Source organism: Scyliorhinus torazame, chromosome 9 (assembly GCF_047496885.1).
Source record: "Scyliorhinus torazame isolate Kashiwa2021f chromosome 9, sScyTor2.1, whole genome shotgun sequence".
NCBI lineage: Eukaryota > Metazoa > Chordata > Chondrichthyes > Carcharhiniformes > Scyliorhinidae > Scyliorhinus > Scyliorhinus torazame.
In genome coordinates, this window is record NC_092715.1 from 82427228 (window position 1) to 82715585 (window position 288358).

General features: G+C 48.2%; 1 protein-coding gene across 3 annotated transcripts; it reads right to left on the reverse strand.

The window, feature by feature from the left end:
* Nucleotides 1–603: 603 nt before the first annotated feature.
* LOC140429354 (hyaluronan and proteoglycan link protein 1-like) lies at nucleotides 604–177372 on the reverse strand. 3 transcript variants are annotated; one of them, XM_072516220.1, is made up of 5 exons: nucleotides 177039–177372; nucleotides 98664–98796; nucleotides 39799–40167; nucleotides 16633–16935; nucleotides 604–2403 (listed from the first exon to the last, which is right to left on the reverse strand). In XM_072516220.1, the coding sequence occupies exons 2-5, from the start codon at nucleotides 98770–98772 to the stop codon at nucleotides 2117–2119; spliced, it is 1068 nt and encodes a 355-aa protein (XP_072372321.1). In that variant the 5' UTR covers nucleotides 98773–98796; nucleotides 177039–177372; the 3' UTR covers nucleotides 604–2116. The 3 variants fall into 3 exon arrangements, with proteins under 3 accessions (XP_072372321.1, XP_072372318.1, XP_072372320.1); XM_072516217.1 differs by having other exon boundaries at nucleotides 176876–177371; XM_072516219.1 differs by lacking the exon at nucleotides 177039–177372 and adding an exon at nucleotides 99353–99465.
* Nucleotides 177373–288358: the final 110986 nt, after the last annotated feature.

Below are 288358 nucleotides of genomic sequence, written 5' to 3' on the forward strand. Positions count from 1 at the left end.
GGTTCCAGGCTCAGTTCCAAGGTGCCCAGGTGCCAGCAGGAGTGCTAGGGTGCCACCTTGCCCTGTCCCCAAACACCAGGGGTCTCTAATGGCCTGGGTGATCCCCCCCAGGTGCTGTTATGCCTGGCCCATGTTTGTGGAAACCAGTGCTAAATGACGCCATGGCGATGTGTCCCAGGTGAGGCCGTTAGTTCCTAGGCCCTGTGAGAATCCGGCCCAGCAAGGGCGCGATCAAAATCGCAACGTCTCGCAAGATCTCATTAAATCCTGTGAGGCATTTTGAGTGTTGCGAATCTCAGGAGAGGTCTTCCGCGTGATTCAGCGGTCTTGTCGTGTCACCAAGTCAGGTGCGCCGAGGCCATTAAATTGCGCCCCGCATCTGCACATTTGCAGGATGTGCTCTCCCTTGTGTCGAGGCACAAATAAACGCAGCCTTCTTAAATACACAGGTGACCTTCAGTTGATTATGATGACATGAAGAGTTTGAAGAAGATGTTGCATTTCTCAGACAATTCATTATTCAGTGCAATAACCACAATTACTTGTTCAGGGAGAGAGAAAACTATTAAGTGTTCAACAAACAGTTGTGTTTAACAACAAAAATTTTGAAATTAAGTGACAATAATTTATTGGAAAAAATTGTATCATAGCCGGAAGGGAATACATGTTGAGCCTGCTTTTACATTATTTTTTTCTTGACACTAAACTGTGATTGTACTATAAACATACTTTTCTTGGCCCTATAAGCAGTAACACATGTTCAGTTTTGCAATTTTAACGCTGAATTTAAGATTTTACTCTAATCTTTTTTTTATTAATGTCACAAGTAGGCTGACAATAACACTGCAATGAAGTTACTGTGAAAATTCCCTAGTCACCGCACGCCGGCGCCTGTTTGGGTACACTGAGGGAGAATTCAGAATGTCCAATTCACCTAACAAGCACGCCTTTCGAGACTTGTGGGAGGAAACCGGAGCACCCGGAGGAAACCCATACAGACACGAGGAGAAACGTGCTGACTCTGCACAGACAGTGACCCAAGCCAGGAATCGAACCCAGGTCCTTGGTGTTGCGAAGCAGCAGTGCTGGCATGTGGGTACAGTGAGGATTGTTATAGTAATGCAGCCATTCTGTGGCCTCAACTTGTTCGAGTTTGTTTTTGGATTTATTTAAAGGACTCAGTAAAATGCTTATATCCTGAATGCTATTTCATAAAGCATTTGTGGGCACTTCAGAAAACATTTCCTTGTTCATCAAATTAACATGTTAGCATAACACAGTACCACTTACTGACTTTAAAATGTTGCTACCAAATATGGTGTAAAGCGACATAGCACCATTGGAGAAAGAGGTCCAATATCAAGTTTTAAATTTTTTTTGGAAACAATAACTGCGATTAAATGTTAGGGATTAAAACTAGCACATTCGTCAAGTATGACTTATCACTAAATCCGGCAAAACCAGAATGGTGCAGGATTTTTCTAAATTGTTCAACATCTAATTGTTTTGCAAAAGCATGCATCATCAATGGCAGCCAAATCAGATATAAAAAGTTGGACAAATTGATAGTATGTTGCAGGAATTTAAAGTTTAGCATTAGGCTTCTCCAAAGCTTTGTCCAACTTTCTTGGGGAGTCAGAAACACACTGGAATTTAGGTAGTTTAAAAGATGAATTTGAATGTTTCTGTATATTTGACAAAAAGATTGAACGATTGCCTGAGAAATGCCCATTTTGTAATTGAATGGCCATACATCTTTTGACAAGGTCTAGTTATGGCATGCTCCACCCATTCCTGAAATTTCTATTAGGTACAGTCAGAGCAATGTTTAGAGTAACTTTTGCTAACTACTACTTTAAAAAGAAGCAAAATGGTGCTAACTCTTGGTATAGCTTCCTATAAAAATTATATTATTTTTAACATTTAATGATTGTACGATACATTACAACAAAGAAAAATGTTTTTGGCTTGTATGAAAATGGCATTGTACAGTAAGTAAAAATAGTTTTATCACAGTTTTGGTAACATGTTTTGAGTTCATATCATTGAAAGTACATCCTTCACATGTGCAGAATTAAAATAACACTTGTCTCCATCTAAGCTTTTATATGAATTATCAGTTGTTTCTGAAGCAGTAGACACCATATAACCGATGTTTCTTATCTGGGAAGCCTGCGAAGCGCACAGCTGCCTCGCTTTCACTACACCGCTTTCGGGGTCTGCTGATTGGATAACGAACACTGCCATCAGCTAGCCAGCCCGCATCACAGCGGTCGTAGCCCAGTAATTTCCAAGCTGCATACATCTGGCCAACTTTAGCAATCCTTGATCCATCTTTAATACAGGCTTGAACAGCCTCGCCATAGGTCAGCTTTCTAAAGTGAATCAGATAGTAGAAACGTCCTAAGAAGAATTCAAAAATGGTAAACTGGTTAGAGGAATGCACAACTTTAAGGGTTAGCTATTGTACAGCTCTCACAAAATGCACATTTTTACCCACTAAAAATAATTCAATTTTATCCAAATATTATAAAACAGCAATTTAGAAAATGTACAGAATAATTATTTTCCATTATTTTTTCACAATGAAATACTCTTGGCTTCTTTTAATATGTTGTTCTTCAGTTGTTACAACATTAAAGATACTACTCCTGATTCTTACAGGATCTATACACAGGAAACATAGCCTGAGAACCCATAGACGTTGATCAACAAAACCATAATTCCAAACAAATAGATCATTCCAGCTGGATTGGATTGTTATAACTTTTCCCATTTCCCTTCACTCTACAATGACTCCTGGTATTGGCAGCTCCTGCTTGCTGTTGGCAGACAGCTGAATCTCCAATCACTCCATGTCATTAAGGACATTTCTTTCTACCAGTATATTAGCTTTCCGCTTGACCTGAAAAGCAAAAGCTGGCGGATTGTGAGCACTTGGGGGTCCCTCATTTAAAAAACTCAGTGCCTGCCCCCCTTGCTCTTGTTACCGACCGCTCCCACCCCTGCCCAGCAACCCCATCTCATGATCTCCCTCCTGCCATCATTCATCTATGCCTGGGTTCATGGTGTACCTCGGACATGGGTGGCTGTAGTACCGGAATAAACCATCACCTCCACAATGGCACTGCTGAGCAATGAAGAGCTTCTTGATTGCGCAGCAGCTCTTGGTGAGCAGAATTCCTCCTCCTGGGGTCTTTGATCCCATGGAAGGGCCACTGCTGATTGGCACTTAATGTGACTGGCCTTTCTGAAAAGTGGTGATGGGGGGCCATCGCCTGTTCTCCAGCTGACGGGACACCCCCGTTGCCTCCATTAAATACTGCCCATTGTTGTCACTCTTTGAACTTGCAAGAATGCCTTGGTGTAATTTCCCAGGTAAAACCCCTAATCTACTAACAGTGTTGCAAGTGTAGACACATGTCAGGGACCTAAGCAAGTTTAGGATGTTCTGTAGGTAATGTTACAAGTCTGCAGTTCTGGTAGACAGCATTGCGTGCTATAAATGCATATATTTTTCGAAATCATCCATTTATGACTGGCCATGGTGACAATACTTTTACACATCTTATGATCCAGTGTGCTAATCATCCTGCCACTCATGAGGAGCTCCTGGTATGTGATGTTGATCTAGCAAGGGCTCAGTTGCCTGTTTTTCAAAGAGCAAAGTGATTATTCTATTAGGAAGTAAGGTAAGCAATAATCATGAGATCAGGATGTTTCAAGATGAAACAATGGAAATTCAAAACCCAGTTGTATCTCTGTGGCGGACTCAGAAATGAAATGCATAAATCAGGCAGGCATGTAGTATTCCAGGCCATGGTTAATAATTGACCAGTCACTCGCATTTCATGGAGCCTCCAGTATTGGACTGGCCAGCAGACCAGGTATTCTTCTCAGGGTCAGGCTCTTCAAAGTCATTGGGCATGGAAATTCTAATGGAAGGCACACAGCACTAGATTGTCCATTTATAGATGAATAAATTCCAATATGATTAATGTACATTCAATGATGAATCGTCCGCAGAGTGCTGCTGCAGAACGGATTGGGGCAGGTCGATTCATTTGCATGGGAACAGGGGACAGATGTGCCACGAAGGGGTGTCAATATTCACCTTTTGAGACACAATTTACTTGTTCCAGAACCAGGGGTTCTGTCCCCCTCTGGAAAAGAACATTGATGCATCTCTACAGTCCCCTTTGCAAAGCAGTTGCACTGACAGGCAATATTTAAAAACTTTAATCGGGTGTGGTTTGCCTGGATCTATGGCCAGAATTCTCCAGGTATCTCCCCCCTCACCCCCCCCCCCCCCCCCACTCTCCCACGGCAACGTATTTTCCTATGGCAGAGGTGGATCGTCATTGGACATTGACGAGATCTTCCAGTCCCACTGAGGTCAATGGCAATTTTCATGGCTCGGCCATCCTGCCGCCTGGGAGCATGTGATAGGGGGGTCAACTTGGGCTTGACCAGAAAATCCTGCCAGTGGGAAGGGCTGGAAAATCTGGCCCAATGAAAACTGCTACTGCGCTGACACCAGGAATGAGGGGAACATCCAGCATTGTGAGGCTCTCCCTCTTTGTCGATCCCTCCTAGGGCTCATTCTTTCTGAGGTGGATGTTCCAATCCTTAAAAGTGCCTCAGAATCCCTGACATATGAAGGTGACACAGTGCAATTGGATCCCTGGCTAATTGTAAAAGTGTGTCAGAAAATCCATCGATTTCAGTTCCACTAATTTTGATCAAATTTTACACCCACCAATTAATGAGACATATTTTCCTCTGTGCAATTTTGAGAAACCCAAGTTCATTAGTGAGAATGGCATAACACCAATCACAACACATCCTATAATTACATCGCTTTCGTACTTATCAGGCAGCTAGCTGGTGATGGAAATGTGATTAATCTAGCCATCTGGATTGCATATTTGAAGCATTTCAAATAGTTGGTTTTGGAGGGTCTAGTATATAACATCGTGGAGACATTGGTTCACACACAAAGCTTAGCTAATCTAATTCAATGTATAAAAATTATCATCCTGCTTTCATATGTAGATCATTCAGCTATATGGAGATGTAATTATTGTTAATTCATGATTATTTTGTGTTTCTTAAGAATACTCATGGAAATGAATGAATATATATCCAGGAATGACCAAAACCACTTGGGCTGGAGTACTTTAAGGGCCTCATCCTACTTAAACCTGCCACTGATTATTTTTGAACAACAATAATTTCCTGATCTTGTTTCCCCTTCTTGTTCCTTCCCTGCCCATGCTTGGTCTTTAGAAAGGGATTTAGGGATAGAAATTGTTTGCATTGTGCACATTTTCGAAGGTTGGAGACATGTTCTTATATTTCCATCCCTAATTGACTACATTTGTTACAGGACAAAATGGGCTACCATCACAAATTATTCTGAGGTGTACATTGATACTCAGGATGTGTTACATCATGGCGTTTGAGGAATTACTGATGGTTACTATTAACTTCTTTGGATCTTGCTAGAAATCGTATTTCATGATGTTCAGAACTACCTAGCTCCTGACATTTGTTTGTAATATTGTATCTAGCTTAATTAGTACTAAGTGTACAAATCTTTTTATCAGGAAGTATAGGTCAGCTTTTGCCCACAATGCAGCTGAATTCCTGGATTCCTATTCCCTTAGATTTGGAAGAAAATAATAATGCATTAATACCATTTATAAAGTACTGCAAACAAGTAATTATAAACAGATGGCTACTTTCAGCCCCATGGTGTTTTATATTAACCATGAAGCATTTTTTCCACATGATTTTTAAAGAGTTAAATTGTGCCTTCCAAAAACATTTTTCATTCTTTTTCAGAATGATACCAGGGATGAGAAATTAGGGAGGGATTTGACAGAGTGAACAGGCAAGTGAGGAGAAATTTCTTTATACAGAAATTTGCATGGGTAGGAGGAATTCCATGCCACAGGAATTGGTTGAGGCAGAGACTCTTTCATCTTTTAAGGGAAGAATGAATAGATCTTTGAAGCAAAGGGCAATGACTATGGGAGAGAAGAGATCATTTTTGGATTGCTCTCACAAAGAGCTGGCACAGGCACAACAGATTAAATAGGCCCCTTTTGTGTTGTACATTTACTGCTTTGTGGTGCAATACATTTCTTCTCGGCTCATGTCTTTCTTTGTCAAAATGCAAAGGTCTTGCAAATCTGTGGGGATCTAATCTTGGCAATAATGACAGATTCATGCCTGCCATAAAACTCTGCTGTTGACCTTGCTCATGTTTACGGGGTCAGGGGAAAGATCCCACAGTTACGTATGGGCTTTTGGATATTGGGATTGATCCACGAGGCCCCCATCGAAGGCTTTGGAACTGCCAGCGGTTATGTAGTTTGACAAGACAGGGGTCCTGTGCTCAACCCCAGAAGAACAATTTACATGTCCCAGCAACTGCCTTAGAACGACTGCTACTTAAATCCCAGCCTAATGGTTCCCACCCCTTTCACATTGGCCCCAGCATAGATTCCAAGGTATCATTTGCTGATACCCCTTTCAGCCATATACACTTCCTAAAAACAAAGTGTACCTGCATCAATAATGTGCTGCGAACTGAATCAGACCTAGGAGAAGCTTAAGAAAACACTGCTCCTGGTTCAGCTCTATCCTCCCTGTCATTGATGGTCTTGTGGGGAACGTGGAATCTTGTCTCTCCTGGCAAAACTCTACCTTAAAGCTGGGACCGAATCCTGCACCCGAATGGATTCATAGCTATCGTACTGACTTTAATGGCCACAGATTTCCAAGGCCAATCAAGTAAAAAATTAAGCTAACAAAACTGATCAGAGTAAAAACAGCAATAATTAAACAGAATTATTCCTGTCTTCAATAGTTAAAGGAGATTACAAGTGCACAATGCACTCATTCTGATTCCTGTTGATTAGGGCAATATAGTGTTCAATCCTCAGTGGTTGCCTAACTTAATCTGTTGCCAAACAAAGCAAATACAAATCCATTGATTTGCTATGCCAAGATCCCAAAGGAAATAACTTTTGCCAAATTTGAATGACTTCCATTACCAGTAGAAAGTTTTCTTTACCAAGTAAAAGCAAAACAAGACATGTTCCACATCGCGATTCATGATTGCTCTGATGCCTTGTATCATATCAATGCTTTCCAGCTTCCTTGCCCTAACTGTCTCCTCTTCACTATGGACACTCGATTCCTTTACACCTCCATTCCCCACCAAAAGGGTCTAAGGATTTTCCGCTTCTTCCTTGAGCAGAGGCTTGAACAATCCCCGTCCACTACCACTCTCCTGCACCAAGCTGAACTTGTTCTGTCACTCAACAATTTCTCCTCTCACTTGTCTCATCTCTGGCAAATAAAAGGTGTGGCTGAGGGTACTTGCATGGGCCTCAGTTTTGCCTTTCTTTTTGGGGAGCATGTGAAACATTCCTTGTTCCAGTCCTACTCACGCCCCCTCCCACAGCTCTTTTTATGTTACATTGATGATTAAGGTGCCCCTTAATGCTCTTGTCTGGACCTGGAAAAACTTCTTGATTTTGTTTTCAGTTTCCACCCCTCTCTCACCTTCACATGGTCTATCGCTGACACATCCCGTCCCTTCTTTGACCTCTCTGTCTCCATTTCCAGCGATAGACTGACCACCAATATTCATTACAGCCCCACGACAGACAGTTATCTCGACTACAGCTCCTCACACCCCGCTTCCTGAAAGGACTCCATCCCATTTTCCCAGTTTCTCTTCCTCTGTCACATCTGTTCCGATGTCGCCACCTTCAAAAGTGATGCTTCTGACATGTCTGCCTTTTTCCTAAAGCGAGGTTTCCCCCTCCTCCCCCCACTCTCTGGTTGACAGGGCATGCAACCAGGCCTGACCCATTTCCCGCACCTCTGCCCCCGCCCCCTCCCCTCCTTCCCAGAACCATGGTCGCCCTTTTCCTCATTTTTCACCTCACAAGCCTCTACTTTCAAAGGATCATCCTCCACCATTTCTGCCAAATCCAGCATGATGCCACCACCAAACACATCTTCCCCTAACCCGAACAGTCAGCATTCCACAGGGAGCATTCACTCTACGACACACTGGTCCACTCCTTCATTACCCCCAAATCATCCCCTTCCCACGGCACCTTCCCATGCAATCGCAGAAGGTGTAACCCTGCCCCTTTACCTCCTCCCTTCTAATAGTTCAAGGCCCAGAACATTCCTTTCAGGGGAAGCAACATTTCACTTGCACTTCCTTCAATTTGGATTATTGTATTCACTGCTCCCAATGTGGTCTCCTGTACATTGAGGAGACTAAACACAAACTGGGTAATACTTTGAGAAATACCTTCACTCAGTTCACAAGCACGCCCCAAACTTCCTATTGCTTGTCTTTTATTTCTCTCATGCCCTTCTGTCTGTCCTTAGCCTGCTGCAATGCTCTAAAGAACCCCAACACAAACCAGAGGAGCAGTACCCGGGGCGGGATTCTCCACTCCCATGCCGAAGTGCCCACGCCGTCGTGAATGCACTCTAGGTTCACGACGGCGTGAAACGGCCCCTACCCCGACCGATTCAGGCCCCGACAATGGGCTAGGATCGGGGCCGCGTCATCTACACGCGCTAGGCCTTGTCGCCGCGTAAAGGCGGTGCCCCATAGATGACGCGGCCGGCGCCGCATAACTGGCGTCACCCACGCATGTGCGGGTTGGCCGGCACCAACCCGCGCATGCGTGGTTGCCGTCCTCTCTGAGTCCGCCACGCAAGAAGCTGGCGGACAGATCTTGTGGGGCCGCGGAAGGAGGTCCTCCTTCAGAGAGGACGGCCCGACGATCGGTGGGCACCATTCGCGGGCCATGCCACATTTGAGGTACCCCCCGGTGCAGGATCCCCCCTTCCCCCCCCCCCCAGCGTTCCCGCGCTGTTTCCGACGGCAGCGACCAGGTGTGGACAGTGCCGGGGCGAACCCGCCATTTTGGCCTGGCCACTCGGCCCATCCGGGCCTGAGAATAGCAGGGGTGCCGGAGAATCGCCATTTTGGGTGTCTCCGGCGATTCTCTGGCCTGCGGAACTCGACGGGGCCGTTCCCGCCGCTTGGGAGAATTGCGGGAGGGCGTCGGACCGGCATTCCGGGAAATTTTGGCGGCCCAGGCGATTCTCCCAACTGGCGCGGGAGTGGAGAATCCTCATCTTCCAATTAGGCACGATATAACCCTCGAGACTCAACATTAAGTTCAACAACTTTAGGCTGAGACCTTTCTCCTCCATCTTGGCTCTTTTTCTTATGCAACATAATCTTTTGTCCCAACACAAACCGCACCCACCCTCCCCTGCTGGGCTTTCTGTCACTTATTCTAACGTGTGGCTTTTGTGAGGATCAATCCTGTTGATCCCATTGTTTCCCCTTCCTTTATTATTGACATTATCATTTTGATCCATGGATGCTTAATGGACATTTACCTTTAAGTCAAGCAGCAGAGAGAATGAGGAATTCAAAATGTTGAAACATAGTATATGGTGCTAGTTTTCGAGCAGCAGGACTCAGACTTTGTGGCACCCGATAGATGGGGTGGGACTTGGTTCAATTGGTTGGCTAGTGACCATTGAATTGGCCAAGAGACAGATTTTCACCCCTCTCTTCCTCTCTGTGTTTGCTTGTCTTGTGTAAGTATGTGTGCAGTGGATAGGGGCAGGTTCACGTGGGGGAATAGGAATTAGATAATAGTTAGCCAGTTGCATTTGCTACATATTCTTGTTATAAATAAAAAAGTAATTGTGGTTAAATTTACAAACCTGGTGACGATAATTATTGGGCAGCCAGGTGACGATAATTATGGGGCAGCCAAGGACCAAAGACATCGGCTATTTTTTGAAGAATTATTGGTTAATTCAATTGGGACTCCATGTCAATTGACCGCGCACTAACTCGGGGGTCATAACACCTTCACTGAACACTGACCTTTGTTCTCCATTTAACACCATCTTACTTCCATCTTACCTTTATGCCATTATCAGCACCTTCCAGTCCTTCACATCACCACCAACACTTCCTTTGCCTCATGCCTTACACATCTTTGTTGCAATCTGTCCTCTCTCCTAGCTACCACCTATCACTAACCTTCTACTTTGCTCCACCCCCTCTTTTATAGTATATAATACATCACGCTTCCCTACGGATTCAAAATGTAATTCTTTTTCTCTAGGTGCTGCCAGACCTGTTGAGTTTATCTCGCATTTTCTGGCTTTACTAAGTAATACAGATGAGGTGCTTCATTTTCAGGCTTCACGGAAAGAACTTAAAATTAGCTGAAACTTACATTGGCACTGGAAGACCCTGTAAAGTCTCATATCTTTAAGTCCTAAAGATGAGGAAAACTGCCTCATAATTTAAATTATGATACCCAGAGTGTGAAAGGAAGGAACAGAGTGTATAAACATTATTTTAAAAAGTAGCAAATCAGGTCAAAGATGGAAAAATGGTAAAAAAGCAAAATTAATGGCTCTTTACTTAAATGCATGTAGTATTTATCACAAAATAAATGAATTCACAGCACAAATTGAAATTAATTGGTATGAGCTTATAGCCAATACAGAGGAGTGGATGCAAGGATATCAAAGCCACAAACTAAATATTCAGAGGTATGAGACTTTCATAATGACAGGAAAGGAAGGAAAGGGTGGTGGGGTAGCTATGTTAGTATGAGATGGAATAAGTATGATTACAAGAAATGATCTTGGATCAGAAGATGTAGAATTCAAATGGGTGGAGGTGAGAAATAACAAGGGGAAGAAGATACTGATGGAAATAGTTGACATGCCCCCTAACAGTAGCTCTATTGTAGGACAGAGAATTAATCAGGAGGTAAAAGAGGCACATAAAAAAGGCAACACATAAACCATGGGTGACTTTAACCTTTATGTGGATTGTGAAAATCAAATTGGAAGAGGCAACCATGTGGAAGAATTCATAGACTGTATTTGGACAGTTTCCAGGAACAATTGTGCAGCATGTCGCAGAATTCCCAGTCTCTGATCTGCTCGCATAGTCTCAGTATTTATATAGCTGGTCCATTTCAATTTCTGATCAATGGTAATCCCCAGAATATTGATAGAGGGGAATCAGCGATGCCAATGCCATGGAATGTCAAGGGGAGATGGTTAGATTCTCTCTTGCTGGATATGGTCATTTTTTGGCACTTGTGTGGTGTGGATTTTGCTTGTCACTTATCAGCTCAATTCTGAATGTTGCACACATCTTGCTGCAGATGGACACTGACTTTATTTATTTGACGAGTCACAAATGGTGCTGAACATTGTGCCATCATCAACGAACATCCTCACTTCTGACCTTATAATGGAGTGAAGTTCATTGATGAAGCAGCTGATGATCCTTGGGCCTAGGACATTACCCTGTGCAACACCTACAGTGATGTCCTAGGACTGAGATCATTGACTTCCAACAACCTCAACTGCCTTCCTTTGTGCCAGGCATGACTCCAACCAACATAGATATTTCCCCCTGATTCCGATTGACTTCAATTTTGCTAGAGCTTCTTGATGCCACACTTGGTCAAATGCTTCCTTGATGTCAGGGGTAGTCAGTCTCCCTTGACCGCTTGAGTTCAGCTCATTTGTCCATGTTTGCACCTATGCTGCAATGAGATCGGTAACTGAATGATACTGGAAGGACACAAGCTGAGCATTGGTGAGCAAGTTATTGGTGAGTAAGAGCTGCTTGATAGCACCGTAGAAGATCCCTGCCAACACTCTGATGGGGCAGCAATTGGCTGGATTGGATTTGTCCTGATTTTTGCACACAGGACATAACTGGGAAATTTTCCACATTTCCATACAGATGCAATGGAACAGCTTGGCTAGGGACATGGCTAGTTCTGGAGCACAAGTTTGCAGTACTACTGCCAGGATGTTGTCAGGATCCAAAGCCTTTTCAGTATCCAATGCCTTGAGCTATTTTGTAATATCACATGGAGTGAAGAGTATTGGCTGAAGACCAGTATGGGATCTCCGGAGGAGCCTGAGATAGAGCGACCATTCAGCACTTCTGGTTGAAGATTATTGTGAATGCTTTAGCCTTGTCTTTTGCACTGATGTGCTGGGCACCCCCAATTGAGGATGGGAATATTTGTGGCGCCTCCTCCTCCAGTTAGTTGTTTAATTGTCCACCACCATTCATGACTGAATGAGGCAGGACTGCAGAGCTTAGATCGAATCTGCTCTTTGGCACGCAAGTGGTCCTGTCTTGTATCTTCATCAAGTTGACACCTCATTTTTAGGTATGGCAGGCGCTGGTCCTGGCATGCTATCTTGCACTGTTCATTATATCCGGGTTCGTCCCTGGGGGATATGCCAGACCATAAGGTTACAGATCATGTTTGAATATAATTCTGTTGCTGTTGATGACCCACAGTGCCTCATTGATGCCCAGTTTTGAGTTGCTGGATCTGATTGAAATTTAGCACGATGGTAGTGGTAGTCTAGTAACATTACCATTATGCTGCTGTTCCTTCAAAGCCAACACAAAAAATGGTTCAGTCGCACAAACACTGTCTGATATGGTCTAGTCGTCTAGGACATAACTGGACTTGCATTAGGTGGCGAGTGAAACAGTCAATGGAAATAAGCTACTTGATCCTCATTAAAAGGTCACCCACAGCAGATGGGCCTTACAATGAGTTATGAGAGATATGAATACACAGGGTTACCAACATGCTAAACATCAAGAGCAACAGGTGCTGTTTGTCTGTGGGTGTTTCCTCCGGGTGCTCTGGTTTCCTCCCACAAGTCCCGAAAGATATGCTGTTAGGTAATTTGGACATTCTGAATTCTCCCTCCGTGTACCCGAACAGGCGCCGGAGTGTGACGACTGGGGGCTTTTCACAGTAACGTCATTGCAGTGTTAATGTAAGCCTACTTGTGACAATGAAGATTATTAATTATTTTTATTTTTAAAAAATTTAAATATAAATTTAGAGTACTCAATTAATTTTTTCCAATTCAGGGCTATTTAGCGTGACCAATCGACCGAACCTCTAACCTACACATATTTGTGTTGTGGGGGTGAAACATATGCAAACACAGGGAGAATGCACAAACTCCACATGGACAGTGACCCTGAACCGGGATCGAACCTGGGACCTTGGCGCCGTGAGGCAGCAGTGCTAACCATTGCACCACCATGCTGCCCCATTATTAATTATTATTAACTAATGTCGATGATTCCACAGTCCTCAGTTCCATTTTAACAACTCTCTGACAGAAGCACCCATGCTAAACTACAACAACACCTGGATAATGTCCAGGGTTGGCCAGACAAGTGACAGGCAATAGTCACACCACATAAGTGCTGCGTAGTGTTTATCACAAGCAAGAGAAAGGCTATCTGCCCATTTAGGGGCAGCACGGTAGCACAAGTGGATAGCACTGTGGCTTCACAGCGCTAGGGTCCCAGGTTCGATTCCCCGCTGGATCGCTGTCTGTGCGGAGTCTGCACGTTCTCCCCGTGTCTGCGTGGGTTTCCTCCGGGTGCTCCGGTTTCCTCCCACAGTCCAAAGACGTGCAGGTTAGGTGGATTGGCCATGCTAAATTGCCCTTAGTAACCAAAAAAAAAGGTTCGGAGGGGTTATTGGGGTAAGGGGATAGGGTGGAAGTGAGCGCTTAAATGGGTCGTGCAGACTCGATCGGCCGAAAGGCCTCCTTCTGCACTGTATGTTCTATGTTCGAATTGTATCGTACCCTCATCACCAACATCTTGAGGATCACCAATGAACAGCATCTGAACTGGACCAACTTTGCCAATTCTGTGGCTGCAAGGGCAGGTCAGCGACTGGTAGTGTAGAAGATTGTAGTTTAGTCGGGCAGTATGGTCGGCGCGGGCTTGGAGGGCCGAAGGGCCTGTTCCTGTGCTGTACATTTCTTTGTTCTTTGTTCTTTGTTCTTTGGTACTTTGCGATGAGTTGTTCACCTCTCCCTTCTCAAAGCTATACTTCCATCTATATTGCTCAAGTCAGGAGAATGAGAAGTTACTGAAGTAATGTGATGGAGAATGCACTATATGATGTTCCTCCAGTATTATAAGCTTATTTAATTTACAGTTACCTGCAGGATAGGAGTACCCACCCAAATCCATCTCGTGGACAGATCAGACAATTGCACAATTGAGACTGGCAGAATGGATCCCCGGCCCATTTTCAGCCCACCTCCATTAAAATAATGTCTGAATATTGGGGTGGTAATCCAGCAAAATCTTGCATAATGGGTGATGCTGTTTCTAAAATTGATCGAAAGACTTGTCCAATCTTTCTTTTTCTTTATTTGTAGTTGATAGTGTGGCAAAAGGCATTGAAGTGTCCGATCAGCCCTGAACGTATTGAATGGGGGAGTAGGCTCGATGGGCTGAATGGCCTATCCCTGTTTCTATGTTCCTATAATGTGACACATTCCTTATTTAAACTGACTCCCTGGGTTTATTTCTTTTTGCAGCTTAGCAATTTGCAGTCAGTTTAAGTCCCCGACGGGAACCATACTGAGGGGAGCTATTTGTAGGTCCCTGACAGCCTGGCAGTGGATTCCCTTGCTCTTATATTAGCATTAAAATCCAAACTAATAATAGGTTTGGGATCTGAATTCGCCCTGAATTTAAGTAATTACTCATCCTTAACCCAAACGATTTTCGTTCATCTCACTGTGTTATTTTCTGCTGCAGTAAAAGCAAGTTTAGGACAAAGATTTGAGGGAATTACAAGGTGGCAATTCAATTGAGTGTTTTTGATGATATTACAAGTTCAGAGAAGGGGACATCAGCTTATATCACAGCTGCAATTGCTGCCTTCAACTTACAACCAGTTATTTGCTGTTCTTTACATAAAACTGCTTTCAAAAAAACAGATGAATCTATTCAGGTTCAATTTTTGTTGCATTTTACATGATGTGTACAGAATATAGTAGGATGCAGGTGAAAGAATAATTAAGTAATGTTCGTATGCCAACACATGATTGGTGCTATAGGAAGTCCAATCAATTTGGCATCTAATTATGCTGAATATGCATAACAACAAGTGAAAAGGAGAAGAAACGTCTGGCTCTGTTGCATTCAGGATGGAATTCGCCAGACGTTGGGATTCTCATTTCCCACTGGCAGAGCACCCCTGCCGGGAAACACACGGCTGAGGGACTGGGGAATCCAGTCCCAGATGTAATGCAACCTCCATGCGTCATCCAGTCCTTTCACATGGTGGAGTGAAAATTGAGGCCCTGGGAACAGACCGGAAGTACAAGGGCTACCAGAATGATACTAAATCCCAGTTATGCAATTTCCTGAAGAGATAAATAAACAGAGGAAACAAGCTGTGAGGGCAAAATTACAAATAAAATGTCTTGATGATTTCTGCACAGATCTGTGAAAACAATTATTAAGTAGCCTTTTGTGCGGCACCTTATTGAATGCTTTTAGGATATCAAAGTATATTATATCTACTGGTTCCCCTTTTTCTATCCTGCTTGATACCACATCAAAGAATTATAATAAATTTGCCATGCATGATTCCCCCTCATGCCATGTTGACTCTGCTTGTTAAATTATGTATTTCTAAATGCTCTGCTTTTAGATCCTTTATAATGAACTCTACCATTTTCCCAATGACAGATGTCAAGCTATCTGGTCTATAGTTACCTGCTATTTGTTTCCCTTCCTTTCTGAATGAGGGTGTTACATTTGCAGTTTTCCAACTCTCTGGAACTTTTCCAGAACTTAATGATTTTTGGAAGATTACAAGTGCAGCCACTATCTCTGTAGCTACTTCCTTTAATATCCAAGGATGCAACCTATCAGGGCCAGGGGACTTATCAGCCTTTAGTCCCTTTAGTTTCCCTAGTTCTTTTTCCTCCAGTTATAATCATTGTATTTATTTCTTCACCTGCTTCTGCCCCAGGGCAGAAGGTGAAATTAGTATTTGGTCAAAATAAATCTGGAATTAAAAGTCTAATGATGATATGAAACCACTGTTGATTGTTGTAAAAATCCATCTGGTTCGCTAATGCCCTTGAAGGAAGGGAAACTTTCATCCTTTCCTGGTAATAAGGTGGTCGGTTCTTAATTGTTTTCTGAAATGGCCTAGCAAGCCACTCCGGGGTGAGCAATAAATGCTGGCCTATCCAACAACACCCACATCCCAAGAATTAATAGGAAAAAAAGGAGACCTTGCAGTGATGTCGTCATGCATCCCCACTGGGAGAGTTGGGTATTGCTGATAATGTGAAGGCACCTCAAGATGGAGACACCCTCTGAATAGCTTTGAAATTATAAAATAATAAATGTGGCCACATGCCAGTTCATCAATGCAGGATGGCCTACAGGCAAAGTTGTAAACCTCTGATACATGCAGCTCTGGGAAGGGAGAGGCAACCTCCAGGCAAAGAAAACAATCTTTTCTCAGTCCAATACCATTGCTACACCAGAAGGAGTAGAAGACTTACCCTTTCAGTGGGGAATTACAGTGAACCTGTTCAGTACTTCCATCTGATCGATTGACTAAGACTGAACCTTTATACTGATCCATGTTTGTTAGCATATCAAAATTTGACATAATTAGGACAGAGCAGAACGTTTGAATTTCATACCTTTGTGGTTCGATGTAAAGCAGAACACATCATATTTGTCCTTCACATGATCCCTGTAACCATAACTTCTGATACCAGGAACTGTATTTCTTCCTCCACATGGCTCCCTGGGTTTGGTGATAGGATACTGCACAGACCCATCACTCAGCCAGCCTGCATTACACCAGTCCATTCCTGCTCGCCATGCATCATAAAGCTGCTCAAATGAAGCAACAATTGCATCCTGATCTTCACAAGCCTTCTGAGCCTCAATAAAATTCATGTAGTAGCGACCTAGTCGTGGAAAGTATGGGAACACAACACCTGGAATCAAATGAGGAACACAAGAAAAGAGAAGTGAATATGTCTCTTTTGTTATGAATTACTATTTTACATTACACATTCATTTATAATGTCATAAGCTGGGCATGAAGTACTATTTGAAAATAACCCTTTTGCTAAGGCCGACATCAGCTACGATGTTGAATTTGCGAACAACACAAGCTGTTTTGTGGAGAGACATGGTGCAATTGAATGGCCTCACCCCACCCGACTTGGTGATGCAGCAAGGCAGTTAAATCTTGTGAGAGGCCTCCCACGAGATTTACGATGCTCGGAACGCCTCGCGAGATCTAAAGAGACCTTGCAAAACGTGATGATGTGGAACTCGCCCTCGCTGGGCAGAGTTCAGCATGGGGCAACCAAGTGAGCTCCTGCTGACAGGACAGGGATGACCCATCACAGGCAGCTATGTACCAGGGTCACCTGGACATGCAGTGGCGTTCCAGAGCTTGGCCCAGTCACACCCAGCCTCGGTGCTCTTTCAAAAGGGTGTGAGGGATGGGCTGGGCTGGCTGCGGAGGGGGTAAGGGAGGACATGGGAGATGGTGGAGGTGGGCACAGGCCGGTCCCCTCGGTAGGACACCGTACATCGCCCCAGTACCCTGCCCTACCTCTCAACCGGACCCGCAACACCACCCCCGCCCCGCACCCCGTCCCCATCTCCACCACCCAAAGGTTTCGGTGGGACTGTGTGATGGAATGGCCAGCTCACATGCAGGGATCACCCAGGTGGATGTTGGAAAGTGCTACCGTGGGCACAAGTCAGATGTTGTCAAACGATGCAGAGCAACAGAACTCATCGCCGAGTGAGTCGTCATCCTCCTCCGTCCCATGGACCAGGCCTGCTGATATTTGCAACCCAGGGCCTGCACCCCGTAGTAAAACCCCCCGGAGAGGTTTGCAGGAGTGAGGGTGGGGGTTTTGGCCGGGCGGGGGGGGGGGGGGGGGGAGGGGGGGGGGGGCTATGGGGGTATGTGCTGGTGGGGTGGGTGGAGTGAGGTGGGATGGGACGCTTGTGCCGAGGGCCAGGTCCCCTAGTCAGTGAATTAGCGCATCCTGTATGGTGTCTTCCTGTGCCTGCCCAGGCCCCATGCCCTGTCCATCCTGGCCATCTTCCGCATCCTCCTCATCGGACAAGGACTGCCATTCATCGCCCTCCTCAAGCACATCGCCCCTCTGCTGTGCAATGTTTTGGAGGACGCAGTAGGCCACCATGATGTGGGAGACTCTCCCAGTGTTGTACTGAAGGACCCCTCCACAGTGGTCCAGACACCTGAACCACATCTTCTGGATGCCAATGCACCACTTGATCACGCCCCTTGTCGCGGCATGGGCATCGTTATAGCGAGTCTCCAGTCATCAGCCTGGAGCCTCCGGATAGGCGTCATTAACCATAACCGTAGTGGATAACCCTGTCGCCGAAGAGCTGACCCCTCAGCTGGTGGTGCGCTTCGAAGGTGAAAGGAACTGTTCAGTGTGCCACGGTGAAGGTGTCATGCACACTGCCCGGGTATCGGTTGCAGACGTGCATGATGGACAGCTCATGGTCACACACCAGCTGCACATTCATCGGGTGGAACCCCTTTCGGTTTGTGACGACTGGCGCATCATGCGCTGGTGCTCATAGAGGGACATTTAAAGTACTGGTGGACAAGGATAAGAGTGGTCCGAGGATGAATGTGCTAAATTGGGGGAAGGCTAATTATAACAATATTAGGCGGGAACACGTTTGCTAGTGTCACACGGGAGGGTTTAAACTAGTATGGCAGGGGGGTGGGCACGGGAGCAATAGGTCAGAAGGTGAGAGCATTGAGGGAGAACTAGGGAATAGGGACAGTGTGGCTCTGAGGCAGCGCAGACGGGGAGAAGTTGCTGAACACAGCGGGTCTGGTGGCCTGAAGTGCATATGTTTTAATGCAAGGAGCATTACGGGTAAGGCAGATGAACTTAGAGCTTGGATTACTACTTGGAACTATGATGTTGTTGCCATTACAGAGACCTGGTTGAGGGAAGGGCAGGATTGGCAGCTAAACGTTCCAGGATTTAGATGTTTCAGGCGGGATAGAGGGGGATGTAAAAGGGGAGGCGGAGTTGCGCTACTTGTTCAGGAGAGTATCACAGCTATACAGCGAGAGGACACCTCAGAGGGCAGTGAGGCTATATGGGTAGAGATCAGGAATAAGAAGGGTGCAGTCACAATGTTGGGGGTATACTACAGGCCTCCCAACAGCCAGCGGGAGATAGAGGAGCAGATAGGTAGACAGATTTTGGAAAAGAGTAAAAACAACAGGGTTGTGGTGATGGGAGACTTCAACTTCCCCAATATTGACTGGGACTCACTTAGTGCCAGGGGCTTAGACGGGGCAGAGTTTGTAAGGAGCATCCAGGAGGGCTTCTTAAAACAATATGTAAACAGTCCAACTAGGGAAGGGGCGGTACTGGACCTGGTATTGGGGAATGAGCCCGGCCAGGTGGTAGATGTTTCAGTAGGGGAGCATTTCGGTAACAGTGACCACAATTCAGTAAGTTTTAAAGTACTGGTGGACAAGGATAAGAGTGGTCCGAGGATGAATGTGCTAAATTGGGGGAAGGCTAATTATAACAATATTAGGCGGGAACTGAAGAACATAGATTGGGGGCGGATGTTTGAGGGCAAATCAACATCTGACATGTGGGAGGCTTTCAAGTGTCAGTTGAAAGGAATACAGGACAGGCATGTTCCTGTGAGGAAGAAAGATAAATACGGCAATTTTCGGGAACCTTGGATGACGAGTGATATTGTAGGCCTCGTCAAAAAGAAAAAGGAGGCATTTGTCAGGGCTAAAAGGCTGGGAACAGACGAAGCCTGTGTGGCATATAAGGAAAGTAGGAAGGAACTTAAGCAAGGAGTCAGGAGGGCTAGAAGGGGTCATGAAAAGGCATTGGCAAATAGGGTTAAGGAAAATCCCAAGGCTTTTTACACTTACATAAAAAGTAAGAGGGTAGCCAGGGAAAGGGTTGGCCCACTGAAGGATAGGCAAGGGAATCTATGTGTGGAGCCAGAGGAAATGGGCGAGGTACTAAATGAATACTTTGCATCAGTATTCACCAAAGAGAAGGAATTGGTAGATGTTGAGTCTGGAGAAGGGGGTGTAGATAGCCTGGGTCACATTGTGATCCAAAAAGACGAGGTGTTGGGTGTCTTAAAAAATATTAAGGTAGATAAGTCCCCAGGGCCGGATGGGATCTATCCCAGAATACTGAAGGAGGCTGGAGAGGAAATTGCTGAGGCCTTGACAGAAATCTTTGGATCCTCGCTGTCTTCAGGGGATGTCCCGGAGGACTGGAGAATAGCCAATGTTGTTCCTCTGTTTAAGAAGGGTGGCAGGGATAATCCCGGGAACTACAGGCCGGTGAGCCTTACTTCAGTGGTAGGGAAATTACTGGAGAGAATTCTTCGAGACAGGATCTACTCCCATTTGGAAGCAAATGGACGTATTAGTGAGAGGCAGCACGGTTTTGTGAAGGGGAGGTCGTGTCTCACTAACTTGATAGAGTTTTTCGAGGAGGTCACTAAGATGATTGATGCAGGTAGGGCAGTAGATGTTGTCTATATGGACTTCAGTAAGGCCTTTGACAAGGTCCCTCATGGTAGACTAGTACAAAAGGTGAAGTCACACGGGATCAGGGGTGAACTGGCAAGGTGGATACAGAACTGGCTAGGCCATAGAAGGCAGAGGGTAGCAATGGAGGGATGCTTTTCTAATTGGAGGGCTGTGACCAGTGGTGTTCCACAGGGATCAGTGCTGGGACCTTTGCTCTTTGTAGTATATATAAATGATTTGGAGGAAAATGTAACTGGTCTGATTAGTAAGTTTGCAGACGACACAAAGGTTGGTGGAATTGCGGATAGCGATGAGGACTGTCTGAGGATACAGCAGGATTTAGATTGTCTGGAGACTTGGGCGGAGAGATGGCAGATGGAGTTTAACCTGGACAAATGTGAGGTAATGCATTTTGGAAGGGCTAATGCAGGTAGGGAATATACAGTGAATGGTAGAACCCTCAAGAGTATTGAAAGTCAAAGAGATCTAGGAGTACAGGTCCACAGATCACTGAAAGGGGCTACACAGGTGGAGAAGGTAGTCAAGAAGGCATACGGCATGCTTGCCTTCATTGGCCGGGGCATTGAGTATAAGAATTGGCAAGTCATGTTGCAGCTGTATAGAACCTTAGTTAGGCCACACTTGGAGTATAGTGTTCAATTCTGGTCGCCACACTACCAGAAGGATGTGGAGGCTTTAGAGAGGGTGCAGAAGAGATTTACCAGAATGTTGCCTGGTATGGAGGGCATAAGCTATGAGGAGCGATTGAATAAACTCGGTTTGTTCTCACTGGAACGAAGGAGGTTGAGGGGCGACCTGATAGAGGTATACAAAATTATGAGGGGCATAGACAGAGTGGATAGTCAGAGGCTTTTCCCCAGGGTAGAGGGGTCAATTACTAGGGGGCATAGGTTTAAGGTGAGAGGGGCAAAGTTTAGAGTAGATGTACGAGGCAAGTTTTTTACGCAGAGGGTAGTGGGTGCCTGGAACTCACTACCGGAGGAGGTAGTGGAGGCAGGGACGATAGGGACATTTAAGGGGCATCTTGACAAATATATGAATAGGATGGGAATAGAAGGATACGGACCCAGGAAGTGTAGAAGATTGTAGTTTAGTCGGGCAGTATGGTCGGCACGGGCTTGGAGGGCCGAAGGGCCTGTTCCTGTGCTGTACATTTCTTTGTTCTTTGTTGTTTGACATTCATCCTGTCAACCACCCCCTGGACCTGTGGCATTCCAGTGATGGCGGCGAACCCCACTGCTCGGGCACCCTGGTGGGCCCGGTTCACATAGTTGATATATTGTGCCGAGTCGCCATATAGGGCCTCCGTGACATCGCTGATGCACCTCTGCACCAATATCTGTGAGATCCATTCGGCGCCTGGAAGGGCCCCATGGCGTAAAAGTTCAGCGCGACCTTCACCTTGACGGCCACCGGGAGGGGGTGTCCTCCCCCATACCCCCGCGACTCAGGAGCGGAACAAACAGAGAAGGGAGTTCACCCCTCTAAACGTGGTTCGAACAATATGAAGAATTTATCAGTCATATGTAGATGATTAGTGCAAGCAGCGCAAACGTAAGGAGACACAGGCTGTCAGACATATGTATAATTAGATACTTCCATTCAAATATGTGCTCATTTAACATTCTTCACGATGACTTCTTCGGACCTGGGGGCGTTGTGATACTGTGAAATTTCGATTATTCATTAATAACATCTGCAGACTGGAGTTGATGTTTTTTCTACAGCTTTTCTCTATATTGCTATCATCCGACTGCCGTCCTCACACACTTTGCACATTTCTCCTGAAAACTCACGTGTATAGACCTTAATTTTCAGAACAGATTGTCAAAACACTGTTGCAAAATTTATGAAGAACCAATGAGAGGACGACATGTGCCTTTGTTCACTGGACTCATTATTATAAATTTATTCATGCATACATATGCATGCCTGCAACCTTTCCGCATAAATCAAGTCAAATCGAATGAAATAATATAAAATCTGCCAGCTTTCAAGGCGGAAAGCAAATTCAAATTATTTATAATTGACCGACTTGTGTGATTCTCTGCGCAACCTTTTTGCGTGTTGTTTTCTGCTCCCCTACCCCTCTCCCCATCTCATGAACTTCTCAGAAGCAATCAACGTCCTGGTTTCAAATTTCAATAATAGCTGTTTCCAGGTCGATACAATTCTTGAACGAGCTTCCAGTGGGTTGTTTAATCTTTTGGATTTTGTTTCGATCTGTGCCTGACCATTCTGGGTCAATGAGTCTGCACACATTTAAGCTATGCCATCAAATTAATTTCATTCATCAATATCGATGAAATCTGAAATTTATCTAATTAAAAAAATAAAACAGGTTAGAAATACTCAACCGGGCTGGCAGCATCCGGGGAACGAAACAGAGTTCATGTTGCAGGGTGAGATGAGCTTTCATCCAAAGAGAAATGTCTTTTACCAGATTTACTAGCCTTTTTCAAAATTGTATGAGAGAAATATAGGACAGCGCCCAAATATGTAGGACAAGTTCTGGCTCAATTTTAATTTAAAAGTAACTCTCAGTCAATTATGGTGCATGTCACAATTCCCCGCTCACACGAATCTGCGGCAGTCACATTGGGTGCGATCTAGCCAAAATAAAACAGATTCCATTTTGGGCAGGATTAGAGGGGTCATTCTCAGCGCTTGTAACAACGGGAATTACCCCATCATCTAACGGCAATCTGTTGGGGTTTTGGGCCCCGGTAGGGAACAACACCCCCCTACCACCCCCCCGCCCCCCCCTCGAGACCGCACTTAGCGTTATTTCCTGCAATGAGGAGTACTGCGAGCGGCACTCCTCAGTGCAGAATGAGAATGCGACCACCCGTCGGGACACCTGGACCTTCCCAATGCCCCAACTTAACAGTTGGGGGTCATCGAGCCCCCCCGCCCCGCATCCCACCTCATGCGGGAAGGGCACCCCCGGATCCGATGCCCAGCATGGGAAAAATGGCAGCTTGGCACTGCCAACCTGGCACCCTGGCAGCACCCCTGTCATCTGGGTAGTGCCACCAGGACACGCTGGCAGGGCCAGGGTGGCACCCAGACACCAGGGTGCAAATGTGGCACTTCCAGGGTGCCAGGCTGGCAGCGCCATGGTGCCCAAGTGGCATCATCAGTGCCAGGGTGTTACCTTCCCAGATACCTGCCACCCAGGGGCCTCCATTAATCTGGGAGACCCTCCCAGGTTTCGTTCCACCAGCTCCCTGTTTGTGGGAACCAGTGCTAAATGGCGGCCGGCTGGGGTCTCCTTGGCAAGGCCAGTTGATCCCGGTAGCCAGGGTCATTCTGGGCAGGATCCAGATCGCGACGTGTCACGAGATCGCGTTAGAATCGCAAAGACGTTGGGGATTCCAGAAAAGACCCCTGGCGGGATCTACCAGCCGCGTCCTGCCCCAATTCCGGCATGACGCGGCCGGTAAATCACACTCATTGTCAGCAATATGCCTGTGGTAAAATTCTCCATTTTGTTGAATGGTTGCGTATAAGACATTCAATATCGATTTAAAATCTAGCAGAGGGATATAAAGGCCAGCTTAAAGGTTCCCGATTCCCTCAAGTTCTCTTCGTCTTCTCTTACCCTGGATACCTGATGTTAATCTGCACCTCTCCTCAAGGTTTATGGGTGTCATAATATGGGTTCTTTATGCTGTGATGGCGGTGGCTCATTGGCGAGACATTGTATGGTGTTGCTCCCACCATGCAGGCTAGTTGCGAACAGGGTCTTTTCTAGACTGTTCTCTGATCATGTGACAACGTACTTCACATTTTTGGCCGTGGTACTTTCCAGCCGCACGTTAATCCTTGCTCTTCTGAGCATCTTTATATTATAATGCATGCAGGCACGTATCATCACAATGGGGAGCTGGCAGGGAAGTGGAGTTTGAGGTAGAAAATCTGCAGTAATATTACTTAATGGTGGAGCAGGCTCAGGGGGTCAAATTGTCTATTCTTAGTCCTATTTCTTATTTTCCTGCTCTTATTCCTTGATCTTCTACTGCCCCTGCTCTGTTGCCCCAATTCCCTGATGTTATTTCCCACCTTTCCTGGATTCCTGACCTTGCACTTCTACTTTTCCTGGCCCAGATTCCCCGACGTAGTATTATTTCTCTGCGGTTGAGTTATTTAGTGTGCTACCACAGCTCTCCTGTCATGGATTCCAGTGCTCTGTTCGGCTTCTCCAAGCTGATGCCCCGATAATGTGTGTTCCCTTTCTCCTGAAGGATGAATATTATACCGAAACTGCTACACTTCACAGAAAGCATGATGCAAGCAAATGTTTTCTATTTAGGTAAAACCTATGAAATCTCAAATCAGTTGCCCTTTTCCCTTCTGAAATTTCATTAAAGAATTGTGAAGTATCGACAGAAATATTGAAAATAAATGAATCTGGTTAATATATTTTCAGGTGTAATTATGCATTCATTCTTTGAAGGGCAGGATCTTTAATTAGACGTTGATTGAAATCCTGTCTATTAATTGTGCCAAATCCTGTGCCAATGAATATCAATCAGAACTGCAGTGAAAAACATAATTTATACAAAATGTGGGGCATGGTCTAAATCACTACTTTTCACTATATGGGTCAGGCTGCAGTGCTCTGCGGCACCTATTTACAGATGCTGTCCCACCACTGACTGGGGTGGGAATTTGGCCTACTACCTCATTGATCCATCCCACTTAATCCAGCATAGCAAATTTATAACATCCCGGAGCTGCCGGGCGGAATTCTCCACTCCCACGCCGAAGTGGCCGCGCCGTCGTGAACGCCGTCGAGGTTCACGACGGCGCGGAACGGCCCCGGTCCCGACCGATTCAGGCCCTGACAATGGGCCAGGATCGGGGCCGCGTCATCTACACGCGCCAGGCCTTGTCGCCCGCGTAAAAGCGGCGCCGCATAGATGACGCGGCCAGCGCCGCATAACGGGCGTCATCCGCGCATGCGCGGGTTGGCCGACGTCAACCCGCGCATGCGTGGTTGTCGTCCTCTCTAAATCCGCCCCGCAAGAAGATGGGGGACGGATCTTGCGGGGCCGCGGAAGGAAGGAGGTCCTCCTTCAGAGAGGGTGGCCCGCGATCGGTGCAGGTGAAGCCCGGTGCAGGATCCCCCCTTGCCCACCCACAGGCCGCCCCCCCAGCGTTCACGCACCGCCCACGACTGCAGCGACCAGGTGTGGACGGCGCCGGGGGGAACCCGCCGTTTTGGCCTGGCCGCTCGGCCCATCCGGGCCTCAGAATAGCGGGGGTGCCGGAGAATCGCCATTTTGGGTGTCTCCGGCGATTCTCCGGCCTGCGGCCCACGAAACTCGACGGGGCCGTTCCTGCCGCTTGGGAGAATCACGGGAGGGCGTCGGACCGGCGTCCCTGGAAATATTGGCGGCCCAGGCGATTCTCCCAACCGGCGTGGGAGTGGAGAATCGCGCCCGCCACCTTTGGGGAAAGGTCAAGAGTAAAATTCATTACCAAAAGAAGTGTGATAACTTAAAAGCTCATTTCAACACATGGAGGAACTGTGTTGATTTTTAGAATGAGGCGCATCAAAATAGGCCACGATTTGACTATGTTTCTGTTATGTTCTATTACATAGAAAATTTTACAGAATTTACAGTGCAAAAGGAGGCCATTCAGCCCATCAAGTCTGCACCGGCTCTTGGAAGGAGCACCCTACCCAAGGTCAACACCTCCACCCTATCCCCATAACCCAGTAACCCCACCCAACACTAAGGGCAATTTTGGACACTAAGGGCAATTTATCATGGCCAATCCACCTAACCTGCACATCTTTGGCCTGTGGGAGGAAACCGGAGCACCCGGAGGAAACCCACGCACACACGGGGAGGATGTGCAGACTCCGCACAGACAGTGACCCAAGCCGGAATCGAACCTGGGACCCTGGAGCTGTGAAGCAATTGTGCTATCCACAATGCTACCGTGCTGCCCCAATGATTGAGTCGACGTACCAAAGAACATCTAGTTCTAAACGAGTCGAATTTATTATTGTCTAAAAAATTGTGTGTTGGAAATTAATACTCACAAACTGGAACTATCACAAACAGAACTAACCACGACAAATTCTCTTACAGACTTCCCCTCGGTTGTAGTGTCACATGGTATAATTTGCCTGCCACCTAGTGGTCAGAGGTCAAACATATTTACATGTACTATTGCTTATGCATATCACTACATCCCCTTTTCCTGCGATTTTGAACAAAACATATATACATCATTTTAATGAATATTATATATGAAATGCATAGCACAGTAATTTATATTATATTTTCCAATTACAGATTTAATCTTTCAGGTTTCTTCCTATGCTTTGTTGATCTTCTTAACTTCGGTAAATCTGATGAATCCTTTTGACGGTCTTGCATTTCTGTAGGTGCAACTGGTATGAGCACATCACTGCTCGGAACTTCAGACTGTACAATGATATTTGATTCGTCCTCTGTTTGTGTTGGTTTAGAAGAATGTAAGTTTTCATAGATATCGTCCGCTTGCAGTTGAGCAACAGGTTGTTTAAATTTTAGGAGTGCTTGCCTATGTGGCCTTAGTACCTGTCCTTGCTCCATGATCGGACCTATTTTCTGTAATACTGTTGCACATTTTGACCAGCCATCGGAATCCTCCACTCTCACTACATCATTCGGTTTCAAAGGTTTCAGAGCCCTGGTTGACTTGTCATAGTACCTCTTCTGCTTCTCCTTATGCAATTGCAACTGATCCCTTGTCTTGTCATTTACTTGATGTTTGGTATGGCATGGCAGAATTGTTCTAGCTTTTAACTCATCAACAATTCTGATGGCGACAAACCACAACTTGAAGGAGATGCTCGATAGCTGAGCAATGCTAGATATAGATCATCTTGACTGTCCATCGCCTTTTTCAATAGTTGTTTGACTATTTGCACATCTTTTTCTGCTTTGCCATTGGATTGAGGATACAGTGGACTTGATGTTACATGTTTGAAGTCATAATACTGTGCAAAAGCCTTCCATTCTTTACAGTTGAAACACTGTTCATTATAACTCATAGCGACCTGAGGATTGTCATGCCGTGCAAATATAGCTTTCATGTGCTTAATAACACAATTGGCTGACGAGCTTGACAACTGTGCTACGTCTGGATAGTTTGAATAGTAGTCACCTATTAGCAAATATTCTTCATCTTCAAGGGAGAATAAGTCTATCCCAACCTTTTTCCAAGAAACTGACACAATTTTGCCCATTTCCATCGGTTCCTTTGCTTGTCGATATTGATATAGTTGACAAGTGCTACACTTTTCAACCATTGTCTATATATTTATTTATTCCTGGCCAAAATACAGTATCTTGCGCTCTTCTCTTGCATTCCTCGAGTCCAAGATTACCCTCATAAATCTTTTGTGGTATTTCTTTGCGCAGAGACTGTGGAATAACGATTATCTCCTGCCTTATTAACAAACCATTAGTTACACTTAGCTCTGATCGTATGTGATGATACTTGGAACATGAACCTTTTGGCCATCCATTGTTGAGATTGTGTATCACCATTTGCAATACTTCATCTTTCTCTGTTTCTGCAACACTTAGTTTTGATTTTGCATCAGACACTGGTAGCGTTTCTGTGATCATATCCACATGAATTTGCACATCCTCTCCCATGGAATTGTCATCTAGTGCTGCCGTAGCTCTGGACAGTGCATCTGCTACTACAATATACTTGCCCGGTGTATAGATCAATTAAAAGTCATACCTCTCAAGTTTCATCTCACATGTTCAATGCGAGGTGACATCTCACTAAGATTCTTCTTTACTATGGCCACCAACGGCCTGTGATCTGTCTCAACAACAAAAGTAGGTTGACCGTACACATAACTGTGGAATTTTACTGAGCCATTCACTAACCCTAGACATTTTTTTTCCTATTTGAGCATAATGACTTTCAGACTGTCATCGATCTGGAAGCATATGCTACTGGTTTCCAATCATGACTATTTCCCTGTTGCAGCAAAACTGCACTTAGACCATCCTTTGTTGCATCTGTTGAAATCTTGGTATATTTTGTTGGATCGGAAAACGTTAGAACTGGAATTGTTGTTCGAGTTATTTTTAATGTGATCCACTCTTTTTCATGTTTGTCTGCCCAAGTGAAGTTATTCACCTTTTTCAAGACTTCTCTAAGACATGTTGTCTTCACTGAGAGGTTTGGAATAAATTTACCAATGAAATTGATCAGGCTGAGTACTCTTAGTACTCCCTCTTTGTCTGTTGGTTGAGGCATATTCATAATGGCTTGTATCTTCATGTCATCAGACTTTATTCCTTGAGCAGACAACCTGTCTCCTAGGAACATTGTTTTCTTTGCACCAAGCTGACATTTGGCCTTGTTGAGAAGTAGCCCATTTTTCTTAACATTCCGTAATACTCTTATCAGCCTTTCATTGTGTTTCTCTTGGGCGGAACCCCGAATGATGATGTCATCGACATACATTTTAACACCTTGAATGCCTTCAACTTTGTGTTCCATCGCTCTGTGGAAAATTTCTGACGCTGAGATTATGCCAAAGGGCATACGAAGAACTCCAAACGGTGTTTTGAACATACAATACTTGGTACTCTCTGCATCTAACTTGAGCTGCCAGAACCTTTGCAAAGCATCAAGTTTTCTGAAATATGTTGCACCAGACATCTCACTTGTGATCTCCTCTTGCTTAGGTATCGGATAGTGTTTCCTTTTAATATTTGCATTTAAGTCTTTAAGATTCATGCATATCCTAAGATCATTACTCCGTTTTTCTACACACACCATCGAATTGACCCAATCTGTCGGCTCTTCGATCTTTGTGATAATGCTAAGATGTGTCATTATGTCTAATTCAGCTTTTAGATGGTCATGTAATGGTGCTGGAACTCTTCTCAGAGCATGTATCACAGGTTGAGCATAATTTTTAAGTTAAATCTTGTAGGTGAAAGGCAAAACACCAAAAGGCTGGAAAATTTCCGGAACAGCCTGTACAATAGACTCCAATGATCCACTGTGTGTGCTCAGTGCAGAGTCAATGCTATCCACTCTTTTATCAAGTTTCTGTGCTTCACCTGCTTCAATACCCGGCAGCGACTGACAATCTTTAGCTACTATGGAGAATTTGACTTTGTGAGCTTTATCTTTTACTTGGACATCAAGTTCACACATCCCCAATGTGTCAATTTTCTGACCATTATAGTCCATCAAGAAGACCGGCTTGTTTCATATTCTCGGTTTTATTTTCATAGCTTCAATAACACTGAAGCTTATGAGGCTTGCTCTTGCTCCTGTGTCTAATTTAACATTGATGAGTGATTTATTTATTAACAAAGGAACTGTCCAGTTACCTTTTGTTACTGTTGAAATATCATTTTTCTAACTTTTTGTTTCTGTAGGTGGCATTTTACCCTGTTTGGCTTTGTCTTCATTCGAAACTACATCGATGAAAAATGCGCCTTCTAAGTTAATATCATCAATAGTATTGACGGACTTTCCTAGATTAACTTTCCTGTTTGTAAAACATTGTTTGGAAAAATGATTTTTACCTTTGCAATTTTTTCCATATGCTGGACATTGCCTCGGTAGGTGCCTTTTCCACATCTTTTACATGTAATGGCTGCTTCTGGCAAGCGTTTAAAATGGCCACTGCTGCTGAGACCATGTTTTATTTTCAAGTGCGTCACAACATCAATGGCGTCGGCATCGCTCCCAATTTTTGCACCAAAGCTCCGTGCAATCAATGTGTTTATATGCTGCTCAGCTAGCTCACTCGCATGGAAAATCTTAATCGCATTTGCTAACTGAAACTCATTCTCCCATAAGAGCCATTCACGCATCTTATTATTATTAATTCCGAAGAAAATCTGATCTTGAATCATCGAGCATTTTAACGTTGCAAAGTCACAAGTTTGTGCTTTCAACTTGAGGCCGGTAAGAAAGCGATCAAAGGACTCGTCCGTCTTCTGCGTGTGCATTCTAAATATGTACTGCTCAAAGGTTTTGTTCTTTTTCGGAATACAATGCTCATCAAACTTATTAATGATGGCATCGAAGCTTTTACCATCTTCCTCCCGTTCAAAAATCAAATGTGGTGTAAATCTATATCGCCTGGGAGCCTGCTACAGTTATCAATAACGCTAGTTTTTGAACATCAGGTTGCGCTTGTAATCCTAAGGCTTCCACATACAGTGTGAACTGTTGCTTAACTGCAAGCCAATTGCCACTGACATTACCAGTTACTTGAAGATACTGAGGCATATTCAAACTTTCCAACTTCTTCTTTTACTGGTTCAGCATTTTCAGAGATTAATTTCAATGTTCCCTGATTGTTTTGTTTTAGCGCCGTTTCCAAATTTGAAGACTATGGGCTGGATTCTCTGATTTTGTGGTCATGTGCCGATGCTAGCGTGGGAACTGTGGCGTTTTATGATGCCAAAATCGTCGCCGAACCCTCACCGATCCTGGGTCCGCCCCGGCTCCCTGGCCAAAATCGGTCAGAGAATGGCTGGGTCCATGGCTACGGATGCGCATGTCAACCGTGCGGTCGGGAACTTGGCCTATTGGGGGCGGAGCATCAGGGGAAGCCTTCCAATGATGCGCGAACGGCGTTCCAATGGCGTGCGACGCGATGATGCCATTTCGGAGGGAGCAGAGAATAAAAAATCGGCGTCAAACCGGCGCTGCCCCCAATTTGGGCTTCGGAAGGGATTCTCCGCCTCATCGCCGATTACAATATTGGCGTTGGGCAACGGAGAATCCCTGTGTCTTTCAAACGTTCACACTTCAGGGACGTCATTCTCCGACCCCCCCGCCGGGTCGGAGAATCGCCGGGGGCTGCCGTGAATCTCGCCCCCGCCGGTTGCCGAAGTCTCCGGTACCGGATATTCAGCAGGGGCGGGAATCGGGCCGCGCCGGTTGGCGGGCCCCCCCGCTCGATTCTCCGGCCTGGTTGGGCCGAAGTCCCTACGATAAATTGCCTGTCCGGCCGGCGTGGATTAAACCACCTTTTGAATGGCAGGACAAGGTGGCGTGGGCGGGCTCCGGGGTCCTGGGGGGGGGGGCGTGGGGCGATCTGGCCCCGGGGGGTGCCCCCACGGTGGCCTGGTCCGCGATCGGGGCCCACCGATCCGCGGGCGGGCCTGTGCCGTGGGGGCACTCTTTCCCTTCCGCCTCCGCCACGGTCTCCACCATGGCGGAGGCGGAAGAGACTCCCTCCACTGCGCATGCGTGGGAAACTGTCAGCGGCCGCTGACGCTCCTTTTTATACGGTTTGAGTATGATATTCGACAAATCATTGGAGCCTTACAAAAACATTGAGACAACACGGTAGTTGTGCCGCCCGGGGATGTCATTTCCGCGCCATCTGGCGGGGCAACAAAGGCTGTTTCCGCCAGCTGGCGGGGTGGAAATTCCTCCGCCGTCGGCCTAGCCCCTCAATGTTGGGGCTCGGCCCCCAAAGATGCGGAGCATTCCGCACCTTTGGGGCGGTGCGATGCCCGTCTGATTGGCGCCGGTTTGGGCGCCAGTCGGCGGACATCGCGCCGTTTCGGGAGAATTTCGGCCCAGATCTGCAGTTTTTGATCAGCATGGTACCATGTTATGTTCTAGTACATAGATAATGATTGAGTCGGCATACCAAAGAACATCTCGTTCTGGACTAGTCAAAATTATTTTTGTCCAACAAACTGTAAGTTGGAAACTAATACTAATAAACTGGAACAATCACAAACACAACTAACCACGACAAATTCACCTACAGACTCCCCCTAGGTTACAGTGTCACAAGGTATAACTTGCCTACCACTTAGTGGTCGGAGGTCAAACATATTTACATGTACAATTGCTTATGCATATCACTACAGTTTCTGTGCGAATGGTTGAGACTTGCGAGGCAAGGAATTACCACACTGCTGCTGCAGAGAGTTTGCAAATTACTGTTAAGCCAGATTTACACTTTATCAAACCTATCCGTGCCTTTCCTGGCAATTAAGTATGGCCAAGGGTAGAAAAATAGACAAAAGAATAGACTACAATTTGTTTAAATATCATTTCTACTAAATACCTATGAAATTTGCCTCAGACATACACAATTATGGTATTGTACTAATCTTTCTTCTGCAAATTCTATTTCTGTCTTCAATGTTAAAAGTGGAAAATTACTGCTCCATCAGAGTCTTCTCTTTTGAGTGTCACCACTATCCCTTATAAAGCTAGTAATGCTGCCTTAGTTTATAATCTGCTCAATTATCTTATATGAAATAGATCCCTTGAACATAGATACCTATGAATTTAAGCAAGCACCCATCTAGTCATCCCTTCTGTAATCAGAAGGTAGAATCTATTTTGTACTTTGTTGTTCTCAGATTTTCCACTGGTTTGTATACTTTAAAGCACACATTAATTAACATGCCGTCAGAAAACTGATGGAAGGTCATAATCTGCTATCTTAAGGAAGGTGGCTCTATATAATGTAACTGAGTTCCTCTCCTTAGTGAAAATTAAATCTCAGTGAAAATTATGCCAAATGTCAGTGGTACGTTTTTCTAAAGTTGGCATATTCCTCAGGAATGAAGGCCTCCTTATAATACAGGACACCAAGGAATAATTTCTAGACTCTCCAGCAAAGTCCAGAATTTTAAGTATCGCATGGTGCCTTCACAAAAAGAAACCTCATGAAGTAAGAGAGAAAAATACACCAAAAGGTCCAAATAAACATATATTCAGATACACTAGATAATTACCAAAATATTTGCGATATTTGAAGGAGGGGAAGACAAACATAAGAGAAAAGTAAAATAGGCAGATTAGAGGGATCAAAGACATAATTAAAGAGCCTGCTCGGCAATGTTTAGTTTGGGTTGCACTGGAGCCAACTCGGCTCCGAACCTTGTTATAGCCTTGTATGGACTGTTATGGGCCAGGGTTCAGAGAACACCAAAGTGTATCATGGAGTTCACCTGACCCACAACTTTTACTAGCTTGTGCTATGGGGAGCACACGGCCCACTCTACAGGTGTGGTAGAGCAGAAATGGGAAAGTAATTTTTAAAGCAAAACAATGTTTATTCTATGAAGTCAAGTTCACCTTTTTAAAGCATACAGTGAACATCTTAGCAACCATTAATTCAAATACAACCACCAAAGAATACAACATTAAGTAATCCTTTCAGCTTTCCTTTTAACATCCATAAGACTTAAAACACCTTTTCCCGGAAGCACATCAGGTTAAAGTCACTATTGTTATTAGTTTTGAATCACCAGGATTAATTTACAGTCTTTAGATTACAGAGAGAGACTCTAATACACCTTCTGGCTGTTGTCATGATATTCAAACACACACATCATGATGGACACACCAACAGGCAAATCAGAGCACACAACACCACAACCAATCACACACAAGAACACCAACCACATAAAAAGCACGAGCACGACACCTGGTGGTCAGTAGGTCTGGGGACAAAGACACGGAGAAGAGCTGTTACAAAATCACAAACAGGGAATCCCCACGTGCAGAGTGTCAAGACAAAACTGTACATAGTAAGTTTAAATAAAATAGCGTTGTACCATATACAACCGTGTTGGCTCATCTGTGTGTCAGAACACCCAACACCACATGGTACAGGAGTGGATCGATACCTGCCAACTAACCTGCCATTCTGGACATGGACCGCACCGACAAACCGCAGCCGTTGCAAGTCGCGGGGAACCTAGGTACCAATTGGAAGCTCTTCAGGCAGCGATTTGACCTGTACATCCGAGCCACCGAAAAACAGAGTGCCTCGGATGAAACGAAGATTGCAATGCTCCTCTTCTACGCAGGTCAGCACGCCCTCGACGTCTTCAACTCACTGGTGTTCGAAGAAGGCGAAAACCAATCCAAATATGACACGGTCATCCTCAAACTGGACCAGCACTTTAAAGTTGAAGTAAATGAAAGTTTTGAAAGATACCTCTTTCAGCAACGCCTGCAAGGTAAGGAGGAGCTTTTTCAACCCTTTTTGACGCACCTCCGGATTCTAGCGCAGTCCTGCGGTTACGGCACCATCACAGAGTCCATGATCAGGGACCAGATTGTTTTTGGCCTTGCCTCTAGTGGCCTACGCCAGCAGCTTCTTAAAATAAAAAGCCTCACCTTAGCATCTGCTGTGGAAGCCTGTGTCCTCCACGAAAATGCTACCTGCCGTTTTGCCCGATTTCAGGCGTCCGAGTTGGCACGGAGGGGGTCCCCAGCCGTCGAATCGGCAAGCCAGGCCGCCCACGACGTCGAACGCATCCAGGCCGTCGATTACTTCCCGACCCACGGCCCGGACGACAGCGGCCGCTTCCCGCGCTTTTCGCGGTCTCCCGCGCTGGTGCGCGCCAAAAATAATGGCCACATCGAGGGATGCACTGCGCAGGCGCGCCCACCGCAAGATCGCACTGCGCATGCGCAGTGGCGCAACGAACGCCGTGACGTCATGACGTGCGGCAATTGTGGAGCTCTACATTTAAAAGGGCAATGTCCTGCAAAAAACCGACAGTGCCTCAGATGTGGCAAGATGGGCCACTACGCTGCCCACTGTCGTTCGGCTCAACCCATGGATCCGGCACATCCCCGACAATCTCGCAGACAAGTCAGGACCGTCCAGCCCACGCATCAAGACTTCCAGTTAAGTGATGCAGATGACCAGGATGCCTTCCGCGTTTCCGTCATCGATGTCAACAAGGTCAATGCCATCAATCCAGCCGATGAGTGGTGTGCCACCCTGACGGTCAACCGATCGCGCGTCACCTTCCGTCTGGACACCGGCGCATCCGCCAACCTGATTGCATATTCTGCAGTCCAGGCCATGAAGGTCAAACCACCCATCACGCCATCCCGGCTCAAGATGGTTGACTATAACGGGAACGTCATCCCGTCCATAGGATCTTGCCAGCTACAGGTAACTCACAAGATGCACATGGCCACACTCCCCTTCGAAGTTGTCGGCTCATCAAAAGACTCGTTACTGGGCGCACAGGCGTGTAAGGTCCTTCACCTGGTACAGCGCATTATGTCTCTCTCTCCAGATGAGATATCCGACTTCCCGGATGCTGAGTTCCACGCAAATCTCCATTCCCTCCTTGCTCACAACCAGGAGGTTTTTGAAGGCATGGGGACATTGCCATACACGTACAAGATTCGACTCAAACCGGACGCCATCCCTGTCGTTCACGCACCTCGCAGGGTTCCTGCGCCACTCAAAGACCGCCTCAAGTTACAACTGCAGGATCTTCAGGACCAAGGGGTCCTATCCAGGGTCACGGAGCCCACGCCATGGGTCAGCTCCATGGTCTGTGTAAAGAAGCCCTCTGGCGAGCTCCGCATATGTATAGATCCTAAAGATCTGAATAACAACATCATGCGGGAACACTATCCCATCCCGAAACGAGAGGACCTCACCAGCGAGATGGCGCAAGCCAAAATATTCACCAAATTGGATGCGTCCAAAGGATTTTGGCAGATCCAATTGGACCCGGCCAGCCGAAGACTATGCAAATTCAACACCCCTTTTGGCAGATTCTGCTACAACCGGATGCCATTCGGCATCATTTCAGCATCTGAAGTTTTCCACCGCATTATGGAGCAGATGATGGAAGGCATCGAAGGGGTACGTGTATATGTGGACGATATCATCATTTGGTCCACCACTCCGCAGGAACACATTCATCGTCTACGACGTGTCTTCACCCGCATACGACAAAATGGCCTGCGTCTCAACCGTGCGAAGTGTGCCTTCGGCCAGACGGAGCTGAAATTCCTCGGGGACCACATCTCACGGTCAGGGGTCCGTCCCGATGCAGACAAAGTTAGCGCCATCACAGCCATGCCACGGCCGGCTGACAAGAAGGCTGTCCTAAGATTCCTGGGCATGGTCAACTTCCTTGGGAAGTTCATTCCCAACCTGGCTTCTCATACAACGAATATGCGCCATCTCGTAAAAAAATCGACAGAATTCAACTGGCACCAATCGCATCAGCGGGAATGGGAGGAGCTCAAGCACAAACTGGTCACGGCACCAGTGCTGGCGTTCTTTGACACGACTCGCCCTACAAAGATCTCAACAGACGCCAGCCAATCTGGTATTGGAGCGGTACTCCTGCAAAAAGACAGCACGTCGTCATGGGCCCCGGTTGCATATGCTTCACGAGCCATGACCCCTACCGAACAGCGCTACGCGCAAATAGAAAAAGAATGCCTGGGCTTGTTAACTGGACTGGACAAGTTCCACGACTATGTGTATGGCCTGCCACGATTTACGGTTGAAACTGACCACCGCCCCCTGGTCAACATCATTAACAAAGACCTGAACGACATGACCCCTCGCCTCCAGCGCATCTTACTTAAACTCAGGAGGTATGATTTCGAACTGATCTACACTCCGGGGAAGGATCTCATCGTGGCGGACACTCTCTCCCGAGCAGTGAGCACACCACCAGATGCGGAGGGGTTCGTGCGTCAAATTGAGGCACACGTAACTCTGACAGCAGCAAATCTGCCAGCTGATGATCCTAGTCTGGCCCACATACGCGCAGAGACGGCGACTGACCCCCTTCTGCAGCGAGTGATGCGCCACATGACGGAAGGGTGGCTCAAAGGGCAGTGCCCCCAGTTTTATAATGTGCGAGATGACCTTACCAACATAGACGGGGTCCTTTTGAAATTAGACAGGATCGTTATTCCGCACAGCATGCGCCAGATGATTCTTCATCAACTACACGAAGGCCACTTGGGCGTCGAAAAATGCAGACGAAGGGCCCGAGAGGCGGTATATTGGCCGGGTATTAATGAAGACATAGCCAACATGGTGCTCAACTGCACAACCTGTCAGAGGTTTCAGCCGGCGCATCCTCCGGAGACGCTTCTACCACACGAGATGGTGACGTCCCCCTGGGCGAAGGTGGGTGTTGACCTATTTCACGCGCTCGGCAGAGATACATCGTTATTATAGACTACTTCTCAAACTACCCGGAAGTCATGCCTCTCCATGATCTGACGTCGTCCGCAGTCATTGGGGCCTGCAAGGAAACATTTGCTCGCCATGGCATTCCAAGGACTGTCATGTCAGACAATGGACCCTGTTTCGCCAGCCGTGAATGGTCGTCCTTTGCCGCAGCATATGGTTTCACTCATGTGACATCCAGCTCTCTACATCCACAATCGAACGGGAAGGCTGAAAGGGGTGTCCACATCGCCAAGCGGCTCCTGTGCAAGGCGGCTGCTGCCGGATCGGACTTTAACCTCGCCTTGCTGGCCTATCGATCGGCCCCGCTATCCACGGGTCTCTCGCCAGCGCAGCTACTAATGGGTCGCTCCCTCAGGACGACGGTACCTTCCATCCTGGCACCAACAACAGACCATGAGACGGTTCTTCGGAACATGCAAATGCAGCGTGATCGCCAGAAAAGTCGGTACGACACACGAGCGACGGACCTGCCCCCCCTGTCCTCCGGAGACAAAGTACGCGTCCATCAACCGTATGGTGGCTGGTCAGCATCGGCCAAAGTCCTCCGACAAGTGGCTCCCCGCTCGTTCCTGGTTCGCATGCCGGATGGTTCAGTGCGTCGCCGCAATCGGCGCGCCCTTCGCCGACTTCCACGCTCACAGCCACACAGTACGCACACGCCAGATCCTCAACAGGCTTCCGAGGATGACTTTGTGGAGCTGCCGCACATCACGCCCTTTCCATCGCCACCCATGGCCATGCCTGCACAGCAGCCGGTGGTTCTTGATCCACCCTTGAGGCGGTCAACCCGAACTCGTCACAAGCCCATTAGACTGGACTTATAATACCGTTCATATGTCTAACAAGTTCCACAATTTTACATGATAACCTGTTGTTGTTTATCGTTCCAGATGTCGTCTGACTGGACAACTGTTCAAGTTTTTTTTTTTCTCTCGTTCGCATTCATGTTATGTTATGGTACAACTTGGTTCATGTGACGCACCCGACATCGCCCCATGTAAATAGTTCCGTCATATGCACATGCTGTACACGACACACACACACTCTTAGATGCACTCACGACACGATCATATTTATTACCACGTAGGCACATATCTTTGTAAAAAGGGGGGATGTCATGATATTCAAACACACACATCATGATGGACACACCAACAGGCAAATCAGAGCACACAACACCACAACCAATCACACACAAGAACACCAACCACATAAAAAGCACGAGCACGATACCTGGTGGTCAGTAGGTCTGGGGACAAAGACACGGAGAAGAGCTGTTACAAAATCACAAACAGGGAATCCCCACGTGCAGAGTGTCAAGACAAAACTGTACGTAGTAAGTTTAAATAAAATAGCGTTGTACCATATACAACCGTGTTGGCTCATCTGTGTGTCAGAACACCCAACACCACAGCTGTGACTGCAGCTATCCAGCTCTGAAAACGAAACTAAAACACACCCTGCAGCAAATAGCCTAAAATGAAAGTAAAAAGCTGACAGACAGCCCAGCTCCACCCTCTCTCTGACATCCCTGCAGTAATAAACACCCATTTTTTAAAGGCACTCTCACTACAGGTACTTATATACACACCCATTTATAAACACCAATTTCTTAAAGGTACTCTCACATGACAGGACAAAAGAGTTGAATCCCAGAGGTGAGGTGAGATTGGCTGCCCTTGATATCAAGGCAGCATCTGACTGAGTGTGGCAACAAGCAGCCTTACTAAAATTAAAATCAGTGGGAACTGGGGAGGGGGTAGGAAGGAGAACCTCTGAGGTCTGGATTCAAATCAGTCCAATTGATTCAACATTGCTTGCCTGCTATGTGAAATGTGTTTGGTCGGTCTTCGATTGAAATGCTTGTAGTAGTCTGAGGTGAGTTCTACCGTCTTTATGGTATTTTTGGGACCAAAGAATGAAACTGGCAGCTATTGACCAGTCTAACGTGGAAAATGGCAAGTTCACACTGATACATTCAGGGAGGTGATGCTGAGTTGGAGAAGGACATGTTAACAGGATAGTGTAAATGTAGCTTTCATGTCTCTGCCCGGGGAATATTAGTTGATGATATTCGGTGTCACGGTCTTTTGAAATGATGCCATTCACCTCAATGAACACAAGACTGAGAAATACTGTACAAGAAATAAACACCACCATGATATTTAGTGATTATTAAACAAATGTGTTTTTTTGCAAATAAAAAGAATCACATATTTGTACCTTGCAGATCGAGCAGCACAGTCCCGGTGACGTCGTCTAGTCCCTCAATTACTTCACATTTGTAGTTACCGTAGTCCTCCAGTGTTAAATCTGTTATTGTTATGGAGGCATCATTCTCATTTTCTCGAAAAACTCTTCCCTGGTAGTTTCCAAAGCTTTTCCAGTTGTTTCCCAATGAAACAAATACATCAATTTGCTTGAGATAATCCGAGGTGAGTTTGGTCCACTTGATCCTGACCTTAAGAGGGGTTTGAACTGCATGCACAGGCACAGGCTTATAATAGAACTTACAGGGCAGAGTGGCATTGCTACCTCGGTATGAGACAACTTTAGGCTGGTCTATCTTTATACCCAGTCGAGATTCTTTATCTACAAAAAGAAGAATAACGGATAGTGTTAGCAAAGATCTCGTTGCACCATTTTATGTAATCCTTATACTGCAAGGAACAGTTTAACTCCAGATTTGCTATTGAAATAAACCAATATTGATAATGTGATATATGGAATTTGAAATGGTATAAATATCCAAAGTTTGCCTTAAGTGTTCAGGTAGCACATTACCAAAAATGTGACCAATAAATGTTTAAACCAATTTATTAAAGTGGAAAGACCTTCTTAATTTAATTATTCCTCTTTGCTTTAATATTATTTCTGAAGAATATTAAGAATGCCTCATAGGAGACTTCCGGTGGTGACCATGGAGCAGTAGGTCGCACATTCGATAGCTCTCACCTGAAACAGACTTTCAGACCTTTTTCCCCGACTTTTCTCGGACTTTAGGGGATAGATGGGTGCAGTGGACGATATTAAGAAGGATTCCCCCTCCGATGTACAGCTAATTGGACTAGAAGTGGCTGTATGAATGACTCAGCCGGGATAGAGTGAAGCAGTCGGAGCTGGGACCGCGGCGCAGCATGGCAGAGGGTCAGGACCAGGGAGCGGTGGCTCAGTGGTCAAAGGAGCAGCAGATGTAGTTCTTTAAGGACTGTTTTGCTGAGCTGAAAAAGGAAACGTTGAACCCGATCAAGGCTGCGATCGATCAAGTGGTATTGAATCAGGCGGCCCAAGGGAAAGCGATACAAGAAATTGAGCTGAGGTTGTCTAGCTAGGACTATCTAACCGTGCTGGAGCATAAGGTGGAGGTATTGGATGAGCGCCACAAGAGAATGCAGGAGAGATTGGAGGACCTGGAGAACAGGTCCAGGAGGCAGAACTTTAGGATCGTTGGTCTCCCTGAAGGAATTGAGGGGTCAAATGCAGGAACATATGTGGTGAGCATGCTGGAGACGCTGATGGGGCCCAGGGCATTTTCTCGGCCCCTGGAAGTGGACGGAGCGCATCAAGCCCTCGCAAGGAAGAATAAGGCGAATGACCCGCCGAGGGCCATGGTGGTGCATTTCCACTGTTTTTCGGACAAAGAACCCGTCTTGCGGTGGGCCAAGGAGGAGCGGAGAAGCAGATGGGAGAACAGCGAGATGCGCATCTACCAGGACCTGGGAGCAGAGCTGGCCAAGAGACGTGCTGAGTTTTACCGGGTGAAGGCGATCCTCTTCAAGAAGGGGGTGAAATTCGGGATGCTGTATCCAGGTTGTGGGTTACGCGCGAAGACCGGTACTTTTACTTTGAGGCACCGGACAATGTATGGTCTTTTATCAAAGAAAAGAAGTTGGAAGCATCTTAAAGGACACTTAAGTCTTGGAGAAGTTATGTGGCGGCAGTTTGTTATTTTTGTAATTCTTATATTGGGTCAAATAAGACTGTATGTGGTTCTGGGTTAAGTATGGGGCTGGGTGGTGGTTTGAGGGTGCTTTGTTTTTGCAGAGATTGGATGCGGAGGGGGGGAGGGGAGCCCCGAAGTTGGTGCTATTCTGTGGGAGGGTGGGTTTGGTTCCAAGCGATTGTTTTCTGCATTGGTTTATGTCAATATCTTTTACTTGAGGTTGTTTACTTACTGGGGACTGCGATGTTGTTGAATGGTTCACGCATGTCAGGAGAGGGGTTCGAACAATAGGGAGCCAGACTGTTTGGCACCAGGGGAGGGGGCTGTCGGGGTCAGCATGCGTCAGCTGACTCTCGGAAGCGAGGTGGGGGGTGAACATGTGCTAAGATAGTGCTTGACCTGGGGGATTAGGTTTCGGGTGCTGTTGTGTGTGGGGGGGGGTGGGGGGAGAGGGGGGGAGGGGAGGCTGCTTTGCTGACAGGGGAGGAACTATTACCGGGGAACAAAAGGGAGGTCGGGGGCGGTTGCTGCTTGTGGGGAGCTCGGGGAAGCGGGGGACACGGGCTCTGGGCTGGCCAAAAAATGGTTATGGCTAGTCGGCAGGTGGGCGGGAGGGGTGGGGGGTGGGGGTGGGGGGGGGGGGGGGCGGGGGTGGTAACCCCCTGTCCAGGCTGGTTCCGTGGAATGTGAGGGGTTTGAATGGGCCAGTCAAAAGGGTTCGCGTTTTCACGCATTTAAAGGGGCTGAAGGCAATCATAGCAATGCTTCAGGAGACACATCTAAAGATTATTGATCAGACAAGATTGAGAAAGGGGTGGGTTGGTCAGGTGTTCCACTCTGGGCTGGACTCAAAGACCAGGGGGGTAGCAATATTGATCAGCAAGTGGGTGGCATTTGAGGCTGGAAGAATTGTGGCAGATAAGGGGGGTAGATATTACGGTGAGTGGGAAGCTGGAGGGTGTACAGGTGGTGCTTGTAAACGTATACACTCCGAACTAGGACGATGTGGGATTTATGAGACGGGTGTTAAGCAAGATACCGGACCTAGAGTCTCATGGCTTGATCATGGGAGGAGACTTCAACATGGTCATTGATCCCGATTTGGACCGGTCAAAATCCAGGACTGGAAGGAGGCCTGCCGCGGTGAAGGAGTTGAGGGGTTTTATGGAGCTGATGGGGGGAGTTGACCCATGGAGATTTGAATGGCAGAGGGCGAAGGAGTTTTCGTTTTTTTCTCATTTCCATAAAGTTTACTCCTGCAATGATTTTTTTGTTCTAAGCAGGGCGCTAATTCCGAAGGTGGCGGGGACGGAATATTCGGCGATAGCAGTCTCTGATCATGCCACGCATTGGGTGGATTTGTGGTTAAGTGAGGAGAGAGGGCAGCGCCCGCTGTGGAGGCTGGATGTGGGGTTGTTAGTGGACGAAGCGGTCTGCGGGCGGGTGAATAAGTCCATTCAGAATTACCTGGATACAAACGACACGGGTGAGTTATCAGCAGCGGTGGTTTGGGAGGCTCTGAAAGCAGTTGTAAGAGGGGAACTAATTTTGATTCGGTCCCATAGAGAAAAGGTGGAACGAGCAGAGAGGGAGAGGTTAGTGGAGGAGATACTTCGAGTGGATAGGAGATATGCGGAGGCCCTGGACGCGGGGCTCCTGAGGGAGCATCGGAAATTACACGCAGAGTTTGAGTTGTTGACCACGGGGAGGGCGGTGGAGCAGTTGAGGAGGGCAAGGGGGGCGGTCTACGAATATGGGGAAAAGGCGAGCAAGATGTTGGCGCACCAGCTTAGGAAGAGAGAAACGGTCAGGGAGATTGGGGGAGTAAGGAATAGGGAGGGCAACATGATCTTGGACCCAGGGGGGTTGAACGACGTTTTTAAAGAATTTTATAGCAAATTATATGAGTCGTAACCCCCACCTGGTGTAGAAGGGACAAGGCAGTTCCTTGATCAGTTGAGGTTTCCCAGGGTGGAAGAAGGCCTTGTTGAGGAGCTGGGGGCCCTGATTGAAGCAGAGAAAATTGTTAAAGGACTGGAGGGCATGCAGACGGGCAAGGCTCCAGGGCCGGACGATTGCCCGGTAGAATTCTATAAGAAGTTCTCAGAGATGTTGTGCCCACTGCTGATGAGGACCCTTAATGAGGATAAAGAGAGGGGAATCCTCCCCACAACGATGTCGCAGGCCTCGATTTCACTGATCCTTAAATGAGAAAAGGACCCGGAGCAGTGTGGGTCATATAGGCCGATCTCGCTTTTGAACGTAGATGCCAAGCTGCTGGCTAAGATTTTGGCCACTAGGAGAGAAGACTGTGTCCCGGGGTGATAGGGGAGGACCAAACCGGATTTGTTAAGGGTAGACAGCTCAATGCTAGCGATTGGAGGCTTTTGAATGTAATTATGATGCCCTCAGAAGGAGAGGAGGCGGAGGTGGTGGTTGCGATGCACGCGGAGAAGGCTTTTGATCGGGTGGAGTGGGAGTATCTTTGGGAGACGCTGGGAATATTTGGGTTTGGTGAGGGCTTCATCGACTGGGTGCGATTGCTCTACCAGGCGCCGGTAGCGAGTGTGTGCATGAACTGGCTGAGGTCGGGGTACTTTAAGCTACACTGAGGGACGAGGCAGGGGTGCACCCTCTCCCCGTTGCTGTTCACTCTGGCTATAGAGCCATAGACCATGGTGCTGAGAGCATCAAGGAAGTGGCAGGGGCTGGTTTGGGGAGGGGGGGGGGGGGGCGTGGAGCACTGGGTTTCGCTGACCTTGGGGGAATTTGGCAGGTTCTCGGGGTGCAAATTGAACATGGGAAAAAGTGAATTGTTCGTGATCCAGGCAAGGGGGCAGGAGAGGAGACGGAAAGAGCTGCCACTCAGGATGGTAGAGAGGAACGTTCGCTACCTGGGAATACAGGTGGCTCGGAAATGGGAGGCATTACACAGGCTCAACCTAACCCGGCTGGTGGAGCAAATGGAGGGGGACTTTAAAAGATGGGATATGCTCCCGTTATCATTGGCGGGGAGGGTACAGATTGTGAAATTGATGGTCCTCCCCAGATTTTTGTTTGTCTTCCAGTGCCTCCCCATCTTCATCCCTAAGGCCTTTTTCAAGCAGGTAAACAAGATTATTTTGGGCCTTGTATGGGCGAATAAAAATAATGGGTGAAGAAAATGTTGTTGGAGCGCAGTCAGGGGGAGGGTGGGTTGGCGCTGCCGAACTTTTGAAACTACTACTGGGCGGCGAATATAGCGATGATTAAGAAGTGGATAATGGGGGAGGGGTCGGCATGGGGGTGGATGGAGGCGGCGTCATGCAAAGGCACTAGTTTGGGAGCACTGGTAACGGCACCTCTGCCATTCTCGCCGACCCGGTACTCCACTAGTGGTTGTGGCGGCACTGAGGATCTGGGGGCAATGGAGGAGGTATAAGAAGGTGGAGGGTGCGTCGGTCTGGACGCCGATTTGCAACAACCACAGGTTCGCGCTGGACAGGATAGATGGCGGGTTCCGAAGTTGGCAGAGAGCAGGAATTCAACGGATAAGAACATAAGAACATAAGAACTAGGAACAGGAGTAGGCCACCTGGCCCCTCGAGCCTGCTCCGCCATTTAATGAGATCATGGCTGATCTTTGTGGACTCAGCTCCACTCTCTGGCCCGTACACCATATCCCCGAATCCCTTTATTCTTTAGAAAGGTATCTATCTTTTTCTTAAAAACGTTGAAAGAAGGAGCTTCAACTGCTTCACTGGGCAAGGAATTCCAGAGATTCACAACCCTTTGGGTGAAGAAGTTCCTCCTACACTCCGTCTTAAATCTACTTCCCCTTATTTTGAGGCTATGCCCCCTAGTTCTGCTTTCCCCGACCAGTGGAAACAACCTGCCCGCATCTATCCTATCTATTCCCTTCAATTTTATATGTTTCAATAAGATCCCCCCACATCCATCTAAACTCCAATGAGTACAGTCCCAGTCTACTCAACCTCTCGTCATAATCTAATCCCCTCAACTCTGGGATCAACCTAGTGAATCTCCTCTGCACTCCCTCCAGTGCCAATATGTCCTTTCTCAGGTAAGGAGACCAAAACTGAACACAATACTCCAGATGCGGCCTCACCAACACCCTATACAATTGCAGCATAACCTCCCTAGTCTTGAACTCCATCCCTCTAGCAATGAAAGACAAAACTCGATTAGCCTTCTTAATCACCTGTTGCACCTGCACACCAACTTTTTGTGACTCGTGCACCAGCACACCCAGGTCCCCCTGCACAGCAGCATGTTTTAACATCTTACCGTTTAAATAATAATCCATTCTGTTGTTATTCCTCCCAAAATGGATAGCCTCACACTTGGCAACATTGAATTCCATCTGCCAGACCCTAGCCCATTCACCTAACCTATCCAAATCCTTCTGCAGATTTCCGGTATACTCTGCACTTTTTGCTTTACCACTCATCTTAGTGTCGTCTGCAAACTTTGACACGTTGCACTTGGTCCCCAACTCCAAATCGTCTATGTAAATTGTGAACAACTGCGGGCCCAACACTGATCCTTGAGGGACCCCACTAGTTACAGGTTGCCAACCAGAGAAACACACATTTATCCCCACTCTCTGCTTTCTGTTAGTTAACCAATCCTCTACCCATGCTACCACTTTACCCTCAATGCCATGCATCTGCAGCAACCTTTTGTGTGGCACCTTGTCAAAAGCTTTCTGGAAATCCAGATATACCACATCCATTGGCTCCCCGTTATCTACTGCACTGGTAACGTCCTCAAAGAATTCTACCAAATTAGTCAGACAGGTCCTACCCTTTGTGAACCCATGCTGCGTCTGCCCAATGGGACAATTTCCCTCCAGGTGCCCCGCTATTTCCTCCTTAATGATAGATTCCAGCATTTTCCCTACAACCAAAGTTAAGCTTACCGGCCTATAATTACCCGCTTTCTGCCGACCTCCTTTTTTAAACAGTGGTGTCACGTTTGCTACTTTCCACTCCTCTGGGACCACCCCAGAGTCTAGTGAATTTTGATAAATTATCACTAGTGCGTTTACAATTTCCCTCGCCATCTCTTTTAACACTCTGGGATGCATCCCATCAGGGCCAGGAGACTTGTCTACCTTTAGCCCCATTAGCTTGCCCAATACTGCCTCCTTAGTGATTACAATCATCTCAAGGTCCTCACCTATCATATCTTTATTTCCATCAGTCACTGGCATGTTATTTGTGTCCTCCACTGTGAAGACTGACCGAAAACACCTGTTCAGCTACTCAGCCATTTCCCCGTCTCCTATTATTAAATCTCCCTTCTCATCTTCCAAAGGACCAATATTTACCTTAGCCACTCTTTTTTGTCTTATATATTTGTAGAAGCTTTTACTATCTGCTTTTATGTTCTGAGCCAGTTTACTTTCATAGTCTACCTTATTCTTCTTTATAGCTTTTTTAGTAGCTTTCTGTTGTCCCCTAAAGACTTCCCAGTCCTCTAGTCTCCCACAAATCTTTGCCACTTTGTATGTTTTTTCCTTCAATTTGATACTCTCCCTCACCTCCTTAGATATCCACGGTCGATTTTTCCCCTTTCTACCGTCTTTCTTTTTTGTTGGTATGAACCTTTTCTGAACACTGTGAAAGATCGCTCGCTAGGTTCTCCACTGTTCCTCAACTGCTTCACCATGAAGTATTTGCTCCCAGTCTACCTTAGCTAGTTCTTCTCTCATCCCATTGTAATCGCCTTTGTTTAAGCACAAAACACTAGTGTTTGATTTTACCTTGTCATCCTCCAACTATATTTTAAATTCCACCATATTGTGGTCACTCCTTCCAAGAGGATCCCGAACTATGAGATCATTAATCAATCTTGCCTCATTACACAGGACCAGATCTAGGACCGCTTGTTCCCTTGTAGGTTCCATTACATACTGTTCCAGGAAATTATCCAGGGCACATTCTATAAACTCCTCCTCAAGGCTGCCTTTACCAACCTGGTTAAACCAATCAATATGCAGATTAAAATCTCCCATGATAACCGCTGTACCATTTCTACATGCATCCGTTATTTCTTTGCTTATTGCCTGCCCTACCATCCTGTTACTATTTGGTGGCCTATAGACTACTCCTATCAGTGACCTTTTCGCCTTACTATTCCTGATTTCCACCCAAATTGGTTCAACATTGTTCTCCATAGCACCACTATCATCCCTTACTATTGCCCGGATGCCATCCTTAAACAACAAAGCTACACCACTGCCCTGACCGTCCATTCTATCCTTTCGTATAGTCTGATACCCTTGGATATTTAACTCCCAGTCGTGACCATCTTTTAACCATGTTTCAGTAATGGCCACTAAATCATAGTCATTCACGATGATTTGCGCCATCAACTCATTTACCTTATTTCGTATACTACGAGCATTCAGGTAAAGTACACTTATGCTGTTTTTTATGTCTTTGTTATGAATCCTAACACCTTGATCAGTAACTTTTCGCAAATTACTTTTCCTCTTGCCCTTTCTCCTAATTTTCCTTGTCTTTGAACCCATATCTCTACATAATAACCTGTCGCGTAACCTGCTGCCTTGATCTCCATTAACCATTATACTGTCCATAGCTTTACACTTCCCTTCCCCCCAACTTGCTAGTTTAAAGTCCTTGTGACCAACCTATTTATCCTATTCGCTAGAACACTGGTCCCAGAATGGTTCAGGTGAAGACCGTCCCAACGGTACAGGTCCCTCCTGCCCCCGTACTGATGCCAATGCCCCATGAAATGGAATCCCTCTTTCCCGCACCACTCCTTTAGCCACGTGTTAACTTCCCTAATTTTCTCAACCCTATGCCAATTGGCACGTAGCTCGGGTAGTAATCCAGAGATTATATCCCTGGAGGATCTGTTCTTTAATTTAGTCCCTAGTGTTTGATAATCCCCAAACAGGTCCTCTTTCCTAGTCTTATCTATGTTGTTAGTCCCAACGTGGACCACAACAACTGGATCCCCCCCTCCCTCTCCAAAATCCTTTCAAGCCGATCAGAGATGTCCTTCACCCTGGCACCGGGCAGGCAACATACCATACGGGACTCTCGATCTGGCTTACAAAGGATGCCATCAATCCCCCTAATTATAGAATCCCCTACAACTACCACTTGTCTTTTTGCTCCCCCCTCTTGAATGGCTTCCTGTACCACGGTGCAGTGGTCAGTCAACGCATCCTCCCTACAGCCCTCTTCCTCATCCACACAGGGAGCAAGTACCTCATACCTGTTGGACAAGGTCAAGGGCTGAGGCTCCTCAACTCCTAAACTCAGGATCCCCCTACCTGCCTCCCTTGCAGTCACACCACTCTGTCCCTGACCACTGTCCGATGGGATGGGATGGGAGATCTATTCATAGACGGGAGTTTTCCCAGTCTGAAGACGCTGGAGGACAAGTTCAAGCTGCTGCTGGGAAACGGTTTCAGATATTTACAAGTCCGGGACTTTCTGAGGAAACAGCTGTTGGCTTTCCCGCTGATGCCGCCACGGGGGATACAGGACAGAGTAGTGTCTGGTACCTGGGTGGGGGAGGGGAAAGTGTCGGATATCTGTTAGGAATTGTTGGAGGTGGAGGAAACCCCCGTGGAGGAACTGAAGGACAAGTGGGAGGAGTTAGGTGGGGAGTTAGAGGCGGGTCTGTGGGTGGACGCCCTAAGCAGGGTTAATTCCTCCTCATCATGTGCCAGGCTCAGTCTAATACAGTTTAAGGTGCTACACCGGGCACACATGATGGCGGCGAGGATGAGCAAGTTTCTCGGGGTAGAAGATAGATGTGCCATGTGTGGGGGGAGCCCAGCAAACCATGTCCACATTTTTTGGGCATGCCCGAAGCTTGGAGGATTTTGGCAGGGGTTTGTCAAGGCAATGTCCAAGGTCCTAGGTACGCGGGTGGTACTGTGTCCAGAGATAGCGATCTTTGGAGTGTCAGAAGACCCGGGAGTTCAGGGAGTGAACGAGGCTGACGTTTTGGCCTTTGCCTCCCTGGTAGCCTGGAGACGGCTCCTTTTAATGTGGAGGGACTCGAAACCCCCGAGTGTGGAAACTTGGGTCAGTGACATGGCTGGGTTTCTCAAGCTGGAGAAAATAAAGTTTGCCTTAATGGGGTCAATGCTGGGGTTCTCTCGGAGGTGGCAGCCGTTCGTCGACTTTCTCGGGAAAAATAAAAATGTCGGCAGAAGCAGCATTCTGGAGGGGGAGGGGGGGTGGGGGGGGGTGCGGGTAGGTGTAATATGGTTAAGGGATGAACAGGAGGGATTGGGTGTGAAATGTCTAGTTTACCATGTTGATGTTTATGTTATTATTGTTTTGTTTGTTACTGTTATAAACATTTTGCAAATACTTCAATAAAAATATTTTTTTTTTAAAGAGTGCATCATAGAATTTTAAGACTTTTTTAGCAAATGAATGTAAGTGCTACCTGCAATTCTTTAATTGGGAGAATAAAGAATGTCATAAATTACACAATGGGCAGGATTCTCCCCCAATTGGCAGGGCGGCCCGACGCTGGCACCAAGAGCAGCGCGAACCACTCTGGTGTCGGGTCACCCGGAAGTTGCGAAATCCTCCCTCGGCTGGCGCCGGAGGGGTTGGTGCCACGCCAACTGGTGCCAAAGGGCCACTGTGAGCCGGCGCGAGTTGGCGCATGCGCAGAACCGCCGGCGTGTTTCCTGCGCATGCGCAGGGGGTTTCTTCTCCGCGCCGGCTATCGCGGAGCCTTACAGAGGCCGGCACAGAGGGAAAGAGTGCCCCCATGGCACAGGCCCGCCTGAAGATCAGTGGGCCCTGATCGCGGGCCAGGCCACCGTGGGGACCCCCCCCCCCGGCCGGATCCCCCCCCCCCGAGGACTCCGCTAGCCGCCCTGCAAGCCAGGTCCCGCCTGGATGGACCGTGTCCATTTCACGCCGGCGGGACTGGCCAGGAACGCACGGCCTCTCGGCCCATCCGGGGCCCGGAGAATTGCCGTGCGGGCCGCTGCCAATGGCCCCCGACCGGCACGCGTGATCCCCGCCCCCGCCCGAAGACCGGCGCCGGAGAATTTGGCAACCGCCGTTGGTGCGGCGGGGCGGGACTCACGCTGCCCACCAGCGATTTTCCGACCTGGCGGGGAGTCGGAGAATCCCGTCCAACAGCTTTCAAAAACGAATATTTGAGAAATTTATGAAAATCAAATTAAAGGATTGCCAAACTGTAGTTCAATACCTTACAAAAGTGAATGACAACAACCAACATTGGTTCATAAGCTCCCAAATAAACCATTTCTTGCATGAATAAATAAGCTAATTGAGGGTATACAGTAGACCTCTCGTGGATGATGAAGATGATTAACTATCCAAGTTAAATACTATAATCTAGGAGGGCTCTGCTCCTTGCTTATTGCTCAATATTCGAGATCCGTTGGCTATTCTGCTGTGGATTCTCAGATTCTATAAACTGTTTATGATTATAAGTCAAGAGTCATTGAACTATCAGTAAGTATTCTAACCTCTTAATTATTTATCAGCTAACAAATATGCTGTATCAATCTCTATCTCATGAGTCTTTGGTGATGAACAGCTCACATCCTATTTCAATAATGGTTCTAGAACATATTCTGTAGAACACTCACATAAAATTAAAATCAATCATTAAGTGAATTAATTGACTGAGGGTTATTAGCAATTAACTATCTACCTGATGGAAATTGCTGTGATTTGATTGGGAGGGTATTATCATACATTGAGAAACCATTCTTGGAACAAAATGGTCAATTTTAGTGACATCAGAAGGCAACCGGAAAAAAAAACTGGAGAGAACCAGAGTTAACCAAACGTGATTGGATCTAGATGAGGTAATATAAAGAAAATGGTTATTTTTTTCAGCGACTGTATGACTATTAACCCACAGGACAATTAGATGAATGAAAATGGTCAAGAAGAGATGTACTGGATTAGAAAAAGACTACTGCAGTCCATCTAGCCAGCCCCAAGATTCCAGTAAAAGGATTAAGTAAGACCTTATTGGCATAATATAGGAACTATTTGCAAACAGAGATGAATGGACATCCTGCAATGATTAAAACTTAACAACCCAGTCTGGTGAATTCATAAGATGCCATCACCCATGGTAGCAAATAACCCTGAGAAAAGATAATAGTATTGAAATGATTCCAGAGTATCGACGATATCTTCTATGGTTTTTGGTGCTAATACCAACAGATAGTATGGAGAATGTTTGCTCAATGTATGATGATGCCCAATCAAAAAGATTACAGCAGGTTTTCATCATATATATCAGGAATTGCAAATAATCCTCAATAATAATCTTTATTAGTGTCACAAGTAGGCTTACATTAACACTACAATAAAGTTACTTTGAAAATCCCCTAGTTGCCACTCTCCAGCGCCTTAGGGAGAATTCAGAATGTCCAATTCACCTAACAAGCATGTCTTTCGGGACTTGTGGGAGGAAACCGGAATGCTCGGAGGAAACCCACGCACACACGGGGAGAAAGTGCAGACTTGCACAGACAGTGACCCAAGTCAGGAATCGAACCTAGGACCCTGACGCTGTGAAACAACAGTGTTAACCACTGTGTTACCATGCAGCCCTAAATCAAGTCATGTACTGTATGTGTATTTATTTGCATTTAGATGTCCTTCAGAATACATTCTTGAACCACTTTTGAAAGAGGATCATTTGCTGAGACCTGTTGCGATGAGATTACTCACCAGCTAGCAAATATTCAGGCACGAATGAAGCACATGTTATGAAAACATTGGCGTGGTACATATTACAATGCTAAACATCAGTAAAACAACAGACAGCATTCAAATGAATATTTCACCAATTAGTTCGAGTGAGACACAAGTAAATGGGGATCAGTGGAGAATTCTGCAATGAAGGGTATGGTTGGTGGAGGCCAATCAACCACAGGACATTGTTGCAGGAATTTCTCAGGACATCTCCCTACTCTAACTATCTTCAACAATGGTCTTCCTTCCATCATAAGGTCAGAAATAGGGCGGTTCACATTGCATAGCATTCAGCTCCATTTGCACTTTCTCAGACAATGAAGAGTTTTGTCCTTGTATACAGCAGAATCTGGACAACATCCATGCTTGGGCTTGTACTGAGAGGTAACATACGTATCATATTAGTGTCACAAAATGACCATCTCCAATAAGAAAGAGCCCAACCACTTCTCTTCACATCCAATGGCGTTTCCATCACAGCGTTTCCTACCATCAATATACTGGGGGCTTGCCTTGGCCATAAATTCACCTGGATTAACAACTTAAATTCTGTGGCTACTACAGATGAGAGGCTAGGTATTAGCTGGTTTAGCAGGGGCTGGTTTAGCATAGGGGGCTAAACAGCTGGCTTGTAATGCAGAACAAGGCAGCATGGGTTCAATTCCCATACCGGCCTCCCCGAACAGGCGCCGGAATGTGGCGACTAGGGGCTTTTCACAGTGACTTCATTGAAGCCTACTTGTGACAATAAGCGATTATTATATTTTACAGCCAATGGTTCCTTTCCTGTCTCCCAAAGCCTCTCCAACACCTATAATTCACAGGGAATATGATGAAATAATTTCGACTGGCCTGAATAGGTGCAGGTGTGACAACATTGATGAACTTTAACACCATCTAGGACAAAGCAGCCCACTTGATCGGCACCTTAATTCTAGTTTAAATGTCCATCACACCATATCCCATATACCATGACTGCAGTGTGTACTATTTACAGCATTACCCGCAGAAACTTACCAAGGCTTTTCCCAGAAATACTTCCTAAACCCACAATTTGCACTGCTTCTAAGGGTAAGGTAGCATTTTGAGAGTATCACTTTGAAGCTTCCCTCTAAGCCATACATCTGAGTTGGAGATGTGGCATTCTTCCTTCATTTTTCCTGGGTTACAATCTTTCAACTCCCTAGCTATCAGCATTGAGGGCATCCCTTCACCACATGGGCTGTGGTGGTTCCAGGCCGCTTTCTCAGACACAACTAGAGATGAGAAAAAATGCTCAGAGTACCTCCCAAGAATGAATAGCAAAAGAACTCCCAGGCTTCAAAATGATCCATTTTCTATTTCTAATCGAGTACAGTCGCTCTCGGTCTGGACGTTTTTGAGGATTTCTGTCACTGTGCTGCAGTAACATTTTTGAAGTATGGTGGAAACCCTGGTTATGTCGCATTGAAGAAGTTGAAAGAATTTCATAGCTATGATCTTAAATAATACCATCTGTTTGGCAACATTTAATGGCAAGAAACAAACATGAGGACACAATGAGTCTTTTAATCCAATTTTTACAAAAATGAGAGCTACTTATTTATATCTGGATTTTAGTTGGTTTGATTAATTATCTCTATTGAGTTAGGCTTGAATAGACACAAAGCAAATGGTTGTTTTTGACAAAACTAAATTGCATTTAAATTTGCTAACTTAAAAATCTGCTCCAAGCAATTACAATAGGAGTTAATGAATTGAATTCTCAAGGTTACTGGTAACATCTCCAGTTATTTAGGTCACACCATAAGTATAGCGAATGTGGCCTGTATAACAGGGACATTTGTGACAATACCTATGTATGCTTTCTATTTCATTGAAAATACATTTTTATTTCACGCTTGATGAATTTAAACAGGAATAGGGGCGGGATTCTTCGACCCCCCGTCGGGTCGGAGAATCGCCGGGGGCTGCTGTTAATCCCGCCCCGCCGGTTGCCGAATTCTCCGGCACCGGATATTCGGCGGGGGTGGGAATCGCGTCCCGCCAGTTGGCAGGCCCCCCCCCCAGCGATTCTCCGGCCCGTGATGGGCCGAGGTCCCGCTGCTGGAATGCCTGTCCCGCTGGTGAGAATCAAACCACCTCTCTTACCAGTGGGACAAGGCGGCGCGGGCGGGCTCCGGGGTCCTGGGGGGGGTCAATCTGGCCCCGGGGGGTGCCCCCACGGTGGCCTGGCCCGCGATCGGGGCCCACCGATCCGCGGGCGGGCCTGTGCCGTGGGGGCACTCTTTTCCTTCCGCCTTCACCATGGTCTCCACTATGGCGGAGGCGGAAGAGACCCCCTCCACTGCTCATGCGCGGGGATGCCGTGAGCGGCCGCTGACGCTCCCGCGCATGTGCCGCACGGCAAAGTCATTGCCGCACCAGCTGGCGGGGCACCAAAGGCCTTTCCTGCCAGCTGGCGGGGCGGAAATCAGTCCGGCGCGGGCCTAGCCCCTCAAGGTGAGGGCTCGGCCTCTCAAGATGCGGAGAATTCCGCACCTTTGGGGCGGCGCGATGCCGGACTGATTCGCGCCGTTTTTGGCGCCGGTCGGCGGACATCGCGCCGATTGCGGAGAATCCCGCCCATGGTATTGAATTACTAATTTGGGAATTTGCAACATGCTATATTTTGGCTAGAATAATGTTTCAGTATAAAATTTATTTTTGTGTTTATCTTCACATGTGGCACGATCCAGTGACTCCGTTGCAACCAGCACAGATCGGATGCAATGGGTGAATCATGTGTGAGATTCAAATCGGTTCTGTACCAGGCGCCGAGCCGATCGTGAGTCATCCGACTCACTGCGCCCAGCGAGAGCTGGATCTTGCCCTAGCTGGGCAGTCTTCCAAAATGGTGCCCCAGTGGAAATCCCTCTAAGTGAGGCCTCAGTGGGGAGAAATTCCCCGAGGCCAAAATAAAATGACAAGGTACCGTTGGTTGGCGGGATGTTTCTCGGTGTTGAAGCCGCTGAGAAAAACCCACTTAATTGCGCCGTTCAGCAGACATTAACTTGAGTCTGCTGACTCATGCCCAAGGTCGTTTTGTTTCAATTAATTTAAATCGTCTTAGATATACTTATTTATAATTAGGTAACATTTATTTCTTTCAGAATGTGAAACGAGTTCGGTTTTGGGGGCACTCGGAAAAGTGGAGTCTAGACCACAACCAGATTAGTCAATTTCTTATTCAGGTCAAAGATACTGAGTGGCCAACTCCTGCTCTTAAGTCTTATTTTCCCATGCAAGGAACGACCCCACTATCAAACGGACACTGTAGTTTTTTCTGGCCTTGGTTGGGAACACCCTGCCAAGACCGCATTTATCTCACTTCCTGTACTGATGAGCTCAGGGTGGCACTGCCAGTGTGCGCAGGTGGCAGTGCTAATGTGCTAAGCTGGCAGTGCCAAGGTACCCAAGTGCCAGCCGGAGTGTCAGGGTACCATCCTGCCCAGAGTCCGATAGCCCAGGGCCCTCCGATGGCCTAGGAGACCCCCTCCCCCAAGGTGCCGTGACACCTGGTCCACATTTGTGTGAACCAGTGATAAACTGCGCCATGGTGAGGTCTCCCAAGTGCGGGTGTTAGTTCCCAGGCCTCGGGAGAATCAGGCGCAGACATATTTAAATAAGCCTAATGGCTCACTTAAATATGTTAGTCTTGATTTTGCCCAGGGAGAGCAAGATCCAGATCACAGCATCTGGTGAGATCTCATTCGACATTGCAAAGCATTCTGAGCAAAATGGCCTCATCGCGTCACCGAGTCAGGCACGACTAAGCCATTTGACCACGCCCTCTTTCCTCCTTACTGGAATGTATCTTTGCTGAGTGTTAGAACAAAGAACAACAAAGAACCAAGAAAAGTACAGCACAGGAACAGGCCCTTCGGCCCTCCAAGCCCATGCCGGCCATGCCGCCCGACTAAACTATAATCTTCTACACTTCCTGGGTCCGTATTCCTCTATTCCCATCCTATTCATGTATTTGTCAAGATGCCCCTTAACTGTCACTATCGTCCCTGTTTCCACCACCTCCTCTGGTAGCGAGTTCCAGGCACCTACTACCCTCTGTGTAAAGAAATTTCTTAAACATCGTCCACTGCATCTATGTTGATCTGCCCCTTAACCCAGTTTCCCAGTTCACTTGAGCCAACTCTGCCTTTATACCCTTATAATTGCCTTGTTCCGAGTTTAAAATTACTGAAAATTATACTCAATCATGATCACTTCAATGAGGCCACTAATTAATCCTGGCTCATACGTAACCAGTTCTAGAACATCCTGTTATCAGGTTGACACGAGAACTTGCTGTACTAATAAACTGGTCTGAAAACACTCTGTGCACTCATCTTCCAAGCTTCCTTTGCCAATCTGATTCTTTCAATCTCTATGTAGATGAAAATCACTCATGATTATAGCTGTATTTACTCATAAGCCCCATTATTTCTTCCTGCATATTCCATCCTACAGGGTAGTTATTGTTTGGGAACCTACAAACTATTCCCACAAATGACTTTTCATTTTGCTATTTCTTACCTCTACCCAAACTGAATCTATATCTTGATCCTTCGAAACGAGGTCATCTTTCACTATTGCACTAATGTCATCCTTAATTAACAGCGCTGCCCCACCACGTTGTCTTGTCCTTCCAGAATTTCAAGTATCCTTGAATGTTCAGGTCTCAGTCTTGGTCACCTTGCAGCCACGTCTCTGTAATGGCTGTCATGTCACTCATATTTATTTCTCTTTCACCTACGTTCTATGGAGTTTGGAAGAATGAGAGGTGACCTTATTGAAATCTATGAATTCTGAAAGGGATGATAGGGTGGATACCGCAAGATTATTTCCATTGGTTGGGGAGTCTAAAGTATGGGAGTACAGTCTCAGGATAATGGGCCGATCATTTAGGACTGAGGTGAGGAGAAATTACTTCACTCAAAGGGTTGCAAATCTGTGGAATTCTCCAACCGAGAGGGTTGTGGATGCTCCATCGCTGAATATAGTTTCAGATTAAGATAGACCAATTTTTAATATCTCTTTGAATTAAAAGGCATGGGGAGTGGCAGGAAAATTGATCAGATTGAATGGCAGAGCAGGCTTAATGGGCAGTGTCTATTCTTGCTCCTATTTCTTGTGTTTCTTTCTTGCGTTCTAATTGAGTGACAATTCATCCATTTTGTTATGAATGAAATGAGCATTCAGATAAAGAGCCTTTAATAAAAGCAAAATACTGTGAATGTTGGAGATCCTAAATAAAACACAACATGCTGGAAAACATAGCAGGTCTGACAGCATCTGTAGAGAAAGGGTGAACATTTTGCGCCCAATATGATTCTTCGATGGAACTAAAGTTCTTCAGAATCATTGGGCGAAATTCTCCTACCCGCCCCACCACATTTCTGCCCCGACCGGCCGGCGGGAGTCTCCGTAACACCGGCCGGTCAATGGGGTTTCCCATTGTGGAGCAGCCCCACGCCGTCGGGAAACCCCCGGGCGCCGGCAAAACAGAGGCTCACGCCGGCGGAGAATGACGCCCCATATATCTGAGGGTGAATAATATAGACCGGCACAGTATGCTGGCTGGAAGTGGCCAACATTCACATTTCTGAGCCAACCCCCCAAAGATGCTGAATAAAGGGGCGCACGGTGGCACAGTGGTTAACACTGCTGCCTCACAGTGCCAGGGACTCAAGTTCAATTCTGGCCTTGGGTGACTGTGCGGAGTCTGCACATTCTCCCCGTGTCTGTGTGGATTTCCTCCGGGTGCTCTGGTTTCCTCCCACAGTCCAAAGATGTACAGGTAAGGTAAGTTGGCCATGCTAAATTGCCTCTTAGTGCCCAAAGTAGGCGGGGTTAGGGGGATAGAGCGGGGGAGTTGGCCTAGATAGGGTGCTCTTTCAAAGTGTCGGTGCAGACTCGATGAGGCGAATGGCCTACTTCTACCCCATAGGGATTCTGTAGGAATCTAAAGTGTCAGTTGGGCCAATTAAGAGTGCTGGGAGGGTTCTGGATTCAAAATCAGAGGGATACCTGGCTTGGACTCATCAGCCATGACTGGATTGAGGTCATGGCCTGTAATGTAAAGGGTCACTCTGGCCTTTAAAAAAAAAAAATTTAGAGTACCCAATTCATTTTTCCAATTAAGGGGCAATTTAGCATGGCCAATCCACCTACACTGCACATCTTTGGGTTGTGGGGGCGAAACCCAAACCTGGGAGTTAAATATCCAAGGGTATCAAACTATTCGGAAGGACAGAGTGGATGGTAAGGGAGGTGGTGTTGCTCTGTTATTTAAGGATGACATCCGGGCAATAGTAAGGGATGACATCGGTGCTATGGAGGATAAGGTTGAATCCATTTGGGTGGAAATAAGGAATAGTAAGGCGAAAAAGTCACTGATAGGAGTAGTCTATAGGCCACCAAATAGTAACATTATTGGGGGACAGGCAATAAACAAAGAAATAACTGATGCATGTAGAAATGGTACAGCAGTTATCATGGGGGATTTTGGTTTAACCAGGTCGGTCAAGGCAGCCTTGAGGAGGAGTTTATAGAATGTATCCGCGATAGTTTCCTAGAACAGTATATAATGGAACCTACGAGGGAACAAGCGGTCCTAGATCTGGTCCTGTGTAATGAGACAGGATTGATTAATGATCTCATAGTTAGGGATCCTCTCGGAAGGAGCGATCACAATATGGTGGAATTTAAAATACAGGTGGAGGGTGAGAAGGTAAAATCAAGCACTAGTGTTTTGTGCTTAAACAAAGGAGATTACAATGGGATGAGAGAAGAGCTAGCTAAGGTAGACTGGGAGCAAAGACTTTATGGTGAAACAGTTGAGGAACAGTGGAGAACCTTCCAAGCAATTTTTCACAGTGCTCAGCAAAAGTTTACACCAACAAAAAGGAAGGATGGTAGAAAGAGGGAAAATCGACCATGGATATCTAAGGAAATAAGGGAGAGTATCAAATTGAGGGAAAACGCATACAAAGGGGCAAAGATTAGTGGGAAACTAGAGAACTGGGAAATATTTATGGGCCAACAGACAGCTACTAAAAAAGCTATAAAGAGTAAGATAGATTATGAGAGTAAACTTGCTCAGAATATAAAAGCAGACAGTAAAAGTTTCTACAAATATATAAAACAAAAAAGAGTGGCTAAGGTAAATATTGGTCCTTTAGAGGATGAGAAGGGAGATTTAACAATGGGAGATGAGGAACTGGCTGAGGAACTGAACAAGTTTTTTGGGTCGGTCTTCACAGTGGAAGACACAAATAACATGCTAGTGACTGATAGAAATGAGGCTATTACAGGTGAGGACCTTGAGATGATTGTTATCACTAAGGAGGTAGTGATGGGCAAGCTAATGGGGCTAAAAGTAGACAAGTCTCCTGGCCCTGATGGAATGCATCCCAGAGTGCTAAAAGAGATGGCTAGGGAAATTGCAAATGCACTAGTGATAATTTACCAAAATTCGCTAGGCTCTGGCATGGTCCCGGCAGATTGGAAATTAGCAAACATGACACCACTGTTTAAAAAAGGAGGTAGGCAGAAAGCGGGTAATTATAGGCCAGTGAGCTTAACTTCGGTAGTAGGGAAGATGCTGGAATCTATCATCAAGGAAGAAATAGCGAGGCATCTGGATGGAAATTGTCCCATTGGGCAGACGCAGCATGGGTTCATAAAGGGCAGGCCGTGCCTAACTAATTTAGTGGAATTTTTTGAGGACATTACCAGAGCGATAGATAACGGGGAACCAAAGGATGTGGTATATCTGGATTTCCAGAAAGCCTTTGACAAGGTGCCACACAAAAGGTTGCTGCATAAGATAAAGATGCATGGCATTAAGGGTAAAGTAGTAGCATGGATAGAGGAATGGTTAATTAATAGAAAGCAAAGAGTGGGGATTAATGGGCGTTTCTCTTGTTGGCAATCAGTAGCTAGTGTGTCCCTCAGGGATCAGTGTTGGGCCCACAATTGTTCACAATTTACATAGATGATTTGGAGTTGGGGACCAAGGGCAATGTGTCCAAGTTTGCAGACGACACTAAGATGAGTGGTAATGCAAAACGTGCAGAGGATACCGGAGGTCTGCAGAGGGATTTGGATAGGTTAAGTGAATGGGCTAGGGTCTGGCAGATGGAATACAATGTTGACAAATGTGAGGTTATCCATTTTGGTAGGAATAACAGCAAAAGGGATTATTATTTGAATGATAAAATATTAAAACATGCTGCCGTGCAGAGAGACCTGGGTGTGCTGGTGCATGAGTCGCAAAAGGTTGGTTTACAGGTGCAACAGGTGATTAAGAAGGCAAATGGAATTTTGTCCTTCATTGCTAGAGGGATGGAGTTTAAGACTGGGGAGGTTATGCTGCAATTGTATAAGGTGTTAGTGAGGCGACACCTGGAGTATTGTGTTCAGATTTGGTCTCCTTACCCGAGAAAGGACGTAATGGCGCTGGAGGGTATGCAGAGGAGATTCACTAGGTTAATTCCAGAGCTGAAGGGGTTGGATTACGAGGAGAGGTTATGAAATTATGAAAGGAATAGATAGGATAGATGTGGGCAGGTTGTTTTCACTGGCGGGTGAAAGCAGAACTAGGGGGCATAGCCTCAAAATAAGGGGAAATAGATTTAGGACTGAGTTTAGGAGGAACTTCTTCACACAAGGATTATGAATCTATGGAATTCCTTGCCCAGTGAAGCAGTTGAGGTTCCTTCATTAAATGTTTTTAAGATAAAGATAGATAGTTTTTTGAAGAATAAAGGGATTAAGGGTTATGGTGTTCAGGCCGGAAAGTGGAGCTGAGTCCACAAATGATCAGCCATGATCTCATTGAATGGCGGAGCAGGCTCGAGGGGCCAGATAGCCTACTCCTGCTCCTAGTTCTTATGTTCTTATGTTCTAAAAGTGCATCTTCACAAGTTGCTGGAGAATTAGTTTCATGAAAAGGTATCTCAACCTGGAAGCACCACTAGAACTGGGGTAAGTGGTCAACTCCATGCAGCCAGGGAAGGCGCCGGGGACGACGGATTCCCAGCGGACTTCTGCAAAACATTTGCGCCATGGTCCCGCACCTGCGGGAGATTTTCATTGACTTGCTATCAAGGGAAATTCTGCCACCAACGCTGGCTCAGATATCACTGATCCCTAAAAAGGACAAAGACCTGATGGAGTATGGGTCATACAGACCCATCTCACTCCTAATCGTTCTATGTTCTATCATAGTGTAGGTTAGATGACTTTTGTTTCGGTGCAACATCGTGGGCCGAAGGGCCTGTACTGCGCTGTATCGTACTATGTTCTATGTTCTAAACACTGATGTCAAAATCCTGGCGAAGGCCTTGGGGAGGCAGCTGGAGAGTTGCATGCCAGTGGTAGTCGCGAAAGATCAGACGGTCTTTTTGAAGGGCAGACAACTAACAGCGAACATCAGGCATCTGCTGAACATGAGCATGACCCCACCCAGGGAGAGGACACCAGAAGTGATCATCTCCCTGGATGCAGAGAAGGCCTTCGACAGTGTCGAATGGAAGCACCTTAAGTACCCCTTAGTGTCCAAAATGTTAGTTGGGGTTACCGGGTTATAGGGATAGGGTGGAGGTGTGAGCTTAAGTAGGGTACTCTTTCTGAAGGCCGGTGCAGACTCAATGGTCTGAATCACCTCCTTCTGCACTGTAAATTCTATGATTCTACCTCATAGCGGTGCAGGAACAGTTTGGGTTTGGGCCGGGATCCCCTCATACTGTACAACCTCCCATGACGAGCATACAGACAAACAGCAATAGCTTTGGATACTTCTAGCTGCACAGAAGCATGAGGCAAGGATGCCCTTTATCCCCACTACTGTTTCTCCTGTCAATTGAGCCACTGCCGATCACTCTTAGAGTAGCAAAGGGGTGTAGAGGCTTTAAAAGGGGAGACAGAGAGCATAGAGTCACACTCTATGTGGATGACCTGCTCCTCTGTGTATCGAACCACATGGCCAGCATGGGAGGAATAATAGAATTCTGAAGGGAATTCGGAGCCTTCTCAGGTTACAAACTTAAGAGCAAATCTTCCCTGTGAACCAGCATAGGTGGGGGGAGGGGGATGGAGGGGGGTGGGGGGTGGGGTGGGGGAGGGGGGTAGGAGCCAAGCTAGGGAGGTTCCTGTTCAAACTGGCCCACACCAACTTCTGATACCTCGGTATCCAAATAACCCACAACTGGACATGGATCCACAGATGGAAACTGAGGTTCTGGTGGAAGAGGCAAAAAGGGATCGGCAGAGGTGGGACTCTCTCCCGCTCTCGCTGGTGGAGAGCGTGCAGGTGGGTAAGATGAATGTACTGCCCAGGTTCCATTTCCTGTTCAAATCCCTCCCCATTTCCACCCCATTAGGGGATTAGGAAGAAGATTCTATTGCGAAGGAGGAACATGGGAGGTCTGGCCATCCCGAACCACCAATTCTACTGCTCGGCAGCTACCACAGAAAGGGTACAGGGATGGGTCAAGGAACCGGGAGCAGAATGGAGGAGAAGTCCTGCACGGAGACATCCTTCTGAGCACTGGCCATGGCTGCACTCCCATCCCTCCCAGCCAGACACTCAAAAAGCCCAGTGGTAGTAGCTATGCCTAGAATGTGGAACCAAATGCGAAATCACTTTGGTCTCACCGGGATGTCCATTATGGCCTGCATCTGCAAAAACCACAAGTTCACCCCTTCGACAATGGATGCCTCTTTCAAAAGGTGAAGGGACGCTGACTGTGGGAAACATGTACGTAGAAGATGGAACTCACGGACAAGCTCCAGCTCTCGAAAGGGAATGAGCTAAGATACAATCAAATCAAGAACTTCCTCTGCAAGGAGACAATGACATTCCCCCAGATACCAGGATACTCACTATTGGGTGGATTGCTGACTGCGGGCAAACTAGGAGGTGGGAACTGTGCGGACATGTATGGATGACTACTAGATGACTACTGGAGGATGTACACTCACCCTTGGATGAGACAAGAGATAAATGGGAGGAAGGGCTAGGCAGAACGATAGGGGAAGGACTCTGGATCAAAGCACTGCACAGGACAAACTTCACCTCCACTATGCAGGGCTCAGCCTAACACAGTCAAAGGTGGTGCACAGGGTGCACCTAACCAGAACAAGAACGACTGGGTTCTTCCAAGGTTGTGCGGAGCCTTGCCCTTTAGTTACGGTCTTCGTTGTATCAGAACAGCCAGAGCTCTTCATGGGGAGAGGGGGGCTCCCCAAGGGGCGCCTTGCCTTTGCCTCCCTGGTTGCTCGCCGGGGACTCCTGCTCAGGTGGCGTTTGGCAGCACCACCCAAAGTGCAAACTGGCTGTCTGCCCTTCCATAATTTCTCAAACTAGGGGAAATAAAATACGGCATTAGAGGACGGGAGGAAGCTCCCACAGCATGTTGAAGCAATTCACCAACATGTTCCAAGACTTGTTTGTAACCAGCAACCATTAAGTGGGGGGTGGGGGGGGGGGGGGGCACCAGAACAGACCACAGATGAAGAGAGGAATGGGAGGGGGTGTACGGGGTGTAGGAAGGGGGGAGGTGGGGTGTGGAAGGCAGGACGGGGGAAAGAGTTGGTGGGGAGGAGGACAGGAAGTGGGAGGAGGGGGAAAGACACCAAGGGAAACGCAGGGCAAGTAGAGGGAACGGACCAAAAGGGATAACGGGCAATAAGCGAAAGCAACCACAGTGGCAAGCACACCCAGCGTACATTCCTTAAGATAGTTATGCACACGGAAGCTTGGCAACTTCAGGCAGCATCAGAGGGAGGGGAGCAACTGAGGCCCGAAATGGCATTTCAAAGTATCAGTTCAAAAGGGTCAGGAGACTCAAGGGGAAAGAGATGACACCTACAAATCAAGTGAAGAAAGAGAACTCAAACGTACAGATGGAGTTATTGATGGGTGAAATTAGGCTGAATTAGGAATCGATTTATGGTAATAGTGTGTTGTGAAAACAGATATGTTTTAGAATATAGCTTTTTGTTATAGGAATTATAAAGTTTTAGCTGTAGATAAATTGGGACATCAAAGACTGGTAACCATTACTCCGGTGCAAATGCAACTCCCGGCTGGTATTGTTTCGCTTAACAGGCAGCCTGTGTTTATTCAACAAGGCCATGGTTGATAGTGAAATATCTTGAACAATGAACAATGAATGATCCCTCTCTAAGTTCGAGAGTCAGAGAGTCGGAAGAAAGGATTGCAACTTGTGGAATTTAAATAAAAATTCAATAAAAGTTCTGGAATTGACATCTAAGGCAGGATTTTCTGTGACCCACGTGGCTGTTTCACAGAGGCGGGGCCAGTGGCGAGGTCTTCTGGACCTGCCTCTATCAATGGGGTTTCCCGTTGTTTGCACCCCCTACTGACGGGGAACCCACAGCGGGGGTTCGCCATCGGCGAGACTGAAAGATCCCGCCAGCGGAACCAGCTGGAAAATTTCAGTCCTAGCCCTACAGTGACCATGAAAATCCAACTGATTTACTCATGTCCTTTAGGGGAAGAATCTGCTGCCCTTACCCCTGGGTTGGCTTACATACAACTCCAGACCCATAGTAATGTGTTTAACTATTCACTGTCCTCTGAAATAGCCGAACAAATCATTCAGTTCAAAGACAATTAGGAGTGGGCAACAAATACTGGCCCAGCCAGCGGCACCCACATCCCATGACTTATTTTTTAAAAATCCATTAGCAATATGATTTATTCATATGGGTTGGAGAATCAAGGAATTGCACAGAAGGTAAAATGATTTGTTTATGTTTCTGTTTGAGGGCATTCAGAAGAATGCCATCTTGTCACAGAGACAGGACGTGGGGATAGAAGGTTCTTTTGTTTAATTTATCTCTGTGTGTTTGCTGACAGAAGCAAGAAGTATAGTTTGGGAATACATTAAGGCAGTTGCATATTTGATCTTGTGTAGCTTGCAGCTCACTAAGTTGGAAAACCAAAATAAATTATGTTAGTCAGGCCTGCATTTAAGCGGAGAAAATACTAACTTCATCTTTCACCTCAAGGAGTGCAAGTGGGCTCTATCTCAGCTTAGATTATGTAAGGGCAAAATAGCTGGAAGATTTGCTCTAGCTTACAGCTAGTGGAAGAAATCTATAGTGGGCTTCACAGAGCCTTGTGGCAATCAGCAGAGTTAACTTGGAAGCTTCTGGGGCAGTAGTTGGATATCTGCTAGAAACTGGACAAGTTGCTGAGGCATACACAGACGTGAAACTTGAACGATCTCTAAACCAAAAATGAATTGAAGGATCGCCAGATATCTTGTACCAGGAAAGCTGGAATACTGAGGAGAATTAAAATAAATTCCAGAGGACTGTGGCATATCTTTGGGCTGGTCTGAACGAACATTCAAATTTTGTAAGATAAGGGAATTCTTGGGAGGATGTAAAAGTAGAACTGAGTTTATAGTATGCGTCTTATAAGCTCTAGTGTTAAATTAGTGGTTTTGCTTTCTTTATTTTGTCATTGTATACAATAGTTTGTTTTTGTTTAAAAATGTGGTTGTCGTTCAATTGCTCGATATTCAGATTTCTTCCATAAAGTTAACGGTCCCTCACCGGATCATAACAATATCCAATGCAGCTGTGAATGTGTTTTGGAAGGAAATGATAATGGACAATTGCTTCACAGCTCCAGGGTCCCAGGTTTGATTCCGGCTTGGGTCACTGCCTGTGCGGAGTCTGCACATCCTCCCCGTGTGTGCATGGGTTTCCCCCGGGTGCTCCGGTTTCCTCCCACAGTCCAAAGATCTGCAGGTTAGGTGGATTGGCCAAGATAAATTGCCCCTTGTGTCCAAAATTGCCCTTAGTGTTGGGTGGGTTTACTGGGTTATGGGGAGAGGGTGGAGGTGTTGACCTTGGGTAGGGTGCTCTTTCCAAGAGCTGGTGCAGACTCGATGGGCCGAATGGCCTCCTTCTGCACTGTAAATTCTGTGATAATCTGTGAAACATCTTCAAAACCATATGGGATTTCCTACAACAATAATAATAATCTTCATTGTCACAAGTAGGCTCACATTAACACCCGCAATGAAGTTACTGTGAAAAGCCCCTAGTCGCCACATTCCGGCACCTGTTCGGGTACACAGAGGGAGAATTCAGAATGTCCAAATCACCTAACAGCTTTCGGGACTTGTGGGAGGAAACCGGGGCACCCGGATGAAACCCATGCAGACATGGGGAGAACATGCAGACTCCGCTCAGACAGTGACTCAAGACGGGAATCAAAACTGGGACTCTGCTGCTGTGAAACAACAGTGCTAACCACTGTGCTACCGTGCCGCCCAATTGAGAGAGAAATGCAACCATGAAGGTGAGTGACCCATAAACAGGAAGTGCCGTGACTGGTGAGCTTTCAGAGAGGATGCCATCATTGTCTGTCTTCAGTGTTTAGTCACTGTACTACATGGTACTCCACTCCCCATAATCAAACTTCCTCACAGTTCCTTCCTCTTCAGACCACAGTTTTAGTATTAACTGATCAATTATGATTACATTGACTAAGTGACACCTTTAATCATTTTGCTGATGAGAGTAGACTGATAGGGTGGTAACTGGCTGGATTGGATTTGTCCTGCGCTTTGTGGGCAGAATATAGGTTGGCAATTCCCACATTTTCAGATGAATGCCAATGTTTTAACTGTACAGGAACTGCTTGGTGAAAGGTATGGCTAGTTCTAGAGCATAGGTTTCCAGTATGGCAGCGGGACTTTGCCAGGCCCATTCCTTGCCATTTCTTGCCATTACATGGAGTTAATCAAATTAGCTGGTGACTGGCATGACACGGATACTTCCCTGATTCCTTCACTGGTGAATGAAGCAGAGCCGATCAGGGTGTGGATGAACTGGGTCGGTACGGTGCCACAGTGGTTAATACTGCTGCCTCACAGTGCCAGGGACCTGGGTTGAATTCTGTGTGGAGTTTGCACTTTCTCCCCTTGTCTGCATGTGTTTCCTCTGGATGCTCCTATTTCCTCCCACAGTCCAATGATGAGCAGGTTAGGTTTATTTGCCATGATAAAATTGCCCCTAGGTGTCCAGGGATGTACAGGTTAGGTGAGGTTATGGGGATAGGGTGCGGAATGGGCCTCGATAGGTTGCTCTTTTAGAGGGTTGGTGCAGATTTGATGGGTCGAATGACCTCCTTCTGCACTGCAGGGATTCTATGATTCTATGAACTGAGAGCAAATAATAAGTTTGTCACAAGCTTACTTTAGGACTTAGAGGTACTGAGTGAAGTGCAACCTCCATCTCAACAGGATCATTGTCATTTTGAGCAGCTATTAACATCTCAGAACTCTTACTATTCAGAGGCACTTCGGAAGACTGTTAGAATAAACCTTCGGAAAAGCCACCAGGGAATTGTGCTGAAAATTCATTGTGAATTTTATAAATGATTTTTCATGAATTTCCGGAAAGATTTACCGTGCAATTTTATGAAGACATTCAGCAAGGATCTGTTACTTTGCACTTCAGTGATCATTTGACTTGCATTTTCAGTCAATGCAGCATTGAAGGAGGAATGGAAGGGTTTAACATGAGGGCAATTTAGACAAAAATAAAGATAATGTATGAATAAAAGTGTGCTTTGACAATCAATGATTTATGCTTCAGGGAAGGTGGCCTGATTATTCTTCAATCATAGTCTTCTTACTACTGGAGTTGGTGCTTCAACTGCTTTTAAAAAAAATTATTTCACGGATGTGACCTTCTGTAGCAAATTCAGCATTTATTGCCCATCCCTAATTGTCCTTGAGAAGTTGGTGGTGTGTCACCTTCTTGAACCACTGCAGTCCATCTTCCATAGTTAGACCCATGGTGATATCAGGAAGGGAGTTCTAGGTGATAATGAAGGAACAGAGATAAAGCTCTAAGCCAGGATTGTATGTGGATTGGAGGGAACTTAGAGGTGGTAATGTCCCCATATGCTTTCTGTCCTGTTAGAAGGTGCAGTCTAAGGAGCTTTGGTGAATCACAGCAGTATATCTTCCATGTGGCACCAATGTTGCCACTGTGCATCACTGCTGGAGGGAGTGAATGTTTAAGGTGGTAAATAGGGTACCAATCAAGTTGGTTGCTTTGTCCAGGATGGTTTGAAATCTCTTGAGTGTTGTTTAACTTCATTCGTCCAGTCAAGTGGACATCATTAAAATGCATTCCTGACATGTGCCTTGTAGATTGTGGACAGGCTTTCAAGAGTCAGGAGATGAATTACTCACCACAGAATTCCCATCCTCTGATTTGTTCTTGTAGCCACAGTATTTATATGGCTGGCCCAGTTTAGTTTCTAGTCAATGGTAATCCCGGAATTATTGATGCTAGGGCATTCAGCAACGGTAATGCCATTGAATACTAAGAGGATCTGGCTAGATTCTCTCTTGTTGGAGATGGTCATTGCTTGGCAATTATGTGGCATGAATGTTACATACCACTTACCAGCACCAGCCTGAAAGTAGTCCAGGTCTTCAGGCAAATGTACATGGGCTGCTTCAGTACCCAGGGAGTTGGCAATGGTAATGAACATCGTGCAATTCTCAATGAACATTCTCACTTCTGAATGTGGGAAGGTCATTGATGAAGCAGATGAAGGCGTTTGGGCCCAGGACACTGCCCCAGATGCCACTTGCAGCAATATCCTGGGGCTCAGATAATTGGCCTGCAAGACCTCAACCATCTTTCTTTGTGCTAGGTACGACACAAATCTGTGAAAAGTTTGCCCCCCGATTTCCATTGATTTCAATGCTGCTTGGACTACTTGATGCCACGCATGGTCTAATGCCGCCTTGAGGTCAAGGGCAGTCACTCTCACCTCACCTCTGGAGTTCAACTCCTTTGTCCATGGAATGAAGTCGGGAGCTGTGTGGCCCTGCCAGAACACAAACTGAACATAGATGAGCAGATTGCTGCTGTGTAAGTGCCACTTGATAGCACTGTTGCCAACACTTTCCATCACTTTACTGTTGATTGAGAGTAGACTGATGGAGCAGTAATTGGCTGGTTTGGATTTGTACTGTTTTTGTTATGGCCAATTATCCACATTGCCGGGTAGATGTCGGCACTGCAGCTGTACTAGAACAGATGGGCTAAAGGCATCACTAGTTCTGGAGCACATGGTTTCAGTACCAGAGCAGGGATGTTATATACTGGAAGTTCTGAGAAACACAAGTTTTAGTGAGGATCTGAAGGAAATTCATGTTAGTAGAGAAATGGTTTGAGGGAAATTAATGGGATTGAAGGCAGGTAAATCTCCAGGGCCTGATAATCTTCATCCCAGAATACGAAAGGAAGTAGCCCTAGAAATAGTAGATCTATTGGCAGTCATTTTCCAAAATTCTTTGGACACTGGAATGGTTCCGACAGATTGTAGGGTAGCTAATATAACCCTACTATTGAAAAAGGGAGGTAGAGAGAAAACAGGGAATTATAAACGACTGAACATAATGTTGGTAGTTGGGAGGTTGCTGGAGTCCACTATCAAGAATTTCACAGCACAGCTTTTGGAAAGCAGTGGTATAATCAGACAAAGTCAGCATGGATTTACAAAAGAGAAATCATGCTTGACAAATCTACTGGAATTCTTTGAAGATATAACTAGTCGAGTTGACCAGGGAGGACCAGTGGATGTGGTTTATTTAGACTTTCAGAAGGCTTTCGATAAGGTCTCACATAGCAGATTACTATGTAAAGTTAAAACGCATGGGATTGCAGGTAGCGTCTTGAAATGGATAGAAATACATCGGAGCAGGGAGAGGCGGAGATAGTGGCAGCTAGGACGCGGAAAAAGCCTTTGACCGAGTAGAGTGGGAGTACCTCTGGGAGGTATTGCGCAGGTTTGGGTTCGGGGGAGGGTTTATTAGATGGGTTAAGCTCCTTTACAGCACCCCGGTGGCGAGTGCAGTGACGAACCGGCGGAGGTCGGAGTACTTTCGGCTGTACCGAGGGACGAGGCAGGGGTGCCCCCTGTTGTTTGCATTGGCGATTGAACCCTTGGCCATATCACTTAGGGAATCTAAGAAATGGAGGGGGATAGTCCGCGGGGGAGAGGAGCATCGGGTATCGCTATATGCGGGTGACCTGCTGCTATACGTGGCGGACCCAATGGAGGGGATGGTGGAGGTCATGCAGACTCTGAAGGAGTTTGGAGAGTTCTCGGGCTACAAGCTTAATGTAGAGAAGAGTGAGCTTTTTGTATTACAGGCAGGGGACCAAGAAAGAGGGATAGGGGACCTACCGCTGAGGAGGGCGGAGAGGAGTTTTCGGTATCTGGGGATCCAGATAGCCAGAAGTTGGGGGGCCCTACATAAACTGAATTTGACGAGGGTGGTGGAGCAAATGGAGGAGGATTTTAAGAGATGGGACATGCTCCCGCTCTCGTTGGCGTGTAGGGTGCAGTCGGGCAAAATGGTGGTCCTTCCGAGGTTTTTGCTTGTGTTTCAGTGCCTCCCCATCGGATCACCAAGGGCTTTTTCAATAGAGTAGGTAGGAGTATTATGGGGTATGTGTGGGCAAATAAGACCCCGAGAGTTAGGAGAGGGTTCTTGGAACGCAACAGGGACCGAGGAGGGTTGGCTTTGCCAAACCTAGGGAGTTACTTCTGGGCAGCAAACATGGCGATGATCCGCAAGTGGGTCATGGAGGGAGAGGGGGCGGCATGGAAGAGGATGGAGATGGCGTCCTGTAAAGGAACAAGCCTGGGGGCGTTGGTAACGGCACCGCTGCCGCTCTCGCCGACAAAATACACCACAAGCCCGGTGGTGGCGGCAACACTAAGGATCTGGGGCCAGTGGAGAAGGCACAGGGGTGCAATGGGAGCATCGGTGTGCTCCCCGATCAGGGGTAACCACCGGTTTGTCCCGGGGAAGATGGACGGGGGGTTCCAAGGCTGGCATCGGGCGGGGATAAGAAGAATGGGGGACCTGTTCATTGACGGGACATTTGCGAGCCTAGGGGCACTGGAGGAGAAATTTGAGTTACCCCGGCAAATGCATTTAGATATATGGAGGTGAGGGCTTTTGTGAGGCGACAGGTGAGGGAATTTCCGTTGCTCCCGGCACAAGAAGTTCAAGATAGGGTGATCTCGGGGGTATGGGTCGGGGAGGGCAAGGTGTCGGAAATATACCAAGAGATGAAAGAAGAGGGGGAAGCGCTAGTGGAAGAATTGAAAGGTAAATAGGAGGAGGAGCTGGGGGAGGAGATTGAGGAAGGGCTATGGGCTGATGCCCTGGGTAGGGTTAATACCTCCTCCTCGTGTGCCAGGCTCAGTCTGATACAATTTAAGGTGGTTCACAGAGCGCATTTGACGAGGGCGAGGCTGAGTAGGTTCTTTGGGGTAGAGAATAGATGTGAAAGATGTTCAGGGAGCCCGGCGAACCATGTCCATATGTTTTGGTCATGCCCGGCATTGGAGGGGTTCTGGAGAGGTGTGGCGGGAGTAATATCCCAGGTGGTGAAAGTCCGGGTCATGCCAAGCTGGGGACTAGCAATATTTGTAGTAGTGGATGAGCCGGGTGTGCAGGAGGCGAAAGAGGCCGGAATTCTGGCCTTTGCGTCCCTAGTAGCCCGGCGAAGGGTCTTGCTATTGTGGAAGGAGGCGAAGCCCCCTAGCCTGGAGGCCTGGATTAACGACATGGCGGGGTTCATAAAATTGGAGAGAATTAAGTTTGCTTTGAGAGGGTCTGCACAGGGGTTTTACAGGCGGTGGCAACCGTTCCTAGAATATCTCGCGTAGCGTTAGAAGAAGGTCGGTCAGCAGCAGCAGCAACCCTGGGGGGGGGGAGGGGGGGAGGGGGGAACGAGAGATTGTTTGAGGGGATGGACGAGCGGGAGATGGCATGGAGGGTGGGGGATAACGGTACGTGCGGCCAAGAGCCAGTGTATAAAGCTATGTAAATATACCATCTTGCCATGTATATATCTTGCTCAGGGAGATTTTGCGTTATTTTGTTAAGTGAGGGGGGGGGGGCGGTGGTTACTGTTTGTAAGGGGAAAAAATTGTGTTGTTAAAAAACCTTAATAAAAAATATTAAAAAAAAAAAAGAAATGGATAGAAATTTGGTCAGTGGACAGAAAGCAAAACGTTTGAATAAATGGGTCTTTTCCCGATTGACAGGCAGTGACTCGTGGGCTACCGCAGGGGTGTGTTGGGACCCCAACTGTTCACATTATATATTAATGATTTGGATGAGGGAACTAAATGTATTATCTCCAGATTTGCAGATGATAGGAAGTTGGGTGGGAGGGTGAACTGTGAGGAGGATGCAGAGATGCTTCAGTGGGATTTGGACAGGCTGAATGAGTAGGCATATGGATGGCAGATACAGTACAATGTGAATAAATGTGAGGTTATCTGCTTTGCTAGCAAAAATAGGATGGCAGATTATTATTTGAATGGGTGTAAATTGAGAGAGGTGGATACTCAGCGAGACCTTGGTGTCCTCGGGCGTCAGTCCCTGAAAGTAAGCGCACAGGTACGCCAGGCAGTAACGAAGGCAAATGGTTTGTTAACCTTCATAGTGAGAGGATATGAGTCGGAATTGGGAAACACGATTGGGCGGATAATCGTTTCCGACAGCGAATTGCGGCGGGCGTCCATTTCACGTCAAATCCCAATTCCCCGTTGCCTTGATAGTGGCGTTAATGCATTCCAGACAGCACAGAAAATGCCGTTGGCAAATCATTAGCAGGCCTGACCCGGTATTCTCTGGGGCCTCCGTGATTCTCTGTCTCCAATGGGCCACGTTACCGACAGTGCGGTTCACTTGTGCTTTTAAAAATCTTGAACCCGGCATCATGGCTGATGAGGGAGAGCGAGGAGGTAGGGCACAGAGAGGCGCTGCCGGTCCTGACACTGGCTGGGCTGGCTGGGGTGGGGATGCGCTTTGTCAGGGTTGGGGGGTGCGGTGGTGGTGAAGGGGGGAAGGGCCTTGGGGCCAGGGTGACACCACATGGGACTGGGGCAGTGTCCAGTAACCGACCGTCATTGCCCTGTCCTGCAAGGCAACCATTTGCTGCACACCCCACTGACCACCCACCTTGGCCTTGGTTCTGCAGAGTGACACCGGCCGTATGGGTGCTGCCATCCTGCACCCCCACCCTCCGCCATACTCCCCCTCCAGGTCGCCACCCACCGGCGGCGCAACAGGCGGCCCACCCAAGGACAATGTCCATTGCAGCCCCTATGCGGGCGCCAGGTGGGGGCCGCTGAGCATATCACTGGCAAGGGTAGCGACAGTCGACGGTTATCCTGGCAGCAGGCACGGGCTTCCATGGTGGGAGCAGAGAGGAGGGATGCAGGGGACATGCTGAGGCAGGGTCCACAGTGGCAGCCGGGACCACCATGTAGCCCAATGGACCTGGTTGGTCATGGGCCTATGAACCATGCTAACATGTCCACCTTTCAACCCCTGCAGACAATGGATATTGGAATTCAACCAGTAATGGTGGCCTTCCTGCTCGTCGCCGCAGCCTTGGGTGATGCCCTGCGGCTGGACGAGCTGGAGCTCCTGGAGGAGGAGAAAGCTGCAGCAGCGGAGTGTGCAGCAGCAGGACAGCACAATAGGAGGCAGCCTCTCAGGATGGGGAACCGGCCATCCAACAGGCCGAGGAGGTGCAAAGGAGGCGCCGCATGAAGCCTTGTATATACCGGCAGCGCCTGTCGTTTGAGGACCTGCTGGACTGGGCATGCCGGCAAAGATGATGGCTGAGCAGGGAGACATTGCGACATATTTGCAAGGTCATAGTGCACCTGGCACCTCAGGCGAACGGGGGAGGACATCCGCTCCCAGTGGCCATCAAGGTGATGATCGCCCTGAACATTTACACCACAGCTTCTTCCAGGCACCGTGTGGGGACCTGTCCGGAATCTCACAGAGCTTGGTGCACAGGTGCATATGTGCCATCAAGGATGACCAAGATGTCCAGTCGGCACAATACATCCACTTCAGCGTTGTCTGAGCCCACCAGGAAGCCCGGGCAGCAGGATTCGCTGCCTTTGCCGAGATGCCCTGGGTCCTGGAGGTGATCGATGGGATGCATTTTCCCCTACGAGCACTGGAAGATGACAGGCCGTTCTACACAAACTGAAAGGGGTTCCTCTCGATGAATGTGCAGCTGATATGTGACTATCAGCTTTGCATTATGCACATCTGTGCCCAATACCCGGGCAGTGTGCATGACGCCTTCATCCTGGCATACTCGATGATTCCTGGCCTCTTTGAGATGTCCCGACCCCGGCTGGGAGGTTGGCTCCTGGGCGGCAGGAGATATCCGCTGCTCTCGCGACTGTTGACGCCTATCCGTCCACAGACGAACGCCGAGACCCACTACAACGATGCCCGTGATTGAGCGGTGCTTCGGCCTCCTAAAGATACAATTCAGATGTCTGGACCGCTCTGGAGGGGCCCCCCAGTATGACGCTGAGAGGGTCACCTACATCATGGCGGCCTGCTGTGTCCTCCACAACATCAAGCAGCAAAGGGGCAATGTGCTAGAGGAGGAGGTTGAACGCCAGACCGTGTCCAAAGAGGAGGATGCGAGGGAGGGCGAGGGTGTTCAGGCCAAGGGGCCCAGGCAGGCACGGGAGGCCACATAACGTATCATGTGAGGAGAGACTAAATTGGTTAGGATTGTATTCAGAGGAGTTTAGAAGAGTACGAGGGGATTTCATGGAAATTTATGAAATTCTAACAGGATTAGACAGGGTAGAGTCAGAAACAATGGGCGGATTCTCCAATAATGGGGCTATGTCCCCATGCCGGCGCATAAAGCGGCCAACCACTCTGGTGTCAATGGTCCCCGATAATGGGGAATGCTCCCCTTCCTCGGAGACTAGATCAGCGGCGGAATGGGCCCCACAGCTCCAGTAGGCGCTGAACAGCCGGCGCGAGTTTGTGCATGTGCGGAACGGCCGGCGTGATTCCGCACATGGGTGGGTGTTCGTTCTCCGCGCCGCCCCCCGAGCAATATGGCGGAGCCCTACAGGGGCCTGGCGCGGTGGAACATAGGCCCCCACGGAACCAGCCCGCCCGCCGATCGCGGGCCAGGCCACGTGGGGGCCGCCCCCCGGGGTCGGAATACCCCGCCCCCCCCCCTCCAGGATGGCCCCCACAGACACACCTTCCAGGTCCCGTCATGTGGGACCTGAATAACCCACGCCGGCGGGACTCGGCCGAACTCAGTGGCCACTCGGCGCATCGGGGCCCAGAGAATTGCCGGGGGCGGGGAGGGGGGCGCTTTCAATGGCCCCCAACTGGCGCAGCGGGAATCCCACGGATGCCCGAGAATCGACGTGGGAGAATCGGGAAGCCGGCGTGAGGGCGCAATTCTCGTGTGTCCCCCCGGGGATTCTCCGACCCGACGTGGGGTCGCAGAATCCCGGCCAATGTTTACGATTGTGGAGGAATCCAGAAATAGGGGGTCATAGTTTGAGGATAATGGGTAAACCTTTCAGCATTGAGGTGAGGGGAAATTTCTTCACTCAGAGAGTGGTGAATCTGTGGAATTCACTACTGCAAAAAGTATTTGAGGCGAAAACATTGTGTACTTTCAAGAAGGAATTAGATATAGATCTTGGGGCGAAATGGATCATGGGATATAGGGGAAAGCCGAGATCAGGATTAAACTTGATGATTAGCCATGATCATAATGAATGGCAGAGCAGACTCGAAGGTCCTAATGGCCTCCACTGCTTCTATTGTTTAGGTATGTTTTTATGTATGTTATGAAGGTCCAACTGTCTTTGTTTTTTCTAGCGCTTGTAGCTGTTTCACGTGGAGTGAACCAAATTGGTAGAAGACTGAAATCTGTGTTGCTGAGAACCTCGGTATGAGGCCAAGGTGGATCATCCACTCAGCCTTCCTTGCTGAAGATGGTTGTAAATGATTCAGCCTTGTATTTTGCACTGATGTGCTGGGAACCTGGTCATTGAGAATGGAGATATTTGTGGAGTCTCCTCCTCTGGTTAGTTGCTCATGACTGGATGTGGCAAGATTGCAAAGCTTTGATTTGATCTGTTGGTTGTGGAGTGGTTTAGCTCTGCCTATCCCATGCTGCTCCCACTGTTTGGCATGCATATAGTCCGATAGTACATCTTCAGTACGTTGACACCTCATGCTCCTGGCATGCTCTCCTACACCTCTCATTGATCTTGGGTTTATTCCCCAGCTTGATGGTAATGGTAGAGTGAGGGACATGCCAGGCTTTGAGGTTACAGCTTGTGGTTGAAAATTCTGCTGCTACTGATGGCGCACAGCGCCTCACAGATACCCAGTTTGAAGTCCTGGCAAAGACATCTTCTTTACATAAGAACTTATTAATTCAGGGCAAGAATGGAGGAATTGACATAATTAAAAGGAAAAAAAATTGTTCAAGGTAGATATAGAGGGATGATTTCCTCTGAAGCAAGGAGTCAAAATTTTAAAATTACCACTAGGCCAATTAATCGTGAAAGAAAGTGAATTGTTTTCACACAAAAGGTGATTGAGATCTGGATAAATAGTTGAGGTACCAATCAGCCACAATCTGACTGAATGTCAGAACAGACCTGAATGGTCTACTCCTGGTCCTCTGTTCCTGTGAACTGGACCCAATGCTTTGCAGGGGTTCACCAAGCTCCTGCTGCAACCCTGATGTTTGGGTTTTGGTCACATGGGTGGTGACCACTGGAGTGGTGTCAGTGCCTGTCAGTCACATGGTAACTAAATAACAATCCCAGTGACCTTAAAATTCCCAGCAGGATCAGTGGGAAGGGTACCTGCAAGCATTATCCTGGTGCAATTGTGAGGATTGAGGAATTTCAACCCGACAGTTTTAGATTATTAATATGTTGCAAAAACAATGAGAAATGATTGAGAGGGACTACTAAATGTGATTTATTTCAAGATGATGTTAGTTACCATAAAACTATGGATGTCATCTAAAGTCAAGATTAAATCCCAACCGAATGTTCAAACTATACAATTTACTTTTATTTGACATGCGACGCTAAGATCCTTTTTTGTGGCTATCTGGTTCCATTTCAAATTGCTCTATCTACACCATGGTCAACAGTCCAATCATTCACTGCTTTCATGAACTTACAGGATTCTCAAAACACACTTTGCCCTTGCATTCAGCAGCTCTCCTATATCAATGATCTCCACCTATCATCCATTCTGACTGTTGATTCCAATCTACATTTATCAATTTCCTGCAAGTCACAGGGGGCCAGATTTTGCTGTTTCCGGGAAAAGGAATGGAACCTGCTATTAGTTAGATCTCTCAACTCAAAACATTTTTGCCCACAATTCTGCTGAAAGTGCGCAGTGGTGCAGTGAGGGAAACTGGGTATCTGGGACTGGAGTGAGTGGAGCAACCAATGCTTTTCCAATGAGATTTAAGGATTGGGAGTAATTGGAGTTAGGGCTGACGGAGAGGGTGAATTAAAGGGGGTGAATTCAATCTCAAATCAGATACAGAAAGAAAAATGGAGGGCAAAAAAGACGTAGTTGAGAGAGAGAGAAAAATGAGGCAGAAAGGGAAAGTAAGAAAAAACTACAAAAATGTTATATTTGCCATTTTGAAAATTTCCGAATGTACAGCCAGTGGTTGCTTGGCAGTCATTAACTCTCATCACATGGTCAAAATGATACTAACTCTTGTAATTACTTGTCCTAAATATTTGCAGCAGGTTTAGTATCTGCGTCACGATTACAATCACTTTGTGTGATTAATGCTTGTGAATTGTGAAGCAGACAGTGAATGAGGTTTTTGCAAAGCCCACAGTGCATTGGAGCAAAAACGATAATGATTACCAATTTTATAGAATCACAGAATAATTAAAGCACAGAAGGAGAGCATTTGGCATTTTGTGTCTTTGTTCGCTCTCTATAAGAGCAACTCAGCTAAAGCCACTCCCCTGCCCTTTCCCCACACACGTGTAATTTTTCTCTCTTCATACACCACACAGGTCAGGCAGTGGGTTCCAGATCATAAACAACCTCTTTCCTCATGTTGGCTCTTTCGCCAACCACATTAAAATAGTGTCCTCTGGGTACCGGTAGGTCCTGATATTTCCGCCGGCTTTGGGACACATTTGGCACCTGCTGTGAAGTTGCCGCCAAAGTCACTGTCAGGTGGGATCTCAACACTGATTCTAGCTTCTTGAGCATCGTTATTTCCAATTGCTCCATCAATGGTTGTCTTCTTTTCAGCTGCCTGGCCTTGAAGCTGTGGAGATCCCTCCTGAAATCTCTCCATCACTCTACTTTCCTTTTCTCCTTTAAGACGCACCTGAAAACCTACCTCTTTGACCATTTGGTCATCTGCTCTAATACCTCCTGATCATAGAATCATAGAATTTACAGTGCAGAAGGAGGCCATTTAGCCCATCGGGTCTGCACCGGCCCTTGGAAAAAGCACCTTACCCAAGCCCACACTTCCACCCTATCCCCGAAACCCAGCAACCCCACTTAAGGTTTTGGACACTAAGCAATTTAGCATGGCCAATCCACCTAACCCGCACATCTTTGGACTGTGGGTGGAAACCGGAGCACCCGGAGGAAACCCACGCACACACGGGGAGGACGTGCAGACTCACAGACAGTGACCCAAGCTGGGAATCAAACCTGGGACCCAGAGCTGTGAAGCAACTGTGCTAACCATTATGCTACCATGCTGCCCTTGTGTTTGTGTTATACTTTGTTTTCATAGAATCCATGGAATCCCTACAGAAAGAGGCCATCGAGCTCTTTTGACTCATCGAGTCGGCACCAACCCTCTAAAAGAGCACTCTACGAGGCCCACTCCCATGTCCTATCCATGTGATCCTGCACATTGATCAAGGCCAATCCACCTCATCTGCACACCTTTGGACTATGAGGGAAAATGGAGCAAACAGAAAAACCGACACAGACACAGGGAGGATGCACAAATTCCACACAGTCACCCAAGGCTGGAATTAAATCCGGGTCCCTGGTGCTGTGAGGCAGCAGTGCTAACCACTGGGCCACCATGCCACGTGAACGTTTTATAATGTTCTTGTGAAGCAAATTGAGATTTCTTTTAATGTTAAAGATGCTATGTAAATACATGTTGTTGAAGAGCCAGGATGCAATCTTGGATTGGGCTGCATTCATTGATCTCTTGGTGATTAGTGCAGTTGGAGCCAGTAATCCTGACATAGATGGAGAAATAAATCTGCGTTCCTGCTCTCAGTTGCTCCAATGACCTCCAATGAATATCTGTAAAGGTGGCATCAGGCGAAGACAGAATTTACTTAACTGCGATGCTTCACAGGATATCACAATCTGGGACAAAGGATTGGCTGACTATTACCCGTCTTTTGAAATGCATGTCATTTTGATTCAATGGGCAAAATTTAAACAAATGTAAACATAATTGTAGGCCAGGACCATTCCACATCCTGACCCTGCACTTGTTGGCAGGGCGCCAGTTACCATGATGGGTGTATTCCTGAGGCTGCTGGCTCAATCAGAGGGCCCACATTCTTAGAAGGGTGGCAGCCTCCAGTAGGCGTGAACACTATCTTTGTCAGAGGGGGTCTGCAAGAATGCCTCTATCTTGAGATGCCTTCTGAAGGGGTCTCAATTTTGTTAACTCAAATTGTGGGTACATATACCAGGCTGTCATGGTGGAAGGGAAACCTTTGGACTATGAGGGAAAATGGAGCAAACAGAAAAACTGACACAGACACAGGGAGGATGCACAAATTCCACACAGTCACCCAGGATGACCTATGGACACAGCTATTTCCCACTGCCCTCTGCACCTCTAATGGATGGTGAAGGAGAATCCCTAGCCACCCACTGGCTAGTTTTCACCGGATACCTGTATGGGGTCCCGCTGTTGCCGGGATGATACCAATGGCATTTCAAATATGCCCACAAGGGTACACATATGCAAATTAGTTACCTGCTGGTGCCAAGAGGTAGCCCATGCCACTTCCAATTGGCTCAAGCAGGGTTGGTTTTACCCACCAACTCACTGCCCTCCCTCCTACCATCCTCTCAGTCTGCCATCGGAGCCACCTTGGTAGAAGCAGTTTAGAAACCACCTGATGACTCCGGAAGAAGAGAAAACGAAGGAAAATATATAAATAGCATGTTAACAATGATTCTGTTCAACCTTGCCAATGTTAGGTTGATGGAGTAGGAGAAACCACAAGGAAATCCACCCTCCCCTTAAGAAGCTGAATTTGATTTTGTCAGGATTGACATAATGGAGTCAAGGAGGTGAGAGCCGTATCCATTAATCACTGTGAAAGAAAACTATTCAGGCTGTTGTGTATTTTGTATAATGTTATGTGTATGTATTGAAGGAGGTAACAATACCTCAACATTTAGTTATGAGTAGAATAATATAATAAAGCATCACTGTAAATGTCTAAACTACTATGGTTACAGAACATGAGCAACATTAAATTGTACAGTGCAAATGTGTGGCCATTTAAAATATGCTGCATGTTGACATTACGTATTTTAGAGTTCCTGTAAGGTCAAGGACATTCTGTTCCATTTCCAACATAATTTAGTCTCAGGCAATGTTCGTTAATAGAAGACGAGTGTCACAACTCAGAAGGAAATACAGTCACTGAATAGGAGGAGAATCTCATGAGAAGATAGAAAATGAGGATGTAGAAAATGGGTGTCTTTTCCTTGATGTGTATTTGTTCCATTTTTTATCTATTCGTACATGGATGTGGGCATTGTGGTTAGGCCAGCATTTATTGTCCATTCCTAATGTCATAACATATAGGTGCTGAAATTCCACAGTGGTTCTATTGGCCTCCCATTGTACCCCTCATTTTCAGACTTTTTTTGCTGTTTGTCTGAGAAATTTGCTGGAATTATGAGAGGAAACCAACAGAATTTCAAGGAATAAATACCCTTGCAAAGCTGAATTGAAGCATTGTTACAGAACGTTATGCCTTTATTGTACATAGCTATTATTGAATTGCTGCAGGCAAAATGCTTCATAATGCAGTCACGCCCTGACTTTGTTCATTTTCAGCTTCCTATTTCTATTTTGTGTCAGAGTTGGGTGGATGTCAGATCACTGAGTAATTACAGACCAACCAGTGGAGAACCATCTGGAGAATATCGATCATTCTGATCAGTATCAATCCAGGAAAGTTCTGCAGCAGAACGTCCAGTCTCCAACACATTTTCCTCTCCCAGCATAATGTAACCACTCAGGAACAGAACATGAGGTAGCCCATGCAGCATTAGCACATGGGGAATAACAGGGCAACAGAGTGAGGCACCATGACAAATACTTTGCATGTGTCCTGTGAATTACACAAATAAAATAGGATGCCCATCAATGAACTGTTACTTTGTCTCTTCTTTTGTGTGCATTCAAACACAAGTCTCCATATTGTGTAGCTCCATATGTGCCAGCATGGACATACCAGGTGCACAGTAAACCGCACATTCACAGGGTAGCACGGTGGCGGAGTGGTTAGCACTGCTGCCTCACAGCGCCGAGGTCTCAGGTTGGATGCCAGCTCTGGGTCACTGTCTGTATGGAGTTTGCACATTCTCCCCGTGTTTGCATGGGTTTTGCCCCCACAACCCAAAGATGTGCAGGGTAGGTGGATTGACCACGCTAAATTGCCCCTTAATTGGAAAAAATGAATTGGGTACTCTAAATTTATTTTTAATAACTGACCCATTATTTGGGTGCTAACTAGACATGAAGGAAGGGAAACAGATATGCTTTGAGTTAGGAATGGAAAGTGCAGCTTTTAAGAAGAATGATTGAGGAGACTGAATATCATTTTATTACCCTCTTGTATGAAAGCTATATTTCTGAGTGCATTGCATGAAATCCTAGAATTCCTACAGTGCAGAAGGAGGGCTTTCGGCCCATCGAGTTTGCATCCTCCAAAAGAGCACCAGGTCCACTCCCCTGCCCATAACCTAACCTGCATATCTCTGGACACTCAGGGGCAATTTATATTGGCCAATCCACCTAACCTGCACATCTTTGGACTGTGGGAGGAAACCGGCGCACCCGGAGGAAACACATGCAGGCACGGGGAGAAAGTGCAAACTCCACACAGTCACCGAAGGCTGGAATCGAACCGAGTCCCTGGCATTGTGAGGCAATTGGGCTAACCACTGGGCCATCGTGCCGGAATGTTTACTCTCAATTGAATTTCAAATCCAGCTTGTAAGCAGCGATATTTTAGGATGTCTGACAACTCTTTAATGGGGAAGGAATGTTATGGTGACTGAAAACGTCAAATTCCATTTTAATAGATGTAGTTTTAAGATTTTTACCAGTATTTTGAGGATCATGTTCCAGAACTTTGTCAATTTTGTTGGAAGAAGTGCAAACCAATAACCTTACGTATCGCATTTTACTTTTAAATTGTTGCTTTTTAATTATGTTGTACCGTGCAGGGAATGTAATTCAATGAGCAAACAAAAAAAAAATCGATGAATTAAGGCCCGTATCAGATCATCACTTTTAAGCTCCTACTTTTACTTATCGTCATTATCCTCTTCATCTGTATCCCAGCTGGTGTCGCAGTGGAATAGCCCCCTTTTCTCGCTTTTCTGTAATGTTGTGTAACTTGAGCAAATTTTTGATGTGTCTTGAGGCATATTTTGAAGTATATGAAGACTTGTCCTGGCAGCAAAAGTGTTACCTTTGGACCGCAATAATTTACCTGACAATTTTCACATCGATGTGTTCCTAATTATACCTAACTCTGGCTCATTCCATGGGTCACTTCAGTGGGGAAGTGAGCCACATATGGAGGAACATGGGAACATGGAACAGCTGGAGGCCATTCAGCCCTTTGAGCTTTCTCTGCCAGTCATGGGTGATCTGATTGTGGTCTCCACTCCACTTTTCCGTCTGCCCTATTTCCCTTGACCCTTTTCTAACAAAAATCTAACTTTGCATTGAATGAATTCAATGACCCAGCCTCCACTGCTCTCTGGGGAAGAGAACGCTGTAAAAAAATTCTTCTCACCTGAATCATAAAAGGGAGACCTCTTATTCTTGAACTGTTCCCCCTGGTTCTTGTTTCCCCTCACAAGTGGAAACATCCTCCCAGTATCCACCTTGTCAAGATCCCTCAGGGTCTTATATGTTTCAACACGATCACCTCTCATTCTCCAAATGGAGTGTAAATCTTGTCCCACCAGAAACTACAATTCCACTTTTACAGAGCAATAAGATCACTAAGTGAAAATGTGAGCTGGCAGTGAATTGTGCAGTAACATATCTGATTTGTACTGCTGGCTGCAACCCACCTAGTTGTTGAGAAGGTCTTATCCTACTGGTTGGGCAAGATCTTGGACTGCAGATAGGGACTTTCATCGGTATGCAAGTACAATTAGTATCTCATTGTTGAGAAGCCAAACAGACAGTAAAAGCTGCTTTTTCTTTGTTGTTTGTCCGAAGGGAACTTGGTCTATTTGATCTGGAATAGGTATCAGTAACTTCCTTTGAATGCCCCGCTGCACAACAAACGATCAAATGTTACAGATATCACCTATGCGTCATGATATCTACATCAACATATCATGGTGCAATCACACACACTGATGGACAGGCAGTTGGACCAACCAGCACACACATAACATCGCAGCCAATCACCAGTGAGAGCACACGCACGATAAAACAGGGAACACCACAGTTCCCGCTCATTCTACCAGGAGATAGCTCAGAGCACAGAGCTCACAGAGCGCCACTCAGACATAGACCATGTGCTGAGTGCCTCACTAAGATAGTGATAGGGCTGGGTCCACAGGTTAGCTGGTGAAGCACGTACCCAAGCCAGTAGTTAGTTGTTACAGTTGTTTAGACAATAAAACAGAGTTGTACCATCTACAGCCGTGTTGGATCATTTGTGCATCGGAACACCCAACACAACATGGTATCAGTAGTGGAAGTTAACCAGCGACTGTGAGACCTACCTGCACCCTTTCAGAAATCCGCCAGCCTGCTCCATGGAAAACATCAGCCCGCCGCAGCCGCTCCGAATCACTGGTAATCTCGGCGTAAACTGGAAGCTGTTTAAACAGTGCTTCCAGCTCTTCCTCACAGCCACAGACAGGGAGAATGCATCGGGCACCAGGAAGATCGCCCTCCTCCTCTCCACGGCGGGGCAACACACCATCCACATCTATAACTCCCTAGCATTCGCGGAAGGCGAGGACAAAACAAAATATAAGACGGTGCTTCTGAAGTTCGAGGAACACTTCAGCGTGGAAGTCAATGAGAACTTCGAGAGGTACCTCTTCCAGCAGCGCCTGCAGGGTAAGGATGAGCCTTTCCAATCTTACTTGACACACCTCCGTATCCTCGCGCAGTCCGGCGGCTATGAGGCCACCTCCGACTCCGTGATACGGGATCAGATAGTTTTTGGGGTCATCTCGGACACCCTACGCCAGAAGCTCCTTAAAATAAAGCGCCTCACCCTAGCGACTGCCATCGAGACCAGCGTCCTCCATGAGAACGCGACCAGCCGGTACTCCCAAATCCAGGCAGCTGAAACGGCACGGCACGGCACGGGTCCTACAAGGCAGAGCAGGTCCAGTCGATCGAATTCCTCCCAGCCCGCGGCCCAGATGAGGGCGGCCATTTCGCGTGCTTTTCGAGGCCTCCCGCGCTTGTACGCGCCAAAAGAGGGGACGTTGACGCAGAGGGACGTGATGCGCAGGCGCGCTCTACACAGGACCGCACCGCGCATGCGCGGTGGCGCGACAAACGCAATGAACGCCATGACGTCACGACGTGCGGCAACTGTGGCTCCGCCCACTTAAAGCGGCAATGTCCGGGCAAAGCGCGACAATGCCTCCGCTGTGGCAGGATGGGCCACTATGCTGCCTGCTGTCGAGCAGCTCAACCTGCCAACTCCCAACAATTCCGCCAGCCTCGCAGGGACGTGCGGACGATTCAGCCCCCCCTACACTGAGTCATATCCAGATAGTATGCAGACCAGCGATACCGAAGACAGGGAGCCCTTCCGCGTTGCGGTAATCCACAAGAACCGGATGTCCGCAAGTCGTAACCAGAAGCCACTGCCAGTGCACAACATTGATCCGGGCGATGAGTGGTGTGCCACCCTAACGGTCAACCCGAATTCGTCGCCCACCTGAGAGACTTGACTTGTGAGCCTGTTAGCACATTGGACTCACTGAATTGTTTTACAGTACTGTTAATGAGTTTCTTTTCTTGTTGTTTATTGTTCCAGAAGTTTTCTCTCGTCGTTTGTTGATTGCATTTGTTCTGTTATTGGTACAACGTCGTTGTTCTGTTGCACCTGACACCTTCCTCTGAAAATAGTTTAGCCTCATGTACATGTTGTAAATATTGCATACACATACTCAGATGCACACAGTACACATTTCTATTTATTTGCATGTAGGCACATATCCTTTGTGAAAGGGGGGGATGTCATGATATCCACATCAGCATATCATGGTGCAATCACACACACTGATGGACAGGCAGTTGGACCAACCAGCACACACATAACATCGCAGCCAATCACCAGTGAGAGCACACGCACTATAAAACAGGGAACACCACAGTTCCCGCTCATTCTACCAGGAGATAGCTCAGAGCACAGAACTCACAGCGCGCCACTCAGACATAGACCATGTGCTGAGTGCCTCACTAAGATGGTGATAGGGCTGGGATCACAGGTTAGCTGGTGAAGCACGAACCTCAGCCAGCAGTTAGTTGTTACAGTTGTTCAGACAATAAAACAGAGTTGTACCATCTACAGCCGTGTTGGATCATTTGTGCATCAGAACACTCAACACGACACTATGGAGTACTTAAACTGCCAATAGCAGAAAAGGGAAGGGCAATGATGATGTCAGTTGTTAGTGGTGGTGCCAGTTAGATGCTGGAATATGGCTGCAGGACTCCTTGCAGCAGATGGCTGTGTTTCACTGGTAAGCTGCAGGTTCTGGGAACTGTAGCATATAGAGGATACCTTATTATTAACATACTGCTGGACCAGTTGATGATTTTTGACAGAGTACTTTTACTACAAAAGTAAAATATTGCAGATGCTGGAAATCTGAAATAAAAACAAAGCATGTTGGAAATACCCAACAGGTCAGGAAGCATCTGTGGAGAGAAAAACAGAGTTAATCTTTCAGTTTTGGGTCACAGACAAGAAATTTTGGGAGGAAATGACTGCCTCCCCATGGTGGTGGGGGTCATTTAATCAGGCAGTTGGATAACAGGTGAGGGCCCCGCCACCTTAATTAAATCCGTGGCAGGAAGGCCCAAGGAAAGTCTTCTCTCCCCTTCACCAATTGAGGTCTTTACGTGGCCAGTTAATTCCCTCGTCCCGCTGCCACTGGTATTAATGCAGCAGCAAGTTGGGGGCTTTACATGCAAGGAGCACAGAAGCAAATGTGTTTGGGGTTGCTTGTGGATTGGGGGTGTGAGGGAGGGTGAGTTCTCTCATTCAAAGGCACTTAGTGCCTGATCGAGTGACCTGGGGAATGGGAATACTGAGGGCCACACTCAGTCTTTGCTGCTGACCCTTCTCTCCCCTCCACTATCATCCTCAGTTCTTAACTACTCTCCAACCATTGTTCATCTGTGCTTGGGCTCCAACCTCAAAGCTAGGCCTTGGGTGGGGACCTCCCCAGTGAAGCTGCCATTCGGAACTTCCGGTTGCGGCTATGCTGAGCTAAGTCGCACGTTCGGCAGCTCCCGCCAGACACAGACTTTTGGGCTCTTTTTAGGGGCCCCAGTGGCATTTGTTCAACGGTCCCCAGTGTGGGGTAGGTGACAGTACAATTTCCCCGGCACTGTATAGATTGGACCAGGAGTGGAGCGGTGAAAAAAGTAATTTTGGTGCAGCGAAAAGTGCGAGGAAGGAAAACCAAGATGGCGGTGGGTGGAGACCAGGCAGCGTGGGCGCAAGTGGTCGCAAGAGCAGCAGGAGTTTCTCAAGCATTGCTTCACGGAATTGAAAGCAGAGCTGCTGGAGCCGATGAAGGCTTTGATCGACAAGCTGGTCGAGACCCAGAAGGCCCAAGGGGCGGCGATCCGGAAGGTGTGGCAGAAGGCCTCGGAGAATGAGGATGGGATATTGGGCCTGGCGGTGAAGGTAGAGGCGCACGAGGTGCTGCATAAGAAATGGCAGGAGAAGTTCGAGGACATGGAGAATCGGTCGATGAGGAAGAACCTGGGGATTCTGGGTCTCCCGGAGGGAGTGGAGGGGTCGGATGCTGGAGCATACGTGGCCACGATGCTGAACACGTTGATGGGAGCTGGTGCCTTCCCGAGGCCCCTGGAGCTGGATGGGGCCCACCGAGTCCTGGCGAGGAAGCCCAAGTCTAATTAGCCGCAGCAGGCGGTATTGGTGTGGTTCCACCGCTTGGTGGACGTGGAGTGTGTCCTAAGATGGGCAAAAAAGGAGCAAAGCAGCAGGTGGGAGAATGCAGAGGTCCGTATATACCAGGACTGGAGCGCGGAGGTGACCAAGAAGAGGGCCGGGTACAATCGGGCGAAGGCGGTTCTGCATCGGACGGGGGTGAAATTTGGGATGCTGCAGCCGGCGCGACTGTGGGTCACGTTTAAGGACCGGCACCATTACTTTGAGATGCCGGAGGAGGCGTGGACCTTTATTCAGGCCGAAAAGTTGGACACAGACTGAGGGTCGGTTGTGAGGGGATGTCGCGGGGGGGGCTACTGTGGTTACTGTGTTTTGGGGGATGTTCTGTTCTGTTCTGTACTGTTTCCTTGGGTGCTGGGTGGGGTAGGGTGAAATGGTTCGAAGTGGGGGTTTTGTGGGCGTGTAGGCATCGGTGGTTGGAAAGACGGGGCCCCATTGGGGGGAGGGGAGATGGGAGGCCCCAGGTGGGGGAGCTGGGATTAGGCCACAAAAGGGAGCTGCGCCAGAGAGGGCGGGGCCAGTTTGATGGAAAGCGCGTGCTTTTTCCTGCGCTAGGGAAGGAAGGGGGCGGGGCTGGGTGGAAGGGCGGTGTTGGAGAGGAGCGCCCGCTGATGGGCAGGGGGGGAGAGACTACCACACTGGGGGGTCGATGGAGCGGCGGGAGTGGCCGGGGTCAGCAGGAGTCAGCTGACGTCCGGGAGTGCTATGGGGGGAGCAACGCAGCTAGGGGGGGACCTAGCTGGGGGAGGGCGGGGGGGGGGGGGGGGTGGGGGGGTAGGGGGGAGTGGGGGAGGGGGGAACTGGTTTGCTGCTGCATTGGCCAAAGGGGAGCTGGAGCTCGGAGAGCGAGTCGGGGCGGGGGTCTGCCGCTGGGGGGAATGGAGAGTGCGGGAGGCGCGGGCATGTGGCTGGCTTAGAAAAGGGGATGGCCTAACCGGCGGGGGGGGGGGGGGGGGGGGGGGGGGGCGGGGGGGGGGGGGGGGGGTGCGGGAAGCCCTCTGATCCGGCTGATAACTTGGAATGTGGCCGGTCAAGAGGGCCCGTGTTCGCGCACCTGAAGGGACTGAAGGCAGATGTGGTTAAGCTCCAGGAGAGACATTTGAGGGTGGCAGATCAGGTTAAGCTGAGAAATGGGTGGGTAGGGCAGGTTTTTACACTCGGGGTTGGACGCAAAGAATCGAGGGGTGGCGATTTTGGTGGGGAAGCGGGTGTCATTTGAGGCGCTGAACATCGTGGCAGTCAATGAAGGTAGGTATGTGATGGTGAGTGATAAGCTGCAGGGGGTGCGGGTGGTATTGGTGAATGTATATGCCCCGAATTGGGACGATGCCGGATTTATTCGGCGTATGTTGGGCCGGATTCCAGACCTGGAGGCAGGGAGCTTGATAATGGGGGGGGGACTTTAACACGGTACTGGATCCAGCATTGGACCGCTCCAGGTCCAGGACGGGTAAGAGGCCGGCGGCGGCCAAGGTGCTGAGGGGGTTTATGGACCAGATGGGAGGAGTGGACCCATGGAGGTTTGTCAGGCCAGGGGCCAGGAAATTTTCTTTTTTTCCCACGTCCATAAAACCTACTCCCGGATAGACTTCTTCACTATGAACAGGGCACTAATCCCGAGGCTGGAGGACACGGAGTATTCAGCCATAGCCATCTCAGACCATGCCCCGCATTGGGTGGAGCTGGAGCTAGGGGAGGAGAGGGACCAGCGCCCGCTGTGCCACCTGGATGTGGGCTTGCTGGAGGAAGAGGATGTGAGCGGGCGGATCTGGGGGTGCATTGAAAGCTATCTAGAGGCTAACGATAATGGGGAGGTGCAGGTGGGGGTGATCTGGGAGGTTATTAGGGGAGAGCTAATCCCCACTAGGGCCCACAAGGAGAGGAAGGAGAGGAGAGAGAGGGAGAGATTGGTGGGGGAGATTTTAAGGGTGGATAGGAGGTATGCAGAGGTCCCCGAGGAGGGCCTACTCAAGGGGCGATGAAGCCTCCAGGCCTAGTTCGACCTGTTGACCACCAAGAAGGCAGAGGTGCAGTGGAGGAAAGCGCAAGGGGTGGTGTATGAGTACGGGGAGAAGGCTAGCCAGATGTTGGCACACCAGCTTCGGAAGCGGGTGGCAGCGAAGGAGATTGGGGGAGTTAGGGGGGAACACGGTGCAGAGTGCGGTGGGAATAAATGGGGTATTTAGAGACTTTTATGAGGGGCTGTATAGGTCTGAGCCCCCGACGGAGGAGGGGGGATGCATCGATTTTTGGATCGGCTAAGGTTCCCGAGTGTGGAGGAGGAGCAGGTGGCTGGGCTTGGGGCACCAGTAGGGCTGGAGGAGCTGACTAAGGGGATGGGGAGTATGCAGGCGGGGAAGGCACCGGGGCTAGATGGGTTCCCGGTGGAATTTTACCGGAAGTACATGGACCTGCTGGGCCCTCTACTAGTGAGGGCTTTCAATGAGGCGAGGGAGGGGGGGACCTTGCCCCCGACAATGTCCAGGGCGCTGATCTCGCTGATCTTGAAGCGGGCCAAGGACCCGTTACAGTGTGGGTCGTATAGGCCAATCTCGCTCCTCAACGTGGACGCGAAGCTATTAGCGAAGGTGTTGGCTACCAGAATTGAGGACTGTGTCCCGGGGGTGATTCACGAGGACCAGACAGGTTTTGTGAAGGGAAGGCAGCTGAATACCAATGTGCGGAGGCTCCTTAGCGTAATCATGGTGCCTGCAGTGGAGGGGGAAGCGGAGATAGTGGCGGCGATGGACGCGGAGAAGGCCTTCGATACGGTGGAGTGGGGGTACCTGTGGGAAGTGTTGAGGAGGTTTGGGTTCGGGGAGGGGTTCATTAGTTGGGTTAGGCTACTTTACGAAGTCCTGGTGGCGAGTGTGGCCACGAATCTGCGGAGGACGGAAAACTTTCGGCTGTACCGGGGGACGAGGCAGGGGTGCCCCCTATCCCCCTTGCTATTTGCATTGGCAATTGAGCCTTTGGCTATGGCTTTAAGGGAGTCCAGGAACTGGAGGGGGCTGGTCGGGGGGGGGGGGGGGGGGGGCGGGGAACACCGGGTATCGTTGTATGCCAATGACCTGTTACTGTACGCGGTGGACCCAGTGGGGGGGATGCCGGAGGTGATGCGGATCCTCAGGGAGTTTGGGGATTTTTCCGGGTATAAGCTCAACGTGGGGAAGAATAAGCTCTTCATGGTACACCCAGGGGACCAGGGAAGGGGGATAGACGAGCTTCCATTGAAGAGGGCGGAAAGGAGTTTTTGGTACCTGGGGATCCAAGTGGCCAGGAGCTGGGGGGCCCTACACAAGCTCAACTTGACACGACTGGTGGAGCAGGTGGAGGAGGAGTTTAAAAGGTGGGATATGCTGCCACTCTCCCTGGCAGATAGGGTGCAGTCGGTGAAAGTGACGGTGCTCCCGAGGTTCCTTTTTGTATTCCAGTGCCTCCCCATCCTGATCCCTAAGGCCTTTTTTAAGCAGGTCAGCAGGAGCATCATGGGATTCGTGTGGGCGAAAAAGACCCCGAGGGTGAGAAGGGTGTTTCTGGAACGGAGTAGGGACAGAGGAGGGTTAGCGTTGCCTAATCTGTGTGGGTACTACTGGGCTGCCAATGGGGCGATGATACGCAAATGGGTAATGGAGGGGGCGGCGTGGAAGAGGCTGGAGATGGCGTCCTGTGTGGGCATGAGTTTGAGAGCGCTGGTGACAGCACCGCTGCCACTCCCGCCGACTAGGTACATCACGTGTCCGGTGGTGGCGGCAACTTTGAAAATTTGGGGGCAGTGGAGATGCCACAGGGGTGAGGTAGAGGCTTTGGTTTAGTCCCCGATCCAAGAGAACCATCGGTTCATCCCGGGAAGAATGGATGGAGGGTTCCTGAGCTGGCACAGGGCAGGAATTAGAAGGATGGGGGACCTGTTTTTAGATGGGACGTTTGCGAGCCTTGGGGTGTTGGAGGAAAAATTTGGGCTTTCCCCCGGAAATGCCTTCAGGTACATGCAGGTAAGGGCGTTTGTAAGACGGCAGGTGAGGGAGTTCCCGCTGCTTCCAGCACGTAGGATCCAGGATAGGGTGCTCTCGGGGTTGTGGGTTGGAGAAGGCAAGGTCTTGGTGATCTACCAGGAGATGCAGGAGGAGGAGGAAACCTCGGTGGGGGAGGTAAAGAGTAAATGGGAGGAGGAGCTTGGGGAGGAGATAGATGAGGGTCTGTGGGTTGATGCCCTGGGTAGGGTTCATTCTTCCTCCTCTTGCGCCAAGCTTAGCCTGATACAATTTAAGGTTCTTCACAGAGCACATATGACAGGGGCGATGCTGAGCAGGTTCTTTGGGGTGGAAGACAGGTGTGTGAGGTGCTCGGGGAGCCCAGCAAATCACGCCCATATGTTCTGGGCGTGCCCAGCGCTGGATGGGTTCTGGAGGGACGTTGTGAGGACGGTGTCTAAGTCGGTGAACACCCGGGTTAAGCCAAGCTGGGGGTTAGCACTATTTGGTATCGGACGAGCCGGGAGTGCAGGAGGCGAAAGAGGCCAGTATTCTAGCCTTTGCGTCCCTGGTAGCCCGGCGGAGGATTTTGCTACAGTGGAAAGATGCGAGGCCACCAAGCGTGGAAGCCTGGATCAGCGACATAGCAGGATTCATTAAATTGGAGAGGGTAAAATTTGCCTTGAGAGGGTCTGTGCAAAGGTTCTTCAGGCAGTGGCAACCGTTCCTCGACTTTATAGCGGAGCGTTAGGAAGTGGACAGTAGCAGCAACCCGGGAGGGGAGGGGGTTGGGGGGGGGGGAGGGGGGGTGTACTTTGTGTTTACTACTGTGTTTATGTAGTTGTAAGATGTTTATTGATGGGTTCTTTGTTTTTCTTTTTTCTGTCGGGGGGGGGGGGGGGGTTTGTTGAAAATATGAAAACATTTGAATAAAAATATTTTTTTTAAAAGAAGAAGCTGCCATTCAATAGAGCTGCCAGCTTTGATTGGTCAGCAGCTCTTGCTAAGCATGGCTTCTGCCCCTGGGGCCTTTGATCCTAGGGAGGTGCCACTGCTGTCCAGTCGAAAAGTGGCACAGTAGCACAGTGGTTAGCACTGTTGCTTCACAGCACCAGGGACCCGGGATCAATTCCCTGCTTGTGTCACTGTCAGTGCGGATTCTGCACGTTCTCCCTGTGTCTGTGCCGGTTTCCTCCCACAAGATCTGAAGTACATGCTTGTTAGGTGAATTGGACATCCTGAATTCTCCCTCAGTGTGCCTGAACAGGCACTGTAGTTTGGCTACTAGGGCTTTTTTCACAGTAATTTCATTGCAGTGTTAATGTAAGCCTACTTGTGACACTAATAAAGATTATTATTAAGTGCATGAGTGGTCATCCATCAGCAAGTGAGACCCTCATTACCTCCATTAAATCCGACCCATTAGCTCTGCTTTGCTGCTCCTTGGAACAGGACCTTCCAAACACACGGTCACTACCACCTAGTACGACAAGGGTATCAGATGTAGGGGAACAACACCATTTGGAAGTTCCCCTCTCAGCCACTCACCATCCATATTTTTCGCCATTCGCTCACTGTTGCTCGGTAAAATCCTGGAACTCCCTCCCTAACAGCACTGTGGACTGCATCGGTTCAAGAAGGCAGCTCACCACCACCTTCTCAGCGGCAATTAGCAATGGGCAACAAATGCTGGCCCAACCAGGGACGTTCACAACCCTTGAATGAATTTTAAAAAGATGCTGCCTGACCTTCTGATTAGTTTCAGCCTTTTGCAGCTCCCTATAAATGCTGGATCCAAGCCTTGTGACATTTCAACCAAAAAAATGGAATATTGTACAGCGTACAGAAATGAAAATCAATCGTGGCAAAAGGAAATAGAATGGCTATTGGTAATATTGCCAAAATTGTCAAAACAAAATAGAGAGCAAAAAGCAACAGAAATTCAGTGCTGGCTATTCACCGGACAGGAATGACTCTCAGCAACAAACAAAATATGACCTTTGTCTTGTAAAGCCATTAGTTGATTGTGAACACCACTTTTCCGAAAACTATTAGGAACGTTTCTTGCAAGGTTTCTGTGATCATTAACCAATGATTTTCAACATAATGTTTGCAGATCCTTATGAACAAGCAATTCACAAATCTTGGCTGCAAGTTCTGAGATTTGGGGCAGGATTTTCCACTTGGGAGAGTTGACACCGGGTCTGAATTGTGTGTGATTCGCGTTTCCATTGAGGGCACTATTCGGTAAATGAGTCAGGATATGCAATTGCGGCAATACTCTGCCGGCACAAATTCCCGGCCCAGCGGGCATTCTAACTGCTGGGGCAGGAGTTAGCGCTATAGAACCTGGCAGCTGGAACTGTTTTTAAGTACTCCACTTACCACACACTCACTGCTGCCACAAAGGTGGCTCACAGAAGACCTACCCCCTGGGGCCGGGAGTATGAGGTCAACCCACAGCTCCATGCCAGTGAGGAGCAGAGTGACAGCCTCTTCCCCAGTATAGGCTACAGAATCAAACCTGCCCTCGAGAACACCACCTGGGAGGTGTTAGCAGGGGCAGTTAGCACTGCCAACCTCACCAGGAGGAGACAGCTCATGATCCAGAGGGGTGAGGGTGACTGGTCATGTCTCTGCCCTGAGAGGAGCAGAGAACCAGGGAGTTCTCCGAAGGCCATGGTGCAGATGTTGTTGGTTGGGGTGTGCTCTGCTGATCCCCTGCTCTACTGAGGAATGCCAATATGTGGATGGGCCCCCAATTGAGCTTGGCTATGCCCATCCCCCTGATAATACAGCTGGGATATGAGGGTGTCCAGAGGCCTTCTGAGTATTCATAGGACACAGGCAGCACTCACCAGTGTGAGCAGCTAGGAGACTGTAAGTAGCACCAAAGAGGTGCATTTAGAAGACAGACTGCAGCAATAGCAGTCTGAGCCAGGCCACTGCGACTCCGAGAAGGGCACCCCAGTCCACAGACTTGGCACAGATTCTCTCCCCGCTACTGCCCCAGGCTCGGGAAACCAACCCCTAGCAAGCCCAACAGTTTTCAAGACTTTTTCAGTGTTTTCTTAGCCGCCTGCTACCCCTCTGCAGCCATGGCACCCAGGCCCTGATTATCAATACTTGCACTATTTCATGTCCACAAGGCATCAGCCTAAGAGGGTTGGAGCATCGTGGAACGATAGAGCATACTGTGCCCAAGCCGTTAATGATATTGAAATCCATGCAAATGATGGTTTCATATGATTCCGCCGGCACGGGGCACAAACTTTTATATTGCCGCCAGCGAGGGACTGGAGCATGGCATCAGAATTGTTGATTTTTCAATTTCATGCAATTCTCCACCCGATCGCGATTCGCGCTTCTGGCGTTGCGAAGCGGATAATTCAGCCCTTAAACTTTAATACATGCGATTTGTCTTATTATTTGGTTGAGTAATTTAGATAAAGGTGAATTTCAAAACCAGCAGTCAAATCCTGACCACATCATTGAAGTTGAGAATCTAAGAAAATGCTGGTATTGATGCGTGACCTGGCATGTCACCTTTGTAGGGCCAATAGATAGCTTTTCTATTCTACTGGTTCAGGAATAGGCTAAAGATCACGGAAAGAATTGGCATTAAGGGGGATCTTTTATTTTTAGTTCTGCTAGATCACGGAAAGAATTGGGCATTTAAAATTTGTAAAGCATAAAAATAAAAAAAATAAAAATAATATCCTGAGGGGACTTGACAGGGTGGATGCTGAAAGGATGTTTCCCCTTGTGGGAGAGACTAGAACTAGAGGAACACAATTTAAAAATAAGGGGCGCGATTCTCCGACCCCCCACCGGGTTGGAGAATCGCCAGGGGCTGGCGTGAATCCTGCCCCCGCCTTGTCCCGAATTCTCCCCACCAGAGATTCGGCGGAGGCGGGAATCGCGCCGCGCCGGTCGGCGGGCCAACCCCCGGCGATTCTCCGGCCCGTGATGGACCGAAGTCCCGCCGCTGTCAACCCTCTCCTGCCGGAGTGGATTGAACCACCTTTTGAACGGCAGGACAAGGCGGCGCGGGCAGGCTCTGGGGTCCTGGGGGGGGCGCGGGGCGATCTGGCCCCGGGGGTGCCCCCACGGTGGCCTGGCCCGCGATCGGGGCCCACCGATCTGCCGGCGGGCCTGTGCCGTGCGGGCACTCTTTTTCTTCCGCCTTCGCCATGGTCTTCACTATGGCGGTGGCGGACGAGACCTCCTCCCCTGCGCATGCGCGGGGATGACGTTAGCAGCCGCTGACGCTCCCGCGCATGCGTCGCCCGGCGAAGACCTTTCGCCGCCAGCTGGCGTGGTGCCAAAGGCCTTTCCCGCCAGCCGGCGGAGCGGAAACCACTCCGGCGCGTGCCTAGCCCATCAAGGTGAGGGCTTGGCCCTTAAAGGTGCGGACGGGGCGGCCTGACGCCGGAGTGGTTCCCGCCACTCCATTACGCCGGAAACCCCCCGCCCCGCCGGGTAGAGGAGAATCCCGCCCAAGGAGTCTCCCATTTAAGACAGAAATGAGAAAAAATGTATTCCCTCAGGGGGTTGTGAATCTTTGGAACACTCTTCCCTGAGAACAGTGGAGGCAGGGTCACTGAATATTTTTAAGGCAGAGGTAGATAGATTCTTGACTAACAAGGAAGTTAAAGGTGATCCAGGGTAGGAGGAATGTGGAGCTGAGGTCACAATCATATCAGCCATGATGTTATGGAATAGTGGAGCAAGCGTGAAGGGCAGAATGACCTTCCCCTGCTCCTAATTCATATGTTCATATGTTAGGTCCTATGGGTTATCCTATGTAATTCACCAACATTCATTTCTCACCTAATAGCATTGGAAACCTGGCTAGTCCGCCATTCATCACATTTTTCATGTTCGGACTTGTGCAAAGTAGTTGCCATGTTTGTCTATTTGACAGCATATTATTTCAAAATATTTCATTCTATGCAAAACATTTTAGAGTGCATCTGGGAGATGTGATCAAATAGAATGATTCCTACAGGTAGGAGGGGAGCCAATATAACCCCACTATTCAAAAAGAGAGGTAGAAAAAAAAACAGGGACCTATAGTCCAGTGACCCTGATGTCAATAGTAGGGAAGTTGCTGGAGTCCATTATCAAGGATTTCATAGCACAGGATTTGGAAAGCAGTGGTATAATCAAAGTCAGCATGGACTGATGAAAGGGAAATCATGCTTGACAAATCTACCATAATTCTCTGAAGATGTAACTAGTAGATTTGACTAGGGAGAACCAGTGGATGTAGTTTATTTAGACTTTCAGAAGGCTTTTGACAAGGTCTCACATAGCAGATTACTATGTAAAGCTAACATTGGTAGTGTCTTGAGATGAATAGAAAGCTGGTTTGCAGACAGGAAGCGCAAAGTTGGAATAAATGGGTCTGATCCAATTGGCAGGCAGTGACTAGTGAGGTGCCGCAGGGATCTGCGCTAGGTCTCAACTGTTCACATTATATATTACTGCTTTGGATGAGGGAACTAAATGTATTATCTCCAGATTTGCAGAGGATGCAAAGTTGTGTGGGAGGGTGAGCTGTGTGGAGAATGCAGAGATGCTTCAGCGGGATTTGGACAGGCTGAATGAGTGGACACATGCATGGCAAATGCAGTATAATGTGGATAAATGTGAGGTTATCCACTTTGGTAGCAAAAATAGGAAGGCAGATTATTATTTGAATGGCTGTAAATTGGGAGAGGTGGATATTCAAAAGGACGTTGGTGTCCTCTTGCATCAGTGGTTGAAAGTAAGCGCGCAGATACAAGAAGGCAAATGGAAAGTTAGCCTTCATAGCAAGAGGATTTGAGTATAGGAATAGGAATGTTTTACTGCAATTGTGTAAGCTGTTGGTGAAGCCACATCTAGAGTATTTTGTGCAGTTTTGGTGCCCTTATCTGAGAAAGGATGTTCTTGCTATGGCAGGAGTGCAGCGAAGGTTTACCAGGCTGATTCCTGGGATGGCGGGGCTGTCATATGAAGAGAGACTAAATCGGTTCGGATTTTTTCACTGAGGTTTAGAAAAGTGAGAGGGGATCTCATAGAAACATACAAAATTCTAACAGGGTTAGACAGGGTAGATTCAGAAAAATTGTTCCCGATGGTGGGGGAGTCCAGAACTAGGGGTCATAGTTTGAGGATAAGGGGTAAACCTTTTAGGACTGAGGTGAGGAGAAATTGCTTCACCCAGAGTGGTGAATCTGTGGAATACACTACCACAGAATAACTGAGGCCAAATCATTGAGTGATTTCAAGAAGGAGTTAGATATAGCTTTTGGGGATAAAGGAATCAAGCGATATGGGGGGAATGGCGGAATCAGGATATTGAGTTTAATGATCAGCCATGATCACAATCAATGGCGGAGCAGGCTCAAAGGATCGAATGGCCTCCTCCTGCTTCTATTTTCTTTTTATGTTTCTTTGTAAATTACTATGTTTTTTACAGGAGGAGTTGATATAACCTCAGATTTTGGGAAACCTGCACATCCTTTGACTCTATGAAGTGCATAATTTCAAGGCCATGGTTTCCAGTGCTTATGAGACAGTCACAGAAGGAACAGCTGGTAAGAGAGATCAGCAACTGCCAGAAACTGAGAGACTGCTGTGGGGAAGGGAGGTGCTATATTAATTTGACAGAATATGCCAGTGAAGAATGAGGTGCAAGGGCTGTGCTGTTACCTGCTGGTTGTTACATGAAATGGATAAAAATGGAATGAAGGGTAATAATCAACTGTTTAAACAACTTACACACAATTGTATTTAATATACATTTTAGTGCAGATTAAGTGACAACATATAGTGAATAAATTAATGTATTTTCTATGTCTAATCTTTTAAACAGGATGTGTTAATTCACCTGGAATTATACATGATTTCAACAATACTCGAAGTGGACTAACCTAATAGACACTATAATTAAGAAAGATAGAAATACATTGCAGAGATCATCTTACCTGCAATATAGACTGTCCTGAAGTATTTTGGATCTGTGGAGTTCTGGCCAAAATCAGAATCAGCCCAGCAGCCGGACACCAGAACAAGTAACAGCAGAGGAGTCATCATTGTGGCTGCAGAAAATTCACTTCACTGTGGGAGTAACAAAAGGAATTTGGGTAAGTGAATAAATGAGCAGAGATTTCAGCAGCTGCAAACTGTCTTGAACACACTGCAGTCAAATACACAGAGTGATAATTATGCTAATCCTCAGTGGAATTTAAAGAAGATACAAATATTAATATTAGAATGTGTACTCTTATTACATTAAAATCCACTTCTTGTAACACAAGCAATTTTGTAGCAACATTGACCCGTACATTACTGAGGACAAATCAAGTACAGCCTTAAAATCAGTTTTTACATTATTTTAAACATTCAGGCCGTGGAGAGAAGTAAACACTGCCCTGTTTCTAACATTAGTTTGGGATAGTCATACAATATTTGCAATTTAATTTTGTTCATAATGTTTCAATTCTGGTAGAAAACAACTAGAGTTTCAAGAATGAATACGATAAATAAAGTACCAGATTACAACTCAACACTGCATTCAGGCATGTGCTCAGAACTGCAGGAAACACTTTGCAGTATTTTAGTTTTATCCTTCAAATAGAACTGGAACATGAACATCGAGGACAGATCAACTCACCGTCTCAAACATAGGCATCACTTGAAGTAGCAATATAGAAGAGAAGGTAGAAACTAGGTTAGAGTGGACAGTGCTATCACTGCAGTCGCACAGATTGATTTTTCATTCATTTCTAACGTAGAATGCTGACGCACAAACTCAGTGTGCCAGGTAGTGTGTCCGCAGTCAGCCGAGCTGCATGCAGCAGAATGGCACAACCAGGCTGAGAACAGTCAGAAGAGTCAAAATCTAACTGCCATAAGGAATAGATAATGACACAGAAAAATAGATTCTGCATGCTGCATTGCAACTAATTAGACTGCATAAAGCAGGGCACACTATATACGCATGCACATTTATACCTGTTCTTAAACATCAGTTATGTGTTATTTTTTCGTCACTGTTATTTTGCACCAAGCAAAAATTGTATGATAACTTGCAAACGTCCCAATATGTGTTGTAGTCCATATGGAGAGTGAAATTCCCCATCAAATGCATCACTGAAACCAATTATCCTTTCCTGCATTCACATTCACGGGTACCGTAGCATAGTGGATTAGTCATCCAGATGCCTGGATAAATGCTTCAAAACAATGGTTCACATCCCAACATCTGGGGCCATTTAAATTCTTTTAAAGAATAAATCAGAAATAAAATGCGACTTTCATTAATAATGATCATGATCCCATGGAATTGTTGTAAAAATCCATCTGTTCCACTTAATGCTCTCAGTGGATGGAAATCGGCCATCCTTACTCATGTGACTTCAAATCCATAGCAATGTGGCTGTATCTTAACTGCCCACCGGAATGGCCGAGCAAGCCACTCATTTGGATCAAACTGCCATTTAGAAAAACACCAGTGGTGTTGGCTGACTGCCATCTTCCCAAGGGAAAGGATGGGGAGTAAATGCTGGCTTTGCCAGTGAACAAAGAACAAGAACAAAGAAATGTACAGCACAGGAACAGGCCCTTCGGCCCTCAAAGCCCGTGCCAACCATGCTGCCCGACTAAACTACAATCTTCTACACTTCCTGGGTCCGTATCCCTCTATTCCCATCCTATTCATGTATTTGTCAAGATGCCCCTTAAATGTCACTATCGTCCCTGCTTCCACCACCTCCTCCGGTAGCGAGTTCCAGGCACCCACTACCCTCTGCGTAATAAACTTGCCTCGTACATCTACTCTAAACCTTGCCCCTCTCACCTTAAACCTATGCCCCCTAGTAATTGACCCCTCTACCCCGGGGAAAAGCCTCTGACTATCCACTCTGTCTATGCCCCTCATAATTTTGTAGACCTCTATCAGGTCGCCCCTCAACCTCCTTCGTTCCAGTGAGAACAAACCGAGTTTATTCAACCGCTCCTCATAGCTAATGCCCTCCATACCAGGCAACATTCTGGTAAATCTCTTCTGCACCCTCTCTAAAGCCTCCACATCCTTCTGGTAGTGTGGCGACCAGAATTGAACACTATACTCCAAGTGTGGCCTAACTAAGGTTCTATACAGCTGCAACATGACATGCCAATTCTTATACTCAATGCCCCGGCCAAGGAAGGCAAGCATGCCGTATGCCTTCTTGACTACCTTCTCCACCTGTGTTGCCCCTTTCAGTGGCCTGTGGACCTGTACTCCTAGATCTCTTTGACTTTCAATACTCTTGAGGGTTCTACCATTCACTGTATATTCCCTACCTGCATTAGACCTTCCAAAATGCATTACCTCACATTTGTCCGGATTAAACTCCATCTGCCATCTCTCCGCCCAAGTCTCCAAACAATCTAAATCCTGCTGTATCCTCTGACAGTCCTCATCGCTATCCGCAATTCCACCAACCTTTGTGTCGTCTGCAAACTTACTAATCAGACCAGTTACATTTTCCTCCAAATCATTTATATATACTACAAACAGCAAAGGTCCCAGCACTGATCCCTGTGGAACACCACTGGTCACAGCCCTCCAATTAGAAAAGCATCCTTCCATTGCTACTCTCTGCCTTCTGTGACCTAGCCAGTTCTGTATCCACCTTGCCAGCTCACCCCTGATCCCGTGTGACTTCACCTTTTGTACTAGTCTACCATGAGGGACCTTGTCAAAGGCCTTACTGAAGTCCATATAGACAACATCCACTGCCCTACCTGCATCAATCATCTTAGTGACCTCCTTGAAAAACTCTATCAAGTTAGTGAGACACGACCTCCCCTTCACAAAACCATGCTGCCTCTCACTAATACGTCCATTTGCTTCCAAATGGGAGTCGATCCTGTCTCGAAGAATTCTCTCCAGTAATTTCCCTACCACTGAAGTAAGGCTCACCGGCCTGTAGTTCACTGGATTATCCTTGCTACCCTTCTTAAACTGAGGAACAACATTGGCTATTCTCCAGTCCTCCCGGACATCACCTGAAGACAGTGAGGATCCAAAGATTTCTGTCAAGGCCTCAGCAATTTCCTCTCCAGCCTCCTTCAGTATTCTGGGGTAGATCCCATCAGGCCCTGGGGACTTATCTACCTTAATATTTTTTAAGACACCCAACACCTCGTCTTTTTGGATCTCAATGTGACCCTGGCTATCTACACACCCTTCTCCAGACTCAACATCTACCAATTTCTTCTCTTTGGTGAATACTGATGCAAAGTATTCCTTTAGTACCTCGCCCATTTCCTCTGGCTCCACACATAGATTCCCTTGCCTATGCTTCAGTGGGCCAACCCTTTCCCTGGCTACCCTCTTGCTTTTTATGTACGTGTAAAAAGCCTTGGGATTTTCCTTAACCCTATTTGCCAATGACTTTTCGTGACTCCTTCTAGCCCTCCTGACTCCTTGCTTAAGTTCCTTCCTACTTTCCTTATATTCCACACAGGCTTCGTCTGTTCCCAGCCTTTTAGCCCTGACAAATGCCTCCTTTTTCTTTTTGACGAGGCCTACAGTATCTCTCATTATCCAAGGTTCCCGAAAATTGCCGTATTTATCCTTCTTCCTCACAGGAACATGCCGGTCCTGAATTCCTTTCAACTGTCATTTGAAAGCCTCCCACATGTCAGATGTTGATTTGCCCTCAAACATCCGCCCCCCAATCTATGTTCTTCAGTTCCCGCCTAATATTGTTATAATTAGCCTTCCCCCAATTTAGCACATTCATCCTAGGACCACTCTTATCCTTGTCCACCAGCACTTTAAAACTTACTGAATTGTGGTCACTGTTCCTGAAATGCTCTCCTACTGAAACATCTACCACCTGGCCGGGCTCATTCCCCAATACCAGGCCCAGTACCGCCCCTTCCCTAGTTGGACTGTCTACATATTGTTTTAAGAAGCCCTCCTGGATGCTCCTTACAAGCTCCGCCCCGTCTAAGCCCCTGGCACTAAGTGAGTCCCAGTCAATACTGGGGAAGTTGAAGTCTCCGATCACCACAACCATGTTGTTTTTACTCTTTTCCAAAATCTGTCTACCTATCTGCTCCTCTATCTCCCGCTGGCTGTTGGGAGGCCTGTAGTAAACCCCCAACATTGTGACTGCACCCTTCTTATTCCTGCTCTCTACCCATATAGCCTCACTGACCTCTGATGTGTCCTCCCGCAGTACAGCTGTGATATTCTCCCTAACCAGTAGCGCAACTCCGCCACCCCTTTTACATCCCCCTCTATCCCGCCTGAAACATCTAAATCCTGGAACGTTTAGCTGCCAATCCTGCCCTTCCCTCAACCAGGTCTCTGTAATGGCAACAACATCATAGTTCCAAGTACCAATCCAAGCTCTAAGTTCATCTGCCTTACCTGTAATACTTCTTGCATTAAAACATATGCACTTCAGGCCACCAGACCCGCTGTGTTCAGCAACTTCTCCCTGTCTGCTCTGCCTCAGAGCCCCACTGTCCCTATTCCCTAGTTCTCCCTCAATGCTCTCACCTTCTGACCTATTGCTCCCGTGTCCACCCCCCTGCCATACTAGTTTAAACCCTCCCGTGTGACACTAGCAAACCTCGCGGCCAGGATAGTTATGCCTCTCCAGTTTAGATGCAACCCGTCCTTCTTATATAGGTCACACCTGCCCCGGAAGAGCTCCCAGTGGTCCAGATAACGGAAACCCTCCCTCCTACACCAGCTGTTTAGCCACGTGTTTAGCTGCTAAATCTTCCTATTTCTAGCCTCACTGGCACGTGGCACAGGGAGTAATCCCGAGATTACAACCCTAGAGGTCCTGTCTTTTAACTTTCTGCCTAGCTCCCTGAACTCCTGCTGCAGGACCTCATGCCCCTTCCTGCCTATGTCGTTAGTACCAATATGTACAACGACCTCTGCCTGTTTGCCCTCCCCCTTCAGGATGCCCTCTACCCGTTCGGAGACATCCTGGACCCTGGCACCAGGGAGGCAACATACCATCCTGGAGTCTCTTTCACGTCCACAGAAGCGCCTATCTGTGCCCCTGACTATAGAGTCCCCTATTACTATTGCTCTTCTGCGCTTTGATCCTCCCTTCTGAACATCAGAGCCAGTCGTGGTGCCACTGCTCTGGCAGCTTCTGTTTTCCCCTGATAGGCTATCCCCCCCGACAGTATCCAAAGGGCTATACCTGTTTGAGAGGGGGACAACCACACGGGATTCCTGCACTGACTGCCTGTCCTTTCTGGTGGTCACCCATTTCTCTGCCTGCACCTTGGGTGTGACCACATTTATATAACTGCGATCTATGACGCTTTCCGCCACCTGCATGCTCCTAAGTGCATCCAATTGCTGCTCCAACCGAACCATGCGGTCTGTGAGGAGCTCCAGTTGGGTGCACTTTCTGCAGATGAAACCATCTGGGACGCTGGAAGCCTCCCGGACCTGCCACATCTCACAGTCAGAGCACTGCACCCCTCTAACTGACATTGTGTCAATTAATTAAAATTAAAAGTTTAAAAAAATGTTTTAAATATTTTTTTTTTTTAATTTTCAAGTTACTGTTAACTATCTGTTTCCTAACACTAGATTTCTAATATAAATGCGAAAGCTAAATATAGTGCTCTCTGATCTCTGGCTTAGATACCCCTCTAAATTATAATTAAGTAATTATGTTTAATTAGTTACCAATGCTTAATTTTTTTAATTTAGTGTAGATTCCCAACCAGCCACTCAGGTCACAGCTTTTCGGTGATGTCACTTCAGTTTCCCCCCGACACACACAATTTGAAAAAGGTATAAAAGTAAAAATGAGTAAAAATCACTGACTTACCTTCTTACCTTCTGAGTGTCTTAGATGTTCTCAGGTTCTCTCCCTGACAGAGACTGCTCCTCCTCCTCCTCCGAACGTGAGTGGTGCTCACGTCCCAAGACAATTTTTAAGAATCATAAAGACAAAGTGCACTAGTAAGAGATTCCCCCCTTGTCATAAAGGTAGTTTGTATTATTGCGCACAGGAAATCAGACAAATAATAGTGTCTCCCTGAATTTTACGAATACGTTTTGGCTTTCTTTCATAGAAATATAGAGGGTGAATATCTTGACATCGTGCTGCCGATGAACTGGCGAGATATTTACACCAATGTCAATCTGCGGCCTGCTTCAGCCTGGGAGGAAAGGGGAGATCTGCTTAACCACTCGGCCCAATGTCAACATGGAGGTCCACGCCTGCTGACACTATCAGGATCCAATCAGAATATTTAAAGGACCTTGACAACTTTGGCCTGGATATTTGCCGAGTTTGGTGTACTCAGGAACCCTATAAAAATGGTGGATGGGTTTCAGCTCCAGGATTCCCAAAACCATTCCTGGGCTTTTGGAAAATAGGAGCAAGCGTACGCCATTTCACCCAGCGAGTCTATTCAATAAGATGGTGGCTGATTTTGATGTGGCCTCAGCTCCACTCTCCTGTCTGCCCTCCATACTATTTGACTCTCTCTCCTAACAAAGATCCAACGAGCTCTGCCTTAAATAAATTCAAAGACCCAGCCTCCACTACTTTCTGGGGAAGAGAATTCCACGCACAATGACCCTTTGGGAGAAAAAGTTTCTTCTCATCTTTGTATTAAAAGGGAGACATCTTATTTTAAACTGTGTGCCCTAGTTTTAGTCTCCCCATAAGGGGCAATATCTTCCAGGTATCCACCCTATCAAGTCTCTTAAGGATTTTATCTGTGTCAATAAGATCACCTCTAATTCTTCTAAACATGGAGGAGTCCAACCGGGTGCAGAAACAGGAGGTGGTGCCAGCCATGCATGCCACTCAGGCCAACATTACAAGGGTGGCGTCTGCGGTGGAGGCATTGAGGGCGACAGTTTTGGCAATGGATCAGAATGTCCAAGGGCTGGGGCATTCTGTGCAGGCACTGGCCGAGGCCCAGTGCAGGGTTGCCGTCACACAGGCAACCATGTGCCAGAGCCACCTCGGCATCACCGCGGTGTTCCTGCGCGTGGTCCAGTCACAGCAGGCCATGGCTGGGAACGTCAACAGCATTGCCCAAGCATTAGTCGACATGGCGCAGACTCAGAGGGAAGGGGCCCACTCCCAGAGGGAGATGGCACAGTCACACAATCCCAGAAGATGGTGGCACAGTTGCAGCATGATGTGACGTAGTCCCAGATGGAGATGGTCCACTCTCTGGGCTCTATGGCCGTGAGCTTGCAGATTCTGGTCGAGACCAGAGCGGGCCTCCGGGACTGGCAGCACCAGGTGGCGGGGGAGCTTCAGGGGATAGCTCGGCTTGCACCCCTATCCCATGGAGTAGCCTGGGGGCCATCGGGCACCTCGAGGGAGCAGGAGGTGATGGGGCCGATGCCATTGATTACCGCAGGGGAGATGCCAGAACACTGCAGCACCTCGGACTCCCCCCTTCCAGTCCCTGGTGCATCTGGTGGGCAGCAGGCAGAACGGGGTGGCACCACGCCACCCAGGATACCCGAGCAGCAGCTGGGCCCATCTGGGTCTGGTCAGCCCATAAGAGACCCGCCATTGGGGACCCAGGTCAGAGGGCAGGAATCACTGCAGGCCGCCTCCACTTCTGCTGTACAATCTGGGGAACCACCTTGATGCAGCGTTGGGGCCCGTAAAGCCAGAAATTTAGACCCAGTAAAGTTGGCACTGATGCAGGGCACAGTTTACTCATAAGGGATAGGGGCTAGGGCACAAATCTGTAGATATTTGGCTGGCGCGCTTGCAGGGATCACCTAAGTGTAGGGTGGAAAGTGCTACCGTGTGCAGGAGTCAGACATTGGCATAAAATGCGGAGTCCCAGAGCTCATCGCAGAGCGGGTTGTCATTGTTATCCATGCCATGAACCAGACCAGTGTTACTGCCAACCCAGGGCCCCCACCCCGTAGTGCGGCAGGTATGTATCACGGAGGGAGTTGCAGGCGGGGGTCGCCAGGGGGAATTGAGGGTGTGTGGGGTTAGGGTGCAGTGTCCGTGCCTCTGGCCAGTACCCCCCCCCCCCTCACCTCACCCAGTCAGTGAACCTTGAGGTGATCAGAGCGTCCTGTGCACATTTGCCCTGGCAATAACGTTGTGCAGCCTCCCGTGCAAACAAGGCCTAGTGTTCATCCTCCCCCTCCAGCATGTCACCCCTAAGCTGCGCGATGGTGCGGAGGATGCAGCAGGCTGCCACGATGCGGACGACCCACACAGCGTTATACTGCAGAGCACCTCCAGAGCGGTCCAGGCACCTGAACCGCTTGTTTAGGATGTCAAAGCACCACTCGATCATGCTCCTGGTTGCTGTATTGGCATTGTTGTAGTGGCTCTCTGCGGCGTTCTGTGGCCTCTGGATCGGCGTCATCAGCTACGACCGCAATGGATAACCCCTGGTCAGGACCCAACCCCCCCAGCCGGGGGACGTGTCTTGAACATGTCAGGAATCATCAAGTGTGCCAGGATAAGGTCGTCGTGTACACTGCCTGGGTATCGGGCACAGAGATGAACGATGCATAGCTGATGGTCACATATCAGCTGCACGTTCATCGAGTGGAACCCCTTTCGGTTGGTGTACTGCGGCCTGTCATCAGCTGGTGCCCGTAGGGGGACATGCATACCGTCGATCACCCCCTGGACCCGGGGGATCCCATCGATGATGGTGAACCCCACTGCCCATGCAGCCTGGTGGGCTCCGACCAGGTTGAAATGGATGTATTCAGCACCTGGGCATATAATGCCTCTGTGATGGCGCGGATGCACCTGTGTTGCAAGGTCTGTGAAGTACCGGACAGGTCCCCACTCAGCGCCTGGAAGGACCCCCGTCGCGTAGATGTTGAAGGCGACCATCACCTTGATGGCCACAGGGACCCTCCAGCTTGGAAGAAACTACAACCTGCTGTTAATAATAATAATAAGAATAATAATTTTACTGTCACAAGTAGGCTTACGTTAACACTGCAATGAAGTTACTGTGAAAAGCCCCTAGTCGCCACATTCCGGCACTTGTTCAGATACACAGAGGGAAAATGCACAATTCTCAGCTGGTACGGGAATTGAACCTGCACTGCTGGCCTTGTTCTGCATTGCAAACCAGCCGCGCTGCCAGGGGCCTAGAGAGCGAGAGTATAAGTGCTGGGGTACGTAAACAGATTATTCTGCATTACAAACCAGCTGTCTAGCCCACTGAGCTAAACCAGCCCTAAGTGAGAGAGAGAGTACCCCAATCTTCAGGTGCACTCTCAGTAACTTCTCAAACCTGTGAGTTAAAAAATAGTCACAGCTGCCAGATTACCATTTTGAGGGAGAAATTCCTCCAGAGGGTTCCTGGTGGCTGCTGCTGCATCCAGTTAGGCGAGGCGAGCCTCAAAGAATGCCTGAAGCGCAGACCTTCTGCTATGTCATCAGGCAACCACCTCCAGACAACTGTCTTGCTTCCAACATTGCAGGAGGTCTGCAGGTCAATATGAGAATTCCACTTGAGCTCTGCGAAGTGGCATTTAACTACCTCAGCTGGCTACCCACTGCATCTCTGGGCTTATGGGCGGGATTCTCCCAATGGGATTCTAAGTGCCGACGCCGGAGTAAAAACTGGAGTGTAAAAGACGCGGCCGACAGAGAGGCCGGTTGCTCCGATTCTGCGGCCCGGCGCGGGGCTCGGAGAATCACCCCCAATGGCTTGGGAATGGCATAGTGTCTGGAAACTGGCATGGCAGCCGACATGTGAAATATACGCTGGCCCGCCACGAGTCCTAGGACCCGGGCAATGGGCACATGATTACCGAGGCCTGGAGAGTGCCGTTGCCCAGAGCACAGGAACACAAGTGCCAAGATGCAGGAAGTGGGAAGACGATGACTGGGGCCTGGGGAGCAGGAACACAAATTTGGTGGTCCTGACATGTGGGAGCGTGAATGCCCAGCGAGCGGGAACATGAGAGCCTCAGAGAGTGGGAAGCTCAGTGCCGGGGCCGTGAGAGCAAGGGTATGAGAGCTGGGGTACGGGAGCAGGATAACGACTACCAACGCTTGGGAAGAGGGAACATGAATGTCCGGGAAGCGGGAATGTGAGTGCCTGGGGAGAGGGAATGTGTGTGCCCATGGGTGGGAATGTGAGTGCCCGGGGAGCGGGAATGTGTGTGCCCATGGGTGGGAATGTGAGTGCCCGGGGAGTGGGAATATGAGTGCCCGGGGATCGGACATGTGAGTGCCCGGGGAGCGGGAATGTGAGTGCCTGGGGAGTGGGAATGTGTGTGCCCATGGGTGGTAATGTGAGTGCCCGGGGAGTGGGAATGTGTGTGCCCATGGGTGGGAATGTGAGTGCCCAGGGAGTGGGAATGTGAGTGCCCGGGGATGGGGAATGTGAGTGCCCGGGGAGAGGGAACGTGAGTACCCGGGAAGTGGGAATGAGAGTGCACATAGATGGGAATGTGAGTGCCCGGGGAGTGGGAATGTGAGTGCCCGGAGAGTGGGAATGTGAGTGCCGGGCGAGTGGAAACGTGAGTGCCCGGGGAGTGGGAATGTGAGTGCCCCTGGATGGGAATGTGAGTGCCCAGGAGAGGGAATGTGAGTGCCCGGGGAGTGGGAATGTGAGTGCCCAGAGAGAGGGAATGTGAGCACCCGAGGAGTGGGAATGTGGGCGCCCGGGGACTAGGAATGTGAGTGCCGGGTAGTGGGAATGTGAACGTCCAGGGAGTGGGAATGTGAGTGTCCACGGAGTGGGAATGTGAATGCCCAGGGAGAGGGAATGTGAGTGCCCGGGGACTGGGAATGTGAGTGCCCGAAGAGTGGGAATGTGAGTGCTCGGGGAGTGGGAATGTGAGCGCCCGGGGAGTGGGAATGTGAGCGCCCGGGGAGTGGGAATGTGAGTGCCCGGGGACTGGGAATGTGAGTGCCCGGGGACTGGGAATGTGAGTGCCCGAAGAGTGGGAATGTGTGTGCCTGGGGAGTGCGAATGGGAGCGCCCGGGGAGTGGGAATGTGAGTGCCCAGAGAGAGGGAATGTGAGTGCCCCTGGATGGGAATGTGAGTGCCCAGGAGAGGGAATGTGAGTGCCCGGGGAGTGGGAATGTGAGTGCCCAGAGAGAGGGAATGTGAGCACCCGAGGAGTGGGAATGTGAGCGCCCGGGGACTAGGAATGTGAGTGCCGGGTAGTGGGAATGTGAACGTCCAGGGAGTGGGAATGTGAGTGTCCAGGGAGTGGGATTGTGAGTGCCCAGGGAGCGGGAACGTGAGTGCCCGGGGACTGGGAATGTGAGTGACCGAAGAGTGGGAATATGAGTGCCTGGAGAGTGGGAATGGGAGCGCCCGGGGAGTGGGAATGTGAGTGCCCGGAGAGAGGGAATGTGAGTGCCCAGAGAGAGGGAATGTAAGTGCCCGGGAAGTGGGAATGTGAGTGCCCAGGGAGTGGGAATGTGAGTGCCCGGGGAGAGGGAATGTGAGTGCCCGGGGAGTGGGAATGTGAGTGCCCAGAGAGAGGGATTGTGAGTCCTCGGGGAGAGTGAATGTGAGTGCTCGGGGAGTGGGAATGAGAGTGCTCGGGGAGTGGGAATGTGAGTGCCCGAAGAGAGGGAATGTGAGTGCCCGGGGAGTGGGAATGTGAGTGCCCGGGGAGTGGGAATGTGAGTACCTGGGAGAGGGATTGTGAGTGTCTGGGGAGTGGGAAAGTGAGTGTCTGGAGAGTGGGAATGTGAGTGCCCGGGGAGAGGGAATGTGAGTGTCTGGGGAGTGGGAATGTGAGTGTCCAGGGAGAGGGAATGTGAGTGCTCGGGGAGTGGGCATGTGAATGTCCAGAGAGTGGGAATGTGGGTGACAGGGGAGTGGGAATGTGATTGCACGGGGAGTGGGACTGTGAGTGCCGGGGGAGTGGGAATGTGAGTGCCCGGGGAGTGGGAATGTGAGTTCCTGGGGAGTGGGAATGTGAGTGCCCGGAAAGTGGGAATGTGAGTGCCCGGGGACTGGGAATGTGAGTGCCCAGGGAGTGGGAATGTGAGTGCCCGGGGAGTGGGAATGTGAGTGCCCGGGGAGTGGGAATGTGAGTGTCCGGAGAGTGGGAATGTGAGTGCCCAGGGAGTGGGAATGTGAGTGCCCGGGGAGTGGGAATGTGAGTGCCCATGGAGTAGGAATGTGAGTGTCCGGGGAGCGGGAATGTGAGTGCTTGGAGAGCGGGAACGTGAGTGCCGGGGAAGTGGGATTGTGAGTGCCTGGGGAGCGGGAATGTGAGTGCCTGGGGAGAGGGAATGTGAGTGTCCAGGGAGCGGGACTGTGAGTACCTGGGAGAGGGATTGTGAGTGTCTGGGGAGTGGGAATGTGAGTACCCGGGGTGTGGGAACGTGAGCTCCCGTGGAGTGGGAAAGTGAGTGTCCGGAGAGTGGGAATGTGAGTGCCCGGGAGAGGGAATGTGAGTGCTCGGGGAGTGGTAAATGTGAGTGCCCGGGGAGTGGGAATGTGAGTGCCCGGGGAGCGGGAATGTGAGTGCCCAGGGAATGGGAATGTGAGTGCCCGGGGAGTGGGAATGTGAGTGCCCGGGGAGTGGGAATGTGAGTGCCCGGGGAGTGGGAATGTGAGTACCGTTGAGTGGGAATTTGAGTACCGTGGGACGGTGAATGTGAGTGCCCTGAGAGTGGGAATGTGAGTGCCCGGGGAGTGGGAACCCCGGGGAGTGGGAATGTGAGTGTCCAGAGATTGAGAATGTGAGTGCCCGGGGAGAGGGAATGTGAGTGTCCGGGGAGTGGGAATGTGAGTGTCCGGAGATTGGGAATGTGAGTGTCAGGAGATTGGGAATGTGAGTGTCCGGGGAGTGGGAATGTGAGTGTCCGGAGAGTGGGAATGTGAGTGTCCGGAGAGTGGGAATGTGAGTGCCCGGGGAGTGGAAATGTGAGTGCCCGGGGAGTGGGAATGCGAGTGCTTGGAGAGCGGGAATATGAGTGCCGGGGGAGTGGGAATGTGAGTTCCCGGGGAGTGGGAATGTGAGTGCCCGGAGAGTGGGAATGTGATTGCCCGGGGAGTGGAAATGTGAGTGCCCGGGGAGTGGGAATGCGAGTGCTTGGAGAGCGGGAATGTGAGTGCCGGGGGAGTGGGAATGTGAATGTCCAGAGAGCTGGAATGTGAGTGCCCGGGGAGTGGGAATGTGAGTGTCCGGGGAGTGGGAATGTGAGTGCCGGGGGTGTGGAATTGTGAGTGCCGGGGGGGTGGGAATGTGAGTGCCTGGGGAGAAGTAATGTTGTGGAGTGGGAACCCCGTGGAGTGGGAATGTGAGTGTCAGGAGATTGGGAATGTGAGTGCCCAGGGAGTGGGAATGTGAGTGCCCGTGGAGTGGGAATGCGAGTGCTTGGAGAGCGGGAACATGAGTGCCGGGGGAGTGGGATTGTGAGTGCCTAGGGAGTGGGATTGTGAGTGCTGAGGGGGTGGGAATGTGAGTGCCTGGGGAGAGGGAATGTGATTGCCGGGGGAGAGGGAATATGAGTGTCCAGGGAGCGGGGATGTGATTACCGAGGAGTGGGAACGTGGGCTCCTAGGGAGTGGGAATGCGAGTTTCCAGAGAGTGGGAATGTCCATGCCCGGGGAGTGGGAACCCTGGGGAGTGGGGAATGTGAGTGTTCGGGGAGTGGGAACGTGAGTGCCCGTGGAGTGGGAATGTGAGTGTCTGGGGAGTGGGAATGTGAGTGCCCGTGAGTGGGACTGTGAGTGTCTGGGGAGTGGGAATGTGAGTGCCCGTGAGTGGGAATGTGAGTGTCTGGGGAGTGGGAATGTGAGTGCCCGTGAGTGGGAATGTGAGTGCCGGGGGAGTGGGATTGTAAGTGCCTCGCGAGTGGGATTGTGAGTGCCTAGGCAGTGGGAATGTGAGTGCCTGGGGAGCGGGAATGTGAGTGCCTGAGGAGAGGGAATGTGAGTGTCCAGGGAGCGGGAATGTGAGTACCTGGGAGAGGGATTGTGAGTGTCTGGGGAGTGGGAATGTGAGTACCCGGGGTGTGGGAACGTGAGCTCCCGTGGAGTGGGAAAGTGAGTGTCCAGAGAGTGGGAATGTGAGTGCCCGGGGAGTGGGAACCCCGGGGAGTGGGAATGGGAGTGTCCGGAGATTGGGAATGTGAGTGCCCGGGGAGAGGGAATGTGAGTGCTCGGGGAATGGGAATGTGAATGTCCAGAGAGTGGGAATGTGAGTGCCCGGGGAGTGGGAATGCGAGTGCTTGGAGAGCGGGAATGTGAGTGCCCGGGGAGCGGGAATGTGAGTGCCCGGGGAGTGGGAATGTGTGTGCCCATGGGTGGTAATGTGAGTGCCGGGGGAGTGGGATTGTGAGTGCCGAGGGGGTTGGAATGTGAGTGCCTGGGGAGAGGGAATGTTGTGGAGTGGGAACCCCGGGGAGTGGGAATGTGAGTGCCCGGGGAGTGGGAATGTGAGTGCCCGGGGAGTGGGAATGTGAGTGCCCAGGGATGGGGAATGTGAGTGTCCGGGGAGAGGGAACGTGAGTACCCGGCAAGTGGGAATGAGAGCGCACATAGATGGGAATGTGAGTGCCCGGGGAGTGGGAATGTGAGTGCCCGGAGAGTGGGAATGTGAGTGCCGGGCGAGTGGAAATGTGAGTGCCCGGGGAGTGGGAATGTGAGTGCCCCTGGATGGGAATGTGAGTGCCCAGGAGAGGGAATGTGAGTGCCCGGGGAGTGGGAATGTGAGTGCCCAGAGAGAGGGAATGTGAGCACCCGAGGAGTGGGAATGTGAGCGCCCAGGGACAAGGAATGTGAGTGCCGGGTAGTGGGAATGTGAAAGTCCAGGGAGTGGGAATGTGAGTGTCCGGGGAGTGGGAATGTGAGTGCCCAGGGAGAGGGAACGTGTGTGCCCGGGGACTGGGAATGTGAGTGCCCGGGGAGTGGGAATGTGAGTGCCTGGAGAGTGGGAATGGGAGCGCCTGGGGAGTGGGAATGTGAGTGCCCAGAGAGAGGGAATGTAAGTGCCCGGGAAGTGGGAATGTGAGTGCCCAGGGAGTGGGAATGAGAGTGTCTGGAGAGTGGGGATGTGAGTGCTTGGGGAGTGGGAAAGTGAGTGCCCGGGGAGTGGGAATGTGAGTGCCCGGAAAGTGGGAATGTGAGTGCCCTTGGAGTGGGAAAGTGAGTGCCCGGAGAGAGGGATTGTGAGTCCTCGGGGAGAGGGAATGTGAGTGCTCGGGGAGTGGAAATGGGAGTGCTCGGGGAGTGGGAATGTGAGTGTCTGGGGAGTGGGAATGTGAGTGCCCGGGTTGTGGGAATGTGAGTGCCCTTGGAGTGGGAAAGTGAGTGCCCAGAGAGAGGGATTGTGAGTCCTCGGGGAGAGGGAATGAGAGTGCCCGGGGAGTGGGAACCCCGGGGAGTGGGAATGGGAGTGTCCGGAGATTGGGAATGTGAGTGCCCGGGGAGAGGGAATGTGAGTGCTCGGGGAGTAGGAATGTGAATGTCCAGAGAGTGGGAATGTGGGTGCCAGGGGAGTGGGAATGTGAGTGCCCGGGGAGTGGGAATGTGAGGTCCGGGGGAGTGGGAATGTGAGTGCCCGGGGAGTGGGAATGTGAATGTCCAGAGAGTGGGAATGTGGGTGCCAGGGGAGTGGGAATGTGAGTGCCCGGAAAGTGGGAAAGTGAGTGCCCGGGGAGTGGAAATGTGAGTACCGTTGAGTGGGAATTTGAGTACCGTGGGAGGGAGAATGTGAGTGCCCTGGGAGTGGGAATGTGAGTGCCCGGGGAGTGGGAACCCCGGGGAGTGGGAATGTGAGTGTCCGGAGATTGAGAATGTGAGTGCTCGGGGAGTGAGAATGTGAGTGTCCGGAGAGTGGGAATGTGAGTGCCCGTGGAGTGGGAATGTGAGAGCCCGTGGAGTGGGAATGTGAGTGCCCGGGGAGTGGGAATGCGAGTGCTTGGAGAGCGGGAATGTGAGTGCCGGGGGAGTGGTAATGTGAGTGCCTGGGGAGAGGGAGTGTTGTGGAGTGGGAACCCAGGGGAGTGGGAATGTGAGTGCCCGGGGAGTGGGAATGTGAGTGTCCGGGGAGTGGGAATGTGAGTGCCCGGACAGTGGGAATGTGAGTGCCCGGAAAGTGGGAATGTGAGTGCCCGGGGAGTGGGAACCCCGGGGAGTGGGAATGGGAGTGTCCGGAGATTGGGAATGTGAGTGCCCGGGGAGAGGGAATGTGAGTGCTCGGGGAGTAGGAATGTGAATGTCCAGAGAGTGGGAATGTGGGTGCCAGGGGAGTGGGAATGTGAGTGCCCGGGGAGTGGGAATGTGAGGTCCGGGGGAGTGGGAATGTGAGTGCCCGGGGAGTGGGAATGTGAATGTCCAGAGAGTGGGAATGTGGGTGCCAGGGGAGTGGGAATGTGAGTGCCCGGAAAGTGGGAAAGTGAGTGCCCGGGGAGTGGAAATGTGAGTACCGTTGAGTGGGAATTTGAGTACCGTGGGAGGGAGAATGTGAGTGCCCTGGGAGTGGGAATGTGAGTGCCCGGGGAGTGGGAACCCCGGGGAGTGGGAATGTGAGTGTCTGGAGATTGAGAATGTGAGTGCTCGGGGAGTGAGAATGTGAGTGTCCGGAGAGTGGGAATGTGAGTGCCCGTGGAGTGGGAATGTGAGTGCCCGTGGAGTGGGAATGTGAGTGCCCGGGGAGTGGGAATGCGAGTGCTTGGAGAGCGGGAATGTGAGTGCCGGGGGTGTGGGAATGTGAGTGCCTGGGGAGAGGGAGTGTTGTGGAGTGGGAACCCAGGGGAGTGGGAATGTGAGTGCCCGGGGAGTGGGAATGTGAGTGCCCGGGGATTGGGAATGTGAGTGCCCGGAAAGTGGGAATGTGAGTGCCCTTGGAGTGGGAAAGTGAGTGCCCGGAGAGAGGGATTGTGAGTCCTCGGGGAGAGGGAATGTGAGTGCTCGGGGAGTGGAAATGGGAGTGCTCGGGGAGTGGGAATGTGAGTGTCTGGGGAGTGGGAATGTGAGTGCCCGGGTTGTGGGAATGTGAGTGCCCTTGGAGTGGGAAAGTGAGTGCCCAGAGAGAGGGATTGTGAGTCCTCGGGGAGAGGGAATGAGAGTGCCCGGGGAGTGGGAACCCCGGGGAGTGGGAATGGGAGTGTCCGGAGATTGGGAATGTGAGTGCCCGGGGAGAGGGAATGTGAGTGCTCGGGGAGTAGGAATGTGAATGTCCAGAGAGTGGGAATGTGGGTGCCAGGGGAGTGGGAATGTGAGTGCCCGGGGAGTGGGAATGTGAGGTCCGGGGGAGTGGGAATGTGAGTGCCCGGGGAGTGGGAATGTGAATGTCCAGAGAGTGGGAATGTGGGTGCCAGGGGAGTGGGAATGTGAGTGCCCGGAAAGTGGGAAAGTGAGTGCCCGGGGAGTGGAAATGTGAGTACCGTTGAGTGGGAATTTGAGTACCGTGGGAGGGAGAATGTGAGTGCCCTGGGAGTGGGAATGTGAGTGCCCGGGGAGTGGGAACCCCGGGGAGTGGGAATGTGAGTGTCCGGAGATTGAGAATGTGAGTGCTCGGGGAGTGAGAATGTGAGTGTCCGGAGAGTGGGAATGTGAGTGCCCGTGGAGTGGGAATGTGAGTGCCCGTGGAGTGGGAATGTGAGTGCCCGGGGAGTGGGAATGCGAGTGCTTGGAGAGCGGGAATGTGAGTGCCGGGGGAGTGGGAATGTGAGTGCCTGGGGAGAGGGAGTGTTGTGGAGTGGGAACCCAGGGGAGTGGGAATGTGAGTGCCCGGGGAGTGGGAATGTGAGTGTCCGGGGAGTGGGAATGTGAGTGCCCGGACAGTGGGAATGTGAGTGCCCGGAAAGTGGGAATGTGAGTGCCCGGGGAGTGGGAACCCCGGGGAGTGGGAATGGGAGTGTCCGGAGATTGGGAATGTGAGTGCCCGGGGAGAGGGAATGTGAGTGCTCGGGGAGTAGGAATGTGAATGTCCAGAGAGTGGGAATGTGGGTGCCAGGGGAGTGGGAATGTGAGTGCCCGGGGAGTGGGAATGTGAGGTCCGGGGGAGTGGGAATGTGAGTGCCCGGGGAGTGGGAATGTGAATGTCCAGAGAGTGGGAATGTGGGTGCCAGGGGAGTGGGAATGTGAGTGCCCGGAAAGTGGGAAAGTGAGTGCCCGGGGAGTGGAAATGTGAGTACCGTTGAGTGGGAATTTGAGTACCGTGGGAGGGAGAATGTGAGTGCCCTGGGAGTGGGAATGTGAGTGCCCGGGGAGTGGGAACCCCGGGGAGTGGGAATGTGAGTGTCCGGAGATTGAGAATGTGAGTGCTCGGGGAGTGAGAATGTGAGTGTCCGGAGAGTGGGAATGTGAGTGCCCGTGGAGTGGGAATGTGAGTGCCCGTGGAGTGGGAATGTGAGTGCCCGGGGAGTGGGAATGCGAGTGCTTGGAGAGCGGGAATGTGAGTGCCGGGGGAGTGGGAATGTGAGTGCCTGGGGAGAGGGAGTGTTGTGGAGTGGGAACCCAGGGGAGTGGGAATGTGAGTGCCCGGGGAGTGGGAATGTGAGTGTCCGGGGAGTGGGAATGTGAGTGCCCGGACAGTTGGAATGTGAGTGCCCGGAAAGTGGGAATGTGAGTGCCCGGGGAGTGGGAACACCGGGGAGTGGGAATGTGAGTGCCCAGGGAGTGGGAATGTGAGTGCCCGGAAAGTGGGAATGTGAATGTCCGGTGAGTGGGAATGTGAGTGCCCGGAAAGTGGGAATGTGAGTGCCCGGTGAGTGGAAATGTGAGTGCCCGGGGAGTGGGAATGCGAGTGCTTGGAGTGCGGGAATGTGAGTGCCGGGGGAGTGGGATTTTGAGTATCGAGGGGGTTGGAATGTGAGTGCCTGGGCAGAGGGAATGTTGTGGAGTGGGAACCCCGGGGAGTGGGACTGTGAGTGTCAGGAGATTGTGAATGTGAGTGCCCGGGGAGTGGGAATGTGAGTGTCCGGGGAGTGGGGATGTGGGTGTCCGGAGAGTGGGAATGTGATTGCCCGGAGAGTGGGAATGTGAGTGCCTAGGGAGTGGGATTGTGAGTGCCTGGGGAGAGGGAATGTGAGTGCCTGGGGGGAGGGATTGTGAGTGTCTGGGGAGTGGGAATGTGAGTACCCGGGGAGTGGGAACGTGAGCTCCCGTGGAGTGGGAAAGTGAGTGTCCGGAGAGTGGGAATGTGAGTGCCCGGGGAGTGGGAACCCCGGGGAGTGGGAATGGGAGTGTCCGGAGATTGGGAATGTGAGTGCCCGGGGAGAGGGAATATGAGTGCTCGGGGAGTGGGAATGTGAATGACCAGAGAGTGGGAATGTGGGTGCCAGGGGAGTGGGAATGTGAGTGTCCGGGCAGTGGGAATGTGAGGTCCGGGGGAGTGGGATTGTGAGTGCCGAGGGGGTGGGAATGTGAGTGCCTGGGGCGAAGGAATGTTGTGGAGTGGGAAACCCGGGGAGTGGGAATGTGAGTGTCAGGAGATTGGGAATTGGAGTGCCCAGGGAGTGGGAATGTGAGTGCCCGGGGAGTGGGAATGTGAGTGCTCAGGGAGTGTGAATGCGAGTGCTTGGAGAGCGGGAACGTGAGTGCCGGGGGAGAGGGAATGTTGTGGAGTGGGAACCCCGGGGAGTGGGAATGTGAGTGTCAGGAGATTGGGAATTTGAGTGCCCGGGGAGTGGGAATGTGAGTGTCCGGGGAGTGGGAATGTGAGTGTCTGGAGAGTGGGAATGTGAGTGCCCGGAAAGTGGGTATGTGAGTGCCCGGGTAGTGGGAATGTAAGTGCCCGGGGAGTGGGAATGTGAGTGCCCGGGGAGTGGGAATGTGAGTGCCCGGGGAGTGGGAATGTGAGTGCCCGGGGAGTGGGAATGTGAGTGTCCGGGGAATGGGAATGTGAGTGCCCGGGGAGTGGGAATGCGAGTGCTTGGAGAGCGGGAACGTGAGTGCCGGGAGAGAGGGAATGTTGTGGAGTGGGAACCCCGGGGAGTGGGAATGTGAGTGTCAGGAGATTGGGAATGTGAGTGCCCGGGGAGTGGGAATGTGAGTGTCCGGGGAGTGGGAATGTGAGTGTCTGGAGAGTGGGAATGTGAGTGCCCGGGGAGTGGGAATGTGAGTGCCCGGGGAGTGGGAATGTGAGTGCCCGGGGAGTGGGAATGTGAGTGTCCGGGGAGTGGGAATGTGAGTGCCCGGGGAGTGGGAATGTGAGTGCCCGGGGAGTGGGAATGTGAGTGTCTGGGGAGTGGGAATGTGGGTGTCTGGAGAGTGGGAATGTGAGTGCCCGGAGAGTGGGAATGTGAGTGCCTAGGGAGTGGGATTGTGAGTGCCTGGGGAGAGGGAATGTGAGTGCCTGGTGGGAGGGAATGTGAGTGCCAGGGTGCGGGATTGTGAGTGCCTAGGGAGTGGGTTTGTGAGTGCCTGGGGAGTGGGAACGTGAGTGCCTGGGGAGAGGGAATGTGAGTGTCCAGGGAGCGGGAATGTGAGTACCTGGGAGAGGGATTGTGAGTGTCTGGGGAGTGGGAATGTGAGTGTCCAGGGAGTGGGAATGTGAGTACCTGGGAGAGGGATTGTGAGTGTCTGGGGAGTGGGAATGTGAGTACACGGGGAGTGGGAACGTGACCTCTCGGAGAGTGGGAATGTGAGTGTCCGGAGAGTGGGAATGTGAGTGCCCGGGGAGTGGGAATGTGAGTGCCGGGGAGTGGGAATGTGAGTTCTGGGGGGTGGGAATATGAGTGCGAACACGAGTGACTGCCTTGGCCCGGGGAGTGGGAACACGAGTGACTGCCTTGGCGAGGGGAGTGGGAACACGAGTGACTGCCTTGGCCCGGGGAGTGGGAACACGAGTGACTGCCTTGGACCGGGGAATGGGAACACGAGAAACTGCCTTGGCCCGGGGAGTAGGAACACGAGTGACTGCCTTGGACCGGGGAGTGGGAACACGAGTGACTGCCTTGGCCCGGGGACTGGGAACACGAGTGACTGCCTTAGCCCGGGGAGGGGGAACACGAGTGACTGCCTTGGCCCGGGGAGTGGGAACACGAGTGACTGCCTTGGCCCAGGGAGTGGGAACACGAGTGACTGCCTTAGCCCGGGGAATGGGAACACGAGTGACTGCCTTGGCCCAGGGAGTGGGAACACGAGTGACTGCCTTGGCCCGGGGTGTGGGAACACGAGTGACTGCCTTGGACCGGGGATTGGGAACACGAGTGACTGCCTTAGCCCGGGGAATGGGAACACGAGTGACTGCCTTGGACCGGGGAATGGGAACACGAGTGACGGCCTTGGCAGGGGAGTGGGAACACGAGAAACTGCCTTAGCCCGGGGAGGGGGAACACGAGTGACTGCCTTGGCCCGGGGAGTGGGAACACGAGTGACTGCCTTGGCCCAGGGAGTGGGAACACGAGTGACTGCTTTGGACCGGGGAGTGGGAACACGAGTGACGGCCTTGGCAGGGGAGTGGGAACACGAGAAACTGCCTTAGCCCGGGGAGGGGGAACACGAGTGACTGCCTTGGCCCGGGGAGTGGGAACACGAGTGACTGCCTTGGCCCAGGGAGTGGGAACACGAGTGACTGCCTTGGCCCGGGGAGTGGGAACACGAGTGACTGCCTTGGCCCTGGGAGTGGGAACACGAGTGACTGCCTTGGCCCGGGGAATGGGAACTCGAGTGACTGCCTTGGCCCGGGGAGTGGGAACACGAGTGACTGCCTTAGCCCGGGGAGTGGGAACACGAGAAACTGCCTTGGCCCGGGGAGTAGGAACACGAGTGACTGCCTTGGACCGGGGAGTAGGAACACGAGTGACTGCCTTGGCCCGGGGAGTGGGAACACGAGTGACTGCCTTGGACCGGGGAATGGGAACACGAGTGACTGCCTTGGACCGGGGAATGGGAACACGAGTGACTGCCTTGGCCCGGGGAGTGGGAACACGAGTGACTGCTTTGGCCCGGGGAGTGGGAACATGAGTGACTGCCTTGGCGAGGGGAGTGGGAACACGAGTGACTGCCTTGGCGAGGGGAGTGGGAACACGAGTGACTGCCTTGGCCCGGGGAGTGGGAACTCGAGTGACTGCCTTGGCAGGGGAGTGGGAACACGAGTGACTGCCTTGGCCCAGGGAGTGGGAACACGAGTGACTGCCTTGGCCCGGGGAGTGGGAACACGAGTGACTGCTTTGGCCCGGGGAGTGGGAACATGAGTGACTGCCTTGGCGAGGGGAGTGGGAACACGAGTGACTGCCTTGGCGAGGGGAGTGGGAACACGAGTGACTGCCTTGGCCCGGGGAGTGGGAACTCGAGTGACTGCCTTGGACCGGGGAATGGGAACACGAGAAACTGCCTTGGCCCAGGGAGTGGGAACACGAGTGACTGCCTTGGACCGGGGAGTGGGAACACGAGTGAATGCCTTGGCCCGGGGAGTGGGAACACGAGTGACTGCCTTGGCCCGGGGAGTGGGAACTCGAGTGACTGCCTTGGCAGGGGAGTGGGAACACGAGTGACTGCCTTGGACCGGGGAATGGGAACACGAGAAACTGCCTTGGCCCGGGGAGTAGGAACACGAGTGACTGCCTTGGCCCGGGGAATGGGAACACGAGTGACTGCCTTGGCCCGGGGAGTGGGAACACGAGTGACGGCCTTGGCCCGGGGAGTGGGAACACGAGTGACTGCCTTGGCCCGGGGAGTGGGAACACGAGTGACGGCCTTGGCCCGGGGAGTGGGAACACGATTGACTGCCTTGGACCGGGGAGTGGGAACACGAGTGACTGCCTTGGCCCGGGGAGTGGGAACACGAGTGACGGCCTTGGCCCGGGGAGTGGGAACACGAGTGACTACCTTAGCCCGGGGAATGGGAACACGAGTGACTGCCTTGGCCCAGGGAGTGGGAACACGAGTGACTGCCTTAGCCCGGGGAATGGGAACACGAGTGACTGCCTTAGCCCGGGGAATGGGAACACGAGTGACAGCCTTGGACCGGGGAATGGGAACACGAGTGACTGCTTTGGCCCGGGGAGTGGGAACACGAGTGACTGCCTTGGCCCGGGGAGTGGGAACACGAGTGACTGCCTTAGCCCGGGGAGTGGGAACACGAGTGACTGCCTTGGCAGGGGAGTGGGAACACGAGTGACTGCCTTGGCCCGGGGAGTGGGAACACGAGTGACTGCCTTGGCCCGGGGAGTGGGAACACGAGTGACTGCCTTGGCACTGGGAGTGAGAACATGAGTGACGGCCATGGCAGGGGAGTGGGAACACGAGTGACGGCCTTGGCCCGGGGAGTGGGAACACGAGTGACGGCCTTGGCAGGGGAGTGGGAACACGAGTGACTGCCTTGGCCCGGGGAGTGGGAACACGAGTGACTGCCTTGGCCCAGGGTGTGGGAACACGAGTGACTGCCTTGGCAGGGGAGTGGGAACACGAGTGACTGCCTTAGCCCGGGGAGGGGGAAAACGAGTGACTGCCTTGGCCCTGTGAGTCTGAACACGAGTGACTGCCTTGGCCCGGGCAGTGGGAACACGAGTGACGGCCTTGGCAGGGGAGTGGGAACACGAGTGACTGCCTTGGCCCGGGGAGTGGGAACACGAGTGACTGCCTTGGCCCGGGCAGTGGGAACACGAGTGACTGCCTTGGCCCGGGGAGTGGGAACACGAGTGACTGCCTTGGCCCGGGGAGTGGGAACACGAGTGACTGCCTTGGCCCGGGGTGTGGGAACACGAGTGACTGCCTTGGCCCGGGGAGTGGGAACACGAGTGACTGTTTTGGCTTGGGGAGTGGGTACACGAGTGACTGCCTTGGACCGGGGAATGGGAACACGAGTGACTGCCTTGGCCCGGGGAGTGGGTACACGAGTGACTGCCTTGGACCGGGGAGTGGGAACACGAGTGACTGCCTTGGACCGGAGAATGGGTACACGAGTGACTGCCTTGGCCCGGGGAGTGGGAACACGAGTGACTGCCTTGGACCGGGGAGTGGGAACATGAGTGACGGCCTTGGCCGGGGAGTGGGAACACGAGTGACTGCCTTGGCCCAGGGAGTGGGAACACGAGTGACTGCCTTGGCCCGGGGAGTGGGAACACGAGTGACTGCCTTGGACCGGAGAATGGGTACACGAGTGACTGCCTTGGCCCGGGGAGTGGGAACACGAGTGACTGCCTTGGACCGGGGAGTGGGAACATGAGTGACGGCCTTGGCCGGGGAGTGGGAACACGAGTGACTGCCTTGGCCCAGGGAGTGGGAACACGATTGACTGCCTTGGCCCGGGGAGTGGGAACACGAGTGAATGCCTTGGCCTGGGGAGTGGGAACACGAGTGACTGCCTTGGACCGGGGAGTGGGAACATGAGTGACGGCCTTGGCAGGGGAGTGGGAACACGAGTGACTGCCTTAGCCCGGGGAGTGGGAACACGAGTGACTGCCTTGGCCCGGGGTGTGGGAACACGAGTGACTGCCTTGGCCCGGGGAGTGGGAACATGAGTGACGGCCTTGGCAGGGGAGTGGGAACACGAGTGACTGCCTTGGCCCGGGGTGTGGGAACACGAGTGACTGCCTTGGCACGGGGAGGGGGAACACGAGTGACTGCCTTGGCCCGGGGAGTGGGAACACGAGTGACTGCCTTGGACCGGAGAATGGGAACACGAGTGACTGCCTTGGCCCGGTGAGTGGGAACACGAGTGACTGCCTTGGCACAGGGAGTGGGAACATGAGTGACGGCCTTGGCACGGGGAGTGGGAACACGAGTGACTGCCTTGGACTGGGGAGTGGGAACATGAGTGACGGCCTTGGCACGGGGAGGGGGAACACGAGTGACTGCCTTGGCCCGGGGAATGGGAACACGAGTGACTGCCTTGGCCCGGGGTGTGGGAACACGAGTGACTGCCTTGGCATGGGGAGGGGGAACACGAGTGACTGCCTTGGCCCGGGGAGTGGGAACACGAGTGACTGCCTTGGCCCGGTGAGTGGGAACACGAGTGACTGCCTTGGCACAGGGAGTGGGAACATGAGTGACGGCCTTGGCACGGGGAGTGGGAACACGAGTGACTGCCTTGGCCCGGGGAGTGGGAACACGAGTGACGGCCTTGGCAGGGGAATGGGAACACAAGTGACTGCCTTGGCCTGCGGAGTGGGAACACGAGTTACTGCCTTGGCCCGGGGAGTGGGAACACGATTGACTGCCTTGGCCCAGGGAGTGGGAACACGAGTGACGGCCTTGGACCGGGGAGTGGGAACACGAGTGACTGCCTTGGCCCAGGGAGTGGGAACACGAGTGACTGCCTTGGCCCGGGGAGTGGGAACACGAGTGACGGCCTTGGCAGGGGAGTGGGAACACGAGTGACTGCCTTAGCCCGGGGAGTGGGAACACGAGTGACTGCCTTGGCCCAGGGAGTGGGAACACGAGTGACGGCCTTGGCAGGGGAGTGGGAACACGAGTGACTGCCTTGGCCCAGGGAGTGGGAACACGATTGACTGCCTTGGCCCGGGGAATGGGAACACGAGTGACTGCCTTGGCCCGGGGAGTGGGAACACGAGTGACAGCAGCAAGAACTAAGAGTGCTGGGGTCCCATGGCATGGGACACGATGGCGAGGACCAAGTGACCTGGGGCCTGGCTGCTGGGATCACGAGTGCCAGGGCAACGCGGCTTGGAATAGAAGTGTTGAGACCCAGTGACTTGGAAAACAAGTACCAGAGCTCTGGGGAGAGCGGCTGGCTGCAAGGTCCAGGATTGAGGAGGCGGGTGGGTAAGAGGCTGAGTAATGTGTGTGCGGGATTGAGTGAGTTTGTGTGGAAGTGTGAGTTTAATAATTTATCGCTGTGGCATTGCTTTATTTTTGCTCAGTATTTGTTTCATTTCGGAATGCATTCTGAAATTCAGTTTGTGCCAAAACTGAGCTCATGATCGGCTCTTTGAGTGAGAAAAAATTGAAATGTGCCCCCCCCCCAGCCCCCCACAAGTGAAAAGGATGGACAAGTCTGTTCTAGCAGGATGCAGCTGTTTGCCACCACCTGTTGTGATAACCTGAGCCTTTGGGAAAACTGTTCCTTGGATGCATCAAAGAAACTCAACCTCAGCCTGAACACCCCATGTCGCAGGTATGTCTCCTCCGAGCTACACCCCTGTGCTGCTCATTTCTCTGCTGCCCAGCTACAAGTATTGCCGTTGGCAGTGTTCCTGACCATATTACTCCTTGTCCAAGGTTCAAGCTAAAATAACCAAGGCACCATCTGTCCTGAAGTAATTCAGCAAATCTCCAACGTGTGGAAAATAAATCCTCAACAACACTTTCTCCCATGTAGATAAGAAAAAAATCTGAGTACTGATTATTTGTTGCAATATTTCCATGAGGTTGATTGAGCCCCCTCAATGCTGCTGTGTTCTTGCACACCTTTCAGTAATTAGCCTTAAACCCATGGATCCAATGTTAAAGTCAAAACTGTGTAGTTAGCTGAAGTTAGTCGGCATCCTCCCTCTCTCAAGCGTAATTGTGGAAGTTTGGAGAGATGAAGCTGGCTTCCTGATGGCCTGTCATTTTCTCTGGAATGAAGCCGCCAGCTATTCCCAACTCCATGTGCTTCTCCAATAAGGAATTCCTTCCTTATTGTCCCGACTAACCAGTTCATATCCAAAACTGTGCCAGGCTGAAGGCATCGTGCACGCTGCCTGGGTATCGGGTACAGGCGTGCATGATACGCATGTCATGATCACATATAAGCTGCACGTTCATCGCGTGGAACCCCTTTTGGTTTGTGTAGAGTAGCCTATCATGTGCAGGTGCTCATAGGGTGAAATGTATTCCGTCGATCACCCCCTGGACCCGGGGTATCTCGGCAATGGCGGCGAACCCTGCTGCCTGGGCATCCTGTTGGCTCTGCCACATTGAAATGGATCTATCGATCCACCTGGGCAAATAGGGCCTCTGTGACTGCGCGGATACACCTGTCTACTGAAGTCTGTGCAATCCCAGACAGGACTCCGTGGCCGTAGAGGTTCAGGGCGACCATCACCTTGACGGCCACCGGGAGCAGGTGTCCTCCCTCATACCCCCCCCCCACCCCCCCAGTGCCAGGTGCGCCATGATTTGGCAGATATGTTGCACTGTCTCTCTGCTCAGCTGAAGTCTTCGACGGCATGTCCGGTCCGGCAGGCCCTCAATGACATTTGCTGCCGGTACACATGAGGCCTCATGCGATGCCTCCTTGGCACCTCCTCCACCTTGGCCTGTTGGGCGGCTGTCTCCTGCCCCTCTGCGGCACACTCCGCTGCTGTATGCTCTGCAGCTGCAGCTTCCTCCTCCTCTTCCTCGAGTAGTGCCAGCTCGTACATCCGAAGGGCATCCCCCCCGGGCTGTGGCGACTAGCAGGAAGTCCACCATTGCTGGCTGAATTCCAATATCCATTGTCTGCAGGGGCTGGAAGGCCAACATGTTAGCATGGTGCGTACCCTCGTGCCCAACCAGGCCCACCAGGCTACATGGTGCCCCGGTTAGCACTGCGGACTCTGCCCATGGATGTCCCTCCTCCCAATCCCTGGCCCCGTCGCGGCCTTGCAGCATAGGAGCCTCGAACCCTGGTGCCATCTCTGATACCAGTGGTACCATCTGCTGACACTGCCCTTGCCAGAGGTACGCTCCATGGCGCCACCCTCCACTGGCAGCCGGGATGGGGTGGGTGTGGCGGAGGATAGGGTGTGAGGGGGGGAATCATATGGCCGGAGTCACTCTGCAGAACCAGGGGCCAAGGTGGGTGGTCAGTTGGGTGCATAGCAAGATGGTGGTCCGTGCCTGGACACCGCCCCAGTTCCTTGGGGTCGAAAATGTCTTTCTTGTGGAAACCGACAAATGCGTTAGCAGGAGTTGGCTTCTGAGGGGTTCCCAGGGCAGCACCATCTATTTGGGCATTTTCCACGCCCCTCGCCGGCAATGTAACAAGGTTCACCCCACAAAGGCCAGAAGCTAATGTAGTACAATTAAATAGATTAAAAGATAACTAGCCTGCCTACCAGATGAGTCCCACCTCACTGAATATTCATACCTCACCGACACAACGTCACGTCGGCCAGATCAACAACGGTTTTATAAAGGTGTGAATCAATCGAGGGATCCCCCCAGAGGTGCAAAGATAAATGTAGCCCCCAGGGGGAGATGGACATGCCCAGGCTGTGCCCTGGCACTGTCCCCCGGCACAGATCATAGAATTTACAGTGCAGAAGAAGGCAATTCAGCCCATCGAGTCTGCACTGGCCCTTGGAAAGATCACCCTACTTAAGCCCATGCCTCCACCCTATCCCCGTAACCCAATAACACCACCTAACCAGATTGGCACCATCAACCTGTGCCAGAGGGCAGTGCCAGGGCATACCTTCTGGGGAGCCCCGATGCTTATGTTGTGGTGGTGAGGGGTGGTTAACCCCATTACATATGCTGTGTTAGTGGACGGGGAGCCAGCAATGCTTTTGAAAGGGGTCCTCCCTGACCATGGGGTGGTGGTGGAGGGGGCTCACACCACCAGACTGACATCGAAAACCATGGACACTGATTTTTTTTTTCAGGGTGCCAGAAAATCTGGTCTAAAACTGGAGAGCTACACCCTGGTTTTCAGTCAGAGCCCGACACGGAAGAAATGTGGGAGCATTCTGTCATAGGTTTCTGTGTTGTATTAGCAACTTTGATTCTCTACCTCTGAATTTACACTCAGGTTGTCATCCTCTTGCCACGCTTGCTTAATGCCTCCCCGCCAGGAATACCAAACTTTCCTGTGAAGGTTTTGTCCTAGCCCTGTTGAGGTGCCACCCATGTGTCTTATACAGCTCCCATCTCCCAGGAACTTGCTTCAAAAATCTAAAGCCCCCTCCCCCCGCCTCCTGTATCGTCTCTCCAGCCACATATCAATCTGCTCCATCCTGTACTCATTGGCATCTAGGGGAGGCGGTAGCGGTGGTACAGTGGCATTGTCTTTGGACTGGTAATCCAGAGACCAGGGGTAATTCTCTGGGATCCCAGGTTGAAATCCTTCATGGCAGATGGTAAAATTTGAATTCACTAAAAATCTGGAATTAAAAGCTTAATGATCACCATCAAACCTTTGCCGATTGTCATAAAAACCCATCTGGTTCACCTGTGTCCTTCAGGGAAGGATATCTGCCGTCCTTACCCGGTCCGGCCTACATGTGACTCCAGATCCACACGGTAATGCGGTTGACTCTCAACTTCCCCCATTGAAATGTCCCAGCAAGCCACTCAGTTCAGGGGCAAATTAGGGATGGACAACAAATACTGGCCAGCCAGCGGCACCCACATCCCAAGAATGAATTTTAATCAAAATGTGGCGGCTCCAGAAGTCATCTGGAGGTAACTTCATTTGAGATTCTGTTTGGTAATTTCTTTCCTATCTCCCTAAAATATGCCTGCACGGACTCTTTGCCTTTTCTACCTATATCCTTGAAACTTCTATGGTCCAAGGTCACTGGCAGTTCACCCCTCTCCCTCAGAATGTTCTGCAGCAACTCAGTCATGCCCTTGACCCTGGCATGAGAAGGGCAACATATCATCCTGGACTCACGGATGTGGCCATGGAAATACCTGTCTGTTCCCCTCACAATCACTTCTGCTTTTCTGACTTTCCTCCTCTCCCACACCTGCAGCTGAGCCACCCTTGCTGCCGTGGATTTGACTCTGGCTGGATTTGCCTGAGGAGCCATTGCTCTCACCAATATATTGCATTGAATACCAGTTAGAGAATGAGATGTACTCAGGGGGACGTCTGTACATCCTGCCTGGTTCTCCTTGTCTGCTTGGGAGATTTCCATTCCCTCTGTGCATTCTTATCCTGAAGGTTGATCACATGCAGAAATGTGCATTGACATGGCTATCAGCTTTACGAATGCACTACATTGATGCCAGCTGCTGCTCAAGATTCAAAAGCATGGGTTTCAGCTCCTGCAGCTGATTACATGCCCTGCACATGTGGCTGTCTACAACACAAGGAGCATCCTGGAGTTCCCGCGGAGTACAGAAGGTGTTTTTTGGAGTCCAATTTTTGGAGACTAGCTAAATTATCAGAAATAAATTTAAGACTTACCCTGATCCAGATAAAAAAGAACTCACCAGCTACTCCCCAGACAGCTCCTACCCTTCTGTTGATGTAGTTATTTTATTTACCTCTCTTCTCCACCACTGGGCTCTCTGTTCTATTCAGAGCGATGCTCAGAATTCATTCTGTTTACCCCACCTTTTGTGCCAGATTTATTTGAAGATAAAAGGGGATTTGGTAGGATGGATTTTGGGAGACAAGACATTACTTGTGAACCACTCTCTTCGGGCATGGCTAAATAATAATATAATAATAATCGCTTATTGTCACAAGTAGGCTTCAATGAAGTTACAGTGAGAAGCCGCTAGTCACCACATTCCGGCGCCTGTTCAGGGAGGCCGGTACAGGAATTGAACCCGCGCTGCTGGCCTTGTTTCGCATTACAAGCCAGCTGTTTGGCCCACTGTGCTAAACCAGGCACCTCTGCAGCAGCCACAGACTGAAGGAGAACACAGATACAATTTCCATTCTGTTACTATTGATAAACTGTTGGCATCCAAGGGCATTACTTAAGATGCCTTAATAAATCAAGAGCCCATTACAGTACATAGCCCAAGGTGTTCAGAACCTTTTGGTGAGGAGGGGGCTCATTTAAATGCCTGTTGCTCCTGGTACTCAATCAGTGGTGGGCTTGGGACTTGCCATGTGGGAAGGCTGACTAGGAAACCCTTTTGGATTTGCTTGCAGTTTAGTGGAGGTGGATCCTCCCATTTAAAAGCATTCATTACCGAGCGACCCAGCATCAGGAAGGGAGTTTCTAAGGGCCACACTACTGGCTTTCATGTAACACCCCTCCCCCTCTCTCACCAACAATCACCTCTCCACGATCCCCTTTCTTCAAAGATCTAACGATGCACCCAGGTAAAAGTCCAAGTGTATTACCGGCAGTAGCCATCGCTTCTGGTGGCGCTGCTGGTAATGGAGAACAGTCAGCCTCACTCAAGGGTGAGGTTTCTGCCCCACTGGGGGAAGTACAGTAATTAAACGTCTCCTGTGGAACCAGGTTTCCGGGAAGCAGTGTTTGCACTGCAAATTCGGTACTCAATTCCCCCAGAGGTCTGGTCAGTGTAGGTGCCTCCAGTTTCGGTAGCCATTATCAGGAACTTTTTATTGTAAAGGATTTAAAGATTTCTACTAACATTTGGGATTATATTGTGCAATTCAATTTGCTTTTTTCTGTAAGAAAGAAACAAAACTCCAGTCTTCTGAATTACATACAAAAATAATTTGTTATAATGGGATGTGAACTTCTCATGGTTCAAGTTATAGCTCTAGCCAATGCTTTGTTAGTTGTATCACATGGGAATAAAAAAACTGATTACATAAAAATATAATTTTTGCATTGAGTTAATTAAACATTTTTAAAGGGGAAGTGAACTGTGAAGGTGGGGAATTTATTTCCTAGAAATATCTGGAGGCCCCTGGGTCAAGACCTTTTGAGTATTGCTGAGAAAAGAGACAAACTGTCCAAGATTTTCAGTTTACACTCATCAGGATAGATGGAAGTATGCCAATCTTGCAACTGTCATTATGAGTGCATTATAAAATGTTTCTCTCTTTATTCAGCAAATCTCAAGTTCTCATTGAAAATTTTGCTATTTGATTCTTATTATGGACATTTTCTCGCATTTTGAATTGTACTGTGACTGAATATTTTCTGTAATAGCTTTATACATTTGTCACAATGATGGATCAAAGCCCCAAATTACGTGCAGACATTTTGAACTTTTAAATAAGACATGGATTTTAAAAATAGACATGCAAGTCAAAGATGACTGAGAATGTAAATTCAGTTGTGACCAAACGTAGACTGGGTGACCGCATTGCTGAGCATCTTCGGTCTGTGCGCATTCAGGACCCTGACCTTCCCGATGCTTGCCATTTTAACAAAAGACCCTGCTCCCATACCCACATGTCTGTCCTTGGCCTGCTGCAATATTCCAGTGAAGCTCATCGTAAACTGGATGAACAACATCTCATCTTCCGGTTAGGCACGCTACAGCCTTCCGGTCTCAACATCGAATTCAACAACTACAGATGATCAACTTTACCCCACCTCGACACATTTGTTTTCATCCCATTTCATTTTGACTGTCTTTTACCATTACTTGCTTTCTTAATATATATTTAACCCCCCTGAACTGTCATCACCTGTGGAAATGATGGAAGCTGATTATAATCTCAGCAGGAATCACATCCTACAAGGGATGTCCCAGACATGTTTTGTGGATTCTCCCCTCCCTGGAATACACAGGGGACTGGGATAAAAAAGCCAGCTGCTTGGTGTGTCAGAGTGTGTGACACAGAAACAAGGTAAGACAGCAGCGTCACCCCTGTTGCTCTGGCAGGTAAACAAAACTCTCATCCTCTCACTGATTGCTGGAAGCAGGTCATAAGGAAAGCCATAATTGAAAAGGAAGCGGGATAACTTTGGGCAGTGTTTTGTTATGTTTCCTTTGTAACATAAGCGGCTTCCTTGTGTTGCATTTGTCAAGGAAGGTCGAGACGTGTAAATAACTTCAACTCATTTATTTACACTATGTACACTTTTATAACTTGAGTTCGACACTACTGCTAATCCTATTGTAGCTACCTAAACTGACTAACCAGCTGCTGTCTTCCACGTGGTGGGTGTAATCTTGAATCAACCCTGTGCCTCTCCTCACTGACTGTCTCCACTGGCCAAGAGGGCTGATCATGTGTGTGGTGTCCTTTATGTATGGGTTGGTGTAATGCCCCCCTGTGGTCATGTCACCACCTTGTGTATCGTGAATGTCCATTGATCGCCTCCCATCTAACTTATCTATTGGTTGAGTGTGTGTGTGATGTTTCTGGTGCTCCCTCTAGTGTCTGTCTAGCTTACATGTATTTACAGTGATGCACATCACCACAGGTGGCATGGTAGCATAGTGGTTAGCATAGTTGCTTCACAACTCCAGGGTCCCAAGTTCGATTCCCGGCTTAGATCATTGTCTGTGCGGTGTCTCTACATTTTCCCCGTGTGTGTGTGGGGGTTTTCTCCGGGTGCTCCGGTTTCCTCCCACAGTCCAAAGATGTGCAGATTAGGTAGATTGACCATGCTAAATTGCCCTTAGGGTCCAAAAAGTTTAGGCGGGGTTCCTGGGTGACAGGGATGGGGTGGAGGTGTGGGCTTTAGTAGGGTGCTCTTTCCAAGGGCCTGTGAAGACTCAATGGGCCGAATGGCCTTCTTCTGCACTGTAAGTTCTATGATTCTACGAACTCCTCTCAACTAAACTGCAGAATCCTTGAATCTTGAAACCAACTGTTCAACTGCTGAAGTCAGCACAACTGGAATCACAAATCGAAAATGCCGACAACATCTCACCATTATCTCCTCACGGACAAGTCAAAAACTGATTTGTTTTGTTTCACCATTTGAGTATTTTTGACTCACTTCTCATTTCTAATCTGTGTGTATGCATGTTGCATTTTATTTTTTATCTTCTGTTATAGTAGCTAATAGACTCACTCTTCCCTTGGCTCAAGAAAACCTGGTTAAATTGGTTCCTTTTAAAACATAAATACACTTGGACTGGGCAATGGAAAGGACCTTTTTTAAAATTCATTTTGTTGCGACCAACCAAGGGGTTGAGTAAAGGGAGGGAGCCAGTTCATTCTTTCTCACCAGGGCGTAATAATTTGGGGGTATTCCATCCAGAATTTAATGAACTAAGACTGGTGCCAAGATAGTTCCCATAGAGGGTCGAAGGGTAACAAATTGGGTGACCTTGCCCAGGGACTGGTCGTAACAATATGATGACTAATATTTACCAAACAGTTAACAAAACTTTCCTGCTGTATTTCATCCTTGATTATAAACTGTCTCTCTTCTCAAGGGAAATTGTCACAATATGGGTAATTGGTGGAAACAGTCATTAGTGCCATTCAGAACATAGAACATTGAACATACAGTGCAGAAGGAGACCTTTTGGACCATCGAGTCTGTACTGACCCACTTAAGCCCTCACTTCCACACTATCCCCATTCCCCAATAACCCCTCCTAACCTTTTTAGACACCAAGGACAATTTAGCACGGCCAATCCACCTAACCTGCATGTCTTTGGACTGCAGGAGGAAACCGGACCTCCCGGGGGAAACCCACGCAGACACGTGGAGAACGTGCAGACTCCGCACAGACAGTGACCCAGCAAGGAATCGAACCTGGGACCCTGGCGCTGTGAAACCACAGTGCTAGCCACGTGTGCTACCGTGCTGCCCACCGAACATCTACCTCACAATATTTTAGAAGGTTTTAGAAACCTGCAATTTCTGGATCAATTATATAAATACATTTAATTTGTTTTATAACTAATTAACTTTTCAAATCTTTTGAAGAGAACATTAATTCACATCTCAAAAAATGTAAAGGTAAATATCCTTGCAATACAGATGTCACAAAGCACAAATTTCACCAAGGCAAGTTACCCAGAATTACGTCAAGGATTTCTACTTCTTGGAATCTCTTTCAATTCTGCAGATTTTTTAATCAATTTGTTGAACATATCAATACCTATATTGACAGAGAGTGACAAAGCTTTCCATACTTCAGGTCATCCTATCAGATAGTAAATAAAAGTTCATCAATCAGCTGGCAGACTTAGAGGTATTTCCTATACCAAATATCTTTTCAGATTTCTGCCTGGATCCAGATTAAATTGTAAGCTTCTGCTTTTATTTCTTCCATTCTGAGGGAAAGATGTGCGGGTTAGGTGGATTGTCTGTGCTAAATTGCCCCTTAATGTCCAAATATGTGCACGCTAGGTGGGGTTAGGGCAGGGGAGTGGGCCTAGGTGAGGTGCTCTTTCTGCGCTATTGGGACTCTAGGTTCAGTAGTTATAAAAAGAGAGTCAAATTAAGGTTTTTTTCCGAAGGAAATTATTTACAAGGAACAATCCCAGTCCCAGTCGGGCCTACTTTGCAGCACAGCTCCTACCTGAACCGGCTTTTATGGTTATGAATTAACAAGCTGTGGTGATATGCATCACTGTAAAGACACAAGGGGTCAATGTAAATACATGTAGACTAGCTAGACACTAGAGGGAGCACCAGAGACATGACACACAGACACTCAACCAATAGAACAGTTAGATAGGACACGACCAATGGGCATTCACGATACACACAGAGGTGACACGACCACAGGAGGGCATTACACCAACACATATATAAAGGACACAACACACATGATCTTCCTCTTTCCAGTGGAGACAGTCAGTGAGTACAGACACAGGGTTGATTCAATATTACACCCACCACGTGGATTGTAGCAGACTTGTTAGTCAGTCTGAGTAGCTATAGAAGGATTAACAGTAGTGGTGAACCCGAGTAGGAGAAGTGTCAATAGTTTAATAAACTATAACTTTCAACTGACGTTGAAGTTATCTCCACGTCTGAACCTCCCTTTGTCAAGTGCACCACAAGGAAGCCGCCTATGCTATGCCTAGAGCATAACAAGACACAAGCCTGCTGTTGGGCCTCCGCCACTCAATGGGGGAGCTTCTACTCCACGAGGCTCGTAGGGAGATTAATAGGATCATCCCCATGGGTCTCGTGGGGGTTATAACACTATAGAAAATATAAATGTTGCCACAGTCCCGGAGGTCCGTAGGCTGTTCTTTCCTTTGAGAGCTGACTGGTGGTGTCTTCATCACTGAGCTCCTGCATCTTGGCATCAAAGGCCCATAGTCCTCGGGCAGCTTTCCTTGCTGGCTCCCGTGTAAGACGATGTGGCGCACCTTCGCCAATACTGAGTCCTTTTGTGTCTGGTCACGTATCTGAGTGGCGGTAACCAGCAAAGTGTCCACAAAGGTAAGTGGAAAGGAGAACAAATCAAAATAACTTCATCGGTTCTCGGTGGGAATGGGGGGCATGTTGACAGCAGGATCCTGCTCAGCACATCCACATTCGCAATTTGTGTGCTTGCCGATGCTAGAAGGCACACCTGTATGCTGCTAGCAACAAGGCCCATTGCTGTATTTGGGTGGACGCTACTGATGGGATCGCCTTGTCCTCTCTAAAAAGCCCTAGCAAAGGCCTGTGGGCCATTGCAATGGTGAGTCAATACCCAAACATGTACTGATGAAACTTCTTCACAGTGAATACAACTGTAGCGCACAAAGACTCACGAGAGACGAATAGAGATGAAGTCGATGAGGCTTTATTAAGCGTGACTTGTTCCCCGCAGTTCAGCAACAGACTGGCCTGCGGGGGAGAACTCCTGGTTCTTATACTCCGCCTGCTAGAGGTCAACAGCCAACAGGACCCGGGATCTGTCAGCCAATGACATCACGGCTTCACAGTCCCACATGACCCCTAATGCATACTACCACATTCACCCCTTGTTAAAAATGAACCCGGCGGGGTGGTGCTTCGCATGGTGGTAGGGGTTTACAAGGCTGGTCCTGGGAGGAGAAACTTTTGTCTGTCATCACAGCATGTACAGTGTTTTTTTTTGTTTTGAACTATTTACAGTATTCGTAAGAGGGAAAAAAAAGTGAAAAGAAATTCTCGTTAAAGTCCACAACATTCTGGTGTTACACCGATGCCACAAGTCGGTCAGGCGGTCTGGTCGTCCTTGTCGATCGCCTCAGCCCCGGTGGTGGTGGTGCTTGTTCCAGTGTTGTCGTCTCCGAGAGCTTTACGGTTTCTGCTTCAGCTTCACTTCTGGTCGGACCTGGGAGGAGGACCGATCCTCCCGGGAAGGGGGCGGTCGCGGGGTGCGCCGGTAGCAGGGAGGGGGTGATAGGTGTCGGGGGGGTGTGCGTGTTGCCGGCGGGCGCCAGATCTCGCAGGGAGACCGTGTCCTGTCGGCCGTCGGGGTATTCCACGTAGGCGTACTGCGGGTTCGCGTGGAGGAGGTGAACCCTCTCGACCAACGGGTCCGACTTGTGCGCCCGCACATGTTTCCGGAGCAAGATGGGTCCTGGGGCCGCCAGCCAGGTCGGCAGCGACGTTCCAGAGGAGGACTTCCTGGGGAAGACAAGGTGGCGCTCATGAGGTGTTTAGTTAGTAGTGGTACACAGTAGCGACCGGATGGAGTGGAGGGCGTCCGGGAGGACCTCCTGCCACCGTGAAACTGGGAGATCCCTGGACCGTAGGGCCAGTAGGACGGTCTTCCAGACCGTGCCGTTCTCCCTCTCTACTTGCCCGTTCCCCCGGGGGTTGCAGCTGGTCATCCTTGCTGAGCAGGAACTGGCGCAGCTCGTCACTCATGAAGGAGGACCCCCTGTCGCTATGGACGTATGCGGGGCAACCGAACAGTGTGAATATGGTGTTAAGGGCTTTAATGACTGTGGCCGCTGTCATGTCAGTGCAGGGGATGGCGAAGGGGAAACGGGAGTACTCGTCCACCACGTTCAGGAAGTATGTGTTGCGGTCGATGGAGGGGAGGGGCCCTTTGAAATCCAGACTGAGGCGTTCAAAGGGACGGGAGGCCTTGATCAGGTGCGCACTATCCAGCCTGAAAAAATGCGGTTTGCACTCTGCGCAGATGTGGCAGTTCCTTGTGACTGTACGGACCTCCTCCACGGAGTAGGGGAGGTTGCGGGACTTTATAAAATGGTAGAACCGAGTGACCCCCGGGTGGCAGAGGTCCTCGTGGAGGGTTTGGAGACGGTTAATTTGTGCGTTGGCACATGTGCCACGGGATAGGGCATCGGACGGCTCGTTCAGCTTTCCGGTACGGTACAAGATCTCATAGTTGAAGGTGGAGAGCTCGATCCTCCACCTAAAGATCTTGTCATTTTTAATTTTGCCCCGCTGTGCATTATCGAACATGAAAGCTACCGACCGTTGGTCCGTGAGGAGAGTGAATCTCCTGCAGGCCAGGTAATGCCTCCAATGTCGCACAGCTTCCACTATGGCTTGGGCTTCCTTTTCCACTGAGGAGTGGCGGATTTCTGAAGCGTGGAGGGTTCGGGAGAAAAAGGCCACGGGTCTGCCCGCTTGGTTAAGGGTGGCCGCTAGAGCTACATCGGAGGCGTCGCTCTCGACCTGGAAGGGGAGGGACTCGTCGATGGCGCGCCTTTGCGATATCCGCTTTGATGCGGCTGAAGGCCTGGCAAGCCTCTGTCGACAGTGGGAAGGTCGTGGTCTGTATTAGGGGGCGGGCCTTGTCTGCGTACTGGGGGACCCACTGGGCGTAATATGAAAAGAACCCCAGGCAGCGTTTTAGGGCTTTTGAGCAGTGAGGGAGGGGAAATTCCATGAGGGGGCGCATACGTTCGGGGTCGGGGCCTATTATCCCATTGCGCACGACATATCCCAAGATGGCTAGCCGGTTTGTGCTAAAAACGCACTTGTCCTCGTTGTATGTGAGGTTCAAGGCTTTCGCGGTCTGGAGGAATTTTTGGAGGTTGGCGTCGTGGTCCTGCTGATCGTGGCCGCAGATGGTTACGTTGTCGAGATACGGGAACGAGGCCTGCAACCCGTGTTGATCAACCATTCGGTCCATCTCTCGTTGGAAGACCGAGACCCCGTTTGTGACGCCAAATGGGACCCTTAGGAAGTGGTATAATCGCCCGTCTGCCTCGAAGGCTGTGTAATTGTGGTCACTTGGGCGGATGGGGAGCTGATGGTAGGCGGACTTGAGGTCCACGGTGGAGAAGACCTTATATTGGGCAATCCGATTGACCATGTCGGATATGCGGGGGAGAGGGTACGCATCTAGCTGTGTGTACCTGTTGATGGTCTGGCTATAGTCTATGACCATCCTTTGCTTCTCCCCTGTCTTTACTACTACCACCTGTGCTCTCCAGGGACTATTGCTGGCCTGGATTATGCCTTCCTTCAGCAGCCGCTGGACTTCGGACCGAATGAATATTCGGTCCTGGGCGCTGTACCGTCTGCTCTTAGTGGCGACGGGTTTGCAATCCGGGGTGAGGTTTGCAAACAAGGATGGGGGCTCAACCTTGAGGGTTGCGAGGCCGCAGATAGTGAGTGGGGGTATTGGGCCGCCGAATTGGAAGGTTAGGCTCTGCAGATTGCACTGGAAGTCTAATCCCAGTAATGTGGGCGCGCAGAGTTGGGGAAGGACGTAGAGCCTGTAGTTTTTAAACTCCCTCCCTTGCACCGTTAGGGTCACTATGCAGAAGCCTTTGATCTGTACGGAGTGGGATCCTGCAGCTAGGGAAATCTTTTGCGCACTGGGACGGATGGTCAAAAAACAGCGTCTTACCGTGTCGGGGTGGATGAAGCTTTCTGTGCTCCTGGAGTCGACCAGGCATGGTGTCTCGTGCCCGTTGATCAGCACCATTGTTGTCGTCGTCTGGAGCATCCGGGGCCGTGCTTGGTCCAGCGTCATTGAGGCCAGACGTGGTCGTAGTGCTTCAGCGTCTTCCTCGAACCCCGTGGAGCCGTCGATGCTGGGGTCCATTGTTGCCGTCCAAGATGGCGGCGGGGGTGAACAAAATGGCCGCCCCCATGCATCGCACATGGCTGGGGGGTCACAAGATGGCGGCGGGGGTGGACAAGATGGCCACCCCCATGCGTCGCACAGGTCTGGGGGGTCCCAAGATGGCGGCGCCCCTCCTCCCCTCGTGGTGGCCGGGACCCAAAATGGCGGCGCCTGCGGGTCGCACATGGGGCGCTGGGGGGGGTTGGGGAGCGTTAGAAACTCGCAGGACTCCTTGTTCTCCGGGGACAGCGGTGGCCGGGACCCAAAATGGTTGCGCCTGCGGGTCGTACATGGGACGCTTGGAGCGTTAGAAAAGCGCAGGACTCCATGTTCTCCGGGGACAGCGGCGACCTCCCGGGACCGGCACACAGCCGCGAAATGGCCCTTTTTCCCGCAGCTCTTGCAAATCGCTGCGCGGGCCGGGCAGCGCTGCCGGGGGTGTTTCGCCTGGCCGCAGAAATAGCAGCGGGCTCCCCCGGGACGACTTGGTGTCTGAACTGCGCAAGCCTGTGCGGTGGGGGGGGGGGGGTGGGGTTTGTCGCGACGGGGGTCCACGGAGCCCAAGGGGCTGCCGCGTGGTCGGGGCCGTACGCGCGGGCGTTTCGCGCGGCCACATCTAGTGAGGCTGCAAGGGCCCGTGCCTCTGAGAGTCCTAGCGACTCTTTTTCTAAAAGTCTTTGGCGGATTTGGGGGGAGTTCATACCAGCCACAAACGCATCGCGAATTAACATGTCCGTGTGTTCAATCGCGTTTACCGGCGGGCAGCTGCAGGCCCGTCCCAAAATTAGCAGCGCGGCGTAGAATTCGTCTAGCGATTCTCCGGGACTTTGCCGTCTCGTTGCGAGTTGGTAGCGTGCGTAGATCTAGTTCACTGGGCGAACATAGATGCTTTTTAGTGCTGCGAACGCCGTCTGGAAATCCTCTGCGTCTTCTATGAGAGGGAAAATTTCCGGGCTTACCCTCGAGTGCAGGACCTGTAGTTTCTGGTCTTCTGTGACCCGGCCGGGGGCCGTTCGGAGGTATGCTTCGAAACAAGTCTGCCAGTGTTTAAAAACTGCTGCTGAGTTCACTGCGTGGGGGCTGATCCTCAAGCATTCCGGGATGATCCTGAGCTCCATAGTCCTTTAAGCACGCTTAATAAATTGTAGCGCACAAAGACTCACGAGAGACGAATAGAGATGAAGTCGATGAGGCTTTATTAAGCGTGACTTGTTCCCCGCAGTTCAGGAACAGACTGGCCTGCGGGGGAGAACTCCTGGTTCTTATACTCCGCCTTCAGGGCGGAGCTAGAGGTCAACAGCCAACCAGGACCTGGGATCTGTCAGCCAATGACATCACGGCTTCACAGTCCCACATGACCCCTAATGCATACTACCACAACAACGACCAACCCTTCTTTTACGATGTGGGCGTAATTGTTCTCCACAGCAGCCAAAGCACTTGATGTGAATACTATGGGCCTTTCTTTTCCATCAGCCATGTGGTGAGACAATACAACTCCAATGCCGTAAGGCGAGGCATTGCACGTTACCAAAATGGGCTTGGAGGGATCATAATGTGTCAATAATCCTGCCAACATTAGCTGCTGCTTCACCTGGTGAAAGTTTCCTCCTCAGGCACTCTCCATGTACATTTTTGATGCTTCTTCAGCAATGCATATGGTAGGGTGAAGATGGCCACTAGGCCAGTAATAAATTTCCAAATGTAGTTTAAGAGACCTAAAAACAACCGTAACTCTTGCATTTTCTGGAGTGGGGGTTTGCCTTATTGCCCGCACCGTCTCCTCAACTGGTTGTCATCGTCCCGATCCACAAGATAACCCAAGTATGTAACTACCTAGGCGTTGAAAACGCACTTCCCCCTTCTGCGGCGGGCGCCCATCTTGGAAAACTGGTGGAGTACTTCCTCCAGGTTGCTCAGATGCTGCCTTTCCGTGGCTCTGGTGAGTAGGATACTGGTCAAGTAGACCGCCACACGCTGCAGCCCTCTTCATAATGCGCTAAAATATTGCGCAAGCCGATGCCACTCGAAACGACAGCCTCGTGTATTCATAGAGGCCCCTGTGGGTATTAATAATTACGTAATGCCTGAAATTGGCGTTCAGTTCCAGCTGGAGGTAGGCGTGGCTCATGTCAAGCTTGGAAAAGGAAAAGGAATAACTTTCCATGTAGGTCTCGATGTCATTAGGTACCTGTCCAGATGGGAGGCTTGTTTACGGTCAACTTATCTCTGTATGGGTGTACAGTTTTGTCAGGTTTTAGTACCGAGATTACCAATGCTGTCCAATCAGCAAAACCTACCGGCCGGGTGATACCGAGGCCTTCCAGTTGACTGATTTTGTCCTCGCTAGCAGGGCATAAGAAACTGGGCGGGTCCAGAAGTACTTTGGCTGGGCCTCAGGGTCCACACATCTTGGCTGCGGCCCCTTTAATTTTGCCCTGGCCCTCCTGGAAGACTTCTAGGTACTTCCCCATTAAAGACCTCCGGTGCCCATCCAGAAGACCTGTTGCCAGTCCAGCTGGAAGCAATGTAGCCAATCACGGCCCAGCAGACTCGGTCCGGGGCCTTGCACTATTATTAATGGCAGCCTAATGAGTTGCTGCCCATAAACAACCGGACTCATCGCCGTGCCTGCTCAGTCTAAGGGTTTCCCTGTAAAGATCGGTAGTCTTGCCTCAGTGTCCTGCAACCCCAACTGTTGAACTCCAGCCCTGATTTTCTCGAAGGTCTGCCTCCCTATTGCAAAAGCTCTTGCCCTCGTGCCCAACTCCATTTCTAACGGATGGCCGTTCACCTGGACAGATGGGCCAACTCATGGAATGGCAATGCAATGCAATTTTATACACTTCTCATCAACAAGTTGTTCTAAGTGGAGGGTCCAATCTCTGGGCTGGCGTCTCCCTCAGGTAGGACGGCGAGTTTGCTGGCAGCCCCACTCGTTCCGGAGTCACAGCAAGAATGAATTAACCAATAATTCTTATCAAAATACCCGAACACTTTGGCCCTTGGCTGCCCAATAATTACAGTCCCCGGTTTGTAAATGTAAACACAATCACTGTTTATTTATAACAAGAGCTGTAATGAAATTCGCAGATACAGTTGGCTAACGATTAACTAATACTTAAATCCCACTTTAACTTGCCCCCTCCCTCTAGACACAAATATAAGACAGACAAACAATGGGGGTGGAAAGGGGTAAAAAATATTAAATGAAAGAAAAGAAAGAGTCTTTGTTTCAGATGATGATTCTTTCTTCATAGTAAGCTTGCAGATTAATGTATTTGGTTTGCATCCTGTTATGGTCTTTCCTGTGGTTTAGAGATCCAGTACTCACAACTTTCCTGGAGAGGAAGGGGCCGGGATTCTACGAGCACATGCCGGGTCGGAGAATCGGAGGGGGCGCGCGAGATTCCCGCCACGCCTCGCCGACGATGGGCCGCCGATTCTCCGGTGACCGGAGAATCAGCGCCAATTGCGCCCATGCAATCGCCATGACACCGGTCAGGGGCTGTTGAAAGCGGCCCCTGCGGCGATTCTCCACGCTTGACGGGCCGAGTGCCCACTGAGTCCCGCCGGCGTCGTTTACATATGGTCCCACCCGGCGGGACCTTGGCTTTCTGGCTGCGGGGGCTGTCCTGGTGGGGGGAGGATCCGACTCCGGGGGGGGGGGGGGGGGGGCGGCCTCCACAGTGGCCAGGCCCGCGATCGGGGGCTACCGATCGGCGCGCGCGTTCATTCCGCGGGGGCCTATGTTCCTCTGTGCCAGGCCCCTGTCGGGCTCCGCCATGTTGCACGGGGGCTGGTGCGAGTCTGTGTATGCGTGCCACGGTCGTCTCCGCTCTTTTGGGTGGCCTCCCTTTGTCCTGACTCCAAACTGAGTCTTTGCAAAACCCTAGCTTGTTAAAATATATTCTTAAAGCAATAAACCACTGCTTCTCTTGCAAATCAGTTCTGATGTCTAACTGGCTAGTGTGTAGGAGGCCTTGTGGCACAGTGGCAGTGCCCCTACCACTGGACCAGAAGCTTCGGACTCAAGTCCAACACCACGGCTTGATGGCCACGGAAGGACTGTTCAACGTGGTTCAACGAGCTGATGATCAGCTTGGAAATCCTTCCACCAATTCCCCTACTATTCCCCAAAGGGTGAAAAAACTGGCGTGATTTTACAAAAATGAAACTGTGTCCTGGGTTGGGCGCGTTTAGCCGGGTAATTCCCGGCGTTGGCAGCACCAAGAATGATCCCGCTCGCCAGTGCAGGAAAAGATCTCTAGAACCCCACTACAGCGTCTGGACCCCCCCCCCCCCCCAATGGACCAATTATGGGGTCCTCAAGCCCCTCACCTCATAAGGGCAGGACACCCCTGTGCCCAATCGCCAGCACAGGCAAGATGACCCCTGGGCACCCTAGCAGTGCAAGGATGGCACCCAGGTGGCCTGGCATGGTGCCAGGCTTGCAGTGACACAGTGCCCATGTGGCATAAAGGGTGCCAGTGTACTACCCTGCCCAGAGCCCATTTCCAGAAAGTAGGACTGAAGGTAATGGTAAGGCAAAGAAAGGAAAGCAGATGGAAAGTGCACTTAAGAAGAATGGAGTGTGCAAAAGAATTGGAAGAACTTGCAGAGATGGGATGAATGTGCAGGATTTAACGCTAACAGATAGGAAGCCAGCGATGGGCAGGAGGAGGTCAGCAATGATGGACAAATGAGATCTATGGTAGATACAGCATGAGCTGCAGACTTTTGGATAGTTTATATTTATGTGTGAAGAAAAGAGGGTGATTTGAAGGAAGAAGGGCTGGTGCTTGAGGAATAGGCACCCACTGATTAAGGCAGCTAACATAGGGACTAGGAAAGGTAGTTTAACAAAGACGATCTGAGTGGGAAAAGTGATGAGTCTCATATATATGATATTATTTAGCGGGTGGCAATAGAGACGGGAGAAATTAAAAGAAGCTGGGTGTGCAGGATTGGAGTGGGCAGGAATCAGAGAACACAACAACTGCAATTTCCAACTGAACTTATTTTCTTCAAAACAAATATCTGCAATAAACCTCTTCCCTGACAGTTTTTGTCATTGGTTGGCCAATAGAGAATTCCATCCAGTTCTCTTCACCCAATACACTCTCTCTCCCACTTATTCGTTATGGGAAGATGCCCGATTGCCAATCCTTACCATTGCAATAAATGTGATTGTTAATTTATTTTTTATCCTCATAAAAATGAGGGAATATAAGACTTGCCCATTTTACTATGGGGAACAAATATATTCCATTTTGGTAGCTAGGGGCAGCATCAAGTACTCCCAGGTTAGATACAAAATTGATCAGTAGAAGAATGCAATTCTCTCCACCTCAGCTATGGCAATGACATTCTGAAGGTGCTATCCAATTAGTCCTATTCATTCCTCTTTTCCCATATATTTTCAACTTTTTCCCATTTCCAAATATTCATCCATTTCTCTTTGAAAAGGCATTATACATTCCGTTTACTCTATTGCTGAAGGGAAATCTACAATCTTCTGCATAAAAATTCTCCGAACATTTTCCTTTGTTCTTTTAATTATATTAAATTTATGCCTGCTGGCTACCATTTGACTAAACAACAGAATTAGTTACTTCCTTCCTCACCTTTGAAATCTCATCAAAGCTGATCTGCTCCACAATCTAACCACAAATTATGGTAATGAGTGAAGGAAAATGTAGGCAGTGAGGCCTCCTGTTATCTGAATATGGTGGTTCAGTGCTAATGTCTCTGGACTGGTCATCCAGAGGTTACCATGGAATTGGGGGCCTAGATCAAGTGATATTGAAATCCATGGTCAGGGTTAACACCTGATCATAAAAGGAGTTAGTGGTCTCTACAGGGATCATAAAACTATGTGCGTGGAAACATTTAAAACTTAGTGCTTTTGTTATTTTAATTTGAACACGAATAGTCCAATACGATTCTAAACTGTCCATTCATTTTTTTCTCTTCTGAGCCTGAGTATGTTTGCCCAGGTCACAGAATCTAACAGTCTATTAGGATTCATCTTATACCCAGTATACCATAAGACCTTAACTGGCTTCTCTGTTTCTACTTGTGTGAAGGACTATCATAGATTTCATTTGCTGCCTACTTCACCCATGGCTTTTAATCAATTACACTGATGGAATATGGGTGGAGTGCTATCCCAAAATGTCAGATGAAAAAAAATTAACAACTTGAATTCACCCATTTGCTGTTCATTTACAGGATACATCAATTACATACTTTAAGCCTTCAAACATTCTCAACCAACCTCAGTCATTGGGTTTGAATATGATGCCACTCAAAAATGGCGTTCTCGATCCTTGTCAACTCCTTCTCTGAAGTGTTTGAGAAAATGGAACTTTCACTAAACACTTGGAAAAGTAAGGTCATCTTCCAACCAGTTCCAACAACCCAACACACCCCCACCATCGATTCAGATCAATTGCAAGATCCTGGAATAAAATGGGCAATTTTCCGTATCTTAGTAAACCGTCTCGATGAAGGAGACAGAGATGGCAAAATTCATCATTGTCTCCAAAGTACCAGCACATCCTTTGGCCAACTGAGGAAAAGAGAATCTGAGTACTCAGACCTGAGGCTAAGCTCATGGTTTACCAGGCAGCAGTGATCCCCTTGCTCTTGTATGCATTGGTGACGTGGACAACCTTCAGCAGGCACCTCAAAATACTGGAGAGGTATCATCAGTGGTGCCTTCACAAGATCCCCCAAGCTGCTGGCAAGAAAGGCAATCCAACAGCAGCAGTCTGTCGCAAGTCAATCTGCCCAGCGTTGAGGCATTAATCACCCAAAACCTGCTCCACTACATAGGCTATGCCACTCATATGCCTGACACCAAAATCCTGAAGGAACCATTCTACTCAGGACTCAGTCACAGCAGGAGACTCCTAGAGAAACAGCCGAAATGCTTTAGGGAAGTATTTAAAGCATCGCTTATGAGATCAAATATCTCTGCCAACTCAAGGGCTGAATTCTCTGGTCCCCAGCCACGGGTTTCTCGGTGGCGCGCCATTCAATGGCAGCAGGATTGTCAATGGGATTTATTTCCCGGTGGCATGGGTGCATTGCTGGCGGGAACAGAGAATTCCGGCCTCGATATCCTGAAAGGTCACAGCAACACTCTTAAAGGTAGGCAAAAGCAGCATCCACGTACTTCGAAGTAGTTAATGAACTGAAGTTCGCCATCTGCACACCATTTATATACAACCGGGAAACAGACCATTCTAATTATCAGCTGATGGGGCACTTAATTTGGAATGGGAACGTAATTCCAGCCTTTTAATAGCATTCATGAGATACAGATGTGGGTCCCGAAATTGATCAGCGGGGAAACACTACCCACCTTTAACCCACCACCAAAGTCGGGAGAACAAAATTCCAATCTAATTTCCCGCCAGTGAAAAACTGACTTTTACCATTGTGCCAAAGTTAGTGCCCTCACCCTTTACGATTCCTACCACTGGACTAAACTGGCATCATAACCTCAGGCAATGCAGCAGTAAAAAAATCAAGTTGAAAGTCATTATCAGATGTGTTGAACAGATCAGCATCATACAAGTTGCAGTTAGCATCCACTTAATAGCTGTCATCATATGCACAGTGACATCGAGATTTGTCTCCTTCTGACTGAATATTCCTCGTGGCATCCTAAATATGCAGTATTTCTGCCAATCACTGTAATTTGTGGATTCAGTGCTGTATTGGCAATCTAGCGGACTGTCTCCTCCAGAGTCAGGCTTTGCATATTGCCTGCAGCAGTGAATATGTGTACTCTGTTCATCTAACAATTCCACTTCAATCACAGCACAGCGTTTGTCAGTTTGTTCACCACTATACCCATTGGCTGTAACTTGCTGAAATTCTTCTGAGAATCTTTTGTAGATCATTCTTTTATGGCGCTCTTTTGTCAGAGATAGTATTCATTTGATCACAGTAAAATTATTTTGTCAGACTGAGATGTAAAAAACTCGCCATGTCCTAATCTTATTCAGCACTAAGGTTCTATCCATTTATCCATCCCTGAGGATACACTCTACACGTGTGCATTAAAACGCACCATGACTTTTCATGGTATTTAGTACGGATGCAAACAGATTTGACATATTTTGTGCAAATTGCATATTTGTACCACGCATTCAACATTGCTTTTGATCAGTGTTTCAGTGTGGAACTATTCAAAATTACATTGCTTTAATATGAGTCACTGAAACGGCACACATTTCTCTTTGAGGTCAATTTAATATTACTCAGTCATGACTAATAGACAACTCGTTACAGCTCAGCAATATTTCCACAGACCTTAGATGACTTTTCTTTTGGGCAAAGGCGATAAGCTGCATTTTAGTCTCCCAAGGCTGAGTAAACCCGCATTGGGAACATGAAACAAGATGGGCGGGGCTGCAATTTCATACTTACCCTCTGATTCTTGCTCCCAACATTTTCCCTGGGTCGGGCAATGTTGCGGGTCTCATTGACATTGGGTTCACTGTTTGAATGCCTGCTCCAAATTCATTTACACCCCCCATTCCGGTTGCTACTTTCAGGGATGTCGGTGGATTCCTGAAGACTGCATGAACTACATCAATTAATGAGTCTTGGAGAATGCCTGCTGGGTCAGGAAAGTTTGAAACCTCTTGCCAACTTCAATTGTCATAATTAGATGTTGGTTGAACAGTTAAATGTGGTATTAATGTAGTGACTGATCATAAAGTTCTGTCCTTAAAAGGTAGGAGACCATTAAGTTGACCAGCATTTGCCTCGGCGTGGCAGGGGGATTTGCAGTTCTTAACACTCGAGAAATTAAAGTTTGAGTTGAGGGGGAGGATGGAAGGGTTTTACAACTCATGGGCTTTGTTCATCATGCAATTGGATGACATTGAACATTCGGGGGGGGGGGTGGGGGGGGGTTGGAATGTATAAGTTATTGATGATTCTTTTTCACTGGTGTTTTATATTCAAAATTTTGGGGGCTGTTTGAGGGTGGGTGGGATGACGGGATTGCTGGCTGGGGGATTGCCATTGTATTTGTTGTTATTGTTGATTATCTATTGTAAATGTTGATGAAAATGCGAAAAAGGAGGAGAATAAAAATACTTAAAAAGAAAAAGTTGATCAGCACTGTGAAAGCTTTCAGATGCATCACAGTACATTTTTCAATGGATAAAGTTCCATTCATTTAAAGTCCTGACAGCTACTCTGGAAGTACTCTTCCAGCATGCACTACGTACAGAACCAATGACCCAGATAATAATACTGGCAAGTCTTTGAAATTCCCACAAAGTAATAAAAAGCAAACAACCAGCCATTCAAAATTTCCTGTGAGAAAAATGTTGCCTCTTGCAATCTCATGAAACTGTCAATCAAGCATAGCCAGTGAAAGTCCTATTGATAAAAAAACTTTAATCCAGTTAACATCTAACCTTAACCAAATAAACAAACAGACATTGAAACACAACTTAAAGAAAGATAAATGTATTGGAAACTCCCAAAACTGTCAATCAAACAAAGCTAGAAGACCCCTTCAAACTATGTAAACAACCCCCTACAGGGTCGTAGTCATGTGTTTGAAGCTTGATTTTCATAATGAGGCTATTTGGCAAAACAAGTGGGTGGGAGTTGGTGAGACGGGCAGGGGATTTGAGGGTTAAGAGGGCAAAGAAACATGTGGAGAAGTAGGTCAATGTCCCAGCAAACAGAGGCAGGCCTTCCAACCTGCTGACCTTACAATCTGCCAACCTACATTGCAACCTCAGGACTGTCTTGGAAGATGGTGACCCACCATTCCACATCCAACTCCCAGAGACCAACATTTTATGGAAGTGTGCTGCCTTTTAGGAATCAGGCACATGACATTGGGAAATGGCCCAAATTGCAGTTCCCAAACCGAAAACAAACATCCAGTACAATTAAAGTAAATTTACTGATCCGGTTGTGCCAATGGGAGCTCTGCTCAAAGAGTATCGTAGAATTGTCACTATTGTGCTGTAGCCCTGCCTCTGGTGTGTATACCTCGACAGCATAATTTAATTCCCGGAATTTAAGTTTGAGAAGTTGGTCTCATAACTTTAACTCTGACATTAACTTATTTGTGCCACCATTCATTCTATCAATCTGTTCTCTAAGTTTGAGAATACACATTGAGACTTTTTTTTGTGGAATGCTCTCCAGTATTTTTGGAACCTTTCAAAGGCATATGTTAATTTTATTCAGCTCAAACTCACTAAGTGGCTCCATTTCTAAATATATCAGTGTGCTCAACTATCTTAACCTTCTCTGCTGCAGCATAGTTTTTGTAGGGAAACATACCTGAATATATTATATTATCCATTCTAAAGTCAAAGTTGTGTGTGTGGGAGGGGGCTATTCGGGTTTACTAAATTTGGATTTATATTTTCCTTACTGGGAGTGATGTACATCAGTGTTTTACAATTAAAGAATAATAGGAATTGATTTGTCACATGCTGCAGTGTGCCTCTGGCTAATTAACCATCCCATAACAATGTGTTTTTTTTTCACTAGCAGTGTAAAAGATTTATGGAACTTTTCAACCCAGCCTGAAATGACAGAATTGTAAAAATTGATGCAAATTTACATGGAAGAAAGCCAATATCAAAATTAGGGTCAAGAGTATGTTTCTAGAATGGTTTTAATATCAAATCAAATGGATGGAATACTTGCAAAAGATTTTTTCATGTTGAGGTGTGATAGATATGCTATATAATAATAATCTTTATTGTTAGAAGTAGGTTTACGCTAACACTGAAATGAAGTTCCTGTGAAAAGCCCCTAGTCGCCACATTCCGGCACCTGTTCAGGTACACAGAGGGAGAATTCAGAATGTCCAAACTACTTAACAGCATGTCTTTCGGGAAGAAACCGGAGCACCCGCAGGAAACCCACGTAGACACAGGGAGAACGTGCAGACTCCAAACAGACAGTGACCCAAGCGGGAATCGAACCTGGGACCCTGGAGCTGTGAAGCAACAGTACGACCCACTGTGCTATCGTGCCGCCCTTCATTTATCTGTAAACATGAGCTTATCTGAATCTCCACTGTCTGTACCCTAAATTGCACCAAGTCTTGTTTACCCAGTCCCACTGTAACCTGTATTGTCTCCCAGTTGAACAAAACATTGATTTTAAAATGTCTTGTTGTTTTTAAATCCCTCCGCAGGCTTACACCTCCCGTCTTTGTAGCCTCCTACAACTTTCAAAGATAAGTGTGCTCTTCCACTTCTAGCCGAATACCTGATTTTAATTGCTCCACCTTTGGGACAGCCATCAGCTTTCTCGGTCCTAAACTCTAGAATTTTCTCCTTAAATCTCCATGTCTCTATCCTTTTTTTCTCCTTTCAGACACTCCTGACAACCTGTCTCTTTGAAGGGAGATTTTTGGCCATTGACCTAAAATCTCAGTGCTGAATTTTGTTTGCCATCCCTGTGAAGTGTTTTTGGATATTTTACTGCATTGATTCAAATTCTTGTTGTTGGAGAAGAAGTTGCAAGCTAATAGTAAAGCATTTTGCATGTAAATATTCCCTATTCTTCATCCTTGCTTATTTTTATTACAATGTCATCTTGTCCTGACTATTCATTACTCAGCTAAATTGATGGATTGATGGGTGAACAGAATGAAAACATACAAATCATAGATGTACCAAAGACTATTGAGCAAATTAAGCGAAATCATTCCACAGGCCTCATAAAGGCCGGGATTCTCCGAGCCCGCGCCGGCTCGGAGAATCGGAATTGACGGCGAGACGGCCCGCGACGCCGGCATACGATTCTCCGGCAACCGGCGGAATCCCCCGCGGCGATTCTCCACGGTCGACCAGCCGAGTTCTCGCCGGTGTGGTTCTAACATGGTTCCACCCGGCGGGAGCTCGGACCCGCGGCCGCTGTGGTCGTCCTGGTAGAGGGACGGGCGGGATCAGACTCTGGGTGGGGGGCCTGCACGACGGCCACCGCTCGGCAGGCGTGCGTGATCCGGGAGTGAGGCCTACCTTCTACTATGCCGGCCCGCTGTGCGCGGGCCCATTTTGCGGGGGCCTGGCGCAGAAGTGGCCACTGCGCGCATACTCAGCCCCACTGCCGGCCGCCACGCGCATGCGCAGACCCGCGGCCAGCAGTGCAGGGCCGCGTATCGGTGCCGGCATTGCGTGCAGCACTCCGGCACCATGCAGGCCCCCTGTGGGCCATAAAATCGCTGGGCCAGGAGGCCCGTTGTTGCCGGCATGAAAAACGCCGGTGTTTAAGTTGGCGTCAACACTTAGCCGCGATTTTAGAGAATCCCGGCCAAAATCTACTCCATCATTTACGTTTGTACGTTCTCCCCGTGTCTGCGTGGGTTTCCTCCGGGTGCTCCGGTTTCCTCCCACAGTCCAAAATGTGCAGGTTAGATGGATTGGCCATGATAAATTGCCCCTTAGTGTCCAGGGATGTGCAGTTTAGGCTATGGGATTACGGGAATAGGGCAGGGTGGATGGGAGAGTGGACATGGGTAGAGTACTCTTTCTAAGGGTCGGCGCATACTCGATGGGCCGACTGCCCTCCTTCTGCGCTGTAAGGATTTTAAGTATTCTACTCTGCCCAGTTTATTTATTCTCCTAATAAAAATTTTTCATAGACATTGAATTTAATGTGCAGAAGGAGGCCATTTGGCCCATCGAGTCTGTACCGGCCCTTGGAAAGAGCACCCTACTTAAGCTCATACCTTCACCCTATCCCCGTAACCCAGTAACCCCACCTAATCTTTTTGAACACTAAGGGCAATTTAGCATGGTCAATCCACCTAACCTGCACATCTTTGGACTTATGGGAGGAAACTGGAGCACCCATAGGAAACCCACCCAGGCACAGGGAGAACATGCAGACTCCGCACAGACAGTGACCCAAGCCGGGAATCGAACCTGGGACCCTGGAGCTGTGAAGCAACAGTGCTAACCACTGTGCTATCATGCCGCCCTGTCCCAAAGGTAACCAAGTAAAACTCCCAGAATATTTATCTAATCTCATGCTCTGCATTATTAACCTTCTATGCAAATACCCTCTATGTTACGTTCTATGCAATTTTATTTCTTCCCAACACCTCAAAAGCAACTGTGTTCCACACAACATTGAATTATCTCTAATTTCTGTTTTATTGATCCTTATAATCTTCACTGTTACTATTCTGATATTCTTCATCAGGTTATGTTAAGGTACTGACCCATGTCAATAAGAGGCGAGCTTGAAACTGACTGAGACTTTCTCTGTCGCAAGATTTATCATTGTAATACAGAGAAGTGCAGGATTAAAGCACATGGTATTACCAGAAACCAAAGAGAAAATGCTGGAAAATCTCAGCAGATCTGGCAGCATCTGTCGGGAGAGAAAAGAGCTAACGTTTCGCGTCCAGATGATCCTTTGTCAAAGCTTCATTACCAGTATTATCAGAAGCTTTACATAGTTTTCCTGTTAGTATGGGAGTCATATTTCTTGCATCACTGATTAGAATGCTTTACTGAGGGTTCACTGTAGCTGATTAATGAGGGAATGTAAAGGCTACAATATTGCTCTGCATTATTTAATCTAGCAGCTGCTAAAGTTTGTCTTGTCATGACCAGCTTTTACCCAGTTAATTTTAACACAAAATAATTTAATTTCAGCATCTATTGTGTTAAGATCAGGTCATATGCCCATAACATGTAATAGAAAGATGGAGATTTTAGTTTCAAAAAGCACTTATGGAATGTGGACAATTTACCTTGACAAAATGGACTCCATGGGCCAGGTAACTTATTTTGTTGTTTCTGTACAGACTTAAGGTCATACATATCTGGGCATATTTCTGGAAACTTACTTAAAATGTAAATGACCTTCCGAGGAGTTGATGACTGCTCCTTTCAATTTCCATTGAAGAGATTTAAAGTAATAATGAATGTTTCACTTGCTGACCACATAAAGATGGGATTGCAAATAAAGACAGTACATTGGTGGAATGTTGATGGACTAAAATTCCGCCATTGTGTAACAGACTCCTTAACCATTCACCATTTGTGTGGACAATAGAAACAAGAAACTTGGATCACATGGCAGAAAATGGATGGAGAATGCAAATATATAATTTATTCTAAGAATAGTCCAATAAAGTCATTCTGGGATTTAAAGACCAGAGGGAAGCCATCTTGCCCGTCACAAGAGCAGGAACTGCCTGGAAAATCTACCAAAGGCAGATAATTGGGGCTGATTTGTTCTACCTGCAAGATAAAATTTTCGCATTACTGAGGCTCATTACAGATGGTGGAATTTGAATTCAATTAAAGAAAATCTGGAATTAAAAGTCTAATGATGACCATGAAACCAATCTAGTCCTTTAGGGAAGGAAATTTGTCATCCTTACCTGGTCTGGCCTACATGTGACTCCAGACCCACAGCAATGTGGTTGACTCTTAAATGCCCTCAGGGATGGACAACAAATGCTGGCCTCACCTCCCATGAACGAATAAAAATAAATTAATACCATTGTGAGTTATCAGAGACCTCTATTTTTCATTCAGTGGACTGAAAGATAATTTCCAGGCTTACAATGCTTCTGACAAGCTTCTTAGAGAAGACTGTAATATTGACTCTTGGGACATGAGGAAATTGAAGTGCAAACTCCTTCTTTAGAACTCATCATTATGTGTGTGTGTGCCTGTGTTTGGCTGGAGTGACTGTTTATTGTGATTACATTTCAGGTATTGTGAAAATAAATGTTCATCCTTCCTTTTTTTTCAAAATAATTTTTATTAAAGTTTTCACAAAATATCAACAACAAAGTGTAAAAGGAACCCAATAAAACAAAACCCAGTGCCTCCCTGCCCCCTATACATAAATAATAAATTAAGCCACCGAAATACATAGCAAACATAGCAAATGCATACACCCCTTCAGATCCCCCAGTATAGACAAACAAAAATAAAATAGAACCCCCCCCCCCCCCCCAGGTTGCTGCTGCTGACCATTGTCTAACGTTCTGCCAGGAAGTCTAAGAGCGGTTGCCACCGCCTGAAAAACCCTTGCACTGATCCCCTTAAGGCAAATTTCACCCTCTCCAATTTAATAAACCCCGCCATATCGTTGATCCAGGATTCCACGCTTGGGGGCCTCGCATCCTTCCACTGAAGAAGAATCCTTCGCCGGGCTACCAGGGACGCAAAGGCCAGAATACCGGCCTCTTTCGCCTCCTGTACTCCCGGCTCCTCTGCAACCCCAAATATTGCGAGCCCCCAGCCCGGTTTGACCCTGGATCCTACCACCCTCGACACCGTCCTCGCTACACCCTTCCAAAATTCCTCCAGCGCTGGGCATGCCCAGAACATATGGGTGTGATTTGCTGGGCTCCCTGACTCCCTAACAAGCCAAGGTAAATTGTCCACATTCCATAAGTGCTTTTTGAAACTAAAATCTCCATCTTTCTATTACATGTTATGGGCATATGACTTGATCTTAATACAATAGATGCTGGGCTCCCCAACACGCCTGTCCGCACCCCCAAAAAAACGGCTCATCCTTGTCCTGGTCATGTGTGTCCTGTGCAGCACCTTAAACTGTATGAGGCTGAGCCTTGCGCACGAAGAGGAAGAGTACACCCTCCCTAGGGCATCTGCCCACGTCCCCTCCCCCAACTCCTCCTCCCACTTACCTTTCAGCTACTCCACCGAGGCCTCCTGCTCCTCCTGCATCACCTGGTATGTTGCCGAGATCTTTCCCTCTCCAACCCACCCCCCCGAGAGCACCCTGTCCTGTACCGTACGTGGCGGCAGCAGCGGGAATTCCACCACTTGCTGCCTGGCAAACGCGCTTACCTGTAGATACATAAAGGTGTTTCCTGGGGGGAGCCCGTACTTCTCCTCCAGCTCACCCAGGTTTGCGAACTTCCCATCCACAAACAGGTCCCCCAATCTTCTTATCCCTGCCCTGTGCCACCCTGAAAACTCTCCATCTATTCTCCCTGGGACAAACCGGTGGTTCCCCCGTATCGGGGTCTACACCGAGACCCCACTTCCCCCCTGTGTCGCCTTCATTGCCCCCAAATTTTGAGGGTAGCCGCTACCACCGGGCTCGTGGTATATCTCATTGGAGAGAGCGGCAGCGGCGCCGTTGCCAGCGCCTCCAGACTCGTATCCTCACAAGACGCCGTCTCCAGCCTCTTCCATGCCGCCCCCTCCCCCTCCATCAGACACTTGCACACCATCGCCGCATTGGCGGCCCAGTAGTACCCGCAGAGGTTGGGCAGTGCAGCCCCCCCGTATCCCTACTCCGCTCCAGGAACACCCTTCTCACCATCGGAGACCCTCGCGCCCACACAAACCCCGTTATGCTCCTGTTGACCTGCCTAAAGAAGGCCTTCGGGATAAGAATGGGGAGGCACTGGAACAGGAACAAAAACCTTGGGAGCATCGTCATCTTGACTGACTGCACCCTCCCTGTCAGGGACAGCGGCAACGCGTCCCACCTCTTAAACTCCTCCTCCATTTGCTCCACCAGCCTCGTGAAATTAAGTCTATGCAGAGCCCCCCCAGCTCCTGGCCACGTGGACCCCCAAATACCTGAAGCTCCTCTCCGCCCTTTTTAGTGGGAGCTCACCAATCCCCCTCTCCTGGTCCCCTGGGTGAACCACGAACAACTCGCTCTTCCCCATGTTGAGCTTGTACCCGAGAAATCCCCGAACTCCCTGAGGATCCTCATTACCTCTGGCATTCCCCCCACCGGGTCCGCCACATATAGCAGCAAGTCGTCCGCATAGAGCAACATCCTATGCTCCTCCCCACCCCGCACCAGCCCCCTCCAGTTCCTCGACTCCCTCAGTGCCATAGCCAAGGGTTCAATTGCCAGTGCGAAGAGCAGGGGGGGACAAGGGACACCCCTGCCTCATCCCTCGATGCAACCGAAAATATTCAGACCTCCTCTTGTTCGTGGCCACACTCGCCATTGGGACCTCGTACAACGGCCTAACCCACCTGACGAACCCCTCCCCAAACCCCTTCAGCACCTCCCACAAGTACCCCCACTCTACCCTATCGAAGGCCTTCTCAGCGTCCATCGCCGCCGCTGTCTCCGCCTCCCCATCCCTCGTCGGCATCAGAAGAACGTTCAGGAGCCTCCGCACATTCGCGTTTAACTGCCTCCCCTTCACGAACCCCGTCTGGTCATCTTGGATGCCCTGCGGCACCCAATCCTCAATTCTCGTGGCTAAGACCTTTGCCAGCACCTTGGCACCTACATTTAACAACAAAATCGGCATGTAAGACCCACACTGCAGGGGATCCTTGTCCCGCTTCAGAATCAAGGAGATCAGTGCCCGGGACATCATAGAACATAGAACATTACAGCGTAGTACAGGCCCTTCCGCCCTCGATGTTGCACCGACCTGTGAAACCACTCTAAAGCCCATCTACACTATTCCCTTATCGTCCATATGTCTATCCAATGACCATTTAAATGCCCTTAGTGTTGGCGAGTCCACTACTGTTGCAGGCAGGGCATTCCACGCCCTTATTACTCTCTGAGTAAAGAACCTACCTCTGGACATCTGTCCTATATCTATCTCCCCTCAATTTGAAGCTATGTCCCCTTGTGCTAGACATCACCATCCAAGGAAAAAGGCTCTCACTGTCCACCCTATCTAATCCTCTAATCATCTTGTATGCCTCAATTAAGTCCCCTCTTAACCTTCTCTCTAATGAAAACAGCCTCAAGTTCCTCAGCCTTCCCTCCTAAGATCTTCCCTCCATACCAGGCAACATTCTAGTAAATCTCCTCTGCACCCTTTCCAATGCTTCCACATCCTGTTAGGAATAAAAGAATGACTAGGGTAAGAGTAGGGCCAGTCAAGGACAGTAGCGGGAAGTTGTGTGTGGAGTCCGAGGAGATAGGAGAGGTGCTAAATGAATATATTTTGTCAGTATTCACACAGGAAAAAGACAATGTTGTCGAGGAGAATACTGAGGTACAGGCTACTAGACTAGAGGGCTTGAGGTTCATAAGGAGGAGGTGTTAGCAATTCTGGAAAGTGTGGAAATAGATAGGTCCCCTGGGCCGGATGGGTTTTATCCTAGGATTCTCTGGGAAGCTAGGGAGGAGATTGCAGAGCCTTTGGCTTTGATCTTTAAGTCAGCTTTGTCTACAGGAATAGTGCCAGAAGCCTGGAGGATAGCAAATGTTGCCCCCTTGTTCAAGAAGGGAAGTAGAGACAACCCCGGTAACTATAGATCAGTGAGCCTTACTTCTGTTGTGGACAAAATCTTGGAAAGGTTTATAAGAGATAGGATGTATAATCATCTGGAAAGGAATAATTTGATTAGAGATAGTCAACACGGTTTTGTGAAGGATAGGTCGTGCCTCACAAACCTTATTCAGTTATTTGAGAAGGTGACCAAACAGGTGGATGAGGGTAAAGCAGTTGATGTGGTGAATATGGATTTCAGTAAAGCATTTGATATGGTTCCCCACGGTAAGCTACTGCAGAAAATACGGAGGCATGAGATTCAGGGTGATTTAGCAGTTTGGATCAGAAATTGGCTAGCTGGAAGAAGACAAAGGGTGGTGGTTGGTGGGAAATGTTCAGACTGGAGTCCAGTTACTAGTGGTGTACCACAAGGATCTGTTTTGGGGCCACTGCTGTTTGTCATTTTTATAAATGACCTGGAGGAGGGCGTAGAAGGATGGGTGAGTAAATTTGCAGATGACACTAAAGTCGGTGGAGTTGTGGACAGTGCGGAAGGATGTTACAAGTTACAGAGGGACATAGATAAGCTGCAGCGCTGGGCTGAGAGGTGGCAAATGGAGTTTAATGCAGAAAAGTGTGAGGTGATTTATTTTGGAAGGAATAACAGGAAGACAGAGTACTGGGCTGATGGTAAGATTCTTGGCAGTGTGGATGAGTAGAGAGATCTCGGTGTCCATGTACATAGATCCCTGAAAGTTGCCACCCAGGTTGAGAGGGTTGTTAAGAAGGCGTGTGGTGTGTTAGGTTTTATTGGTAGAGGGATTGAGTTTCGGAGCCATGAGGTCATGTTGCAGCTGTACAAAACTCTGGTGCGGCCGCATTTGGAGTATTGCGTGCAATTCTGGTCGCCGCATTATAGGAAGGATGTGGAAGCATTGGAAAAGGTGCAGAGGAGATTTACCAGAATGTTGCCTGGTATGGAGGGACTTGAGGCTGTTTTCGTTAGAGAGAAGAAGGTTAAGAGGTGACTTAATTGAGGCATACAAGATGATCAGAGGATTGGATAGGGTGGACAGTGAGAGCCTTTTTCCTCGGATGGTGATGTCTAGCACGAGGGAACATAGCTTTAAATTGAGGGGAGATAGATATAGGACAGATGTCAGAGGGAGGTTCTTTACTCAGAGAGTAGTAAGGGTGTGGAATGCCCTGCCTGCAATAGTAGTGGACTCGCCAACACTAAGGGCATTTGATTGGTCATTGGATAGACATATGGATGATAAGGGAATAGTGTAGATGGGCTTTAGAGTGGTTTCACAGGTCGGCGCAACATCGAGGGCCGAAGGGCCTGTACTGCGCAGTAATGTTCTATGTTCTCTGTTCTATAATGCGGCGAGCAGAATTGCACGGAATACTCCAAATGCGGCCGCAACAGAGTTTTGTACAGCTGCTGCATGACCTCATGGCTCCGAAACTCAATCCCTCTACCAATAAAAGCTAACACATCATACGCCTTGTGAACAACCCTCTCAATATGGGTGGCAACTTTCAGGGATCTATGTACATGGACACTGAGATCTCTCTGCTCATCCACACTACCAAGAATCTTACCATCAGCCCAGTACTCTGTCTTCCTGTTATTCCTTCCAAAATAAATCACCTCACACTTTTCAATGTTGCCACCTAACGCTTATCAATAGAAGCCTTCATCGATTCCAGCATGTCCGCTTTGAGCTCCCTGAAGCAGCGCTGGATAACCTGCTGCTGCTCCTGCGCCCACTGCATCCACGCTGCCTGGTCCCCACCCGCCACCATCTTGCTCTTCTTCCCTCGCACTTTCTTTGGCTTCACCACCACTTTTTTAGTCGCTCCGCTCCTGGTCCAAGCCATACATTGTCGGGAGAATGTTGCAGTCTTCTTCCCACACCGGGAAATGTCGTAAAAGTGCTGTTGGGGGCCCTGAAAAGAGCCCAAAAGTCTGTTTCAAGCGGGAGCTGCCGAACGTGCGGCTTAGCTCCGCAGAGCCGCAACCGGAAGTCCTTCATCCTTTCTTTTGATTTAAACTTACAAGAAAGCCTTTTTTGTGTCTGCTCTTAAAAGTTACAGTACTCAAAAGGTTAAACCACTCCTCAAAAATACATCTTGTTGCAATCAACCGAGAGGTGGGAAATAGGGGGAAATTACTGCACAACTCACCCCTGTCCATAATGATATTTGCTGATTTATAGATGGGCTATAGGTTGGTTCTCATAAACATTACATTGATTAGAAGAACAGAAGAAAAATGATCGGTGTTAAAGAGTGATGAAAACCTGCATTGTCTTTACTGGGTTTAACCAGAATTAATTATCTTTCTGCTTTCCCATCACAGAACTAAGCTTCTTTGTGGTGTTCATGTGGCAACACTACTGATTCATGAAAGATTGCGGAATTGGGTGATTATACATACAACTGCAGATACCATGGTAAATGAACATGGTAAAGGAAGTTAGTTATTCAATCCGTAAGCACCAATAAAGCAAATTGTTTCCTGGATCATGTGGAGATTCTTGTATTGTTTGTTCTCCCCGAGTCTGCGTGGGTTTCCTCCGGGTGCTCCGGTTTCCCTCCACAAGTCCCGAAAGATGTGCTTGTTAGGTGAATTGGACATTTGGAATTCTCCCTCAGTGTACCCGGACAGGCGCCGGAGTGTGGCGACTAGGGGATTTTCACAGTAACTTCATTGCAGCGTTAATGCAAGCCTACTTGTGGCTGCAATGCGTGTGTAGAGAGTGGAGCGCTTAAAAGCAGCTCCAGCTTGTCAGGCACTTAAAGCACTAATTCCGGCCCAGTGTTTACATCGCCCGCTGGACTGCGAATTGCTTCCAATTCATGTTGGCAGAGTCTTGTATCTTGGAACGAAAAGCATCACAGCAGAAACGTGAATCGCTCGCTGTTCAGTTCCGGCAGGAACACTTACGGTGGGATTCTCCATCCTGAAATTAAGTGTTGATGCCAGGGCAAGATTCGCGGACTTCCATGACAACAAAACTGGTGCTGCACCTTGCCTGATTCAATGATCATTGAGGGGTTAGCATCGGTGCCAAGTGGAACACGATCGATTCCAATGAAAAATGGTGCGGGATTTGCCAGATTCGTGATTGACACTCAGGAGGCTGACAAGCTGCAGCCGCATATATGCACTGCAATCCTCACACACACCATCCTTTCCAAAAAGATGGCACCGGTTGTGCTGGAGCACGCCCGTCCCGTTGATGGGTCGTCTGATTCAGTGTCTGAGGAATCAGGAATGGCATTGAACCATTTATAATCATCAGTGAACTACCCCACTTCTGATCTTATGTTGGAGTAAAGGTCATTGATGGAGTCGCTGAAGATGGTTGCACCCTGAGGAACACTAGTGGGGGGTTTTGCTCCTGATTTTGCGAGGGGTCTTTGATGCTTCACTTGATCAAATTCTGCCTTGATGTCAAAGGCAGTCATTCTCACATCACCTTTGGAATTCAGTTATTATTTTCCATATTTGGGACAAGGCTATAACTAGAGTTTAAAAAAAAATTTAGAGTACCAAATTCATTTTTTTCCAATTAAGGGGCAATTTAGCGTGACCAATCCACCTAGCTTGCACATTTTTGGGTTATGGGGGCCAAACCCACGCAAACATGGGGAGAAACTGCAAACTCCACATGGACAGTGACCCAGAACCGGGATCGAACCTGGGACCTCGGCGCCGTGAGGCCACAGTGCTAACCCACTGTGCCACCGTACTGCCCTCGGCTACAACTAGAGTTGAGTGGCCCTGGCAGAACCAAAATTGAGCATTGATAAAGAGGTTGTTGCCAAGTAAGTATCCCTATAAGCGTCACCTAGATCATCTTTGTGTCTGGCAGTCTTCCACTCCGGGGGTTCCTCGGGGGAACTCTACCCCTGTCCGGCCCACAGCTTGGACGGATCCTCAGAGGAACTCCACCCCGGTCCTAATGATTACTCCCATTCTGCATATCCGACTACCGACTACATCGTTTTCTTCTCGGATACCGAAATTCCTAATGTCTGGTTGTCTGATTCTGCTATGGAGACACAAACCTCTGGAGTTTCCGAATCAGAGATCATTATTTGACCACATTTGGAGGGTTCTCTGCCCAGGCGGTCCAGCCACAAGAGTAGTTCTCCAGCTCGTTATACTGCGACTGATCCGGTCCCGCTACCAGGAAACGGTGTACCGAGGCCAAAGCATCTGTGCCACCCGCCGAGCTGAGCTGGTTTCTTCTGTTCCTTCCTTATCGTCAGTCTTTTTAACTTCTTCATCCTCTGCTCCTCGTCTTCAATGTCCTCATCGTTCCCTATTGAGATCTTCAGATTTTTGGGGGGAAGGGTGTAATAACCTGCACAGAACACCCGGGGCTGGCTTGATTGCTTTTAGCCGTGTAGCTCGAGGAGTATAAGCTGCCCCACTAACTATGGGGCTTATACCATATTGTATATGAGGTCAGCCAGATAGAAACCGACCGACAGAGAGAGAGGACCCGGTGAGGTTCAACCGGGCCTCCTTGTAAATAGTACGTATCATAAATAACATCATCTTTGTGTTACTTGTCTGACTCCCTTTTTCATTATTAATCAATCTTCAGCCAATTCATTTCAGTCCACGTGATGTCAAGAAACAGCTGAAGGCACTCTATACTACAAACGCTATGGGACCTGACAATATTCTGGCAATAGTCCTGAAGGTTTGTGCTTCAGAACGTGCTGTGCCCCTAGCCAAGCTGTTCCAGTACAGCTACAATGCTGGCATTTATCTGGCAAAGTGGAAAGTTGCCCAGGTGTGACCTGTACATAAGAAACAGGACAAATCCAACCCGACCAATTACTGGACCATCAGTCTACCTTCAATCATCAATGAAGTGATGGAAGGGGTTACCAAATCGCTATCAAGCAGGACTTGCTCAGCAATAACCTGCCCACTGACGCTCAGTTTGGTTTCCACCAAGGTCACTCAGCTCCTGATCTTATTACAGCCTTGGTTCAAACATGGAGAAAAGAGGTGAGGTGATAGTAATTTGCATTATTTCACCTACGGGATGTGGGAGTCACTGGTTAGGCCAGCATTTATTGCATATCCCTAGTTGCCCTTCAGAAGGTGGTTGTGAGTTGCCTTCTTGAACCGCTGAAATCCTTGAGTTCCAGGATGTTGCCCCAGTGACAGTGAAGGAATGGCGATATATTCCCAAGCCTGGGTTGTTAGTGACTTGGTGGAGAACCTCCAGGTGGTAGCGTTCCCAGGTATCTGCTGCTCTTGTCCTTCTAAATGGTAGCGGTTGTGGGTTTGGAAGGTGCTGTCTAAGGAACCTTGGTGAGTTACTGCAGTGCATCTTGTAGATGGTACACACGGCTGCCACTGTTCGTTGGTGGTGGAGAGTTTGAATGTTTCTGGCAGAGGGAAGAATCAAGCGGGCTGCTTTGTCATGGATAGTGTTGAGCGTCTTAAGTGTTGTTGGAGCAGCACTCATCCGGGCAAGTGGATAGTATTCCATTACACTCCTGACTTGATGTGGAGATGCCGGCGTTGGACTGTGCTGGGCACAGTAATAAGTCTTACAACACCAGGTTAAAGTCCGACAGGTTTTTTTGAAATCACTAGCTTTCGAAAGCTAGTAATTCCAAACAAACCTGTTGGACTTTAACCTGGTGTTGTAAGACTTATTACTGTGCCCACTCCTGACTTGTGCCTTGTAGATGGTGGACAGGCTTTGGAGGGTCGGGAGGTGAGTTACTCGCCGTAGGATTCCTAGCCTTTGACCTGCCCTGGTAGCCACAGTATTAATGTGTAATAGTAACCCCCAGAATGTTGATTGTGGGGGATTCAGCGAAGGTAATGCCAATGAATGTCAAGCGGCGGTGGTTAAATCCTCTATTGTAGGAGATGGTCATTGCCTGACACTTACATGGCGCGAATGTAATTTACCACTTGTCAACCCAAGCCTGGATATTGTCCAGGTCTTGCTGCATTTGGACATGGAATGCTTCATTATCTGACGAGTAGAGAATGATGCTGAGAATATTGCAGTCATCTGCAAACATCCCCACTTCTGACCTTATGGTGGAGGGAGGTGGTGGCATAGTGCTATTGTCACTGGACTAGTAATCCAGAGACCCAGGATAATGATCTGGGGACCCGCGTTCGAATCCCAACACAGCAGGTGGTGGAATTTAAACTCAATAAAATATCTGGAAATAAAAGTCTAATAGTGACCTTGAAACCATTGTTGATTGTCATAAAAACCCATCTGGTTCACTAATGTCCTATTGGAAAAGAAATCTGCCATCCTTACCTGGTCAGGCCTACATGTGATTCCAGGTTCACAGCAATGTGACCGACTCTTAAATGCCCGCTGAAATGGCCTAGCAAGCAACTCAGTTGTATTCAACTGCTACGAAAACACAAAAAAAGAATGAAACTGGACGGGTCACCCAGCACTGACCCAGGCACCGGAAACGACAACTGCAAACCCAGTCCTGCCAACCCTGCAAAGTCGTCCTTACTAACATCTGGGGGCTTGTGCCAAAGTTGGGAGAGCTGTCTCACAGACTAGTTAAGCCACAGCCTAACATAGTCATACTCAGAAAATCATACCTTACAGACAATGTCCCAGACACCATTATCACCATTCCTGGGTATGCCCCTTCTCACTGGCAGGACAGACCCAGCAGAGATGGAGGCACAGTGATATACAGTCAGGAGGGAGGTGCCCTGTGAGTCCTTAATATCGACTCTGGCCATGAAGTCTCATAGCTTCAGGTTAAACATGGGCAACAAAATCTCCCGCTGGTTACCATGTGCTGGCCACCATCAGCTGATGAATCAGCATTCCTCCATGTTGAACACCACTTGGAGGAAGCACTGAAGGTGGCAAGGGTGCAGAATATGCGTCTGTGTAGGGGACTTCCATATCCATCATCAAGAGTGGCTCGATAGTACCACCACAGACCGAGCTGGCTGGGTTCTGAAGGACATTGCTGCTAGACTGGGACTGCAGCAGGTCGTGAGGGAACCAATAAGAGGGAAAAACATACTTGACCTCATACTCACCAATCTGCCTGCTGCAGATACATCTGTCCATGACATTATTGGTAGGAGTGACCACCGTATAGCCCTTGTGGAGACAAAGACATGTCTTCACACTGAGGATAATCTCCATTGTGTTGTGTGGCATTACTCCTGTGTTAAATGGGACAGACTTCAAACAGACCTAGCAACTCAAGATTGGGCATCCATGAGGCACTGTGGGCCATCAGCAGCAGTCGAATTGTGTTCAACCACAATCTGTAACCTCATGGCCCAGCATAATCCCCATTCTACCATTACCACCAAGTCAGGAGATCAACTCAGGAGAGCATGCCAGGAGCAACATCAGGCATACCGAAAAATGAGGTGTCAACCTGGCAAAGCTGCAATACAGACTACTTGCGTACCAAACAGCATAAGCAGCAAGTAATAGACAGAGCTAAGTGATTCCACAACTAATGCATCATATCTGAGCTCTGTAGTCCTGCCACATCCAGTTGTGAATGGTGGTGGACAATTAAACAAGTCACTGCAGGAGGAGGCTCCATAAAATTCCCCATTCTCAATAAGGGACGAGCCCAGCACATATGTACAAAAGACAATCTTCAGCCAGGAGTGGCGAGTGGATGATCCATCCCGGTCTCCTCCGGAGGTCCCTAGCATCACAGATGTCAAACTTCAGCCACTACGATTCACTCCACGTGATATCAAGAAATGGCTGAAGGCACTGGATACTGCAAAGACTATGGGTCCTGATAATATTCTGGCAATAGTACTGAAAACCTGTGCTCCAGAACTTGCCGCACTCCTAGCCAAGCTGTTCCAGTACAGCTACAACACTGGCATCTACCCGGCAATGTGGAAAATTGGCCAGGAGTGTCCTGTACACAAGAAAGAAGACAAATCCAACCCAGCCAATTACTGCCCTATCAGTCTACTCTCCATCCTCAGCAAAATGATGGAAGGTGACATCAATAAGGGCAGCACGGTAGCATTGTGGATAGCACAATTGCTTCACAGCTCCAGGGTCCCAGGTTTGATTCCGGCTTGGGTCACTGTCTGTGCGGAGTCTGCACATGCTCCCCGTGTGTGCGTGGGTTTCCGCCGGGTGCTCAGGTTTCCTCCCACAGTCCAAAGATGTGCAGGTTAGGTGGATTGGCCATGATAAATTGCCCTTAGTGTCCAAAATTGCCCTTAGTGTTGGGTGGGGTTATTGGGTTATGGGGATAGGGTGGAGGTGTTGACCTTGGGTAGGGTGCTCTTTCCAAGAGCTGGTGCAGACTCGATGAGCCGAATGACCTCCTTCTGTACTGTAAATTCTATGATAATCTATGATAATCTATGATAGTGCTATCAAGTAGATTTGTCAAGCATGAATTACCTTTCATAAATCCATGTTGACTCTGTCCAATCCTGCCACTGTTTTCCAAAGGCTCTGCTATAAAATCTTTGGTAATGGAATTTTTCCCCACTACCGGCGTCAGGCTTAATGGTCTATAATTCACTGTTTTTTCCTTAACTCCCTTTATAAATAAGGGTTACATTAGTTATCTTCCAATCTGTAGGAACTGTTCCAGAGTCGATAGAATGTTGGAAGATGACCACCGATGCATTCACTATATCTTGATCCACTTCCTTAATTACTCTGGGATGTAGATAATCAGGACCTGGGGATTTATTGGCCTTCAATTCCATCAATTTCTCCAACACATTTCTTTACTAATACTGATTTCATTCAGTTCCTCCCTCTCACTAAACCTTGTGTTCCCCAACATTTCTGGAATATTATTTGTGTCCTCTTTATTGAAGACAGAACCAAAGTATGTATTCAGTTGGTCACCCATATCTATCTCCCCCCTTATGAATTCCCCTGTTTCTGACTGTAAGGAACCTACATTTGTCTTCACCAATCTTTTTCTCTTCACATATCTATAGATACATTTACAGTCAGTTTTTATGTTCCCCACAAGCTTACTCTCGTACTGTTTTCCCTTCTTAATCAATCCCATGGTCCTCCTTTGCTGAATTCTATACTGCTCCCGGTTCTCAATGAGTTTTTCCTGGCCAATTTGTTTGCCTCTTCCTTGGATCTAATACTATCTATAATTTCCCTTGTAAGCCATGGTTTGGCCACCTTTCCCATTTTATTGTTGTGTCAGACAAGAATAAACAATTGCTGCAGTTCATCCATGCAGTCTTTGAATGTTTGACATTGCCTATCCATTGTCATCCCTTTAAGTAACGGTTCCCAATTCATCATATCCAACTTGTGCCTCATACCATCACAGAGTCCCGACAGTGCAGAAGGAGGCCATTCGGCCAGCGAGTCTGCACCGACCCTTTCAATGAGCACTCTGCTATTATCCACTCACCCAACCACCTCTCCCTACCCCCCTGACCCCATAATCTAACCTGCACATCGCTGGACACTAAGCAGCAATTTAACATGGCCAATCCACCTAACCTGTACATCTTTGGACTGTGGAAGGAAACTGGAGTACCTGGAGGAAATCCATGCAGACTAAACCCAAACAGATGTGCAGGGTAATTCAATTGGCCATGTAAAATTGTCACTAACTTGGAAAAAAAGAATTGGGTGCTCTAAATTTATAAAAATATTAAAAATTTAAAAAGGAAGGCTTTGAGGGTCAACTGGACAGAGTGTACTAATGCTTTTCTGGTGCCAATGTCCGACAGATTTTATTCTCATTCTTCTTCTTTTTGTGGATGTTTTAATATAACTAATTAAACCAATTCAGAGGGCAGTTAAGAGTCAGCCATGGTTTGGAATATTATTCTAACAGCAGGCTAGACTAGTGGAAGCATTATATCAAATAACTCATCTGCTGATTAGATTTCAGGCAACTCTCAAACGATAGGACTTTAGTTACAATCAAGCCACACAAACCAGAAAGTCCTTGACTTGTGCTAATTAACCAGAACTCAGACAAAATGACATTAGGGATGGCACAATTTGTCTCTGTGCCCTTGGAACAGAAGGTTAAAGCATAGACAACATTTGGAAAAGGGAATAAATCAGCAATATTCCTTCATGTTAATCAGTAACCATTGCTGGAGTGCACAGGTAGCAACCTGGTGATGGGTCCAGCTGTGATGCTTCCAACAACTGGAAGCATTTGCCAACATTCTCAAACATGAGGGTCCACCATGAAGAATGATATACAGGTCAGGGCAATGTAAGTTATTTTGTTGCCTGTACAATGATGCCTCAATGATGGCCAGCACAGTAACACAGTGGTTAGCACAGTTGCTTCGCAGCTCCAGGGTCCCAGGTTCAATTCCCGGCTTGGGTCACTGTCTATGCGGAGTCTGCACGTTCTCCCCGTGTCTGCGTGGGTTTCCTCCATGTGCTCCGCTTTCCTCCCACAGCCCAAAGATGTGCAGGTTGGGTGGATTGGCCATGATAAATTCCCCTTTGCGTCCAAAAAGGTGGGGTGATGGGGAGAGGGTGAAGGTGTGGGCTTAAGTGGGGTGCTCTTTCCAAGGACCAGTGCAGACTCGATGGGCCAAATGGCCTCCTTCTGTACTGTAAATTCTATGATTCTAAAAGCAGCTTCCAGATGATAAAAAGGAAATAGGTGTTAATAGCAGAAAGAGAATCTCTACTTGCAGACTGCATGAATCCTAACTCTATCTTTTTGGCAACTGTCTTTGATTGCTTTGCAGAAAGATTTAACAAAGTAATATACACACCACATAAGTGGCAGGCAATGACAATCTCCAACAAGAAAGAATGCAACTACCTTCCCTTGACATTCAACAGGATTGCCATTACTGAGTTCTCCACTGTCACCATCCTGGGACTCACCATTGACTGGGAAAATTAACTGCATGAGCCATAGCAATAGTGTGGCTACAAGAGACTTGGAATTCTACAAGTACTTCATCTCCTGACTCTCCAACCCTGCCCGTTACCTTCAAGGCACAATTCAGGAGTGTGTTGAATGCTCTCCAATGCAAGTTATCCTGACTTGGCTCACCAGCACCTTCTCAAAGGCAATTAGTGATGAAAAATAAGTGCTGGCCTGGCTAATCATGCCCACATCCCATGAAAGAATGATTTAAAACAAAACTTGCCTGGATGAGTGCAGCTCCAAAAACACTCAAGAAGCTCGGTACTATCCAGGACAAAGCAGCCCACTTGATTGGCACCCCATCCACCACCATAAACATTCATTGCCTCCATCACTGGCGCACAGTGGCATCAGTGTGCACCATCTACAAAGCACAGTGCAGCAATTTTGCAAGGCTCCTGCAACAGCACATTTCAAAACCCGCAACCACTTTCACCTAGTAAAACAAGGCTAACAGGAGCATAGGACCACCACTCGGGGGGGCAGTGGCATAGTGGTGTAGCCATCTGGGATGGCCACTTCCAACTAGGTACAGAGAAACTCGCAAAGCCTGGCGGGTAAAATGGACAAGCCAAGACTCAGGCAGGCTCAGAGCCTGAAATGCATTTTCATAAGCAAGAAATCCAGACTGTATCGAAACTCCGTCCAATTAGCATTTTAATGGGGCCGATTAGATTTGATGGCCCACCTTCACCAAAACAAAGGACTGGTACTCAAGCAACCGGGACAGTCCCAGACATTTTGGCGCCACTCCCTGTTCATGGAAAATGCAAACAACGGGGTCAGTGACTGCTTGGGACACGCCCAGCCATCCAGATCCTCGCCCACTTATTGGTTAAGGAATCGAAGTGATCAGGGATCACCCAATTAGTAAGGCCCAAATCGAAGGACCGCCCAAAACCCCCCGAGTATAAGAAGAAGTGTTCGCCATATGTTCGCTCTCTCTTGGCTTTGGTACCCCGGTCACGGCCATCGCCAATTGCAGCAACACCAGAAGCGAGTCCAAGTTCAACGCCCGCTACCAGACGGATGAGCCCAGCTGAGCAGCAGTTACTCCTTCGAACACGAGAGATCCAGAATTGAACAGCGGCCTCTGTTTTCTGACCAAAGCCGGGTGCCCGAAGTTAAGTACAGGTTGTCTTAGTCGATAAGGTGTAGTTAACTAGTAGTGTTTATGTTGCATGACTAATTGTGTGTAAATAAAGTACCCTTGACCTTGAACTAACTAACTGGTGTTTGGCTCTTTGATCGATAGCCGGTTGAAACTTGTGTTGGTATCATTCGATACCTGCCGACTCTAAGCATTCGGACATAGATAACATAGAAAGAAGGGCAAATTCACTGATTGCCATAATTGGAACAGAGCCACAGAAAAGACAAAGTAGAAAAGAAAGGCAACAGTGGTTTAGTGCTGGACTAATAGCTCAGAGTCACACTCAGGGGATCTGGTTTCGAATCCTGCCATGGCAGATGGTGAAATTTGAATTCAGGAAAAGAAAATTGGAAACCGTTGTTGATTGTCGTAAAAACCCATCTGGTTCACTCACGTCCTTCAGGGGAGGAAATCTGTTGTCCTTACCTGGCCTGGCCTACATGTGACTCCACAGCTGTGGTTGACTCCTAAATACCCTCTTAAATACCCTCAGGGATGGGTAATAAATGCTGGCCCAGCCAGCGACGCCCACATCCCATAACAATTTTTTTTTAAACCTGTAAGTCCCCCTCCAAACTACACACCAAATTGACTTGGAAATATATCATAATTTCTTCACTGTCAAGGTGTCAATTCCTGGAACTCCCTCTCTCACAGGCTCTGTGCACACCACATGTACTGCAGTGGTTCAAGAAGTCGCACAGCACCACCTTCTCAAGGGTAATTAGGGAGTGCCAATAAATGCTGATCATATGAAACCCACCCATATATCATGAACAATTTTTTTAAAAAGTATTTGTTTTTTTTGCAAAAGGACAAGTCTTTGTACTGGCTCAATGGATCTTCTGGCTGGTGTCCTGATTCATGCCACTTGATGGCAGCATCAACACCATATAAACATCTGCAACTCTTCAGAAATTTTCACTGCCTGAGGGTTTCTGAATGTTCCTTTCACGAGGCACTCAATAAGACAAATCCCAGCCATTGCAGAATGAAGCATTTACATGTACACATCGAGCATTTTGCCAAAATTGGAGTTACAGCCATCAACCTATTATCACAATCACACAATTTAACATCATGTTTCAAGGTTTTTTTTTGATTTGGATGCTATAGGAATTACATCATGCAAGTGGTTGAGCCATTTAACTATTTATAATCCAGAGCCCTCTTTGCGTTTGATAGGGTAATTATTAAGGAATGAATGGCAAAATCTCAAACTTTGATGATTTAGCCTAGTGTTTATATCACTATCCAAATGAATTTCCAATTAGGACATAATCAGAGATAATGCTCGGTTAAATAATTAAAACAATATTCAACTCCAAGTAATGAAGTCTGTCTGGAAATAATTGATAACTTTGGGACACCAGGTTTTTCAATGAATCATGCAAGCTGTGTTCTACTCTAATTAATGACTGTGATTGTGTTTTTAGATCACTACTTGACAACGCCATTAATAATTCAAATGGTCAGACAGAACATGTAGATAAATAGTGAAGACTATTACACAATAATACACATATATTTAATGTGCTGCCAGGGTTGGTGTGATTGAGCGAATAAAAGGTTGGACGATATTAAACGGTTAGCTCTGCTTTTTAAACAAATCTAAAGATGTAAAACAAGATATGACCTCACCATCTTGAAGTATTGTAAAAATCCTGCAGTAAAGATAGATTAGGTTTAAAATCTTTATTGGCATGTGGTAGATTAGCATTTGCATCTGTAGTAGCTAAATGTCAGAAAGAAAAACTGTTTCATGTTGATGTTGCACTTTAGGTGTGAACTCAAATACTGGTGATGTGTAAGCTATTTCTTAAAACTATTATGAGATAAACAAGAAGTCCAACCTGAAATTGATTGTTCTATCAGTTTTGAAACATATTTTTCAATGTTTCGAGTTGTGGATCTAATACCAAACAGTACAATACATTGGAATAGAATTATAGGATGGTGAGAGCACAAGGGAGGCTGTTCAGCCCACTCTGGCTGTGCTTGTCCTCTGCAGGAGCAATTCACCTTATGAAATGAAAAATGAAATGAAAATCGCTTATTGTCACAAGTCGGCTTCAAATGAAGTTTCTGTGAAAAGCCCCTAGTAGCCACAGTCCGGTGCCTGTTCGGGGACGCTGGTATGGGAATTGAACCGCGCTGCTGGCCTGCCTTGGTCTGCTTTAAAAGCCAGCTATTTAGCCCTGTGCTAAACCAGCCCCAAATGCATCAATAAGCACGGGTCAGTGCAGAAGGAGCTGACAATGAGATAAGAAGGAAAGCCTTCTTATAACATGAAAATATTGCTGCCTGAAAATTAAATTGCTGTATTAGTATAATGGAGAATACAACTACCTTCCCTTGACATTTAACAGGATTGTCATTGCTGAGTTCTCCACTATCCTGGGGCTCGTCATTGACTGGAAACTTAACTGGACTAGCCATATCAATACTATGGTTACAAGGCCAAGTCAGAGGCTTGGAATTCTGCAGCAATTAATTCATCTCTCGACTCTCTAACCCTGCCCATTATTTATCCACAAGGCACAAGCCAAAAACAGGAAGTATTCTGCTATCCTTCTGATTTTAATGCCACGTTGTTGAAATATAATTATAAATTCATAAGATATAGGAGCAGAATTAGGCCATTCGGCCCATCGAGTCTGCTCCGCCATCCTATCATGGCTGATATGTTCTTCATCTGCTACCTACAATGCTACAGACCAAGAGCTGGACTGCAAAGTCAGCCAGAGCATCTCCTTCCTAGAACACATGACCTAAGAGCAGGAGTAGGCAATTGAGCCTCCCGAGCCTAAACACTCTCAATGTGATCATGGTTGATCCCATACTGGCCTCAACTCCACTGTCCTGCCCGTTCTCCATAACCCTTTAACTAATTACCAATTGAAAATCTGTCTAACTCCTCCTTAAATTTACTCACTGTCCCAACATCCACTGCACTCTGGGACAGCGAATTCCACAGATTCACAGCCCTTTGGGAGAGGTAGTTTTTCCTCAAATCCGTTTTAAATTTGCTACCTCTTATTCTAAGATTCTGACCTCTCATTTTAGAATGCCCCACAAGAGGAAGCAGCAGCTCCACGTCTACTTTATCCATACCTTTAAGCACCTTGTATACCTCAATTAGATCTCCCCTCATTCTTCTAAACTCGAGAGAACATCGGCCTAAACTGTTCAATCTCTCCTCATATGATATACCCCTCATTTCTGGAATCGATCTAATGAACCTCCTCTGAACTGCTTCCAATGCCATTACATCTTTCCTCAAATAAGTGGACCAAAACTGTGCCCAATACTCCATGTGCAGTCTTACCAAAGTCTTGTATAGTTGCAACAACACTTCCTTACCTTTATACTCAATTCCTTTTGCTATAACTGCCAACATACCATTTGCTTTCCTTATTATCTGCTGCACCTGCATGCTTGTTTTCTGTGACTCATGCACAAGGACACCCAGATCCCTCTGCAACGGAGCACCCCGAAGCCTCTCCCCTTTTAGATAATAAGTTGCCTTTCCATTTTTTCGACCAAAATGCATGACCCCACAACTTATCCACGTTAAACTCCATCTGCCACATTTTGGCCCACTCTCCTAACCTATCTATATCCATTTGTAAAGTTCTTATTTCCTCATTGCAACTTACTGTCCCACCTATTTTTGCGACATCTGTGAATTTGGCTATAGAACCTTCTATCCCTGTATCCAAGTTGCTAATATAGATTATAAATAGCTGGAGCCCAAGGACCAAACCATGTGGCACCCCACTAGTTACATCTTGCCATCCAGAAAAGACCCATTTATCCTGATTCTCCATCTCCTGTCTGTCAGCTAGTCTTCTATCCAAGCTAATAAATTACCCCTCATCCCATGTGATCTCAAGTTAATAAATTACCCCTAATCTCATGTGATCTAATACTCAAAAATGTTTACTTTTAACGCAATGGTTAGTTTTAGAATGAGAATTTTTCCAAAAATAATCCTGGATATATTTAAAAGTGGTAGCTTGGTGCAGTTTGATTAACACAGCTGAAAATGGGTTCATCACAAAAAATAAACAGGTTTGAGGACTTTACCAGTGCGGTAGACAATGGGGAGCCAATGAATGTGGTACATCTGGATTTCCAGAAAGCTTTTGACAAGGTGCTACACAAAAGGTTGCTGCATAAAATAAAGATGCATGGCATTAAGGGTAACGTAGGAGCATGGATAGATGATTGGTTAATTAATAGAAAGCAAAGAGTGGGGATTAATGGGTGTTTGTTTGGTTGGCAATCAGTAGCTAATGATGCCCCTCAGGGATCAGTGTTGGGCCCACAATTGTTCACAATTTACATAGATGATTTGGAGTTGGGGACCAAGTGCAATGTGTCCAAGTTTGCAGACGACATTAAGATGAGTGGTAAAGCAAGAAGTGCAGAGGACACTGGAATTCTGCAGAGGGATTTGGATAGTTTAAGTGAATGGGCGAGGGTAGGGTTTGGCAGATGGAATACCATGTTGACAAATATGAGGTTATCAATTTTGGTAGGAATAACAGCAAAATGGATTATTATTTAAATGATAAAATATTAAGACATGCTGCTGTGCAGAGGGACCTGGGTGTCCTAGTGAATGAGTCGCAAAAAGTTGGTTTACAGGTGCAACAGGTGATTAAGAAGGCGAATGGAGTTTTGTCCTTCATTGCTAGAGGGATGGCGTTTAAGACTAGGAAGGTTATGCTGCAACTGCATAAGCTGTTAGTGAGGCCATACCTGGAGTATTGTGCTCAGTTTTGGTCTCCTTACGTGAGAAAGGACGCACTGGCACTGGAGGGTGTGCAGAGGGGATTCACTAGGTTAATCCCAGAGTTGAGGGGGTTGGATTATGAGGAGAGGTTGAGTAGACTGGACTGTACTTGTTGGAATTTAGAAGGATGTGGGGGGATCTTGTAGAAACATATAAAATTATGAATGGAATAGATAGGATAGATGTGGGGAGGTTGTTTCCACTGGCAGGTGAAAGCAGAACTAGGGGGCATAGCGTCAAAATAAGGGAAAGTAGATATAAGACTGAATTTAGGAGGAACTTCTTCACCCAAAGAGTTGTGAATCTATGGAATTCCCTGCCCAGTGAAGCAGTTGAGGCTCCTTCATTAAATGTTTTCAAGATAAAGATAGATAGTTTTTTCAAGAATAAAGGAATAAAGAGTTATGGTGTTTGGGCGGGAAAGTAGAGCTGAGTCCACAAAAGATCAGCCATGATCTCATTGAATGGTGGACAGGCTTGAAGGGTCAGATGGCCTACTCCTGCTCCTAGTTCTTATGTTTAATTCCAGTATCTAGTTCAACAACTTTGAGAGCCAATTTTAAATAATTGGAATGACTTCAAAAATTCTGCATAAGCCATTGCTGTAGCTGACAGTGGTCAGTTTCTTGATAATTTAAAAATAAACAAAATATTTAAAAGGTGCTTAGTGGTGCTCCAGAGCCTTAGAAAGACAATAATTTTTAGAGCCTTGTCGATAGCCTGCAAATGGGGCAATTAGTGGTAACTCTGTGAAATTAATTAAATCTGGTAGTGAGGCCTTGTTTTGTGCCTGTGATTGACACTGAATGTAATTTGTGCTTGAAATTTCATAGGGCGGGATTCTTCGGGCCCCCAGCCACGTGTTTCTTGGCAGCGCGCCGTTTGCTGGTGACTGGATTCTCTTTTCCCGTCACTTATCAATGGGATTTCCCATTGAAACTACCCCACACCGCCAGGAAACCTGTGGGCGGGGGTGCACTGCCTGCGGGAAAAGTGAATCACAATGGCCAAAGAATTCCGGCCATGATCTTTTTGTGCCAGTTTAGTTGGTTTCTGACAGATTGTACTGAAGTGCAGCCTAACTGATACTCCGGGCCCAAGTATGGTAGCCATACACAAATTAACATCATTCTTAGGTGGTAAATTTACTCTACGTTATTTGATGCTGATTTATGGTGTTCTGTTCAGACAGTGGTTAGTGCTCTGTGCTGTGGTCACAGTCACCTTGGTTTGAATCCAAGTCATGGCATAGAATGTTTTAACTTTCAAAAGGGAATTGGATGTGTACATGAAAAGGAAAAGAAATACAATGCAAGTCTGTAGGGAAAAAGCAAGAGAGTGGGACTAATTGATTAGCTCGTTCAAAGAGTTGGCACTGGCATGATGGGTTGAATAGACTCCTTCTGTTCTGTAAGAATTTATGACTCCATCTGAGAGTATGTTACCTTCACACTATGTCCCGGCTGGAAGCAGAGAGCAAGGCATCAGTCAACACTTTGCAGAGCCACTTTTAAGGACATTTACCAGAGCCAATGAACAGATTGTCCAGACACTGGAATACAGCTGAATCACATTAAAGACTTGAGTTTGGCAAAGAGCCTCTGTATATTCATGTTCCAGCTATTTTGTTTAAATTACAAATATTCTATTATTTAAAAATATGTTCCTTGAGAGGTTGTGTGTGCCAAAGGTGACTGCACGTGTTGGCATGATATTATCCAATATGAGAGCACATGTTATGCTTGGATCCACGTTTCACACTCAAGTCTGGATCAGTGATTCTGGACAATACTGGGGATGATTGGACACACTCAAAATATGGGTTCTGAATGTCCGAATATTTACTGCAGTCAACTGCCTGGAGCAAAATACCGGCCCGTGACACCTTCGGTGGCTGGCAATTCCGGGAGACTCCGCGTTGCGTTTGTCTATAGATATATTGGAATCACTTTTTTGAAAGAGCGACAATGCTAGATCAAACCAACCCCCGACACGTTTCTAATTCGAGGCTGCATCGAAATACGACGGTGTGACAACACATGGAGCAGCTTTTGGGAGGAGGAAAAACATTCTCAAATGATGATCAGCCGGTTTTACAAACATTGCTTCAATGACCAGGAGATGGCGCAGAGTTACCATGGAAAGGATTATCACACCACACATTCATACACGCACACACAAAACCTCCCATTCATCCTAACAAAGGAGAACATTATTAATTTACTGGATTCCCTCAGACTTTATGCACAATAATTTGCTTAGTTCTGTCACATCAGAAACGTTAACTCTGTTCCCTCTCTCCGCAGATGCTGCCAGACCTGCCCCGTCTGTCCAGCATCCGCAGTATTTTGCTTTAATTTGTTTAGTGGTTACTCTTAAAATTGTACATTGCAAATAACTTCACCAAATGAGCAGTTGGTCATTTCAGGTTTGGAAGGATACCGAATGAGAGGAGGTGGACCGGCTGAAATAGCCTTCCTTCAAACACAGATGGTGTTGGCGGCTTGCTTTAAGATGCTTATGTCTTCAAGGCTTTTTACTGTGTGGTCAGGAGAGGATCGAGAGTCGCTGATGTACTAGATCGAGCAATTGTTATAACCATAGGAAAGGGCGTTTAAACGTTTTGATTGAATAGATAAGTGAGATCTGGAGGGGAAAAAAATCAGTTTTAGCCCCAGTGGAACAACTCCAAACTCGCAGAGAGAGCTGTTCTTGGCTCTCAATCTGAAGTGAAAGATGAAAATACTTCAGCAGTCTCATAGCCCATCACATCTGTACAACACCAGCGCACTTGCACCTAGTATCCTTCCTTCTTGCCGGGAATGCGGATTATTAAACAATCAATCCTAGATTATAGAATTTAGAGTGCAGAAGGAGGCTATTCGGCCCATCGAGTCTACATGGGCTCTCGGAAAGGGCACCCTCCTTAAGCCCACATCTCCACCCTTTCCCTGTAACCCCACCTAACCTAAGGGCAATTTAGCATAGCCAGTCCACCTAACCTGCACATCTTTGGACTGCGGGAGGAAACCTACGCAGACACGGGCGAATGTGCAGACTCTGTTCAGCACGTCAGTCAAAAAAGTTGGCTAATTTCGAAAAAAAAACACAAACATGAGAGAGGGCTGCTTTAAGGCGAGGAATTCAATAAAGAAATGCACATGGCGCAAACATTCTGCTGTTGCAGCCAATCACACCATTAACGCTGATAGCCCAGAATTTGCTCCGCCGGTTTCCAATGTTAATCTGAAATTGGCGTGAACAGCAGAGACACAAACACCATGGGCTGAGCATCAATTTCGAATCACTTTATAACCCGAGACGGGACGGGGCCAGGAGTGGGCTTCTTTGCAGGAGACGAGCCACTCCTGCACAAAACAAAACACTTTATTTAAAAGTCTCCATTCGCTTTCCTGAATTATTATCTAAAGAGAAAGGGGGAGAGAGTTGTGGGGTTCGCTCAGTCACCTGGATCAGCCGCAAGTTTGGCATTTCAGTATCCCAGTGCCGGGCTGTCAAGCGCCGGGCAGTGTGCCCTCTCCCCCACCCTGGCACTATCCTCAACAGAATATCAACCCTGTTTACACCTTCAGACCTCTTCTGTTGCAAACCAATTCACGCTACACTTTTTAACACATTGATCACACTTACGTGACGGCTATCGCGGAGTTTCAATCCTGTCAAAAGTTTCTAAAAGAACACTTGTGTTTTTTTTTCCCGCGAGGCAGCTAAACTTTCTGAGTCGCTTCGTCCTTGTTTGGGTGTGTGTCTCCGCTTCCCAACTGAGTGGAGGTGCAGACTGGGACGAGCTCACCTTGCTGGCCTCTGTGTCACTGCTGACTGTCCGTTTGTTGCTCTGGCTGGTGGCGATTTGGGTTCATTTAGGAGGAAGACACTTTTCCCACCAGGAGGAAATAGCCACGACGTCATAAAATAGTTACGCCTGTCAGACCCAGAAATAATCAAGAAACTAACGGGATAAAGTTTCAAAGTGCCAAAAACCATTGGCGGGAAAGGTGGTGCGATGTTTGGTTTTAATGCAACTCTTGTCTCCACCGAACGAAAAGCAAGTGAAAACACATTGCTTTGGGAGGGGAAGTAATGGGTAAGCTCCAGCAAGAGATAGCCAGAGACAGGCACGCTATAACGAACACTGGGGTATTTTATGAGTTCAAACGTGGTTTCTTCAGTGACTCCCCCCGCCCTGCTTATTCTGAATTAGTTCCACACTTTGACAACGGGCGGGGTTGTGTGTCTGCGATGATTAACTTAGGATAGATACCCTGTCACAGTGTGTGGGCTGTCAGGTATTTTTTTTACATTATTTACCTAGGGATGTAACTGGGCTGCTATGTTTAACAGCATGACCGTTTAATGCAATGTTCCTACCAAAAAAACCTTGTACGACATACATACGTTAACAGTCAGGGCTAATAATAAGTGAGGTTGAAAGTTCTGTCAGTCTGCCCAGTCAGAGGAATTCACTTCATATTTCAGCACAGTGCGCCCTTTGAGAGCAGACTGCCACTTCTCTGACAAACACACTTTTCATTCAATTTTCACTTCAGGCTTGCGATATTGAGAAACATATTAAATAGACATTCGTGCCGCAACTTCTCCCTCTCACACCACTTTGATTTCAAGAAAATAAACTGAAAAGTTGCTGTTCCCTCGGGTTACACCCTTTAGAAATAAAATGTGAAGATTTCCGCGGAACTGTTTTGACTGTGCGGCCAAATCCTGGGCTGGCGATGGCTGGTTAATCGTTGGCTCAGTGTTGACGGATTATTTCGGCGTTGGCGACAAGTGGCGCTGTTGTCCCCAAGCTGACAACCTTTCGTCCAAAGCAGCAAGCTGACACGTTTTGTGTGAGGCCGCTCCCAGAAAGGTCCGAGGTGTTGTTGACTTTTACGTTTGATGATCCAATCTACCCCCCAGCTCATCATTCAGTTAAATAATCCGGAGGGCTGTGAAGGACAGACGGTTACTTTGCTTGATTAAAAAAAAAGTAAACTTAAAGTACCCAATTCATTTTTTTTCCAATTAAGGGACAATTTAGCATGAAGATATGGTTAATTCACCTAACTTGTACATCTTTCTGGGTTGGGGGTGTGAGACCCACGCAGACACGGGGAGAATGTGCAAACTCCACACGGCCTGGGGCCAGAATCGAACCTGGGTCCTCGGCGCCATGAGGCAGCAGTGCTAACCACTACACCACCGTGCCGCCCTCCTGAGCTCATTCTAACCTGGTCAGAGGTTGCACAAGACTGAATATGTGCAATTAATTGTTGAGTTTTCTTTCTTCAATTTTTGCAATGTTTTGGCTTTTTGTGTTTGGGAATGCAGGCTGACTCAATATTACCACCCCCTCTCTCCCATTGAAAGCTGTTGCAATTCATTTTCTTTTGAAGGGGAAGCTATATATATGTATATATATTTTTTAGCTCTTTTCAAAATGTAATTTACCCTGAAGTCACTAATTCAATGAAGAGGCTTTAAAAAAAATCTTTAATGTCACAAGTAGGCTTACATTATCACTGCAATGAAGTTACTGTGAAAAGCCCCTAGTCACCACATTCCAGCGCCTGTTCAGGTACATGCAGGGAGAATCCACAACAGCACGTCTTTCGGGACTTGTGGGAGGAAACCGGTGCACCCGTGGAAACTGAAGCAGACACAGGGAGAACTTGCAGGCACTGCACAGACAGTGACTCAAGCCAGGAATTGAACCTGGGACCCTGGCGCTGTGAAGCAACAGTGCTACCCACTGTGCTACCGTGCTGCCTGAGCAAGCACTCCAGAGTTTTATCTCCTGCTTGCCTCTGGCAAGAAGACTGTAAGTCAAGTGAGGGAGGTCCTACCCAGCCAGAACATGTCAAAACCTTGGTCTGGCTGAACCCCCTTTCCAGCAACAGAGATGGGGAATTTGAGATAGGAGAGGTTTGAATATAGAATCCATATAATCTCTACAGTGCAGAAGAGGCCATTCAGCCCATTGATGCTGCACCAACCCTCCAAAAGATTACCCTACCTAGGCCCACTCTCCTGCCCTATCCCTGTAATCCCATAACCCCACCTAGCCTGCACATCTTTGGACACTGAGGGGCAATTCAGGGGCATCTGTCATGCCCTCTCATAGTGTCAAACATTAATGCACTAAGGAGTGACCCTATTAACCTGGTCTTGTCATTGCCATAGTATTTTTGTGGGGCAGGTCAGGGTGATATAACTAATATTCCTATTTCTACCCAAGAGGGCGGAGGAAGCTTAATTATTGAATGTGTTCAAGATGGAAGTCAATTGATTTCTGGAGACTAATGACATCAAGAGATATGGAGATGGCATGGGAAAGTGGCGTTAAGGTAGGTGATCAGTTATGATCAGAGCAGGCTCGATGGGCTGAATGACCTAGCCCTATTCCTAGATCTGGACTTCAGTGTGCTCCAAGTCCCTGTCAACTCAGTCCAATCAAATTATATAATTTATAATTGCATGCAATTCTTCTATGTGAACATTTAAATACAATGATGTGGAGATGCCGGCGTTGGACTGGGGTGAGCACAGTACGAAGTCTTACAACACCAGGTTAAAGTCCAACAGGTTTGTTTCGATGTCACTAGCTTTCGGAGCGCTGCTCCTTCCTCAGGTGAATGAAGAGGTCTGTTCCAGAAACACACATATAGACAAATTCAAAGATGCCAAACAATGCTTGGAATGCGAGCATTAGCAGGTGATTAAATCTTTACAGATCCAGAGATGGGGTAACCCCAGGTTAAAGAGGTGTGAATTGTACCAAGCCAGGACAGTTGGTAAGATTTCGCAGGCCAGATGGTGGGGGATGAATGTAATGCGACATGAATCCCAGGTCCCGGTTGAGGCCGCACTCATGTGTGCGGAACTTGGCTATAAGTTTCTGCTCGGCGATTCTGCGTTGTCGCGGGTCCTGAAGGCCGCCTTGGAGAACGCTTACCCGGAGATCAGAGGCTGAATGCCCTTGACTGCTGAAGTGTTCCCCGACTGGAAGGGAACATTCCTGCCTGGTGATTGTTGCGCGATGTCCGTTCATTCGTTGTCGCAGCGTCTGCATGGTCTCGCCAATGTACCACGCTTCGGGACATCCTTTCCTGCAGCGTATGAGGTAGACAACGTTGGCCGAGTCGCACGAGTATGTACCGCGTACCTGGTGGGTGGTGTTCTCACGTGTAATAGTGGTATCCATGTCGATGATCTGGCACGTCTTGCAGGGATTGCCATGACAGGGTTGTGTGGTGTCGTGGTCACTGTTCTGAAGACTGGGTAGTTTGCTGCAAACAATGGTTCGTTTGAGGTTGCGCGGTTGTTTGAAGGCAAGTAGTGGGGGTGTGGGGATGACCTTGGCAAGATGTTCATCGTCATCAATGACGTGTTGAAGGCTGTGAAGAAGATGACGTAGTTTCTCCGCTCCGGGGAAGTACTGGACGACGAAGGGTATTCTGTCGGTTGTGTCCCATGTTTGTCTTCTGAGGAGGTCGGTCCGGTTTTTCGCTGTGGCGCGTTGGAACTGTCGATCGATGAGTCGAGTGCCATATCCCGTTTGTACGAGGGCATCTTTCAACGTCTGTAGATGTCTGTTACGCTCCTCCTCGTCTGAGCAGATCCTGTGTATACGGAGCGCTTGTCCATAGGGGATACGCTGCAGGAAAGGATGTCCCGAAGCGTGGTACATTGGCGAGACCATGCAGACGCTGCGACAACGAATGAACGGACATCGCGCAACAATCACCAGGCAGGAATGTTCCCTTCCAGTCGGGGAACACTTCAGCAGTCAAGGGCATTCAGCCTCTGATCTCCGGGTAAGCGTTCTCCAAGGCGGCCTTCAGGACCCGCGACAACGCAGAATCGCCGAGCAGAAACTTATAGCCAAGTTCCGCACACATGAGTGCGGCCTCAACCGGGACCTGGGATTCATGTCGCATTACATTCATCCCCCACCATCTGGCCTGCGAAATCCTACCAACTGTCCTGGCTTGGTACAATTCACACCTCTTTAACCTGGGGTTACCCCATCTCTGGATCTGTAAAGATTTAATCACCTGCTAATGCTCGCATTCCAAGCATTGTTTGGCATCTTTGAATTTGTCTATATATGTGTTTCTGGAACAGACCTCTTCATTCACCTGAGGAAGGAGCAGCGCTCCGAAAGTTAGTGACATCGAAACAAACCTGTTGGACTTTAACCTGGTGTTGTAAGATTTAAATACAAGGTTGTTCATCGGAAAACATGTTTAACTGTATTGGCTTGCTTTGAGCCTCTAGGGTTATGGTGATGTTTTATAATATAAATGGAATATCATTTTCATTATATAAGTACAAGATTCTACACGTGCTGTGTAATTTATCAAACACTGGGATTGAAATTACGATTCGTAATTCCTGTGATGTTCAACTAATTAACCCTCATACAGTTAACAAAATTCATGTTACATTTCAGGCTGCTTTCTGTACCCAAGAGTTCCAGTTTGTTTCAGCTGCTGACTTTCATTTATTCTACATTGCACGGGTGTGGAGTGAGGCTCTAAATAGAGTCAACTCTACCTCCTCGTGCACCAGGCTCAGCCTGATTCAATTCAAGGTGGTGCATATGGCACGTTTGACTAGGGCGACGAATGAGTGTGTTTTTCTCGGATGTAGAGGATAGGTGCAAGCGGTGCTCCAGGGGCCCGGCGCATCTTACGCACATGTTCTGGTCCTGCACTAAGCTTGTGAGCTTCTGGATCTCCTCCTTCAGCACTGAGAATTCTTGGGGTTGATTTGGAACCATGCTCTTTGGTGGCTATTTCTGGGATCTCTGATTAACTAAAGTTGCAGACCGGGCGAAGGCGGATGTTCTTCCCTTCGCTTCCTTAATACCTGAAGGTAAGTTCTGTTTAGTTGGAAGTCTTCAGACCCTCCCAGTGCCGCAGGCATAGTTAAGTGACCTGACTGAGTTTTTGTGCTTTGAAAAAAATCAAGTATGTAATGAGAAGGTCGGCTGAAAGGTTCTATCTGAGGTGGCAGCCGCTTATTTCCTATTTTAGGGAGTTGGTCACAGTCAGATGCTGGGTGGGGTGGGGGTGGGGAGATGTATAGGGGATTGGTTGTTGTTTCTTTGGGGTTTGTGAGGGGGGAGGTGGATGGGTTGATATATTAACTTTTGTACTTATATGAATGTAAAGATGTTATATTAAAAAATGTGTCAATAAAAATGTCTATGAAAGAAAACCTACCTGGCACAAAGGGTTTCTTTCCTTCAGTGGAAAAACTGGAGAACAGCAGTACAATTGGGAGAGGATTCACATGTTGTTCCTGTGTTGTTAGCACTTAAAGGAGAGATCTACAAAATGTGTCACCACAGGAAATTTCAACAATCAGGCTTTGCAGAAAAAAAACAATGGCATTTTTGTCCAAAAATAACACTGCGTTAAATTGCCTCGTCTAAAATAAAATTCTTCTTGTCAAATTATTACACGTAATAAAAGTGCTTCATGAAATGTACAATATGTTGCTAATGCTTCTCATCTGTGTACAAAGCACACAGAATGATAGATTGGCTGGAGTGTGTTTCTTGCCAGGCTTAGATCACGTCATAAAACATGGGATCCGACTTCATCTGACCCCCAAAGAGTTTTACTTCCTTGAAGGAAACATTAAGGCTAGCGGAAGTAATCTCTGCACAAATAACCCCTCAGCTTTATCTGTGAAATAAGTAAGAATGCGTCATTATCTCCTATCTACTTGGAATGACTCCAACCTAAAATATATATGCCATTTTCAATTTCTATGCACTTTCTAAATTAATAAAGATTATTGGAACGGCTATAAAATAAACAGATTTGACTGATATCAATTGGACAGTGCTTCAGAACACTATGCACGTGTTACCCATAGCAATTGCAGTTGACAATAGGAAGAGGAATACTTGGCACAGGAAATCTTTCTCCTTTAAAATATGCTTTAAACTCTATTTTGTTGGGGGTGAGTGTCATGGTGGATGACAAACTACCATAATCAAATGACGTGGTTTAAATCTAATTTGAAGTCAAATAAGCCTATGGGGAAGAGTGGAAAAAAATGGATTTAATAGCACTGGTATGGAGCTAACAGTATTACGGATTTAGTGGGTTAAAACGATTTAGTCTATACTTGATGCATACGTGCTTTCCTTGTGGTAAGTCCGATAATAACAAGGCTTCAAATGATTAAGAGCTGAATTTCAGCCAATAGCAACATATTTCCACCAAATCAAGTGATTCCAGAAATATTTAAATCACATCAATGAAATTTACCTTGAATTTTCTATGACGTGACAAGTCATAGGCATGGCCTAAATGATCTAATTATGAATGTTGCTGATCAGACAAAAATAAATAGGGATATTGATGTTTCTAAACATCACAGAATAAATAAATTATGCATTCTGCAATAAAAATGATTATAAATGAAATAAGGAAAACTAGAAAACAAATAAGTTAATCCTTTAATATTATATGAAATATATAACATGAATATAAATGAATGTGAATTTATTAATATGAATTTCAGTCATAAAAATCTTATGAATTTAAATTTCTTCTGCTGCATACCAATGTCTCTAGAACATGGTGCCCCTTTTGCTAAAATGATGCAGTCCAGAATGCATAAATTTATAGAATCTTGTGCAATAATACAATAATAATGTCATTTATAAATACTGCATATATCTCCAAAATTCCCTGTAGTGGTGTGGAACAGCATTTTAAAAAATATAATCCAATATTCAAATGGAAATTCCTCACTAAGTCTGAGGCTGATGCAAATGCTATTCTGGATGGTTTTGAAGTACAACCTCCAGGAACCAGTATAAAAGAGATAACATTCTGTCTTTGCCATTGAATTATAGGTTCTCAGTTAGAATACTAATAACTTTAGGAAATCATTATTGTTGGACATGAGTATTACTCAAACTGCTGTTAATTAAAGGACTTTCATTTATGCAAAGCCTTTCATGATCTCTGGACTTCCTAAAGGACTTTACCGACAGTGGAATACTTTTTGAACTGAATCACCCCTGGAATGTAAGGCAATATGACGACCATGACCAAATCTGTTTTGATGATGTTGGTTAAGGAGAACAAAAATGGCCAGAACACTGGCAGGGGAAGAACTCCCAGCTCCTCTTCAAATAGTGCCATAGAAACATTTATGTCAGTGGGCAGGGGAGATGAGGCCTTAGGTTTAATGTTGCATCATTTACACTTTAGAAGTGCTGTATTCCCTTATTGGTACACTGAAATGCCAGCATGGATTATGTGCTTAGGTCTCTTGAATTCTCAATTTACTAATAGATGAGAGTGCTACCAATGACCCAAGGCTCACAAACAAAAATTCTGAACAATGATTAACCTTGAAATTGTTGACAATTTTATGTGTATGCATTTATTTTGAAGCACTGTCCTTTTTTAAAACATGTTTTTATTGAGTTTTTGGTATGCAAAACAGATATAAATATGAACAAATATTAGATGAAAATGAGAAAAAGAAAAAAGAGAGAAAGTGAAAAATAAAAAGTAAAATTGAAGCTATTTACACTTAGATCGGCTTCGACTATTTACATACATACATCGCAGTTTCCTTTATTTTCCTCCTGACAGTATTTGCAGTGGCAGTTGTGGTCCCCTGCGTTTCGTTCCCACCGGTTTTCTCCTTGTTTTATTTCTTCCCCCTTTGGCTCAGGGTTTTGCACATACCCCCCTCCCCTTGTGTCTCATGTTTCTCTTGTTGGGCTTGGTTGAGTTCCATGTTTCCCTGCCCCCCTTCCCTCCCTTTTCCCATCCTCTCCACCCTCCGCCTATCTTTTGGCTAACCCCTCCTGTTCTTTGGCTTTCTAGTTGTTGGCTACAAACAGGTCTCAGAACAACCAAGTGAATGGCTCCCACATTGTGTGGAAGTCTTCCTCCGACCCTCGGATGTCAAATTAAATTTTCTCAATTTGGAGAAATTCCGACAGGTCGGATAGCCAGTCTGCAGCTTTGGGTGATGCTGCTGACTGCCAGCTGAGCAGGATTCTTTGGTGGGCGATAAGGGAGACAAAGGCAAGGGCGTCCGCCCTCCTTCCCATGAAGAGATCTGGCTGTTTTGATACCCCGAACACTGCCAGTCTCGGGCATGGCTCCAACCTTTTCCCCACCACCTTGTACATTGCCTCGAAGAATGCTGTCCAGAACCCAGCAAGTCTGGGGCAAGATCGGAACACGTGGGCGTGGTTGGCTGGGCTGCCTTGGCACCGTTCACATCTATCCTCCAGCTCCGGGAAGAACCCACTCATTCGGGTACTGGTTAAGTGGGCTCAAGTACCACTTTTAACTGCATTAGGCTCAGTCTTGCACTTCTGGAGGTGGAGTTTACCCTGTGCAGTGGTTAGCTCCAGGGTCCCCTGAAAGGAGGGTCCTGAGATGAACCCCCTTAAAACTAGATAGCCGGATAACACTAGAATAGCTCTACATAAGTTAGTTTAATGAGGATTGAAATTAAGCATAGAAAGTATACCCAGTAATCATTTTTAACCATTAAACATGTATTCTTAGAACATATCAATAACAAGTATTTAAACTCTTGCTAATAATTGTGTCCTAATGTATGATGGGATTTAAGCTAGCTAACCTGACCTCATTCCTAAGACAGACATGATCAGAAAGACCATGTTACTGGCAGGAACCAACTGAGATAAGAGAAATGGGAGTGAGGAGAGCAAGAGATAGCGGTTGCAAGGGTCTTGAAAAACAACAGATGGCCAGGGAACAGGATGGGGCTAAATCATGAGCTGATCACGCAGTCACCATGCTGCCTATAGTAAAATTCATTGGTCAAGGTACAATCGACAGTTACAAGGACTGGATTGAGTCTGTTTGGGTGGTCTATTGATTTTTGAAAATTGTATAACTGTTGAACCTGGAGCAATGTAAAGCAGAGTGGTTTTGGCATTTATCCAAATCACTCTCCCTTGTATGTTGACCAAGATTGGAAATTAAAGCTGTCTTAAACAGAGTTGCTGTCTCCGCGGGTCTTTGTGTTTAACTGAGTCACAACTAAGAGGGAGGATTCCCACGTAAAAGCCAGCTCAATACTCAGTCCCTGAAAATGCTCCATAGTTCCCACCCTATTTGAAACCCCAAGTCCTCATCCCACTTTTCCCTCATCTCGTCCAGTTGTGTGTTGGCCCCCCTTAGCAGTCGCCCGTATATGTCACCACAGTTCCCTTTCCCTAAGATGTCCGCGTCCAACAGGTCCTCTAGCAGTGATTGTTGTGGTGGTCGCAGGTACATCCTTGTTTCCCTTCGCAGGAAGCTTTTGATGTATAGGTATCGGAGTTTGTCAGTTTGTTGGGAGTTGTTAGTCTGTTGTTGGTGTAAAAGTCCCTAACTGTCAGTGTCCCCCTGTCCTGTCTCCACCTTTTAAAGGTGGCATCCATTGTCACCGGCATGAACCTATGTTTATTGCAGATGGGGGCTTAGTCGGACATTTCGGTTAACCCAAAATGGTGTGGTAGTTGGTTTCAGGACCAGAGTGTTGCTACCACCACTGGGCTCATTGAATATTTATTAGATGGGGATGGGAATGCCGCCGTGTCTAGGGCCCGGAGGGAAAAACACTGTCCTTTAACGCAGAGTTGGAAAAAGCTCACTGTAATAATATTAATAGATCACTTCTTCAACAAACGGTAACAGCAACACAAAGAATTGATTATGCCAGCTGCACGCCAGTTTAAACTGCCACAGCTCCAGCAAAATACTTATCTAAATTTGACATTTAATTCATCAGTCAAAAGTGGATCTTAAATCTTGAGTGTATAACACGGCAATGTTATGCTTTGTGCAAGGAAATGTGATTGAAGCCCTTTGTTGTGGTAATAAAAGGGGATTATGCAAAAATTGTTCCTGTCATAGCTTACTTCGATGTTGTGAAATTTTGAACCTGAATTCTGTAACTCGGTGACAATGTTTATGATTCCTGTTTTAGCAAATGATACAGAATGATTACATTTTGCAGTTTAGGAGGCCATTTAGCTATTTTGTTCAGGTTGGCTATATGAAGGAGCTGCCAATTAAACCCACACCCTTGTTTACTCCCCCTACTCCTGCAATGTCTTCCTTTCATATACCTAATTCCCTTTTAAAAATTACAAATGAGTGTACTTCCACCATCTGTGCTGGTAATGCATTCAAGATTACAACGACTCCCTGAGTAAAGAAAAACCTATTTTTTTCTCCCTTGCTTTTTTTTTGGTGAACTTGTGTCCTTTAAATATAGTCATCCATTGTCCTTACCTCAGTTGGCTAATGTGTCGACAGACCCCAAAAGGTGGATTAACTGCCCCCTGTAATGATCTAGCAAACTATTCACTTTTATCAAAACCGTTTCTACAAGCCATAATAATAATAAAACTGTGTGGATCATCGGGTATTGATCTCGATACTGAAAGCAGAACCCAGTGAATCCTGCAAAGTCCTCCTCGCTAACATTAACCTGATGATGTACTTTACCTGATGAAGGAGGAGCGCTCCGAAAGCTTGTGATTTCAAATAAGCCTGCTGGTTTTTAACCTGGTGTTGTGAGACCTCTTACTGTGCGCAACCCAGTCCAATGCCGTCATCTCCACATCCTTACTAACACGGGAGAGCTGTCCCTCAGACTAATCAGTCGCAGCATGATACAGTCGTACTCAGGGAATCATACCTTTCAGCCAATGTTTAAGATTCCTGCATCGCCATTCCTAGTTATATGCTGAACCTTCGGCATAGTGGTATACAGTTGGGAGCGAGTGGCATGGGAGCCCTCAGCATTGACTCCAGACCCCATGACATCTGGAAAATCACAGATAAGGAAGCCTCCTGCTGATTATCACCCACTGTCCTCCCTCAGCTGATGAATCAGCACTCCTCCATATTGAACGCCATTTGGACGGTTAATGGAAGCAAGGGGCACAGTAGCATAGTGGTCAGCACAGTTGCATCACAGCTCCAGGGTCCCAGGTTTGATTTACGGCTGGGTCACTGTCTCAGCAGAGTCTGCACGTTCACCCCGTGTCTGCGTGGGTTTCCTCCGGGTGCTCCGGTTTCCTCCCACAGTCCAAAGATGTGCGGGTTAGGTGGATTGGCCATGTTAATTTGTCCTTAGTGTCCATAAAATGTTAAGTGGAGGTTATTGGGTTATGGGGATAGGGTAGATACGTGGGCTTCAGTAGGGTGCTCTTTGTAAGGGCTGGTGCACACTCGATGGGCCGAATGGCCTCCTTCTGCACTGTACGTTCTACGATTCTATGAAGGACATAACACGTACTTTGACTGGGGACTTAATGTCTATCACCAAGATTGGCTAAGTAGCACCACTACTGACCGAGCTGGCTGAGTCATGAAAGTCATATCTGGCATTCTGAGACCTTATCTTCACCAATTCACTTGTCTTGAATGCACCTGTCCATGAAGATATTGATAGGGGTAGCTATCTCACAGTGGAGATAAAGTCACATTTTCCAATGAGGAGTCCCTCCATTGTGTTGTGTGGCACTACAATTTTGCTGATTGTGGTAGCTTCAAAACAAATCAAAGAACATAAAACCATGTTCCAGGAGGAACTGTGAGCCATCAGCAGCAGAACTCTTTTCAACCACAACCTGTAACCTTGTGGTCTAGTATTTTCAACAAGCCATTACCATCAGGGCCAGGGCATCACTTTTGGTTGACTGAGGAGTGTTGAGGCATTTACCAGAAGCAGCATCAGGTGTACCTGGAAATGAGATACCAACTTGGTGAAGTTATAACATAGGAATATAGGCATACTAAACAATAGAAGCAGCATGTCATAGAAAGAGCTAAAAAGTCTCACTGATCATGGATTATATCCAAGGTCTGCAATCCCGCCATATTGAATCTTTAAATGGTGGTAGACATTTACACAACTAAAAGGTGAAAGAGCATCCAGTCTTCAGCCAATTCAGTTCTCTGCACCTGAAGAAATAACTGATTGCACTGGATACAGCCATGGTTGTGAACCCTGAAAAAATCCCAGCTATTGCGCTGCAGACTTGTGTTCTGGAACTAATTGAACTCGCTAGCCAAGCTGTTTCAGTACACCTTCAATACTGGCATCCATGTTGACAAAGTGGGCAATTACCCAAGTAAGCTCGCTCCATAAAAAGCAGGGCCAATCCAATCTGACAAAATAATGCTCCATCAGCCTACTCTCAGTCATTTGCAAACTGGTGGAAGGGGCTATCGCCAGTGTTATCAAGTGACTTTTTCTCACCAATATCCTATCCACTGGTACTTAGTTTTGGTTCCATCAGACTCACTCAAAGCCAGACTCATTAAAACTTTGGTTCCAATGTGAATAAAACAGCTCATATCCAGAGGTGAAGTGAGGGTGACTTGCCTGACGTCAAGGTTGCATTTGGTCCAATATGGCACAAAGGATACTGAGTAAGATTAAAGTCAATTTGAGTAAAAGAGTAGTCTCTATGCTGCCTAAGTTTTACCTAGCACAATGGAAAATGGATGTTGGAGGCAGTGTCCTCGGCCTAATCGACTTCAGCTACTTCACAAATGACTTCTCCTCACAAGGCCAGAAGTGGAAATGTTTGCTGATGACTACATTATTCCATTTGAAACTCCTCAGAGAATTAAGAACTCCATTGAACAAAAATCACTGCAGAAAATTACCAAAGCTCCTTCAACATCACCTTCCAAACCTGCGGCCTCTACGGCCTAGAAGTACAAAAGCAGCAGGCACATGAGAATACCACCACTGACACCACTTATACCACCAAGCCACTCACCATTCTGACTTGGAACAATATTGCCAATCCTTCACTGTTGCTGGGTCAAAATCCTGGAACTGCCTCAGTAACAGCATAACGGGTGTTCCTACAGCACATGGACTGGAGTGCTTCAAGAAGGTGGCTCACCACCACCTTCGAAAGGAATTAAGGAGGGCAATAATTATGGCTTTACCAGCAAATGCCCATATCCCGTGAATGAAGAAATAAAAAGAAAACCCGAACCCTGTGTCCTCTGGTGACTGACCTTTCAAACTGTGGAACAGATTCTCCCCATCAACTCCATCAAAACCCCTCACGGCATTGAATGTGATTTTCCATTTAATATGGAAATATACACTGCACATGCTGTGTCACTGCAAACCTTTAGATTTCTTTGCTGCGATACAAAATATGCAACACAACCAAGCCAAACCACCCTCAGCTCGGTTTGCCCACTGGACATGAAGTCATGATTTGAACTTTACACTTGTGGTAGTGAAACCATCACCAATGAAAAATGAACTTTTTATTTTGCAATCTTAAATATTTAAAAAGTTCTTGGATGGTCTGCTTGGATTTTAACAGACCAAAGAGATGACAAAGCAGCCAGCTCTTCACCGTGATTAAACATTTGACTCATACTCAAGCTGTGGTGCGGGGAACCTGTCACATGTATTTAAGTGTGCATGCAAAGTATACTGCCGTTCCACAGTTCAGGAGTGTTGTGTGGTTGGCAGTGCTCCTGGCTCACACTGCTTCATAGGAGGTACCAATGTCAAACCAGTATCTGGTGCAGATGGTTCATTACATTAGAATCTTATGGTCTTTGTACATTTTCTAAGACTTTCGGGTTCAGTGACTTCATGTGCAATAGGAAAAGTTGCAGCACATCCTGATATACATCTACATTTTGCATATCACCTCCTGTAAAATGCATCCAATGACTGAATGGAATTTCTAAAGCTGCTGCAACTGTTAACAAACATAAAATGTTTTTGTGTTAATTTTTAAATCCAACTGGAGGGTAGCTATCTAATTACAAGGGGGCACAAGTTCAAGGTGAAGCGGGAAAGGTTCAGTGGAGATGTGCAGGGCATGTTTTTTACACAGAGGGTGGTGGTGGCCTGGAATGCACTGCCAAGGTCAGGCTTACTGATCTATAATTCCCTAATTTTTCTCCATATCTCCCTTTATAAATAATGGAGTTACAGAAGATCAGGGGAATAGATAGAGTAGACAGTCAGAGACCTTTTTCCCCGGGTGGAACAAACTATTACAAGGGGACATAAATTTAAGGTGAATGGTAGAAGATATAGGGGGGATGTCAGAGGTAGGTTCTTTACTCAGAGAGTAGCGGGGGCATGGAATGCACTATCTGTGGAAGTAGTTGAGTCAGAAACATTAGGGACCTTCAAGCGGCTATTGGATAGGTATATGGATTATGGTAGAATGATGGGGTGTAGATTAATTTGTTCTTAATCTAGGACAAAAGTTCGGCAGAACATCATGGGCCGAAGGGCCTGTTCTGTGCTGTATTTTTCTATGTTCTATGTTTTATAAGTGAAGTGGTTGAGGCAGATACATTAGCGACCTTTAAGATTTATTTGGATCGGCAAATAAACAGATGGGGTATAGAAGGATACAGGCGGTTGGTCTAGATAGGACACGTGATCGGCGCAGGCTTGGAGGGCCAAAGGGTTTGTTCCTGTGCTTTATTGTTCTTTGTTCTTTGTTCTTCTATCTATCTAGCTATCTATCTATCTGTCTATCTATCTATCTATTTATCTATTTATCTATCTATCCATCTATCTGAAAATTGAAGCTTTGAGCTTATTACCCAGCATGCAAATTAGCTTGGGCTTGTCGAAGCCTAATGTCATTCCTGAGACTCCAGAGGTGGGGAATATCTATTGGGAGTATGTCCTTAAAAGGGATCACCTATGGATACTCAGAAAATACAGGAAAACACTGATGACATTGGATATTTCTGCTGGTCCCACAAAAATCTTCCTCCTGTAGCATTATCCATTAAAGAACTGGGGCGTCATTCTCCGACCCCCCGCCGGGTCGGAGAATCGCCGGGGGCTGCCGTGAATCTCGCCCCCGCCGAAGTCTCCGGTACTGGAGATTGGGCGGGGGCGGGAATCGCGCCGCGCCGGTTGGAGGTCCCCCCCCGCTCGATTCTCCGGCCCGGATGGGCTGAAGTCCCGCCGATAAATTGCCTGTCCCGCCGGCGTAAATTAAAGCACCTATTTACCGGCGGGACAAGGCGGCGCGGGCGGGCACCGGGGTCCTGGGGGGGGGCGCGGGGCGATCTGACCCCGGGGGGTGCCCCCACGGTGGCCTGGCCCGCGATCGGGGTCCACCATGGCGGAGGCGGAAGAGACTCCCTCCACTGCGCATGCGCGGGAAACTGTCAGCGGCCGCTGACGCTCCCGCGCATGCGCCGCCCAGGGATGTCATTTCCGCGCCAGCAGGCGGGGCAACAAAGGTCGTTTCCGCCAGCTGGCGGGGCGGAAATTCCTCCAGCGTCGGCCTAGCCCCTCAATGTTGGGGCTCGGCCCCCAAAGATGAGGAGCATTCCGCACCTTTGGGGCGGCGCGATGCCCGTCTGATTGGCGCCGTTTTGGGCGCCAGTCGGCTGACATCGCGCCGTTTCGGGAGAATTTTGCCCCTGATTACAGTGTTAGGAGGTGCATTTACAAAATAAAGCACCAAATGGGGCCAAATGGGTTGAACTCAGAAATAGAAAAAAGCGTCAGCCACACTGCTAGGAGTATTGCTCTAGACCCTCAAATAGTGGAAAGGAGTTAGAAGGGCAAACATGTAGGCAGATTTCTGAGAGCAAAAACAATAGAGTCGTAATCAATGGGGGTTTCAACTATTCTCGTGTCAATTGGGATATGTATTGTGTGACGGGCACAGAAGGCACAAAATTCTTGAACTGCAGTCAAGAGAACTTTGTAGTCAGCAGGTAGCAAACCCAATCAGAGGGGGCACAATTCTAGATTTAGTGTTCGGAAATGAAAGTGGGCTTTGACAAAGGGTCATCTGGACTCGAAACATTAGCTCTTTTCTCTCCTTACAGATACTGCCAGACCTGCTGAGATTTTCCAGCATGTTCTCTTTTATAATAATAATAATAATCACTTATTGTCACAAGTAGGCTTGAATGAAGTTACTGTGAAAAGTCCCTAGTCACCACATTCCGGCGCCTGTTCGGGGAAGCCAGTACGGGAATTGAACCCACGCTGCTGGCCTGGTTCTGCATTACAAGCCAGCTGTTTAGCCCACTGTGCTAAATCAGCCCCTTTTGGTTTCAGATTCCAGCATCTGCAATAATTTGCTTTTAAACTGGGCAAGTGGTTGGAGTAGCAGTGGCAAACTATTTTGGCAATAGTAACCATAATCTAGTGAGATTTAGCATAATTGTGGAGAAGGACAAAGATAGAACAAATTCTAAATTGACAAATTTTACAAAGCTGAAGTTCTTTGTTCTTTGTTCTTTGTTCTTTGAGCTGGTGAGAGTGGACTGGATGCAGCTATCAGAAGGAAAAACTGTGTCAAAGCAGTGGGAAGTATTCAAAGGTGAAATTCTATTGGCACAATGTGGATGTGTCCCCACAAAGAAAAAGAGAACTGTAGAGGCTCCTGGTTATCCGGAAATATACAGACCAAGATAAAGCAGAAAAATAAATCTTATGACAGTCACAAAAGACACTGTCAAAAGCCAGAGAAACTTACTTGTAAACCTCCTCTGCAACCTCTCCAGAACAATTATGACTTTCCTGCACTGTGACTAGAACTGTACACAGAATTCTAGCCAGGGCCTAACCAGCGCTTGATACAGTTGCATCATTACATTCTTGCTTTTGTGTTCAATACCTCACCATTAAGGGAAAGCATTCCCTTTGCTTTCTTGACCGCCTTGTTCACCTGTCTTGTCACCTTCAGAGACCTGTGGACATGCATTTCAAGGCCTCTTGCTTCAATCCTTTTCAAACTAAATTTCTAGACCTAGAATACCTGACGTTAAAATGCCGCCCGTCCTACCTTTCGCGGGAGTTCAGCTTCGTTATCCTGATGGCAGTTTACATCCCACCCCATGCGAACAGAAAAATCGCACTGGACGAAATATTCACCACCACAAATAGCCTTGAAACGAAACATCCCGAGGCCTTGTTCATTGTAGCTGGGGACTTCAATCAGGCCAAGCTCAAGAGCATACTTCCATGTTACCACCAACACACCACCTGTTCCACCAGAGGCCCAAACATCCTGGAACACTGCTACACAAATATCAAATATGCCTACCGCTCTATCGCCCGCCCACACTTTGGCAAACCTGACCACAAGGTTGTGCTCCTGCTCCCGGCTTACAAGCAAAAACTGAAGCGGGAGAATCCGTCAAAGAAAGTCGTGCATTGTTGGTCTGAGGAATCGGATGATCTCCTACGGGACTGCTTAGAGTCAGTGGACTGGTCAGTATTTAAAAGCTCTGCGACCAGCCTGAACGAGTATGCCACTACAGTAATTGACTTCATTAGTAAGTGTGTAGAAGACTGTGTGCCAAAGAAGCAAATCCGCGTGTTTCCCAACCGGAAACCCTGGATGAACAGGGATACCCACTGCTTGCTGAAATCTAGGTCTGAGGCGTTCAAGTCAGGCGACCCTGACCTCTACAAGAAAGCCAGATATGATCTAAAGAAATCCATCAAAGATGCAAAAAGACAGTCCCGGATCAAGCTCGATCCCAGGCTAGCCACATAGATCCCCGCCGTCTATAGCAAGGTCTGCAAGACACAACGGGCTCCAAGATGAAGGAATGTAAAATCGTCAGCTCCAACACACCGCTCCCTGATGAGCTCAATGCATTCTATGCCCGCTTTGAGCAAGAGGTCAGCGTGAGCAAGCCCTCCACCCCAGAAGCCGCGGATGAACTTGTATCTGAGATCACCACTGCAGACATCAGAGCAGCCTTCTCAAAGGTCAACCCACGGAAAGCCACTGGCCCGGATGGGGTGCCCGGACGAGCACTCAGGTCTTGCGCGGTTCAGCTGGCGGGGGTATTCGCAGACATCTTCAACCTCTCGTTACAACAATCTGAGGTCCCTTTCTGCTTCAAGAAGGCAAGCATCATCCCTGTACCAAACAAAAATCAAGCAGCGTGCCTTAATGACTATCGTCCAGGGGCTCTGACATCCATCTTCATGAAGTGCTTCAAAAGGTTAGTCATGGCACAAATCAACTCCAGCCTCCCAGATTGCCTTGATCCACTACAGTTCGCCTACCACTGCAACATGTCCACAGCAGATGCCATCTCCATGGCCCTGCACTCTACCCTGGAACACCTAGATAACAAAGACACCTCTGTCAGACTCCTATTTATCAACTACGGCTCAGCCTTCAACACCATTATTCCTGCAAAACTCATCTCCAAACTCCGGGGCCTTGGCCTCGGCTTCTCCCTATGTGACTGATCCTGAACTTTCTAACCCACGGACCACAATCAGTAAAGATAGGCAACAACACCTCCTCTACGATCATCCTCAGCACCGGTGCCCCACAAGGCTGTGTCCTCAGCCTCCCTACTACACTCCATATACACCTATGACTGTGTGGCCAAATTTCCCTACAACTCAATTTTCAAATTTGCTGATGATGCCACCGTAGTATAGAATAGAATAGAATAGAACATTACAGCGCAGTACAGGCCCTTCGACCCTCGATGTTGTGCCGACCTGTGAAACCACTAAAGCCCATCTACACTATTCCATTATCATCCATATGTTTATCCAATGACCATTTAAACACCCTTAATGTTGGCGAGTCCACTACTGTTGCAGTCAGGGCATTCCACGCCCCTACTACTCTCTGATAAAGGACCTACCTCTGACATCTGTCCTATATCTATCTCCCCTCAATTTAAAGCTAAGTCCCATCGTGCTGGCCATCACCATCCGAGGAAAAAGGCTCTCACTGTCCACCCTATCTAATCCTCTGATCATCTTGTATGCCTCAATTAAGTCACCTCTTAACCTTCTTCTCTCCAACGAAAACAGCCTCAAGTCCCTCAGCCTTTCCTCATAAGATTTTCCCTCCATACCAGGCAACATCCTGGTAAATCTCCTCTGCACCCTTTCCAATGCTTCCACATCCTTCCTATAATGCGGCGACCACAACTGCACGCAATACTCCAAATGCGGCCGCACCAGAGTTTTGTACAGCTGCAACATGACCTTATGGCTCGAAACTCAATCCCTCTACCAATAAAAGCTAACACACCGTGCACCTTCTTAACAACCCTATTAACCTGGGTGGCATTTTTCAGGGATCTATGTACATGGACACCGAGATCTCTCTGCTCATCCACACTACCAAAAATCTTACCATTAGCCCTCTGTATTCCTGTTACTCCTTCCAAAATGAATCATCTCACACTTTTCTGCATTAAACTCCATTTGCCACCTCTCAGCCCGGCGCTGCAGCTTATCTATGTCCCTCTGTAACTTATAACATCCTTCCGCACTGTCCACAACTCCACCAACTTTAGTGTCATCCGCAAATTTACTCACCCATCCTTCTACGCCCTCCTCCAGGCCATTTATAAAAATAACAAACAGCTGTGGTCCCAAAACAGATCCTTGTGGTACACCACTAGTAACTGAACTCCAGGCTGAACATTTCCCATCAATCACCATCCTCTGTCTTCTTGCAGCTAGCCAATTTCTGATCCAAACCGCTAAATCACCCTCAATCCCACGCATCCATACTTTCTGCAATAGCCTACCTTATCAAACGCTTTACTGAAATCCATATACACAACATCAACTGCTTTACCCTTGTCCACCCGTTTGGTCACCTTCTCAAAGAACTCAATGACGTTTGTGAGGCACGACCTACCCTTCACAAAACCATATTGACTATCTCTAATCAAATTATTCCTTTCTAGATGATTATAAATCCTATCTCTTATAATCCTTTCCAAGATTGTTCCCACAACAGAAGTAAGGCTCACTGGTCTATAGTTACCGGGGTTGTCTCTACTCCCCTTCTTGAACAAGGGGACAACATTTGCTATCCTCCAGTCTTCTGGCACTATTCCTGTAGACAAAGATGACATAAAGATCAAAGTCAAAGGTTCTGCAATCTCCTCCCTAGCTTCCCAGAGAATCCTAGGATAAATCCCATCTGGCCCAGGGGACTTAACTATTTTCACACTTTCCAGAATTGCTAACACCTCCTCCTTATGAACCTCAATCCCGTCTAGTCTAGTAGCCTGTATCTCAGTATTCACCTCGACAACATTGTCTTTTTCCTGTGTGAACACTGACGATAAATATTCATTTAGTGCCTCTCCTATATCCTCGGGCTCCACGCACAACATCCCACTACTGTCCTTGACTGGCCTTACTCTTACCCTAGTCATTCTTTTATTCCTGACATATCTATAGAAAGCTTTAGGGTTTTCCTTGATCCTACCTGCCAATGACTTCTCATGCCCCCTCCTGGCTCTGCTTAGCTCTCTCTTTAGGTCCTTCCTGGCTAACTTGTAACTCTCAAGCGCCCTAACTGAACCTTCACGTCTCATCTTTACATAAGCCTCCTTCTTCCTCTTGACAAGTGATTCAACTACTTTAGTAAACCATGGTTCCCTCGCTCGACCACTTCCTCCCTGCCTGACAGGTACATACGTAGTGGGTCGGATTTCAAACAATGACGAGACAGTACAGGAATGACATAGAGAATCTGGTGAACTGGTGCGACGACAATAATCTCTCCCTCAATGTCAACAAAACGAAGGAGATTGTCATCAACTTCAGGAAGCGTAGTGGAGAACATGCCCCTGTCTACATTAATGGGAACGAAGTAGAAAGGGTCGAGAGCTTCAAGTTTTTAGGTGTACATATCACTAACAGCCTGTCCTGTGTAGCCACCTGAGTTGGCCACTTCCCGACTTAAAATGGAGAACCGCAAAGGCTGAAGGAAAATTCAGCCAACACAGGCAAAGACTAGCAAATACAGAAATCATGTGTATTAAAAACTGTAAGGAACCAGACAGCACTGAAACCAGCAGCCACCTGCATAGTAATGCAGCAGCCATCTGCCATCTACATATTAATGAGTGATCCCCGGGAACAATTGAAACATTTTAAGGTAAACAAAGCCAAGCCAGACTCCTCGGCGCCAGCATGAGCCAACACAAAAGAGGTTAATGGACACTTAAAGACCGCCCAACGATCAGGGAACCGCTCCAGTATTGGAGAAATCGAACCAAGCGATTGGAACGAAGCCCAATCACTTGAAACCAGGTACGGGGTCTGCCCCAAAAGGCGGGAAGCCCCTGGGGACTATAAAGCAAAGCCCCCAAGTTCAAATCATCCTTCTTGACAGGGTCACTCAGCAACCCCTGAGAGTGAACTGTCCCGCGGCCTCCAAGCAAGTAAGTCTCAAATCAACGCTCGCTATGAGATAGGCGCTCCTAGCTACCAGTCCATACCAGCTTTTGAATCCTGTAGACTCAGGACCTGAACGAAAGGTCATTTGTTCCCCTGACCTGGTGGGCCAGTCCAAAGCCAGGTGTAGGCCTGTTAGTTATAGAGATAGTTTATTAAGTAGAATTTATGCATGAGTAGCGATTGACTGTGTACACTAAATGTGTTTTGATTTGAATCTTACTAATTGGTGTGTTGAGTTATTGATCATTACTTGAACTTGAACCTCGTGGCGGTATCACAAAGATACCTGGCGACTCTAGAGCAAAGGTTATAAAACAGAGCCAATTTAACCAACCAAAAGTTAGCAACACCTGGTCCCCCCATGCCGACACGATAGTTAAGAAAGCCCACCAATGACTACTTTCTCAGAAGACAGGAAATATGGCATTTCAGCTACAACCCTCACCAACGTCTACATTTGCACCATAGAAAGCATTCTTTCTGGTTGTATCACAGCTTGGTATGGATCCTGCTCTGCCCAAGACCGCAGGAAACTACAAAAGGTTATGAATGTAGCCCAGTCCATCACGCAAACCAGCGTCCCATCCATTGACTCTGTCTATAATTCCCGCTGCCTCAGAAAGGCAGCCAGCATAATTAAGGACCCCACGGACCCCTGACATACTCCCTTCCACCTTCTTCCATCAGGAAAAAGATACCAAAGTTTGAGGACACGTACCAACCGACTCACAAACAGCTTCTTCCCTGTTGCCACCAGACTTTTGAAAGGACCTACCTCGTATTAAGTTGATCTTTTCTCTACACCTTGCTATAACTGTAACATTATATTCTGCAGTCTCTCCTTCCTTCCCTATGTACGGTATGCATTGTTTGTACAGCATGCAAGAAACAATACTTTTCACTGTATACTAACACATGTGACAATAATAAATCAAATCAAATCAAATTAAAATTTAAGGTGTTTTTCTTATCCATTTATGGGATGGTAGCATCACTGGCTAGGCCGGCATTTGTTGCCCATCACTAGTTGCCCTGCAGAAAGTGGTGATGAGCTACCTTCTTGAACCATCGCAGTCCATGTGGTTTAGATATACCCACAGCATGTGGGTATTCCAGGAGGGAATTCCAGGATTTTGAACAGCGACAGTGAAAGAATGATAATATCTTTCAAAGTTAGGATGGTGAGTGACTTGGAAGGAAACCTCCAGGTAATGATGCTCCCAGATATCCACTGCACTTGTCCTTCTAGATAGTAGTGGTTGTGGGTTTGGTCGGTACTACCGAAGGAGCCTTAGGTAGTTCCTTCAGTGCATCTTGTAGATGTTACACATGGCTGCCACTATTCGTTGGTGATGGAGGGATTGAATGTTTATGGAATGGAAGGGGAGCAATGAAGTGGGCTGCTTTGTCCTGGGTCGTTTCAAGCTCCTTGAGTGTTGTTGGAGCTGCATTCACCCAGGCAAGTGGAGAGTGTTCCATTCCACTCCTGACCTCGGCCTTGTAGATGGTGAATAGGCTTTGGGGATTCAGGAGGTGAGTTACTACAGGAGGCCTAGCCTTTGACCTGCCCTAGTAGCCGTAGCATTTGTATGGCTAGTTCTGTTTCTGGTCAATGATAACCCCAGAATGTTGACAGCTGGGTATTCATTGATGGTGAATGTCAAGGGGTGTGGTCGATTTAGGATTCCTTGATCCGAAGGGCTAATCTTACGAGTCCACTTCTGATTAAGCCACCAGAGGAAGGAAAACTATCTTCCTGCAAGACACAGAATCAACTCTCACTGGGGCAGATTACTGACTGCGAGGTCGACCGCATCAGGGCCATGTTTGTCAGGACCAGGAGTGGTCTCACCCACGCGATTCCTGGCCCAGACGGCCAGAGAATCATGCGGGCCCAGAGAATATGGTGCCTGACCAATTAAGTGGGTGCAAATGGGCCTCTTTGCATCCTCCCACTGGTGCAGCACGCAAACCCCGATCCCAACTCCCCTACCGGTGGTACGAAGTGGAAACATTTACCCGCAGACTTTTCTTGCCCCAAATTTGTAATTATATATTTTGTATCTTAAGGACAACTGTTTTCAAACCATTACATTGAGGTTAAAAGCATTTTTCAAAAAGGTAATATGGACAGAAGACATGAGTTATTTTGAACCTTGTCGGACTGTTAGCTCTAAAGCTGGCTACAAAGAGTTATTAAAATACAAAGGTTTCCTCCAGTGATGTCCATAATGCTCTGAAAAGGTGTGAAAACCCATTGGCTTCTGAGAGAACAGGGCACAGGAGGGACTTTGAATGTCTACAGTCTAATTAACCTCTTTGCCTGGTGAAACAATGACTCCTTGAAAATTAACATAGCAACCATTTTTGTGAAATTTGAACTGTATAAAGGAGGCTGTAAGAAGCCATCCTGAGTGGCTGTGGAAGAGACAATAGCAGCTCACAGCTCTCACCTGGAACTGCCAGGAACACTTAGGGCAACTTCAACAATCAATGCAGGTGTGTTCTCTCTGCCTTTGGGAGTCAAACGAGAAGGTGTTTAGAAGTCAATTATTTTTCTGCTGAAAGAGTCTAGGCGATTTTCAAGTGTCATAACTGCAGAACAAGTGAGGAACAAGGGGCGAGATTCTCCAATTCTGGGGCTAAGTATTGAATCCTGCCCCTTGCAGTAAACGACAGAGCATTTTACGCCTTGCCGTAAACGACGGATCATTTTACGATGGCGTCATCTGGCCCCCAGGAGCAGTGGTCCTGTGCCACACAGGGGGCCAGCACGGCACTGGAGCGCTTCACGCAGCTCCAGCTACCGATATGGGCGCCAGCATGGCTGGCGCGAGTTTGCACATGCACGTCACGGCCGGAGACAGTTTGTGCATGCGCACCACGGCCGGCACGAGTTTGCGCATGCGCGTGCATTCCCTTCTCTGCGACAGCCCCCGGGCAACATGGCGGAGCCCTACAGGGGCCCGGCGCGGAGGAACATAGGGCCCCCCCCCCCCCCGCGATAAGCCCACCCGCCGATCGATAGGCTCGATCGTGGGCCTGGCCACCATGGAGGCCCCCCCAGAGTTGGATCGCCCTCCCTCACACCAGGACGGCTCACGCAGCATGAACGCTGAGGTCCCGTCGGGTAGGACCACACGCGAACAACACCGGCGGGACTCGGCCGAACTCAGCAGGCACTTGACCCGTCGAGCGCGGAGAATCGCCGGAGAATTGCCGGACCGGTGTCGGACCCAGCGCGGGGTCGGAGAATCCCACCCAAGAAATATTCTCTCACTCTCAGAACTTGCTGGACCTGCTGAGCCCTTCTGAAAATGGAACACTCTAACCAGTTGACTGCTAAACCGAACCTCAGGTTTCAACCCCTTTACTTCGAAAAGAAGGAACGCAAAGCAAGGAGCTGGAATGATATCGCACAGGGACTGATTTGAAATATCACCATTAAGTATCATTTCATCTTTACCTGCTTTTAATCTTTCTATTTGTATTTTAGTCAATAACTTTATGACTTTTAACTTCAGTAACTTTCAGCGGTAATTTTGTAATCAATTAACCTTTATCTTGTTGAAGGCTAAAGCTTGTCTGCTGGGATATTTTCGAATTGAACCATGCATAAATTAAAAATGGGGCTCCATACACGCATGCACACATACACACACAAGCCTGAATTCTTAGCTTGTGGATCATTTAAAAGAAATGCCTTTTTCATGGTTATGATAAAATCCAATTAGCACCTTGGACTTCCTATTGTGCTTTCCCTAACACTTTTCATATTATGAAGCCAATCACAGCTACCTTCTCTGGTCTCTATGTTCAATGTGTTTCCTTGTGTGACTGGCTTTTTAGCTCCTCAAAAGCTATTTCTAATACCAATGATGTTAGGTTACTGCTGTGCAGGGTAAATGTGTTCATTCTCCCGCAAGTCCTCCAGCCGATGGCGCCGATCCATCCCGGGCGGCACCCTCTCTAGTCTCCCATGAGACCACCTTGGAGGAGAGCTCCGAGGTTGCCGCCATACTAGCCACATCACAGCTGTCGTCCCCACCCTCCACCAGTGCAGATACACGCACCTCGGTGGGACATGTTAGTGGTCAGCTTTCTGGGGCACAATCTGGTGAGCACCACACAGCTGCTGATGTACACCAGGTGGAGGCAGGAACCCCCAGGTGAGACAGCAGTCGGAGGTCATCAGATGGATTCCAGCCTGACGCTGAGCCTGTGGAAGAGGTTTACCCAGAGCTGATGGAGATGTTAGGTAGCGGCCGGGACATACAGAGGGAGATGTCAGCGTCACTCCAGAAGATCCATAACTATTTGGAGGAGTCCCAGGGGCTACGGGCGCAGGAGATGTTGCCGGCAATACATGGCACTGAGGCTAGGGTGGTGACTGCAGTGGAGAGCCTGGTGCACGATGTCGGCACCATGAGTGAAGGTGGCTAAGGCGTCATGCAGTTGGTGACGGCATGGGCATGGCCAAAGTGCTGCGGAGCTTCTCCCAGATGCAGGTGGGCATTGCTGAGGCGCTACAGATCATGGCCCAATCACTGAGGAGCATTGCTGAGGACCTCAACATGATGGTGCAGAAATGGGGAGCCGCCAGGGCTTGTAGAGCCAGATATGATGCAGAGGCAGCCGAGGCTCGAACCAGCTGCCGCTCCGTCCCAAGGTGATCCCCAGGGCCCTATGGGTACCAAGCGGGAGAAGGGGCACCGGGTGTCAAACCGGACTGATCCATGGAGTGGCGACGGTGGCCACCAGCTCCCCCGAGTTCCACCCCTCTGATGAGGCCACGTCTCACAGCCAGCAAATGGACAGGGTGGCACAGCTGGGCATGTGTTGCTGACAAGTGAGCCGGGGTCCTCCTGCCTCAGAGCCGCCAAAGCACACCCACCTGGGGCATCGAAAGCCACGGGACGAGGTAAGCAACTGGCTGTCCCCACCTCAGTTGTGCATCCTGGGGGCACACCCAGACGTAATGGTAAAGCTAGAAGGGTCAGGCACGTTGAATATCACTGAAGGCACTGGGGGACAGGGGAGATGGAGGTAGTGGGGGGATAGGTACAGGGTGAGGGGTGTGGGGGTGGGGAGGGGACAGCACCATTGGGAGGGTGGGGAATTGTCAAACACAATAAACACTTTTGTGCACAACTAGTGTGATGCCTCTGTCACCTTTTTCCGCATTGCGGGCTGACCTCCGAAAACTTGGCCCATGTCTCCAGGCATTTCCCCCTCCCTGTAGCACTGACCCACCCTCCGGCTGTGGGCATGTGCCTGGAGCTGTGACCCATCCCCTGGGTGTTTGGATGTTGATTTCTGTGTGTGTGATGTTGCGCACTGCAATGTTCATTCACAGTGTCAAGCTGTGATTGGGATGCTAAACAATGACTCCCACATGCTGCCTGGCCCGTCCACCCATGGGGATCCGCTTGAGTTGTGTGAAGTGCTCAATTAATCGGGATTGCCAATTCCATCTTAGCGATAGCCTTCAACCTTATAGCCATAGGCCTTGGCAGTCAGTGGGGGTTATGGGTGGACGGTGAGGCAGACAGGCAGGGACAAGGGTTACTCCAGCAATGGGTACACACGATCCTGGGGTTGGCCTGATAGTGCCACGCGCAGTTGCCCCCTGGTGGCCCCTCACCGCGCTCCCACCCTCCCATGGCGGCTCTTCCCTGCAGAGGATCCCCCACCACCAACCGAGGGTCCCCACCCCCCACCGAACACTGGGGTGGCACGTCGAGCGCCTCCGGGGTCTTTGCCTGTGAGCAAAGGTAGCTACTCATCTCCTCGGCTCCCTGCAGCAGCCCATCCGGCAGGTTCACGTTTTTCAAAAGGAATACCAATCGGCTCCAGTGTGACCACTTGCCGAGGAGGCTCTCGTTAATTGTATGGAAATGCGGCAAGATCCCGATTTTGCCGATGGGAGCGGGCTGGTTGCATCGTAAACTGTTTGGCACCTGCCACGGTTCTCGTTTTTTGCCACTCCTGCTATTGACCGGCCTTGTTTCGCTTGAGCGAGAGCGTACCAAGGCCGGAGAATCGCGCCCTTAAATTCTTTTCCAGCTGGCAAAGACAATGAAATGTATATTTCAATATTGTGCAATAGAAATGAAAAGGAAATTTGATCTCTAAAGATCTCGGATCCTGATTTAAAGAAACAATCCAGAGAATATTGGAACTGTCTGACAAGAAAGTCATACAAAAGCCTGAAAATAAAGAAAGGGATATTTCTAATAAGGGAATCCAAGCAAATACAGCAATAAAGCAAAATAAAACCCCTTCACAAAGAATTTCCAATTGGTAATATTACATTTTTAATAAGACTGTCACTGCAAAAAGGGTCCATATCAAGTCCAATGCAAATACAATACTAGAGTTGGTCAAATAGAAAGTCTCTGGAAGTGCTTTCTTTATTAACTAGGATATATCTTAGGAGTGCTACACAGACTATTCACTCGAACTAATAACATTGTTCAATCTGTTGGTGACACCAAGCTATGTCATCAGAAAAACAATGCAAGGGAGATGGGCAGCATCCAAAATAACCTGCTTAAATTAAACAAGTGAGCTGAGAAACAGCAAAAGCATTCAGTGCGGATATAAAAGTAAGCGCGCCTTGTTACAAGAAATATACAAATCAGGTGATTCTTACGAAAGGTGGAAAAGCAACATAAAAATTGGAAATGCTGGAAAAGCTCAGAGGATCTGGCAGCATCTGTGGAGAAACAAAACACAGCCAACATTTCAAGTTCAGGGGCGAAATTCTCCCGAAACGGCGTGATGTCCGCCGACTGGCGCCCAAAACGGCGCCAATCAGACAGGCATCGCGCCGCCCCAAAGGTGCGGAATGCTCCGCATCTTTGGGGGCCGAGTCCCAACATTGAGGGGCTAGGCCGACGCCGGAGGAATTTCCGCCCCGCCAGCTGGCGGAAACGGCCTTTGTTGCCCCGCCAGCTGGCGCGGAAATGACATGTCGGGGCAGCGCATGCGCGGGAGCGTCAGCGGCCGCTGAAAGTTTCCCGCGCATGCGCAGTGGAGGGAGTCTCTTCCGCCTCCGCCATGGTGGAGACCGTGGCGGAGGCGGAAGGGAAAGAGTGCCCCCACGGCACAGGCCCGCCCGCGGATCGGTGGGCCCCGATCGCGGGCCAGGCCACAGTGGGGGCACCCCCCGGGGTCAGATCGCCCCGTGCCCCCCCCCCCCCCCCAGGACCCCGGAGCCCGCCCACGCCGCCTTGTCCCGCCGGTAAATAGGTGCTTTAATTTACGCCGGCGGGACAGGCAATTTATCGGCGGGACTTCGAGAATCGAGCGGAGTGGCCTGCCAACCGGCGCGGCGCGATTCCCGCCCCCGCCGAATCTCCGGTGCCGGAGACTTCGGCAACCGGCGGGGGCGGGATTCACGGCAGCCCCCGGCGATTCTGCGACCCGGCGGGGGGTCGGAGAATGACGCCCCAGAGTTCAGAGCTGACAGCTCTGTAGAAGGGTCATATGTTGGGATAAATTTTCCTGTTCTACCGTTGCGGGAATTGTCACAGGCGGGATGGAATATCTGACGGACCATTTATTATTAATTGAGTTTGGGTAGGAATTTCCAGTCTTGGGGTGTGCGCGACTGGAAAATTCCCTCTGTTAACTCTGTGTTCCTTTCCACAGATGCTGTTAGACTTGCTGAATTTTTCCAGAACTTTCTTTTTCTATTTCAGATTTCCAGCATTCGCAGTGCTTTGCTTTATTAATGTAAAAATTGGGTCTGATTATTGATCATTTCATACAGTTGTTCAGTGAATGCAGAGATGTTGTTAGCCAGGCTAATTATGGAACTTCCGGTGGCAACATGTAAGGGAAAAGTCACACACGATTTGGCTCCCGCCAGAGAACTTTATTAAAGTCCTTTTCATCCGATCTTTGGAGGAAATTTTGGCAAAAGTGTGTTTTTATTAATAGGTTAAGTGTCCCCATCAAGAGGAAGCCCAGTAGATACCAGCTCAGGCAGCAGAAAAAGAAAGAATGAGCGTTGAATTTGGAATCTTCAAGAGTCTTGACTGGAACGAAAATGATGGAGGCTGCTCCACTAACTGTTGAGATCTTAATAGTGGAGCTACAGAAATTACATCGGGAGGTCTCAGCGTACCATGAAAAAGTATTTGAGGTGGCAATGTCCTCGATTCGAGCGGTTTCTGCTAAAATGGACGAGATGGCGAAGGTGCAGGGTGTGGAGTTGAAATAGGTGGGGGTCGCTCTGACTAGGCAGTGTGATCAGATGACAGCCCTGGAAGGGGAAATAGTACAGGTGACGGCCAATAATAAAATATTAGGTGCAAAGGTGGACGACTTGGAAAATTGGTCTCGTAGTCAGAACTTGAGGGTGGTTGGGTTACCGATCGGTCTAGAGGGCCCGATCTTGACAAAATTAATTTCACAATTGTTTTGGAAGATGGTGGTGGAGGGGGAAATGGTGACTACTCCTGAGCTGGATCGTGCTTACAGGTTGGCGAGACAGAAACCGCGTGCAATCATCGTGCGCTTCCACAGCTTTCTGGACAAAGAAAGAGATTTACGGTGGGCAAAAGATCATCGTGATTATAGACGGTAGGGCCATGTGGTGAGAATTTATCAAGATGTTGGGGCAGAACTAGTCAGGAAATGTGCTGCATTTAATAAGGCCAAGACTGCGGTGCATTGCAGTAAGGTCCGGTTGGTGTGGTTTACCCTACATGCCTCTGTGTGACTTACAAAATTAGAGACTATTACTTTGAGACTCCAGAGGAGACTGAAGCGTTTCTGGAGAGACACGGACTGGGGTTGAGATAAATGTTTTCTTTTTGGTATTGTTTGGGTTATTGCCATAACCAGCACGGGACAGGACATACGGTGTGGGGATGATTGTTTTCCCTATGTTCCTCAAGGAGGTTCCCCCTCTAGGGTGGGGTAGCTTACCTGTAATTTAATAAAAGGTCAGCCAGTGTGAACTGACCGACAGAGAGAGAGAGAATACCTGGTGAGGCTTAACTGGGGCTCATGTCGTTTAAATAAATGTCTTTTACTTTTACTCGCTGTGGACTCCCTGTGTCTTACTAAAGTGATGTTTGTATGGAGGTGGATGGGTGAATTCTGGTAGTTGATGGGGTGTTTATTGGGTGGTTGTGGAGTTTTTTATTATTGGGGAATTTTGTAGGTTATAGGTTGGAGGGATGGGTAAGGATTGTTGTTCATGTTTTCTTCTGTGATTTTTAAGTAAGAGGAAAGAGGTTTTGTTTTCATGTTGGGTGGGGTTTGGTGGGGGGGGGGGGTGGGTGGAGGGAAGGGGATTTTTGGCTGCCTGGTCAATTCTGGCTAGGCTGGTTGTGGGTGATTTTGGTGGGGGTGGGTTAGCTTTCTGTTGGTGGCTGAGTACTGTTCTTTGTTCGGTCATGCTGGGGGATTTGGTGGCCATCTTACGGAGCCTGATGTTGGCTCTCCTTGCGAGGTTGCTGGAATGTCACATAGGGTGGGAAAGGCCGACCCTGGTACGGGAGTGGGTAGACAACCCCCCCCCCCCATCCGCCTGGTTACATGGAACTTGAGGGGGCTGAGCAGACTGGTAAAGAGATTTAGAGTGTTTGCACACCTCAGGAGTTTAAGGGCTGATGTGGTGCTGTTGTAGGAGACCCATTTTCAGTGGCTAAGATTTTAATGGATAAGAATGGGAGATATATTAAGTTGAGCGGGTTGAGTGCAGGTGCCCCGGGGGTGCTGGTCAATATATACGCCCAAACTGGGATTAACAGCTTTCTTCAAAGTCATTGATTCCCGATTTGGACTCGCACCAACTAATCTTGGGAGGGTACTTTAATAGTGTATTGCATGCTTGATTGGATATTCGAGGCCTAAGGCTATGAAGCCTTCGGGGTTGGCAAAGGTACTTTTAGCCTTCATAGAGCAGATGAGGGGAGCAGATCCGTGGGGACTATGACACCTGGATGAGAAGGATTTTTCTTTCTCTTTCCAGGTACATCAAGTATATTCTAGGATCGATTTCTTTTGGTAGGTTTGTCCCTACTGCCAGGAGTGGTGGGGGAGGGGTATTCCGTGATAGTGATCTCTGATCATTCTCCGCATTTTGTAGATTTGGTGGGAGGGTTGGACCCTGCCCAGCGCCCCTCGTGGATGTTGGAAATGGCACTGTTGGCAGATAAGATATTCTGTAAGAGGGTTCTTCCACCATTGAGGAGTATCTGGGGTTTAACAGAAGTGAGGAGATTTTACTTTCCATCTTTGCATCAGTATTCACGAAAGAAAGGGACTTTGCGGAAGATGATTCTTGAGTAGGGTATGTGGACAGTCTGGATCATGTTAACATCGAAAAGGAGGAGGTATTGGGTCTTTTAAAATATTTTAAGGCAGATAGGTCTCCTGGGCCAGATGGGATTTACCCAGAATACTGAGGGAAGCAAGGGAGGAAATTGCTGGGGCCTTGACTGACATCTTTGTATCCTCATTGGCTACAGGTGAGATCTCAGAGGGCTGGAGAATAGCTAATGTGGTACCACTGTTTAAGAAAGGTAGCAGGGATAATCCTGGAAACTATAGGCCGCTGAGCCTCACATCGGTAATAGGTAAATTATTGGAGAGAATTCTCAGGGACAGGGGGCGTCATTCTCCGACCCCCCGCCGGGTCGGAGAATGGCCGTCGTGAATCCCGCCCCCGCCCCCGCCGAAGTCTCCGCTCCCGGAGATTGGGCGAGGGCGGGAATCGGGCTGCGCCGGTTGGCGGGACCCCCCGCTGGATTCTCCGGCCCGGATGGGCCGATGTCCCGCCCAGAAATTGCCTGTCCCGCCGGCGTAAATCAAAGCTGGTATTTACCGGCGGGACCAGGCGGCGTGGGCAGGCTCCGGGGTCCTGGGGGGGGCCGCGGGGCGATCTGACCCCGAGGGGTGCCCCCACGGTGGCCTGGCCCGCGATCGGGGCCCACCGATCCGTGGGCGGGCCCGTGCCGTGGGGGCACTCTTTCCCTTCCGCCTCCGCCACGGCCTCCACCATGGCGGAGGCGGAAGAGACCCTCCCCACTGCGCATGCGCGGGAAACTGACAGTGGCCGCTGACGCTCCCGCGCATGCGCTGGGAAACTGACAGCAGCCGCTGACGCTCCCGCGCATGCGACGCATTTCCGCGACAGCTGGCGGGGCAACAAACGCCATTTCCGCCAGCTGGCGGGGCGGAAATCCCTCCGGCATCGGCCTAGCCCCTCAATGTTGGGGCTAGGCCGCCAAAGATGCGGAGCATTCCGCACCTTTGGGGCGGCGCGATGCCCGTCTGATTGTCGCTGTCTTTGGCGCCAGTCGGCGGACATCGCGCCGTTGGGGGAGAATTTCGCCCAGGATTTATACCCATTTGGAAACAAATGGACTCATTAGCAATAGATAGCATGGTTTTGTGAAGGGGAGGTCATGCCTCACTAACTTGATCGAGTTTAATGAGGAGGTAAGAAAGATAATTGGTGAGGGGAGGGTGGTGGATGTTGTTTACATGGACTTCAGTAAAGCCTTTGACAAGGTGCTTCATGGCAGACTGGTGCAAAAGGTGAAGTCACACGGGATCAGAGGTGAGGTGGTAAGATGGATGCAGAACTGACTTGGTCACAGAGGGCAAAGGGTAGCAGTAGAAGGATGTTTTTCTGAATGGAAGGTTGTGACTAGTGGTGTTCCACAGGGATCTGTGCTTGGGCCTCTGTTGTTTGTGGTGTACATAAACGATTTGGAGGAAAATGTAGCTGATTTGATTATAAGTTCGCGGACGACACCAAGATTGGTGGAGTGGCTGATAGTTTTGAGGATTGTCAGAAGATACAGCAGGACATAGAGAGCTTAGAGAATTGGGCAGAGAAATGGCAAATGGAGTTTAATCCGGACATATGTGAGATAATGCATTTTGGTAAATCTAACATAGAGGGGAAATATACCGTAAATAGTAAAACTCTTAGGAATATAGAAAGTCAGAGAGATCTGGGCCATCAGGTCCACAAATCTTTGAAGGTGGCAACACGAGTGGACATGGTAGTCAAGAGTGCTTGCCTTCATTGGATGGGGCATTGAGTATAAAAACTGGCAAGTCATGCAACAGTTGTATTGAACCTTGGTAAGGCAGCACTTGGAATATTGTGCGCAATTCTGGTCGACACACTACCAGAAGGATGTGGAGGCTTTGGGGAGAGTGCAGAGGAGGTTTACCAGGATGTTGCCTGGTCTGGAGAGTGTTAGCTATGTGGAGAGGCTGAATAGAGTCATTAGAAAGATGGAGGTTGACGGGTGACCTAATAGAGGTCTACAAGATTATGAGGGGCATGGATAGAGTGGATGGGCAGGCACTCTTTCCCAGGGTGAGGGTCAGTCACCAGCGGGGCATAGGTTTAAGGTCCGTGGGGCAAAGTTTAGACAAGGTGTGCAAGGCAGGTTTTTTATGCAGAGAGTGGTGAGTGCCTGGAACGCATTGCCAGGGGAGGTTGTGGAAGCAGAATCATTAACGGCATTGAAAAGGCATCTTGACAAACACATGGATAGGGTGGGTATAGAGGGATACGGCACAAGGAAGTGCTGAGGGTTTTGGTAAAGGTTGGTATTATGACCGGTACATGCTTGGTGTGCCGAAGGGCCTGTTCCTGTGCTGAGTTGTTCTTTGTTCTTTGTTATGGGAGGCTTTGAAGACTGTTATTAGAGGAGATAATATTTCTTACAAGGTAGGCGGTGCCATAATGGTATTGCTGCTGGACTAATAATCCAGAGGCCCAGGACAATCATCAAAACCCACCATGGCAGGTGATGGAATTTAAACTCAATAAAGTATCTGGAATTAAAAGTCTAATAATGACCATGAAACCATTTTGATTGTCTTAAAAACCCATCTAGTTCACTAATGCCCTTTAAGGAAGGAAATCTGCATCTTTACCTGGTCTGGCCTACGCATGACTCCAGACCTACAGCAGTGTGGTTGATTCTTAACAACCCCTCAAGGGCAATTAGGGATGGGCAATAAATGCTGGTACAGCCTGCAACCCCCACGTCCCATGAACAAATAAAAATAAATAAATAGATAATCAGGAGAAGAATGAAAGAGTAGAGAGGCAGAGGTTGGTGGATGCCATCCTCGAGGTGGATCGCCAGTACTCGGTTAATCAGACACCGGAACTACTGGCAAGTAGAAAGAAATTCCAGTTGGAGTTTGGGTTGCTTTCGATGGACAGGGCTGTGCCCCCCCATTCAAGGGGGGCTTTTTATGAGCATTGGGGGAAGACCAGTCGCCTGTTATCACACCAGCTGAGGCAACAGGCGGCTTCTCGGGAAATAGTGCAGGTAAGGACTTGGATGGTAAGTTGGTTTCCTCCTCAGCCAAGATTAATGAGGATTTTGAGATTTTTTATCGTTATAAGTCTATAACCTTCATACGTTGGAGCCCCCTCGCTTGACGGGTTGTCAATCTTGGAGCTCTTGGATGGTTTGTCTATTCCGATGGTGGAGCAGGAGAGAAGGGAGGAGCTGGAGTCCCTGCTGACATTAGAGAGGGTGATGAAATGCACGGGTCTAATGCAGTCGGGTAAGGCACCGGGACCGGACAGATTCCCGCTCGAATTTTATAAGACGTTTGCAGGACAGTCGGCCCCGTTGCTGTTCGAAATGTTTCAGGATTCGATGTCTTGGGGATGGTGTTCCATGCCTGTCCACCCGGACCTCACAGTCAATCTTCTGGCCACTCCCCGCTATTCCCTCCAGCCCTGGCAGAAGTCCCCTGACCAGCGGCTCAACTGTCAGCAAACAATGGTGATGTTGGACACTTTCTTTACCCCCTCTCTCTCACTCAGCAGCCCTGATCAAAAGCACAAGTGAAATGCGCTACCGTAAATCTCGGGCCATCAGAAGCGGAGCAGCGCATTGACGCCGCAGTCGAGGTGACGGGAATTGCGATTTGGCATTAAATCGGCACCTGCTGCTATTTTAGCATTGGAACCAATTCTCCGCCCAATCGCCTTTCGTGATTTCGATGACAGCCAACAGAGAATCCCGCCCAACATGTTTTGGTATTATCAGGTACGCGCCTTTGTATGCAAGGACATTTTTTCATTCCCCTTGTTGCCTCCACATTTGTTGATGAATACGGTTCTTTTGGTGGTGGATGTAGGGGAAGGGAAGATGTCAAATATTTATAGTCGGCTCGTGTTGATGGAGCAGGTTCCACTGGAGGAGGTTAAGAGGAAGTGGGAGGGGGAGCTGGGCCAGGTGTCTGAGGAGGGGGTGTTGAGTAAGGCTCTACATAGAATCAACTCCAGGGGCTGGTTTAGCACAGTGGGCTAAGACAGCAGGCTTGTAATGCAGAACAGGATCAGCAGTGTGGGTTCAATTCCCATTCCAGCCTCTGTGAACAGGTGCTGGAATGTGGCGACTAGGGGCTTTTCACAGTAACTTCATTGAAGCCTACTTGTGATATGATTATATTATTATTAAACTCCTTGTGCACAAGGCTCAGCCTGATTCAGTTTAAAGTGGTTCATAGTGTAAATTTGATCAGGGCATGGATGAGTGGGTTCTTCTCGGAAGTAGATGATAGGCGCGAGCGGTATTCCCGGGGTCCCGCGCATCATATGCACATATTCTCGTCTTGTTCTAAGCTTATGAGCTTTTGGGTCTCCTTCTTCAGCACCAGGCGAGGATGGTGTTGTGGAGGGTTGCTTTTTCTCGGTCTGGTTTTGGATGGTGGGGGTGGTGAGGGCGTAAACATTTTGTAATTGTTGTTTAAATATGGTAGCGATGCCGTTATATTTGAAAAACCTTTCTGAATAAAAATATTTTTTCAGAAGACAAGGCTAATTGTATGCTAGGATACATCTCGAGGGCATTTAATTACATACTGAGAGATGTCTTTTTAAGGCTCTCTAACTCATTGATGAGGCTTCCTCTGCAAATGGCTCTTTTACCTTCAACAGGACATTGATATATTACACTCCGAAAAGAGCAGCAAGGATATCAGAATTCAAAATGCTAAATTATGAGGAGAAACTGACCTTTGGTTTGATCTCAACAGAGAAAAGAAGATTGAGAATTAAATACAATTAGGAGCTCTAAAATGCTGAAAAACACAAATAATATGGATGTTTGACATAAACTGTGATTACAGAACTAGAACAGGCAAATTCAAAATTCACAAACCCAAATTTTTCCCCCGTCTCAGATAAAGATCAGGGATTTGTTGTATGAAAGATTGCAGGTGTGAATCCAAGTCCGACCACCGTGTGGCACAAAACACCAATCCACTATTACCAAGCTCGCCAAAACAAATAGTCAATGGATATAGATGGGAGGCACAGGCTTCTTCGATGTGCAAAGGGAAGGTCTGAAGACTGAACAATGAGCAGATTTTACATTTGATAAAATCTTTGTGTAGAGTCAAATGGCACATCTAATATTAGTTGCATACTCTTTGCAACCTTGGCTCTCTGTAAGCTTGGTGTAGTTGGCAGCATTTTTGCTTCTGGTTGGAATATTGTGGGTAGCAAGTTGGAGCTCTTAATCAGACTTGAAATTTCTATGTGGTGGTATTGATGGAAAATCTCAGAAACTGGACATCTCTTGTTTGAAGGGTAGCATCCAGAAGGGCCAATTTTTCAATGACACGCTCACAGAATGGACATTCACAATTAAATTAACATGCTAATTAATTTCCTAATTCATACTCCTGAGACAGGAGAGGTTCCACAGTCAATTCGATAATTAGTCCCTTACATTCCACCTTGATTAGTGGGCAGGCCAATAGGATCTTGCACTGATGTTTCAACTGTAGTATGGCAGTTATGACAATGCAACAGCCCCTCAGTGCTACATAGCTGTATTTTAGATAAAAACCTCTAAACACAGATCCTGTTTTGGTTGATCAGGTTGACATTAATGTAGACAGTACCCTGGCTAGTATTCCTCTCTTAACCAACACGACCAAAGTCACAATTCGGCCCAATCCTTAATTGCAAGATAATGGTGATGTAAAATAGCTCATGTGCCTCCCCATGTTATTGCTATTGCAGCTCAAAATAAAATGTGTTACACTCAAAGGTCTTTAGTGACAAGATGCTGCATAAATTATTGGATTATTCTCTGCCTCAGGGCTCTGAAAATACTGAAGTTTCTCATAACTACACAGGAACAGTTAAGATTTATTTACTGTGGGGACAATAGGATTTATCGTTGCTTGGTTTGGGTTTAGAAAGGGTTACATTTGCAAGTTTATACTGTCACGAAGATTTATCCATTTTTGCATTTCAACAGCACTGCAAAAATTCCTAGTGTACAGCATATAAAAGAAAGCATAATAGGGTAACAAATAACCCTTTGCAACTTCACCACGGTTCCAGGTTTATCAATCTTGATTCTCTTGTGTTACTCTTTTGAAAACTGGACTTGTTTTTGGTTTTCAACAAAAGAAAGTCCTTACATTTATTGGATGATTAAAATCTCACGCAGAGATTCAAACGGAACAGTTTTTTAAAAAAAAAATGTCTTAAGGAAGGATGTATCAGTGATGGAGTAGAAAATGTGAACAATGGGCCTGTAATGCTGCTGCAAGTAAAACATCTGCACTCCAGATCATGGAGCACTGAAGCCTGCTGTGTGCCCAATGCACAGTGTGGCTCATTATGTGCTCTGCAGGTGCCTCCATTGCTTCACATGTTGGTGATAATTATGACTTTGTGCGATGGTGTAAAATGGAAGATAATGAGTCAGCAGCCCATTTTACATCTCTCTTAATTTATATTTCCATTGGCTTTGTTTGAAATAAGAACTGGAAGATATAAAAATGGTTGCCAGCGTGCCACCACATGCCACACATTTTCACTATTGCATAAAGTCAAAATTATCTGCCTGTTATGTGCTGGGTAAATTAAACATCATTGCAAGGGAGGATCCTGCCATCATGTTGCGTCTTTGCTCTTATAAGTAGCCTGTTATCTTTGGACTTACTGCCAGTACCTGTTGTGTACTGTTTCCAGCAAAATTATTTCATTTCTGTTCAACAATCTTGTTGGCTTGTTTGGCTGTTTCCACTGATGCTGTCAGCTTGTTAAAACTGCATTCCATCTGCTAGTCCTGCTGATCCTCAGGGATATTTCATTTGGTGCTGCAAATATCTATTCCTCTGGGCATCTCTTTACATTTGCAGATTGAGGAGGAGGAGGATTAGAAAAGGCATGCCAGACAGGTGCATATACACCTTAGGCAATCAATTAGAATCTGCTCTTATGCCGCCACCTTTGTTCACAAATGGTCAAAATAACTGCAGACTATGGCCTTTTAGGATTCACGAGGCCACGGAGATTCGTACCGTCCCATATTGCAGTAGGGCCAGGAAGAAGGAATTCAGGCAGGTCATCTTCTTGCTGTCATTTACATGTAAAGGGGTGGTCAGGGTATTCTGTCCAACCTCCCTTCGAGCCAGGGGGTGGAATCTCTCTGGCAGCATTGGAAGGAGGCAAGTAAGTAGTCATTGTCCTCTCCACCTCTCTGTCATTTACACCATAGGATTTTAGGTAATGCAGAGAGGAATCTGCCATCCATGGTATTGAAGAAGGGCATGGTGCTGGAATAACTGATGGGTTTCGGTTGCTTTATTCATTCTGTGAGGTCATTTGATTTGACAGGTGAATTGGATCTACTGACATACAAATCCATTGTTATTGGAGTCAGTGATTATGGTAGTATGTCTTCGGGGTCATGTGGGACTGTGAAGCCGTGATGCTATTGGCTGACAGGTCCCGGGTCCTGGTTGACTGTTGACTCCTGGCTCCACCCTGAAGGCGGAGTATAAGAACCCGAGCTTCTCCCCGCCGCTCCATTCTGTTGCTGAACTGCTGGGGACAAGTCTCGCTTAATAAAGCCTCATCGACTTTATCTCTACTCGTCTCTCTCGTAAGTCATTGTGCGCTACAATTTATTAAGCGAGCTTAAAGGACTATGGAGCTCCGGATCGCCCCGGAATGCCTGCGGATCAGCCCCCATGCAGCGAACTCGGCAGCAGTTTTTAAACACTGGCAAGCTTGTTTTGAAGGCTACCTCCGAACGGCCCCCGGCCGGATCACAGAAGACCAGAAAATGCAGGTCCTGCATTTGAGGGTAAGCCCGGAAATTTACCCTCTCATAGAAGACGCAGAGGATTTCCCGACGGCGCTCGCAGCACTGAAGAGCATCTACGTTCACCCCGTGAACCAGGTCTACGCACGCTACCAACTCGCAATGAGACAGCAAAGTCCCGGAGAATCATTAGAGGAATTCTACGCCGCGCTGCTAATTTTGGGACGGGGCTGCAGCTGCCCGCCGGTGAACGCGATTGAACACACGGACATGCTAATTCGCGATGCGTTTGTGGGTATGAACTCTCCCCAAATCCGCCAAAGACTTTTAGAAAGAGAGTCGCTAGGACTCTCAGAGGCACGGGCCATCGCAGCTTCCCTAGATGTGGCCTCGCAAAACGCCCGCGCCTACGGCCCAGACTGCGCGGCAGCCCCTTGGGCTCCGTGGACCCCCGTCGTGACAAACCACCCTCCCTCACAGGCTTGCGCGGTTAAAGCGCCAGATCATCCCGGGGGGGCCCGCTGCTATTTCTGCGGGCAAGCGAAACACCCCCGACAGCGCTGCCCGGCCCGCGCAGCTATTTGCAAAAGCTGCGGCAAGAAGGACCATTACGCGGCTGTGTGCCGGTCCCGGGGGGTCGCCGCAATCCCCGGAGAAGAACGAGCCCAGCGCATCCCAAACCCTCCCCAACCCCACCAGCGCCCCATGTGCGACCCGCGGGCGCCACCATTTTGGGTCCCGGGCACCACGAGGAGAGGATGGGCGCCGCCATCTTGTGACTCCCCAGCCACGTGCGATTCATGGGGGTGGCCATTTTGTCCACCCCCGACCACGTGCGATCCATGGGGGCGGCCATTTTGTCCACCCCCGGCCGCGTGCGATTCATGGACGCCGCCATCTTGGATGACAACTAAGGACCCCAGCATCAATGGCTCCACGGGGTCCGAAGAAGACGCCGAGACACTACGACCACGACTGGCTTCGTTGACGCTGGATCAATCATGGCCCCGGACGCTCCAGACGACGACAACAACGGTGCTGATCAACGGACACGAGACATCATGCATGATCGACTCCGAGAGCACCGAAAGTTTCATTCACCCCGACACGGTAAGACGCTGTTTTCTGACCATCCATCCAAGTACGCATAAGATTTCCCTAGCTGCAGGATCCCACTCTGTAGAGATCAAAGGGTTCTGCATCGCGAACCTAACGGTGCAAGGGAGGGAGTTTAAAAACTACAGGCTCTACGTCCTTCCCCAACTCTGCGTGCCCACATTACTGGGATTAGATTTCCAGTGTAACCTGCAGAGCCTAACATTTCAATTCGGCGGCCCAATACCCCCACTCACTATCTGCAGCCTCGCAACTCTCAAGGTTGAACCGCCGTCCTTGTTTGCAAACCTCACCCCGGATTGCAAACCCGTCGCCACTAGGAGCAGACGGTACAGCGCCCAGGACCGGATATTTATTCGGTCTGAAGTCCAGCGGTTGCTGAAGGAAGGCATAATCCAGGCCAGCAATAGTCCCTGGAGAGCCCAGGTGGTAGTAGTAAAGACCGGGGAAAAGCAAAGGATGGCCATAGACTATAGCCAGACCATCAACAGGTACACACAGCTAGATGTGTGCCCTCTCCCCCGCATATCCGACGTGGTAAATCGGATTGCCCAGTATAAGGTTTTCTCCACCGTGGACCTCAAGTCCGCCTACCACCAGCTCCCCATCCGCCCAGGTGACCGCAAGTACACAGCCTTCGAGGCAGACGGGCATCTATACCACTTCCTAAGGTTCCCATTTGGTGTCACGAACGGGGTCTCGGTCTTCCAACGAGAGATGGACCGAATGGTGGACCAGCACGGGTTGCAGGCCACGTTCCCGTATCTCGACAACGTAACCATCTGCGGCCACGATCAGCAGGACCACGACGCCAACCTCCAAAAATTCCTCCAGACCGCTAACGCCCTGAACCTCACATACAACGAGGAAAAGTGCGTTTTTAGCACAAACCGTTGGCCATCCTGGGATACGTAGTGCGCAATGGGATAATAGGCCCCGACCCCGAACGCATGCGCCCCCTCATGAAATTTCCCCTCACCCACTGCTCCAAAGCCCTGAAACGTTGCCTGGGGTTCTTTTCAGATTACGCCCAGTGGGTCCCCCAGTATGCAGACAAGGCCCGCCCGCTAATACAGACCACTACCTTCCCTCTGTCGACAGAGGCTCGCCAGGCCTTCAGCCGCATCAAAGCGGATATCGCAAAGGCCACGATGTGCGCCATCGACGAGTCCCTCCCCTTCCAGGTCGAGAGCGACGCCTCCGACGTAGCTCTGGCGGCCACCCTTAACCAAGCGGGCAGACCCGTGGCCATTTCCTCCCGAACCCTCCACGCCTCAGAAATCCGCCACACCTCAGTGGAAAAGGAAGCCCAAGCCATAGTGGAAGCTGTGCGACATTGGAGGCATTACCTGGCCGGCAGGAGATTCACTCTCCTCACCGACCAACGGTCGGTAGCCTTCATGTTCGATAATGCACAGCGGGGCAAAATTAAAAATGACAAGATCTTAAGGTGGAGGATCGAGCTCTCCACCTTCAACTACGAGATCTTGCACCGTCCCGGAAAGCTGAACGAGCCGTCCGATGCCCTATCCCGCGGCACATGTGCCAACGCACAAATAGACCGTCTCCAAGCCCTCCACGAGGACCTCTGCCACCCGGGGGTCACTCGGTTCTACCACTTTATAAAGTCCCGCAACCTCCCCTACTCTGTGGAGGAGGTCCGTACAGTCACCAGGAACTGCCACATCTGCGCGGAGTGCAAACCGCACTTTTCCAGGCCGGATAGAGCGCACCTGATCAAGGCTTCCCGCCCCTTTGAACGCCTCAGTCTGGATTTCAAAGGGCCCCTCCCCTCCACCGACCGCAACACATACTTCCTGAACGTGGTGGACGAGTCCTCCCGTTTCCCTTTCGCCATCCCCTGCCCCGACATGACAGCGGCCACAGTCATTAAAGCCCTTGGCACCATATTCACACTATTCGGTTGCCCCGCATATATCCATAGCGACAGGGGGTCCTCCTTCATGAGTGACGAGCTGCACCAGTTCCTGCTGAGCAAGGGCATAGCCTCGAGCAGGACGACCAGCTACAACCCCCGGGGGAACGGGCAAGTAGAGAGGGAGAACGGCACGGTCTGGAAGACCGTCCTACTGGCCCTACGTTCCAGGGATCTCCCAGTTTCCCGGTGGCAGGAGGTCCTCCCAGACGCTCTCCACTCCATCCGGTCGCTGCTGTGTACCACCACTAACCAAACGCCTGATGAGCGCCTCCTTGTCTTCCCCAGGAAGTCCTCCTCTGGAACGTCGCTGCCGACCTGGCTGGCGGCCCCAGGACCCATCTTGCTCCGGAAACATGTGCGGGCGCACAAGTCGGACCCGTTGGTCGAGAGGGTTCACCTCCTCCACGCGAACCCGCAGTACGCCTACGTGGCGTACCCCGACGGCCGACAGGACACGGTCTCCCTGCGAGACCTGGCGCCCGCCGGCAACACACACACCCCCGACACTGATCATCCCCTCCCTGCCACCGGCGCACCCCGCGACCGCCCCCTTCCCGGGAGGATCGGTCCTCCTCCCGTGTCCGCCCAGGAGTGAAACAGGAACAAACACTGAAACGCTCCCGGAGACGACAACGCCGGAACAAGCACCTGCACCACCACCGGGGCTGAGGCAATCGACGAGGAAGACCAGACCGCCCGCTCGACTCGTGGCATCGACGTGACACACCAAGAATGTTGTTGGACTGTAACAACAATTTTTTCTCTTACTAATATTGTAAATAGTTTCACAAACCTTGTACATAGCCCAGTGTAGGGCTAAAACTGTAATGACATGCCCGAAATTTTCCTCCCAGGACCAGCCTTGTAAGCCCCTACCACCATGCGAACCACCACCCCGCCGGGTTCATTTTTTAACAAGGGGTGAATGTGGTAGTATGTATTAGGTGTCATGTGGGACTGTGAAGCCGTGATGCTATTGGCTGACAGATCCCGGGTCCTGGTTGGCTGTTGACTCCTGGCTCCCCCCTGAAGGCGGAGTATAAGAACCCGAGCTTCTCCCCGCCGCTCCATTCTGTTGCTGAACTGCTGAGGACAAGTCTTGCTTAATAAAGCCTCATCGACTTCATCTCTACTCGTCTCTCTCGTAAGTCATTGTGCGCTACAGTGATATCAGCTGAACTGAATCACCACCAGACATAAAGGACTGGATTTAACAGATCACGGTGGGGGTCATGGCAACAGAAGCACATGGTGTGTCCTTTCCTGTTCAGCTCCGTGTTCTTGTTGCAATTTAGCAGACAACCGATGGGACAGCAAGCAAATTGGTGGCCTCGGGCAAAACATCCTGCAGTGGTGGGGTCAGGCAGTGAACAAGAAGCAGGTTCCAGCGCTAGCTTTAAAAGGTCAGTCGTCAGTGCTGCTGGCACACTGATATCTGCTGTCCATCAGCTCTGAGGAAAGAAAACATTGCTGGGAAATGTGAGGGGGAACCTGAAGATCTTGACCGGAGCACCAGGCGTTGGTCTGGTAACTCCTGTGGCAGCTGCCATCACTGTTACCAAACACTGTCCAAGCCCGGATAAGAAAGATAAAACTGATCCTCTAGGTCAAACCCTCACCCGCCACCAGATCGACTGACACAATCCCATAGTATCAGCTGTCAGGAGTAATGGATGGACTGAAATTCTGGCAGCCCCATAGTTTGAAGTTGACTCTCTGCATATTCTCCATTGAGCTGTGACTGAACTGAGGTGGCTCAGCCTTAAAGAGGCATCAAGACCTCTCTACCAGATGGAGCAAGCATGGATGGAGGTGGCAGAGGAGAACGTTAGGCATGGGGTTGTCTGAAGCGCCTGGCGGCGGTGCTACAAGAGGCTGAACAACCTTTTCCATTCTACAAGCATGTGACAAACCTAACTCTCGATGTGGGCACACACCTTCAGGGGTGTATGTGCTGGAACTTAGTGCCATGGAAATGGACGAATGAGCGGCACGGGGCCAGAATACACACTCAAAGATAGAGTAAATCAGGAGAAACCTTCCATTGGTAGAAATATTGAGAACCAGAAGGCAATGATTTAAAGTAATTGGCAAAAGAGACAATGGCGACAGTGGGAAAAGCTTTTTTACACTTTGGGTGGTTAGGATCTGGAATGCACTGCCTGAGAATATGTTGGAAGCAGGTTCAATTCAGGCATTCAAGAGGGAATTGGTTTATTATCTTTGTGGGAGATGATGGGGGTGTGGCTCAAAGTGAATTGCCCCTTCATCGAGCCAGCATAGACATGACAGACTAAATGGTCTTCTTTGCGTTGTAACCATCCTATATTTCTTAAGAGTCTCAGCTCCCTGCCTGGCATTGGGGGATTGGTGATGCTAATTTTCTCCTTGGTTCAATTGCTCTGTTTTATTACCTTTGCTCTCGAGTCGCCAGGTATCTTTATGATACCGCCACGAGGTTCAAGTCCGAGTAATGATCAATAACCCAATACATCGATTAGTAAGATTTAAATCAAAGCACATTTATTATACACAGTAATCGCTCCTCATGCACAAATTCTAAGTCTAAGCTACTTCTACAACTAACAGGCCTATACTTAACTTCGGACTGGCCCACCAGGTCAGGGGAACAAATGGCCTTTCGTTCGGGTTCTGAGTCTATGGGATTCGAAGTTGGTACGGATTGGTAGCCAGGAGCACCTGTCTCGTAGCGAGCTTTGAATTAAGACTTACATCAGTCGACGATCCTGCACCGGTCACGGTCAATGTTGGTTCGTGTTGCTGGGTGACCCGGGCAGGAAGAAGAGAGAGCGATTTGAACTTGGGGCTCAACTCTTATAGTCCCCAGGGGCTTCCCGCCTTTCGGGGCAGACCCTGTACCTGGTCCCAAGTGATTGGACTTTGTCCCAATCGCTTGGTTCGATTTTCTCCAATACTGGAGCGGTTCCCTGATCGATGGGCGGTCTTGAGGTGCTCGTTCACCTCCTTTGTGTTGGCTCCTGCTGGCGATAAGGAGTCTGGCTTTGCTTTGTGTGTCCAAAATGTTACTTATTGTTCCCGGGGATTGCTCATCAGTATGCAGATGGCTGCTACTTTGTTATGCTGTTGGCCGCTGGCATCGATGTTGTCTGGCCTTTGCAGAGGTAAATACACAGCAAACCTGCAGCTGCTGGTTTCTGTGTATGTTGGCTGACTTTCCCATCAGCCTTTGCCGTTCGCCATTTTAAATCGGGAGTTGGCCAATTTAGGTGGCTACACACCCTCCTTGTGATCCTAACACGAAGCGTGAAGGATCACATAACTACGTTGCTTTCCATTCCCTGACCTGGGGAGCACTTCTTTCATGGCCTCTCCACTGACATAACTATGCAAAAAAATTTTTGCTGGCAATTCTAAGGGGCGCTATGTCAAACAGGGACATGCATTACAAAACAATAAAATGGGAACCTCTAACTATTTTTAATACACTACACTCACTTGAACATTTCATTACTCTAACTTCCTCAACCATACAAACAAAATCATAGCAGTTTATACACATTTTTCCTGGCTTGGCAGTCAAGCATTGGATCGTACAATTGCTCATGAACAGTTTCTTTACATTTCTCTATTTACAATAAAACCACAAATGAATGCTCTTTATTATAGATCGCGGGGGTCGGGGGTCTGGCCGTATCCAAAAATAGGGGATCTGGTCCTATATACCGGGGTTCGAGCGCGGTAGGCTCTCCTTCTCCATTTTCTTAGACTCATAGTCTGCACGATGCAGCACAGTATCGCCAATACCAGTAAGGTTTCTATTACATATGACAGAGAGTACCAGGTTATAAACCTGGCACACCAAGATGGTGTGGTGTCGCTGGTGACTGGGCTCTGGGTACTGTGGGGAAGTGAAACATTAACGGCTGGGGGGCTTGAGGTCATGGGGTTCGCGTTCACTCGCAACCAAATGTCCATTATTATGATGATGACTCATGTGAAGGGAGTCCTCATGGTTCTTCTCTTTTCTTTTCTTCGCTTCTCCGGTCCCGGAGCATCTGGAGTTCTGTGGAAACAAGCATAATGTCTGTAACTATCTTGGTTTAACATCTCGTACGATAGTCTGTCTGACACTTAGTGCCGATTACTCCCTTTATAATTGGTCACTACAAGTGACTCCCTCATTTTCTTTCCAAAAACCGAATTTTAGGACAAGACACACTTCCAAATAATGAACCAGTGTGAGCCGTCTCGCAGACTGCGCAATTTACAATCTAAATGTTTCAGGATGTAAATAGCATGTGGTTGGCAACCTAAGTGTTACCTGAAACAACATTTCTGAACTAAAATTTCCAAAATGCGGTGCGTATGGGCCGCGACGGGTAAGAGTTGGATGGAGACCCCAAGTAGGACGGCTACCAATGCCGTGTCTCCCCTACCCGAGAGTAGCTGACCAGAGGGGGGTTCCCAGGCAGGGCGGGTCCCAAGCCGTTTCTCCACTGCCTGAGCAACTGACAAGACGGGCAAGATATGTAGTCATCGTGGTGGGGCTGCCGTAGTGGTTCTTTCCTTCGAACCAGAAGGGCAGTTACGAATGGGCGTGTGGTATCTGTCTACAGACTAGTTCCACTGAACTGGCGTCTGGGACCTTAACAAGTCTCTGCAGGCAAACTAGTTCCGCTGAACTAGCGTCTGGCCAATAGTAAGTCTCTGTGGGCAAGTCCTCAGAGGTTTCAGCCGAAAAGGCGTGGGGCCGTGAATTTTTTTTTTGATCTGACAAACAACATTTAACAAACTTACAAACAACATAAACCATGCTGCAGGTTCCATCAGAAAGGACACCACTTCTCCCAAGCGGTTCCTTTAAAACATCATCTGGACACCTCAGTTATCAGTTGTGAACAGGGTCGCAAAGGGGTTCTCGTTCTGGGAGTCAGACTCAAGGTCGTCATCTTCTCCCGGGTGCCAAACTCTTGAATGTATTAAGGTTGATAGGGCTGCATGGTGTGATTTGGGGTCGCTCTCGTCGTTGCGGACGAGTCGGAACGAGTTATCTCGGTGCCAATAGTTGGTGTCTAGTTGTGTGGGGACGGAATCGGGGTCGTCAGTGTAGTTCGGTGGTCGGTGGTGGGGTTTGTTTAGGAAAGTGATCATGAAGGGATCACTCGGATCGTAATCGGAATCACTGGGTGTGGGTCCTGTTGCATGGGGATGGTAGGGAGGCGTGCTGTGGCTGTCGTCCGAGTCACAGTCGCTGTCTCTGCTGCTGCAGCCAGTGGGCGTTCCGGGGTGGAGTGTATATTTAGGGGGTGGAGCTGAGGTCGAATCCGTGGCTGGGCTGGACGTGTTGGGGGATGGTAGGGTTACATTGGCGATGGGCGGGGTGTGGTGTGCTGCGTCGAGCATGACGTGGTTTGCGTGATTCGACTGTGTTCCACATGCCTTCAGCTGGTTGATATGGAACCACGCAGTCTTACCGTTGGGATACTTTATTTTATATATGGAAGGGCTTACTTTGTCTGCAATGGAGTACGGACCGAGTATTTTGGTGACAGAAATGTGCTGGGGTTATATACGGAGAGCATGACTTGCTGTCCTATACTGTACTCAGTCGCATGCACTGTCTTGTCGAAACAAGCCTTGCTCTGTTTCTTCCTTGTGCCCAATTTTACTGCGGCTGCTAGCTGAGCCGTTTTAACATTTTCAACTAATTGCTCTACTGCTTTCTCGTGTGTGAGGGCCGTCACCTCGGGGTTGGTCAAGTCTAAACCTAACAAAAATTCTGTGCCTTTCATGGGGCGTCCGGTCATGAGAGTGTGTGGGATGTTACCTGTGGAAGTTGAAATTGTGTTACGCAAAAACATCAGCGCGAAAGGGAGGACTGAGTCCCAAGTGGTGTTGTTTTACTGGACCATTTATCTGAGGGTGGATTTTAGGGTCCGATTCATGCGCTCCACGATACCACTCGACTGTGGGTGGTATGCTATGTGGAATTTTTGGGTGATGCCAAATATCATGAGGACGTTCTGCATGACACGTCCCGTAAAATGGGAACCTTGGTCTGATTCAATGCTGTGGGGGAGTCCCCATCTTGTAAAGATGTGGTGGGTCAAAATCTTGGCTGTGGTTTTTGCAGTGTTTGTACGGGCTGGGAATGCTTCCACCCATTTCGTAAATGTGTCAATCACCACGAGTACATATTTATAGCCATTCCTGCAAGGGGGCAATAGTCCTATAAAATCGATCTGAAGGTTAGTTCAGGGGCCATTAACGGGTCGGGTGTGGCTGAGTTGTGTCTTTTTGGCATATCTGTCCGGATTATTCTGGGCACAAATAAGACAATTCTCGATGTAGTGATTTACATCATCCTTTAAATTTGGCTGTAGTGGGATCAATTCCCTGATGTCCATGACCGTCATGGAACAAACAAATCAGTTGATTCCTGTCCTGTTCAGGAACCACAAAAGGGTATCTTTTTTTTTTTAATAATATTTTATTGAAAATTTTTGGTCAACCAACACAGTACATTGTGCATCCTTTACACAACATTATAACAATACAGATAATAATGACCTTTTTTATTTAAACAAGAACAAAAGAAAACAACAACAAATAAATAAATATTAAATAACAAAAATAAAAACTAGCCCTAATTGGCAACTGCAAAAGGGTATCTTTTAACACCACACCGTCATGTGTGGTCAGTGCATTTTTGAACCTCACATAGGGTGCTGGATATTTTCCTTTTACAATCTCCCTGAGATTGCTGTCCTGCTTCTGGGCCTCCACTAGATCCTCGATCCTAGTCTGTGAGACCTGAACTGCATTCACTGGTGCGCTTTCGGGGGGTGTCCAAAAATATCCGTGTCTGGAACCTGCATTAGCCAGTGCGTCGGCTTTTACATTTCCGGGGGGGGGGGGAACGATGGTGACTACGAACCTTGACTATCCCAAAAGTCCTGTTCTGGGCTCTCTCTAAAATGTGACGGAGCAATGGGGCTGAGGGGAGGGGTTTCCCATCTGCGGAGACAAATCCTTTTGCTTTCCACAGGGGCAGGAATTCCGTAAGGCTGTTGCAGACATAGAGGCTGTCCGGGTATATGTCTGCTGGGCTGGGGAAGGAATCTGGGTGTTCCACTATATACACGACGTCCGCGAGCTCTACTGCCTGCGCGCCTAAGTGGCCTGGAGGTTTTAACGATATTTCCTCAAGGGCGCGTCCCTGCGCATCCTCGACATAGATACCGCAACCTGTTATGCGCTTCCCATCCAATACTGTGGAAGATCCATCCACATATATCCTTATGGGCTCACACGTGTCTGTGTGCTGGGGGCTCTGGGTTGAACTACTTATCTTTCTGGGGGGTGTTTTAGCAATAAAGGGACCTGTGTCGTGGTGTGGAGAGATAATTTCACATTCATGGGGGGTTCCGGGCTACTGTAAGTTGTCGGCTAAAAAGGTGTGCATCTTTGTCCGTTTCACAGTGATGTCCCGTCCCTGCAAGAGAAGGGTCCATCGAGCTGCTCTAATCTGGCTTACTGTACCGTCCTTGAGTCGTCCGTCCAGTAAAAGTTGGATGGGGGTGTGTTCGGTGAGAATTGTGATGGGGTTCAGTCCGGTAATATACGAAAAATACTGGACTGCCCAGAATACTGCGAGCAGGTGCCTCTCACAGGCTGAAAATCCCTGCTCCACAGCATCTAGAATTCTGGAGGCGTAAGCTACGGGCCTTAACTGGTCGTGCCGTTCCTGGAGGAGCATGGCCAAAAGGGTGCGGTCTGTGGTTGCTACCTATATAGCGTAAGGGGAAAGTGGGTCTGGAACTTGTAGTGCGGGGGCTGCTATGAGTGCCTGTTTTAAAGAGTCCACAGCATCCGTATGCTGCGGAAGCCATTCCCAGGAGGCTCCTTTCTTTAGGAGGTCTGATAGGGGTGCTGCCTTGCTGGCGAAACCGTCAATGTGGTTTCGGCAGTAGCCAACCAGTCCTAAAAATGACCGGAGGGCTGAAACGTTCTGGGGAAGGGGCAATTTAGCAATCGAGTCAATCCTTTTATGCTCGATCTCGCGTTTACCATGTGTGATAATTGTTCCCAAATTTATCACCTTATCTTCCAAAATCTGGGCCTTTTTGAGGTTGAATTTACAACCGATTGAGTGTAAGAGTTCCAGGAGTTCGGATAGAAGCTCAATGTGCTCTTGGTGTCTGTCTGCAGTAGTAGGTCGTCTACGTACTGAACGAGACATTCGGGGCGAGAGAATTTGGCTAAACCATTTGCCAGCTGTCGGTGAAAAATGGAGGGGGAGTTGTGGTAGCCTTGTGGCAGGCATGTCCACGTGTACTGCTGTGCTTTAAAGGTGAAGGCAAATTTGTACTGGCACACCTTTGCCAATGGAATGGACCAGAATCCATTACTGACATCCAAAACCGTAAAGAATCGGGAATCGAGTCCCTGCTTGAGCATGGTCTCGGGACTTGTGGCTACTGTGGGGGCTGCTGCGGGGGTGACTTTGCTGAGTTCCCGGTAATCGATGGTCAGTCGCCATGATCCATCGGACTTTCTCACTGGCGAAATCGGGGCATTATTAGTGGAGGCGACTGATCTAAGTACGCCCTGCTCTAATAAGTCTTCTATTACTTTGGAGATTTCTCCCTCTGCCTCTTGGGGAAATCCATACTGTTTTTGGGGGCTAGGGTCAGGTCCAGTTATTTGTACTGAGCCAGTCATCCGTCCACAGTCGAGCTTGTGGGTCGCAAATGCTGCCCTGTTCTTTTGCAGAACTGCCCTAACCTGCTTGTCCGTACTAAGCGTGGTCGGGTTGAACCAAAATTCGCCTACGGCGCTAATTTTGTTCGCGTACTCTCCTATGTTGAGCGTTGCGGGAGCTCTTGTGGATTTTGCCATCTTCCAGACATACTGGTTGACTGGATCAAATGAAAGATTATGGGAATTCATGAAATCGATTCCCAGAATGTGTTCTGCTGTGTGGGGCAGGTCAACTAAAACTACGGGGTGCTTGGTGGTGATGTTACCGATTTGAATGGGTACAGGGGCTGTGATGTGTCCCTGTTGTGTGTGGCCTGTAAAGCCGCTGAGGGTGATGGTGGCTGTAGTGGGCCACGTGTCTTTTTGGAACATGGTGGAGGAATTTATTGTGGTGCGGGACCCTCCTGTGTCCCAGAGAAATTCGATGGGCTGTCCCCGGATAGGTCGTCCGGACCTATTCCAAAGGGTGACGCAGACCCAACTGGGGGAGCCCGAACACCGTCAGTCCGTTCAGGTCAGGTCCATCTGATCCGAACGGGCGCTAACACTATGAATGGGCTCTGTCTTTTTCTTACTCAGAGTGCCCGTCTCTGTGGCTTTCTAGGGGCATTGCACTCTCTTGCAAAGTGTCCCAACTGTCCACAGTTGTAACACTCCTGTGACTTGGGTGGGGGGCTGTTCTTTCCTTCATTCACCCATGCGGGGTTCTGGTGTGTTGTAACTGCCTGTATATCTGCGGCGGCCTGCTTTTCTTTGGGAATTTTGAGTGCGGGTTTGCTTTGTACAGAGTGCTCCCAGGTGCGGGACAATCTTTTCACTACCCACTTCTCGTTATGGGCCTCCTCTGAGGGATCATAACTCGCACAAGCTTTCTGTCCTGTTTCTGTGGCATGGGAAATAAGGGTGCGGGTCCATTTGGCCATGTTGTCTGGGGACAAATGGGCACGGTCTAAGTCTCCAAAAACTGCTGCAAAGTGGATCCACAGGCGTCCAGCAAACGCTGTGGGGTGCTCGGATTTCTTTTGCCTGCATTTGTTGAGGCCATCTACGGAGTCACCCCGGTTATACCCGATCGCATCCAGGATCGCGGTATGCATTTCTGCAAGGGTGCCTCCTACATTCTGTGGGTCGGGAAGGGCTGCTGCTACTGAAGGTTCTAAACTTAAAACTGTGAGCTTGACATGTTCTCGCTCATCCAGGCCGTACATGGTCGCCTGATGCTTGACTGTGGCAAAGAAATGGTGGGGGTCAGAGGTGGGGATGAACGGTGTGATCTTATCGCACGCGTCCCGTAATTGGGTCACTGTTAAGGGGGTGGAGTATAGAAATTCCGCATCGTCCGATGTGGCTGTGCGGTGGGTGGTTACAGGGTTCATTGGAGCCTGAACTATCTGCTGTGTGGGAGGTTGGGGCGCTTTCCTCTTTTGTGGCTTTCCCTGTGCACATGTTCCCTGAACATATCTCTGTGCTGTTTCATTCAATTCTTCCCAATCAGGGCCATCTTACTGATCTAATTTCGCTCCAAAGGTCTCCTGGAAGCCTTTCTGAACTGAAAGCAGTGATTGCAGCTCTGCAATCTGCTTCCGGCACTTTGCGTGATCTAATGTGCTTTGTTTTTGTTCTGTGGTGGCAGCATGGAGTGCTCTTAATGCTGCCTTTAGATCGCTGCACTGTCTCTGCAATGCTTCGACCTGCTTTTCTGTTTCTTCACGTACCAGGACTGCACGTTGCGTGTCCTGATAGGCCTTTTCCTATTGAGACTGGAAGCTGCTTAAGTGGGCCAGACAAGACTGGTGTGCCCTTTTGGCATCCTCCACCTCTCCATCTTTTGCTGCCAATTTCCTTCTCAATTCTAAGTTCTATTTTTCTACCTCGCTTACATCGACCTTACTCATTCGATGTATGCCCTCTACTTATTTCCGGAGCATCCTAACGACGTCTTCTGTGCCTCGCAATTGTGCCAAGCAGGACACGATTGCCATCGGCTTGCCAGCTTTCCCTAAGCTCTTTTTGTGGATCTCACTCAGGTTCTCCCACCAAGTTTGTCCTATACTCCCGGGGCCTGATTCCTTGTTGTCACAGAATTCATTCCAAAGGGGCCATCCTTTCCCTTTGAGATATTTCCTGATCTCTTCCTCCCAAATGGGACATTGTCCCACTCTACTGCTGCTGGTCACTGCGACCGCAAATTCCTCTGGGTTCATGAGGCGCTGCATTGCCATCTTTCCTATCTGAATGCTGCTCTTCAAATTTGGGACAGGGGTCTTAATCCGAATGCTGCTCTTCAAATTTGGGACAGGGGTATTAAGGCGGTGCTGTAAATACGGGTACGGCTTTCGCTACTTTCCGAAATACAAACGTCCGACAGTTTTGTCGCAACAAAAAAATCTATCAGTTTTACCTGATCGCCCTGTTAGTTACGCATGCATACACACACTTCCGAATTCTGAGTATTGATCAGAACTGCTTGAACACTTGTGGTTTTCTGTTTCCAATTGGATCTCTAATTCAAATTCTGGGTTCTCCCGGAGTGGTTTTCCACTTCTAGATCGGGTCCCGTCAGATGTCGCCAAATAATGTTGCTGATTCCCCGTGTCTGCGTGGGTTTCACCCCCACAACCCAAAGATGTGCAGGTTAGATGGATTGGCCACGCTAAATTGCCCCTTAATTAGAAAAAATTATTGGGTACTCTAAATTTTTTTATTTTTTTATTTAAAATAATAAGGTTGCTGATTTTCTCCTTGGTTCAATTGCTCTGTTTTATTACCTTTGCTCTCGAGTCGCCAGGTATCTTTATGATACCGCCACGAGGTTCAAGTCCGAGTGATGATCAATAACCCAATTAGTAAGATTTAAATCAAAGCACATTTATTATACACAGTAATCGCTACTCATGCACAAATTCTACGTCTAAGCTACTTCTACAACTAACAGGCCTATACTTAACTTCGGACTGGCCCACCAGGTCAGGGGAACAAATGGCCTTTCGTTCAGTTTCTGAGTCTGTGGGATTCGAAGTTGGTACCGATTGGTAGCTAGGAGCGCCTATCTCATAGCGAGCGTTGAATTAAGACTTATGTCAGTCGACGATCACTGCACCGGTAACGGTCAATGTTGGTTCGTGTTACTGGGTGACCCGGGCAGGAAGAAGAGAGAGCGATTTGAACTTGGGGCTCAACTCTTATAGTCCCCAGGGGCTTCCCGCCTTTCGGGGCGGACCCTGTACCTGGTCCCAAGCGATTGAACTTTGTCCCAATCACTTGGTTCGATTTTCTCCAATACTGGAGCAGTTCCCTGATCGATGGGCGGTCTTGAGGTGCTCATTCACCTCCTTTGTGTTGGCTCCTGCTGGCGCCAAGGAGTCTGGCTTTGCTTTGTGTGTCCAAAATGTTACTGATTGTTCCCGGGGATTGCTTATCAGTATGCAGATGGCTGCTACTTTGTTATGCTGATGGCCGCTGGTATCGATGTTGTCTGGCCTTTGCAGAGGTAAATACACAGCAAACCTGCAGCTGCTGGTTTCTGTCTATGTTAGCTGACTTTCCCATCAGCCTTTGCCGTTCGCCATTTTAAATCGGGAGTTGGCCAATTTCCGTGGCTACATTGGAAAGGAAGAGTAGTATGTGAGGAACACAAACATGTGGAGGAGTGAGGCACCATACATTGTGGACACCACTCTGAAGGCATGATCTCTCCAGATAAGAAAATCAATTCTTCCAACATCATCGCAGAGAAAACACTCCATAATGCCTACAATTGCTGGGAGAGGTGAAGGACTGGTCGAAGAATGCCGAGCCTGGCAGTTACAAGTAAACTGGCCAGTACTGGTTGTACAATGGAATGTGCATGAAGAGTTGACGGAGATTCCAGAGGGTATGCATTCCCTGGCAGGAACAGTGGAAGAGTCCATCTTGGCCAATAGTGCTGTGATCTACCTCTTATCTGCATGCGTAGCTTCCTCCCTCGAGAGATATATAACTCTCGTGGAGAGCCAGAGCTAGTAGAACAGCCTGGGGATGCTGGGCACAGTCCCTCAAGCCATTGCAGTCTTACTCAGCTCAAGCAGGCTCAAGCCAATGCGTGAAGAGGACAAGGGCCTGGCATCTCTACCAAGTCCTTCTTTCTCTCAAGCAAGCAGGGAGGTATAGGTGGACCTCACAATGGCAGATGAGCAGCAACTGGGGGCTTCTCCCAGCGTGTTCCTGATAGTTACAGCAGCATCTTCGAATCTGCCTGACACCAATCTCTCAGGCTCGTGTCACTGTGCAGGAGTCCCTCATAATGCCAGCGCTCTCACAGCCTTAGGAGGCCAGAGGGCACCTGTCAATGAAGCATCCGGGTCTGCAGCCTGCCTCCAGTGCAGCTGGCAGTGAAATTAGATCACTGTGTTACCAACCGACTCAAGAACAGCTTCTTCCCTACTGCCATCAGACTTTTGAATGGACCTACCTCGTATTAAGTTGATCATTTCTCCACACCTTGCTATAACTGTAACATTATATTCCGCAGTCTCTCCTTCCTTCCCTATGTACGGTATGCATTGTTTGTACAGCATGCAAGAAACAATACTTTTCACTGTATACTAATACATGCGACAATAATAAATCAAATCAAAATGTTGCAGCATAGGTTAAAAAAAAAATCACAATTGGCACACATTGGTTATCACTGCTGTTTGTTTGCATTGGTTTTCTGTGTGAGAGATTTGAAGAACTTGATCAGATGCTTGTGACCAGGAACGTAAATGTTTGTGTTGCAGTGGATCATGCTTTTAGATGCTGGTATAAAGGGTTGCGAGCTTATGGCTGCTTGGTGATAACTGCAGCAGCACAAATCCTCAGGGACACCTTCAACCATTAAATATGCAATACTGGTCTTGGTGCTATTGGCTTAGAATGGATCGCAGAGCAGAGTATTTGGCAACACTGATGTTGATGTTAAAAGGCCTCCACATCCTCAGAAGTGCCTCAGTGTTCGAGACTTCGAGTCTCCCTGGCATCCAATCCCTTTTGACCTTCACAGGCCAGTCTGGATCCACTTGATCCTTTTTCGATTCCTTATTTGATTCATCATCTGAGAATGTGTGATGGTCAACTATATCCTCTTCTGTCAGGCCCTTGCCCCTTTGGAGTGCAAGGCATGAAGTGTGCAGCAGACTGCAACAATCATGGTGACCTGAGCTGACGCATACTGCAGCGTGCCACCAGCTCAGCCCTGGCACCAGAATCTCAACTCACGGTGATATTGTTGGCACGGGTTTTATCATGGTTCATGAATGTACTTGGCTGTCCCATCGGTGCTTTGATGGCCACATATGTGCAGTTAATGATTCTCTGCACTTTGGGGAATACCACGATGGCCTGACTAACCCCATCTGCGGTGTTATTCATGATATTCTTTTCCCTCCTTAAAAGTGTATCAGTGATCACCTTGCTATGATGTGCTGCATAGACCTCTAGTTACGAAATGCTGCACAGACCTCTAGTTACTTCCTGCAATTAGCCGTAGAATACAAATTCAAGGCTGCTGTGAACCTGAGAGCCACAGACATCAACTGATCATGAGCACAGTCTGGATTTATCTCCCCTGCTAACATCGGAAACGCAGATGTCACTGTCTTCTAAGAGAGATGCAGCCATTGATGACACTGGCACTCTGATAGTTGCAAATAGTTTGAGCATTGCCCGTAAATCCTGACTGCAGGGTAACATCTTCTTCATGGATGACCTTGGTAATGGTGGTCTCTGCAGCCTTCTGTTCCTTCACTATCACCAGGTGTCTTGTACATCAAGTCAGTCACGTGCTGCTGTCCCTGGCTAGATGCCCTCCTCTTCTTCCTTCTCCTGTTCTTCTCCTCAATTGGGGAGCCTTCACCGGAATGCACAATTCCCCTGGTGGGCCAGTGACCTTTGATTTCCTAATTTGATTCTTCCATTTTAAAGATCTTCTGTGACTCCAGGCCCATTGAACTATAACTCCCTACTGGAGCCTCCTTTGCAAACGAGGAAAGTTGGCCCAAGGTTGAAAAGTCAGAAGCCCCTCAGCTTGAGCAGCTTGTTCAGCTGCTGTCTCCACCTTCTCAGAGTGTATCCTTCTCCAGCCCTTATAGAGTGCCTGATGCCACCCATGCAAATCTGCAGAGATTCGTTCCCCTGGTTTGGCCCAGGCACAACCTGAAAAATTGTGCAAGGCATCACCTCAAAGTTAATTCAATTGTCACTTAAAGAGCTTAATTAACTAACAAGTGCTTCGGGCGGCACGTGGCACAGTGGTTAACATTGCTGCCTCCGGCACTGAAGACCCGAGGAGTTCGAATCCCAGCCCTGGGTCACTGTCCGTGTGGAGTTTGCACATTCTCCCCGTGTCTGCGTGGGCTTCACCCCTATAACCCAAAGATGTGCAGGGTAGGTGGATTGGCCACACTAAATTGCCCTTAATTGGAAAAAAAATAATTGGGTACTCTGAATTTATATTTTAAAAAAAATAACAAGTGCTTGTTTTAGAAAGGAGATTGGGGTTTCTGTGGTATTATAGGTATTACGGTACCTGAGAGGCTAAAGTACCATTGGTAGAACCTGTATGCTTGCTATTGGCTAGAGTGTATAATAGCTCCGCCCTGATAGGCGGGGTATAAGAACCCGTGCTGCCCCAGCAGCCCTCATTCTGTACCTGAGCTGCTGGGGGAAACATCGAGCTTATTAAAGCCTTCAGTTGGACTACAACCTCGCTTTAGTGGTCATTGATCGTGCATCAATTTAATAAGCTAGATTTTTAAGAAGAAAGAATGGAGGTCCAAATCAAGTCTGAGTGTCTGCAACTTAGCCCCCATGTGGCAAACTCAGCGGCAATCATTAAGCACTGGCTGGCGTGTTTTAAAGGGTATCTCGAGACGGCTGAAAATGCACCCACGGGAGAGCAGAAACTGCATGCCCTGCACTCGAGGGTGAGCCCGGAGATTTACACCCTCATCGAGGAAGCGGAAGTCTTCGATGCAGCAATAGAGCTGCTAAAAGGACACTATATTCGCCCGGTAAACCAGGTCTACGCCCGGCACCTGCTTGCAACAAGACGGCAAACCCCTGGGGAATCGTTGGAGGAATTCTACCACGCCCTCCTGGTGCTGGGAAGAAGCTGCGGCTGCCCGCAAGTTTCGGCAAGCGAACACACGGAACTCTTAGTCCGGGACGCTTTCGTGGCCGGTATGCTTTCATCATAAATCCACCAGCGCCTGTTAGAGAAGGACACCCTGGGTCTCAGGGAGACACGGGCCCTTGCAGGCTCCCTGGACGTGGCCTCCAGGAACGGCCGCGCCTACGTTCCCGACCGCACGGCAGTCCCTGGGCAGCGTGGAACCCCGCAGCGGCCGACCCCGAGACTTCCCCCGTTCCCCCGCAGGCCTGCGCTGCAAGGTGGCCTGGCAACCCCGAGGGGCCCCGCTGCTACTTTTGCGGGCAGGCCAAGCACCCCAGCCAGTGCTGCCCGGCCCGCGCATCCAAATGTAAGGGATGCGGCAAAAAGGGCCATTTCATGGGGTATGTCAGGCCCGAGCGGTGGCCGCGGTCTCCAGCGGCGAATCCGGACCGCCACCACAAACTTCTCCACGGGCCCCATGTGGCCAGCGGTCACCGCCACCCCCATACCCCAGGGCCATGTGCGGACCCCGGGAGCCGCCATCTTGTTCCACGGACACCACGCTTGAGGGATGGGTGTCGCCATTTTGTGCACCCCCGGCCATGTGCGACCTATGGGAGACGCCATCTTGGATGAACTCCCAGGACACCAGCTCGGCCGACCACACACTGCCTGAACAGAATTCCCAACTACTGCGATTGACCTCGGTGACTCTGGATAAGTCTTGACCTCGAACACTCTCAACCGCTACGATGACCGTTTTCATCAACGGGCACAAGACGTCCTGCCTAATTGACTCTGGGAGCACGGAGAGCTTCATACACCCCAATACGGTAAGGCGCTGTTCCCTCCTCATCCATCCTGTCAATCAAAAAATCTCACTGGCCTCCGGTTCCCACTCAGTGGAGATAAAGGGGTTTTGTGTTGCAAACCTCACAGTCCAGGGAAGGGAGTTCAAAAATTTCCGTCTCTACGTCCTTCCCCACCTCTGCGCGGCTACACTCCTGGGTTTAGACTTCCAGTGTAACCTTCAAAGTCTGACCTTCCAATTTGGCGGCCCTATAACCCCCTTACTGTCTGCAGCCTCGCGACCCTTAAGGTCGACCCACCTTCCCTGTTTGCGAACCTCAACCCGGATTGCAAACCCGTCGCCACCAGGAGCAGACGCTACAGTGCCCAGGACCGGATCTTTATTAGGTCAGAGGTCCAAAGGCTACTGAGGGAAGGGGTCATTGAAGCCAGTAACAGCCCCTGGAGAGCTCAAGTAGTGGTGGTAAAGACCGGGGAGAAGCATAGGATGGTCATCGACTACAGTCAGACCATCAACAGGTTTACGTAGCTGGACGCCAACCCCCTCCCCCGCATATCCGACCTGGTAAACAGGATTGCGCATTATAAGGTCTTCTCCGCGGTGGATCTCAAGTCCGCCTACCACCAGCTCCCCATCCGTACTAGTGACCGCAAATACACTGCCTTCGAGGCAGGCGGGCGGCTCTATCACTTCTTAAAGGTTCCCTTTGGTGTCACTAACGGGGTCTCGGCCTTCCAGCGCGAGATGGACCGAATGGTTGACCGGTACGGTTTACTGGCAACATTCCCGTATCTCGATAATGTCATCATCTGCAGCCACGACCAGCAGGACCATGACACCAACATCCGAAAATTTCTCCAGACCACTAAAATCCTGAACCTAACATACAATAAGGATAAATGCGTGTTTAGCACCGACCGTCTAGCCATTCTCGGCTACATAGTGCGAAATGGAGTTATAGGCCCCGACCCTGAACGCATGCGCCCCCTTATGGAGTTCTCCCTCCCTCACTGCTCCACGGCCCTAAAACGCTGCCTGAGGTTTTTTAGCTACTACGCCCAGTGGGTCCCCAACTATGCGGACAAGGCCCATCCCCTGATCCAATCCACAGTTTTTCCCCTGTCGATAGAGGCCCGCCAGGCCTTCAGCCGCATCAAAGCAGACATTGCAAAGGCCACGATGCACACTATTGATGAATCCCTCCCCTTCCAGGTCGAGAGCGATGCATCCGACGTAGCCCTGGCGGCAACCCTCAACCAAACGGGCAGTCCCGTGGCTTTCTTCTCCCGTATCCTCCATGCTTCCGAAATCCCCCACTCCTCAGTCGAAAAGGAGGCCCAGGCCATAGTAGAAGCTGTGCAACATTGGCGGCATTACCTGGCCGGCAGGAGATTCACTCTCCTTATGGACCAACGGTCGGTGGCTTTCATGTTCGATAATGCACAGCGGGGCAAGATAAAAAACGACAAGATTATGTGGTGGAGGATTGAACTCTCCACCTACAACTACGAGATCTTGTATCGTCCCAGGAAGCTAAATGAGCCTCCTGACGCCCTGTCCCTCGGCACATGTGCCACTGCACAAGTGGACCGCCTCCGAGCCTCCACGAGAACCTCTGCCACCCGGGGGTCACTCGCTTTTTCCATTTCGTCAAGACCCGCAACCTGCCCTACTCCATCGAGGAGGTCAGGACTGCCACCATGGACTGTCAAATCTGCACAGAGTGCAAACCGCACTTCTACCGGCCAGAGAGAGTGCACCTGATAAAGGCTTCCCGTCCCTTTGAACGCCTCAGCAAGGACTTCAAAGGCCCCCTCCCCTCCACCGACTGCAACACGTACTTCCTGAACGTGATTGACGAGTACTCCCGGTTCCATTCGCCATCCCCTGCCCCTATATGACCGCCTCCACCGTCATCAAGGCCCTCCATAGCACCTTTACACTGTTCGGGTTCCCCGCTTACATAAACAGCGATAGGGGGTCCTCCTTTATGAGCGACGAACTGCGTCAATTCCTGCTCAGCAAGGGCATTGCCTCGAGCAGGACGGCCAGTTATAACCCCCGGGGTAACGGACCAGTAGAGAGGGAGAACGGAACGGTCTGGAAGACCGTCCTACTGGTCCTACGGTCCAGGAACCTCCCAGTCTCCCGCTGGCAAGAAGTCCTCCCGGATGCCCTCCACTCCATCCGGTCACTACTTTGTACAACCACCAATCAGGCACCTCACGAACATCTCCTTGTCTTCCCTAGGAAGTCCTCCTCTGGGACCTTGCTCCCGGCCAGGTTGGCAGCACCCGGAACCATCCTGCTCCGAAAACACGTGCGGGCGCACAAGTCGGACCCGTTGGTTGAGAGGGTCCAACTGCTCCATGCTAACTCCCAGTAAGCCTACATGGCATACCCCGGCGGCCAACAAGATACGGTCTACCTACGGGACCTGACACCCGCCGGAACTCCATGAACATTCCAGCCACCAGTCCCACCCTCCCCTCCACCGCAGCACCTTACAGGAGGATCGGTCCTTCCGCCGCCCCTGTCTAGGCCCCCCATCGACAGGCGCTTCCTTCCCAGGTCAGCCGTTTTCCCCATCAGCGCCGTCTAGGGGTGACAAAGCTGCCATGGAGATCGAAGCCACACTCCCGGAGTCACAGACGCCCGAGCCTCCACCGGAGTCACCACCGAGGCTCCGACGATCACAGAGGATGACCAGGGCCCCCGATCGACTGATTGCTTCATTTTAACTGTAATCTGTAAATATAAAACACCAAATGTACATAGCTACCAGACATGTAAATAGTCACTAAACACTGTACGGAGGTATTACGGTACCTCCATAACTAATTATACCATGTTGTTATGTTTTGTAGTTTCTGGCCACCACCCCCGCCGGACTTTTTTTTAACAGGGGGTGAATGTGGTATTATAGGCATTATGGTACCTGAGAGGCTAAAGTACCATTGGTAGAACCTGTATGCTTGCTATTGGCTAGAGTGTATAATAGCACCGCCCTGATAGACGGAGTATAAGAACCGGTGCCGCCCCAGCATCCCTCATTCTGTACCTGAGCTGCTGGGGGAAACATCTAGCTCATTAAAGCCTTCAATTGGACTACAACCTCGCTTTAGTGGTCATTGATTGTGCATCAGTTTCGCTTTCACGCCCCACTCACATTCCATATTATTGCAGACAGGCGTCATTATGTCAGCTTCCTGACCTGAGGTCATGATGCCCAAGTTTATGGAGAGGTGGGAGGGACAGTGGCTTGATCCCTCACTATAAAATCTAATTCAAGTGATCCGAGGGAAACTATTAATGGGACTGATACATCCTTGTTTAAGAAAGGGACAATTATAGGCTTGTTAGTCTTACCTCAGTTGTGATTGACCTTTGAGAGTCTTATCACACAGAGTAATATTGGTACATACATGGGGGTGGATTTCCTTTCAGCAAGTCACTCGCCGCTGCTGTAACTTGGTTGGAAGTTTGGTCGAAACACTTTTTGTATGAACGAGGATTTTCCGACAATCATCTGCTGAATTCATTGTGGTACAATGAAAGATGTCATCTGGAAATCGGCCTCCATTGAAAGACAGGGGAGAATAAGGAATGTCGGACTTGAATTCATAAAAGGCAGACTGCACTAGAGCAAATCAACTAAATGGTCTGAAGAAATCATATAGAAAATTGAGAAAGGTGTTGGAGTAGTTGTATATCGGGATTTTTAGAAGACCTTTGATCAATGCGTTATAAGACACTTGTTACAAACAGTAAAGCATATAAATCACAGGGATTATAGCTGCATGGTTAGAGAGAATGGTGGAGACATAAAGCAAGAAGTAAATTAAAATAGTAGCAATGAAATTTCCAGCCTCCTCTTGCCTGGGGCACGATTAAATTGCAGCATGCCTAAATTGTATTTCAGCTGTCCAGGTCTTTCAGCCTGAATGCAATGGTATAGATCATTAGCATATTGTTGATATGCTTCGAGAGGTTGGTCATGAAACAAATCAATTCCATACTCCCAGAATGCCTTGATTCACTGCAATTCGCATACTGCCAGAACCGGTCCACAGCAGACGCTATCTCCCCGGCCCTACACTCATCACTGGAGCATCTTGACAACAAGGACTCCTACATCAGGCTCCTATTCATTGACTACAGCTCTGCCTTCAACACCATAATCCTAGCCAAGCTCATATCAAAACTCCAAAACCTAGGACTTGGCTCCTGCTTCTGCAGCTGGATCCTCGGCTTCCTGACCCATAGACCACAATCAGTAAGGATAAACAACAACACATCCTCCATGATAGTCTCAACACTGGGGCCTTGCAAGGCTGCCTCCTTAGCCCACTACTATACTCCATGTACAACATAACAGTGTGGCAAAATTTCGCTCCAATTCCATCTGCAAATTTACTGATGACACAACCGTAAGGGGTCAGATCTTGAACAACGATGAGTCAGAATACAAAAGGGAGAGAGAGAAAACCTAGAGGAGTGGTGCAACATAAGGCTCTCTCCCTCAACATCAGCAAAACTAAAGAGCTGGACATTGACTTCAGGAAGCAAAGTATCGTACACACCCATGTCTGCATCAATGATGCCGAGATGGAGATGGTTTACAGCTTCAAATTCCTAGGTGTGCACATTACCAACAATCTGTCCTGGTCCTCCCATGTCGACGTTATGACCAAGAAAGCAAAAAGGTGCCTATACTTCCTCAGGAAACTAAGGAAATTCGGCATGTCCACATTGACTCTTACCAATTTTTAAAGATGCACCATAGAAAGCATCCTATCTGGCTGCATCATAGCTTGGTATGGCCATTACTCAGCCAAGACCATAAGAAACTACAGAGAGTCGTGAACACAGCCCAGTCCATCACACAAACCTGCCTCCCATCCATTAACTCTGTCTATACGTCCCGCTGACTTGAGAAAGGTGGGTAGCAATCAAAGACCCCTCCCACCAAGGTTATTCTCTCTTCCAACTTCTTCCATTGGGCAGGAGATACAAAAGCCTGAGAACACGCATTCACGGGTTCAAAAACAGCTTCTTCGCCACTGTTACTAGACTCCTGAATGACCCTCTTGTGGACTGAACTGATTTCTTCACACATCTTCTCTACTGATTAGTACTACACTCTGTATGCTCACCCGATGCCTGTACCTATGTATTTACATTGTGTATTTATGTATGTCCTATGTCTTTTCATGTTTGGCACGATCTGTCTGGACTGTACGCAGAACAATACTTTTCACGGTACCTCGGTACACGTGACAATAAATCAAATCAATCAATGGGGCAGCACGGTAGCCTTGTGGATAGCACAATTGCTTCACAGCTCCAGGGTCCCAGGTTCGATTCCAGCTTGGGTCACTGTCTGTGCGGAGTCTGCACATCCTCCCCGTGTCTGCGTGGGTTTCCTCCGGGTGCTCCGGTTTCCTCCCACAGTCCAAAGATGTGCAGGTTAGGTGGATTGGCCATGATAAATTGCCCTTAGTGTCCAAAATTGCCCTTAGTGTTGGGTGGGGTTGCTGGGTTATGGGGATAGGGTGGCGGTGTTGACCTTGGGTAGGGTGCTCTTTCCAAGATCCGGTGCAGACTCGATGGGCCGAATGGCCTCCTTCTGCACTGTAAATTCTATGAAAGTCTATGAAATCAATCAGTCAATCAATTTATCTTCTTCTGCAAAGTCGAGGAACATTTCCTGGTACGCAGCTCTGCAACCATGGTCAGCAAAATTTCTCTTTGACTTCCCATTCACAGCATCGAGGCAACCTTAACCAAAGTCCACCGTAAAATAGAGGGATTACACTCACATCGAAAGGGATCCGTTTATTTCATGCAGGTTTATTCAGTTATAATAGGCATAGAATAAATTCAATGCAGTACCTTTGAGATGTAGCTGTCAACATAATGTAAGGAAACTTGGCAACCAATGTGTGCATAGCAAGATCACTTAAAAGACAATGAGGTAAATGACAACTTGGGGTCGTTTTTACCAACTCACCTGATGTGACCGAACAAGATCAAAACCAATTGTCTATTTTACATTGTACTAACTTAAAATGAATTTCCAAACACAACCTGACTCCTCCTGTGACCCTCATGAACCACTTGCCATATAATATAATAAGGGTTAGTGATACTGTTGTTTTCTCCACTGATGGTCACAATGCACCAGGGAAATTCCTCGATGTGCAAATGTCTAAGCAAATTGAGCATAATGTTGAGAATTATTTTCCATATGACTTAGCATTTACAGCATTTCTCAGAAAATTGCTCCATGGGGTTTCTGCCTTCCATGTAAATTAACACATTTTCCGATATTTAAGTTGGATTAAGCTCATTAATCGCTTGTCGTAACATTATTAAAGTTACCTCATGCTGAACTACGCAGCCGTTCTTATCCCTGCTCTGTGTATGTTACAGGTGAAAAAAGTTGATGGAACAGTGGAGTGCACAGGCAGTGTGAGGAAAAAGGAAGAGAGATAGAACTAAAATACAGAAAGGACATTTCTAATTTTGTTGGAACAGTGTGCAAGTCTGGAAGGAGCAGCAACAACAATGAAGCACAAATATGTGGCAAGAGAAATGTCCTGGCATTTGAAGGTGAACCTACCTGACCCATGGGTATCATAAACATCAATTGCATGATAAGAATGTAAGATTCCTGCGCTTTACAGAGGACCATTGTATCAGGAAATCATCATTTACTGTGAAGAAAACATTATTTTAAAATATTTTTGGGGTCTATGTGATATTCTGTGAAGCAGGGTTGTGTCTGTATGATTAATTTAATTAATATGGGAACTGAGTGTCTACAAAGTTGAGGGCATCAAAGGGTCCAGGTGTGAAAGGCAGGCATTTGAAGTAGATGAGGCTGAATTGGGTGTTCCGCAGGTAAATAAGATATTGGTAGTCATTTGCATTAGAACTGAAAGAAGGCTTGCTGTCCAGTTGTTACATTTCAAAGGGAAGTAAGAAGGAATTACAACTGAGACAAGATCATAAATAAGGCAGTTATTAAATTTTATTTTACCTGTACATGGTAGCCATAAGGAGAATATTAAAGAGTTTTATATCCTGGGAAAGATGCATTTCAAAGAAGCATGTGGACAGCATGTTGGCACAGTGATTAGCACTGCTGCCTTACAGCTTCAGGGACCTGGGTTCAATTCCGGCCTCAGGTGACTGTCTGTGCGGAGTCTGCACGTTCTCCCCGTGTTTGCGTGGGTTTTCTCCGGGTGCCCCGGTTTCCTCCCACAGTCCAAAGATGTGCAGGTTAGGTGGATTGGCCATGCTAAATTGCCCTTAGTGTCAAAAGGCTGCGTGGGGTCACGGGGATAGGGTGGAGGTGTGGGTTTAAGTAGGATGCTCTTTCCAAGGGCTGGTGCAGACCTGATGGGCCAAATGGCCCCCTTCAGCACTGTAAATTCTATGATTATATGATATGGGCTATGGGAAAATGTGAAAGAGAAAATCATCTTTAAAGAGAGGTTGGAAGCTGTGTTAGGTGTGGCCATGTAAGACCTCCTGGCGCTGGGGCAAAACTGTGAAGAAGTGACATGAGCAGCCGTCAGCCATTCCAGAGAAGTGTCTGGTTGTTCTAAGTAGCAAGGTTTTGGTTTAAAGTCTTGAATTTCTGTAGCCAAGTGGGAGAGAGAGAGAAAGAAGCCCTGTGAAATACCACCTCAAAAGGCTGTAGCTTGTGGTAATATTAATGGAATTTTTCAGATTCAATATATTTAAGGACTGTTGCTTAAAGGGGTATTTATTTGGGAGTCTAACTAAGAAATGAAATGTTCTGTAAGACTTTTTAACTGTGTAAATGTAATCTTGTGTGTTTAAGTTTCATTTTTCTTTTGTTTATAAATGTTACAATTTAATATTTAAAATATCCAAACGTTTTACTGAAATTTGTGGCTCCTGAGTTCAGTGCACACATTTTCTCATGGTAAAATACAAATAGAAATTAATAATAATAAGAAAAATCTGTATTGTCACAAGTAGGCTTACATTAACACTGTAATGATGTTACTGTGAAAATCGCCACACTCCGGCGCCTGTTCGGGTACACTGAGGGAGAATTCAGAATGTCCAAATTGCCTAACAGCATGGGCGGGATTCTCCGGCCCCCCGACGGGCCAGAGAATTGCCGGGGGGCGGCGTGAATCCCGCCCCGCTGCCCCGATGCCGGCTGCCGAATTCTCCGGCACCGAGTTTTTGGCGGGGGCGGGAATCACGGCAGTTGGGGGCCGTTGGCAGCGGACCCTCCGGCGATTCTCCGCTCCGCGATGGGCTGAGTGTCCGCCCGTTTTCAGCCAGTCCCTCTGGCATAAATTACACAAGGTTTGTACCGGCGGGACCTGGCTCTGCCGGCGGCCTGCGGAGTCCTCGGGGGGGGGGGGGGGAGGGAGGGGGGTGCGCAGGGGGATCTGGCCCCAGGGGGGCCCCCACAGTGGCCTAGCCCGCAATCGGGGCCCACTGATCTGCGGGCGGGCCTGTGCCGTGGAGGCACTCTTTCCCGCTGGGCCGGCCGCTGAAAAGCTCCGCCATGGCCGGCGCGGAGAAGAAACCCCCTGCGCAGGCGCATGAATCACGGCAGCGATTCTGGGAACACACTGGTGCTCCTGCGCATGCGCCAACTCGTGCCGGCCAGCGGAGGCCCTTTGGCGCCGATTGGCATGGCGCCAATCACTTCAGCGCCAGCCTAGCACCTTCCGGGCGGCCTGACACCGTAGTGGTTCACACACTCTTTGGCGCCGGTACGGCCCGCCCGCCGGATACCAGAGAATCCCACCCCACATCTTTTGGAACTTGTGGGAGGAAACTGGAGCACCCAGAGGAAACCCACGCAGACACGAGGAGAACGAGCAGACTCCGCACAGACAGTGACCCAAGCTGGGAATCGAACCTGGGACCCTGGCGCTGTGAAGCAACAGTGCTGACCACAATGCTGCCATGCCGCCAATAGTTGTAATTGCTTGTCAAGTTTTCCTTTTTGGGATTTGATTCACACGGCACATACCACCATTGGATCACAACATCACTAAGAATGGTCTGGGCTAGATATGCAGGCTCATTGGTTCAGACTTTCAGATATGGTCAACCATTTAAGAGACTAGTGTGGGATGACCTAATTTGCTATAAAACACTGCAACAGATAGGTGAACAATGTCTAATTTGATCGCATGGGCTCAGTAACAGAGGGCCCCAGGGCCGCCCGCCAGGTCAGAGAATCGCCGGGGGTCGGCATGAATCCTGCCCCGCCGGCCTCCGAGTTCTCCCACCCTGCAAAAACCGGCGTGGTGTGAGTTGCGCCGCCTGCCTCGGAGAATGGCGGGGTCCGACGGGACTCAATGGGCCCCAGGGTTGCCCGAATTCTCCGGCCCGCGATGGGGCGATGTCCCGCCCGCCTGTAGCCAGTCCCGCCGGCGTAAATTGGAGTTGGTCTCTTACCGGCGGGACCTGGCGGCGCGGGCGGCCTCCGGGGTTCATGTGTGATCGCGCCTTCCACGCCGGCCGGCGGGGCGCAAACCACTCCAGCACCGTCCTTGCCATCCTCCGCACCTTTGGGGTGGCCTGATGCCGGAGTGGTTCCCGCCACTCCACTGCGCCGTTTCTGCCCGCCCCGCCAATTCCCGGAGAATCCCGCCCCTCGTGTCTATAAAACTAGAGATTGTGAGTTCATATCACTTTATGATGAATTTCATACAACTAATAATTTGTTGTTTTTCTACAGAAAGCTGTCAGATTGCTGTAAATACCCAACAGGGAAGAGAAGCGCCAACCTGTGTCTTGTATTTTCTACATCTGACTCCAGTCGCATGTGAGATAAATGCCTCTCAAACAGCTGGAGTGGCATGGGGAATAATTCATTGCACACTTCATCTCTTTTACCATCAGCTCATCATGCCTTGTCCTTCTCGCAATAGGAGGTTTTCTGAACATGAAAGTAGTCAGTGACCACTGCATGCAAATCTTTCATGTGAATAGTTGCTACCCTAAGAGCAGCCATGATCCCTAAATCCTTTGTCATTCATCCATGTCCAAATTCTTTGAAGGATACAAGATTGCCTCTTTGGATTCTCCACTGCCCGAGGCCCCTTTGTCTATCCCATTTATTGCCACTTCCTAAGGTCACCAAATGGAAGGTAGCAGCAGGACCACAAAAAAGGTAATAATGGCCTGAGGTCTCCATCGAAGAGCAGCAGGGCCTTGTAGCAGCCTCCCGTCCTTCCATTTTTATAGCAAAAACTTACCGAAAAAGACACTGGTGTTGGCTGAAGCTATCTGCGTTGGTTCAATTTGCAGGCCACCTCTAACTCTTTACAGTCTATCTCTGAATTGACCAGTGTTGCAGGAATGTCCTCACTGCAGATTGGATATCCCCTGTATGGTGGAAATCCCAGCAAAACTCCACTATATTTCTTTTTTAAAAAAAATATTTTTATTCTCCTTTTTCACATTTTCTCCCAAATTTACACCCATCAACAATAAACAATAATCAGTAACAAATTTGTCAATCCCCACATCAATACCAACGATCTCATCCTCCCACCAAACCCCAAACATTAGCCCGCGTGTTCACATAAACAAATGACAAAAAGGAATTAAGGATCACCCATAGTTGCCATTAACACACACAGCCCCCCTCCCCCCAACCCTCCCACCCACACGCCCCAACTAATGTTCGATGTTATCCAGTTCTTGAAAGTGCATAATGAATAATGCCCATGAATTGTAGAACCGCTTCATCCTTACCCTCAGTTCAAACTTAACCTTCGCAAGAGTCAAGAATTCCAACAAGTCCCCCTGCCACGCCAGGGCACAAGGTGGAGAGGTTGCTCTCCAACCTACCAGGATCTGCCTTCGGGCGATCAACGAGGCGAAGGTTACAACATCTGCCTCCGCACCCGTTTCCAACCCTGGCTGGTCCGACACCCCGAATATGGCCTCCCGGGGGCCCGGGTCCAGTTTCACGCGCACCATTTTAGAAATTACCCGAAAAACCTCCTTCCAGTAATCCTCTAGCTTTGGACAGGACCAAAACATTTGAATGAGATTAGTGCCCCCCCTCCCCGCAACGTTCACACACATCTTCTACTCCTTCAAAGAATCGGCTCATCCTCGCCCTCGTGAGGTGTGCTCTGTATACCACCTTCAGCTGTATCAGCCCCAACCTCACGCACGAGGTGGAGGCATTCATTCTCCGGAGCACCTCACACCAGAACCCCTCCTCCATATCCTCTCCCAACTCTACCTCCCACTTTGCTTTGATCCCTTCCAGTGGTGCCTTCTCCTCTTCCAAAATAGCTCCGTAAACCGCTGACACTACCCCCTTCTCCAGTCCCTCTGTCGTTAGCACCTCCTCCAGCCATGTGGAGGCCAGCTCCACCGGGAAGCTCTGTATCTCCTTTCTGGCAAAATCTCGAACCTGCATGTATCTAAACATTTCCCACTGGTCCAGCCCATACTTCGCTTCCAGCTCCTTCAATCCTGCAAACCAACCCCTAAGAAACAAATCTTTTAGTTCTTAATCCCCTTCTCCTCCCATTTCCGAAAATTTCCATCCCACCTCCCTGGCTCAAATCTGTGGTTCCCCCGAATTGGCATTTCCGTTGACCCTGCCCCAACCTGAAGTGTTGGCGAAACTGCCTCCAAATTCTCAATGAAGCTATTATTACCGGACTCCCTGAGTATTTCCCTGGGGCTATCGGGAGCGGCGCTGTTGCTAGTGCTTTCAATCCCGACCCCCTGCACAAACTCTCCTCCATTCTGACCCACTGAGAATCAATCCCTCTGACCCAGCTCTGTACCTTCTCCACATTCGCCGCCCAGTAGTAATACATCAGGTTCGGATGACCCAAACCCCCTGCCTGCCTTCCCCTCTGGAGCAGCACCTTTCTCACTCTGGCCACCTTCCCTCCCCAAATGAACAAAGTGATCCTTCCCTCAATCTCTCTGAAAAAAGCCTTTGGCAGGAAAATCGGCAGGCATTGAAAAATAAACAGAAATCGCAGCAACACGTTCATTTTAACCACCTGTACCCGACCTGCCAGTGACAGAGGGAGACCATCCCACCTTGCCAGATCAGCTTTCACTCTTCCCACCAAACTAGAAGTGTTGTACCTGCTGAGCCCCCCCCCCCCCCCCCCCCCACTCCCGGGCAACCTGCACCCCTACGTACCTAAAGTGAGTCCCTGCCCTACGGAATGGCAGCACCCCCACCCCTGCCCCCATCCCCGACCGAGACACCACAAAATACTCACTCTTTTCTAGATTTAGTTTGTACCCCGAGAAAGACCCAAGCACTCGAAGCAGCTCCAATATTCCCATCGACACACTCGATTCCGACACAGCTCGATTTTCACAGCAAAAATCTGTGATTATATGCCGATAGCATATAAGGACATGCTCTATCCCCCCGCCGTCCTGTTCCTTTCCATACCCCCGAACTTCTTAATGCAATGGCCAATGGCTCAATCGCGAGTGCAAACAGCAGGGGGAACAGAGGACATCCCTGCCTAGTCCCACGGTGGAGAGAAAAGTTTCTCGAGCTGATGTTGTTTGTGTGGACACTTGCCTTCGGCTCCTTATATAGTAGCTTTACCCAGTTCACAAATCTTGGTCCAACCCCAAACCGCTCCAGAACTGCCATCAAGTACCCCCATTCTACCGGGTCAAACGCCTTCTCAGCATCCAATGCCACAACCACCTCTGTTTCCTTCCCCTCTGCCGGTGCCATAACGACGTTCAATACTCTTCTAATGTTTGAAAAGAGCTTCCTCCCTCTCACGAACCCCGTCTGATCTTCACCTATCACCTTCGGGAGGCATTCCTCCAGCCTACCCGCCAGTACCTTTGCCAATACTTTTGCGGCCACATTCAGAAGTGATATGGGCCAATACGACCCACACTCCGTCGGATCCTTATCTTTTTTTGGCAACAGGGAAATCGATGCCTGCCCCAAAGTTTGTGGCAACACCCCCTTCCCTATCGCCTCTTCAAACATTCCCACCATCAGGGGTGCCAGCTTACCCTTGATTTTTTAATAATATTCCCCTGGAAACCCACCCGGCCCTGCCACCTTCCCCGACTGCATCCTCCGAATCGCATCCTTTATCTCCTGCTCCGCAATTGCTCTTTCTAATGCAGCCATGTCCCCCTCTCCTAACCTCAGGTACTCCAACCCATCTAGAAATTCCTGCCTCTCCAGGTCTCCCCCAGGTGGCTCTGACCTGTACAACCTCTCATAAAATTCCTCAAAAACCTTGTTAATCAGATCCGGAGTCACCACCAATTTCCCTGCTCTATCCCTCACCTGGATAATTTCCCTTACCACTGCCTCCTTCCGGAGCTGACCTGCTAACATGTCTCATCTCCATGTTCATAAACTGCACCCCTTACTCATCTCAGTTGGCGCACCGCCTTCCTGATGGACAGTCGGTCAAAGCTCGCCTGTAGTTCCTTCCTCTTTTCCAGCTTTGCTGGGTCCCCATCTTCTACATAACTCCTTTCTACCTCCAACATCTCATCTATTACCCTCTTCCACTATAATCTCTCCTCTTTGTCCACCCTGGCCTTAAACAAAATCATCTCACCCCTCACCACCGCCTTTAGAACCGACCAAACAACTGCCTTCGACACCTCACCCGTACAGTTGAAACCTACATATTCCTCAATTACCTTTTCAATTTTGTCACAGAACCCTTGGTCCCCCAAAAGTCCCACATCTAATTTCCACCCCGGCCTCTGCCCTATCCCCTTCTCCAGTACCACATCAACCCAATGCGGAGCATGATCTGACACTACAATTGCCGAGTATTCCGACCCTTTAACCCCAGCCAGCAAAGCTTTCCCCACCATGGAAAAGTCGATCCGTCAGTATACCTTATGGACTGCTGAGAAAAACGAGTACTCCCGCTCCCTCGGGTGCAGAACCCTCCAAGTGTCCACCCCTCCCATTTCCACCATTAGTCCAGTCAACGCCTTTGCCCCCCCCTGATGGGACCAGCGAGCGGGGTCGTAACCTGTCCAACCTTGGATCCTGCACCAAGTTCCAGTCCCCCCCCACTATCCGTTCGTGTGTGTCCAAGTCGGGGATGGCCCCAAACACCTTCTTTGCGAATCCCACATTATCCCAATTGGAACTGTATACACTTAACAGCGCCACTAATCTCCCCTCCAGCACCCCAGTCACAATCACATATCTACCCCACTGATCTGCCACCACCTTCTCCATCTGGAAGCGTACTCTTTTGCTGACCATTACCGCTACCCCTCGAGCCCATCCATTAAATCCAGAGTGAAACACCTGACTAACCCAGCCCTTTTAAAGTTTCACCTGGTCCTTCACCCTCAAGTGAGTCTCCTGCAGCATTGCTACATCAGCTTTCAAACTTTTAAGATGCGCAAGCACCCTTGACCTCTTGACCAACCTCCTAACGCCCTCACGTTCCACGTGATTATACTCCACTATATTTCTGATAAGCCATGACACAGAAATATTACAAGATTGAATTTGGAGGAGTAGACAGAAGACTGACCTCACCAGAACTCTGTCCCTGGAGGATAATTCTGGCACAAAGTTGAGTGAATCATAACACCAGTAAGTCCCCATCTCCTCTGTTTGTGCACAAGGCAAGTAATTCAAAAAGTAACGAATGGGCAAACCAGGACATAGATCCAGGTAATCTTTGTTCTGATCAAGCAATGAATCAGAGGTAGTTCATTCAGCCAAAATTCAACACAAGTGCAAACAGCAAGTGGCCCTGCACTGATGCCCTGTGCTCACTGGAGTGTCTCCACCACATAAAGAGTGAGACCACTCACTTGTCCCTTAGTCCACTAACATGCCAGATCTTGGATTGTCCTATGGTTGAATTTCTGTTTCAATGGTTAGTTGTTTCTTCTCAATTGTAAAAAAGCCTTCCTTACTCCAGAAAATATGCCTCTTTTACAATTTAGCAAGCATTTTAACTCATTTAAGTATTCCTTAGCAGCAGTATGTTCCGGTTGGTTCATTTGATATACATGTTCGACTAACATGGAAATTTGATTATACAGAGCCATTTTACAGGCATAAAATTAATTCCTAAGGGATTCTTTCATGAGTGACGCATTAATGGGATGGTCATTGAACTATGCCACAAACCAGGGCATGGACATCTCTGCTTCTGGTCGTCAATGTCACCATGGACCTTAATTCTTGCACTTTGGGCTTGTCCAAGTTTCAACAGGTGAAATGAGTGACATCGCCCAGCTTGCTGTGTACCACTATGTTAGGGAGTTCAACAAGGCTCTCTGCAGCAGCAGGGACACATATGGGAAGACAATGGCATAGTGGCAATGTCACTGGATTAGTAATCCAGAAGCCCAGGCTAATCTGGTGACACAGGTTCAAATATCTTGGCAGAAGATGGAATTTAAATTAAATTAAATGAATCAATCTGGATTGAAATCTGATCCTATTAATGGTGACCACAGATATATACTCAATCAATGTAAAAAAAACCTCTAGTTCACGAATGTCCTTACTTGGTCTGGCCTGCATGTGACTCCAGACCCACAGCAATGTGGTTGACTCTGAACTGCCCTCTGAAAAAGTCAAACAAGCCACTCAGTTGAAGAGCACTTTGGGGTGGGCAACAAATGCTGGCCTTGCCAGTGATGCCCACATCCCAGGAATGAACAAAGGACACACACCACATTTGACCAAGCAAATCAGTATCAGGGAAAGACTTGACTTTGCCTGAAATACAAGCTTCCCTGTGAATCAAGGTGCCATTGACGGCACTCACATTGCCAGTTTTTCTCCCTATTACAAACCTGGCACCTCCTGCATGGGTAGCTTACTTGTGACCACACGCATCATTCATGTTTGTGCTCAGTTTCAACAGCAGTTTTCCATGCCACCTTGAATTCCAATCAAGTCGCCAAGTCACAAACTGGAGATGTCATGATGAGCGATATTCCACCGGATGTAACCCAGAAACCTTGGCACTGATTTAGGCCATGCTTGCAATGAGCACTATATGGGAAGTATAATTAATAATAATCACTTATTGTCACAAGTAGGCTTCAATTAAGTTACTGTGAAAAGCCCCTAGTCGCCACATTCAGACACCTGTTTGGCGAGGCTGGTATGGGAATTGAACCCGCGCTGCTGGCCTTGTTTTGCGTAACAAGCCAGCTGTTTAGCCCACTGTGCTAAACCAGCCCAGTAATTGAAATTACTTTTAATAGCTTCAAGCCTAACTTTTGTACAGGTGCATTACAGTTTCCCATTTTAGAGAAGTATTTGGATTATGTTGGAATCAACAGCTGTTTCGTTTTTTTTATATACTTGCCCCACATCGAAAGCAATAAATTGTTCTTAAAAACTATGAATTTTCATTTCTTGATGTGGCCTAAGGAACACATTGGTCCAATTAATTACATCAGTGACCTGTTTCTAATTTAAATCTTATACTGGCAGTTCCAAGAATGCAGAACATGATATAAAGATCTATTTTCTGTGAAGTTATTCACCAATGACATGTTTTACAGTTAATTCCCCATTTTAAGAAAACCCATTTTTGAATTCCAGAATTAATTTGAAATGTTGTTGTTCATGTACTGGCACAACAGTTATTGCTGGGTTGCATTGTCTCATTTACAAATGGGAATGCAAATAAGACATTATGCACATTTAGAATTGTCAGAACTGCACAATAATTTGTCACAATGTAATGTTTAGAATATGATTATGTTTTGGGACTGGGTCTTTAATTTGGGGAAAAGAATGATGTGGATCATGTAATTCACTCTGACGCATACCAAATTGGCCTAAATAATGTGGCTGTTAAAGATTAAAGGGGGCTCAGGTTGATTTGCTGGAAAAAGCTTAAGGTGATCATACATGGGAACAATTGCAGAAGCATTTGTGTTTACCGTAGTTAGACTGCTTGCTTCCAAAGTGCCAGGAATGTTGAGAATGTTGGAGTGTGAACAGCTATGCTTTAAACTTTCCATTTACTTCCAAGATGAAAAGCACTGTGTTCTCACGATTTTCGGGACTTGTGTTGAGGAAACCCACACAGACACAGGGAGAACGTGCAGACTCTGCACAGACAGTGATCCAAGCCGGGAATCGAACCCAGGTCCCTGATGCTGTGAAGCAACAGTGCTAAACACTGTGCTACCATGCCATCCTTTTTCTGTTCATAAAGTTCAAGTTTAAAAATCGCGTCGAGTCAAAAGTGTTTTTCGTCTATTACAGTAAAAGTCTTAAACCGTGAAATCATGTATCATCCTTTCAGCTGTCAATTGGAAGTTCAGATTTAAAAAAAACTATCTGTCTCCACAAGGATTGTAACCAATTCATATGAGGTAGACAACCGTCTTTTTCACATAATCATCTTTGAAACAGAATTTTGGCATTTTCAAGAGACCGCTGAGGGGTGGTTTGGCAAAACGTTCAAAGTAACAATCTGGAGTAACCAGATCAATAAACCAAACAATAAGTACTGAATTATGGAGCTTGGAATCAGACTGGAACTAAAATAATTCAGGTTATATGTGAAGCAGAACCTTCTTGAATTCAAGTACCTGTATCCTCCAATTTATCATATTAAAAGACTTTTGTTAAAATAAATCAAATTACAATTTAAGATGACCTTTAAGAACATACTGAAATAGACATACAGCCCCTGAGGAAATGAAAGCCAGAACTATTTATGAAGAACAATAAAAATAAAACACTTACAATTCAAAGGCTTGCAAACTCCTTTCTGGTTGAGATACTCATCTAGTGAAATACTCCGTGATATATGACAGTCAACAAATCTTGATGATATTATCATCCAAGGAGCTTGGGAAAATGAAAAGCGATTTCATCGAGCTCTATGCAATATCTAATGCTGATCTTTCATGGAGGGCACCATTCAAAGCACGCCTGCATAGTGAATAAGATAGAATTCAAACAAGTTTGCTAATCCTCCACAAATTAAAAATTATTCTCCAATATACTATTGAATGTAACCCATGTGGACAATTAGAGGCATTAAGAACAAAGTTATTTTATTTGTTATAAAATTCCAGAGCAGAACCCACTTAAAGAAACTAGCTGGTAAATGAGCCACTGGGCGCAGTTATCACAAAAGAAGTGGCACCTCCGGTAGGAAACGCTATGCGATTCCCACCATATGGGTCAACGTCATCCCGACCGCAATCTACCCCCAGGTAGTCATTTCTTTGGAGGGGCACGTGTTGTGCACCGGCATTGAGGAAGACGGGGCCCAAAGACACCGGCTCTTCAGAGATCATGGCGCCCTTAAAAAAGGGTGCCCCAATCTCAAAGTTAAGTGATAGGCCCCCTTTCCCCTTCTCCCACCTCCACAGATATCACAATCCCCCCAATCCCCCTACAGATAAGGGGAACACCCCCAATCCTTGACCACAGAGTGGCAACATCCCTTCCACCATTAAATGTTCGGCTCCCTCTTTGTGGAGACCAGTAGTGATTCCCATCGGCACTACTTCACACCGACAGGTACAAACATATCATATTCCTGGAGAATTTGGTGAATATAAAAGCCGACTTTGCATATTCTTCTTCTTTTTCAGCGATTACTTGCTAATGAGTATGATTGTCTACCTAATAAACTCCATGTTACTGGTCATGAGCTCTGGGGGTCCTTGCATGGTTGCTGAGCCCGAGCCTAGAGCCGCATCTTTGACCGCTGCAAGTGCTCTCCTTGTTTATTCCCTTATTTCCCCTTTCTTTAATTTTGCTGTTATCATTTTTGATCCATGGGGGATTAATGGACTTGTATATTTAAGTCAAGCAGCAGAGAGAATGAGGAATTCAGAGGTTACAGGAGAGAACACTCTGCTAGGCTCTGCTAGTTTGAACAGGAGACCCGAGACTTGTTGGCACAGAGAGAGAGATGGGACTCAATTTGATTGATTGGCTGATGGCCAATGAATTGACCAAAAGGATGTACTCTGCCTGGTAACAGGTGGTGATTGGATCCTATCCCAGTGGGATGGTTCCCAGAGACCTGAGGGAGCACTTGAGTTCTAGACACAAAAAGATAAGGATCTGCTTTCCCTCCCTCTTCAGAAAGGCTATAAGTGCTGTATTCCTGAAGCTGAAGACAACATAAAATGAATGAATATACAGGGGAATGATTACAGGCTCTAGACAAAGACAAGAACCTGGGACGGGATTCTCCCGCAACTGGCCGGATGGTCCGATGCCGGCGCCAAGAGTGGAGCGAACCACTCCTGCGTCGGGATGACCGGAAGGTGCGGAATCTTCTAGGCCAACGTCGGAGGGATTGGCACCGCGCCAACCGGCAAATTGGCGCACGTGCGGAACCGCCGGCGTGGTTCCGCGCATGTGCAGACCTACTGGTGTGTTTCTTGCGCATGCGCAGGGGGGTTCTTCTCTGCACCGGCCATGGCGGTGCCCTACAGAGGCAGGCGCGGAAGGAAAGAGTGCCCTCGCAGCACAAGCCTGCCCGCAGATCAGTGGACACCGATCGCAGGCCAGGCCACCGTGGGGGCACCCCTGGGGCCGGATCCCCTTTAGCACCCCCGAGGACTCACCTAGCCGGCCTACAAGCCAGGTCCTGCCATGATGGACCATATCCATTTCACGCCGGCGGGACTGGCCACAAAATGATGGCTGCTCGGCCCATCGGGGCCAGGAGAATTGCCGGGGGGGCCGCTGCCAACGGCCCCCAACCGGCACGGCGTAAACTCTGCCCCCGCCCAAAAACCGCGCCAGAGAATACGGCAGCCGGCGTCGGAGCGGGGGGGCGCGATTCGCGCCACCTCCAGGGGATTCTGCGACCCGGCAGGGGGTTGGAGAATCCCGCCCCGATCTCTCATTCTCCAGAAAGGCTGTGAGTGCTAGATTTCTGAAGTTACCGAGACCTGAATGAATTTACAGTAAAACCTCAAACTAATAGGTAAGAGAAGGGACGGGGATTTAAAACAGGAATTTAGGGAGCTAGGGTGGAAGCTGAGAGCCAGGACAAACCATGTTGTCATCTCTGGTTTGTTGCCAGTGCCAAGTGCTAGTGAGGTGAGGAACAGGGAGAGAGTGCAGATAAACATGTGGCTGTAGGGATGGTATAAGAGGGAGGGTTTCAGGTACGTGGATAATTGGAGCACATTCTGGGGAAGGTGGGACCTGAACCAGAGGGGCACCAATATCCTGGGAGGGAAATATGCTACGGCTCTTCGGGGTGGGGTTGAAACTAATTTGTCAGGGGGCTGGGAAAACTAGCTGTGTTCCAGAAACCAGTGTCGAGAGTAGTGAGGTACTGAGGAGGGTATCAAGGTTGCAGGAGTGTACCGGCAGACAGAAAGGTTGGTTGAAGTGTGTCTACTTCAATGCAAGGAGCATCCAGAATAAGGTAGGTGAACTTGGAGCGTGGATTGGTACTTGGGACTACGATATTGTGGCCATTATGGAGACATGGTTAGAACAGGGACAGGAATGGTTGTTGGAAGTTCCGGGGTATAGATGTTTCAGTAAGAGTAGGGAAGGTGGTAAAAGAGGTGGAGGAGTAGCATTGTTAATCAAGGATAGTTTAACGGCTGCAGAAATGCAGTTTGAAGGGGTCTGCCTACTGAGGTAATATGGGCCGAAGTTAGAAATAGGAAAGGAGCGGTCACATTGTTAGGAGTTTTCTCTAGGCCCCCAAATAGTAATAGAGATGTGGAGGAAGAAATTGCAAAACAGATTATGGATAGGTGTGGAGGTCTCAGGGTAGTTGTCATGGGTGACTTTAACTTTCCAAATATTGATTGGAACCTCTCTAGGTCGAACAGGTCGGATGGGGCAGTCTTTGTACAGTGTGTGCAGGAGTGTTTCCTGACACAATATGTGGATAGGCCGACGCGAGGGGGGGCCACATTGGATTTGGTATTGGGTAATGAACCGGGCCAAGTGTTAGATTTTTTTGTGGGAGAGCACTTTGGAGATAGTGACCACAATTCGGTGTCTTTCACTATTGCAATGGAGAGGGATAGGGCCATACGGCAGGGCAAGGTTTATAATTGGAGGAGGGGTAATTGTGATGCGATTAGGCAAGAATTAGGGAGCATAAAATGGGAACAGAAATTGTCAGGGAAAGGGACAAATGAAAAGTGGAGCTTGTTCAAGGAACAAATACTGCGTGTCCTTGGGAGGCATGTCCCTGTCAGACAGGGAGGAAATGGCCATGTGAGGGAACCATGGTTCACAAAAGAGGTTGAATGTCTTGTCAAGAGGAAAAAGGAAGAGTATGTAAGGATGAGAAAACAAGGTTCAGTAGGGTCGCTTGAGGGTTACAAGGTAGCAAGGAATGAGCTGAAAAAAGGGCTTCAGAGAGTTAGAAGGGGGCATGAGAAATCCTTGGCGGGTCAGATCAAGGAAAACCCCAAGGCTTTTTACTCTTATGTGAGAAATAAAAGAATGACCAGGGTGAGTGTAGGGCCAGTCAAGGACAGTAGTGGGAACTTGTGCATGGAATCAGAAGAAATAGGAGAGGCGTTGAATGAATACTTTTCTTCAGTGTTCACAAAGGAGAGGGGGCATGTTTTTGAGGATGAGTGTGTGATTCAAGTGGGTAGGCTGGAGGAAGTAGTTGTTCTGAGGAAGGATGTAGTAGCAATTTTGAAAAACCTGAGGGTTGAAAACTCCCCTGGGCCAGATGGGATATACCCAAGGATTCTTTGGGAGGCAAGGGATGAGATTGCAGAGCCTTTGGCTTTGATCTTTGGGTCCTCGCTGTCCACGGGGATAGTGCCAGAGGACTGGAGAGTGGCGAATGTTGTTCTGTTCAAGAAAGGGAATAGGAATGACCCTGGTATTTAGAGGCCAGTTAGTCTTACATCGGTGGTCGGGAAGATAATGGAAAAGGTCCTGAAGGATAGGATTTATGACCATTTGGAAAGATGCAGCTTAATCCGGGATAGTCAACACAGATTCATGAAGGGTGTGGAATGGACTGCTTGCTGTGACAGTGGAGTCGGACACTTTAGGAATTTTCAAGCTGTTATTGGATAGGCACATGGAGCACACCAGAATGACAGGGAGTGGGATAGCTTGATCTTGGTTTCGGACAGTGCCCGGCACAACATCGAGGGCTGAAGGGCCTGTTCTGTGCTGTACTGTTCTATGTTCTATCTGTCCCCCCTGCTGATGCGGAGAATCTGTCTCAGACAGCATTGATGGTATCTCTCCAGGGCCTTCAGGTGGCATCTATACGGAATCCAAGTTTCTGAGAAGAGTTGGGAGGATGACTGCCTTGTACACGTGGATCTTGGTGTCAGGATGGATATCGTGGTCATCAAAGAGTCTTATCCTTAGGCATTAAAAGGAGATGCCCATGGATTGGATACGATGTTGGATCTCCATATTGATGTCAGCCTTAGCTGGGGGGTGGCACCCAAGGTAGGTAAAATGTTCCATATTTGGGAGAATTTCTCCGTTGATCTTGTTGGAGGGAGAGGCCTGGGGCCGGATTCTCTGTCCTGTTTTCCGGTGCAGCATGCCCCCACTGGCAGCGGGATCCTCTCTCCCGGCAGCCGGCCAATGGGGTTTCCCATTGTGGGCACCCCCACGCAGTCAGGATATTCGCGGGTGTGTGTGCGCTGCCGGCAAAGCAGAGGATCTTGCCGATGGAGAATCCAGCCCTGGATCTTGCCCTGGGGAGGGTTGGTAAAGGACTTGAGTCTTATTGAATTTGAGGCAGAGATCGATTCTTTGGTATGCTTCTGTGAATGTGTCAAGCATGGTTTGGAGATTCTCTTCTGAGAGAGTGGAGATGGCGATGTCATCCGCATTCTGAAGTTCCATGTCAGTGTCATTTACTGCTTGGATTTCAACCGGTTGAAGTAGAAAAGTTTTCCATCCGTCCTGTTGACGATGTTCACTCCAATGGGAAGCTTGTTCTTGACAAGGTGAAGGATGGTGGCGATGAAGATGGGGGAAAGGGTGAGTCGGTGACACATCCAAAAGGTTCTGTCTTATTTCCGTCGCTGAGGACTGTCGCTGACATCTTGTCATGGAGGAATCGGAGGAAGTTGATGATGTATTTGGCGACGTACTTTGTTGATTCTTCTTTTTGTCTACTGTGTACGTACTGTGTACGTTCCCTTGGCTGCAGAAAAATATTTTTCACTGCACTTCGGTACATGTGACAATCAATCAATTTCTCCGGGTAGCCAGCCTTTGACAGGGTCTTCCACAGTACTTCTCGACTGACCAAAGCCTTCGTCAATGTGGACCATGTAGAATGGTTGATGTTGCTCCTGGGATTTCTCTTGAAATAGCCATGCTGTGAAAACCATGTTGGTTGTTCCATAGTTTGGTCGAAAGCCACACTATCTTTCTGGAAGGGTTTCTTCAGAGACTGGGAGAAGGTGGCTAGTGTGCATTCAGACAATGATCTTCCTGACGATGGAGAGAGTAGGGAGATCCCTTGGTCGTTCTCACAGACCGCTTTGTCTTCTTTCTTGAAGATGGTGGCGATAATGACATCCCTGAGGTCGGCAGGCATTTCTTCTTGGTCCCAGATTTTCAGCAACAGCTGACGGAGATGACAGGTAATCCCTTTTCTTCCAAGTATGAAAATCTCCACTGGGATCCCGTTCACTCCTACGGCTCTTCGATTCTCCAAGTGTTTAATGGCGGCTTCGACTTCGTCCACGCTTGGTGGGAGTCCAAGATATTCTTTGATGGGGTGTTGGGGGATTTCCTCAAACATGTCCTCACCATGATTGTATCAAGGTTGAGGAGTTCTTTGAAGTGTTCCATCCATCGAAGGCCAATGGTTTCTCTTTCTCTCAAGGGATTCTGTCCTTGCCTCACACTTGTTTGAGGCCTAGGCTGTTGGGTCTATTATTATCCTGGTAGCACTGAAGAAGCCCCAGATGTCATGCTTGTCAGTGAGAAGTTGCAGCTCCTTAGCTTTTTCAGCCCACCATTGGTTCTTGATATCCTTAGTTCTTCTTCGTACCACCGTCTTGGCTGATAGATGAAATCTCTTCGGTGCCTTGTTGGTGATGTTGTGTTGCCAGGACATGGAGAGCTTTCTTCTTCTTGCCAATGAGGTCTTGGATGGTGTGGCCATTCTCGGCGAACCAGTCTTGGTGTTTCCTGGTTTTGTAGCCGATGGTTTCTTGCGATTAAGGCTGTCATCAGCTCTTTCCTGTATTCCTCCACTCCTTTAGAATAGACATTTTGGAGAGTTTGGAGAAGACATTATCAAAATTTCACTCGAACGCTTGCTTCCTGAAATGGCTCAACATTAATATTTATTCTGAGCTGTTTCTTCATCTTCCACTGCTTCTGCTGCAGTTTGATAGACATAGAGGGTCGGTTGAGCCGATGGTCTGTCCCGCAGTCATTTGCATTGGTCATCGCTTTGATGAAGAGCGTAGCCTTTTGGTCTCGGGATCGAACAATGCCAAAGTCGATCATGTGCCAGGGCTGAGACCGTGGATGTCTCCAGGAAGTCTTGAGCTTGGCTTTTTGGCAGAACAGTGTGTTAGTGATGACAAACTGGTGTTCCTCACATTTGGTGATCAGGAGAACCCCATTGGAGTTACAATTCCCAACTTCTTACAATCATAGAATCATAGATTTTACAGTGCAGAAGGAGGCCAATCGGCCCATCGTGTCTGCACCGGCCTTTTGAAAAGAGCATCCTACCGAAGCACATACTTCCACCCTATCCCCAGAACCCCACCTAACCTTTTATTTTGGACACTAAGGGCAATTTAGCATAACCAATCCACCTAATCTGCATATCTCTGACCACAGGTACATGAGCCCACTGGATGCGGTTTTCTAGCCAGTTTGGGGATGGAACAGATTATTTTTAGGGTACCTTTTCTAGCCCTTTCCCCATGTGGGATGAGCAGAGTGCACCCTGAAAAGAGGTGCTCAGTCATGAAGAAAGCTGTCGAAACGTTCTCTTGTTCCTATTCAAAGAGGGAGATGACTGAATCAAACTCTGCCACCTACGTGTTAGACCGAAGTTAGGAACCTCCAGATCTCCGGGTCCTCGTCCCTGTCACCTCTCGCCAATCATCGCAGGGCTTGTCTGTGTGGGAGAGGGGTGTTGGTTCCCCCTTGGTAGGTGCCTGGTGCAGCACTTATTTTAATGTGGGTATGCCGTTGTACATCAGTAGGCACATGGTCCTTGACAGAGGGTTGGTCCAGCTCCACTGGCAAGGGAACCTTGACGACTGGGTAGCGCCCTACTGCTATAGCCATCATCTGTCATCACAGCCGTTGATACCATGCGAGTATCTTCCACCTGATCCATCACTCAGGACTTGTTTTGGATTGCGCTTTGTCTGGCTCCTCCCCTCTGACCTTAACATCATGAGTGACCCTGCTAGGAGTTCAAGACTCCTGATTGCATTGCATCTGGATCAGTGTCATTTTCGAGCCTCTCCCCCACGGCAAAGTGGCAATCCAAGGAAACCAATTTAAATGCATCGTAATCAGGTTCACACCCTCGCTGGGTGTGAAACCGATTACGTCTGCTGGGAGGGCCTGGGAACATCGCAAACTGTTTGGCGCGTGACGCTAATCACATTTCAGGGCTCTCCCAGTATTATTGTGACGCAGCGGGGTTTGTGCCAGGAACAGAACAGCTGGAAAATCGCCCTCATTCTTCTCCTGAAAATGTCCTGCAGTGTTTCTACTTCTCTTTCCACCATTTGCAGGGTGTGGCGTTCCTGTTAACCAGGATTTTTATGTTTGTTGCGATCCCTGAGGAGACTGATGACGTTTAAAAAGATACTTAAATTCCCAATGACAGACTTAAATGAGTGTGATGACAAGATTTCAAATTTTAAGGTTTTTACTGTAATTAACAAACTAAAAGCAACATTGATTAACAATTATTTAACATTCAACCAATACTCTAAACTACAGAAAATATATCACATCAATTTTTTAACAAAACCAATTACCCCACACTTCATGTATACATGACTGCATGCTCCACACAGGAGAACAGTCCAAAGTTACTCCCAACTTCTTATATGCTCACTTCTCCCCACCTCACTAAGTCAAATGTTCAATGACCATCAAGGGTCCTTTCCCCCAGGATTCCTGAGGATTCAGGAACCTACTTCCAGCAGCAGGTTGATAATAAAACCCAACTCTCAGACACTGTCTCTCACCTCCCCCAGACCATGTCCCCACCACCGAGCATCAAGCCATTGTTTCCAGGACTGTCACTGACCTCATCTCCCCTGGAGTTGTTCCTTTCCAAACTCATAATATCCCAACCCCAGTCAGCCCGCTTCTAACTCCTCCCCAAAATCTACAAACAGTACTGTCCCAGTAGGGCCATCATGTCAGCTTGTTCCGACCCCACCAAACTAATTTCTTCCTATCTTGGCTCCATAATCTCTCCTCCCTTCCAACCTACATTCATGATTCCTCCGATGCCCGAAACCATACCAATGACATCCAGTTCCCCAGCCCTAACTGCCTACTCTTTACCATGGATGTCCAATCCCTATAGGCCTCCATTCCACACCAGTATGGTCGGAGGGCTCTCCACTTCTTCCTCGAACAGAGGCCTGAACAATCCCCATCCACCATCACTCCCCTCTGTCTGGCTCAACGTGTCCTCACACTCAACAATTTCTCCTTGAACATGTCTCATTTCCACCAAACCAAAGATGTGGCTATGGGTAACCTCTTGGGTCCCTGTTTTGCCTGTCTCTTTATGGGGTACGTGGAACATTTCTTGTTCCAGTTCTACCAGGCCCCATTCCACAACTCTTTTATCGGTACATCAGTGACTGTTTTGGTTCCACTTTATGTTCCCGTTTGGACCTGGAAAAATGTATTAATTTTCCTTCCAATTTCCAAACTTCACATGGTCCATCTCCAACATTTCCCTTCCCTTCCTTGACCTTTCCATTTCAATTTCTGGGGATAGACTGTCCACTAGTATCCATTACAAACCCACCAACTCCCACAGCTACCTTGACTACAGGCTTTCACACCCCACATCCTGTAAGAACTCCATTCCATTCTCCAGTTCCTTCACCTCTGTCGCATTCTCCCGTTCCTTCACCTCCGTTGCATCTGTTCTGATGATGCCACTTTCCAAAATGGTGCTGTTGACATGTCTTCATTCTTCCTTAATCGTGGTTTCCCACCCACTGTGGTCGACCACCCATTGTGGTCGACAGGGCTCTCAAACTGTGTCCGACCCATCTCACGCACCTCTGCCCTCATCCCCTCCCCTCCCTCCCAGAACCAGGAGAGTGTTCCCTTGTCCTCACTTTTCACCCCACCAGCCTCCTCATTCAAAGAATCATCCTCTGCCAGTTCCGCCAACTCCAGCATGATTCCACCACCAAACACATCTTCCCCTCACTCCCTCTGTCAGCATTTCGCCAGGACCGTTCCCTCCAGGATACTCTGGTTCACTCCTCCATCACCCCCAACATATCACCCTCGTTCTACGGCACCTTCCTGTGCAATCGCAGAAGGTGTAACACCTGCCCCTTTACCTCCTCCCAGCTTACCATCCCAGGGCCTAAACACTCTTTTCAAATGAGGCAGTGCTTCACGTGCACCTCCTTCAATCTGGTCTATTGCATTTGCTGCTCCAAATGCAGTCTACTCTACATTGGAGAGACTAAACGCAGGCTGAGTGAATGCTTTGGAGAACACCTCCGGTCCGTCCGCAAGCAGGACCCAGGCCTTCCTGTTGCTTGCCATTTCAACTCACCGTCCTGCTCTCACATCCCTATTTGAGCTGCTGCAATGTTCCAGTGAAGCCTAGCGCAAACAGGAGGAACAGCACCTCATCTTCTGATTAGGCACATTACAGCCTTCCGGACTTAACATTGAGTTTAACAACCTCAGACTGTGAACTCTCTCCTCCACCTTCACCCCATTTTTATTTCGATTAATTTATGGTTTAATTTCTTCCATTCATCTGTTTTTCTCTCATTTCCCCCCCCCACCCCACCACAACTTGGGCCATCTGTTCCCTGTGCCTTGTTGCCCTTTGACACACTGCTCACCTTTTTTCTGCCAGTAACACATTCTAATCTCTTTATGTGCCACTATCAGCGCCCTTCTTAGCCTTAATCGTCTCCATTTACATTCCTATTCTCTTTCTGTCCACGACAGCTTTGTCAATCTCCACCTGTCACTGGCCCCCTATCCAACCCCACTGCTCCATGTCCCCCCTACCACAGTATAAATCTGACCCTATTCCCAGTTCGCCCCAGCTTTGGCAAAGAGTTATCCAGATGCTGCCAGACTTGCTGAGACTGTCCAGTATTTTCTGTTTTTGATCCAGCAGCATATCGTACTCCGATGTTTCCTCCCCTGGCACACGATGCAAATCGACCAGACTCCATTGATTTTCATGGATGCTGCCTCTGCAATCAGAAAATGTCTTTGCTCCCGAAATCTGTCTGGAATCTAACTGAGAAAAACAGCATTTTCCCTCTATGGATCATAACAGTGACTCTGTGCCTTTCTATTTGGAACTCTCTCCCTGTCTGTGTAGAGCTTTTTGGTCAGGTTGCCTCGGAGACTGTAGTCTACACAAAGCAAGATCAGCTGTCTCACTATGATCAAGTGTGAAATATGGCCACTGGACATGAGAAAGTCTTGCACTCGGTGGCCAGGCTCTATGGTAACCATCAGCTAACCTGGTAATATCCAGGATAATTCCATCCCCCTTTTCCATCCTGTTTCGCCTTAAATTGAAAGCCAATTAAAGCATAACCATCTTATAAAACCTCGCATTGCTCCTACATTGGTCATCAATATGACAAACGAATATTAAAAGCCTGGTGGGATACAATTGCTTCACACTGGGTAGCTGATCAATTTCTCATCAATGTGCTCAATGCGCATACTGTGCCAGATGGGAATACCAGGACACATTATGTGCTCCAGATAACAATTTGTCCCTGGCTGCATAAGATCAGTGTTTCTAAGCTTGAGAGCAGCAGGGATGCTGATGTGTAGAAGAGGCAAATGTGAGGTAATTCACATCTGGAACTAAAACAGATAGAACTGGGTACTTTCAATATGATAAAAAGACAGAAACAGAAACAGTAGAGGTTGAGAGACACAGATCATTAAAATACTGTGGAAAGGTATAGAAAATAATTAGAAAAGATAATGGAACACCTGCCTCTATGTATGGAAGAAAGGAACACAAGGCCATGTATCATCTGCCCAAACCCTGGTTAGACCATACCTGGAACATTCTAGATTTACTAGCGTACTACCTGGGCTCCAAGGATTGAGCTGCAATGAGAGATTAAACAGTTGAATTCCCTTCTATTTAGAAAGTTAAGGGGTGATTTGATCAATAGGGAAACGATAAGTTAGGTGGGGAAAAATTATTTCCTCAGATCTAAGACTTGAGGCCATTTCTAAAAATTAGAGCCAAATCTTTGAGAAGTGAAATTAGGAACACTTCTTCACTAAAAGGGTGGATAACGTTTTGCGCTTTATTGCAAATCACAGTTTATGTTACCGTTGTTAATTTTACACCTGAGATTGATAGATTTTTGTAATGACCATCTACTGCAAGAGTGAATCTAACGATCACTCTTTGACATTCAATGACATTACTATCACTGAGTCCCTCACTATCAACATCCTGGATTACCAGAGATCAGAAACTGAATGGAATCAGCATCATGAATACTGTTGCTACAAGAGCAGGTCAGGGGCTGGAAATGCCGTGAACAGTAACTCACTTCCCGACGCCCTAAAGCTTGTTAAGGCACAAGACAGGAGTGTGATGGAACACTCTCCACTTGCATGGATGAGTTCAGCTCCAATAATACTTAAGAAGCTCAACAACATCGAGGACAAGATGCCCATTTGGTGGGCATCCCATTCACCCATTTAAATATACACTCCCTCCACCACTGACACACAGTGGCAAATACCTACCAACTACAAGATGCACAGCAGCAACTCACCAAGCATCCTTCAACAGCACATTCCAACCCACAAGCTCTATCACCCAGAAGGACAATGGCAGCAGATGCAAGGGGACATCACCACCTGCAAGCTCCCCTCCAAATCATGCATCATACTAATTCAGGATTATATCATCATTCCTTCACTGATACAGGATTAAAATCCTGGAACTCCCTTTCTAACAACACAATGGGTGCACATACAGCAAATAGATTGCAGAGGTTCAAGAAAGTGGCTCATCATCACCGTCACAAGGGCAATTAGGTATCGGCAATAAATACTGGAGTTGCCAGCAAAATAATAATAATAATCTTTATTGTCACAAGTAGGCTTACATTAACACGGCAATGAAGTAACTGTGAAAAGCCCCGAGTTGCCACATTCCAACGCCTGTTCGGGCACACTGAGAGAGAATTCAGCACGTCTTTCGGGAATTGTGGGAGGAAACCGGAGCACCCGGAGGAAACCCACACAGACCAACAGGGAGAACGTGCAGACTCCACACAGACAGTGACCCAAGCCGGAAATCGAACCTGGGACCCTGGCGCTGTGAAGCAGCAGTGCTAACCACTGTGCTACCGTGCCACCTAAAGAACATAAATTAAAGCTTTATTTTGGTGGTAGAAAAAGTATCAGTATTTAAAAGCACTTATTCTTAACCAAAACTTCCCATACAAAAAATAAAATACTATGGAGACTGGAAATCTGAACTGAAAACAGAAAATGCTGCAAATATTCAGCAATCCAGGCAGAATCTATGGAGTGAGAAAAATAGTTAACCTTTCAGATCAATAATCCTTCTTCAGAATTTCCCATCCCTGGCCTCATCATGGTAAATCTACACACAATGGCTTCAATATGTTTTGTATAATGTGGCCTCTAAAGCTACACACACTTAAACTGTGATGCCAATTGAGTCAACCTACGTCTTATCCAAACTTAAAATTACTTCATTACTATTGTACGTTATGGCTCACTTCTACAGGCATAAATAAACCCAAGGACATTTGGCATGTCCTTTTTGGAGATGCAAATAAGTTTGAAGGGCAATTGCCAACTTTGATTTTTCCAATTAATATCATAGATTATCATAGAATTTACAGTGCAGAAGGAGGCCATTCGGCCCATCGAGTCTGCACCGGCTCTTGGAAAGAGCACCCCACCCAAGGCCAACACCTCCACCCCATCCCCATAACCCAGTAACCCCACCCAACACTAAGGGCAATTTTGGACACTAAGGGCAATTTATCATGGCCAATCCACCTAACCTACACATTTTTGGACTGTGGGAGGAAACCGGAGCACCCGGAGGAAACCCACGCACATACGGGGAGGATGTGCAGACTCCGCACAGACAGTGACCCAAGCCGGAATCGAACCTGGGACCCTGGAGCTGTGAAGCAATTGTGCTATCCACAATGCTACCGTGCTGCCCTATCGACTTATGGAATTCCCTAGTGCAGCAAATAGCAACCCGGCAGCAGCACCAGAAAGAGAATAGAATCAATCCCTTGTTTAGTAAACAAAACAGCTGGGTTTGTGCAAGAAAACAATATCCAAAATGGTCAATGTGGTTCCTGAAGAAAAAGTTGGAAGGCAGAGAGAGCTGTTGGTTGATTGGCCTTTTCCTGTTCCAAATTTCAAACGTTCTCATGTTAAGTGCAAAAAAGTAAAATGCTAAATGTTATGTTTTGTCACTGCTGAAATATTTTGTAAAAACTACATGACAAAGCAGGCTTTGAAAAATTTGGCAACTGCTCTCTAGAGAGCTTGTTAAAATCTTGACACTTTATTGGCATTGGAATCTGAAAATAGAACAACTGCCAGACGGGCAAGACTGGTAAGTAAATGTTACAGAAACACAGGATATTTAACCAAGATTGCTTTTCTTTCACCAAATTATTGTTCACAAGTAGAAAATTCAGAAACAAATATATAAATGCAAATTGGGTTTACATTTGTCAATGGAATATTTCAAACTTACTACAGACATAAGTAAAATGCTTTTCAAGCTTGGTTAGTTTATAGGTGATAATGTAGAGTCGTCCACATTAGTCTCCTTCAGCTGACATTGCACCAGAATTTGAAGTCGTAACAATGAGGTTAATGGCCATTATTTATGACTAGAAAGTGTCAAATGACATAACAGTGTCAAATTTAAAACATTTTTCTTCTTACTTTTCCCTTCTGCCTCTTTTTTTCCTGTTAGTCCAATATTTCTTTCCCTCTCCTAGGAGGCGATTCTACGGCAGCATTGCACCTGGTGGAAATCCCGCAATGTTGGGAGAATTCTGTGAGAGGCCCAAAATGGGATATGTGTCGGGTGCCAATCAGTTTCCAATGCTCTTCTCCACGCTCCAGCTGACATGATCTGGTTCATGCTGGACGTAAACCAGATCAGTATATTAAAAGTAGCATTTACGATATATTATGGTGAGTGGGAAGCTGGAGGGTGTACGGGTGGTGCTTGTAAACGAATACGCTCCGAACTGGGACGATGTGTGATTTATGAGACGGGTGTTATAAAAATGAAAATCGCTTATTGTCACAAGTAGGCTTCAAATGTAGTTACTGTGAAAAGCCCCTAGTCGCCACATTCCGGCGCCTGTTCGGGGAGGCTGTTAGGCAAGATCCCAGACCTAGAGTCTCATGGCTTGATCATGTGGGGAGACTTTAACATGGTCATTGATCCCGATCTGGACCGGTCAAAATCCAGGACTGGAAGGAGGCCTGCCGCGGTGAAGGAGTTGAGGGGTTTTATGGAGCAGATGGGGTGGTGGGGGGGGGGGGGGGGGGGGGGGGGTGGGGGTGGTGGGGGGGGGGTGGTAGACCGGTGGAGATTCAAATGACCGAGGGCGAAGGAGTTTTCGTTTTTTTTTCATGTCCATAACGTTTACTCCCGCATTGATTTTTTTGTTCTAAGCAGGGCGCTAATTCCGAATGTGCCGGGGACGGAATATTCTGCGATTGCAGTCTCTGATCATGCCACGCATTGGTGGATTTGTGGTTGAGTGAGGAGAGAGGGCAGCGCCCGCTGTGGAGGCTGGATGTGGGGTTGTTAGTGGACGAAGCGGTCTGCGGGCGGGTGAATAAGTCCATTCAGAATTACCTGGATACAAACGACACGGGTGAAGTGTCAGCAGTGGTGGTTTGGGAGGCTCTGAAAGCAGTTGTAAGAGGGGAACTAATTTTGATTCGGTCCCATAGAGAAAAGGTGGAACGAGCAGAGAGGGAGAGATTAGTGGAGGAGATACTTCAAGTGGATAGGAGATATGCGGTGGCCCCAGACGCGGGGCTCCTGAGGGTGCGTCGGAAACTACATGCAGAATATGAGTTGTTGACCACGGAGAGGGCGGTGGAGCAGTTGAGGAGGACAAGGGGGGGCGGTGTACAAATATGGGGAAAAGGCGAGCAGGATGTTGGCGCACCAGCTTAGGAAGAGAGAAGCGGCCAGGAAGATTGGGGGAGTAAGGAATAGGGAGGGCAACATGGTCTTGGACCCAGGTGGGGTGAACAATGTTTTCAAAGAATTTTCGATCAAATTATATGAGTCGGAACCCCCGCCTAGTGTAGAAGGGATGAGGCAGTTCCTGGATCAGTTGAGGTTTCCGAAGGTGGAGGAGGACCAGGTTGAGGCGCTGGGGCCACGATTGAAGCAGAGGAAATTGTTAAAGGACTGGAGGGCATGCAGTCGGGCAAGGCTCCGGGGCCGGACGGTTACCCGGTAGAATTCTATAAGAAGTTCTCAGAGGTGTTGTGCCCACTGCTGATGAGGACCGTTAATGAGGCTAAAGAGAGGGGAATCCTCCCCCCAACGATGTCGCAGGCCTCGATTTCGCTCATCCTTAAACGAGAAAAGGACCCGGAGCAGTGTGGGTCATATAGGCCGATCTCGCTTTTGAACGTAGATGCCAAGCTGCTGGCTAAGATTTTGGCCACTAGGAGAGAAGACTGTGTCCCGGGGTGATAGGGGAGGACCAAACCGGATTTGTTAAGGGTAGACAGCTCAATGCTAATTTTCGGAGGCTTTTGAATGTAATTATGATGCCCTCAGAAGGAGAGGAGACGGAGGTGGTGGTAGCGATGGACACGGAGAAGGCTTTTGATTGGGTGGAGTGGGAATATCTGTGGGAGGCGCTGGGAAGGTTTATGTTTGTCTCTGGGTTTATTGGTGAGGGCTTCATCGACTGGGTGCGATTGCTCTACCAGGCGCCGGTAGCGAGTGTGTGCACAAAACGGTTGAGGTTGGGGTACTTTAAGCTACACCGAGGGACGAGGCAGTGGTGCCCCCTCTCCCCGTTGCTGTTCGCTCTGGCTATAGAGCCATTGGCCATAGCGCTGAGAGCATCAAGGAAGTGGCAGGGGCTTGTTCGGTGGGGGGTGGAGCACCGGGTTTCGCTGTATGCGGACGATCTGCTCTTGTACATCTTGGATCCGGTGGAGGGGATGGGGGAGGTTATGCAGATCTTGGGGGAATTTGGCAGGTTCTCGGGGTACAAATTGAACATGGGGAAAAAGTGAATTGTTCGTGATCCAGGCAAGGGGGCAGGAGAGGAGACTGAAAGAGCTGCCACTCAGGATGGTAGAGAGGAGCTTTCGCTCCCTGGGAATACAAATGGCTCGGAAATGTGAGGCATTACACAGGCTCAACCTAACCCGGCTGGTGGAGCAAATGGAGGGGGACTTTAAAAGATAGGATATGCTCCCGTTATCATTGGCGGGGAGGGTTCAGATCGTGAAAATGATGGTGCTCCCCAGATTTCTGTTTGTCTTCCAGTGCCTCCCCATCTTCATCCCTAAGGCCTTTTTCAAGCGGGTAAACAAGATTATTTTGGGCTTCGTATGGGCGAATAAAACCCCGCGGGTGAAGAAAATGTTGTTGGAGCGCAATCGGGGGGAGGGTGGGTTGGCGCTGCCGAACTTCTGCAACTACTACTGTGCGGCGAACATAGCGATGATTAGGAAGTGGGTAAGAGGGGAGGGGTCGGCATGGGAGCGGATGGAGGCGGCGTCATGCAAAGGCACCAGTTTGGGAGCACTGTTAACGGCACCTCTGCCGTTTTCGCCGGCCTGGTACTCCACTAGCCCGGTGGTGGTGGCGGCACTGAGGATCTGGGGGCAATGGAGGAGGTATAAGAAGGTGGAGGGTGCGTCCGTCTGGACCCCGATTTGCAACAACCACAGGTTCGCGCTGGACAGGATAGATGGCGGGTTCCGAAGTTGGCAGAGAGCAGGAATTCGACGGATGGGAGATCTATTCATAGACAGGAGTTTTCCCAGCCTGAAGGCGCTGGAGGACAAGTTCAACCTGCCGCCGGGGAACGGTTTCAGATATTTACAAGTCCGGGACTTTCTGAGGAAACAGCTGTTGGCTTTCCCGCTGATGCCGCCACGGGAGATACAGGACAGAGTAGTGTCCGGTACCTGGGTGGGGGAGGGGAAAGTGTCGGATATCTGTTAGGAATTGTTGGAGGTGGAGGAGACCCCGGTGGAGGAACTGAAGGGCAAGTGGGAGGAGGAGTAAGGTGGGGAGTTAGAGGCAGGTCTGTGGGTGGACGCCCTAAGCAGGGTTAATTCCTCCTCATCATGTGCCAGGCTCAGTCTAATACAGTTTCAGGTGCTACACCGGGCACACATGATGGCGGCGAGGATGAGCAAGTTTCTCGGGGTAGAAGATAGATGTGCGAGGTGTGCGGGGAGCCCAGCAAACCATGTCCACATTTTTTGGGCATGCCCGAAGCTTGGAGGATTCTGGCAGGGGTTTGCCAAGGCAATGTCCAAGGTGCTAGGTACGCGGGTGGTGCCGTGTCCAGAGATGGCGATCTTTGGAGTGTCAGAAGACCCGAGAGTTCAGGGAGTGAACGAGGCCGACGTTTTGGCCTTTGCCTCCCTGGTAGCCCAGAGACGGCTCCTTTTAATGTGGAGGGCCTCGAAACCCCCGAGTGTGGAAACTTGGGTCAGTGATACGGCTGGGTTTCTCAAGCTGGAGAAAATAAAGTTTGCCTTGAGGGGGTCAATGCTGGGGTTCTCTGGGAGGTGGCAGCCGTTCGTCGACTTTCTCAGGAAAATTAAAATGTCGGCAGAAGCAGCATTCTGAAGGGGGGGGGGGTGGCAGGTAGGTGCAATATGGTTAAGGGATGTACAGAAGGGGTTGGGTGGGAAATGTCTAGTTTACCATGTTGATGTTTATGTTATTATTGTTTTGTTTGTTACTGTTATAAAAATTTAGTAAATGCTTCAATAAAAATATATATTTTTTAAAAAGTAGCATTTAAGTATTCAAACTCGGCGATGTGAAGCTAACAAGAATCACTACTGGGGCGGGATTCTCCAATAATGGGGCTATGTCCTCACGCCTGCAAGAATACGGGCGCGAATCACTTTGGACTTTTTTCTAGGGGTGATTCTACATTTTTATGGGGGCTTGCGGGGCCCCGGAGTGCTCCATGCAGCTCCGGCTGCCGATACGGGGCCCTGCACTTCTGGCCGTAGGTCCGAGCATGCGAGTGGCAGCCGCCTGCGGCGCCGGCCCCGGGCGACATGGTGGACCTGCACAGCGGGACGGCGCTGAAGAAGTAGGCCCCCCCCCCCAGATCGCACACGCCCGCCGATCGATGGCGCCCGTTGGGATTTCACGGATAGTGCCAGGAGGCAGTGCCAAGGGGCAGGGCCAGAAGAGGACAGGGCCTGGAGGGAGACTCATTGGGAAGGGGGGGAGGTTGATGTTGGCACGGAAGAGGAGGGGGTGGTCGCTGAAATCCCAATGATGGCAATGGTGGTGGTGGAGGTTGGGGGTGGGGGGGGGGGGGAGAACTGAAGCTCCAATGTTGGTGATGGTGGTGGGGTGCACTGAAACCCAGAAGCCAGCGATTGTGGTGGTGGGGGGGACAGCCTTGACTGTCACTTCGAACTGTGCGACCCAACCTCTATGAAGCCAGGCTTGTCGGCGTGTTTGGGCCCTGCCCCTTTCAATGCCGGTGGAAAACATCCCTCTCCAAAGGAATTTCAAAGTGTGGATGGATTATGATTGGGATTGCGACAACCCACCTGACAGGAATCGCACCGCATTTCCCACTGCAGACCACATTTAGAAACCTCTTGGAAGAATTACACCCCTTATTTCTCTTCCTGTACCTGATTTGCCATGGAACTCATTCCCTTTGACCCAGCCTCCCTCTCAGTTGTTCCACTGTTTATTTGATAAACCTTAAATCTTAATTTGCTCAGATATTACTGCGATGGGATGGAGGAGCCATGCAAATTGCCATTGACTTCAGCAGTACTGGAAGATCCTGCCAGCGGCCAATGCTGAGTCACCTCCATTGTGGGAAAACCTGTTGCGGAGGGGCTGGAAAGTTCCGGCCGTTAATTTAGAGTTAATTCAGGTGTATTCAATGCATGGGGACCTCTGAGGGATCCCCCAGTGCACCCTGGGGGGTACCTCCAGTGGACAGCCATTTGGACAGATGAAGTTCTGGGCTGTTCCTTGCCCTGTTCACTAAGGTCACAGATGCCCTGTTTCCCTCATTGACATTATCAGCAACTTAATGGGGCAAAAAGTCTTTAATCTTCAGGGTGCAGGGGCAAACCTAACTAATAGCAGATACCATTTGATACCCCATTATGTTGCCTACATAAAAAGCACCAATTGCAATTCTGTCAGTACTTGCTGGTACACTGCTTCAGAAATTAAAATGGAAATGCCATCAATAAAACACTTCCATAAAGATGACTTCAACCCCCATAATGTATTTCAAACATTATTTATCAAATTCAGAATTTAAGGAGCAGTTATTTAAAGCTGGTCTAAATGTCAAATGTTAAACTTATCAGTGAATGTATAGGCCAACCCTGCACTATGTATATTCAAATAAATCCCAATAGATATTGAAATTCAGGCACTGCCATAGAGTCATTGCTGCACAAATGAAGGATATTTGATCCATTGAGGCTATACTGACTCTGTAGAGCAATCCAGTCAGACCCATTCCCCTGCACTAATAAGACCATAAGACCATAAGACATAGGAGTGGAAGTAAGGCCATTCGGCCCATCAAGTCCACTCCACCATTCAATCATGGCTGATTTCAACTCCATTTACCCGCTCTCTCTCCATAGCCCTTAATTCCTTGAGAAATCAAGAATTTATCAACTTCTGTCTTAAAGACACTCAACGTCCCGGCCTCCACCGCCCTCTGTGGCAATGAATTCCACAGACCCACCACTCTCTGACACCATTATATATACTGATCATAATCCGTTGGTGTTTTTGGAGCGATTCCAGAATAACAATGCAAGGATGTTTCGCTGGAGTTTTTGGTGACAGCCATTTCATTTTAAAATAGTACATGTGGCAGGACGAGAAGACGAGATAGCCGATGCTTTGTCACGAATGTGATGAACAGAAGCAGGTTCAGTTGGAGGAAGAAGAACAAAAAAACAAAATGGACTGCATTATTATACCTGTTTGCGTGTGTTGTTTTTTGAAACGAAAAAGTATATTTACTGTGTGCATTTCTTAAAGGATAGTGAAAAGGTGAAAAATGAAACCATCTTGAAGTTGATAGTTTATTTTTTTTTCTTTGGGGAAGGTGTCATGAGGATGTCACTTTGAGAAATGTTTGTCTGCTCATGTTACTGCAGTGATGTCAGAGTGTGGGTGGAGCTGAGCTCTGGCTCTGCTTTTTAGTTTCACTTTGAGAAAAGCTTGGTTGTGTCTGTGTTTTTTTTTTGGTTTCATTTCAGTGTTGGAGCTGAAGTCAGATAAAACAGGCATACTGTTGTTCTTGCTGCCATTAAAAGACTATCTCTTAATCATTTGGTGAATTCAGAATTATAAATGTTCTCAGTAGTGAATTTAAACCTGATGTGCTTCTGTTAAAAGGTGTTTCTTTTGTCTTCTGGATGTTGTTTGGGAATTTATTAAGGATTACTTAGTGTTGTATTCTTTGGGGTTGTATTTGAATTAATGGTTGCTAAGATGTTCACTGTATGGTTTAAAAAGGTTAACTTGAGTTCATAGAATAAATATAGTTTTGCTTTAAAATAATACTTTTTGATTTCTGCTGTACCACACCTGTAGAGTGGGCCATGTGCTCCCCATACCACAATCTAGTAAAAGTTGTGTGTCAGGTGAACTCCATGATACACTTTGGGGTTCTCTAAACCCTGGCCCATAACACTGTTCACATTAGCTGATGATACACATAAGTAAACTTTACCCACTCAAGTAAATTCTTTTAAGAGATCTGGCACCTTCTTATCAATCACCTCTTGATCAGGCTGTACAATCTTTTGCACCTCCTTCGCTTCACTTGGGCTTTCCTTTACCACTTTCACAAACCCCACTGTCTTATCCTGTTTTACCACATCAGCCTTCCCAGTGCTTTTCTTCAACCACCAACACTGTGACTTTACATGGCCTAGTTTATTACAGTGAAAACATTTGAAACTTTTCATGCCTTTTCCATCCTCCTGGATTTCTTTTTTAATCTGAGGTACACTCTCCTTATTATCTCCCATCAGATCACCTTTGCCTCTGCCACTTGAATATTTCTCATGTCCCCAGTTTCTATCCCTCACAGGCTGAAACTGATGTCGGAAATCAAGCTTTGATTTATGAACTAATCCAGAATCATCTGCCATATCTGCTGCTAATCTCACAGTTTTAACCCTCTGCTCTTCCACATAAGTTCTCACTACATCAGGAATTGAATTTTTAAATCCTCCAAAAGCTTAATTTCTCTGAGAGCTTCATACGTTTGGTCTATTTTCAAAGGTCTTATCCACCTATCAAAATTACTCTGTTTGATCCTTTCAAACTCCATGTATGTTTGACCAAATTCTTTCCTTAAATTTCTCAACCTTTGTCTGTAGGCTTCAGGCACTAGTTCATATGCACCTAAGATGGATTTTTTCACCTCCTCATACGTCCCAGATACCTCCTCATGCTAACACTTCACAGGGACAGCACGGTAGCCTTGTGGATAGCACAATTGCTTCAAAGCTCCAGGGTCCCAGGTTCGATTCCAGCTTGGGTCACTGTCTGTGTGGAGTCTGCACATCCTCCCCGTGTGTGCGTGGGTTTCCTCCGGGTACTCCGGTTTCCTCCCACAGTCCAAAGATGTGCAGGTTAGGTGGATTGGCCATGATAAATTGCCCTTAGTGTCCAAAATTGCCCTTAGTGTTGGGTGGGGCTACTGGGTTATGGGGATAGGGTGGTGGTGTTGACCTTGGGTAGGGTGCTCTTTCCAAGAGCCAGTGCAGACTCGATGGGCCGAATGGCCTCCTTCTGCACTGTAAATTCTATGATTGAGCCCTACCTACCAGCTTTGTTTGAATCAGTAATACCCACATGTCCTGTGGCCATTTCATTTGTTTAGCTACCTTCTCAAATGAAATGAAAAAGGCTTCAACCCCCTTCTCATCAAACTTTGGCAATGCTTGGACATATTTAAATAGATCCCCACCAAACCTTCGACTATGACGCTCTTTCTCACTATCCTCATCACTATCATCCAACTGTACGTTTCCCTTTATGTCTGCCAATTTTAACTGACTGTCATGTTTCATGGCCATTTTCTGTAGTTCAAACATTCTCTCTTTATCTTTTTCCATGATCTGTATCTCCCTTTCTCTTTCTTTTTGTTCTGTTCGGGCTATTCTTTCTTTTCTCCTTTCTCCTCTCTCCTTTTCTTTTTCCTCTCTCTCTCTTTCGTATTGAAGCTGCTTTAATTCTTTCTCATGTTCCATTTGTTTAAATTGTTACTGGATTTTTGACATTTCCAATGAGTCAAACTGTATCTCAGGCAACTTTAAATGCTTAGCCACCGCCATAATTACCTCACCTTTTCGCATTTTGTCAGGTAATGTTAGCTGCAATGTTTTTACCAAATCTAACAGTCTGCTTTTAGTCTCGGTCTGTAGGGTACTGCGTGTGACCGTCTCCACCCCAGAAACCTCAGAACCTCTGAAAGAGCCATTGTCCACAACACACTCCCCACTTACACTGGAATACCACACCTGAAAAGCACCCACAATATGCTCACCCCTCACTGTCTTTAAGTTCACTTAGCCAATCCAATAGATAGACTTTGATCCCCCTCAAGCCCCAATTTGTTATGGGCCAGGATTTACAGAACCCCAAAGTTTATCATGGAATTCACCTGACACATAACTTTTAATAGATTGTGGTATGTGGAGCACACGGCCCACTCTACAAGTGTGGTACAGAAGAAATGGAAAAGTATTTTTTAAAGCAAAACAACGTTTATTCTATGAACTCAAGTTAACCTTTTTGAAACATACAGTGAACATCTTAGCAACCATTAATTCAAATATAACCCCCTAAGAATACAACACTAAGCAATCCTTAATAAATTCCCAGACAATATCCAGAAGTCAAAAGAAACACCTTTTAACAGAAGCACATCAGGTTTAAATTCACTACTGAGAACATTTATAATTCTGAAATTCACCAAATGATCAAGAGAATGTCTTTTCATGGCAGAGAGAACAACAGTACACCTGCTTTGTCTGGCCTCAGCTCCAACACTGAAACAAAACCAAAGAAAACACAGACGCACCCAAGCTTTTCTCAAAGTGAAACTAAAAAGCAGAGCCAGAGCTCTCAGCTGCACCCACACTCTGACATCACTGCAATAACATGAGCAGACAAACATTTCTTAAAGTGACATTCTCATGACAACAGCTTTTCTTTTCTAATCTTACCTAAACCTGTTATAATCTTGTACAGCTCTATAATATCTCCCCTCAATGTCCTTTGCTCAACTGCAAAGATATTTTCAAAATACTTTAAAAGATACTTGAACATTTAATGTAAAATAAATTGAAACATTCAAATATTGCAGTGAATAGAAAGAGAGTTAGTTTTTTTCTTAAGTGTTCTTTTAAATACTGGGGGGGGGGGGGGGAACATTTGCTAAGACCCATTATCAGGCAAGGGGACCCTGATGCAAGATGACCACGGCACAATGGTGCCTGCCCATCTCCAACACTAATCCCAACAGTAAATGTGCTGCTGAGTAGATGTTCACTCATCCATATCTGTATGAGTCCAGCAGCAACTAAAGCATGTGCGCACTTCTTAAAAGCCTGGCTGCACCACGCACAGCACAGTTTACAGCAAGTTCTGGGGAAGAACAAGAACAATGGAGCCACAGATCAGAGAGAGGGCTGCCAATGTCTCAGGTGGAGGACTGGTGAGCTTTGTGAAAGGGATGGAAGTGAGGAAACTGCTCACCATTCCATAGGTGGCCGAGGAGGTTCCCCAGACAAGCATGTGGAAGGTAATGCGCAAATTTACTATTGTAATCAATGCTGGGTGTCTGGCCCTGAGGAGCTTGATACAGTGTGTCAAAAAGTTGGATTACCTTACACAATTGGTTGGTCAAGGTCTGAATGCATCCTCAAATGCCATAACCTAACTTCTAGGAATGTAGAGAGTTAATGAGATTGACAGTGAACTTGAGATGAAAATAAAATAGCAGACAAGTAACAAGACTAGCAGGCATCTCGAAGAATAATGAGATGCGATTTTCCCAATAACAAGATTAGCAGGAGTCTAGTAACATATCCATAGAACCCCTACAGTGCAGAAGGAGGCCATTTGTCCCATCAAATCTGCACTGGCCCTCCGAAAGAGCATTCAACCTGGGACCACTTCCGCAGCCTATCCCCATAACCCACACATTGAACATAGCCAATACACCTAAGCTGCACATCTTTGGATACCAAGAGACAATTTAATATAGCCAATCCACCTAACCTGCACATCTTTTGACTGGGAGAGGAAGCCAGAGCACCAGGAGGAAACCCACAGACACAGGGAGAACATGCAAACTCCACACAGGAAGAACATGCAAATTCCCAAGTCCAGAATAGAACCTGGGCCCCTGGCGCTGTGAGGTAGCAGTGATAACCACTGTGCCACCATGCCACCCATTGAAGTGTGAATGGCCAAATCAACAACATTGTTTACCAGAGATTGGGGGGGGCTATACAAATGATAATTTCAATTGGCAAGGAATTTGAGCGAAGTAGACAGCAGAATCTATAGAAGAGAACATCAAAGAGATTGAACAGTATAACTGTTCGCAGCCCTCACTGTAGAAGCAAGCTAGTTCTACATCCAACAGCCAGACAGTTGAGTCCCATCTGTGATTCGAGCCACAGAGGCCTATTCTAGATAACATTTAGAGTCACAGAAGATTGTAGATATTCTCCTCTAACGGGCGCAGTTTTGTGCCTTGGCTGAACCAGGATTAGATATCTTTCCAGAATGAATTACCTGAGTTGTCTTGTGCGGTAACTATTACCTGGATTTGACCTATAGAGTTACAAAAATGTGATGTTGCTTGGGAAGCGGGTGTCTCAATGAACTCAGGGTAGGAGCATATGCTTTGGGAACAAGAAGTTACCAGATAAAATGGTGTGTTTAGTTATTCATATACTTAAGTGTCATAGTGTACATTAACCTTTTGTTATGTGCTTTTTCTTTCTTTTACTTTAATAAATGTTCTTCATTAATTGTTTACACAACATCAGGGCAGGTTCTTCACTGTGTTGTACATGGTTCCTCACATTATTCAAAACAAAAAATACACCATGAAGAACCAGAGTTCCAAGTTAACCTTTGGGGTTTTGAGACACTCTACCAGGTAATATCAGCAGGGTTCTTAACAACCCTGCAGTAAAAACCTCGCACACTGCTCAATACCACGCTTCTATCACTCATCCATAAGCAATCAGGACTTATTGAATTTGAATTCAATTTAAAAAATCTGGAATCAATTAATGATGACAATGAAACCATTGTTGATTGTTGTAAAACCCATCTGGTTCACAATTGCCCTTAAGAGAAGGAAATCTGCCATGCATGCTGCATCTGGCCTACATGTGACTCCAGTAGACTCTTTAATTCCCCTTGAAATGGCCAAGCAGCTGCTTAGTTGTATCAAAACCATCATGAAGGGAATGTAACCAAATGCTCCACCTGGCATCGACCTAGGCACCGGAAAATACTACGGCAAACCAGCCCAGCTGATCCTGCACTGTCTTCCTTACTGGAGGCTTGTGCCAAAGTTGGGAGAGCAGTCTCTCAGACTCGTCAAACAATATCCTGACAGAATAGTCATGCTTAAAGAACCAAACCTTACAGACAATATCCCAGATATCACCATTCCTGTATATGCCCTGTCCCTTTGGCAGGGCAGGCTCAGCAAAGGTAGCGATACATTGGTATACAGATGCAAGAGAGTTACCCTGGGAGTCCTCAACATCAACTCCTGACCCCATGAATTCACATGGTATCAGGTCAAACGTGGGCAAGGAAAATTCCTGCTGACTACCACAGACTGTCCTCCACCTCCACCCACTCCCCCCCCCCCCACCCCCCACCCCCCTTGCCCCGCCACACATGGCCTAAGTTAATCAATCAGTACTCTTCCATGTTGAACACCATTTGGAGGAAGCACTGAAGGTGGCAAGGGCGCAGAATGTACTCCAGGAGGGGGGGCTTCAATGTCCAGCACCATGAGTGGCTCAGTAGCACCATTACTGACCGAGCTGGCAGGGTCCTAAGGAACAGAGCTGCTGGACTGTGTTGGCAGCAAATGTGAGGGGACCAAGAAGAGGAATAACATACTTGACCCCATCCTCATCAACCTGCCTGCCATAGATACGTCTGTTTATGATAGTATCAGTAGGAGTGACAACTACACAGTCCTAATGGAGCCAACGTCTCGTCTTCGCATTGAGGATGCCCTTCATTATGTTGTGACACTACAATTGAGCTAAAAGAATACTTTGAACAGGTCTGGCAACTCAAGATTGGGCATCCATGAGGCGTTGTGGGACATCAGTAGCAGCAAAATTGTACTCAACCACAATCTGTAACCTTATGGCCCAGCTTATTCACCACTCTATCTTTACCACCAAGCCAGAGAAAACACTAGGCGTACCTAAAGATGAAGCGTCAACCTGGTAAAGAATCAACACATGACTATGTGTATGCAAAACAGCATAAATAGCAAGTAAGAGCTAAGCAATTCCACATCCAACAATCAGATCTAAGCTCTGCAGTCCTGCCACATCCAGCTATAAATGGTGGTGGTAAATTAAAGAACTCACTGGAGGAGGAGGCTCAACAAATGTCCCCACCCTGAATGATGGGGCAATGAGGCCCATCTGTGCAAAAGATAAGACTGAGGCATTTGTCACAATCTTCAGCTGAATGGATGATCCATCTTGGACGACCCCAACATCACAGATGTCAGACTTCAGCCAATTCGATTCACCCCACATGATATCAAGAAATGGCTGAAGGCGCTGGGTCCTGCAAAGGCTATGGACCCTGACAATATTTTAACAATTGGACTGAAGACTTGTGCTCCAAAACCTACTGCACTCATAGCCAAACTGTTCCAGTCCAGCTACGACACTGGCCCTTACCCAGCAATTTGGAAAATTATCTAGGTGTGTCCTGCAAGCAAAAAACAGGACAAATTGAACCCTATCATTGTCCTATCAGTCGACTCTCAAACATAAGTAAAGTGGTGGAAGGGATCATTGGGCTTTGGATTTATTGTCAGGCCTTGTGGCACCCCGGTATTGAGGAGATGTTGTTGTTTATCCTTACTGATTGCGTTCTATGGCTCAGGAAGTTGAGGAACCAGTTGAAGAGGGAGGAGCCAAGTCCTAGATTTTGGAGGCTTGAAAAGAGCTTTCCTGGGATTATGGTGTTGAAGGTGGAGCTGTAGTCAATGGATAGGAGTCTGACATAGGAGTCATTGTTGTCAAGATGCTCCAGGGATGAGTGCAGGGCCACGGAGATAGCGACTGCTGTGGACCGGTTGTGGTCATATCCAAATTGCAGTGGATCAAGACATTCAGGGAGTATGGAGTTGATTTGTCTTATGGCCAACCTCTCAAAGCACTTCATAATGATAGACGCCAAGCCCACCAGATGGTAGGCATTAAGGTACATTGCTTGGTTCTTCTTTGGCACCGGTATGATGCTGGTCTTTTTCAAGCAGGTGGGAACTTCGGAACGGTGTAGGGAGAGGTTGAAGATGTCCGCGAATGCACCCACCAGTTGGTCCGCTCAAGATCTGAGTGCACGACCAGGGACCCGTTGCTTTCTGAGAGTTCACTCTCCGGAAGGCCGATCTGACTTTGGAGGCTGTGATGGTAGGTATGGCATCAACAATGCTTTCAAGTTGCACTTGCTTAGCAATAACCTGCTCACTGATGCTCAATTTGGGTTCCATCGGATTCTGCCCTCATTGTGGACTTTGGTCACAAATGAACAAAAGAGCTGATCTCCAGAGGTGAGGTAATAGCGACTGCTCTTGATATCAATGCAGTACTTGATCAAGTATGGCATCAAGGAGCCCTAGCAAAACTAGAGTCAGTGGCAATGAGGGGAAAAACTCCCCACTGGTTGGAGTCATGCCCTGGCACAAAGGAAGATCATATAATCATAGAATTATAGAATGCCTACAGTTCAGAAGGAGACACGGGCAGAATGTACAAACGCCACACAGATAATCACCCAAGGTCGGAATCGAACCGGGGTCCATGGTGCGAGGCAGCAGTGCTAACCACTGTGCTGTCGTGCTGCCCCAACGTCCATCGTTGCTGAGGTCAGTCATCTGAGCTTCATGACATCACTGTAAGAGTTCCTCAGAGTATTAATACAGGCCCAACCACCTTCAGCTTCTTCATCAATGACCTTCCTTCCATCATAAGGTCAGAAGTGGGGATGTTCACAGACATCATGGTCGGAATGGTGGCACAGTGGTTAGCATTGCTGCCTCACAGCACCAGGGACCCAGGCTCAATTCTGGCCTTCGGTGACTGTGTGGAGTTTGCACCTTCTCCCCGTGTCTGTGTGGATTTCCTCTGGGTGCTCCGGTTTCCCTCCACAGTCCAAAGATGTGCAGGTCATTTGGATTGGCCATGCTAAATTGCCCCTTAGTGTCCAAAGATGTGCAGGTTAACTGGGGTTACAGGGATAGGGTGGGAGAGTGGGCCTTGGTTGGATGCTCTTTCAGAAGGTCAGTACAGATCTGATGGGCCGAATAACCTCCTTCTTCACTGTAGGAATTTCCAGATTCTATGGACTGCACAATGCTGCGCACCATTTGTGACTCCACACATACTGAAGCAGTCCATGTTCAAATGCAGCAGTTTCCAGGCTTGGGTTGACAAATGGCAAGTAACATTTGTTCCACACAAGTGTTGAGCAATGACCATCTCCAACAAGAGAGAATATAACCATTGCCCTTGACATTCAATGGCATTACCATCGCTGAATACATGACATCAACATCCTGGGGTTAACATTGACTAGAAACTCACCTGGACTAGCCGAATAAATATTATGGCTACAAGAGCAGGTCAAATCTCAGAGTCCTGCAATGAGTAACTCATCTCTTGATTCCCCAAAGCTTTTCCACCATCTACAAGGCACATGTCTGGAATCTGAAGGAATTCTCTCCTCTTACCGGGATGAGTGCAGCTCCAACAACACTCAAGAAGCTTGACACCAGCCAGGGCAAAGCATCCCACTTGATTGGCACTCCGTCCACAAACATTTACTCCCTGCACCACAGATTGCACAGTAGCAGCCGTGTGTACCATCTACACGATGCACTGCAGGAGCTCACCGAGCCTTTTTAGACAGCACCTCCAAAACCTTCAACTTCTACTATCTAGAAGGACAAGGGCAGCAGCAACATTGGAACACCACCTTACGGAATCTCCTCTTCAAGCTACTCACCATCCTGTCTTGGAAATATTTTGCCATTCCTTCACTGCCTAGATAAATCCTTCCCAGGATACAGCCCACCGCTGGATGAATGCAGACCCAGGCTCTTAAGTGGGAATTAATTTCCCACTTAAGGTCCTCAGCTGGTGGCTGGGCAGAAAACCCACCCAAGAGCCTTCTTCTGGGCGGCACAATAGCACAGTTAGAGCACTGTTGCTTCACAGCTCCAGGGTCCCAGGTTCGATTCTCAGCTTGGGTCACTGTCTGTGCGGAGTCTGCACGTTCTCCCTGTGTCTGTGTGGGTTTCCTCCGGGTCCGGTTTCCTCCCACAAGTCCCGAAGGACATGCTGTGAGGTATTTTGAACATTCTGAATTCTCTTTCTGTGTAGCCGACCAGGCAACGGAATGTGGTGACTCGGCGCTTTTCACAGTAACTTCATTGCAGTGTTAATGTAAGCCTACTTGTGACAATAAAGATTATTATTATTATCTTGTCACAGGCTTAATCGGGCATGGACAAAACTTAGTTAGGTCCACCTTACAATAAATAAATGACGCTAAGCCTGACTATTGAGATTATCAATGAGAAGATCAAAACACCATCCTGTCTTGGAAATATTTTGCCATTCCTTCACTGCCGAGATAAATCCTTCCTTCCCTTGGCTGCAGAAAAATACTTTTCACTGTACTTCGGTACATGTGACAATAAATATCCATCAATCAATCAACAATGCAGATTAACTATTTGCAGGAGATCTACATTATAGACAAGTTACATATCATACACAACGATTTCTGTTTTGCTTCACTGTAAAATCTGTAGCATAACATAGGCTTGAGGCACTAAATTGCTATTGTTGCACTTCAGCAAAAACTATGTACAAAGAACAAAGAAAACTACAGCACAGGAACAGGCCCTTCGCCCCTCCAAGCCTGCGCCGACCATGCTGCCCGCCTAAACTAAAATCTTCTACACTTCTGGGGTACGTATCCCTCTATTCCCATCCTATTCATGTATTTGTCAAGATGTCCCTTAAAAGCCATTATCGTCCCTGCTTCCACCACCTCCTCCGGCAGCGAGTTCCAGGCACCCACGACCCTCTGTAAAAAACTTACCTCGTACATCTCCTCTAAACCTTGCCCCTCGCACCTTAGACCTATGCCCCCTAGTAATTGACCCCTCTACCCTGGGAAAAAGTCTCTGACTATCCACTCTGTCTATGCCCTCATAATTTTGTAGACCTCTATCAGGTCACCCTTCAACCTCCTTCGTTCCAGTGAGAACAAACCAAGTTTATTCAATCACTCCTCATAGCTAATGCCCTCCATACCAGACAACATCCTGGTAAATCTCTTCTGCACCTTTTCTAAAGCCTCCACATTCTTCTGGTAGTGTGGCGACCAGAATTGGACGCGACACTCCAAGTGTGGCCTAACTAAGGTTCTATACTGCTGCAACATGACTTGCCAATTTTCATACTCAATGCCCCGGCCAATGAAGGCAAGCACACCGTATGTCTTCTTGACTATCTTCTCCACCTGTGTTGCCCCTTTCAGTGACCTGTAGACCTGTACACCAAGATCTTTCTGACTGTCAATACTCTTGAGGGTTCTACCATTCACTGTATATTTCCAACCTGGATTAGACCTTCCAAAATGCATTACCTCACATTTGTCCGGATTAAACTCCATCTGCCATCTCTCCGCCCAAATCTCCAAACAATCTAAATCCTGCTGTATCCTCTGACAGTCCTCATCGCTATCTGCAATTCCACCAACCTTTGTATCGTCCGCAAACTTACTAATCAGACCTGTTACATTTTCCTCCAAATCATTTATATATACTATGAACAGCAGCGGCCCCAGCACTGATCCCTGCGGAACACCACGAGTCACAGCCCTCCAATCGGAAAAGCATCCTTCCATTGCTACTCTCTGCCTTCTATGACCTAGCCAGTTCTGTATCCATCTTGCCAGCTCACCTCTGATCCCGTGTGACTTCACCTTTTGTACCAGACTGCCATGAGGGACCTTGTCAAAGGCCTTACCTAAGTCCATATAGATAACATCCACTGCCCTACCTGCATCAATCATTTTTGTGACCTCCTCGTAAAACTTTATCACGTTAGTGAGACACGACCTTCCCTTCACAAAACCATGCTGCCTCTCGCTAATACAACCACTTGCTTCCAAATGGGAATAGATCCTGTCTCGAAGAATCCAGTAATTTCCCGAACACTGACGTAAGGCTCACCGTTCTGTAGTTCCCTAGATTATCCTTGCTACCCTTCTTAAACAAAGGAACAACATTGGCTATTCTCCAGTCCTCCGGGACATCACCTGAAGACAGTGAGGATCCGAAGATTTCTGTAAAGGCCTCAGCAATTTCCTCTCTTGCCTCCTTCAGTATTCTGGGTGATGTGTTAGGCAGGTAGGTTCGATGTGGACTGCACTCGATGCAGATAAGCTAGAAACAGACGTCTAACGCTGGAAAAGATCCAACACTGTTTTATTCAATGATAGAACTGATGTACATATTCAGCTGTGGGTCGACACTCTACTGAACTGACTGGAGACCTTGTAGTAGCCTGACCAGACTTACTAGCTACCGCATGGTGTTTGCACTTGCTAGCTCGTGGACTCTGACTGTATCAGTGGCTGGGTCCCGAGAGAGCGGGAAATCTAGTGCCTACTGGCTTTATAGTGGTAGTGTCCTGTCTGGTGATTGGCTGCACTGTGTTATGTGCTTATTGGTCATCCTGTGTGTCAATCACTGCCTGTCTGCATCTCATTATATACATGAGTGGATATTATGACATCTACCCCCCTTTTTTTTTAGATAAATAAATACTAAGGTGTGCGTGCGTATATATATATGCCTGAATATATACAAAATGTGTCTAAATGAACGTACATACATAGGAAGGTGTCGATCGTGCAGATACATGACAAACAAAACAATATTTACAGAGGTTAAAGTCACAAAATGTACAAAAGTTCAGTCTACAGATTCAGTCTTTGTGGTGGGCGACAAATTCTTGTTGATCGCCGCAGAGGTGGATCAGGAGCCGCCTGCACGTGGATAGGCGGGATTGCTGCCATCATGGTGGTCGCATGGGCCAGCACGATTGCTGGTAGATCGGTGGCCTCGTGGCGGCCACGTCCGGAGGAATCTTCGTAGGCGGCGGGGTACTTCAGTCAGGTAGCGGGCGTGGAACTCTTTGCAGTGCCCATCTGTTGCGTCATAGCAGGGAGCCATCAGCCATGCGGACAAGGAATGATCTTGGGGCCACTTGTTTGATCACAACAGCTGTGGCTGACCAGCCGCCCTCAGGCGACTGGACGTGAACATGATCAGTTGGGGCCAGCTCGGGTAGATCCATGGCATGAGCATCGTATGTGGCCTTCTGTTGGGCCCGTGACTGCTGCATTTTCTGTTAGACCGTGAGGTGGTCAAGGTCTGGAACATGGATGGCTGGAACTGTTGTCCTCAGAGTGCGATTCATGAGCATCTGCGCTGGAGACAACCCAGTGGGTTGCCATGTATGCCAACATCGCCAGGTTGAAGTCGGAGCCTGAGTCTGCAGCTTTGCACAGCAACCGCTTTACAATATGGACCATTTTCTCGGCCTTCCCGTTTGACTGCGGGTAGTGGGGACTGGAGGTTACGTGATGGAAGTTGTAGCACTGTGTAAAATCAGATCATTCCTGGCTGTGAAAGCAAGGACCGTTGTCGCTCATTACCGTGGGCGGAATCCCGTGCCTGGCGAATGTTTCTTTGCAGGCTTTGATTACCGCCTTCGACGTGAGGTCAGACAGTTTCACCACTTCTGGATAACTGGAGAAGTAGTCAACCAGGAGTATGTAGTCACGCCCCTTGGCGTGGAAAAGGTCTACACCTACTTTGGACCACGGAGAGGTCACGATCTCGTGCTGTTGCAGTGTTTCCTTGGGTTGAGCTGGTTGAAACTTCTGACAGGTTTGGGCGGCATGGACTGGTTGGGCCGAAGGGCCTGTTTCCATGCTGTAAACTTCTATGATTCTATGATTCTAGGTAGGCGGTTGAACTGGTTGAAATTTCTGACAGGTAGGGCAGTTGAGGACTGTGTCGGCAATGTCCTGGCTGATGCCCAGCCAATAGACCGCCTCCTGAGCTCTGCGCCGGCACTTCTGGACCCCAAGGTGACCCTCGTGGAGTTGGCCCAGCACCATAGCCCGCATGCTCTGAGGAATTACGATCCTGTCGAGTT

Bases quoted from the DNA above. Each gene is read 5' to 3' on its own strand.
- LOC140429354 (XM_072516220.1), bottom strand. From the start codon at position 98,772: ATGATGACTCCTCTGCTGTTACTTGTTCTGGTGTCCGGCTGCTGGGCT. The intron at 40,168-98,663 runs GTAAGATGATCT...TTCTTTTTGTAG, and splicing joins CAGGACAGTCTATATTGCAG to ATAAAGAATCTCGACTGGGT. The intron at 2,404-16,632 runs GTATGAAATTCA...AATTCTTCTTAG, and splicing joins CTTTACATCGAACCACAAAG to GACGTTTCTACTATCTGATT.